Source organism: Orcinus orca, chromosome 14 (genome assembly GCF_937001465.1).
Source record: "Orcinus orca chromosome 14, mOrcOrc1.1, whole genome shotgun sequence".
NCBI classification, from domain to species: Eukaryota; Metazoa; Chordata; class Mammalia; order Artiodactyla; family Delphinidae; genus Orcinus; species Orcinus orca.
This window is the reverse complement of record NC_064572.1, coordinates 36,138,587-36,382,379: the sequence shown is the minus strand read 5'-3', so window position 1 is coordinate 36,382,379 and position 243,793 is coordinate 36,138,587. Positions and strand designations below refer to the sequence as shown.

Below are 243,793 nucleotides of genomic sequence, written 5' to 3'. Positions count from 1 at the left end.
CAGTGAGTGGTGGGTCCAGACCCGGAGCACAGGTTTTCCAGTCTCCAATCTCGCCCTGTTTCCACTGAGGGTCTTTGTTTATTCTGGTGGCTAACCCCCCCAAAACAAAACCCAAAAAACAAACGAACAACGATATTTGTGGAGTAGTCACTGCATGCCAGGAGCTGTGTCTTAAAGCATCATTCTGTCCATTCCTCACAGCAGCTTTGTCATGGTCCCATTTCCAGGTAAGGAAACTGCTCCATGTAACTGTTGCAGTGGTGACATCCGGATTCAAACCCAGGACACAAGCTGGGCAGAGTCCCTCACTGTACAGAGAGGACACTGAAACCCAGAGAGGAGGGGAAGGACAAAGTCCACAGAGGTAGTTGGCTGGGCATTTATCTCCTACCTTCCTAGCTACCTCTGGAAATGACTGGAATCTTCTGTGCACGCAGTGGAGCTGGGACAAGAGTCCAGCCCCTACACTGCCCTAGAGTTGGAGATAAGGTGCCTGTGAAGATGCCAAGCATGATCACACAGAGGCGTCTCATCCATCCAGGCCTTGGAACAGCCTCGGAAACTTGGGCATAAACACAATGAAAACTTCTATTACGTTATATTTCATACATATAAAAGGCTATGTGTAAGCCATGAAGCACATTAAATGAACCCTCATGACCCCTGCACTTAAGAGCATGACAGACACCAGTGAGGATCTGCCCCTCCCAGCCCCTCACTTCCCAGAGGGAACCACTACCTGACGTTCATCCATTGCTCCCTTCCTCGCTTTGACACACGGTTTTAGCACAGGTGTGGGATCCCTGGGCTAAGTGCACTTTTGAGACATTGAATTATACGTATGCTGCATTCCCGGGGGAAGCGACTTCTTTAAAGGGAAAGAGGAGGAGTTTTGGGGGCCACTGACACCCATGTGTCTCTCCTTCAGGAGCTGCCTTCTGCAGTGGCTCCTGGCTCTGGTCTATTTGCAGCGTGGTGCCCCATTTTGCCCTGTCCCTCCCGAGAGTGCTCTGAAAAGGACACTTCTTCCTGGTGCAGCCAGCCAGCAGAAGCAGGGCAGGTACCGGGGCAGCTGGGCATTCCCTGAACAAGGCATGCCACTATGTCTCTGCATAAGCTTTTCCCTCCACCTGGGATGTCCTGCCCACCTAGTCTGCTCAGGAAACCCAGCTCCTTCTAGGTCCCACTCCAAGGTTCCATTTGCTGGGAGGTCTTCCCTGTGATCCCCATCCCCTCAGCCCCCAGCAGAGTTGGATGTGCCCTCCTCTACCCTGTCAGAGTCCTTGGACATCCCTCTGTCAGCCGTTATCCCAGGGCAGATATTCTAGTAGCTCCCAAGAGCAGCCTTTATCCCCAGATCCCAGGCATAGCCGCTGTCAGACCTGGGCAGATGTTCCCAGAGTGACCAGGATAGAATCTGGGTGAAGGTGACAGCAGATGGATGTCCCCGTTGGACCCCATGGCCTGGACCTCCAAGGTCCTAGCGAGTTTGCTCCAAGGCCCGTCTTGCCAGGGGATTTGAAGGCAAGGCTGGGAGGAGACTGTCTGAGGCTTGGGGCCGCCGCTTACCCATCTGCTGTGTTGATGTGTGTGTGCAAGACATTGTGCGAGCCAGTGGGTATGTCAGCTGGTGGGTGTGGTCACAGGAGTACATACGTTCACACATGTGCTTACACAAGTGTGCATACACGTAGTCCCAAGTCCACAGGCCCCGAGGAAACAAGCAGGGGCACTTCCTTTTCCTGTTTTCAGCTCCCCCTCCTGCACAAGCCTGTCTTCTCCCTGAGCATCACACCGCACACGTTTATGGGGTGCCTGCAAGACCCGAGGAGCTGGGCAGAGCAGAGTAGGGGCAGCTGGCCCCTGAGAGGACAGGAATGACAGAGGGGTTGCGCACCAGCTACCCGTCCTGCTCTCCCCTATGCACTAGCCCTAGAAGCCAGATGCCACTGTCTCCTCTTCCCTTTAGAAGCCCCTGAAGTTCGGAGGCCAGACAGGGGCACCAGTGGAGACAGGTGGACGAGACCAGAAGCTCTGTGCTCAATTCCCAGTCCTGGGTGCTGGATGGTACAGGGCCTGCCAGAAACCCCTACTTCCCAGGGAAACCTGGTTTTGGGAGGGGCTGCCCAGAATCCTCCCAGTCACTCTGCTTTCCCCTTGTTGGAAACCACACTTTCTGAGTGACATTTCCCGGAGCGTCCTGTAGGAGGGCGCCATAACTGTTAGCAGCAGCAGGGACTAAGGGTAGCTCTGAGCTGAGTCAGACAGGACAGTGTGGAACAGGGCCAAAGGTCTGAACTGGGGACCGGGCACTGCCCCCCCCGCAACACTCACACACACATGCATGCATGTGCACACACAAATACACACATGCATACATGCACGCATGCACGCATGCACACGCAGAGAGGCGATGGCAGTAGCCTAAGGTCACGCACAACCAGTGCTGGCCCTCTGCCTCCCAGCCCTGTTTGCTCCTTTAACTCAGTCTGCCCTAAAGGGGACCTATGGCTGCCAGGCTTCCAGCTTGCCTCCATCTGAGAACCAGGACCCAGTGACTGAGGGAGATGACCTTGGGGGTGGTTAGGTGCTCCTTTAGCCTGTTGTTCAGGTGGGAGGGGGATGTGGGTTACCCAGTGTGCATATGGAGGCCAGAGGAAGGGAAAATCCCTGCCTTTCCTCCCCCTAACGCCCAAATACAACCCAGAAGGCCCTGCGTGAAGGCCTCTTTCCTGTGATGAGGATGCCCTGCGGCCTGGCAATCAGGAACTGCCTCTGATGGCCCTGCGCACACCCTGGATTCCTCGCTTCTAGCTTCAGGGTTGTGGGCAGGCCGCTTCACCTGGTTGGAGCGCAGTCCTGAACCTGTACCAAGAGGAGGAACACGCTCACTTCCAGGTGTTTGGGGATGGTGGCCCAGGCCAGTGCCCAGGAGATGGCCAACACGTGGTCAGCGCTTGTTCTTGTGAGTGGCCCTGCAAGGCCAGGCTGCACTGTGTCCAGACTGCCTGGTCCACAGGACTGGGGTCTGGCCTCCGGAGAACCAAGCTCTGTCTTGGTGCTGCCGCACCAGCTGGGTGAACTTGGGTGCCTCACCCTCCTCAGCCCCGAATGAGCACACCAGTTTGAGGGGCTAGAAAGACCGATCAGATGGGAAGGGCCTTGCACATGCCCACTTTGGGGATGCTGGGCTGGGGAACAGGCCCCTGGGTGGGACCTCTTCTTTCTGGCCCCCAGCTGGGCTGAGAGCTGCACGTCCCTCACAGAGGGGAGAGCGTGTTCATTTGGGGACCCTCTCTGAGCCCTGTGCCTGCCCTCCCCGCAGGCCCCTGAACTGCCTGGTTGGAGAGCTCTCCCTTGGGGAATCTGAGGCCCCTTTGAAGCTGGGAAGTTTGTACTGGAGGGGCAAAGGCAGCCTGGATTCAAAGCATCTCTCCTGGCCCTTAATTACCCTTCTTCACCCATAGGTGGAATTTCCACTCAAAGAGCTAAAGAAAGGCACCCGCTCTGCCGCAGGGGACTGGGTTTCCCTGTTGCCTTTGTGTGACAGCCGCCAGCGGGGTGGTGGCAAGCAGCTTGGGTTTCTGATTTTAATGATTTCCTGAATTCATTCTGTTTCCTACCTCAGGGAAAGGAGCAGAGGTGATCCTTTTGAAAATTCACATAATTGCTTTTATTTGATTTTTATTAAAATGCATTCAGGAATAATGTGATTGCCCCCTTTATTACGTTGTTCATCAATCTGGCATGGGGAATCAGCCTGGAAAAAGAGGTGGGTGCAGGAGCCTGGTGTGTGGTAGGGAGTGGGGACAGCCCCGCACTGGCCAAGTGGCACCGGGGGAACCCAGCCCCGGCTGCTCCCGACCTGGGAGGTGAGGTGATGACCCTGCTGCGCCTACTGCGTGGCGAGCTGGAAGATGGAAGGCAGTGCTGAGCGGGGAGTGCTGTGAGCACACTCTAGATGTCCTCCCCACCCCACCCTCTCCCCCTCTGTGCCTCCTCCTCCCAACCCTGAGTCCCCAGAGGCTGAGAGCCACAGCGGTCTGCCCTCCCAGCGTCCCTCGCACCCACACTTCCCTCGGCTCCCCCAGTTGCCTGCACCTTCACTGTAGCCTCCGTGCTGGTCTCGCTGGCTCCAGGCTCAGGGCCCTCAGTCCAACTTCCCACTGGTGCCCTGATCACGCCACTCCTCTGCTCGGGAACCTTGGTGGCTCCCGAGGGCCCCTTTCCTGCCAGGGCCTTTTGCTTTGGGACCTGCACCTGCAGTGGAAAGTACCTTGAGCTCTTGTCAGGCTCGGTTCCGAAGTTGCTCTGCTTTGTACTGGGCAAGTCCCTGCCTCTCGGAGCCTCAGCTGACTGATTAAGGAAACGTGAGCACCAAGGCCTTCGGGACAGGGTCACTGAGAGGGAACCACGGGGTATGTAACTCACACAGCGTGGTTTGGGGGGTTGGGGGGAGAATCATGTAACTTGACCGGGTGAGAGGTCAGAAGCGCTCAGCAAATGCTTGGGGTGAGAGGAAGGGCAGATTCAGCCCTGGCCCCCACTGAGGCCTCAGACCAGCTGAGGCGGCCACGGGAACAGCGATAGCATTTACTTCTAGCGCTTCTGCCCTCATGGCCCGCGGCCCTTCCCTCCTCCCAGCAGAGAGTTCTGGACAGGACCGGGCCCAAGCTTTCAGACTAGCAGGTAAGAGTGGGACTCACTGTTCTTCCTGCCTCTCGCTGCCCTTCTGGGGGATGGCGGTTGCGGTTTCCGAAGAGGGTCAGAGATGCCTTTGCTGGGCTTCCTGGAAGCCCTCTCCCTGCTGAGCTTGGCACATGCACCAGATGCCCTCCCTCCTCCACCCTCGGCATGTCTTATTGCCCTCCTCTAGCAGATGAGGTAACTGAAGCTCAGAGAGGGTAAGTGACTTGTTCAGGGCAGCTCAGCTAGGAAGTGCGGGGGCGGGGGCCTCTTGGGCACAAGAAACTAGGATGGGCTTGTGACTTCTCTGCTATCCCTAAAGCTTTTGGTGAGATGCTTTGAGGGGTTGGGTTTGGCAGCTGGGCCGGGCCAGGTAGAGCCACCCTGTGCTCTGGGGTGTGGGTGGACCCTTGGGTGTTCGAGGCAGGCCCTCTCCACTCAGCCTCCAGTCTCCCTAGGGGGGGGTCTGCCTCTGCTGGGTGGGCTGCACAGGGAGTCAGGTTAGCATGCGGGGCGTGGGCATACGCATCCAGAGCCCCGGTGGGTGCTTTTAATTTCTGTGAAAAGCCCCTCTTCACTGAAAAAAAAAAAAAAAAAGACAAACTTTTGTTGTCTGTTGCCGGTTTTCTTTTTTATGTGTTTGCTTTTATGCAAATCATTTGGCGGTGGATACAGCCAGGGGAATTCAGAGAGTGGAGGCCGTACATTTAGAAATTCAACTGTGTGGCCCCTGAGGGCCTGCTGGGGCCCTACCACCTAGGCCAGCACTCAGTACAGGGCGCTGCGCAATGCTTAGTCCACCGTGTGGCCGCTCAGCCTTGGGGAAGCTGTTACCCCCACTGGAAAGCCCTTCCCTGTTCTGCTCTGCTTGGATGGCTCCTCCGTGAAGCCCAAGCCATACCAAGCCTCCCTGGATGCGCTCGCCCTCGGGTTCTGATACCTGCTCACTCTGCCTGCCTGTCCCAGGAGCTGCCTGGGTTCCCTGGCACAGGTTCACATCCAGTCTCTGCAGTCAGTCTGTGAGTCTGTCTAAGAGGGCAGGCCCAGTCCTCAGTCATGGGGAGGGCCATGCAGGGAGCTGGGAAAGTCCTCTAGTCTCAGCAGAGGAAATCCCAGCCCAGAGGGGCAAAGGGTGACCAACATCTTCCCTAGGACCAAGGGGTTTCCTGGGATGCAGACTTTCATTGCTAAATTGGGACAGTCTCCATCAGCCTAGCTAGGGCTGCTTGCTCAGGGCCTAATAGCAAGCCCAGGCCCTGAGCCTCCTGATTCCCAGGCTGGCACCATGTCCTGATGCTGTCGCTATAGACAGACAGTACCTTCTTTTGGGGGAGGGGGACACTGAGACCCCTTGGGTGTCCAAGAGACTGGCCCAAGGCCATGGGCGAGTGGCTACAGAGCCAGACTAAGGGACCGCCAGCCCTTGAGCCTCTGGTTGGTTCCTGCATCCAGGGAAAGGGCTTTGCCCCAAGGGAGGGGAGAATGGCTGAGCTTTGCAGTCCTGTGGCCTGAGTGCCACCCCCAGGCCATCTCAGACCCCACCTCCCAGCTCCCTGCTTGCAGGGCTGAGGAGGGGCTGAGCCTCCCTCCCCCACTGCACCCCAGCCTCCCCTCCCCTCCAGCCCCCAGGCCCTGAAGAGCAGAGCTCCTTATCAGATCTTGGTTCTCTCCTCTGCTCTGCTGCCTCTGCCTGGCCTCCGCCCCCAACCCCCATAGCCCTTTCCTCTCAGAAGCTCCTTTTCCGTTACCGACACAGGCAGCCTGCAGAGATGTTGGTTTCTGTCGCTTTAAAAAAAGTTTCCTTTTGGTGAGGGCGGTGAGGGGTTGTTTACTGGGCCTGCAAAGCCTCACCGTGGGCTGCAGCTGGGGGGTGGATTTGGCCCGAAGGCTGCACGCACAGCCCTGAGCCTCTGGATCCTGTGCAAAGGCAACAAGTGTGGAATAAACACCTGCTGTGCCCCCAGCTCGGGGCTGGGCTCTGCAGCACCTACTGCGTATTCACACTCCCTCGGGAACCTGTGCATCTGGGCCGGGGGGTTATCGTCCGTTTCCCACAGGAGGCAGCTGAGGCACAGCAGAGGTGGCCGGGCCCCAGGCCTCTGGATTCATGGTCCGGACTCTGCCCACCACACCGTGCTGCCTTCAGAGCTCCCCATTCCAACCTCCTCCTTCCTTACCTGCCTTTCCCCACACACACAGTGCCCAGGCTGAGAGACAGAGCTTCCTGAAGCTTCCGTCCTAGCATCGTGGCCCCTCTGTAGGTAGGGCATGAGCTCTAGCCATGTCACCAGAGCTGGATTTGAATTTCAAGTCCTCCTGCTGTGTGACCTCTGGCAAGTTGTTTAGCCTCTCTGAGCATCAGTTGGCTTGGCCATCCAACGAGAGAAACTTGGAGAAATCCCTGAGAGAGACTGGTGGACTCTGAAGGCTGTCAGGCAGGGGGCTGGGGTCTCTGTCTGCTTAACAGGGGCCTCAGGAAGTTTCAATTGTCAGCCAGGTCTGGGGAATTGGCAGAGGTGGTGGGGAACTGCTGAAGGTGGGTGAGTGAGGGAGCACCACGATGAAGACCATGTTCCAGAAGGATCACGTAGGCATCAGTGTGGGTGAAGACTGCAGGGGAGAGGTAGAGGCTGCGGGGCTGTTGAAGGGGGCTTTGCCTTCCTTTTCAGAAAAATAAGGTGATGTTCTCCCTACCCCACACCCCTGCCCACACTCACCCCCTGCAACCAGGAGCAAGAATCATGGAGGCCAGACCATGATGGTGCGCCAGACTCCCGCCCAGGACAGATTCCCCCCACTGGCCTCCTCCCAGCTTCAGCTGTCATGTCCTGTGGGAGGAGGAACTGGAGGTTTAAGGGGTCCTGAACCCCAGCCCACACCAGCGGCCAGGTGTGACATAGGGTGTCCTCCTCCTCCCAGCAGCCCCAGTGTCCCTGAGAAGTGTTGGCAATCCAGGTCCACCTGAGAACCACAGTTTCCATTTCTCACTGACCTCTTCCCCTGGGTTTCCTAAACCTCTTGCTTCAAGCCTCCTGACACTACCTGAGTCCTTGAGAAAACTCCCTCCAACCCCTCACCTTACAAGTAAAGAAGTCCCCCCAGAACAGGGCAGCAGCTGGGCCATCTGTGTACACTTCCCCCGCCGCAACTCCGGCCTCCCCACCTCCAGGACATGGGAGGGAAGCTCCTGATGCAGGGAATCGAAGGCCATCTCTTTCCTTGAAGGAAGCACCTTTTCTGTACAGTGAAGAGTTCCCCTGACACGTGTCTCCCTGTGAGTGTCACAGGCATTCTTAAAGATGAATGATCTTCCGCCACCTGGACTAGGTTTCCCCAGGGATACGCCACAGCTTGGAGGAGCTGAGGAGGCCGGGAAACTGTACTTGAGGAAACTTTACTGTTCCCCCTTCTCCTGAAGTTTGTTGGGTGGAGAGTGTGGAGAGTGGGAGCACCTTTATGTGGGTCCATTCAGACTGCTACAGTAGAATACCATGGACTGGGTAGCTTATAAACAAGACATTTATTTTTCACAGTTCTGGAGGCTGGGAAGTCTAAGATCAAGGTGGTGGCAGATTCAGTGTCTGCTGAGAGCCTGCTTCCTGGTTCATAGACAGCTGTCTTCTCACTGTGTCCTCACATGGTAGAAGAGAGCTCTCTGGGGTCTCTTTTATAAGGGCACTAATTCCACTCATGAGGGCTCCACACTCAGGACTTAATCACCTCCCCAAAGTCCCACCTCCTAATACCATTACCTTGGGGGTTAGGATTTCAACCTATGAATTTGCAGAGGAAGCATTCGGACCATAGCAATCTTGTTCTGGCAAAGGTTCTTTAATGGCAGGAAAGAAGGGTGTTTGAGTTTCACAGCCCTCCTGTGGCCATTGTACCCACTTCCGAGACAGGTACACTAAGGCCCAGAGTGAGATCCTAGATGTCCTTGCTCATATTCAGAGCCTGACTCTCCGGAATTTTGGTCAAGAAGAAAAGTCTCTCTCTGCTTGCTTCCAAGGCATTGTTGCCCTGCCGCTTCCACTGTCCTCAGTTTCTGGCCAGCACACAGTCTCTTGCACAAGAGGAGGGATGCTCTTCCTTGCTAGCCCTGTGGCTGCTCTTGTGATGCTGGGCTCCTCTGCTGTCCACATGCTCAACCCTGTAATAAAAATACTTCTCCAGTTAGTTCTAATTTTAACTCGCATTAGGACTGGCATTGCCTATAAGGCTGGCAACCAGATACCCTGGGGGATATGCCTGCCTCGCCCTCTCTCCTGGTGATAGAGGCCTCCAGGCAGGGAACGAGTGCTCACCCTGCTTTGCTGTGTAACCTTCCCCAAGGCTCTTACCCTCTCTGGGCCTCTCCTACATCATCTGCAGTGCCTGCTTTGTGGGATTGCAAGGATCAAAGGATGTGAGTACAGGGGATTGGAAGCCCCTTCTGTGGGCCAGCACTGGGCAGCCACCTTCTGTGTGTTTAATTTGTCTTCACAGCAGCCTAAGATGTCTGACACAGACAGCTTCATGGACCACTTCCTATCTACCCACCATCTGAGGGGGTTCTGCACAGGAGGATTTTTATAGATATTATACTGGTAATTCCCCTGCTGACCAGGCCTTTGCGTCCTTTTACCCGGGGGTTTGGGGGCTATAGTAGAAATGGCTCCAGAGCCAAAGCTCTCTCTTGTCATCTCAGACAAGATGCTGTAAGGTGGCCTGGAGGGCCTTCGAGGGACAAGACCCCAAGGAGGATGGGACAGACTGAGAAGGAAGGTGGGTAAACCAGGCCCAGACTCGGGTGTGTGACCAGGCCTCAGCATTTCTGGGAGGCCAGTCCTGCACCTAGTCCAGCCTCATGCCCAGCGGAGTAGGAGGCCACAGGACGTCAGGGACACACAACTCAGAGCATGAGGGCCTCCGCAGTGGCCAGGACAGAGTGGAGATCCAAGGCCCTGCCCTACTTCCTGGGCACCATGGGGCCTCCCTCTTCTTGAGGCCGAGGGTAACAGCCTGATAATGATGGAGGTGAGATGGTCAGAATTTAGTTTCTTGAAAGACAAATCCAGAATGTGATACTTCTTGCAGCTGTACATTTTGGTAGAGCGTCGTGTCCTAGTAATAGTTCTATTATACCCACTGCAGAGGTGAGGAAAGTGCAGCTCAGAGAGTTTATAATTGTCCAAAGACATCTCGCTTGGAACTGGTGGGTCAGAGGCCAGAACCCTGGCTTGTTGATGTCAAAGCTTCTGCACCTTTTGCATTTTTTATGCCTACTTGACTGGCAAGGTCACCCCACTTGGGGGACAGATAGGACAATAAGGCCCACATGGGAAAGTGACACAGCTAGGAAGTGAGGGAGCTCTACCCAGTCTGTGCTTAGACACTAAGCTGCCCTCCTCTTGGTCCAAGCTGCCCACGGCCCATCCAGCATCCCTCTTCTTCAGCCTAAGGCCACCCACACCAGGCCTCCAGGCCCTGACAGTGTGGAGAAGTTCTGGCCTCCTCACCTGCTTCCCACAGCCCTTGCTGGCTGCAGAGCCTGCCCTGGACCCACTGAAGCCGTGGCTCAATCCCAGATGTTGCAGCAGGCACAGCCCCGGCCCTGCCCAGGCCTACCATGGGCTCCTCCTCCCCATGGGCTCTGGGCCTGGGAAGTGATGCCCACTGGCTCAACCTGAGATTCAGTGCGTGAGGTTATGTTTTGGGTCAGCAGATCCAGGATCAATGCTTTTGATTTCTAGCATTTCTTTTTCTTTTTTAGAATTTCCATCTCTCTACTTGTATTACCCATCTGTTCATCCATGTGGCCTACTTTTTCCATTAGAGGACTTAGCGTACTAATCATAGGTGTTTTAAATCCCTGGTCTGATAATTCCAATATTTCTGCCATATCCGAGTCTGGTTCTAATGCTTGCTCTCTCTTCAAATTATTTTCCCCCTTTTATCACGCTTCACATTTTTAAAAAATTAATTAATTAATTAATTAATGTTTGGCTGCTTTGGGTCTTTGTTGCTGCCCACGGGCTTTCTCTAGTTGCGGTGAGTTGGGGCTACTCTTCGTTGCAGTGCACGGGCTTCTCGTTGAGGTGGCTTCTCTTGTTGTGGAGCACGGGCTCTAGGTGCATGGGCTTCAGTAGTTGCAGCACACGGGCTCAGTAGTTGTAGCTCGCGGGCTCTAGAGCGCAGGCTCAGTAGTTGTGGCACACGGGCTTAGTTGTTCCGTGGCATGTGGGATCTTCCTGGACCAGGGCTCGAACCCGTGTCCCCTGCATTGGCAGGTGGATTCCTAACCACTGTGCCACCAGGGAATCCCAAGCAGGACTTTCTAATGATAGAAGTCTCAGGCTTACTCTGTTAACTCTTTCCTGCACAAATGTTTAAAAACTTTCATTTTATCTAATACAAGCATTTAAAGCTATACATTTCCCTCCAGCCAGTCTTTTAGCTGCATACTACAACAATTAATATATTGTGTTTTTATTTTTTCATTCAGTTCAAAATATTTTCTAATTTCCCTTGTGATTTCTGCTGCCCTGGCTTCAACTTGTCTGCAGCATCTTATCTGTTATTAATTCCTTCCTATGAAATTTTTATTTTATAAATTGTATGTTTTAGCTCTAGAAGTTCTGTTTGTTTCTTTTTATGGTTCTCATCCATCTCTTCACTATGTTTTCTCTTAAATCCTTGAATATTCTTATAATAATTATTTTAATGTTGTTGTCTGCTAATTCCATAATTTCTGTCATCCATGTCTGTTTCTACTGAATTATTTTTCTTCTAGTTGTGGGTTGTATTTTCGTGCTTTCTTGCATGTCTAGGAGTTTTTGTTTGGGTGTTGGGCATTTTGATGCTCCATTGCTGAGTGTTTGGATTTTGTTGTCTTCTTGAAAGATTACTGAAGATATAGCTTTGGCAGTTAGTTAGTTTACTGGTGGATCAAGCTTCTCCTTTTGAGGCTTATTTTTAAGCTTTATTAAGCTGATCAATGAGGCCTCTCTGCTCTGCTCCTGCTGGTTGGAACTCAAAGTCTTTCAGCTCTGTGTGAGCTCTGCAAGTAGTTAAACTCACAGTTCCCTGGTAATAATTTTTCTCTGATAGTTGGACTTTGCCTGGCCTCATCACATCTCACCCCCAGACAGGCACAGTTTATAATTCATTCTAAGGCTCAAGAGGACCTCTGTGAAGATTTCTGGAACTTTCTCTGCCTAGCTCCCTCTTCGCTGGTACTCTGCCCGTGACTTCCTGTACAGGCTGAGCCTCCCTGTTCTCCAGCCTGTCTCATCGGCTCAGTGAGATTGCTGTGCTTTACTTAGATTCTCTCTCTTCATTCAGTAGCCTGGAACGTGTGTCCAGTTAGACAGCTGAGACAATCATAGAGCTTACCTCATCTGTTTCCCTTCTCTTGGGAGTCACTGACCTGTGCCTCTATGTGAAAATAGGTGTTTCTATGTTTCTTCAGTTTTCTTTTTCTATTTCTTTTTCTTTTTTTATGGTGCTGGTGCTAGTGTTAATCTGATGACCAGTTACTCTGTCATGGCTAGGAGTGGACAGACTTGACTCCTGTCCAATGTTCATGTTGAGTAGAAGTTAACCAGGAAGAGGTGTGTAGGGGCATCTTAGGAGAAAGAGCTGCATAGGGGGAAGTTGTGAGTTTGGGGCATGTTCAGGGATGGTGTTTGTGGTATGTGTGTGGGGAAGGTTATGCGGGAGCAGACAGATAGGCAGGAATGTATTTGCAAAGGACCTGGAATGACATCTGGGAGTTTGCACGTTATCCCAGAGGTCTTGAGGAGGCTAGAGCAAGAAATAATTATAAATACAATAACAATAACATGTAACTGGTGTATTTTCATGTGCCAGGCAGGCACTGCTCTAAGCTCTTTCCATGGTCGTCTCATTTACTCCTCTGCCAGCTCATGAAAGACTACAGTGTTACTAGGAATTGCCATGTGCCCTGTGTTTTTCTAAGCACTTTACGCAATCACCTCATTTAGTCCTCACAAGAACATTACTTGGTAGAGAATATAACTATGCTTATTTTATAGATCAGGAAACCGAGGTACTGAGAGGGGAAATGACTGATGGTAACACAGAGAATAACTAGCAATAGAGGTGGTTTTCTTTTCTGCCAAAATACTCTTTTAACGTTATTATAATAATGTTCTTAAAGCGGCCTTTGGGTCATCCAGGTGTCCATGGTACCCCATTGCCTGCAGATACTGTGAATGCTGGGGCGTGTGGCCACCATGCCTGGTGGACACGGCATTGCCTTGTGGTCAGGTGGTACCTGTGATACTTTCAAATCACATCCGCAAATTCTTTGACACTTTCCATTGGAAGGTGGACTCTAATTCCCCTCCCCTTCTGGCTTTAGTGACTCGCTTCTGATGAACAGAACGTGGCAGAAGTGATGCCTAATGACTTCTAAGACTGGTTATAAAAAGACATCCCTGCTTCTGCCTCACTCGTTCTCTATGACACATGCCTTGGGAGTCCCAATCTGTTTTCCGTCCCTATAGTTTTGCCTTTTCTAGAATGTCATATGAATGGAATTATCCAGTGTGTCGTCTGGCTTCCTTTATTTAGTATATTGCTTTTGAGATGCATCCATGTTGCTGTGTATATCGGTAGTTTGGTCTTTTTTATTTCGGCAGTGTTTTGTTAATTCACGCATCTGATATTCATTTGTCCATCCCAGGGCTGGGCATACGTTGGGCGCTCAATAAATGGGTGTTGAGTAGCTGAGGGGGTGAATGGAAGCTGAAGGTGGGGACTTTGCAAATCTGTTAAAGCCAGGCTTTGATGGAGGTTGGAGGAAACAAGGTGATGACATTTTCCCAAGACTCAGTTATCATTCATTAATTCACAGCTACTTACTGAGTTGCTACTCTGTGCCAGCTGTTGTGCTAGGCTGTAACGAATGGTTCCTGCCTGCTCCAGAGCTGACTGTTGAGCTGAGAAGACAAATAACTCACCAAGCGGTTAACAGCGAGGGAGATCAGTGCTGGGAGAAAGGAAGACAGAGAAAGGGTGCGAGATGGGGAGGGCAGGGCAAGGGCATGATGGGGTGGACAAGGCTTCCCAGGGAAGTGAAGGCCTGAAGGAGGCTGTGTTTGCTGGACCATGGAGGAGGGAAGGGTGTGCCTGGCAGAAGGAACATATGTGAGCACACAGAGTACACAGCATGTTGGAGGAATGAGGCCAGTGTGAATGTGGGGACTGGTCAGATTTAGGGCTGGAGAGGTGGTCCTAGGGCCCATATTTTGCATCAGTGAGTTTGGCTTTTAGTCTAAAGACAAAAGGGATCCACTGAAAGACTTTAAGTTGCAAAGTATTAATCAGGGTCTCTGTACTTCAGAGTGGAGAAAGGATTTGGCGCATAAATACAGGGAGAAAGGCCAGTGGGGGGGTTGTAAGTATTCCAGGGAAGGGTGGTTGTGACCTGGCCAAGGGCAATGGGAAGCAGAGCTTTTAGATCAACTTAGGGGAAACCTGCCAGAATCTGGTGACTGATTTTATGTGGGGAGGAGGCAGAATGAATTAAGACTAGATCCCAGGTTTGGGACTTGGGCAACCGTGTCCCTGGAAGGGGAGCAAGTAAGGAGGGGGCAGGGGGTGTAGAGATGATGAGTAAACATGGGGACTGTTGAGGTCAAAGATGTCCAAGTGGAAAAGTCCAGGAGGCAGCTGGATATTGTGGGCTGGAGAGGGAATCGGCTGGACATGCAGAATTGAGAGGCCCTGGCTAGGAGCAGGGAGCAGGTGAGCGTGCCCACAAATGCGTGAAGAATGTGGAGGGCCAAGGGCTCAGGACAGGGCCCTGAGGAACACCAGGATTTCAAGAGAAGGACAAGAGGTGTCCAAGCGAGACTGAAGGAAACGGTGTGGGAAATAGAGATGCTGACAAAGGAGGGTTGGAGGAGCCTTGGGACGAGTGTTGAAAGGCATGGCAGCGGGCACCAGCAAGCATGCTGCCCAAGGGTAGTGAGATAAAGGGCAGGACTCAAGGACGGCCAGCCCCTGGTGACCTACGAGGTGACCCCCTTGGAAGAGTGGGAGGGGCAAAAGCCAGAGAGCTGGCTGGCGGTGAGGGGTGGATGGTGGGGACGGACAGGGAGATCGTTTGTAGCGTGGCGTCTCTGTCTCGTTTTGCAGTTTGTTGGGGACGGGTGAGCCAAGGCTGGAGCTGGTGAGGGAGGTGGGATCCAGGGAGGATTTTAGATGAGAGCAGCCTGGATTCGTTTAAGCGCTGATGCAAGGCAGCCAGTAGAGAGGGGTGTTCTGGTTGTCTACTGCTGTGTAATAAACCACCCAAATCGTAATAATTTAAAACAACAACCATTTATTATCTCTCGTAATTCTTGGAATAACTGGGCTCTGCTGGCTCACATGGGGCTTCGGTCACCTGTATGTTTGACTAGAATGTGAAGATGGCCCATCACATGGCTGGCGGCTGGAGCTGGCCGTTGGCGGGGAGTTTGGCCGATGGGAACATCGTGGTTCTTCTCCGTGTGGCCTTTCCATCTTGGTTGGGATTGTCACAACATAACAGCTGGCTTCCAAGAGTATGCCACGTGCTCCAAAGAAGCTGCAGATACCTTAAGACCCAGTTTTGGAAATTACCCCATGTCACTTCCACCACATTCTATAGGTCAAAGCAAGTCGCAGGCCAGCCTCGAGTCAAGTGGGAGGGGGCAATAGACTCCATCTCTTCTTGTTGGGAGGAGCGGAGAAGAATTTTGGCAATCTTTAACATAACACAGGAAAAGGAAAAGGTGAACCTGTACCGGAATAATTAATGGATCTATCGAGAAAATGGCAGGGCTGGAGGCCCAGGGCACATGCAGTGGGATTGGCTTTAGAAAGAAGAAGGGCTTGGAATGGGCTTCCAGGAGGGTAGGGTCATCTTATATTTTCTCAAGATCTGAGCAGGTCAACCAACCACAAAGTTCTGGGTTGTGTAAACCACTTTGAACTTCCCCTCCCTTTGTAGAAGAGCAGAGAGACTCCTAAGAGCAACACGTATTATTGAGTGCTACTTTGGCCTTAATCAGTTCTCCCAGTGGCCCTGTTTGGTTGTATGAGGTCAATGTGGTGATACCCGTTTTACAGGTGGAGCAACTGAGGCTCAGCACGTCTCTCTCTGTCTTTGAGTTTGTGTGAATGGGTTGATTGTCTGCACATAAAACACGTGTGCTCTCTCCTATCCGAGGAACATGTGGATGTTATAATAACTCCTTAGAAGAGGGACCCCATATGGATGTGAAGTGAAATTCTCACCCAGGAGAGGGGAACAGGGAGTGGTGGCACCGGCTCAGGCCCTGGCAACCTGAGGGGATCTTGGGCTGGAATGGAACCTGGAACTGTGAGGTTCAAACCCCTCAGGACAAGAAGACAGAGGAAGGAAGCGAAGGTTGGCTGCAGAAACCTGTACTGGTGACCAGCATTCCCGCCACCCTAATCACGCACTCGTGATATTAATAAAAATAATTTATGTCATGTGACTGCTTTTTAACTATCTGCTTTCAAGACTTAAGACCAGGATTATAAAAGGCATGCATTTATAAATTATCAGCCCAGAGCTCATAAGCACATATACATTGGGGAACACTTTGGTAGCACTTTAAATTAATTTATTGTCATTCATTCCAGCTGTCTGTGATGTAAACCTTCAGCTATAAATTTGTACCATCATCTGACACACCATTAACTAAGGTGCTGCCCGAGCCAGAGCACATTATAAAACATTCGAATACAATTTCTGTAGGGACTTACAGCTCCCCTCTCCTTCCTTTCCTCTCTTCTCTCTTTCCCCTCCCCTCTCTTCCCCTCTCCTCCCCTCTCTTATTAATGACAAGAAATATGGAGAGGAGGCAAACACTTGAGAGTTGTGTTGGCAAAGCAATCAGGGCAGGTAAGACTCACTCTGCCCTGTGGCCATCCACGGAGCTCATGGGGTTTCATCCCATTTTATAGATGGGACATCAGAGGTCCAGAGAGAGCATGGGTTTGTCTAACTCAGATCACACAGCCAGCAGAGACAATGACCTCCATCCTACCCCAGTGCCTCCTTGGCAGGCAGGCTGAGTCTCTGCTCCTGAGAACTTTGGCCTGGGCGTGAGTGACCCCCAGAATTCAGAAGAAATGTAGGAAGAGGGAATAAGATTTCTTTGAGAGGAGTTTCTGGTGGGGCAATCAGAGAAGCTTTCTGGGGATGCCGGGCAAAGAGAAGGCAAGGATGGAGGGGGATTAATCCCATGAATACTGTTTTTAAACATTATAAAGGCAGAGAGTGGCTTGTTTGGGGGGCCTAGAAGGACTGAGCTGGCAAATTGGAAAGCAGTCCCAGGGGAGAGCTTGGATCCCATGAGGAGGGATGTGGTAATGGCCAGAGCTGACTGACACTGGAGGGAGCTCCCTGTCACTGGAGGAATGCAGCTGGAGGGCTTTGGGAGACATGGAACCGTGTATTCGTTTCTTATTGCTGCTGTAACAAAAGACCACAAGAGTCATGGCTTCAAAGAACACAATCTATTAACTTATAGTTACGGAGGTCGGAACTCAAAAATGGGTCTCATTGGGCTAGAATCAAGGTGTCAGGAGGGCTGCGTTTCTTCTGGAGGTTCTAGGGGGGAGTCCAATTCTTTGCCTTTTCCAGCTTTTAGAGGCCGCCCGCTTTCCTTGACTCAAGGCCCCTTCCTCCATCTTCAAAGCCAGTGACACCAGGCTGTGTCCCTCTAGTGATGCCATCTTGCTGGCTCTCTCTTCCGCCTCCCTCTTCCATTCTGTGTACCCTTGTGACTACATCAGGCCCACCCAAATAGTCCTAGAACATCTCCTCATCTCAAGGTCAGCTGATCAGCAACCTCAATTCCATCTGCAACCTAATTCCCCTTTTCATGTAACCAACACATTCCCAGGTTCTGGAGACTAGGATGTGGACATTTTGGGGGGGTGTGATGACTCCACCTATCAGAGATGACGGGTAAGACCTCTGAGGTCTCCATCACCCAGAGAAATGTTCTAATCTGGAGCCAGAGGGCATTGCATTGCTTCTCTTAAGCAAGGTAAGGTATGAGGTAGAAGAGAGAAGGAGAGGAAAAGGAGGAAGAGAAAGCGGAGGCAGGGCTTGGGGGCAGGACAGGAGAGGAACATGGGGCAGGAGGAGGAGTAGCAAAAGAAAGAGGAGGAGGATGGAAACTTGACGTTCATCCCACGTCAGACGGCCTCAGCCACTCACTATGTGGTCAGGCTGAGCATCAGGACACTTGAAGTCCAATCCCAGTCCCACCATGCGACCAGGAGCCAGTCTGCTTCCCGCTCGCACTGGCTTCAGTTTCTCCCTTGGTCCTGGCCTTTGATAGTTCTCCCAATTACCCATCTGGAGTGAACCAAATTGAGGAGGCCACAGGAAGGCTATACTGGGGCCAGGCCAGGATGGTGGGGATGTCCCAGAAGGGCTGCCTGGCAGGATGGAGTTGGCATCTACCCCCAGCACCAACTGGCCATCACTGCTCCTTGAAGGGAGAACTGTGGACCTGAATGGTCCCTGGACTCCAAGCCCCAACTGCAAGGGCCTGTGTGTTTGCCCTCCTCCACCCGTCTATCCCCCTCACCTCCCCTGTCCCAACCAGGCCTTCTTGCCCTCATCCCAGGAAGCCCTGACCATCCTGAGGACCAGTCCCGGGAAAGTTCTGGGGCAGCCTGGGAGGAGCCTTGCTAGGAGCTGCCTGGGGCAGCTGGGCGTTCTTGCCTGACAATCGTTCATCCTCCTCTTACACACTGAAGTGCAGGGGCTGGGTCTTTCTAAAACCGTATCTGTCCACCTCCCTCATTCCTCTCAAATCCTACGGATAAGGTCCTTAGCTTGGATAAAACAGTATTTACCCCACAGGGCTTTGGACAAGTGGAGTGACCATCACTCTAAATGGCTCCGCGGCACAGGGTCTGGCCCATAACAGGAAGTCAGTGGTGGGTGGTGGCCTTCCCATCGGTGCTGCCCCCGGCCAGGCCAAGTCCATTCATTCCCAAACATGCCTTCCCTCCGGACCCTGGCCCGATAACTGCAGGTCTGAGCTCTGAGGCTTCTCCTAATGTGACCAGACCGTTGGGGTTAATGTTTCTGTCCCCTGCCTGTCTTGCTGGCCTGGGGCGGCCATGCAGACTGTGATGTCCCCGAGGCCCAGCCTGGATCTCCTTGGCCTCCCCGGCTCCAGGATCCAGCCCTAGCTGGGCACTTAGTAGGTGCTGGGTCAGGTGTTGGAAGGAATGAGTGGATGCTGAGCTGAGAGCTAATTCACTCAGCAAACATTGCTCAGCCCTGCTCAGTGCCAGGCCTGGTGGGCACCCCTGTCCCAGCCCCCACCCTCCAGGTGTTCACCGGGCCTCTTTGCCTGTCATGTGCTACTGTGGTGGGTGTGTGGATCACTGGCCAAAGAGGGAGGAGGACAAAGCCTCCGATGGTGGTCCTTGAACCCTCAGCACCCACTCTGCTGGTACTCACGTCTCCTCTTATCTCTGACTAGACCTCCAAGAGACAAGAACGAGTTCTATTTGTCAATTATCTGCTGTCTGTGCTGAGAGCAGGGCTGCCTGGACAGATAAAGCCCCAGGGGAGGGGCAGGGGGCCAGGAAACACACAGGGTGCAGGAGTGGAGCCCCTTCATCCGGTGGGCACAAACCGCGGTGGGCATGCGCCCTCACACTCTCACACACAACGATGGGGACATCTCTGGCACACCCATCACCCCTCTCACATGTACACGCAGCCCCACACCCTCAAAAGGCCCCTCCTGCGTGCACCTCTAGCGCACACGAACCCATAATCACGCCTGATCACTCCCGCAGCGTGTCCCCTACACACATTGCTTCCCACACCCACGGTCACAGGCACCCTATGTGGACACACCCTCCCCCAACATCAGCCTGCAGAGCCTGCTCCCATCTGCCCCGCCCACCTCTGCACACTCATCCTCCACCTTGGCAATCACACACACCTCTGGCATGCACGTGCGTCCATACGCGCGTTCTCCACGCACACGCCTCGCCAGCACCCATGCTGAGGGCTTCCTCCACGTTCCCCAAGGCGGAGAGTGGTGCCAGGATGGACTGGCCTTATGGGGTTTCCGAGGGCAGATGGATCATTACCTGGAGATGGTTGGTTTGGTCTGAATTTTTGGCTGTGGAATCAGGAGACCTGGGTTTGAGTCAGAGGTCTAAATTCACTAACCATGCGGGCGCCTGGATGAGTCCCTTTCCCAGTCCAGACCTTCGTTTCCTCATCTGTGAGATGGGAACAATACCAATCGCAGTGGGTGTTTCCAGGATCCAATCAAGGGCTGTCATGGAAGTGAAAATGTGAACATAGAGAGGGTCAGTGTGTATTATTATTGCTGTTTGCTGCCGTTGTTGATTAATCGGGTAATCAATCAAAAAACCTTTGTTTTTTAATTATTTTTTATATTTTTGTCCGTGCCACGCGGCATGCGGGATCTTAGTGCCCTCACCAGGGATCCAACCCCGGGCCCCCTGCCGTGGAAGTGCACAGTCTTAACCACTGGACTGCCAGGGAAGTCCCAGCAGTTCATTTCTTTTCATTGCTAAGTAGTATTCCATAGTCTGGATGTACTAGAGTTTGTTCAGCCATTCACCTCATGGAGGACATTGGGTTGTTTACAGTTTAGGGCTAACACATAAAACTGCTATGAACATTTGTGTACAAGTCTTTGTATGGACAGTTATTTCCTTTCCTTATGGGTGAGTAGGAATGGAATGGCTGGATCATATTGTAGATAGATTTTTAAAAATAATTTTATTTTATATTTTTTAATTTTTGGCTGCATTGGGCTTTATCTAGTTGAGACAAGAGGGGGCTACTCTTCATTGTGGTGCGCAGGCTTCTCATTGCGGTGGCTTCTCTTGTTGTGGAGCACGGGCTCTAGGCGCGCGGGCTTCAGTAGCTGTGGCACGTGGGCTCAGTAGTTGTGGCACATGGGCTTAGTTGCTCTGCGGCATGTGGGATCTTCCCGGACCAGGGCTCGAATCCGTGTCCCTGCGTTGGCAGGTGGATTCTCAAGCACTGCACCACCAGGGAAGTCCCAGTAGATAGACGTTTAACTTTTTTTTTTAAATATCTATTTTTAAAAATTTATTATTCATTTATTTACTTAATCTGTTTTTGGCTGCGTCAGGTCTTAGTTGCAGCACACGGGATCTTTGTCGAGGCATGTGGGATCTTTCGTTGCGGCGCACGGGCTTCTCTCTAGTTGTGATGTGCAGGCCCCAGGGTGCATGGGCTCTGTAGTTTGTGGCACACGGGCTCTCGCTGAGGTGCGGGCTCAGTAGTTGTGGCACGTGGGCTTAGTTGCCCCGGGGCATGTGGGATCTTAGCTCCCTGACCAGGGATTGAACCCGAGTCCCCTGCATTGTAAGGTGGATTCTTTAGCACGGGACCATCAGGGAAGTCCCAATCGGGGTCTTTTGGAGGACTGGGAGACCCTATCAAGGTGCTTGTGACCAGGAAAACCCGGCCTGATCCTGGTAACCTTGAGGGCTCGACACCCTCCACCCCAAATCACTGGGACCCTGCCTGGGTCTAGTGCCTCACCCAGGATGCTCTGCAGCAAGCCTGTCCCCCGCATGCCCTCAGCTGGCCCACAGCTGCCCCCCCGACCACCTCCTCCGTCCACGCCCAGGACGTTGGGGTAGGTTTCCTTGCAAAACTTTCCCACCCGATTCCCAGCGTTACAGCGGAGCGTGACAGCATCGCTCACAGCAGCTCTGCGGGCGGCCTGGGCGCGGGGCCGATGTGGGAGCACACGGCGGTGTGACTGTGGGGTGTCCGTGTGGGTCTGTGCGGTAGGAACGTAGCCCGCGGCTGTGCGGCTGTGTGGTGTGTGGACATGGCTGTGCCGTCTGGGAGCGTGGGAGCGTGTGTGTGTGTGTGTGTGTGTGTGTGTGTGTGTGCGTGTGGTGGGTGTGTGGGTGCTAGTGCTTCTGTGGTGCCGGGGAACGTGAGTGTGGAGATGTGTGTGTGTGTGTGTCTGTCTGTGGGTGTGTCTGTCCAGGAGGGTGGCTGCAGTGTGGGTGTGCGTGGGAGTGCATGTGTGTGCTGTGGTGTGTGTGTCTGTCTGGGTGTAACTGTCTGTCTGGCCGTGGGCGTGTCTCTCTGGGCGGGTGGCTGCTTTGCGGGGGGGCGTGGGCTTCTCTGTGCTTGTGCGGCGTGTGGGGTGAGCGTGCGGGGCGGTGTGGGGGCGCTGCGGTGTGCGCGGGAGTGGCGGGTGGGCGCGCGGGCCGGCGGCCAGGGCGCGTCCCCGCTTCCCCGCACACAGTGGCTGGGCTGACAGCCGGGCGGAGAAGAAAACTAGACGTCAGGGAAATCAGTCAGAGACAAATCGATTCCCTTCAGAGGTGAGAAAAAGCAGATGCTGCAGCTGCTGGTGGCCCGTTCGGCTCTGAGCCACATCCCTCCCCAGCCTGAGCCCCCTCCCCCAGTGCTCTTGGCTGCCGCTGTCGGCCCAACCCCCTCTGCCTTTGTTAGGGGCCCTGCGGCGGGCCTGCTGCCTGGGCTGCCTCCTCCCTTCCCCTGTAGGCGGGCAGGAGCCCGTGCGGGGCGCGAGTGTGTGTGAGAGATGGGGGTACAGACCTAGCTGTGGGCCTCGCCTGATGGCAGAGCCCCCTTAGGGTCTTCAGAGACGCTGGGCCAGCGACTTGGCCTAGGACATCCAGGGAGCTGGAGGTGGCACTGGCCCTGAATTCAGGCCTGCTGGGTGCCAACCAAGGGGGATTTTGCCCACCTCCTGCTCCCCCACTCAGGGGCTCTTGGAGCAAAACCCCCTTTTCCTCCCTCCATCCTGTGTTCAGGGAGAGCACAAGAGTTGCTGCCCCTGGGCAGCGCTGGAGCCGCGTCCTTCCTCCCGGTGCGCGAGTCGGTCCCCGGGGGTGGGTGGGGTCTGGGGCTGTGGGGTGGGGCCCTGACACCCTGCCTGGGTCTTGCTGGTACCCGGCTGCCCGGTGGTCACCCCCCAGGCCCTCCTCTCTGCCACCCTCTTTTCCATTGGGTTGTAATACCCAGAACAAATCACGAAACAAGGGCAAAGCCTCTTAGAAACAGACCCATCTGGAGTCAGGGCTCTGTTTTCGGTGTCCCGGGCTCTCATGGCCAGCCTCTGCAGCCACCTGCTCGGCAGACCTGCTGAGCTTTTGTTCTGGGCCAGGGCCTGGGTTTGGAAGTAAGCAAGACAAGCAGGGCCTGCCTTCAGGGAGCCTCACATCCAGCCGGGAAGACACGCCTTGACTCCAGCTGGGATGAGAAGTAGGGGTGGGGAGAGAGGGCGGGCAGGGTCCCAGCCATAGGCAGCCCTGGTGCCCGCGACCCCACCCTCCTTTCCAGGAGCCCATGGGCTCCTAGCTTCAGCTCAAGCTGGTTCCTCAGCCACATTGCCCCCTGCCCCCTGCAGCTGTCCACTTGCCCACCTCCTCGCCAGCGAGTGCTCTCCCAGGTCCCGCCTCTCTTCCACACTTGACCCCTGGCTAGGACGGACGGCTCTGCCAGACCCACGCTCTGTCTTCCTTCCTTTTTAGGACAGTCGGCTTCGTCCAGCATGCATGCCCCGCTGTTTTAGTGTGAAGCTACTCCATTGAGCAGAGGGCGGGAGAAGTGGCTGTTCCAGGGGCTTGGTTTCTGGGATGGCTGCACCAACAGACTCCCCCCACTGCAGACCCTGTCCTCTGCCCATGAGGACCCTGGTCTCTGCTCCCCACTCTCAGGCCCGTCCTGACCAATGTCCACCTGCTGGGGCCCTCCATGGCCATCCCTAGCCACACTCTGGAATCCAGAGCCTGTGCTGAGAAGCCTGTGTTCCCTGGCTCTCCCAGACCTGGCTGTGAGTCCTGGGCCAGGCACTAAACCTCTCCGGACCTTGTGTTCTACCTAGCTAAAAGGATGAGGAATCAGGCCTTTTGCAGCCCCAGAGGGCCCCAGAGTGGGATCTGCTCGGAGTAACAGCTGTGTTTTTGTTACTGCTGGTCGGGGGATGGCTCATGAAATCCTTTCCAAACCCCACCCCTGGCCTAGATTCCCAGTGGCCAGCCAGATGGGAGAGGCCATGGATTGATCTACAAACATTGATTGAACCAATTTGGGGCCAAGCCCACGGGCAGACGGCACCTGGCCTAGTGCCTGGCCCATGAGATGTGTCCAAAAAATTAACAGCAGAGAGAAGGAATGGATGGAGTCGTGAGTGTGGACATTGCTGCCATGTCCCCGGCCCCCAGGAGCTTTCAGTCTCCCTGGGATGCGCTGGGTTTCTGACTCCAGCTCTGCTTCTGACCGCTCCTGGCCTTCCTGTTTGTCCCTCAGTAACATCGGCAGCTCTGTGACCTTGAAGACCATTTCCTGCTGGGATATTAATACCACCACTAATAATAACAGTAGCCATCGAGGCAGGAGCAAGCATACTAATATTAGCTGCACCTGTTGAGGGCCCAGCACGTGCCAGGCCCCCGCATGTGTTCTGATGTCAGTCGTCCCCTGAGCCGTGAGCTGGATTTGCCATCTCCATGTTGACAGCAAGAGGACGGATGCTCTGCACTTGCCCAGGGTTTCAGAGCTAGGATAGAACTCAAGGCTGTTCTGGTTGGGCTCAGAGGATGGCAAAGCACAGAGGTACTCAGTTGACCTCAAGTAAGGGAGGGCTGAATGAAAAGAGGAACATCGTGGGGGCCTGGGGTGAGCCAGTTCCCTGGGCTGCGGACAAGGCTGGACTGCGGTGTGGAGCCTCAGGAGCTGGGGCCCCATGCAGCAGAGAACCCCCCGAGGCTGCAGTGCTGGCATCACCCTCAGTGGGCCTCCTCCTTCCCAGCTCTCTGCTCTGTCTGTCCCACGCCAACTCCCACGTTCCCTTCTTCCTCTCTGTGTGTCTGTGCTGGACCCCTGCTCCTCACGGATGTGGCTGCCTGGCAGCTCCACTCTCCACTGGGCCTCTGTCCACGCCTCCTTTCAGGCCCTCTCCCCCAGCTGCCTGCCCAATTCACTCCTTATTTCCCAGTTCAAGGTCGGCTTCCCACCCTGCCAGGTCACCTGCCCCAGCTGCCCGTTGTCAGGCCCCAGCTCTCGTTCAGTCAGCGGCGGTTGGATGGGCACTTTCCGTTCACCCAGAGGGTCTCAAACTTGGTCTCAGGACCTATTATGCTCTTAGAAATTACTGAGGACCCAAAAGAGTTTTTGTTTATGGGGTTGTGTCTATTGATATTTACCACATTCGAAATGAAACTGAGAAATCATAAAATATTTATTCTTGAAGAACAACGAGAATAAGTCATTACGTATCAACCATTAACGTATTTTTCAGGACAAATAACTATTTTCTAAAATGAAAAAATTTAAGAGTGGTACCACTGTATGTTTTCACAGTTCTCTTTAATGGTTTACTGGGACTTCCCTGGTAGCGCAGTGGATAAGACTCTGCTCTCCCAATGCAGGGGGCCTGCGTTTGATCCCTGGTCAGGGAACTAGATCCCATATGCATGCTGCAACTAAGGGTTTGCATGCCACAACTAAGAGTTCACATGCCGCAACTAAAAGTTCTCATGCTACAACTAAGGAGCCCGCCCACTGCAACTAAGACCTGGTGCAACCAAAATAAATAAATATTTTTTAAAAATGCTTCACTTAAGAGAAGACGGTTGGGTTCTCATGTCTGCTTCTGCGTTCAATCTGTTGAAGCCTCTGGAAAACTCCACTGTAGGTTTGCAAAAGGAAGAGGGTAAATAAGGCAAGTAACACTTTCCAATCTTGCAGAGTCTCTGAAAGAATAGGTGTCTTAGATCGTTCCTGATGTGACCCCTGCACGGGCTCCTCAACCTGACGAATGCCGCAGGAACCCAGCAATCAGCCACAGGCCGAACACCAGGCCCAAGAGCTCAGTCCTGAGAGCTGTGAGCTGGAGCAGTGGGAACTAGGAGAGCGAGTGGGCCGAGAGCAGCTTCCTGGAAGACATATAAGGTGAATGGAGCCACGGCAGATGGGCATCTTTGGAGAGGCAGAGGGGAGAGGGAGTTTTCTGGGCCCTGGGAAATGATTGGGCACATCTTCAAAGTGGAACAGAGAGGCATGTGGCCAAGGCTGGCTGAGACCTTAAGGGCCCTGAGCTCTGAGAAGATGCTTGTTCCCACCCTGCATAACTCAGGATAAAGTTTACTTTCCATAGCAACACTAAGCTTCCTTGTATGTTGAAATTAAATTAGCCCCTTTCTAGTTTCTGGATTGCAAAACTGGATAAGTGCACAGAGGCAGAACTTGTCTCATTTGGGGAGCCGTGTTGTGTTAGAGCCTGCGCCGTGGGCTCGCTCTACCTCGTGGATCACGTATGGGCACTCGGAGTAGGTGATGGGCAGGGTGGGTGGGGATGAGGGACTTAGAAAGGCCTGCCAGCGCTCCCAGAGCACCCAGTGATTCCAGGCACCCGCTGCTGAGGGAGGGTCTGAGCAGCCTAGCCTGCAATCGGTGGAAGGGGGGGCCGTGGTAGAAGCCCTGGAATCCCCACATCTGGGGCGGGGTGGGAACAGTCATCCCCATGGCTACTGACCTTTCTACTTCCTTGTGAGGCGGTGGACCCTGGAGAGTTGGGGGGAGGAGTACTCTGGAGGGAATGACCCCCACCCAGCAGAGACTGGGAGGAAGTGGGGCTTGGTTAGGGCAGAGGTCTCAGGGCCATGTGATGGTCTGTGGAACACCAGCTCTGAACCCGAGCTCTGCCACTTACTCCAGGCCTCAGTTTCCTCATCTGTAAAGCAGGGATGAGGACATCCAGCTCACGTGGTTGTCTGGAGGTGACACGAGAAGGTGAAGGTGAAATGAGATAGAAGGGCTAAAGCAGGCGGTGCAAAGAATTGGGCCGCCTCCATGAGGCACGAGCTTCCTTTCACTTCTGTTCGGTGCTACAATCAGATCCTGGTTCACAGGAATTGCTCTATAGATACCTGTTGAATGAAAGAATTAATAAATGAATGCGATGGTGGCTCAGTGAATGCCAGTTCCTTCCCTAGGCAAGGCCTAGGCCAGCCACCTCAGGCGGGGAAGCTAAGACCTAGAGAGGGGAAGGGACTTGTCTAAGGTGGTGTGGCAAGTTAGCGTGTGAGCTGAACCCTGGACGGAGGCTCTGCTGCCATCAGCCACGCGAGGAAGGGTGTCTGTGGGAGGGTCTGGGTCCTCCTCTGTGGCACGTGCTTGCGTGCCTGTGTGTGTGTGTGTGCCTGTGTGAGTGTGCATGTAAGCAAGTGTGTGTGTGTGTGTGTGTGTGTGTGTGTGTGTGTCTGGGAAGCCAGGAGACTCGATTCCCTCCTTTCCGGGGTTCTTCCCTCCTGCAGGGAGGCCTGTCGTGGGCGGCTGTTCTGCATGGCTTCTGCACACCCTACCTATTTAATGGGATTTTTGTGCAGGCTGAACTCCCTGCAGGGAGGTGTTCTCATTCTGGACGTAAGCCCTGTCTGCAACGATGCCATCACAGCTTTGAAGAGAGCCCAGGCCGGCTGCTTCAATATGGGATGGAGACGGGAGCAGAACGTTGGAAGAGGTGGGAGGTGGTGGTGGTATCACATCGCCCTCTGCGTCCCAGGGCTGGGAGGGGCAGCTTTCTCCTCCCTCCTGCAGAAATGCCCCAAGCCAGGGACGCCACCCTGGACACCGGCTTGGCATCCAAAGAGTGTTGAAGTCGGTGGCTCTGCTCTGCTCCAGCCCTTCTCAAAGCATGGCCCAACAGCATCAACTGGCAGCTGGTTAGAAATGCAGACTCTGGGCCCCACCTCAGACCCACAGCGTCCAAATCCCTGGAGGTGGGACCCAGGAATCTGCATTTTACAAGCATCCTCCTTGATGCTTATAAAAGTTTAAAAATCACTGCTTTACACACTTGCTCAACAAAAATATGACCTCCAGCAAGGCTGGGACTAAAAGAGGGTGGGTGTTTCCTGGTTAGACTTAGAAACTTATTGAAACTGTTCGGTTGTCTGTTCGGTTGTCTGTTTGTTGGTCTCTCCATCCATCCATCAGCCCATTTTTTATCTGGTAGACATTCAGTTGCACCTAGAAGTTGAAATGCGCAAGGTTGCCCCCACCCTGCCCCCTCCAGCTTGCAGTGAAGCTCTGCTGTGAGACTGAGGAAGTGGGCTTCTGTCGCCTTGATTCTCCAGGTGGTCCAGTGCTTCTGCGGGGCAGTTGCTTGTTTGAATCTGAGCCTACTGAAGCCACCCTAATGCAAAGTGTACAAGAGGGAAGGGGGCGGACACGACTTTTATTTGGCATCTATCCTGCGCTGGGCATTTCACCCTCCCAAACTCCCTTCCCCCTGGGTAGTATTATTCTCATTTTACAGAGGAGGAAACTGAGGCTCAGAGAGGTGAAGGGACTTAACTAAGGCTGCAGAACCTGAGATATGATAGAGTCAGAATGTGAACCCAGTTCCTCCTGCCACCAGAAGCTGGGCCCTTTCTTCAGTTCCATGTTGCCAGGATCTTGGAGGACCTGAGAATCAACAGCTAGAAGCTGAAGGGCAGTCTGATTTGGGATGTGCTTCTAACTGTCTGGAGGTCGGCCAGCTGCCTGTAAGGTAGTGAGCTCCTCGTCATTGGAGCTGTGCAAGCAGAGACCAGGAAATCTGGTGGCCATGGTGGTGGTCGTGTGTGCGTGTGTGTATGTGTGTGTATATAGGGCAGGATTGAGACCGGGAACTTTGAGGGCCTTCTGTCCTTCTAGGGAGGCCTGCTCAGGCCTGCGCTGGGGTCAATGTCCCCATGGATGGAGGCTCTGCCGCCAGCTGCTCATTATCCGTGACTCCTCTAAGGGGACCCTGCCAGATCCCAACAGGAAACCTGTCGAGAAAGCTGTAATTAGAGCCGGGAGCCACAGGCCCGAGAGGTGCCTGCTGTAGCTTCCAGTGCAGACACGCTACCCTGGTGAAATCCCTGGGCAAGAACCCCGTGAGTCAGGCACTCAGATCCTCTCCCTGCATGTGACAACCCCCCCACCCACCCACCCAATTCTCCCTGGAAGGAGACCAGTGTTCCCTGGGAGCCTACTTGGTGTCTGGGTTTCACATATGTTCTCTCTTCCATTCCTCCCCAGAAACCTGGAAGCGAGGCAGCGTTCACCATGATGCAGTGAGGAGCCCAAGGCCCTGAGAGGTCATATGACTCACTCAAGGTCATCCTGCCGTAGCAGAGATGCGATGAAGCCCTGCCTTTGTGAGTACCTGGTCTAACCTTGTCATCATTCTGGGGGAGGCTTCGAGTCAAAGGTGGGGTGCAAGAGCCCAGTAGCACAGGTAGAGGAGGCCTAGATTGTCCTGGCTGGGTCCTGGGTCCGTCCCGACTGAATGTGACTTCCTTCAGCTTCTGTGAATCTGCCACAGAGGCGTGGGTCCCTGCCATGCTCCCCTATCAGGCTGCTGGGCCACCTATGGCGACTGTGGTGGTTTAAAAACATGGCCACAAATTCTTCAACACTCCTCCTATTGAGAAATAACCTCTGTGTCCCCTCCCCTTTAGTCTGGGCAGATTTGTGACTGCTTCACTCCACAGAGAATGGCAGAAGTGATGCTAAGTCAGTAAAGACCATGCAGCTTTCCTTTTGTTCACTGGAGCTCATTTGCTCCTGGAGCCCTGAGCCACCATGTAAGAAATAAGAATCATTGACCTGAGGCTGCCATGTTGTGAGGAAGCCCGAGTCACATGGACAGTCCGTGTCTAGGTGCCCTGGTTGACAGTCCCAGCTGAGCCCAGCCATCTAGCCTCTCCAGCTGTTTGCGTTTTCCCAGCTGAGGCGTCAGACATCATGGAGCAGAGACCAATCATCCCTGCTATGCTCTGTCTGAACCCCTGGCCCATAGAATCTGGAAGCAGGGTAAATTGTTTTGTGCCATGTTTTCGGGTGATTTGTTACGCAGCGATAGATAACCAGTACAGCTATGCCAGCTGGGACGTACCATGCAGTCATCTCAGAGGTCCCAACCAGACCATCTTTTCCTCATGGCCCCTGAGCAGCTGGCTGGGCTCACACTCTGCATGCAAATCATTGCTCCAAGGGAAGGGTACAGGATTGGTGGTGGTGGTGGGGGGGGCTCTGTATCTCCTGGGGGTTGCATCTGCTCAGCTTCCTCCGCCCACTCCTTTCTCAGAAATAAGTTCCCAAATCCGGATCTGCCTCAGGCCCTCTTGTGTGTAATCAAGAGTCCTGATCCCCACTCTACCTCTTCTTAGCTCTGATGTCTTGGGCAAGCTACTTAACTCAGTTTCTTTAGCCTGTAAGATGAGGGTGACGATTACATCCGTCAGAGGGTTATCGTCAGCAGTGCCGTGCACACAGCAAGCACGCTGACTGGTGTGGCTCCTTATTACCCCTGAAGTCACCCTCTTCCTGGGCCCTTGTGCCATCTCCAGGTGCACAGGACTTTACAGTTTACAAGGTACCCTCTAGTTCCCCCGGCAACCCTGTGGGGCAGGTCAGTATTATTGCCATTGAACAGATGAGAAAACTGCAAATCTCAGATGTGGCTCGTGTCCATGGCCTCAGATATAGGCCCTTTGTCCTCCTCTTGTCGAGCTTCTTCTGGAATTTTCCTCTTTGTTCCCCCCTAGGGCTCCTGGCTGACTTGCCTGGTCTCCTCTTTACTTTTGCTCTCTCCTGCCTCTGGACTTATGGACTTCTCAGCCTGTGTGGCTTTGGATAACTTCCCCTTTCTGTGTCTCAGTTTCCCCCTCCATAAGATGAGGGAGTTGGGCTGGCTGATGTCGAAGGGCACTTGCAGCTCTAAAACAATCGAGTTTGTTTTCCTATCCAGGAGTGGCTTGTTCTCAGGACTGCCTGTGCTTCTCTCCAAGCTGAGTCTGTCTTGGCTGTGAACCAACCGAGAGGGCCTGATATCCATGGTTCCTGGGCAGCAGGGCCAAGCTCTGAGAATGGGGGAAGGGGCAGCACCCACGAGTTGGAAGGACCCAGAGAGGATGCTGGGGCATTTGTTCCCAGCTTGGCCACACTTGTAGTTCTGCCTGAGATTGATCCTGACAGTGGCTGGGTGAGGGACCCAACCCAACCAGGCCTGGCCTCTGGGGCCCTTCCTAAGGCTGTTCTCAGTGGCGTCTCTGGGCAATGATGGGTTCTTTGGCATGCTGATTTCTGGTGGTCTGGCCATTGCTTCTTCACCTGCCAGGTATTTCCCAGGCCCACCTCAGGCCTCACTTCCTCCAGGCAGTCTTCCCTGATGTGCAGCATTAGGCCTTTTCTCTGTCCTCCCATAGTGACCTGGGCTTCCCATCAGGACCCTTGTTGAATTGTGGTCTGTAACTGCCTGTTCACTTACAGATTCTCCTCCAAGACCTTGAGCCCTAATAGGCCAGGGTTCATGTCTGTCCTGCTCACCTCTGCTTCTCTAATGCCCTGTACAATGCTGGCACTACTTAGGTGCTCAGTAAGTATAGGTGGCGTGAAAGAATTTTAGATAAATAAATAAATAGCAACCAATGCTATTAGCAATAATAGCAATAATGCTCCCTGCTTAAAATATCCCAGCCTCATCTGCCAGTACCTTAATCTAGGCCAGGGGAGGATGGCTTCCATAGCATATTAGTTTGGTCCCTGTAGGACTACTTCTCTTGAATTGTCTCTTTGTATGATGTCACTCCCCAGAAAACATCTCCATGAGATTTGTTTCGTGTCTATTCATAGAATTTTATCATGAAGACTGCCAGGAAATATTCCTGCTCTATAATCAGAAGCAGTTATGATTTTCCTAACTATCAGGCTTTATTTATATTTTTATATTTTATTTCATGGAATCGTGTAACTGAGCAGGTTTCTCCTTTTGCAGTTGCTACCAGGAAGCTCAGATCGACAATCTGGATCCTTTGAAACAACGTTTAGAGCTTTGTAGTCCTCATTTCTGAACTAGTCATATTTCTGTCTCATTTAATGTCCTTTTCTCTGTTTTGCCTCTGTACTTTCTTATCAATTTCTAATTTATGTTTTATTGCAGTACTTTAGGTAGCCTTGTAAATCCCTTATGGGTTTGTGTATGTTTTAAATCATTTTTCTTGGAACAAGGCAAGATATAACCAAGTGCATACACATGGTACTTCTGAGCACATTGATCCCAGATTGACCCGGGACTCAGTTACAGGCTGAAGAGTGCTGGTGCTGGATCTGCTCTCGGCCACACAGGCCTGTCTCCCTCCAGGCTCTGGCCACGCGGACTCCTGGCAGCCTGGTCCATGTTCTGTGGGCTGTGGTCTGCCAGGCCTTGTATGGGGTGGATGTCCCCTGACAAGAACAGGGCTTCTTCCTGAGCAGGTGGCCTCCCTGCCCTGCTGCTGCTTCCTGACCAGCCTCATCTCTGTGGTTCCTCACCCCCTGCCCCATCCCCCTTCTGTGATGATGCTTAATACTGCTCCCGAGAAACTGCCTTGGCTGCCTTCACAGCTAAGACTCAACCTTGTCCCTTGGATGTAGCCTGATTCCAGTTGCCACGGGCAATCACACTCACCATCAGTCAGGCCAGGGCGACTGACCTCCAGACCATGAGAACACACCCTGGACAGCTTGAGTCAGCACCAGTGGGGGGGGAGCTAATAGTAAATAGGTATAGTTAAGTGTTATCATTTTATCTTTGGAGATGAACATTTACCCCCAGAGGCAGCAAAGGAGGGTAGTATGAACCTGTTTGACAAATGGAGAAACTGAGGTTCAAAAGGTTGTGATTTTCCCAAGGTCACACAGGAAGTCAAAGGACCAGAGGGCTTTGCCTTCCAGACTGGGGCTGGGTCCACTCTACCTCCTTTCATCGCCGAGGTAGGGGCCTGAGTGTCCAGTGGAGATTGGGCTGAGGGGGTCTCCAATCACTCACTCCCTGGCAAGGAGACCCCTCTGAGGGTCACAGTCCTCTGAGAACCCCATTCCCAGCCAGAGCCATCAATTGCCGACAGGGCGTAGGGCCTGAGAAGTTCCCTTCATTTCCTCCGCAGAGCTGCCTGGTTGTGGAGATTCAGCCCACGTGATCTGACGATCTGCCTGCTGGGTGCAGAAAGGAGGAAGGGGAGGTGGGAGGAAGTGTGTGGGGTGCTGAGGCCTCTGCCTCAGGAAGCTTCATTTTGGTCTCTGCTGGAATTCAGAGCCCGGCCGTCTGATCGAGTGAGGCTGCCACACGTTTTCCCTAGAGCCGTACCCTCTATCCTTTTGACGAGGCTGTAGTGTTCAGAGCTGGGCATTCTGGAAGTAGGGGAGCCAGGGAATTGTAAGTCTCCTATATGGACATCAAGACAGCTGGTGCGGGCCCTCCTTCTCTGAGTGACTGCAAACAGGTCCCTTGACTCTGGGGGTCTGAGTTTTGTCATATGTGAAATGGGATCTGGAGTCTTTGCCCACCTCTCTCTCAGTGGTGTTGTGATAACCAGAACCTATTTGTTCTAGAATGTTTCCCCACCTCACATCTGAGATGCTGTGCAGAAACAGTTCCCCAGGGGACTCTGTGTACCTCCTTGCCGCCCACTCGCGTTGCTGGAGGAAACAAAACCCCTGCAAAAAACAAAAGACATCAGCGCATCAGAATGCATGGAGTGGATGGTGGTGTTTGGATTCTCTTCCGTATAAGAGCTGTATTCATGCAACGAGAATTTGTTAAGGTTTTGTTCAGTTTACAAATATTTGTTGAGTTCCTGCTTCATGCTCAGCCCTCTGCTCTATGTTGGAGCTGAAGAGGTGATAAAGCACTCTGGGGGTGGGCATGTGGGGAGAGCCGGACCTGGCTCTGAGTCCTGGTTCTGGTCCCCACCTCCTCGGTGACCTTGGGCAAGTCACTTCACCTCTCTGAGCTTGTCCCCTCTGTGAGCTGGAGATAATGCTAACCACCTTCCTCCTAATGTTGCAAGGATCAAGTGAGGAAATGCGATGTTCTTGTTAGCAGTGACTGAAACACCAAGTGTGGTTATTGTTTTATCGGGAGTGTTGGGAAGACATGGGTCCTGCTCCCGTGGCAGCATGTTAGGGAAGTTATTAGTTATGGTAATGGGAGATTTGGGCTGGGGGGAGCGGACATAAGATGCTGTGGACGCACAGGGGAGCCGGGAGGATTTGTGGCCTTGGTGATGATTTCCTAGCAAGCAGCTGTGAGCCCTGCCCAGGACTGCAGATGGAAGACACACATGGGATTTAGAACAGACCCTTCTACATTCCTGGGGAGACAAATCTTGTGTATGCTAGCTCTCTTACTCAGATGCTGCCCTCAAATTATCCTGTTGGCATTTTCAGGAAAATTACAACCATGTGCATCTTGGAACAGGGTTCAGGGGAGGGGGAGGGTGGTAGTGGTGGTGGGTGTCTTAGTTGGGCTGGCTGCTATAACGAATACCACACACTGATGGCTTAAACAGCAAACATTTATTTCTCACAGTTCTAGAGGCTGGAAGGCCAAGATCAGGGTGCTGGCTGATTCCGTGTCTGGTGAGAGCCAGCTGCCTATTTTGCTCTGTCCACACATGGCAGAGACCATTTCTCTAGTGCTTCCTCTTATAAGGGCACTAATTTCATCAAGAGGGTTCCACCCTCATGACCTAATTCTCTTTCAAAGGCCTTACCTCCAACTACCATCACTTTGGGGGTTAAGGCTTCAACATATGATGTTTAGGGGGACACAAACATGCAGCCCATGGCAGAGGGTTAATTCTTTGAAGGTGTCATGGTACTGGTAGTGTTGGCTGTGTGGTGAGGAGAGAGTTCCAGGTGAGGGGAGGGCAAGGGTTGTGCAGGTGCCTGGTATGTGTAGGACAGAGTGAGGAGGCCTGTCCCTGCAGGCCCTCCTGCCACCCGTTTCTTTCCCTGCCAAGTCAGAGTATGCAGCGGGTCCACTGGTCAAGGACGGAGTGCCCAGGTAGTGGGGGTGCTCTGCTTCTCTGGCAGCGTGGGCAGGGCTGAGTCGGAATGGGGCATGGGGAACACAGGTTTGAGATGCAAAAGGCTACTGAGGCAGCTGGGGCAATTCTTCAGGTTAGTGGAACTAACTTTCGGTGTAAGAATGGGTTTTCAGATTCTGCCAGGTTGGATGGGTCCTGAAAGCCCTGCCCTATGTGAGGCATCTGTGCTGCTGGGTTTTCTCCATTTCCCCCTCACATTCGTTTTCCACCCTTCTCCTCCCTGTTCTGTGCTCTGGGAACGTGGTCCCTATGGACCAAAGCAAACAATTGACATAACTAACTACTCCAAACATTGTGGCCTAAAACACCCACCATTTGATTATGTTCATTGATTCCATTAGTTGGGAATTTGGAAAGTACACGGTAGGGACAGCTTGTCTCCAACCCCACAGTGTCTGGGACCTCGGGCTGGAAGCCTCTAAGGCTGGGGATAGAATTATCTGAAATCTGAAGACTCACTCACTCACCTGTGTGACAATTGATACTGACTGTGGCCTGGGACCTCCGATGTGGCAGTCCACAGAAAAATCTGTGTGTGGCCTCTCCACGCGGCTGCTTGGGCTTCCTCACAGCACGGTGGCTCACTTCAAAGCGTGAGCATCCCAAAGAGAACCAGGTGGAAGCTGCATCGCTTTTTATGACCTAACAGATATCCCATAGTGTCACTTCCGCTGTAATCACAGCTGTGCCCAGATTCACGGAGCGTTAAAGTCCTACTATAAGAAGAGTGTGTGCGAGGGGAGCTATTGAAGCAGCCATTTGGAAAATGGTATCTGCCTCGGGATACATCAGCAGGAGATCAGATTCGTTGATTCACTTACTCTCTGGTTCCATCCACAAACATTCCGGAGCTTCCTCCCGGCTGGACCGTGGGTCAGTAATGACTGTGTTCCTCCAGCAAACGCCACAGCTCCTCTTGGTCTGTCTTCTCCTTCATGGCAGCTCCCAACTTACAGGCGTTTCTGGAATCATTCTAGGGGTGGCAGCACCTCCCACTGTTGCTAACCCTGGGGTGCTTCACCAGTCCTTTACGCTTTCCTTTAACCCTGCTTACACTTTTAAGAAGCCCCTTCATTAAACTCTCTTCAGTCACCCTCTTGAGTGGTCATTTCTGCCAGAACTGTCACCGATGCACCGTATGTCATAGCAGGAAGCGGAGGCTTAGAACGCCTCCCACAGTGAGTGCCAGGAGGGCAGGACTTGAGCCCTGAACTCCTGTCCTTTTCCAGGCACCTCTCTTCCTTTTTCAGGCACCTCTAGTGATGTGTAGTAAGGAAGAGCTCATCTAAGCAGCAGGGCCAGACGAGCCCTGGAGCCCCGTTCTGCTGGGACCTTCGAGCACCCCATCTTTGCCTGCTGGGCTCAGCTCGAGGCCTGGTGTAGCCTTGTTTGTGGCATCCCCAGGCTGGGGGAGTCCCCAGGCCCCGCGAAGCCCCTGGTCCTCCCTGGGTCAGCTAGTAACAGAGGGCCCAGCAGTGTGAGAGACGTGTTCTCCCAGCCGCTCGCAGGCACTGGGGCGTCAGGGCCAGGAAGGAAATTGTGTCACAGCTGGACACCCAAGCCAGGGAAGAGAAGGGGCTTGCCCGTGGTTACAGGGTGAGAATTCCCAGCCTAGTGCCAACCTTGCGCACCCTCCAGTCTAGGTCCCTAGAGTTTTGAAAGAGCTTTCATTCCTCACTAGATGAGTGATATCAGCAGCGTTGTTGATGATGATGTTGACGATGGTGATGGTGACAGCAAGTTTGCTGAGTAATTCCCATGAGCCGGGCACTTGACCTACATCATCTCATTTAAACTTCCTCCTTTTTAAGAGGACACGACATTTCTGGGGCCCCTCCTCTCAGGACTGTGCAAGTTCAGTGGCTCCTGGGGTGAGCTCCTCTCTCACTGCTGTGCCCCTGCTCACAACATCTCTGTAAAGCAGGTCGTGCCTCAAACGATGGCATCACACTGCAGGGCAAAGTGACTTGCTCCGGGTCTCAAGATTAGTAGGAGGCAGAGCTGGGATTTGAACCAGGTTCTGTCTGACTCTAAGCCCATGTTTTCATTATGTCCTTCCCACCCAGGAATGAACAGACTTGAACGGATCAGGTGACTTGCCTCGGGCCACAGTGGTGTGGGGACAGGGATGCCCTTGAGCCCAGGTCTTCGTTCTCATCAATGCCTTCGTGTGAGCGAGAGTCTGAATTTTCTCTTGGCAGTCCTACTGGTGCCACTCGGGCTGGGGGGCAGTTAAAGGAAGGTGAGGGGTGCAGGGCAATACCGTGAAGGTGTCAGATCCTTGAGGACAGGACTCTTCTGTCTTAGTCACACCCCAACTCCCCAGCTCAGAGCCTGGGTACAGTCTAGGGTACTGACACTGGGGCAGCTTGTTGACTGAATCAGTTAAAGAATGAATGAGTGAATGAGTGAGCCCTGGAGAGGAGAGGTGACCCAGTTAGGAGGCCAGCGACTAAAGGTCCTGGGGGCAGATGACTGCCTTTCACCTGGATGGCTTCCTGTTTATTTATTCCGGGGAAAATAATAAAAATACCAATCTGACAATGAAGCAAGGCTGTGTGCTAATTCTACTCCCAGATCAAATCACAGTGCGGGGAATACGTTATCATCAGCGTGCTTACCTTGGGGGAACAGAGACCGAGAGTTTTATTAAATGAGACAATCTCCCTAAAAGGAAGCCTTACATTACACTTTGAGCCTTAAATAATATTAGTGTCAAGAGCTGACAGACATTTTGCATGTGATATTGGGGAGCAAACCGTCTTGGAGTGCGTGGCTTTAGTGGGGGTCACTGGACTGGAGTGACCAAGGAGTGGCAGGTGAAGCATCTCCCGGGCCCAGTGGCCACTAGACAAAGCAGTTCAGGCCCCACTTTTCTCTCAGGCCAGCAGGTGCCTCCTTCCTGGTGACGTGGCAGTGGGACCCTCTGCAGCCCCCCAGGGAGAGGGTTGTGCATTCCTGTCTGGGCACAATGACTCTGAAACTCAGCAGGCCCCAAATGGAGGCAAACGATTGTTTCCCAGCTGGGATTCCCACTCCGCTCCCTGAAAACGTGCCCAGGCTGCCCTGGGACGTTGCACCTGCTCTTTTTGCACCTGTTGCCCTGTCCCATCTCTCCCTCCCTGGGTCTCTGTCTTTCGTAGAGACCTAGAGCTGACACCATTCAGCAGTTTAGAGCATGGAGCCATGAAGATTGGGGAGGACTGCGTTCAAATCCTGCTTCACCAACCCTCTGACCTTGGGCATATGACCTCATTTCTTTGGATGTCAGTTTTCTTGTCTATAAAATGGGTTAACTAGTTGTGGCCTCATAGGCCTGTTCTGAGGACTAGATGCATTCATCTGTGGACAGCTCCTGGGATGGCGCCTGGTATACAGGAAGTGCCCCATTCATGTTCTCTTTATTCCTGTCCCTGACCTATCCCTCCTTCTCCTAATGCATCAACCACACACCCACCCCCCAGAAAAGGATGACAGGCTGCTGGAGAGCAAAATTCTCCAACCCATTGTGGGAAAAGAGTATCTCATGGAGACCTTCCTCTGTCCAGATGATAGACCCGTGTGTTCCCAGAGGTCACCCAGTCCAGCCCCTCCTGTTACAGATGGGGAAACGGAGGCTCCAAATGGGAGCCTCAAACGGGCAGCAAGCTGGCTACTGACGTGGGAGTTGACTCAGTCTGTAGACGACAGTCCTGGGATCTGCCTGGGGCACACAGATTTCCCGACCCGCAGGCCAGTACACCTGGAGTTCAGTGCCTACCTCTCCTTTTTCTCTCAACTGTGGGATAATTTATAGAGTTATAGTAAAAATAATAGCTCCCATTTTCCAAAGACCTAAGTGTGCTGGGCCCCATGGTGAATTTGACATGATGGACTGTGCTGTGTAACCAGTGAGGGCTTATTCCCAGTTGCAGAGGAGTAAACTGAGGCTCAGAGTGGCTAACTCAACCGGTCCAAACCGTAGAGCTGCTAAGAGGTGGAGCCAGTGCTAGAAACTCAGGTGGTCTGACTCTGGGGCTGGCTCTGGTACATTGAAGCCTGCGTGCTCTAGGGCCCGCGTGCTGCAACTACTGAAGCCCACACGCCTAGAGCCCGTGCTTCACAACAAGAGAAGCCGCCTCAACGAGAAGCCCACGCACTGCAACGAAGAGTAGCCCCCGTTCGCCGCAACTAGAGAGAAAGCCCGTGTGCAGCAACGAAGACCTAATGCAGCCAAAAAAAAAAAAAGGCAGATACATTCATTAAAAAAAAAACCAATTACCCTTTCTGAGCCTCAGTTATATCACCTATAAAGTGGAGGTGATAAGTCGTAGGGTCATACCTACAGTGGTCATTGTGAAGCCGAGAATCCTGAAATTTCAGGCTGCAGGGACCTTAGGGACCATCCCATCTGGACCCTATTTCATGCCCAGAGAAATTAAACTTGCCCAGAGTTGGGGAGCTGGAAGGGACCGGAGCTGGGACTTGATGCTTGGCTGCAGGATGTCATGGACGTGTGGCGGCTCCTGGTTTTCAGTTCTTCCCAGGAGGGCTTGTGCCTACCCCGCAGCACTGGGTCTGCCCTACTCCTCTGTGGTCCTGTCACTCTCTCTGTACCAGGTGTTTCCCCTGTGACACTGTACCCTCTTCACCACCCATGCCTGCAGCTCATCCCACCTCAGAGAGGGAACCGGGCAGAGCAGCAGTGTCTGGACTGGTGTTTGGGGAGCTGCGGGCTCTGGTCTATCTCCGAGGTTGATGCAGTGTCTGGATTCCGCAAACCCTTTCCTCTTCCTGGTTCCCGGAGTCAGAAAGGACCATGGTTTTATCTATTAGAAACTAGACAAGTTTATCTTTCTCCAGAGTATATTGCGTGCACATCCCCTCTTCCAGGGGGTGCTTCTAGGCGTTACACAAAGCAACAGTTCATCATCAGATAAGTTTGGGAACTGCTGGGTTAAACAAAGTTAAACAGATTTCCTTTCCTAACGTTACTTTATTTAAATAATTAATTTAATTCCAAAAGAAATGCATACTCACTGTGATCAGTGGGAAGTATAGAGTGCTATAATGCAGTTGCCAATAGCCACCACCCTCTGTAATTCTCACTTCCCAGGGCAGGCAATGCTAACGGCCTGGGCTGTGTCTTTACACGTCTCTCTCCGTGCCCATAAAACACATGCACACACACACGCACATACATAGGCTGTTTAAGAACCTAGTCTTGTTTCCTCCTGAAAGCCTTGTCTGTGCCTTTAACTTGCAATGAGCTCTTGATCTCCAAGACCAGCTATACTGCATAACTTTTCTAAGTACTGGGCCCTTTTCACCCCTGCAGAGCATCTTGGGGCAAGGCTCTGGGCCAGGCTGGACTAGATGACCTGATACTTGGGCCTCAGTGACTCACAGGCCAGTAGGGGAGGCTCTATGGGGTGGGTGGCTGGTTGGGTACTGGCCGCTGCCCTGGGAGTTGGCTCAGTCCACAGAAGCACTGGGCCTGAGTGGGTGAATGCCAGCACCAGGGGGCCTGGCCTTTGCAGCTACCCTGAGAATGCCATAGGCAGCTGCTGCCTGCAAGGAGCCGGGCCGGCTGGGTGAGAAGGGGCAGTGCATGTGTTTCTACCTGTGTCCAAGGAGGAATGAGAGGCCCACTCAGCCACAGAGCCCTCTCCCACCCAGATCCTTCTGGCTTTAGGGTAGATGGACGCTTTGTCCTGGCTACCCTACTCAGAGCTTGCCTGTGCTCCAGCAGGTTTATACTCTGCTCATCATCTTCACCCTGAGGCCCAGGTGATCAGGGACATGCCTGGGGTGACATAGTAATTTGGTGGTAGAGCCAGCCCACACCCTGGGGCACCAGGATCCTCCATCCTTCTCCAGGTGACTTCAGGTGGGCCACCACTCTTCCTGGGGAGCCAGGCCCGGGTGCCTGAAGACCTTGGCTTGAGCGCTGGCTCTGCCACCCAAAATGCTGTCAGATGCTGAGGAAGCTCCTAACTTCTGGTCCAGGTCTCCATTTCCCAAGTTGGTGTGCCTTGGGCCTTGGCCTTGTCTGGCCTACAAGTCCCTTTGAGAAGGAGCCTGGGCCTGCTCCCCAGAGCCAGGTGCCGATGTCCATACATGCAGAGCATCATCTAGTGGGTGAGGGGGGTTCTCTTGCAACTCTAACACTCTGCTGTCGTGGTTCATTTTTGAGGACCTGTTGGGTGCATGGTCCAGTGCTGGGTATGGGAGAGCGGCAGGGTGGAGGATGGGAGTGAATACGTACCCTCTGGGAACACTGGGTCTGGCTGAGTGATCAAGATGCAGCCACAGGACACACACATCCGGGTGAAGATCAGAGGAGGCGAGAGTCCTGATGGCCTGCAACGGAGCAGCTCTGTGCCCAGAGTGGTCAGGGAGGGCTCCCTGGAGGTGGCTGAGCCTTGAGGCATGGAAAGGACGGTATTCTTGGTGAGGGGCACGGTGCATACAAAGGCATGGGGGTAGGAGAGGTCAGGTGTTAGGAGCCAGCTCTGGACGGCTTTGTTGGGAAGATGGCTCAGTGCACCAACAGGGCCCCCCAGCGAGGGGCTGAAGGGCTTGGCCTTCACCTCCTCTGTTGGCACATCTCTGATGGCAAGAACCTGGCAGCGGCAGCCACCCACCTCCATGCTGCGGAGGGAAGCCCGCCTCTGTCCCCACAATAGACTCCCACAGGCCAGAGCCAGCTGAGGGATAAACATCTCTAATCGTTAATTACCATGCCTGGTGTGATTTTATGACTTTCCAGATAAATGTTCTCTGAGGGAGTGTCAGCCTTACAGACCTCCAGTTCAATGATCTGGGGTAATGATTGAAGGGGTGGGGCCCCAGAGGGCTGGAGGATGGGAGCAAAGCTGCGGGGAGCAGGGTGGGACCCCTCAGGAGTCAGGCCCAGCGTTTCTGGCCTGGCAGCGGCAGGGGCCGGCCCGAGCCTGAGCGTCAGGCTGGGGTAAGGCTGCCTGCTTCTTCCTGTCACTCTCCCAAGCTGCCCACCTGCTGGCTGCTTCCCGTGACCCACAGCCCTGGCCAGGCGTCGTGGGACTTTATGGAGTTGGAGATCTGACAGTCCTTCCCGACATCTGTCTGCTATCTTAGCCTCGACTGTCCGATAGCCGCTCACCTCCTAGCTCTCACTCAAGCCCAGTGGCTCACTGGAAGTGTGCTCTCCCTTTCTCCGACACAGCCCCACCTGCCTGCTAACCCACCTCTGCTAAGAAGCCCCCGCGCACTGGGGCCCTTGACCCCCGTTTTCCCTCCATCTTCCCTGAACCAGAGGCATTTCTTTCTTTCTTTCCTTCTTTTATTGGCCACGCTGCGCAGGCATGTGGGATCTTTGTTCCCCAACCAGGGATTGAACCCATGCCCTCTCCAGTGGAAGCTCGGAGTCTGCCAAGAGCATATCCAAACCCTCCCGAAGCCTGGCTTGCATTGGGCATGTGGGGAGCCTGCCCCAGCGTTCACTACATCTGTCTTCCTTTTAGGGAGAAGGGCTGCCCCAGGGTAGAAAAGCCCTTCGCTGAGCCTGCTCTGTGCCATGTGCTACACACTGGGTGAGGCCCTTTCATGCCTTTGCATAAGGTCAAGGTCAGGACCCTGGAGCCAGACTACCTGGGCTCAACTCTCATTGCTGTCGCCCATGAGCTTGGTGACTTGGGTGAGTAACTCACCTTCTGTTTCTTAGCTTCCTCATCTGTAAATGGAGGTTACATTGGTTCCCACTTCATAGGTTTAGTGTGAGGATTAAAGGGAGTTCATCCGTGGAAAGTTCTTCTTACTGTTTCAGCCCATAGACCGTGCTGCTAGTTTGCTGTTGTTGGTGTATTTCGTGACAAGAGGAAGAAAAGGGGCGCGGCCAAGGGTTTAGGTACAAGCTGGCTGCCTGCGTTTGATTCCTGGTGTGCAACTCAGAGTGGGACCTGTGAAAAGTCATTTCATTCTCTGGGCCTGAGTTTCCTCATCTGTAAATGCTAATAATAATAGTAGTAGCTACCTCCTAGGATTCTGGTTCTGATTATATGAGTTCACGCCCATGAGATTGGTAGCAAAGTGCCTGGCGCGTAGCTGGCTCCCCATAAATGGGATTGTCACTCCTGTTTGACAGATGGGTAAGCAGCCTTGGTGAGGGGAAGGGACTTGCCCAAGAAGGTTGTTTAAACTCAGCTCCATCTGAGTCCAAAGCCAAGCCGTCGTCTCCCTTAGTTCCCTCTTCCTCCCATGGACAAGGGTCACGGTCAGGCCCTTTTGGGTCCCTGAAGCCATCTCTTCTGGTGTTCATAGTTGGAAAACCTCCATCAGCCTCGTCCCGCCCAAGCACAACTTATTAGCTAATTGAACCTTGGTGAATTGAAGTCTCTGAGGGCACCCTTCCCCCAGGAAGCAGGGCCAGTCAAGGCCACACCTCGGCAGGCACAATGGGTCCCGGGCCAATCAATCCCCTTTATGACCAAGGTCACCGATTTTCTCCATCTTAGATCCCCCCCTGCGGAAGCCCGGTGTGTCCGCCAGCACCTGGTCAGGACGCCAGGTTCACCTCCTTCCCTTCTGATTTCATTCTGGTCCTGCCTGCCTGCCCGGCCACGTGGTGTTTGTCAAGCGCAGCGTCTGTCTCTTGCTGCCTCCCTGCCCTCCGCAGTGCTGACCAGGCAAGCAGGATCTGCGGCTCAGCGCTGCAGACATCACTCTCCCGTGATAAGGGCCAGCGAGCACCCTTGAACGGGGAGCGTGCCATTCTTCACTGGGCAGCAGGGTGGGCAACGCTGCCTCTCAGTGTGGGGGACTCAGCTAGCAGACAGTGGGGGGGGCGGGCGCACAGTAGGCCTGGAGGCGGCAGATTTGGTTCCCTCGAGGTCTGAGCCTGGGGGTGCTGGAATAACAGAGGTTCCTGCTGCTGCCCTGGGAGAGAGAAGGTGTGTGATTTCAGCCACATGGCCTAGGTGCACCACGAGGCAGTGCTTAAGAGCAAGGACTTTGGATGAGGCCAGCTTGTGCCCTCGACCAGCTGCCACCACGGCTAATGACAATTAGGTTGAGTCTCATCACATATAGGTGCCAAATGTGAGGCTTTACAATTTACTCATTACTTTTTTTTTGGCTGCTTTGGGAGTTCGTTGCTGCGCGTGGGTTTTCTCTAGTTGCGGTGAGTGGGGGCTACTCTTCATTGCAGTGTGCGGGCTTCTCACTGCAGTGGCTTCTTTTGTTGCAGAGCATGGGCTCTAGGTGTGCGGGCTTCAGTAGTTGTGGCTCAGGGGCTCAGTTGCTCTGCGGCATGTGGGATCTTCCCGGACCAGGGCTCAAACCCGTGTCCCCTGCATGGGCAGACGGATTCTTAACCACTGCGCCACCAGGGAAGTCCTGCCCATTACTTTTTGACACTCCTGCCTTCAAAAGTGCAGCCTCATTCCCCTCTCCTTGAGCATGGGCTGGACTGTTACTGGCGTTTCCCCTCACCCAGGCCAGGGAGGGACCCTGGGCACCATAGACATTTTTAACAGCAATCATCGTTGCAATTCCCTGAACGCCTGCTACAGGCTAGGGGCCAGGCTAAGCAGTTTCCTAGAGCCACTCATTTGATCCTCAGACCCAGCAGTGGGGGAGCTACTACTGTTGACATCCCCTCTCAAGAATGAGGGAACAGGCACAGAGAGGTTAAGCAAATCACTTACAGCATCTGTTGGTCAGTCACAAAGCTGGGTTTGAACGCCCTTCTTAGCCACCATGTTACCCCACCACAAGGATGCAGCTGCAAAGAGAGTCCTGGGCCAGCTGTCCAGACGCCTGGGTGTCCGTCCTGGCCCATGCCCCGAGCCAGGCTCTCTCCTCTCTGGGTTGGGGAGATGGATGTAGTGTTCCCCGCAGGAGGCTGACTGTGTAGCTGAGAGGACCCCTGAATGAGAAAGAACCTGGTGACCTCAGCAGCTCAGAACCCACTGGGGGCTGGTGAAAGGCAGGAGGAGGAGGTTCCTGAGAGATAGGGGGCGGGGGTCGGTCCTCCTTCCTGAAGGAGGACAAGAGAAGCTGGGACTCAGAGCCAGGCAGGAATCAGGACGTGGGCACACAGGGGCTCTGGAAGCTGACCGAGGAATCCCTGGCTCAACTTTGCACACAGCGGAAATCTTTAACAAAATGCCAAGAAGATACTTTTTGAGCAGGACTGCATGATTTATTTATTTAGGCCGCACCACTCCGCATGAGGGATCTTAGTTCCCTGACCAGAGATCGAACCCGTGCGCCCTGCAGTGGACGTGTGGAGTCTTAACCACTGGACTGCCAGGGAAGTCCCAGCACTGCTTAATTTACATACGGTTTTCAGAGCCATCTCAGGGAATTCTCACCTCACCCTGGGTGTGCTAGCTTGGTAGTGCCCCACCCCCATCCTAGTCCCCCAGACAAGATCCTGGAGGCCGCACTGGCCTCTTCCTGTCACCCAAGTACCTTCATGTTGTCAGCGACTGGGAGGTCCGTCCTCCTACCGCCCTTGCTTCTGCCTGCTTCCTTGCCACGCCACTGTCCCTGCCCTACTGCCAGCGCCACCTCTGGCCTGCTGGGTCACTGCCATCGTGTCCGGCTGCTTCTCTCTACCCAGGGACTTCTTCCCTCTAACTATTTCTCTACCTTTCAGACTGAGGGGTCTTCCTAAGGCACAACTGAGCTAATCTTCCTTCCGTGCTTATAATTACTCAGTGGCTTCCATGGGCCTCAAGAGCAAGTCCGAATCCCTGAGCTTTTAGTACTGGCCACTCTGGACACAAACGCTGAGCCGTGTCATTGAACTAGAAGACTCCTCTGACCAAGGGCCGAGGTGGTAATACAGGAGGCTTTCTGGAGGAAGTGACGACTAGGCTGGGGGCCAAAGGGTGATTGAGAGTCCATGCCATTGACTACACAGGAGAGGTGCTCCAGGACACCAGTGGCTGAGGACCTTCCTTGAGGCGCCCTCCCACCCCCTCAGTCCCCTGTGCCTTTGGATTTCCGAGAGGAAGCAGAACTGTGGGGCTATGCCACCGGTCGTGCAGTGTGGACATTCTGGGAAATACCGCTGGCCACTGGGTTGGCATCCACACAGGAAGGGGGATGCAGGGCTGGATTTGCTGAGCCCAGATAAGCAGCCCTGGAGCTCCCCAGAGCGGAAGCCCCCGTGCACGGGAACCTCATGTGTGAGGGTGATAGGCGTGTTTGGAATGGGCAGGTATTGACTGAAACTGCCACACACGAACAGAAGACGAAATGGATGGTGGAGGGCTGGCCTTGGAGAGCCAGAGAGCATCCCGTAGGGTGGAGAAGGGACCGCGATTCTCTCCACAAGGTGTCCAAAGAGATCCCAGGATGGGCTCACAGCTGGAGGGGGGGGTCACCATCTGCAAAGCAGAGCTGGGCAGGGGATATGCCATGCCTGGGAAGCTGGGGCACCTAAGCTTAGCATTTGTTCAGATAATGTACCATTAATAATTTGAGATGAATCGATCCCTCTACACGGCAATTTGTCTCAAACCCAGTCCTCGACTCAAGAGGTGCCAAGAGCCCCAGGAAAGAACCAGACTTGACATCGATGAAGACGCTGCTGTCCCAGCCCTCCAGCTGTCAGTTGCTACTGATAAGTGTTGCTGGGCAGCTGCTTCCCCTTTTGAGGACCTCCGTCTTCCCATGTGTGAAATGGGTATCAATAATAATCTTTCTGCCTTCTAAGACAGCTGGAGGATCTAATAGGATAATAGAGATAAGGTTACACAGGTATCTGGTGAGCTACGTACAACCATCATGGGTGTGGGAGATGAGAAGAAGGCTTGGTCTTGCCCTCACACATCTCATGGTCTGATAGGCAGGCAGATAAGTAGTCAGAGATAAGTAGTCGGACTAGAAAATCCCATGGGGAAGGTACTCCTATGGGGGCAGTTCAGGGGGCTCTGGGAGCATACAGCAGAAGCACCTCAACCAAGGAAGGCTTCCTGGAGGAGGTGATGTCTGAGCTGAGACCTGAAAGAAGGAAGGAGGAAGATGCAAGTGGGACGGGAAAGTGTTCAGGGTGGAGGTCAGGGGGAAGGGGGAAGGACGGCACCTGAATGGCTCTTGCTAGTTTAGCGTCTTTCAGTCATTGCTGTTTCTGGTAGGAGTCGGTGAGAGTCAGCACGTGACAAGTACCATGTGTCTATGCACAGTGGCGAGGAAAGGACTCTGGCCTGGAGGGCTTGGCTGTGCCCCAAATCTATTTTTTTTTTAATTGAAGTATAGTTAATTTACAATGTTGTGTCAGTTTCAAGCGTATAGCAAAGTGATTCAGTTATACATACAAACACACACACACACACACACACACACACACACACACATTCTTTTTCAGATTCTTTTCCATTATAGGTTATTACAAGATACTGAGTATAGTTCCCTGTCCTGTACAGTAGGTCCTTGTTGTTTACCTATTTTCTATATTGTAGTGTGTATATGTTAATCCCAAACTCCTAATGTATCTCCCCCCCGCCTGTGCCCCCTGCCTCCGCTATCCCCTTTGGTAACCATAAGTTTGTTTTCTACGTCTGTGAGTCTATATCTGTTTTGCAAATAAGTTCATTTGTATCATTTTTTAGATTTCACATATTAGTGAGATCATGTGATGTTTGTTTTTCTCGGTCTGACTTACTTCACTTAATATGATAATCTCTAGGTCCATCCATGTTGCTGCAAATGGCATTATTTCATTCTTTTTTATGGCCGAGTCATATTCCATTGTACATATGTACTATATCTTCTTTATCCATTCATCTGTCAATGGACGTTTAGGTTGTTTCTATGCTTTGGCTATTGTAAATAGTGCTGCTATGAACTTTGGAATGCGTGTATCTTTAAAAAAAATTTTTATAGGAGTATAGTTGATTCACAATGTTGTGTTAGTTTCAGGTGTACAGCGAAGTGAATCTGTTATACATATACATATATCCACCTTCTTTGGATTCTTTTCCCATATAGGCCATTACAGAGTATTGAGTAGCGTTCCCTGTGCTACACAGTAGGTCCTTATTAGTTATCTATTTTATATATAGTAGTGTGTATGTGTCAATCCCAATCTTCCAATTTCTCCCCCCCCCATCCCCTGGTAACCGTAAGTTTATTTTCTACATCTGTAATTCTACTTTTGTTTTGTAGATAAGTTCATTTGTAGCCTTTTTTTAGATTCCACATATGAGCACTATCACATGATAGTTGTCTTTCTCTGTGTGACTCACTTCACTCAGTATGACAATCTCCGGGTCCATCCATGCTGCTGCAAATGGCATTGTTTTGTTCTTTTTCATGGCTGAGTAATATTCCGTGGTATATATGTACCGTATCTTCTTTAGCCATTCCTCTGTTGATGGACATTTAGGTTGCTTCCATGTCCTGGATATTGTAAATAGTGCTGCAGTGAACATTGGGGTGCATGTATCTTTTTGAAATATGTTTTTCTCTGGATATATGCCCAGGAGTGGGATTGCAGGATCATATGGTAGTTCTACTTTTAGTTTTTTAACGAGCCTCCATACTGTTCTCCATAGTGGCTGTACCCATTTACATTCCCACCAACAGTGTAGGAGGGCTCCCTTTTCTCCACACCCTCTCCAGCATTTATTATGTGTAGACTTTTTGAGGATGACCATTCTGACTGGTGTGAGGTGATACTTTACTGTAGTTTTGATTTGCATTTCTCTAATAATTAGTGATATTGTGCCCCAAATCTTAAATCAGATGCAATAATCAATCTTGGGAGGAATCCCAGAAATTAATACCACTATCAGAGAATGCAACGATGGAGGCCCACATCACATCCCCATGCAATTTACCAATCTTATTCATGCAAACACCAAATGGAACTAGGATGATGGTGAATTACCACCTCTTCTGAGAAGTCTTCATGGACTTCCCCTGGGCTGAGTGAGTTACAGCCTCCTGGGGATATCCATGATACCCAACATGGGTTCCACAGTGGAGACATTTGTACGCCCTCGTGTGGGTTAGCTCAGGGACACTTGGGCCCTTCTGCCTGTCCTTCCATGCCTGGGGCAGAGTCACTGGTGGTCCTCAGTCAAAGCTGTTACCCTGAGCGACTGGTTGGCAGTTGTTTGTCTGTGGTAGCCTGGTGACAAGGTCTAGTGCCTTCCAATCTGCTCTGTGTCTAGAGCCTGGAAAGGTAAGCTCCCCAAAGTGGGGCGTTCAGAGACATTAGCCCACTCTGGGAAAATGAGAATTTCCACATGCAGATATTAGCTAATGGAGACCCTCATTACTTGTCATAGCTTTAATTTTAGGAGATGGTCGTGGTGCACATTAAGATGCTATTTTAGTGCCACACGAATTAGACACCTTTATTAGCCATCGGAGGTCAGAGAGGTAATGAAGTACTTGAGCTAGAAGGGAGAAATCACACTTCACCTTGAGTCTGGTCATTTCCCCCATGTTTCAGCTGCGTCAGCTCATCCGTCAGGCACTGCCCACGGCCTGATGGAGTCTCGAGCATCCTAGAACAGGGGTGGGCAGGCAGAGGGAGGGTCTGCATGGGTGGTCTGACCCGGGTGCACACTGGGGCCTGACTGGTGTGCACATTGTGCAGGAGTGTGGCATAGAAGAGTGTGTTAGCGTTTGCATTTAATCCTAAAATGTTCACCTTCTTTCATGTCTATTTATACTATATTCCTATTTACCAAGTTGGGAGGGGGCTTCTTTAAACAGTGCTTCATCGTTAATAAGTCAATGCCTGTTCTGTTTCTGGGATGTTCGTTTTGTGCATTAAAAAACTTCAAAATGGGGCTTCCCTGGTGGCGCAGTGGTTGAGAGTCCGCCTGCCGATGCGGGGGGCGCGGGTTCGTGACCTGGTCTGGGAGGATCCCACATGCCGCGGAGTGGCTGGGCCCGTGAGCCATGGCCGCTGGGCCTGCGCGTCCGGAGCCTGTACTCTGCAATGGGAGAGGCCGCGGCAGTGAGAGGCCTGCGTACTGCAAAAAAAAAAAAAACAACTTCAAAATGAAAAAAACCCAGCTCACCTGTGAGTGTACCTGTGTCTGTGTGTCTGGGCGTGAATGTGTGCATGTATGCGTGTGTGTGTGAAGAGTGAGTGGGTTTCCACGCATATGTATGTGTGTAGAGACCTTTTTAACTGAGCTGGAGGAAAGCGGACGGGCTGCCTGTGCAGGGGTGAGCTCCCCGTTGTGGGAAGTGCTTGTGAGGTGCCGCAGCCTTGGGGAACAGATGCCCCCAGAGCTAGCCTGGGCAGCTGGTCTCTCTGGAGGGGCTCTTATAAGGGAGGTGGTGGATGGACTCAGCCTTGGGATCCCAGGATTCTGGATCTCTCTGGGCCCTGACTCCCATTCCTGGGAGACTTTAGACAGGAGACCTCCAGCTGCTTCCCAGGAAATGTGGTAGTTCCGTTCAGGCCCTCTCTGTAGGGCTCGTGTAGGGCTAGCAGGCCCTCAGCTAGCTCTGGGGTCCCCCAGGCCCACTCTGGGGGCCTCTATTCCCCCAGGCTGGGGCAACCAGACCTGCTCTAGGGTCTCTGCTCTCCTCCCTTGGGGCTGTTGGCTTGGCCAGTGATGCTTCTGGAATGCCCATGTAGTGCCCTTTGAGGCACCCCCTGTCCCCCAGCCTGCCCCTCTCTGATTTCCTCTTGGATGCCAGCTTTCCTGATAAGCCAGCAGATGTGAGGAGTCACCTCCACCCTTATAAGGACTCAGAAAGGCCTGAAGTCTATGACTCGCCTGGGGTTGGGTGGGGGGCAAGTGCACTCCCAGGGTGCCCTTTGGTGACATGGATCAAGAGCTCTTTCTGGCCACCCTGGGCTGTTGACCCCCACAGTCGCCCTGGCCCTCGTGGGCACAGCACGTTACAGTCTACCAAGGACTTTCTCCTCCTTTGCGCATGAACCCTCAGAGTCCCAGCGGCAGCCGCTGCCCATTGGACAGATGAAGGGAGGGTGGCCAGCTGCTGAGCTGTACGCAGTGAGCGAGGGACTGAGCTGGATCTGGCCTAGAGCCCCTGTGCCCCCCAGGTGGACCTGAACACCCCATTCCTCTCTCTCTGCTTCTCCTTCAGCCTCTGGGTGCTTCTCTGGGCAGAGGCAGAAGGGCCTGTGAGCTAAGTGGGCAGTGTGGAGGGGCAGGGAGACTGCCTCTTGGGAGAGCTTTGGAGTCGCCCCTTCAGACCTGGCCTGGGTTGGCAGGTCACTTCGTCTTTCTGGGCCCTCCTCCCTTCACCGGTAAAATCTCGTCAGAAGGAAACAAGAAGGGCCCAGATACGTTTCTGGAGCTTAGGAGGCGTGTCTCATAAAGTGGTTCTTGGCCCTTTCCTTCCCCTTAAAACTGAGTGCGTTGGCATAGGCTCGAGTCTGCTTAGCCAGGGAAGTAGGTGGGAGCCAGTGTGCCTGTGAGGATTCTGCCGTGGTCCTCCCCCTTGCCCCTCACTCTGTCACCTGGGGCCCGACTGTTCCCTTCCCATCTGGGCCCCATGGCAAGACCAGGCGGCCCCTATTGATCAGGGAGAGATGGAGGCTGGAGGAGCAAACCCAGTGGGAGGCTGAGCCTGGTGACTCAGAGCTCCCCTGCTGCCCGCCGTCTGAATTTCTACAGAGCTTAGAGGTCCAGTGAGGGCACTCATCACTTTCGGCTCTGGGCCCCATGTCCTATCTCCCTGCCTGGACGAGGGGCCATTTGATTCATTACTTTCTCTCCCCAGCCCCTGATGGATGCCTGACACATGGTGGCTATTTGCAGAATAAACAAACAAAATCAATTCAGCAGCGAGTGAGGGTCTTGGGGACCTGCTGGAGTCAGTAAGTCCTGGCTGGGAACTTATCTAGCCCTCACGCCCTCAAGGAGATGAGGCAACTGAGTCCTGGGAGCAGAAGTCTCGGGGGCAGGGTGTGAACAGAGGACTCAGTGGGCCAGAATAAGGCTGCCGGGGAAGGGCTCAGAGCTGGGAGCTCAGGGCCCCATGGGTGCGTGGCCTGGGCTTGAGGGTGCGGGAGAAGATGGAGAGCAGCTGGGCCGAGGCGGGGGAGGAGGAGGGAGGGGATGGGGCAGGGCAGGTGTCTTCCAGGCTGAGAAGAAAGAACATATGGCAGCCCCGACGTGACAGTCTGTAGCCACTTTCAGGACACAGTGGAGAGTTCATTAGATCCTGGAGCTGCCTAGGCCGTGGCATGGGGTGTGGGCAGAGACAGGACTAGAACCCCATCTGGCCAGGCTCCTTGTCCAGTGCTCATTCCGTGTGCACCCGACCCAAGTCCAAAGGCCTGGACAGCCAGGAGAGGCTGTGGCCAGATGCCTTTCTCCTGGCCTGTCTGCCCACTGCACTCAGGAACAGATGCTAAGGCTCCTCTAGGCCTGGGACACACTGAGGACGAGACCTGGTCTCCTGGACACAGCAAGTGGGCTTGCAGATGACCTCCGCCCCCAGGCCTCGCAGAGACACCCTACATCCCGAGGCTTTGTTTTCTCGGGGCGGCAGGGCCGAGGGGAGGAGGGAGGCATAGGCGGCCTCCACACGTGGTGGCAAACTTGGGCCATCGATTTGCATTTATTTCCTGCTCAGATGATCCAGCCTGGCTGCTGCTGGGGGTGGGGGTGAGGGGGCTGCTCTTTAGCATTTTAAGTTTGCAGATAATTGGAGGAAAATAACTTCAATAATGAAATCACCGCTGGATCACATTCTGATACGTGACAAATCAATTCATTTATGATACCTTCTTTGTCACACTGAGCCATTCTGGCACTCAGTGGAAACCTCTTAAATTAATAAAACTGTTAAATCCATAAAATCCTCCGTTCTGAGTAGCACATCGCAGCACAAGTTTGAATCATTAAAGGAATAAAACTGATAAATGTTTTAAATGAGCTGGGGAGTGTCTGTGTCTGCAAAGAGGGGCTGGCTTTTAAGACAGATACAATATAATAGCATAAGCTCCAATGTTTCCTCCCTGTGTGTAATGGGGGAGGGGAGGGCGGGGGAGGCCATCTGCATATTCCAGTGGGTGGAGGCTGGTAGATACAGGCCTAGTCAGCATGGGGCAGGCTGCTTTAGTGGTGATTTGTGGGGCTTTAGCCTTTTAAAGGAAATATGATTTAATAGCAAAGAGAAAAATATAAAGCCTTTATTGGATCCCGTTGAACCTGACTTAGCTCAACAGGGATTTTTCAAAATAGCTGTACTTGTCTGAAAGGGGAGGGAGGGCAGGGCTCTCACATCACACACTGACCAGGGAGTGGAGGCCTGGCGGACGGCGGGGAGGGAAAGGGGGGTTACAGACCTGTGGGCCCAGATCAGGCTGAGTGGCCTCTCAGCTTGACTGCTTGGTGGCTGTGTGACCTTGGGCAGGCTGCTGCACTTCTCTGAGTAAACTGGGGATGGAGATGCTGATCTCATAGGGAGGAACGCATGAGCTGGTGCACGAGCCAGAGCTTTATAAACTGTAAAGTGCAAGGGGCTGGCCAATTAATGTTCATTTGAACACAACCCCAGCTGGTAAAGATTCCTGCACTTCTTACAGCACGGGGCTGGCTTCGAGGTGCTGCGTGTGGGTGGAAGGATGTGGTCGTGCTGGAGTGCACTGTCAGGTTGTGTGCACATGACCTACATCATGTACCTTACAGCTGCGGACTTCATTTGTGCATGTTCTTGAAATTCGAGAGTTCCCACGTCACTCATTCGGGCTGGATGGGCTCGGGACCAAGCAGCAGGGAGCCCGGTACACAGGAAACAGCCAATGAAGGCTACTCCTCCCTCCACATCAGTCCAGTTAGGAAAACACCTATAGGAGTGTTCAGGGGGTGATTCTGTGCCAGACACTGGGCAAGGGTGGGCAGTGGGAACCACAGCAAGTGAATGAGACCCTGCTTGGCGCTTTGGGACCCATGTGGTCTCTTCTCTTGTCCATTTGCCTTTCATGCCAATGAGACTGGAGGCTCCCTGAAGCCAAGCTCTGGGCCTCCTCCTTTCCTCCCCTCCTCCAGGCTCTTTTCCTATAAACTGAGGCTCCATATACTCTGGGTCAGATGGCGTGTTCAACCCCTATTCTAGAATGTAGGGGCCATCCAGTGTGACAGCTTTCAAACTTTATTTACCCAAAATAAGAAAAACTTTTTACATCGCACCCCAGACACACATCTGTGTTATACATACATAATTAGAACAAAATTTTAGGCAACAATACTTAGGCTTAATGAATGTTTGGGATTCTATTCTATTCTATTCATTTCATTCATTCTATTCCATTCCATTCCATATTCCATTCTAAGTTTTTAAAATGTTTTCTCAATCCATTAAATTACTTTTATGATCCACTAATGGTTGCGACCAGCAGTTTGAACACTTGTGATCTGGTCCATCTCCTCAGTTTTCTGACAAAGGACTTGTCAAAGGCCGCATGGAAATGACTAGCCCCACACCCACAGGCTGGGAGGTGCCCAAGGCCACAACCTGCCCGGCCACCTGACCTTCATGCCCACTCCTCCCTCTGGCTCAACCTGAGCTCTGCTAGAGCCCTCCCCACTGGTCACCCCGTGCAGGACTCAGAGACTCCAGATGGAAAAGGGTGGGAGAGCTGTCACCAGTGGCCTTGGCTCACCTTTCTGAAAAGAGAGTGGGAGAGACAAGCCAGCTTACCTGCTCTCTCCACCCCACTACGATCAAAGGGGTCTGAGGGTGGGGGACCCATGCCCCTGACATAATGAGCCACGTGGGCCCAGCAACCTGACAAGTCTTCACTCCCCCCAAGCGTCAGGAGTTCTTGACAGCCGGCAGCTCGAGCGCTAATTGCCAGCCAGGGTGAGGGTGGTAGCCCCGCAATCCATATCAATTATGGGCACTGGCCACGGCTGTGAGACAAAAAGCTTCCTCTGAGGCTGTCAGACCCCGGTGTCATTACTCGGGGCTGCTGGAGGCTGGATGGGAACAATGGCCCCCCGCCATCCCCTGCCGCCTTGGCGGCCTGGCCCTGGGCACCGCTGGCCTGCCAGACAGGCCCTGACAGGTGTAAGGGCAAACACGCAGGCTGCCTGCCCGCTTTGATGTTTTGTCACCGTGCTTGTCAGCCTGGGACTGATGGGCTGCCATCACCTCTCTTACAGAGGGAAAGCTTCAGGTCCGGTTTTGCTTTAAATCAAATGGTTTTTTTTTCCTTGCCGGGAAACTAAAATGGCCCCCCAAAGCATCATGACTGGTAGCTTTCAAACTAAGAGCTGCTGAGGGGAACTGAGAGGCTCACTGGGTGACACTCAGGATCCTCCCTGCTGTGCTCAGGTTAAATCCGTTTTTCAAGTCAGGCTTTCTAGGACAATATTGGTTCTCAAATTTTTGCATGTTTTAACCTGGAGGGCTGGTTAAAACAGAGCCTGTGGGTCCCAAGAGTCAGTTTCCATTCAGCGGGTCTGGGGTGGGGCCATTATTTGCATTTCTAACAAGTTCCCAGTGATGCTGATGCTGTGGGTCCGTGGACCACACTATGGGACCCATTGTCCTAGAAAGTGCTTCTCAGCTTGTGTGTGTGTGCATTGCATATATCTGGGGGACTTTTTTCAAAATACACATGCTAGAGCATCACCCCAAATGTAGAATCTGAATTTTCAGACCGTTGCTGGGGGCTGAGGAGTCAGATAAACCCCAGTGCTCTGGCCCCAAGTTGCTGGAGGAGGTCACAAGAGATGTGGTTCCTCCCTCTAGGGTAGGAAGTGCTTTTTGAACATTTGGAGTTGTTCAGAGAGGCAAGGGATGCCTAGACAAGGAGTGAGCCTCCAGCCCCCGGTGCTAGAGGAGTCCAAGCCCAATCTGGGCCACCAACCTCTAGGCGGTGCTAGAAGGGACCCTGAATGAGATAGAGGTTGGGTGGGCATCTCCGGGGTTTTCCTCCCTCACGGAGACATCTGTGCACAGGGGGTTTGGGAACATAGAGTTTGGGCAGGTCCTGGGCTTAGAAGTCTCTCTCGCATTTCCCAGGATGCCCTGGGGCTCAGTGGTTTAATATCCCACCACATTTACTCCGTGACCTGACAGTTCTTCAGGCACCATCGTACCCACTCCCCTAATATAGCCTACCTCCCCACCCCTTGCCCCTGAGAGAGGCAGGTGACGGTACCATATCGGCAGATGAGGAAACTGAGGTCTAGGGAGGTGAAATGACTTGTCCAGGGGCCCACCACACTTCCTTCAGGGCTCCGGGGGGTGGGATCCTGGCCACACAGCACTGGTGGTGAAGGTGGCAGGGTGGGGACGGGAGCAGCACATGAGGCCAGCACGACCCTGGCACAGCGGACTGAATGATGGTGCTGTCCACGAGTCTGGTAAGAGGCCTCTGAGCTGTCTACGGCCTGGGGCCCTGGGGGAATCTAGGGATCAGGGCATGATCAAAGGGCTTCCTGGGGCTCAAGTCAGTCTGTGTTCTAGGGGTCTGAGTCCAGGGCACTCTGCCTCTCCGTAGCCAGCCTTGCCCCTCAGAGTCTCCCACGGCCTTTTCCAGGCTTGCACCTTGCTGTGGCTTTTTAGGAAAACCAGCTTTACTGAGGTATAATTTACATACCATAAAAGTCCGTTGGAAGTGCACAGTTTGATGAGTTTTAATAAATTTACAGAGTGCGCAGCCATCAGGACAATCCAGTTTAGAACGTTTCCATCACCCCAAAAAGCTCCCTCGTGCCAGTTTTCCGTCACTCCCACCCTCAGCCCCAAGAAACTACCGATCCACTTTCCTTCTCTCTAGTTTTGCCTTTTCTAGAAATTTAGTGTAAATGGAATCATGCAACAAGGAATCTTTTGTTTCTGGCTTCTTTAACTCAGCATAATGTTTCTTAGGTACATTTTTGTTGTTTTGGGTGTCAGTACTTCATTCCTTTTTATTGCCAAGTGGTATTCTCGTGTGTGGCTATCCACCTTCTATTAATCTAGTCACCAGATCACGGACATTAGGATTGCTTCCAAGTTTGGGCAATTTCAAATAATGCTGCTATGAACAGTTGCAGATAAGTCTTTATGCAGATACATATTTTCATTTCTCTTGGGTAGATACCTAAGAGTCATATGCTAAGTATACGCTTAACTTAACTGTTTTCCAAAGTGGCTGCCCCATTTTGTATCCTCACCAGCAACATATAAAGGTTTCAGTTTCTCCTCTTCCTCTCCAATGATTGTTATTATCTATCTTTTTATTAGAGCCATTTACCTGGGTCTATAGCAGTGTTGCTCATTTGCATTTCCCTGATAATGAATGATGCTGAGTTTCTCCTTATGGGCTTGTTAGTCATTCGTGTACCTTTGATGAAGTGTTTATTCAAATCTTTTTCTTTTTTTGGTTTTTTTTTGTTTGTTTTTGCGGTACGCGGGCCTCTCACTGTTGTGGCCTCTCCCGTTGCGGAGCACAGGCTCCGGACGCGCAGGCTCAGTGGCCATGGCTCACGGGCCCAGCCGCTCCGCGGCATGTGGGATCTTCCTGGACCGGGGCACGAACCCGTGTCCCCTGCATCGGCAGACGGACTCTCAACCACTGCGCCGCCAGGGAAGCCCCAAATCTTTTTCTTTTAATTGGGTTGTTTGTTTTATTCTTGAGGTGTAAAAGTTCTTCATATATTCTCCATACTAGTCCTTTATCAGCTATCTAATTTGTCAGCATTTTCTCCCAGTCTGTTGCTTGTCTCCTCATTTTCTTAATAGTCTTTAGAAGTGCAAAGTTTTAACTTTTAGTAAAGTCCAATTTATCAATTTTCTCTACCATGGGTCACATTTTGGTGTCATAGCTAAGAAATAAATGTTTGCTTAAATTAAGTCATAAAGATGTTCTCCTATATTTTTCTAGAAATTGTATAATTTTAGCTTATATTTAGATCTATGATCTATTTTGAGCTAATTTTGTGTATGGTGTAATGTAAGAATCTAAGTTTTTTTCTTTCTCCTTTTTTTCCCCTTTTTTGCATACAAATATCCAATTGTTCCAGCATTATTTGTTGAAAAGACTATCCTTTCCTCATTGAATTGTCTTGGCACTTTGTTGCAAATCAACTGATCATACATACATGAGTTTATTTCTGGATTTTCTACTCTGTTGCATTGATCTATTCTTCTATCTTTTTAATACAATGCTGTCTTGATTACCATAGCTTTATAGTAAAATTTGAAATCTAGTAGTGTGAGTTTTCCAACTTTGTTCTTGTTTTTCAAAATTGTTTTGGCTATCCTAAGTAATTTTCATTCCCATATAAATTGTAGGATCAGCTTGTCAATTTCTCCAAAAAAAAAGCCTGCTGAGATTTTGATAGAGTTTGATAGGGATTTTAATGGCAATTTGGGGAAACTTGCCATCGTAACAATTTCAAGTCCTCCAATTCATGAGTGTTTACTTAGTTCTTTTATTTAGATCTTCTCTGATTTCTTTTAAATATTTTGTAGTTTTCTGTGCACGATTCTTTTATTTTTTTTGTGAAATTTATTCCTAAATACTTCTTTCTTTCTGAATTGTGAATTCTATTCACAATTGCTATTGTGAATGAATTGTCTTCCTAATTTTATTTTCAGGTTGTTCATCAGTAGTAGACAGAAATACAACTGATTTTTGTATATGCATCTTATAGGCTGCAGTGGTTTTAAAACCAAAATGCCTTGACACTCCTCCCATTGAGAGATGGGAATCTATGCCCCTACCCTCGAGTCTGGCTCTGGAAGTTCTTGACCAATAAGATATGGCAGAAGTAACAGGGGTCAGTTCCCAGGCCTTTAGAAGCTAGCCGCCTCTGCTTCCTGTCTCTTTGGATACTTGCTCTGAAAACCCACCCACCATGTTGTGAGGAAGTCCAAGCAGCCTGGAGGGGCCCATTGGATGTCTGTGTGGAGAGGAGCCGAGGTCTCCAGTCCTCAGCAGCAGTGACTTGCCAGCCCTGGGCGGGGAGCCATCTGGGAATTGGATCCTCCAGCTTCTGGGTGAACGCCTTTAGCTGGTGCAGCGTGGAACAGAGATGAACCTTCCCTGCTGGGCTTTGCCTTACGTGCAGATTTGTGAGCAAAATAAATGACCATTGCTGATTTGAGCCACTAAGTCTTGGGGATGGTTTGTTTCACAGAACTAGATAACTGGAACATTTGCCTTCTGAGTCTGATTAAGACTCAGGTGGGTAGGAAAGAAGTAAGGGGGAAAAGCAGAGGGAAGGGAAGGATGGAAGAAGGCAGGAGGGTGGGAAGAAGAAAGCAAGGAAGAGGCTAAAATGTGTGGTGATTTGAGTGCCTGCTCTGTGCTAGTCACGTGTCTTGATCATTAGAGTCAGACCAGCTCACAAACACCATAGCTCTGCCACAAACACACAGTGAGTGCCTGACATCAGGCAGGCCATTCCTCCCTTTGGGGCCTCATTCTCCCCATCTGTGCAATGGGGGCAGGTGTAGAGAAAGGCTGAGCTGGGTAAAGTGGGAGTTGTGTCTAGAGCTGCCCAGTGCTTGGGGTTGCTCTTAAGGGGCGTCTGTGGCCGTGGACCCTTAGTCACTTTAAGAATCTGACTGCATCTTTGGAAAACCCATATGCCTGAGGGAAGAGGAGGAGGAGAGGGAAGACAAGGAAGAAAACCAGGAAGAACCATAATAATTACAATAATACTTTTATATTGTTATGCTTCTTTCTTTTATAAATTATTTATAATTAAATCTTTTTTTTTGAGGTCATTGTAATTTACATGCAGTTTAAGAAAAATACAGATGTCCCGTGCGCCCATTACCCAATTTCCCGCATCAGTGACATCTTGTAAAACAGCAGCACACTATCACAACTGGGACTTTGACACTGATGGAGTCAAGAGAGAGAACATTTCCATCACCACAAAGTATGCTTCGTTTTTGAGAGTAGACTTTCACTCAAGTAAGAAGGTGGGCCCAGGGACACGGCGGGGTTAGGGGGGCATAGGACACAGCAGAGGAAGTGTGGCCCCCTGGGCTTCCGCCCTGCTAGGGACTGGCCAGGTAAGGGCAGAGCAAATGCAGAGCAGAGGCAAAGCCTGCATCCCAGGAGCTAGGGAGGCACCGACTGAGCCTGGTTGTTCTGTCTCAGAAGAGAGGGCTCTGGCAGGGAGTGGGGTTGGGCTGTCCTGGGCAGAGGGAAACAGGAGGAGGAGATGGGGCCTTTTTGGCCTGGAAGGCAGAACTGGAGGAGGCTGATTCCAGTCTCAGGATAAAACCACTTGAGAGCTCATCACTGGAGGTGCATGGGGGAAGCTGCACAGCCCCTGCTGGGACCCCAGGGTGGAACGCAGGCCCCCGTGAAGGCTGAACTGGATGGTTCTTAGAGCTGGCTCCCCGTCCTGATAGGCTGATGTGGCTCTGTGAGGACAGATCAGAATGTCCCAGGCTCTGCCCTGAGGGATGCACGTGGCCTGGGTGGGCTGCTTTGGCTGCCCCCTGCCCCAATCTCCCCTCTTGACACAGCCCTTCTCTGGCCTGGCCTGTCCCACAGAGCCCAGGGCTCCTGTGCTGCCCTGTCCTCCCAGGACCAACGAGTGATCACGAGGCCCAAGTTCATTTGGAGCTGTCTGGAGAGAAAGATTCGAGTGAGAGAGGCAAGGCTGGGTTGGGGGCACGTAGGACTGACAGGTGGCAGCAGGGCCTGGCTTGCTTGAGCTGAGCGACAGGCTGGTTCCTCTGCGGCAGCTGTGTTCTTGGTGTGCTGAGCTTTGTACGCTGTCCCCATGGCCTGGATCCCCTTGCCTTTTGCTCTTTTCATGCCTGATTCTTCTAGGCCCTTTAGTTCTAGCCTTACATGTGGATTTGGACACCTCCTCAGAGAAGCCCTCCCTGATTGCCACAAAAAGACATCCACCATCCACTCTCTCTTCCTTGAAAGCTCCTCCACCCCCTGCTTGTTTGGTCCCTGGCACTATCACAGTCTGCCATTGTCTGTTGGCTCACGAGTTCTGGGTCTGGTCTATCTGTCCTGCTGGACTGTCAGCTCTGTGCCGTGGGGTCACTGTGGCCTTGTTCTGGGCTGTGCTCCCAGTACCCAGCGCAGACAGTACCCGATGAATGAGTTACAGGAATGGCTAACACTTGATAGTGTTTATAGGCACTAGGCCCTGTTTTAAACTACCTATATTAACAGAATAACTCCTCCTAACAACCTATAATGTAGTGCTATTAGTATCCTCATTGTAAAACCAAAAGGTTGTGTCCTTCAGCTAGTAATTGGTGAGTCTGGGATTTGAACCCAGGGATTCTGGCACCAAAGTCAATGCTCTCAAGCCCCTGAGGAGTGATGGTCACCTGCCTCTGGCCCCTCCCCTGCTTCGTGGGGGTCCATTGCTCTCCCCAGGAGACATTATGCATAAAGTCTCCCTCCCCGCTGCCCTTCATTCTCCTCTCCTGGCTGAACACTCTGACTCCACTGGTCTTGGCGGGTCCTGGCAGGCCTCTCCCCTCCCAAAAGTCCCGTGTGGGAGGTCTCATCCTCTTAGGACAAAGGGGAAACTGAGGCCCTGCAGAGGAAGACAGTAACGCTGTCTTGCTTCCGGTCCAGGGCCCTTTTCTCTGCTCTTCAGCTGCTCGACCTCACAGGTGGGAGAGTGTTTCTAAAGGCTGGGTGGGTCCCAAGATGGGGCTCTTCTTAATTCCCTACAGCCCTAGGGGGAGGGCAGCAGGCATGGCTTTTATCCCCATTCTGCTGATGGAAAAACTAAGGTCCAGGGAGGTGAAGCCTGTTGCCTGTGGTCATCTGTGTGAAGATGCCCCAGACTTCCTGGCTTCCAGCCCTGGGCTCCATCCAGGGTACACATGACACTAGGTCATGAGGGGCCTGTGCAGGTTCACCTGCCCCAGAATCAGGGTGAGAAGTCAAGGAGGCTGCACACAATAGGTGAGTGACACAAGACCAAACTGCATGGCAGGTGATTTTGAGGCTCAGGCCTAGCCAGGCATGAAGGAATGTACGACTGAGTGAATGATCCCCTGTTGTATGACCCATGGTGGGGCCTTGCACCAGAGCAGGCCCCTGCAGGGGCTCTGTAAGTACCTGCTGCCCACTGAGTCCTCCAGAGACAGCCTGTGTGTCCTGATAGCTCAGACTGGGGAAAATGGTCCCTTCTCTAAGGGAGAGGCAAATCCAGGGATATGGAATGTCAGGGAAGCCTTCTTGGAGGAGATGGCCTTGGCACAGGGCATGGAAGTTGGAGGGGAGAAACACTTTCTGGGCCAAGGGGTAGGAGACCTAACAGAACCCTGGGTTCAGCTGAATTCCATCAGTAGTATGCAGGGGAGAGCAGGATGGAGGAAGGGCTCAGGCCCTGGGGATGGGGTGGGGGTCTGACCGTACCTTGTATGAGGCCTGGAGCAGCCAGGGTCAGGACAGGAGGGCCGTTCCTCTGGTCCCTCCATGCCTCAGAATCTGAGTCCCTAACATTTTCTTGGAGTCTCCCAACATGCTTTTCTCTCTGAAACCCATCACCTCCTTGGCAGTGAACTCCAAGTACTCACTGGTTTTAGCTTTAGACCAAAGCTAATGTGGGTCCTGCTTCAAAGACTTCCAGGCTGTGAAAATCCAAACTTCTAGGGGAAGGGAATTTCACTCCTTCCCAGGGACCTAGGCATTTACATACGCTCATTTCTTCCTCAGAAGAAACCATGAAGAAGTTAGTTCTTTTATTTTTTAACAGCTTTATTGTTCACACCTCACCTGTTTAAAGTGTACAGTTCATTGGTTTTTAGTATATTCGCAGAGCTGTGCAAGCGTCACCGTAATCTAATTTTAGGACATTTCATCATCCCCCAAAGAAACCTTGTGCCCAGTAGCAGTCATTCTCCATTCCCTCCCTCTCCCTCCTCCCCATGTACCGAAAAAGTAGAGATGGCATAACGAACTTTGATCCAACTACCCAACTTCATTGTTATCAAGTTCCATCCCGCTTCTACCTTTTCTGCTGATGCGGTTGCTGAAGGATCTCAAAGCTATGCTACACCATGGACCAGCAGCCCAAGTGTCCCCTGGGAATTAGTTTAAAATGCAGAACCTCAGGTCCCACCCCAGACCTACTGAATCAGAATCTGTCTTTTAACTAGAGCCCCAGGCGATCTGCGTGCACAGGAGCATCTGAGTAGCTGGAGATAAAGCAAAGCCCAGACTTCACGTGTGGCATGTTACTTTCATGCAGTTCAACACGCACCTCTGAAACAGGGATGCTATCTTCCGTAGCCACAGGGCCATTCTCACAGCTATTGAAAGAAGCAAAAATTCTCATCCTGAAATGTGGAAACAGACCCAGAGAGGTTATGCCCCTTGTCTCGTGTCCCAGCTAGGAAGGCAGAGCAGGATTTGAACACAGAACCATCGGGCTACACGCCTTTCTCCCCTCCAGCCTCACTATCCTGAGGGGCTTTTAGCTGTGGCCACCATTTCCCGCTTTTATTAAGGACTGCCTGGAGCCTTTGGCAGAGTGCTTTATAGATACCTAGACACACAGGCTGCTGCTTCTATATCTGAATGACTAGAGTGGCAATGGCAGCGCCTCAGATGGTGACCAGATGACTGGATGACCAGATGACCACAGCCAGCCTCTCAGTCAAAACACTAATGATGTGAGAACAGAGGGAACCGCTGGCTGCTGGGGCACGGGCCCGGCTGCATCCAGACCCCACCTACCTCTGACCTGCTGTGACCTGGGCCAGTCCGTCCCCCTCTTGGAGCCTCTGCCTCGTTCTGCGGGAAGCCAGGCAAGGTGACCTGGGCTGGCCCCAAGGCATCGGGGGTTTCATGTGTGTGCCATCACAATGCCCAGCGGCTGGGCCACTCTGGGCACTAGTACAGTGGTGTTCGCTGGGGAGCCCATCCCTCCTCCCTAGCTGAACTCCAGCAGGGCGCTGTCGTGGTGAGTGCATCTGCTTAGCAAGAACTTCCGATAAGAAATGGAGGGTGGGTTCTGTGAGTTTGCTCTGATGCTGCAGAATCAGGCCTAGTGTCCTTGAGGCTCTGCAGGGGCCTGGCCCTCTCCTAGGTCTCCTGGGGGAACCCAGGGGAAGGGCAAGTCAGGGCATGGTCCCCCTGGGGGCTGGCAGGCTGAAGCGGAGGGAGGACTTGGAGGAGGCCCCACCCTGGCATCAGCTCTTCATTCTATAGATGGGGAAACGGAGGCAGCACAGCAAGAGCTCAGGGCTTCTCTGGCTCTAATGATGGGGGTGCTGTGTCCTGTCCAGATGAAAGGCCATGAATGTGCTAATGGCACTGTTCCCCCATCCCCTGAGCTCAGCCTGTCAGACAGGGCTGTTGGGGTGTAGGCTCTGGGGTCAGGTGGCCTGAGCCGAAACCCCGGCTCTGTCCCTGACCAGGTGTGTGACCTTAGGTGAGGTGTAAAGTAGCCTTGAGTCTTGGCTGCCTCTCATGGAAACGGGGAGCGGTCACCACAGTACCCATCTCAAAGCACGGTCAGGAGGATTGACTATAGGTAAGCGAGCTGGCACATAGCACTTTGTCAATACGGGTTAGCTATTAATATTAATTAGTATCATTGTCTTCTGTGTCAGAGCCCCGATATCTTATTGGACGTGGAAGGCCCTTCACTACCTGGCCCCTGGTTTCCTCTCCTGCCTTAACCCTCTCCCACTCTCTGCCTTATGTTCCCGCCAAAATAAATCTTGAAGTTGTTTCTGGAACAGGTTTCTGACCTCCGGACTTGGGCCCGTGCTGTTCCTGCAGTCTGAACCACTCTTGCCAATTCCTGCTTTCTTTCAGGTCTCAATTGAGACCTCACTTCCCTGGCAACCTCCTCCCACCCAAGTGAGGATGAGGGGTCCCTCCTGGGGGTGCCCCTTACATTCACCATCAGCCTCTGCATTGCCATCTCTTGTTTACTTGTGTGTCTTCCCCATCAGACGGTAAATTCTGGGCAGCAGGGGACAGTCCCCAGCACCTAGCGCACGCCCTGCTCACTGGAGGTTCCCAGGGAATATTAGTCGAATGATCGAAGGGGTGCTGTCTGTCTGTATACAGTAAGTGTCAAATGAGTGCAGGCTGACTGCAATGAGAGGTCAGGACTGTATACCCAACAGCCCACATTTATGGGAAGTAGTGGTCAGGAAAGGTTTTCTGTGGGAGGTGAAGCTTGATCATGGCCTTGGAGGATGCTGAACAGGTGGAGAGAAGGGAAAGGCATTTTAACTGCTTTCTATAAACGTTTATTAACGTACTTGAGTTCGTGGTAGCCTGTCTCTAATTTCAGGAAGCCCTTCACCCATGTGGTGTGTTTGGGGAGCTAGGTCCACAGGGGAATTTACATTTGGGACAAATATATTTGATTGACGTGGAAAAAGCTATGGGAATTGGGGCAGGAAAGCTTGGGAAAGGCTTCAGATAGGAGCTGACACTCAAGCAGGGCTGTGAAGGTTACATAGGAGTTTACAAGGTAGGTAAGAGAGGAAAGACAGCCTGTGCTGTGTTCCCAAGGGAACAGCCAGTAAAAAGTCATAGAGGGGAGAAGGTGTGTTTGAGGAATGTAGAAAAGTCTTACAGGGCTGCGTGTGGGGTGCCAAGCTGGGTGGGGAGCATATAACAAAAACTTGTGAATATCAGGCTATGGAGTTTGGACACTATCCTGTAGCTCGTTCACTCAGGCATGTCTTTCACTAATATTGATATTTACTGAGCACTAACTACATGTCAGGCTCTGTGTTAGGTTCTGGGCATACCCTGGTGGAAAAAGAGAACATGGTCCCAACATTTGCAGAGCTTAGATTCTATAACGGACTCACTGAAGATGCTTAAGCAATTAGTGACATGGTAAGACTGGCATCTTGGAAAAATTAAGCATTATGGTAGCTGAAATGGAGGATGGAGGAGAAGGCAGAGGCAGGGGGACTGGTCAGAACCAGACCCATGTGGAGGGGACAGAGAGGCGGGTGACGTGTGATAGATTAAAGACATCTGTGTAGTTTTTGCTAATCCTGCCCTCACGAGGTGCCATCTATTTTTTTTATTTTTTTTGCGGTACGCGGGCCTCTCACTGCCGTGGCCCCTCCCATTGCGGAGCACAGGCTCCAGACGCACAGGCTCAGCGGCCATGGCTCACGGGGCCAGCTGCTCCGCGGCTTGTGGGACCCTCCCGGACCGGGGCACGAACCCGTGTCCCCTGCATCGGCAGGCGGACTCTCAACCACTGCGCCACCAGGGAAGCCCGCCATCTAATTTTTGACCCTTGCATCTGAGCTGCCTTTAGTGACTCCCTTGACCAATAGAATATGACAGAAGTGATGTTTGGGACCTCTGAGGTTGGTCGCAGCTTCCCTGAGCTCCTTAGGACAGACACTATGTGGGGCCCTTGAGCTGCCATGGAAGAAGTCTGACAACCTCAAAGCCCCCATGCTGCAGAGGCCACATGCCGCTGCTCTGGGGACAGTCCCAGCAGAGCTCTGCCTTCTGGGCATCCCCCCCAAGGTGGCAGACATACAAATGAAGCCAACACAGAACCTTGAGATGGGCCCATCCACCATGTGGGTGAGTGACCTTCACCCACATCATGTGGACCAGAAGAGTCACCCAGCTGAGCCCTGCCTGAATTCCTGACCTATAAAATCGTAAAGTATATTAAAATAGTTTGTGTTTTAAGCCACTAAGTTTCAGAGCAGTTTATTACATGGCAACAGAGAAAGTGGAACAGGATGGAAGACAGAGGCCCTCGGGAGGCAAAGCCAGCAGGGCTCACCCCCTAGATGTGAGGAAGAGCACCTGTCCCTACAAGTGGGATGGAGGGATTGAGGCAGCCAAGTGAGGGTGGCCAGATTCTGCAATTAAAAATACAGGATGCCCAGTTAAATTTCAGATAAATAGTAAATAAGTTTTCAATATAAGTGTGTCCCAAGTACAGCATGGGATATACCAAACATTCATTGGGGGTTTTTTTAGAAATTTTTTTTTTTATAAAGTGCATTTCTTTTTAAATTAATTAATTTTATTTATTTAGTTTTGGCTGCACTGGGTCTTCCTTTTTGCACTCAGGCTTTCTCTAGTTGTGGCGAGCGGGGGCTACTCTTCGTTGTGGTGCGCAGGCTTCTCATTGCTGTGGCTTCTCTCGTTGCGGAGCACAGGCTCCAGTGGTTGCAGTGTGCGGGCTCAGTAGTTGTGGCGCACGGGCTTAGCTGCTCCGCAGCATATGGGATCTTCCCGGACCAGGGCTCGAACACGTCTCCCCTGCATTGGCAGGCAGATTCTTAACCACTGAGCCACCAGGGAAGTCCCCAAACATTCACTGTTAATCTGAAACTCAAATGTAACTGGACATCCTGTACTTTACCTGGCTATCCTGATCCAGGTGGGGGAAGTGGTGAGTAAAAGTATCTGGAGGTGGCAATCCAGGAAGACATCAGCCTGAGAGGTAATGGGGGGCGGGGGTACCCTGGGGTCAAATGAGCAGGGCCTCCTGGGATCCTGGCCAGGGAGCCGGCTGCCATGCTGCATGTGGGGAGCCCGTGCTGGGTCCACGATGGAACTGGTGTACGTTCTTGTGGCAGCTGTCCTGGCAGCAGCTGGACATGAGCCCCCCTGCTGGAGCCCCGATCTCTGTGTGCTGCTGGTGACCGGGGAGGGGCAAGTGCAGGCTCTATTGCCCCTGATGAGCCCCTCCCTGCAACACGTGAGGAGTGAGCCTGCTGAGAGCTCCCTGCATGGCTGGGCGCCCAGGCTGCTGGCCCCGTGGGCCCCTCGGAGGTGCCTCCTTCCCTGCCTATTGGTTCCCCCCTGCAGACTGCTATCTTGGTAAATCCAGGCTTCGCCTCCATGTCTTCAGCAACGTTGACGCCCCGGCTCAGTCTGGGGAGCCATCTGCTTGCGTGCGGGGTGCTCCCCTGAGCAGGGCTGGCCCAAGGCAGCAGAAAGAGTTTGCCCTCCCTCCTGGGGTGCTGGCGGGATGGGGGACTTACAAGACCGGGGAACGCGAGGACCAGCTCCCCAGTCTTTCTCTCTCCAGAGAGAAAGGGAGCCAAGCCTTTTCCAGCCTTGGGCTGCAGGAAGCCCCTGGGAGGGACAGGTCACCACGCTGGGGTCTGCCACTGCTGCCAGTCTCTCCTCAGGAGAGTGGACCCCAGCCCACGTGCGGATTCTGGACCTCCACAACAAACATCTCTAAGGTCTCTCATCTCAGGGGGGAGCAGCCCCTCCTGAGTTGAGTCTGCACAGGGGCTCCAGCTGAGCTGGCGGCAGCGTAGGGATCTGGGATGGGTTGGGGAGCCCCACTTAGAGTGATGGCTCTTTCCTGGGGGCGCTGGCCAGGAGGGCTTCAAAGCAACCTCTCTTCACATCCTCCAGCGACCCCCACTGCCTGCGCATCCTCACCTAGGGCCTGGCTGGCCTTGCCAACCTACCCCAGTCTGCCTGCTGCCCTTTCTCCCACTGTCACAGACACACTGCTCCGTCCGGACAGTGCCGCAGGGACCCCTTCTCTCTGCTGCCCCGCACTGTTCAGAGCCCGCCGCTTTGTCATGAAACCATAGGACCTGCTGTGCGCTGAACACCGAGCTCCACGCTCCAGGGGCTACCGTGAGACCTGGACAAGGCCGCTGCCCTCAAGGAGCGAGGGGATGACCTAAGGAGACAGGGAGGGGTGGGAGAAAGATGGGCAAACAGAGTCAGAACTGGGAGTCTCCCTTCCAGAATCTAGATGCTAGAGCCGGCCTTGCACAGGGCGTGGCCAGCAAGTGACCACGTGGCTGTGCAAGGCCCCTGAGGTCTGAGGTTTCTGAACCCCAGGTGCCTGCTCATCGATTGTGGACAGTGTTACTCTGTCCCCTCTCACTCCACAGACTGTGAGAGTCAAGTGACAGAGCAATTGTGAAAGCAGGGTGGCAACACATTTCATAGCTCATAGGGATTGTTTCTGTCTCGGTCAGAGCACGGCTTTGTGTATTTGTTTGTTTGTTTTGAATATAAAGTGCTGCTCTGCAGAACTGGAGGATAAATTGCTGGATTCCAGCTAGGAGCTTGGGGAAGGCCCATGAGAAAGGGACATCAGAGGTGGCCCTGAGGCAAGAGGAAGGGATTTTAAATGAGGAGGAGAGAAAGGTGGGGCTGGGGAGGGGCGGGAACAGTGTCTCAGGCTCCAGGAATGGAATGTGCAAAGCCACCTTGCAGTGAGAGGGCAGTGGGCAGCAGGCCAGGAGGCTGACTCCCAGGACCTGTGAAGGAGGGTGGGCAGGGCGGGCAGCCCCAGGATGCCAGAGTGGAGGGGTCACCTCGGGGTCAACATGGGGAGGCCTCGCACGCCAGCCCGGGGAGTCTGGACTTCATCCACTTGACAGCGGGGAGCCAAGGAAGGCTTTTAGCAGGAGAGAGACGCCTTGGCTTTTCTTGACACTGTCTCCTCCTCACCCCGCCTTCAAATCCCACCTCCTCGATGGAGATGTTCCTAAATGTCCCAAGTACCCCCTACTCGGGACAGCAACGGTGGCAGAGCACAGGCGCGGCAGCCTCCCAGGCACGGCAGCTGTCCTCTTCCTCCCGGGTGCCCCCAGCTCCGTGTAGGCTGCGCACTGCGTGTCCTCCACCAGACCTGGCCCACGGTCTGAGCACGTGCACACTGTGCTCCGTGTCTCGCTCTGTGATGTTGGCGTGAAACCCTCAAATGCCACCACAACAAGGATTGACCTACATTTCTGGGGTCAGATCCGCTCGGATGGGCCAAGTCGTGTCTCTATTTGATTTTCCTGGATTAGACTCAAGCTTAGTGACTGCCATGAGAATAGGAGAGTTGTCTTAGCCGGATCTGGTGGCGCTGGTTAATTTTTATTTTTAACAAGTAGAGGTGTCTTGTGGCCGGAGGTGAAGCACAAGATGCATAAAGAGGACGGCAGAGAAGCGGTGGCCTTCAGGGTCCCTGTGGATGGGGATGCGGACTTTGCACGAGTCCCTTGGCAACCTCCAGGTCCCAAGGAGGTTATTCACAGCCTCCAGGAATTCTATGAACAGAGCTTAAAGGCCCGATGGGTCCTCTGTTCTATCCTTCACTCTGTGAGGGGAAAACTGAGGCCCCAAGTGGGCAAGCACCAGCTAAGATCACACCGGGGGTCAGTGGCAGAAGCAAGGGTAGAACTTCGCTTCCTGCTCTCCGTGGGGCATTTTTCCAGGCCCCGGCATGAGGACTAAACCAAGTTAGGGAGAACTTAGAGGGGAGTTGCTGGAGCTGAAGATAGAGCTGGAAGAAAAGGAGAGTCAGAGAGACACACCAAGGGAAAGCTGGGACTGAGTGTCAGGTGGAAGATCTGGCTTGGATTTGGCCCCCAATTATATATTACTTATATTTCAAAAGCAGAGATGGTGTCTCCTGACTTACCAACCCACCCCCTGGCCCCGCAGTGGAAAGGATGGCCAATCTAAGAAAGACAATATGACATTTTTAATATTTTCAAAGGCCGGAGGGAGGAGCTTCCCTTAGCCTCTGCCTGGGGCATCAGCTGGGTACCCACTGTGTGCCCGGCATCATCCTCATCTCCATTTACCCTCTGTGAGCACTTAATAGGCTCTGGGCGCTGAGGTATCAAGAAAGACTCATAACTTATGGAGAAGAGGGCCAGCTAAACAGGTACTTCTAACAGAATAATCCTACATCCAGAGCAGAGCCTCTAACCTTAAACAGAGGAGGGGTAGTGAGAGAAGGCTTCCTGGAAGAGGAGGCACCTGAGATGAGTCTTGAAAGACAAGAGAGAACTAAGTCGCCTGCAAATGGGGCAGGGTGCTTGCTGTCAGCAGATCCAGCGGCGTGAACAAAACCAGGGAGCCATGAAGCTGTGTAAAGTGATTACGGCTTTACTCTGTGATAACTAACACACAGCCCAGCTCAAGAGTGAAGGCAGAGGACAATGGAGGGATTGGGAAGGGGACAAGGTCTGGTGCCTGCCCCGTCCTCCTTAGCAGTTTGAGTTCATCCTACAGGTGTTTTAAGGTGGAGGGCGGCTTGTTTGGATTTGTGTTTTAAACGATGGCCCTGGCAGGAGTGTGGCAGCTGACTCAGAGGGAGCCAAGGCAGGAGGCTGGGGAGACTGTTGCAATCACCCAGGAAGAGAGGATGAGGGCTTGACCTTGGGCGGTGGTAGTGGGGACACGGGGAGAGGGATGAGTTGAGAAACATTTAGGAGGGCAGGTTGTCGGGACCTAGCGACTGATTGGCTGTGTGGGATGAGGGATGGGTTGGACTCAAGGCTGGCCTTATCAGGGGTTGAGCGGTGTTGCAACCCAAGCCACAAGGAATTCAGGGGGCGGGGCACACTTAGAGACTCAAGACTGATCTCAGGTTGAGACATGGTGACTTTTAGGTGCCCAGGAAGTGTTAGGGTGATGACAGAATCCCAGGAGGCAGCTGGAAACCCAGGGACTGGAGGTCAGGAGAGAGGCCTGAGCTAGACACGGAGATGTAGACTGATGAGCATACGGCAGTGGTGGGAACGGCAGGAGTGGTGAGGTGGCTCAGGCAGACACAGTAGAGGGAGGAGTGGGTCCCTCCCTGCGGACCCTGCACTTTAGGGGGTGGGTGGAGGAAGGGAGCGCCCCGGGAGATGAAGAGATGATAGAGAGGCAGGAGGCCAGCCGAAAAAGTGACATCACGCAGGCCAAGTGAGGCAGGGCTGCAAGAGTGAGCGTGGGTAACTGAGGTGACTGCAGCAGAGTCGCTGGTGAGAAAAGGACCAAAAAAGGCCCACCAGGGAGAATGAGAATCTGGGAGGGTTTCGTTGGGTGGAAGAGCCCTGAGCACATCTGGAGGCTTGGTAGAAGGAGGAAGTCTTAATAGAGGGAGGTCCTGGAGGCCCAGGAGAGATGGGGTCATTGATGGAGGGTCCAGAGTGGGTGGCCCAGCACACAATTGGAAGGGTGGCCTGTCAGACAGAAGGGGGACCGTCCTTTCCCTCTGATTCTGGACAGAGTTGTGATCAGGATGGGCGTGGGGATTGTGATTGGATGTGCAACAGGGGCAGCAGGTCACACCTGAAGGCCTTAATGGATTTGATGAGGCATCTCCAGGAACTGAGGTGGGCAGAAGGGACAGGGGTCATGAGAAGAGGGGTGAAGGTCAGTGAGGCAAAGAATTGGTGAGGGAAATGGAAATGGGACGCTGGCCAAGGCAGGCCAGAGGACTTTGGGGTGACATCGAGGGTTCAGGTGAGGCTGGAGACCTTGCAACTGACATGGATCCCAAATCTTCCTGCTTTGGGTTCTCACCAGCCTGAGCGTGAAGTTCACTGGGGTTGGCCCTGGGTGATGTTAAGTTGCACCGATGAAGGGAATGGTGGCGTACAAAGGAAGCAAGGGTGCTGGTGAGAGGGCCATCCGATTGACCGAACCACTGGAGCAGCTAGAGAATGTGGGCAGAAGGAAAGGGATGTTGAGGTTAAAATGGAAGAGCAGCAGTTCTGGGTGATGGCCAGGGGGTCATGGGATTGGGGGCTCGGCTTGAATAGGGGAGAAGGTCCCTGGGGAGGGGGAGCTGAAGCTCTGGAGAGCCCAGGTGTTGGATGTCACTTAAACAGATGTCGAAGACCATCATTGGGCTGATGGCAGGCCTTGGCAGGGAAAGGAGAGACAGTGATCTGGGGCAGGTGGGCAAGGAGGCACTCAAGGGTGACCGGGAAGGTGGAGGCTGAGAGGCAGGAAGAGAGGGGCAAGGTAGCAGAGTTGGATGGCATGAATCTCAAAGGAGAAAACCCCATCACGTGAGGTTGATGGAATCATGGAAATACCCCTGGGGACGTGAAGGGGATGTGGGGACCTTGGGGACTACTCAAGGAAGTGAGATGTGGAAACAGGAACCGCCTCCCCGGGGAGGACCGAGGGCATGGCAGTTGCAAGGTTTCCATCACAAGGCCAAGGACAGAGGGAAGTGTCCTTGTGAATACTTTTTGCGCTCACAAGAAGAAGTGGACCTACTTCTTAAAGGAAGTGAGTTCCAGAAGGGGCAGAGAGGAGGTGTGGTAAGGAAGGTGGGTCAGGCCTGGTGGGGCACAGAGCAGTGAGGGGAAAGGAGGTGCACTGTGGGCCCTGACCAAGGATGTGGGGCAAAGAAGCCCGCAGCAAGGACTGAGAGAGGCGGGGACCTGGAGGATGAGTAGGAGTTTCCCTGGGGAACAAAGGCAGGGGGGTGGGAAAGGGGGAAGAGAACTCCAAAAGAGGGAGTAGTCCGTGTGAAGGCCCATTCATTCATTCCACAAATACATACAGAGGGTTTCTATGAGATGGGGATGGTTGGGATACATCAGTGAACAAAAGGATGTCCCCTGCTCTTAGGGAGCTTACATTCTAGCTGGGGTGGTGGGGTGGTGGACAGAAAGAAAACATGACAAGAAGTACATTTTAGAGTATGTGATGAGGCTCTGGAAAAAAGAAGCAGCAGGGCACTGTGAGATGGAGCAGTAGTCCTGCAGGTGGAGTGGGGCAGGGGGCTGGGGGGAGTGTGTTGAGATGGAAAGTATGGTGGTCAGGGTAGGCCCAGGTTAGTCAAGGGCTCTGGGTCTGTGGAAAATTCCACATGGATGGGTGGTACGGGGTAAGGATAAGGGAAGAGGTGCCTGTATGGTTACCCTGATGGATGGTTCCGTGGGAAGAGTTTTAGAGTTTAGAGTTTTAGACAAGAAGAATCGACTAGGTTGGTTGAGAAGTGATGGGAAAAGGAAGGAGATGAACACAAATATTCATGGGCATCTGTTAAGGGCCAGGCACTGTGCTAGGACGGCTCCTTTAATCAGTCTCTTACTACCCTTCCTGACGAGCCTAGGAGTTAGGAAGGAACTGTCCTTATTTGTCCCTAGTTTACATGAAAATAATGGCAGTATGAAAAGGAGTTAGTACTCAGTGTGGTCCTGAACACTGCCTGCATTTTCTGAATGCATCCTCCCACCCCCTCATGAGGTCAGGGTCATTATCTCCATTTCCTGATGAGAAGTGTGAGGTTCAGAAGAGTCACACAGGGGCCGAGATCACAAACTTGAGAGCTAACCTGCTGGGTGGCCCCCGTCTTACTAGCCACTGGACATCAGGCAGTTCCTGAACCTTTCTGGACTCAGCTTCCCCATCTGGAAGTAGGGATAATAAAAGCACCTGCCTTATAGGGGTGTGGTGAGGATTAGATGAGATTATGTATGGAAAACACACAGAACAGAGCCCAACACACAGTAGGTGCTATTGAGCGTTCCCTGTTACTGTTATTTATGTTCAAGGTCCTTCAGGTAGAAAGGGGAGGAGCAGGGTTTTGGACAGCCCGTGGTGGGGCTGACCCTGCCTCCTCCCAGCTGACCTTGGCCCTGAGTGGGACCCGCCGTGCTGACCCAGACTGAGGAAGGAGGAGCTGTACATCCCCCACCAGGCCCAGTCCTCTGCAGCAGGCATGTGACATATTGTGGCGTGATGTGTTTTCCCCTCATGGTGCAAGATGTGACTCAGAGGGGCATGCTGGGGAAATGAGTTTCTTGGATTTGCCCACCTCATCGCCCCTGCGTTCTTTAGAATTTCTCTGAATCAGACTTTATATCTGGCGCTGCCGGCTCACCGCCTTCTTTATGCAGAAAACAGCCCCATGTTTCCAACTTGCTCAACAGACGTCAAGATTCATGTTGGGTCCGGGGAGGGTAGTAAAAGGCGGGGAGGGCCAAAAGGGAAAAGAAAGAAAGAAGAAGGAAGGAAGAAAGAAAGAAGGAAAGAAAGAGCCAGCAACAATCAAAACAAGCCTTTTCTCCCTGTGTAATCTGGGCAGCTTCCAGGAGGATAATGTCTTTCCACCGTGCATCGCCCCCTCCCTCCCAGGCTGTTTTCACAGGAAGCAAATCCTGGAGCATTTTCAATGTGCCCCTCGAGGCAGAACAATGAGGCCCTTGAAGCCTCGGCCCCGCGCTTCCTCCAGTTATCCGGAGCCCCGGCCGAGCCCCTCCGGGAGCGGGGCGGGGAGGCGGCGGGCGAGGAGGGGCGCGGGGAAAGGCTCTGGGAAATGGGGGAGGGGGGAGCCTGCGGGGTGTTGCGGAGCCGCACGAGGGAAGCCCATTAGCCAAATAATAGGTTTGGATCCAACTGTTTTGCCAAGGTACCCGGCATTTATCCGGCTCCCCGATTGGGGGCGGGGAGCTGAGAGGAGGCGGCGCGGATCCAATTACGGCTGCTCCTGCCCGGTCGCCTGGAGGTGGGGGCGAGCCGCGCCGGCATGGGATGGGATGGGATGGACCGGGCGGAGCAGGCGGAGCGGGGCTCCCGCGCGCAGAGCCCGGGCGGCGGGTCGGGGGGCGCCTTTTCCCCGGCCCCGGCCCGCGCCGCCTCCCTCGCCCGCCGGCTCAGCTGCCTCATTGTTTATTGTGGAGTCTGGTTCGCCCCCCTTCCCGTCCCCCTCCCTCGCTCCCGCCTCCCTCCTTCCCGCTCCTCTCTCCCCTCCTCCCGAAAAGAAAGAAGAGCCAGTCTGTGGAGTCGAATGAGTCATGAATAAACAAACAGCGTGGGGGAGCTGTCACTCCGGGCTGACTTCCTGGCCGCGCTCGGCTCCGCGACCTCCTGGCGGGCGCAGAAGCCGGGCTGGCTGGGGTGGGCAGGGGCGGGCGGTTCCACCAGCGGGCGTGGAATGGGGTGCCTGGGACCCCAGTTGCCAGGCTGGCCTTGAGGACCTCTCAAACATCGTGTCCGTTAGAGGAAGCGAGTGTGACCCGATGTCCCCAAGCCTATCTGTACACGTGTGCTGAGGGTTGTGAGTCTGATTCTCTTGGGTTTGACAAAAGCCATACGCCGCAGACAGGCATGTGAGCATCTGCTGTGGGGTTGATTTCCCTGTGTGGGCTCACCCTCTGGGAATGCCTGTGTGTGTGTCGGTGTGGTTTCTCCTTTATGTGTATGTCTGGTGTATGCTGCTGACGCCTGGACACTGTGAGGGTGTGTATATGTGGGATGTGTATGCGTGCAGTGTATGTCTGGAGTGCGGGATACGCGAGAGTGTGTGTCCATGTCAAGGCTGGTGGCCTGTGTGTGTGTGTGTTGTGTGATGGTTTTTCTGACACTGAATCTGCCTCTGCCGCTTTAAGGTTTGAGATTCTTGCTTTGTGCTTCGTTTCTCTACTTGGGCCTTTTTCCTTTCCCTTGTGTGATCCTGTGGGTCATTCGGGGCCATCTCTTCCCATTAGTGAGGCCCCAGGGCCCCAGCAGACCTCCAGGGCCTGGCCTGGCTGGCCTCAGAGTCCAGCCAGCTGTGGCCACACGCAGGCTCCTGGCGCTGACTCATGCCTGGCGAGAGCAGAGCGGAGCGGAGTCTGACCAGGGCCCGGGCTGGGTGAGCCCGCAGTGTGGGGAGGGCACTCTGGGCCCGGCCTGTGGCAGTTCTCATGAGCTTTGGAGCTCGGGGACAGAGGCCTGAGCTAGCCCAGACGTTCTGGGGGCTTCTGGTGCAGAGGAGGGCCCACTCCATGGGGTCAGAGTCAGGGGCAGGAGTGGGCCATTTCTTCTGGCTTCCCTGGCAATCGCACAGTTTCGCAGAGGTCCATCCCAGGGCCAGTGCTGACCGCTAGGCCTTCAGGAATAAGGTTGGTGAGACCAAGCTGCAGCCCAAGCCCTTGCTACCTGGCTGAGTCCAGAACCCTGCCAGCCCTGGCCCAGTTCCCTCTCCAAGGGCCAGCCCGGGCTCCTAAAGTTCTCCAGCTCCGGGGTGGAGATTTGCACTCAGGGCCAGATCCCCCTGAGACTGAAGCAGTGTGCAGGTTTGCTGCCCTTCCCTCACCATCACCCTCTCCTGCAGCTCTACTGGTAGCACTGGCTTGCTGGGTTTGGTTTTTCTTAGTGCTGGAATCACGACGGTGCTTGTGGCCCTTACTGGCCACACCGGGAGGCAGGCTCTGGGGGCAGCAGGCCAACCCTGGCCATTTCCCAGCCTGGCTCATTCACTTTGTAGCTGGGTGACCTAGGGCAAGTCACTTAATCTCCCAGAACCTCTCTTTGTTCTTCTTCTTCTTCTTTTTAAAAATATTTTCTTGGCTGTGCCGTGCGGCAGGTGGGATCTTTCTGTTCCCCGACCGGGGATCGAACCTGCACCCCTTGCATTGGAAGTGTGGAGTCTTAACCACTAGACCGCCAGGGAAGTCCCTCTTTCCTCTTCTTTAAAATGTGCAAACTGACCCCTGCCTCATGGGGGAGTTGCAAATATTAAGGAGAAAATGCCCATGAGCCTTTAGCATGGAATAGATGCTCTGAAGAGCTCACTGTCTGTCCCCGTCTCCAGCCTGCCTTGGACCTAGATCATCAGGGCCCATAATTTTACCCGCCCAATCTTGCTTATCCTCTGACCTAGAGAAGTGCTGGCCGCCAAGGACCTTGTCTAGAACTTGAGGACTCAGAAGCAGTCCCACACAGTAGCTGGGGCCTCCCAGGGTAGTGTGGGATCTGGGCCTGGACTTCAGAGCCAGGCCCATCTAGGCAGGACAGCGTGGCCCCACAGCGTCCTTCTGGGGCTTTCTCTGTGGGGAGAAGTCTCCACCCTTCAGAGCATACTCTGGCTGTGCCTGGGTTGACCTCGACTTGTGGACAAGTTGTTTGGTCTACGTGGGGTAAAAAAAACAGCCAATACTTAGGAATGAAGACATTTCCCATGAAAATGTGGACTTTCAACTTCCTCGGATAATTGGGAGATTTGGCCACCCTGGGCTCACATTCCTATGTGGCAACTGTGGGCTGAAGCTGAGAAGTGGGGGGCCCCTTTGGGCAGGACATGTGCTCTCTGTTTACCACAGTCTCCACCACTCCCTATTGTCCTGGTTCTCAAACTTGAGTGTGCAGGAGAATCACTTGTGTGTTAGAACTCAGATGGCTGGGCTCCACCCCAGTTTCTGTTTCAGTGGGTCTGGGGTAGGCCTGAGACTTTGCATTTGTAACACGTTCCCAGATGATGCTGACGCTGTTGGTCCAGGGAGCCACTCTGAGTACTCCCGGCCCATCTGATATTGAATCTGACTGTTGGTTACCATATACCGGCTCACTTGGCCTACTGTCTTCCCGTGAGGTAGGGCAATATTTCTCTCTACTCAAACTCTAGCAAAAGTAGGAAAATAAAAAAGGACAGAAAGCATATTTTTTCTAGGAAAATGGAATATGTATTTCTCTGGGGACAAGAAGGATATTCCCGTGTGTCTATGTGCAATTTGCACATATGTCAACTAGACGCTACTTAAAAGAGTGATGCCTGCCCTGAACATGACATGGGGGAGGGGCCAGGTGGGCACTCTCTGTGCTGGATTCTTACACCTGTCCACCTCATTCAGTTATGTTATTTGCTCGGGCCCGTGAATGTTTGAGTGTGTGACCATGCCCGTCGTGGTTTATTCATTGAACAATCCTAATCTGAACCAGTTCTGTTGCTGTGCTGGGTTAGCACATGGAGACAGGGCAAATAAGATACGTAGTCTCTACTCTTGTCGGACTCAGACCATTGGGACTGACAGACAAAACAAATTGAACAGATATATAAAAGGAGGAATTACGAATTGTGATAATAATCAGGGTGCTGAGATGGAGATAATGGGGTATGTGGGACCTTCTTTAGTCTGGGTGGTCAGGGAAGCCTCCCGGAGGTCCCTATCCTATGTGGGGGAAAAGGAGGTTGGGAAGCAAATGGGATCCTAGACCAAGTCAGCCTGAATCTCTGCCCTAAAAGATGGAGCGCAGATGGCAAGTCAGGAGACCAGGGCTCTAACCCTCACCCCAGGGTCTTCCCCTCCACCCCGCGCCCTCCACCCCTGTCATTTTAACCCCCTTCAAAGTCCAGCCCCCATTTCACCTGACCCAGGGAGCATTCCTGACCTTCGTGCCCAAGTTTTGCTCTCTCTCTCTCTCTCTCTCTTTCCATCCTCTGACCCTCAGCTCTGGTAGCTGCTTGACTCTTCAGGGTCCCACAGAGGCTCACAGCGCCTCTGGTAGTTACGTAGTGGCTTCAGGAAGCTGCCCCGGTGTGTTCAGGAGGCTGCACCACCCTATGGCAAATTGCTTTGTCTCTCTGACCTCAGAAACTTCAGGACAACTTTGAGTACTTCAGGAGCCCCAATCCAGTGCTTTCATTTCCCCCTTACTTTCCAGTCATTCTTCAACAACTTGGGTCAAAGGGCAGAACTTTTCCTCCCTCTTGGCTTTCCTCACAGAGTCCAGCCCAAGGATGAACATAGAGCAGGGATTCCACACCTGCCAGGACATGAGACTGGGGACTGGCACTTCCCATATTTACATCTCCTAAAATGGCTAAAGAATCTTGCCGGGTATGGAAAACCAGTGGCATATTCTTCCCATAGTGTGCTCACAGCAGACATCACTAATCAATCAAGATACTCTTTCCCACTGAGCCCACGCATAGCATCAGAATCCTTCTCAATACAGTCCTCCAGGAAGCTGATGCTGTTGAATTAGAGGTGCCTTGTAGGATGATTTTTGTTGGTCACTCCTGTTTTAGGAACAGGTCTCATATCATGTGGGTCTCATTGGCCTCTTGAATAAGCAGAAACCTGGGACACGGACTTAAGATGGGATTTTAGGCCCTGGAGCTGGGCACGAGGTTGGGGCTGGACTGGTCTGTTAGCTACTGAAAAGACCTATGGGAAGCTGACGGGCAGTGGCAGGGGTGCAGTCGGATGCAGATCAGCTTAGAGTCCCACCTGAGTGTCCATCCAAAGAAGGGAGCACAGGCTTTGAGGCATTGGGGTGGAAGTGAGAACTCAGGTAGAGCTGGGTTCCAGGAATGATGAGGGGACAGTGGGTCCTGCCTGGGATCCCGGAAGGCCAGCAAAAGCCTCCTTTGGCTCTCCTGAGAGCGAGGACAGGAGAGAGCAGTCGGGGCTGAACAGAGACTTTCCTCCTGCCCACCCAGGTTGAAGTGTCATCCTCTCAAAAGGGCTAGAATCCCCTCCCCTCCAAGTGCAAGCAGAGGCAGCCCAGGGCAGTTTGGAGGGTCCCTTTGTAAGCAAAAGAAGCTTTTATGGAAATTAAATGTGGATATCTCTGTTCCGGGACCATCAATATATCTGACAGAGCTGCGGTCATTAGGAGACTGCACGGGGAGGCTGATGTCTGCCAAAGCTCCTATCGGGGTTCTGAGGAATGATCTGGATGTCCTGTAGCCTTGGTCTGACCAGAGGCCTGGGCTGTGGGCTGTCTGGCTCCCAGGGCTCTGGCCCTCCAGCACTGGAAGTCAGCAAAGGATATGGCAAGGGTCTTCCATCTCACCTTGCTTGCCCTCCCTCTTCTCCTGGCCCTGTTCCTGTGCTCTGGGATGCCGCAGGCTGTGGGCGCAACGCTGCAGACTCTAAACTCTGTCATCTGCTAGTTCAGCCATCCTATGGCTGGTGCCCAGCCCTTGATGAAGGGAGGACTGACCAAGGGCACCTCTCCTTTTGTAAGCTTGCCGGGCTTTCATGCTTGCTTAACCCCTGCTGTCTTTGCTACACCATCACTTCACGAGGGCAGGGACCAAGGCTGGGAGGTCCACACCAGGTCCGGAGCCCAGCGCCATTCCCTGTACATAGTGAAGTTACACAGGCTGAAGGAAAGGCCACATCTTACTGTGCCCTCAGCCTCCGCTGAGTTCTGGGTCTGGGACATGAGGGGCTTTGGGTGGCTCTGGACCTGAGGCCCTGATGGTCTCTGAGAGCACTGGACACCCCAACCCCTGGGCACCTCTGACCATTCCCCTGATGCTGCAGCCGCTCCCACTGCTGGGCCTTTGCTTCCATGTGCCAGGCCTGGAGTTCCCTTCTCTGCTCCGTTTTGCCTGTTCAAAATCCTCTCAGCTCTTAAGGCTCAACTCCAGGGCCACCTCCTCCAGGAAGCCTTGCCTGGAGAAGGCCTCAGCTCTCCACATGCCCTGGGCTTTCCCCACTGCTGTCCTTGTAGGATCTCTGGGCCTCATCCTGGTGTCCATGAGAAGCTGAGGCCTCCATGCTTTAAGCAGGCTAGAAGGGAAGTGACCGACCCACCCACAGCTCAGGAATGAGGCCTCGCTGGACCTTGTGAGCAGCTCCAAAGCCATCTGCAGAGGCCACCTGGCCCTGTCACAGGGGCCCTCACATTGCTCTGGTAAGAGAGCACATATGGGTCTTTCTCCTGCAAGGAGAGCCCTTACTCATCTCCACGTGTGTGGGCTGCAGGCATGAATAGACATGGCCTCTCCCTCCACACCTTTGCTTCTTAGCCTCAGGGCTCAGGTGCAGGGCTTTGGGGATTGGAAAGGCACGGCATGTGGTGTAGGGTCTGGGTCATGCACCCCAGCTGGATGTGTGGGCTCTGTGATGACTCAGCCTTTCAGTGTTTCAGTTTCCTCAATTATAAAATGGGACACGCATTCCCATCTCATAAGGCTATTGTGGAAATTACAGGCCCCATTTTGCCTGCTCCTGCCTGTCTCAGGTTCTCTCTGTCTGAAGTGTTTCTCCCTTCTTTTTTGCCTGGCCAGCTCCTAGTCATCCTTCAGAAAGTCTGGGCTCAATGTCACCTCCTCCAGGAAGCCCTCCCTGGTCACTGGTTCTTGCGTGAGTCTCTATTTGGGGTTGGCCTCCCCCATTAGACCGTTAGTTCTGTGACGGCAAGGGCCGTGCCTCCCTGGTACACAGAGAGGGCCTGGCACTTCAAAGGCAGTGAATATTTGCTAAGTAAATAACAAATTTAAAGTGTCCGTGCAAGAGGATTTTTAGGGCAGTGAAACTTTTCTCTGCATACAATACTGGTAGATACATATCATTATATATTTGTCCAAACTCATAGAATGTACAACACCCAGATTGAACCCTAATGGAAACTATGGACTCTGGGTGATAATGGTGTGTCAGTGTAGGTTTATGGATCGCCATAAATGTACCACTCTGGTGTGGGATGATGATGGGGGGGGAGGGGGAGGTTGTATCTATGTGGGGCAAGGGGTATAAAGAAATATGGGAACTCTCTGTACTTTCTGTTCAATTTTGTTGTAAGCCTAAAACTGCTCTGACAAACTCTATTTAAAAGAAAGAAGACACTAAGAATTAAAAAAAAAATAAAAAGTGTTCGTGCATAGTGGGGACTCAGTCAATTGCAGATCTTCTTATCAAGTGCAGTCCCCAGAGGCCATGTAATTGCTCCTCATTTCAGGCTGCCGGTGGGCAGTTCCACTGGCAGAAGGCTCCCCATTCAGCCTGCACCAGTTTGCCTTTTCTGGGGAAGTATCCGCCCACTGGGGGATTTACCATCCTCTTGGCCCCTGACGCAGCGAGGTCAGAGAGGGACAGGTGAGGTGTACCTATGACCTGAGCCCCCAGTGTTGGTCTGCTTGAAAGAAAGCCCTGCGTGCCAGGGCCTCCCAGGATACATCCCTGGCACAGAGAGCGTCTGCACACAAGGTTGGTTTCCTCAGCCTGATAATGGGGCCTTGGCTGCCCCTAAGCCCACAGCTAAGAGAGAGTGCCGTGCCCACTGTGGTGGCTGTGTTCAGCCTGGGATTCCGGGGTCATTGTCCACACCCCCAAACTGTGTCTGGCTCTCGAGTCCACTTCTGACCACAAGCTTGGCATTCATGTCTCCTTATCAAGCCACCTGGGTCCTGGCTCTTCTATTTCATTCCTCTGGGCCTCAGTTTCTTCATCTGTCAAATGGGAATTAGAACCTTGTAAGGTGGGTGGTATTTTGAGGAGCCAATGGAATAACTAGCTCTCACAGCACTTTACAGTTTGTAATAGCCTATTGTGTGTTTTCCTGACCATGCAGAGACCCTTTTCTGGAATCTCTAGTGTCTTAATGGGCACTGGGGAGATGACATACCCACACGTGAAAGTTCAGGATGCCATGGTGTGGGTGCAACTCTGGGGGCACCATTCATGTGGATTCAACGTATGTGCCCCTGGCAATAGAGCGAGGTGGCTGTACTGTGTCCTGGGACAGACAGGCCGCTGACAGTGAGTTCTGCCTGATGCCTGGAGAAGAAGGTGTCTGAAGGAGCTGGTCTGCCCTGCAGAGCCACAGCTTACGGCTTACCTGAACTTCTCACATCAGTCACAAGTAGCCAAAGGGGCCCTGAGCACCGAGGATAACGGCTTCGGAAATCCTTTGCCCTGGGCCCTGCTCTGCCTGGGCCATGGCCTGGGTGGCCTGAAGGATGGACACATTCATGGTGGGGACACACCCGCCTGTCCAGTCACATGTTTCACATGTGTGCACATGCATGCACACACACAGGTGCAAGCACACACGCACACACAGAGGCACACAACACAGGCACACAGTGCTCTAGACTGATCCCCTCGCTTGCATGGACCCAAGCGAGTGCCTCGTGTCTTTTTCTACACACACATAGAAAGATGGTTCCCCAGAAACTTCCAGGGAGATTGTTCTGTCCATTTCCCTCTTGCCTCCCCTTAGAACCATTTTATAAACTGGGAAACTGAGGCCAGAGAGGGTAAGAGGTTTGCCCAGAGTCCCACAGCAGGGCAGTGGCAGAGCCAGTAGCAGCAGGTCTGGCTCCAGGATGCCTGCCCTTACCTGCGAGTGAGATGCCCTTACCTGCGAGTGAAGTGACTGCCAGCTCTCCTCAGCTCAGCATTCTCTTTGACAGACAGGAAAAGGGACTGGGCCATGACCTCCTTCGAAGGGCTCTCACATCCCAGACCATGCAGAGTAGAGACTCAGAGGCTCTGAGTTGGAGCCCTGGGCTGTGGGTTTTGCCCCACACTGCTGGGAAATTCCAGGTCTACAGCTGCTGCTAGAAGAGCAAAGCTCATTCAGATCTGTAACTTAAAAATTAAAAAGGGAACTTCATAAACAGGGTGCTGTGCAGAGGCCAGGGTAGGGGGCAGCCTCTCCAAGTGACCACCCACTTGGGAGCACCTTGTCCCACTGTGTGGTGGTGGCCAGCAGCCCTGGCTGGGCAGACCCCGCATGCCACCCCCCCCACCATCCTGTCCCCCTGACACTGGCTCCATCCTGTCCTCTCACCTCCCCAGCCCTTTCGGCCCTCCTGCTAGCAGGCTTCGGTAACAAGATGCCCTTTGTGTGTGCTGGACGGGGGAGGGGGCTCCTACAGGGCTTTTTGCTGCTGAGTCACAGCTCCCTGCCAGGCTCTGGGGACAGAGAGTCACAGGTGACTGGCCAGGCGGCACGGAGCCCAAGACCTTGGAGATGACCTCAGGCGACCCCTTCCTTGCACTGATGGGGAAACCGAGGCTCAGAGAGGGGCGGGCCGTCCTCATACTTTCCTAGGGTCAAGCATCAAGATGAGCGCCCCCAACCCGGTGGCCTTATGGGCGCCCAGAATTGTCGTGTGGTCATCATAGTGTCCTACTTCTCCTCAGAATGGCCTGGTGTGTCTGTGTCCACGTGGGTGTGCACACACAAGCTCATGTCTGTGAGTTCATGCTTGTGAGCATTGGAGGGTGTAATATTGTGTGTCAGTGTGTTTGCTTTTCTAGGGTCCCCGTGCCTTATCCCAGAGACACCCATGGCCTGGCCTCCATAGCACTGCCCTTTCGATCCACCTCGTAGGGCCCACCTGGACTTGTCCTGGCCCCGCTGCAGGAGGCCCCTGCCAGCCTGGAGAACTTCAGCCCCCGTGTGCGGATGGGGCTGAGTGCCTGTGATGGGCACCTCATTATCTGGCAAGTCACACCCCTGAACCTAAGGTAGGGGGTCCCTCGGCCCTTCTGCGCTGTGCTTTGTAGGAATCACCAGCTGGGTGCCCAGCCAGAACTGTGGGGTGCCTAAGAAACACGGGCTCTAGGGCCAGGCTGCCTGGGTTTGAGTCCTGACTCTGCCATTTCTTAGCTGTGTGACTAGGGCAAGTTACATCTCCTCTCTGAGCCTCCATTTTCTCACCTGTAAAATGGGATCATAATAGCCTTGCCTCATAGAGTTCTTACCAGAGTTGAATTTGTACTTGAAAAGCTTTTAGTGTGCAGTGCATAGTACACCCTCAAGAGATATTAGCAATTACTATTACTGTTAGAATTATTCATTGTGACCCTCAGAGATCCCATGGGAGATGCAAAGGCCTGATGTGGACTCTTCAGCTTCTGGGCAGCATGTGAGCCCCAGTTCTTTGATCATAGACAAGCAGGCAGCGAGGGGTGGTGGCTGAACCTGGGAGGAGTTGCCCTTTCTGGAATGTGCCCCCACTGAGTCATACCACCTTCAACAGTAGGGCCCAGGCAAGATCTGTACAGTGCAGGGGCCAACCCCTGCCTCTGTGCTTACCGTCTTCCTGGCCTCTGAGCAGCGCCAGGCCCCGGGAGGCAGGGCAGGGCAGCCATGTGGCTGGAGCTGGCACTCCTCCCTCGACGATGGGCCTCTGATGGCCTTGGCAGGCGGAGGGCTTCCTGTTGCTGCTGCTGCTGCGACATCCTGCCTAGTGCCCGGGGCTTGAGGGCTGGGCCAGGGGCCCGTCGGCCATCTGTCTGCTTAGAGCTGGCTGCTTCCGAAAGGCAGCGGGTCACCTGTGAGAGCTGGGCTGCTGGAGGAGGCTCGGAGTCCGTTCTCATGGCCCCAGACTGCCCTGGGAAGGCCTGGTCCCCATGCTTCCTGCCCTAATTCTCCCCGCACGTACCACACAGGGCCCAAGAGTCAGGAAACCCAGCGTGTAGTACCAGCAACTGCAAGGACTGGCCTGTGACCTCAGGGAAATCCCCGCCCTCCCTGGCTTAAGGTCCTCCATCTGTACAGTGGGCAGGCTGGCCTCCAATGCCCCAGACCTCTGTCCAGTCAGAACTGCCTCTAGGCCCAGGTCTGACTGGGGAACATGCTCTGGCTGGAGAGGCTGTTTCCCAGCTGTAAACGTTTTTTCCAGCTCAGTTCCTGAGGCCTGGCTTCCTGGCCAACTGTGGAATTACACAAAGTCCCAAATGATCAGGTGCAGATCGGGTCCAAGCTGGGGTACTTGCTCAGCCCCAGCCCAGCCCCGGTGCCTTGCATGGTTGGTGCAGGGTGATGAGACCCTGAGAGACATCTCTCCAGAGAGCTGGAGCTTGGCTAGGGCTGAAGAAGCAGCTTCTCACTCACTCACTCATTCATTCATTTATTCATTCACCATCCATCCATCCACTCATCCATCCGTCCACCTGTCCATCCGTCCACTCGTCCATCCACTCATCCATCCACCCAGTCATTCATCCGTCCATCCATTTATTCATTCACTCATTCATCCATCCATCCATTCATTCATTCTTCACCTTGCTCATTAATCCATTCATTCATTCAACAGTTTACTGAGCATCTGTGTCATGCTCAGCACTGTGTCAGGCTCTGAGGACATGATGGTGAACATAATAGTCAGAATAGAAGACACACCTGTGTCTTGTCAATTGCCACACAGTGTGACAAACATGAAAATGGGATGACCTAGCAGGGATCTCACTCCAGTCCAGGGAGCCAGGAAGAGCTTCTGAGACGTCACAACTGAAGGAGAAGTTGGCGTGAGCCAAGCGTGTTTAACCTCTGTAATAACCTGATGAGATAGGCAGTTACTATCCCCACTTCACTGGTGAAAAAAGTGATGCTCAACAAATAAATACACAGGCAGCTTTCCTACCATTGCGCCCCAAGTAAATGGGAGAGCCAGGATGGGAGCCCTCATCCGTCTGACTCTACACGCCACTGGGTCCTTAAGTTCTTCAGGTTCTGTGGCGCTCCTGCCAGCCACGTGCTGCTGACCTTCTGTGGTGAGCAGGTCCTGACCAGGAGAGGAGTGGACAGCAGAGGGCAGCTGTCCTGGCTGTCCATTCCTGTGACTCGCTGTGCACGGTCAGTGGGTGGCCTACGCTTCTGACTCTTGGAGGAGCTCAGGATACAGCCAGGCAGCCCCTGTACCTCTGTCTGGGAGCAGCAGTCATACCTTGGTTACCTGAGGTGGGGGAGCTGCTGACCTGAGGTGACACAGCCAGCTGGGAGCTGGGAGTTCCAGTCCTGGTTTGCTGTGGACAGCCCTCCCCGCTGGCTCAGCCATGGGACACTGCTGGCCTAGCCCCCTTGGTTTCTTTCTATGGGATAAATTCACCAGAAAGCGTTGGGCAAAGGCGCGGCTGCCCCTGCCCTGCAGGCGGTCCTGGTCAAACCTGGATGCTCTGAGCAGGCCCAGAACTAGGGGACTTCCTCTTCTAGACCTCTCCTTAAGAACTGTTGAATGAATGAACGGATTAATGAGCGAGGGGATGAATGAAGGGGTGGCTGGCTGGATAGAAGGATGAATGAATGGATGAGAGAATGAACTCCTTGAGGGGAGCTGGCATTAAGCCCCACATCTCCTGGACTCAGAGAGGGCATCTCCTAACCCCAGGTGGCTGGGCAGGCCCTCAGTGGGTACCCCATTCAAAAGTATCGTGGCTTACATCCGCCTCTTGATTTCTCCCCAGGCCGGTCTCCGGGGTGCCCCACGCTGCCCTGAGTCACTCTTGGTTCCTTTCCTTGCTGACAACCAATTCTATTGACTCTACCTAGATGCCAAATTTCTTCATGCCTCACCACCTCCACTGTCACCATTCTCGTCCACACCCTCATCTTCTGTCTGCCAGGTGACTAAACTGGCCTCCGGATTGGGCTTCGATTGTCTGCTTCTGCACCCCTATGCTTCCTTCTCCACACAGCTGTCAGGAGAGCATGGCACTCCCCTTTGGGGCCTGGACCCTGGCCTGAGAGGAGACGGCCTGTGTGACCTGGTCCTGCCCCCCGCCCCCATCCTCCTGGGCCACTGTGCCTTGGCACTGCTCTCTTCTCTCTCATCCCTGACTTCCTGGCTGGTCCCACCTCCTGGCCTTTGCGTGGTGTCCCTGCTGCCTGGAATTCCCTTCCCCTGGGTGTCTTTGTGGTCTGCCCTTTTCACCTAGGTCAAGCAACATGCTCAAAGAGACCCTCCCTGACCGCGAGGCCTGGCGTTGCTCCACCCCATTCGCTCTATCCCGTTACCCTACTTTGCTTTCTCCGGAGCTCTTACTTGTTTTGTTGTCCTCCCACTACCCCAACTAGAATGTAAGCTTCAAGACAAAGGGCACTTCCTACCTCGTCCATCCTGTATCCAGAGCCTGGGCTGGAGCCCAGAGGGTGTTCAAGGAACATCTGTCTAATGAGTGAATTTCAGGGTGCTATAGACACCCAGTGGGAAGGGATCTTGGTCAAATTCCTCTGCATCCCTCCTCAGCCCCAGGGCTACTGGGAGCTCATTGGCCCTAAGGCAGCACTTTTCATCTCTGGGCAGCTGGGACCACTAGCCATCGTGCTTATCCAGACCTGAAATCTGTTTTCAGTGATTCCACTAGGCCCAGCTCAGTCACTGAGCCTGACCCCTCCTCTGCAGGAACTTCTATCCACTATTTGAAGATCACGGCATGATAAAGACAGAACGGGGGACACAGCGTCCCAGGTCATAGGTTTGAGTTCCCTCTATTCCACTTCTTCATAGTCAGTTGGCAGTCGCGAAGATCTCTGACCCTTGGCCTCCCCTCCAGAAACCGTGCCCCTCAAGGCTGCACTTGGATCAGAGGAAATGCTTCCAGCGTGACCAGCCTGGGGCCTGGCACGGGGTGGTGCTTAGTAAGCATTGCTTGAGTTTGGAAAAGTCTCCATGATTCTTCACTGCTCCAGAGCATCTAGGCCCCCCTGCGCCCTCTGCCCTGGGGGACATCCTCCATATAAGAAAAAGCAGAGACCAACAGGCCAGCCCTGCTCAGGTGGGCCCTGGCTGCTGGAGGGAGGTGGGGCGTGCGTGGTGTGCCAGCCTCTCCCGTGGTGACTTCTACTGTTTTGCCTTTTGGAAACCATTGCAGTACAAGGTTGCCCAAGGTCAGTGCCTCTCTTCTGGGATTGCTTTATGAAACAGGAGAAGAGAAAGTGGGCAACGTTTCCAATTTTTTAAGGAGCTGGCTCAGAGCCAGTCACTAGGCATCAGAGGAAGGCAGCTGCCTACACTTGGCCACATCCGGAAAGTATCTGGAAGCGGAGGAAGGAAACAGATGTTTCTTAAGGAACTACTGTGTGCCAGGGCCCATGCTAGGAGTGCTATAATAGGGAACAATTAATGCGTGCTTGGGGTGGGCCAGACATTCTTGTAAGCATTTTATGTGGATTAACTCAGTTAATGGATTTAATCCTCACTCCATCTCTGGGAATAGGCATTATTGTTCCCATTTTAAAGACGGGTTCGTGAGGCAAGGGAAAGTAAAACAATGTTTTCTGGGTCTTGCAGCCAGCATGGATGTTCTTGAATCCCAGTCTCACAATTACCTGGAGGTGAGGATGCTTCTCACTGCTGTTTTATAACTGAGAGTTCCGAGGCTTGGAGAGTTAGGCAGTTTGTCTGAAATCACACAGCAAGGGGATGTGGCTGAGCTGGGGTCTGAACTCCAGCCTGGTGGCTGCAGGCATTGCATCCTTCCGTGCCGTGCCACTTGGCTGTTCTCCTCATCTTCTCCCCCTTCCTCTGTCCCCTGAAATGGACGGGCCAGGGAGAGGGTGGGCTGCACATGCGGTTGCTGGGAGTCTTCAAGGACTAGGAGATGGGGTGGGAGCTAGGCCAGCCCCAGAGCTGCCGTGGGCCCCTCTGGTTTCCCTGCCAGTGGTACCTTGGGCTTTATGTGAACATCCGTGTTTCCAACACAGACCTAGAGGAAGAAGCTGAAATCCCCAGTAAACCTTCCGTTCCCTCTTAAGCTACCTTCTTTGTTATCAGAGGGGTGTCAGGAAAGACTCAGATAAAGAGCCCATGTCTGAGCCCCGCCATCCCGGAGCAGACCCCCACACACCACAGGATGAAGCCAGATGGGAGAAGTTGCTGGTCTGGAGCCAGGGCCTACTTGGGGCCAAGGCATGAGTTGGCCCAGCGTGCCAGCCTGCATCCAGCCTGCAAAGCCCTCCCTGCCTGCCTCAGGGACAGTCGTGCTCTGCTCTCCCTGCCACCCTCAGAACCTACTCCCAGGAAAGGATGGGATTTCCCCCAGAATCTGGGAGCCCATGGAAGTCAAGGTCCTTGTCTTCGAGACCATCCCCAAGGGCCCACTGTAGCTGTGCCGATGTAGGCAGAGGCCAACTTTGAGGGTTTGGAGAATGGGCTCTTGTCCCAGCCTTAACAATGACTGTCTCAGAAGACAGGGCAATATCCTAGGCCTTACTTTTCTCTTCTGTACAATGGGTATAATAATGTGGTTCCTCAGCCAACAGATGACCATCAGATGGGGCGATGGATAAGAAAGCACTTTGAATATGGTCAAGTCTTGGCCAGCTGCCTACAATCACTATCCTGTCCTGTAGCCCGGTGGTTTCCGAAGTATGAGTCACGCTGGAACCAACTAGGATCCTAAACACGCTGAGGCCTGGCTCCTCCCCCAGGCCTTCTGATTTCATCGGCGTGGGGTGCGACTGAGTCCTGGGAGATGCTAGAGCTTTCAGAGGATTCTAACGCGCGGCCACGTGAGGGAACTGCTGCGTGGCCCTTCCGTTCTGTGGTTTCACTGGATTGTCCGGTGACAAGGGAGCTTGGAGTCCACCTCAGGCCCAGAGTTTTCTCTGTTCTTTCTCTATTCCTGTCCTAATGTGGCCTGCTGAGAGTTTTGAATCCTAAACACCTGCGTTTTATGGCATGTGCCTCTGGCGGATGTCTGGGGAGCAGCGGAGCCCCGTGATTTTTGCTGACCTCCTTCTATGGGGGGATTCTGCAGTAGGGAAGGAGGAGGAGGGGTAGCCTCAGGCAGGCAGGTCTGCCCCCTACACTCCCTGGGGGCTCTCATCTTAAAGGTCCGGTGCAGGAGAGGGGAAGGCAACAGAGCATCTCTGCGCACCTACCGGCTGCTCGGCGCTTTCCTGTGGATTAGCTTAATTAACAGGGAACGGCTTTGCCATCCAAACTCGCCCAAGAGGAAGCTGAGGCTCTGATAGGTTCCAAACTTGCCTGAGGTCTCTTGGATCACAAAAAGCAAAATGCAGTTGAACCCTGACCACCTCCTCAGCCCATGCTGCCGCAGGGAGGGGGCAGGTGCAGATGGAGGGGAGCTATCATTCACTAGAGGCAGGCAGGCTTGGGGGCGGGAGTCAGGGTTTCGGGGGCAGAGTACATCCAAGGTCCCCTCTGCTCTTCCTCTGACCTCCCCTTTCTCCCCTCCTTTCCTGTTCTCCAGAGCAGGGGACAGCTCTGGATGTCTGGGGCAAAGGAGAGTTATGAACAGGTGTTTCCTCTCCTAGGGTTCAGCGCTGGGGATCTCTGGGTCTATAGTTATCATCCTGCAGTGCTGACTTAACTTTCCTTGTTTTTGGAGTAATCGGGTGGGAGTCAGTGATCGGTCAGAGGGGGGACGACATCATCAGGATCTACCTCGGGCTCAGTGGCTGGGTCTTGAGAGCACCGGGAAGTCAGGGCTGTGTCAGGACCTGGGAGGGCCACGTGGTGAGGTGGCCACAGGGAAGGCTCCCATCGCTGTGGAGGTCTTCAACGCCAAGCAGCAGTGATCCCACTTGAGTGGGGAGTCAGGAACGGTATTCCAGGCCCTGCTTATCCAAGTTCCCTCACTGAGTTGAAGGTGGAGTCTCTAGCTCCCCCAGCCTCACTTTTCCCCATCTGTAACATAGGAGGTACCGTCAGTCACCACTCAGGCAAGTGCAGGGTATAGCCTTGTAATGAGAGCACCCAAAACATCCATCCATTCGTGCTTCCTTTCACGCATCCACCAAATCTTATGAGCTCCTTTGGGGAGGCAGCTCTGAGCAGATATTCACACACAGAGATGGATCAGAATTAAACCTGCTTCCCAGGGCTCTCAGCCGCAGTGGGAAGGCCAGTGCTGGGGGAGAAGGAGGCCATCATTAGTGCAGCCTGGGCCACTGGGGCAGGCTTCGTAGAAGGGGCACCCTTTGAACTGGTTTGAGAGAAAGTGAGAGTTTGCCAGGGCGGTGGGGTAGAAAGGGCATCTGTAAGTACAGAGAAAGGCCGAGGCCAGTGTGGGATGGGGTATCTAGGGCCTCTTGGCTTCCTCCTTGTAGTGGCTGAAATTTGACAGTAGCCACAGATGAAGCTACTGGAGGAGGTTTCTGAGCCAAGACCCAACATGCTAACAGACCGCACTTAGGCGGCAGAATCTGCTTGACTCCGGTGGGCAGAGAGGGGCTGCTGGCAAAGCAGGGCAGGCCGGGGTGAGGGCAGGCTGCTGGGGAGAGGAGGGTGTGCTGGGTCCGTCTGCTCCCTCCAGTAAAATGGGCCTCCTGCTGACCTTCTATCTGTTTTATTCTGTGGGTCAGGAGGCCTGTCCTGCCCAGATGTGGACAGACAGGAGCTGGGAAGCACCAGCCTGGCCCTCATCATTCCCTGTTCAGCCCCTGTGGAAGGAGTGACGCTGTCATTTCAAAACCTGTATCGCCCTGTATCTTCCCTTAATATGAGTCAATTACACCTCTGCCCCAAACCCCAGGTTGCCTGCCTGTCATTGGACTTTTATCCTGTTTGGGGTGGGGAGGAACTGCTCCCTTAAATGTCACGTTTAGCATATGCAAATGAAGATAATTGTCCTTAATGGAAGATGAACTCACCTGCTTGCTGAGAGCTACAGACAAAAGCAGGCATTGATGAAACGGCCCCCGGGGTGGGCCTGGGGTCTGCTCTTCCATTTCCTGCCTCAGCCAGGGGCTCAGCTGGCCTTGCCTACCTCTCTCCACCCATCTGGAAGAGGCCAGTCCCGGAGTCTTTGCCGGTTAGACGGTAACACATGTTGAACTTATTCTTCCATTTGACAAGTGTGGACACGGGGGCCTGGAGGTGGGAGGGACTTGCTCGAGGTCATAGGCTGAGTCAGACCTCTTGGGGGAGGAGTGGAAGCCTACAGCAGCCCAGGCTAGGGGAATCGAGGACTCGAGAGATCGGATGATTCTTTAACCAGGCAGATGGGAATGGAGAGGCAGCCAGGGGATCCAGCACTTGCCGGGAGCATATGTCCCCAGTAGGAATGATTTCAACCTGGGAGCTGTGCTGATCTGGAGGCTGAGGGAGAGGGCTGGAGAGGGGAGGGGCTTTGGAGACCATGTCACCCACTTACCCTCAGGGCCTAGTGCCGCCACCCATTCGTGATACATTTGCCTCAAACCAAGAGTGGTGGCGGGGATGCGCTCAGAGGGCGTGGTGTGCAAATACTGTGGGAGTGTCCTCTGAGTGTATATCCCCCAAAGAGTGGGGGTCCTCTCTGAGAATGAGCCTTGACTGGCCTCCCCTTGTCCCCTGAGCTGACCACAGGATGAGGAATTTAAGGAGCCCTGGGCCTGGGTGGAACTTGGAGATTTGGCCTGCCCTGCTCTAAGAATCAAAGCCCCAGCCTTGTCAGCAGTTGGGACTGTACCTCATGCCTGGGTCCCATCCTGGTTCCTGCCTGGCCTTAGGGTCCTGCTTCTGACCCCTAGGGTCCTGCTTCTGACCCCTAGGGAAGTGCTGTTTTTGTGGAGTTTGAAAATCTGGACTCTAGCCCCAGCATGTCCACTTAAGCTGCTTGACCTTGAATGTTTGTCTTATCCCTCCTGAGCCTCAGTGCCCTCCCCAGTGGAGTGGACGTGACCTACCTGACTCTTTGCGGCACAAGGGGGGTAACATCAGTGGGCTCAGAGTGATGGGTGGTACACGGGAGGGACTCAGTAGAGATTTGCTTGAAAAATCACTTGTTCTATCCCCTTCCCCTTGCCTGTGGAGAGGCCTGAGTCCTGCTGTACGCACCCCCCCGCACCCCGCCAAGTGCCCATGCTCTGCTCACCAGCCCTGCCTGGCTGCCCTGGGCTGTCTCCCTCCTGTTGCCTCTTGCTGTGTCTCCCAGATGGCCAGCTTAGCCCAGCCACCTCACTGCTGGCTGACCCAGGGATGCCAGTGACCTTGGGAAAAGACATGGGAAATCTCCAGGCTCTCTTTCGCCAGGTGTTCTGACAGGGCTCAGAGAGGAACAGGAGTTTGCCCAAGGTCATATGATGAGGTCAGGGGTGAGTCAGCACATCTCCAGCTTTGATGGTCTATGCGCTTCTGACTGTCACAGTATCCCTGTGGGACGTGGAGGGCTCAAGTGTTCCAAGAGGAAGCCACAGCCCTTGGCACCAAAGGCAGGGTGAGGATGGGGAGATGGGGCTTGGTCTGAACAGGGAGAGTGGAAACCCAGCTCCTGGCAGCTGTCTGTCTACATTCCTGTCCCTGCTCTGGGCTCCCTGCTCTCTGTCATGGCTTCTCCAAGGCCCTGCTCCCTGGAGCTGCGTAGATCAACTCCCACTGCCAAGCGTGTTCAGTGACTCAGATCAGGCCAAGGACAATGGCTGACTTTCTCCTCTGTGGGTTTAGGGATGGAGGGTGTGGGCATCAGTGGGGGCCTTCCCCACAGTGTGCTGACTAATTCTAGGATGCGCACACAGGTACAGCCAGAGCTCTTTCCTCAGTTTGTAGAATCTGAGTTCCAAGGTCACACGACCAGCCAGGCAAAGAACCAAGACTCCAGCCCTCTGGCCTTGGAGGCTTTCTCTGAAGCTTCAGTGGATAGAGGAAGGAAGGCATGATGGCAGAGGACATACCCACCCTTCTCTCCCGATGTCCAGGCCGCAAGCACGGCAGGCTGGCTCGCAAACATTCCCGGGGCTCCAGAAGGCAAGACGCTGGCTGATGGATTCAGTGGGAGCCCTGACCTCCCCAGGGAACTTGTGGGGAGCTCCCTCCCAGCTCCAGTCTCCTCGGTCTGTCTTCGAGGCTGCCCGGAAGCCGTCTCCCTGTGATTAATGGGCATTTCCCCTCCCGTGGGCCCCACGCTGGGGGATGGATGGGATATGGCTTTGGCCGTTGTGGGGAGTGCTGGGGTTTGGGGAGCCTTGGAACGTGGGCCACAGCTGTTTACTTGGCAGGGCCTTGCTCGCAGATGTGAGGCTGCAGGGGTGAGTGGGGACATGGGGGGTGGGGTGGAACCCGGAGAGAAGTCCGTGCCATTGCCCCTCCTCAGAAGGAGCCCGTTCTTGGGCCCCTGCGCTCCTGGAGAGGACTCACACCCATTGCTGGGAGTTCACAACCATTGCTCTCAGAACCCGCCCCTGATGGTGGCCCAGCCGCCTCCAGCTGTCTCCAGATGTTGGTCCAGTTTCTTCTGCCCCTGCACCTCCTAGATGCTGACCCCAAGGCCCCTCTTACTCCAGCCAGTGTGGTTTTGGTTTTGGGATTGAAGCAACATTGGCCACAGGCCCCGGCTCCAATTATCTTGGGCAGTGGAATTTGGAGCCGGGAGAGGCCAGGCTTGGAAGAGTTCTTAGCTAATGGAAAGACGAACCGTGGGCTACTCCCTGCTTAGCTCATCTCAGGGGACAGGGCAGGCCCTGTATCTTCCTAGAGCATAGCCATAGGTTTCCAGGATGTGAGCTCAACACCAAGGGTGGGGGTCCATTCCCACCCCATCTGGGACACTTTTCTGTTCCTTGCCTGCCAGGTCTTTTTCAACCTGGAACAAAAAGATGTAAGGGAGGCAAGTAGGGAGGCTTCTCGAGTTACTGTCTGAGTGTGGTTCAGGTGGAGGTTAGAGAGGGTACTCAATATACTCTGTTGCTGCTGAATAATTTTGTGCTTTTTTTTTTTCTTGACTGTGTTGGGTCTTCATTGCTGCGCGCGGGCTTTCTCTAGTTGCGGCAAGTGGGGGCTACTCCTCGTTGCAGTGCGCGGGCTTCTCATTGCGGTGGCTTCTCTTGCTGTGGAGCACGGGCTCTAGGCGTGAGGGCTTCAGTAGTTGCAGCACGTGGGCTCAGTAGTTGCGGCACACGGGCTCTAGACTGCAGGCTCAGTAGTTGTGACACGTGGGCTTAGTTGCTCTGCGGCATGTGGGATCTTCCTGGACCAGGGATCAAACCTGTGTCCCCTGCATTGGCAGGCAGATTCTTAACCAATGCGCCACCAGGGAAGTCCTTGTGCTTGTTGATATGAGTAATTCACCTGTTCCTTCTTCTTCCATCCTTCCAAGCTCCATCCATCTCTCCATTTAATTATCCATCTTCCAGTCATTCCTTCCATCCATCCATCCACTCATCCATTACTTTATTCCCACACATCTCTCCATCCAAGCATCCATCTATTCTTCCATTCATGCATGCATCCACACACACACTCCAGTTGAATGCTTGCGCTAGGTCAGGCCCTGTGCTAGTTGCTAGGATACAGAGATAAACAGTTAACCATCTCTGCCCTGAGAGCATTCCCAGTCTAGTGACCAGATATAAACACCAGTGTCTCCTCAGCAATGTCAAGTTGTAATGAATGTGAAAGTTGTTTTGTGAATCCAGAGGATTAACTGACTCCAACTCAAATGACACCTCCTCTACGACACTTTCTCTGATCCCCCCACCATGTGACATGGGATTTTGACAGGCAGAGAAGAGGATGAAGGGCATTGCTGGCAGATGGACCAGGCTTTGCTGAGGCTAGAGCTCTGCAAGTACATAGCATGTTCAAGGGAACGCAGCACTGTGGCTGCAGGGGGCTGAGGAGTGGGGAGATGGGCTAGAGTAGAAGGAGCAGTGCTCAGGGTCAGGTGGTGGACCGCCTTGGATGCCAGGTTAAGGCTCTTGAATTTCCCTGTGGTCCTCCAGGCACCGGGGAGTGGTGGGAAACAGAGGCGAGACCTGGTCAGACTTACATTTTAAGAAGGTCATCCCAGCTGCATTAGGTATTTTTGAGGTTTGCATACATGGGTTTGGATACTTCTACTTAAGACCTTAGGCAAACAAATTAATTGCTCTGTTTCCTCTTCTCCAAAATGGAGGTGATGCTCTCTACCTCATTGACTTGTGTGGTGTAAATGAGACGTTACCTAAGAAGTACCTGGCACAGTTCCTGCCACATAGTAGATGCCCACTAACCACCTGATTCTGGGCTCTGCCTGGACCCAGCTGGAATGAGAGCTTGGGTCTTCTGCTACTGATTTCAACTCATGGCACGTATTTGGGCCAGTCACTTTATCTCCAAGGACCTCAATTTTCTCATCCACGAAATGGGCACAAGAGTAGCCACGTGATAGGATTGCTGTGAGGAGTGGACCAGGTGATGAGTGTGCCTGGCAGGTTGCCTGGGCTGCAGGCACAGTGGGGGTATCAGACTCAGAGAACCAGTGATGCCCCAGCTTGGGACTGGGGGACTGGGCCAGTGACCCTAGGTGCTCTGGCACGGGGCCATCCGAAGCTCTTCCCGCCCATGAATAGCTCCCTCATCCCCACACTGCCTCGCCCTGCCCAGCTGCTCCGAGGAGATGGCTCCCTGGCCCATGACTACAGCTGCTCATCTCCGGGCACAGAGTGCTGAGACGAGACCCAACACGTCCATGGCTCTTGGCAGTCTGGTTTACCCAATGCTGTGGCTCTGTGCCATCCCCCCAGCTTCCGGGCTGGGGCTGCTGCCCACCACCCCTGCCAGGCTCTCCACACTGACCTCAGCTCCTGCCTGACTCTTGATCCTGCTGGGCCAGGAAGAAGTCCGAGAAAGACGTGTCCAAGAAAAGAGCCATGTCCGTAAAGGGCCCGCTCCACCTGCCCTTCTGCGGTGACCAGGAATGTGGAGCGGGAAGATCTCGTACCCACATCCTCTCCACTTGTCACTTGGCCTCTGGGAGAGCCTCAGTTACCTCATCTGAAAAATGGGGATGATACTACTTACCTCACAGGTTCTATCTGCGGGTCAAGAAAAGACAAGGAAGAGAAAGACCTTTGTGAAGTGTCACTCATGTGTGTTCTGTGCCTAACGGCAGAGTCACCTAGTTCCTGGCCTTGTTCTCAAGGACAATGTTGCCCTTCCGTGGGAGCAAACGGCAGGCCAGGCTGATGGCTGCAGCCGGAACAACTTCCAGAAAGAAATAAAGTGCCCTGGGGAACTAGGAACCAGGAAGGGCTCTCGAATTCCATCCCTTCTACCTAGCCCTTGCTACGCTGCACACGTACATGCTTGCACACACACAAAAGCACACTCGGGCACCCACACCTCATACATTCGCATATGACACAAATTCACAAATTTGGACGTGTCCACTTACACAATACATGGACACACAGCACCATACCCCGTGTTCACACATACCCACTCTTCTCCAGGATGTGTACACATGTTTACACACAAATGCGCAGACCTGTGCCTGCACACACCTACAACCCCTTCACAAATGATGACTTTTCAGGGGTAGAAATACCCGCAGTTAATTGTGTTGACTTTGATACCCTGGAGCAGAAGGTACCAGAATAAACATCATACTATAAAATTGCAGCACTATAGATCTGGAAAATAAGGGAGCGATGATACGAGCCCCCTCCCCCTCCCTCACCTGCTGCTGGCTCACTTGCTGGTGGGGAAATTGAAGCTCGGAGAGGCAGGGCCCAGGCCATAGGACAGCTCTGTGACCTTGGCCAAGACAGGAGTCTCACCATGGTTGTGGGCAGACCCTCTGACAGCCTGCGCCCCTCCTCCTCGTTTCTCTGCTCTGAACCAGGAGCTGGCAGCCCCCGCGGTCGCCCAGCCCCTCCCTGTGTTCTTGGCTCCTTGTTCGGGGCAGGATAGAGGTAAAACCCCTGACTTGGGGGACATGAGTAGCCCCTGCCAGAGATGACACAGATAGTGGGCCACTTGCCAGTTGGGTCTTCTGAGAGGACAGAAAAGCCTGGCTCTTCACCTCAGGAAGGGTGGTGTCCAGGGGCTGGTTTATCCATGGGCACCCCAAGCCCAGGGCCTATGGGTTACTGTTTTTCCAAAAATTTTTGCTACCTGAAAAAAAAAAATGATCAGCTTCAAAAAATGACTGCAAAATCAAAATTAATTGATGTTTAATTGAACATGTGCATGGTGTAACATCATGTCAACTTGTTAAGTTCAACTCATCTCAGCTCCTATGAAGTTCTATGGAAATGATATTTGAAGCGGGATGTAGACGCATTCTGATGTGTTTATTAGGATGTGGTATGACATTCTAGAGTGAGAGGGTTGCAGGGGGAGCTATGAAGATTTAGAAACAGCTCTATTGGGGTACTGTGGGGTGGGAGTGCTGCCCGTAAGAGCTGAGCTACTTTATGCCTTGCCTGTCAATGCCTGCTGGGGACTCCCTGGAAGAAGTGAGCCGTTTCAGTACCCTCCAATGGATAAGCTAAACTCTAGAGAGCCATTTGAGCTCTAATATTCTAGACTCTTCCTGGACCATCCAGCAGGTTCATGCAGCAGCTGAATAGGCTCCACTTGCCCCGGCCTGTCTCCGTGGGGCTGGGGATGCAGATAGGATAAGGCAACACAGCCTGGAGAAGTGGAGACTTAACCTTTCCCTCCATGACCGAGGCAGCCCATGGGCAGAGCTTTGGGGACCGGGGGCCACCAGATTGCGGGTGACCATAGAAAGAACGATAGAGCAGTTCTGCAAAAAAGAATTACAACGGGGGGCTCACTTCTGCACAGCGCGGGGCTGTTTGCACAGCAGTTTTAGGCTCTTCATCTTGTTTTCACGATCACATTAAGCAGTCAGGCTAAGTTTCCGTACCTAGGCGAGGAGGCCAGGGAGGCTCAGGAGGGTTGAAGAAGTCGCACAGGTTCTCACTGTTGAGAAAGCACCGCCCTGCCCTCCCGACCCTGGGCTGGGCAGAGCTCCCCTGCCCCCCATCCTGCCCTCCTGGATCACTGCATTTGCAACTGGCTTCCCCCTGCCTGCGCTCTCCTGGCTCCCATCAGCTAGCCGCCCTGAGCTCAGCACACTGTTGGAAAAGGTTCCTGCTCACAAAGAGCCAGGTGCTTCCCCATACCTCCCAGCCTCCCGTGCTGACACCGGCCCACGTCCTAGTTCCAGCTAATGGATTGTGAGCAATAGGGGCGCGTCCCTTCCAGGCCCGGCAGATGCTAATTTATGCCCAGGCTAATGGAATGTGGGCTCCAGGACTCTCACTTGCCCTGGCTCCTGTCTCTGGGGGCCATGGGTATGTTGTTTTGTAATTTGTGTACAGTGGTGTCGCAACAGCTGAAAAATATAGATGTAAAATACATGTGAAAAGGTAGATTTTACATGTATAATTTGATATAACTTTTCTGAGAGACAGCCCCTAAATGATGTAAGTTTCAGGCCCACAAAACCTGGATGTGGCCCTGTGGCTGAGGCAGGTAATTGATGTGTGCCTCTGCCATCCGCTGTGCCCTTCTCTGCAGTGGCCTGGGAGGCTGAAGCCACTAGACGAAGGAAGGCTGCTTGCCCGATGTAGGCCTTAATGTGAGTGAGAATAAAGCTATCCCGTGAAGGCTCTGAGGCTTGGGGATTTATTTGTTACACAGCTTAACCTACAATGCTGACCCATACACACACTTTCATCCCCATTGCTTGGAAGTGGAGGCTGAGGTGGGTAGTTTGTCTTTGGTGGGTAGTGCATTGTTCCCAAAGCTGCAGTGGAGGGGTGGGGACTTGGAGCTTGCCTCCCACAGAGACCAGGACCATACGAACCCTTGTCTGTGGACTCTCAATTCAGATCTCTGAGTGCGGGAGACTTGGGTTAAGACCAGGTGTTCCAGAAGCTTCATGGAGACCAGCCCTATCTCCCAAGGGACCTCAGAGTGAGGGGTAGTTGTTTTAGGGCCAAGCTCTCAGCCTGGAGTCACAGGGTGTGGGCAACTTTGGGAGTATCTGAAGGTGTCTGGTGCCTTCCGGGACGTCTGGGTCCCTGCAGCCCAGCACCCCAGATGCTGACCTCAGAGGAGGAGGTGAAGGCCATGGCCTCAGGGTAATCTGTTTCTCCCGGCATGGATGAAATAAGTAGCCCTGATTTCTGGCAAAGCTGTTCCCTGACACGACTCTAGAACCAGGCTCAATCCCCTCCTAGGAGAGGGGAGAAGCCACAGGTTCGGAGATCTGAAGGACCAGGGCAGGAGAGGCTGCGTACTGGAGCTGGCTCTGCCTGCTCTGGGCTGAGGGCAGCAGCTGCTGGAGTGCCGGGGACGGCAAGGGCCCATGAGCCAGAGCTGCCAGGGCATCGGGGAGTTCTTGCTGCCGTCTTAAGGGCAGCATCCTTAATAAACTGTCCCATGCATAGTACTGCATTTATTCTTCAACAGCTAATTGAAACGGTGACACATGGGGCTGCGTATGGTGTGTACATATATATTTTCCTGGCTACACCCAAGCACGTATGTGCTACACAAGTAGGCATGTCCACCATTTTATCTAAAGGGAGATTCTAATTCTCACCGAGAATGGTGGGAGGACTGAATAAAATATTGGGCTGTCCAAAAAGTTCGTGCGGGTTTTTCTATTAAGATGTTATGGGAAAACCCAAACAAACTTTTTGGCCAGCCCAATAATTGGACACAATGCGTTAGCAGTGGTTTGGCCCAGAGCTGCACTTGATTCAGTATATACATTATAATCACTATTCTAATTGCTCTTGCGTTTGTTATAAATATTTGCACAGTTTGGTAGCTCTGGTGCCCCCAAGGTAAGGGCTTTGTAGTATCGGGGCAGAGTCCTCCGACCCTTCCGGCCTGTTTCGGAGCCCGGCTTCTTTGCCTTGTGATGCTCTGGTCTGGGTGGTCTGCAGGCTCCTATCCTCTGTCTGTGCTGGTCCCCAGTTGACTCTGCTGAACTGGTCAGCAGGGCTTGAGCCCCACTGAGTCTTGCAGCCTTGGGTAGCCTCGGAGGCTTCCATAGGCTGGACTGTGGTCTGGCCCTGTCTGCCGCTGTGGCCGAGCACACAGGCCCTCCTGGGTGTGCACAGTGTCAGCTCTGACCCCGCCAAATGCCTGCTGTGGAGTGCCCTCTGCTCTCTCCTGCCGCCAGGTGAGCAGCTTGACAGCTCTCTCGGCTTTAGATAGGAAAGGCTGCTCCCCGAGCGCGGTCTTGTCTAGAAAGCTCTCACTGTCGTCTTAGGCCAGGTTCCCTAGAAGCAGAGGGTAAAAGCAAGATTCCTGTGCAAGTGCCTTGCTGAGGGATGTTCGCAGGAGAAACCAGTGAAGCAGGAGTGAAGCAGGGGAGGCTCCTGCCAAGCAGAGCGGTGACGGTCTCTTAGCCTGATCACATGGGGAGCTCTGGAGTATGAATTGCACCAAAGATTTGCCCCAACTTGAAGCAAAGGGGCTGGGATTTAAACTCTGGCATCTGTAAGTAATGGGTAGAGGGCTGCCCCTTGGAAGGATGGGCAAATTCCCCAGCATCTGCTGGCAAGACGGGTCCCATCAGCTAAGGGCGGTTCTGTGGAGAAGGGTACAGTTAGCAACCCCGTACCGCCGCAGCTGGGGGGTGGAGATACGGACCCGGCAACGGGTCCAGGGAGGGCAACAATCATACCCGCCGCCCCCTCCATGTCCGTTTCTTCTCTTCAAGGATGATCTTGTATTCTTCCCAGATTCAATTCTGCTTGGCCTAAGAAACATCAATTACCTGAACCTACTGTGTGCCTGGCCCCAGGGAGGGCCTGCGTGTGCTGGAGTGCACATCTGAACCTACTGTGTGCCTGGCCCCAGGGAGGGCCTGCGTGTGCTGGAGTGCACACAGATAACAGACCTGCCAGGCAGGATCTGTGGTTGCTTCTGCTGAGGGCTTCCGCTCACCCGCATCTGACCCCCTGGGTCTTGCCCTTTCGCTCTAAGACCTGTCCAAGGCCACGTTCACGAAGGCTGTGTGATGGCGTCTGCTCCAAAGCAGAGGGGGGTTGACCTGGAGAATGTGTTTTCTGTTACAAAAGGAGCTAGAAAGGACCCATTTTCTTTGGAATTGGTGCTGGGCTGTGGAGAAACGGTCTAACGCATGCATGTTTTTCCCTTTCTGCAAACTTTCCAGGCGAGCAGCGGAGGCTGCACAGAGACAGACTCTCTCCGGCCCTCCTCCCCTCCCTCTCCCTCCCGCTGGGCTGTCTCAACTGCGGCCTCGGCCTTGTAGCTACTGCTGGGGAAAACAGAAAACCACAGCTATGCGGCACCAAACAGGCCTGCATCATGTTTACACAATGACAGAGGCCTGGGCCAGTCTCCAAAGAGGCGGGGGCCCCTGAGGCAGCTCAGACAGCCCTTCCACGTCCAAGGCTGTGCTTCGGCGGCCACGAGGGCTGAAGGGCCCTTGGCGGTCACTGCCTCCAAGTCTCTCATTTCACCAGGAGGCCTAGAGACAGGGAGTGAGTTGGCCGGGGTTGTGCAGAGGACTGAGTTCTGGTTTGGGGAACGTGGGAGGGAGGCCGAGGCTGAGGTTCCGGGGGGAGGCGTGGGGGCATGGGGGGTACTTGTTCCCACTCACATGTGGCTGCTCTCAGCTCCTGTCCCCTCCTCCCCTCATGTCTAATCAGCTGCTGGCTTTCACCCCGAGGTCACTGTCACCGGATGAACAAAGAAGGGAAAGACAAGGAGACCAGGCCTCAGAGCTGGCCTGCAGAAGCTCCATTTCCTCAGCCTCACGTCTTGTACCAGAGGGATGGGACTGCATTCCCCACTGAGAAACCAGAGGCCTGAGAGGGCCTGCGTTCCGCAAGGAGTCACTCCAGGAACTTTTCTTCTCTCCCACCGCCCCGCAAGGACCTCTAGCCTCTCTGGGCCCCATTCACACCTCATGACCTTGTCTCCTGTTTCTGTGCAAAACTGAGACCAACTTCTCTTCCTTCCATCTTGGATCTGTTCGTCCTGGGTGCCCAGCCTCTCTTGCTGGCAAAGGAGGAGGGCCAGTATCCCTCTTTCCCTTCTCCTGGGCTCTCTCGTCCCTCAGAGACTGGCTCCGGGAATTCGCCTCTCTCCTCTACAGCACCAGCCCGTCTCCGGGCCCGGGGCCCCTGCCCTCTGCGTACAGCTCGGCTCCATTCCTGAGGCTGCCCCCTCAGCTCTCTCACTGTTTCCACTCCTCCAAGAAATGTGTGGCCGCAGTGCTTTAGAACTCTGGAAAGTTGGCCACTTGTTTCCACCCCGTTCCAATGTCTTTGAGGTCACCCATGAGTTGTCAAAACTTAATCCTCCTCTATTTAGTCTCTGTCCTGCATTTGACACCGTGAGACCCTCCCCGGCCCCACCTTGTCGTTTATCCCATTCCCCTCTCTTGAATCGACTGTCTGATCTCTCCTCAGTCTTCAGCAATGCTCTCTCCTCTGTTTGATGTCCAAAGCTGTTTCCTCCCCTGCTTTTTAGTCTCGACACTTTTTGCCTGGGAAATGAGAGTGAAATAAGAAAAGCTTCATTTATTCCTAGGGATACAGCTATGTCTACACTGTTGAAGACTTGGAAGTCACACTCTCAGATTACCCATCCTCTGCTCTGAATCTGCATGGATCATTACCTATCAGGACCCCCTTCCTGGATGTCTCCCAAGTTTCTAATTAGAATCAGCATCTCCTACATCAAGTTCATCATCTTCTCCACCAAACCCCTCCATGCTTGGTTGAAAGTGCCACTCGGTTGCCAGCGTCAAAACTCTGGGTTTCTTTCTTGTGGTAGGCTGAATAATGCCTCTCCCCTGCCCTGCGATATTGAGATCCTGATCCCTTTGCAGAAGAGATTAAGTTTAGGACTTTGACATGGGGAGATTATCCTGCAGTATCTGGGCGAGCCTGATATAATCACAACAGACCTTATAGGAGGGTCAGAGTGAGTAGTAGGAGATGTGACAGTGGCAGTAAGAGGTTGGAGTGATGTGGCCACAGGCCAAAGACTGCTGACAGTCCTTGGAAGTGGTGAGGGTGGTTTTTCCTCTGGGGCCTCCGGAAGGAACAGCCCTGCTGACACCTTGATTTTAGCCCTGTGAGTCTCATTTTGGACTTCTGGCCTTCTAAACCGTAAGAGAATAAAACTGTGTGTTTTGTTTTGTTTTGCGGTACGCGGGCCTCTCACTGTTGTGGCCTCTCCCGTTGCGGAGCACAGGCTCCGGACGCGCAGGCTCAGCGGCCATGGCTCACGGGACCAGCCGCTCCGCGGCATGTGGGATCTTCCCGGACCAGGGCACGAACCCGTGTCCCCTGCATCGGCAGGCGGCCTCTCAACCACTGTGCCACCAGGGAAGCCCAAAAGTGTGTGTTTTAAGTCAGTAAGTTTGTGGCAATCTGTTAGAGCAGCCATGGAAAACTGATAGAATCCTAATCTTCTCCATCACTGCCTATGCTCATTTGGTCCCAAATGCTATCAAATTTCTCTCCAAAATATCTTTCAGGCTTGCTCCTTCCTTTCTATCCTCAAGCCCATGCCATCATCGTTTCTCCCAAGAGCTTCAACCATCACCCTATGTTTCTAAACCGTCCCTTCTGTTGCTTCTAGAGTTAGGCTCTGACCTGTGTTTTATGGAGAAGACGGGCCCCTCTCCCACAGTTTTGACTTCCAGGCTAGGGAAGGAGCTTGATGTGTTTAGACTATGGGGAACCATGGGATGTGTGCCTGGCCTCTCTTTCTTGACCATATCCCTACCTCACACCCTACCATATAGTCACATGGGACAATAATGGTAGGCACTCAGCTGGTGCGTCATCCTTACCCTGAAATACTCCTCTGTGACTTCTACTAAATCTTGAAGAGTCTGAGCCTTGTTGGGCCTCAGCTTTCTCAACTGTCCCGTTAAGGGGCTTGTCCACACAAGCTCCAGAGCTGTATGGAACGCTTTACCCTCAATAACTGAACCAAGTAGATTTCATTGACCACCCAGTGCTCAAAAGGTCCCTCAATGGCCACCGACCCACCCTGTCTTGCTAATAGATGGTGTGTAATGGGCCGCGTTTCCCAATGATGCCCTCTCAGAGCCAGTGGGCTGTGCACACACGTGCGGCACATTGTGGGTTTGTGCTTGCGTGTTTTGGGGGGAACAACAGAATTCTAAACAGTTTATTAAAGAGCTGCTAAAGGCGCCTTGGCTATGAAATTTCTACAGGAAAAAAAAATCCCTACTTTGCCGATTTAAGTGTTAATGATTCAGAACCATATGGATCATATTTCCCTCCCATCCGCATGGTTTTTAAAAAGTATCAGTGAGACTGCTTAGGGCAAAATGCATTTATGATGCTATCGATCCGGCAGCTTCGCGAGGGCCATTCAACAGATCTGAGTGAGAGGAGAGCCTGGCAGGCCAGGATGTGGGCCCTTCCCTGGGCGTTTTCCTCATAGCCTCCAAGGAAAATCACTCTTGGTGTCTGGGGAGAGTTTTCAGCCTGCAGCTTGGTGGGAAAGGAACGTTCTATCCTGGTGGGGTTTTTTGCAAAACCTCCAGAACTAATTTTAAAAAGACTTAGGCTTTGGCAGACTGAAGAGGTGTTAACTCAAACCCGGGTATATTTCAAGGGAAATGTAATTAGAAAAATGCTCTCCTAGTTAGCTGGGAGACTGTGCCGAGCAATGAAGATTCCTGTTGGAGAATTGTTTGGTGAGATAAAAACATGCTGCATCAGGGTCAACGTGCAGGCACCTCCCTCCCCTGCTCAGGTACTGGGGCCACAAAACCCAGTGTGAAATGGACACTTGCAGAGACCATGCACGGGGGTCCTGCCATCTCCACCAGTCCTGCCCTTAAGGAGCCAGTTACTGGGGATCTCCTCCATGAACCAGAGTGGGATGGAGTGAGAGCACCTGGTTGATGTGAGGGCAGGTTTTGATCCGTAAAGATTCCTGGGCTTAACCTCTTTCCAGCCCAATCAGATGATTCTGACAACTGGTCTGATTTGGGCATCTCTGGCTTATTGAAGTCCCACCTCCCAGTGTGATAATCTAGACCCTTCACAGCAGGACTCAACTCCCCTTGCCAGCTTTATCTTTTTTCTCCCTTCTACCATGTTTCTTTTGCTAGTAGCCCTTCCAGAGTCGTTGTGGCCCCACTCCTCCTCACCTGGTTCAGGCATCCCTATGCCTGGGATAACAGGTTCCCTTTCTTCTCTAGAACAATCCATGCTGCAAGGACAACAGCAGAAATTCTGCTTTGCCTGTGGAGAAGCCCCTATGGGAGTTTGTCCCCCCCTTTCACTTTGGCCCTTCAGCAGAGTGGACACACATCCGTGACCACTGTCTGCAGCAATGTGTGTTGTCTCCCCATTGGGCCTTAATCTTGGCCCCAGCTTTGAGGGGGGCTGGGGAAGAGACTTGTCAGAGTCCCATATGCACCGCAGTCAGGGACTAGCATGGGGCTTGACATGTGGTCAAGTGGAATGAATGTGGAATGAATAGGGTAAACTTTGAGAATCTCCAGCAGTGTTTCACCCATCCATTCATCAGACCCGTCCACTCATCAATCCACCCATCCATTTACCTCTCCACCCACCCACTAGCCATCCATCTCTCCATCCTTCCATCCACCCACCTATCCGTCCTCCACCATCCTTCCATCCACCCATCACCCATTCATTCTCCCATCCACTTATCCACCTACCCATCAGGCACTCATGCAACAGATTGGATGCTTTTTCTTTAATCACACTGAATTTAATATAAAAATGATCTTGGAATATTTCAAACCCTTATACTCTACTAGCATATTATGACAAACAACCAAGGACTACCCACCCAACTCTATCTTATCTTAATATTACGCCGTATGTACTTCAGATTTTTCTTATTAGGAATTTAAACACTATAGAAATGGTTGAAAGCGCATATGTGAACCTCCAAAATTCTGTCTTTCTTCTCATCTCCCCAGAGATGGAGTTTCTCATTCTTATACAGTTTTCATTTTATTTTACTATGTATTTCTGTGTTCATAAACAATACATAGGTTGGTTTTTCAGGTTTTAAAGTTCCACGCAAATGATGTCCCACTGTATGTGTCATTTTATAACTTGATTTATTTTTGCTTATTCTTATGATCCTGTTGCACTTTTTATGTCTATCTCCATTAAAGCAACTAGTAGCTTGTCGTATGCGCATCTATGTCTCTCCATTTGCGTTGCAAGCACACTTCAGACGGCAGAGAGCTCATCTTTATATCACCATTTCCCCAGGGCCTGGCATCGTCTGGTTGCCTGCATGGATAAAGGGCAAACATCTACTGAGTGCCAGTGGTACTCAGTATCAAATGCCAGGCTCTGGGGTGGGCATCCAGATGTGGCTCAGCCTCAGCCCCAGCCCCAGGGGTCAAAGACAGTCCAGATTAAGAGCCAGGTTAGAGGTGGGAGGGAGTCTACAGAAAGGCAAAGGAGGAATGAGAGATTTGACAACTTGGGGGAGAGGGTCAGGAAAGGCTTGGCTTGTCATGGGGTGATAGGAGTCAAGCATTGAAAGATAAGGAGAAGTTTCACAGTCAGGTGAAGAGGGAGAAGGACATTCATAAGCAGAAGAAACTGCACAGCTGAGACTTGGCATCTAAAGCCATTGGTTCCTGTTTCCTTGCCTTGGAGATGCCTCCACTGGAATCATTTCTTCACTTAAGGCCTTGGGTCCCCTTTTCGGGTACACCTTTGCATCCAGTGTGGACCTTTTGAAGCTTTATCTCATTTACCCATTCATCCCTTCATTCATTCAGTCTGCAAATATTTACTGAGCACCTACTATGTGCCAGGCTCTGTGCTCGTGCTGGGACATACCAGGGAGCCGGAAGGATGTTTCTTGCCCTCAGTCTCATGGGAAATGAGAGAGACAACAGAGCAAACAGATAAGAAAAACGTCAGATGGTGAGCATTCTCCACAGAGTCCTTAAAGAATCTGATGGGCTTTTGAGTCCCGGATCAGGTCCTTACTGGCGTAGTGGGGACTCCTCTCAGAGGAGGGGACACTTTAACTTGAGATCTGAAAGATAAGACAGAGGCAGCCATGGGAAAACCAGGGGGAGAGCACACAGGAAGGAGAGAACTGGCTTGTTCAAGGCAGGGAGAATGGCCTGTGTGTCTGGGATGGGGCCAGAGAGAGAGAGTGATGGGACGGGAGGCAGTTGTCAGGTTGCCCGTGGGGCAGGTAAGGGGCTTGTGCTTTATTCCAACCAGATGAGGAGACTTCAGAGGGTTTTAAACAGACAAGTGATGAGATCAGTCACTCTTAAAATGAATGAAAGTAGGGGCCTGAGCCCTGGAGTTGGAAAAGAATCCAGGAGGCTTTGTACAGTCCAGGTCGAGGTGACAGCTGCTTGCCGTGGTGGCCGGCAGCGGCGATGGAGACAGGTGGTTTTGGGGTGTGTTTTCAAGGCAGAGTTCATAGGTTTTGCTGAAAGGGTGGATGTAGGAAGAGAGCGAAAGGGCAAGTTTGTGATCTTGAACCTCGGGTGGACGGTGGGAGTCATTTTCACTGGGAGAGGAGCAGATCTGGGGGCTGGGGCAGGAATAAAGAGTTTTGCTTTGGCCTCTGATTTTGAAATGCCTCTGAGACAGCCAAGTGGAGCTGCCAATCAGGTGACATAGGTTGGGGTCCCGGGGAGAGGCCACAGCTGGAGATGCAGCTCTGGGCGTCTGTCCTTAGTGTGGGAATGGTATCTGCTAACCAGCAGGTGCCTTGTCCTGCCCACCTGCCAGGAGGTGCAGCTCACAGCCTCTCCTCCACATTCACTGTGTCCCTTCTGAGGGTTGGTCAGGGCAGGGATTAATGTGACCATTTTATCACTGGGGAAACAGAGTTCAAACAAGGTCATAGAGTGGTCTGAGCACCCAGGCAGAGGCAAGACCCCACTCCCTGCCCCAGGCCTGGATTCTCCCCACCATGCTGTGCGGGCCTCCTCCGCGTGCCTGGGTGAGTGAAGGCAGCTTCAGCCTTCCCTGGGTCTCTGGATCTTCCTCTGTAAACTCGCCTTTTTTTGGTTGTTTTCATGATGCATCCAAGGTCAAAGGTGGCAGAGCCAGGGCTCACATCCAGGCTTTCCCTGCATGTACCTGTGTATTCTGGCTGTCCTGGTGACCAGTGCTGGCCAGGGGCTGATGGTCCCCCAGTGGTGAGCGCCATGATGGGCTACAACCCTCCACATTGTAAGGGAAGGGCAACCAGATTTAAGCTCATGGCGGGCAGGGAAAGGACCTATACAGATCATAGCTTGCATCCCTAAATGCTCACAGTGCTATAGGCATGGTTCTAAATATTGATACATGCAAGGTATTACACCCTTGGAAAATTAAGTACCAGGATCACAGCCGTTTTACAGAGGGGAAGCAAGGCACGCCTCGGAGGAATCACCTGCTCAGGGTCCCACGGTGAGGACCAGAGCTGAGGTTCAGACCCAGGTGGTCAGATTGCGAAGCTCAACCCTCAGCCACTTCACTTGACATGGTGTTAAATCAGAAAGTGGTTGTGGTCAGTTATGTTAGAGGTGGGGAAACTGAGGCTCCGTGTGTAAGCCGTTTCCAGCCGGAACACACAGAAGACAAAGGTCCCCAGGGCCAAGGCCTTGTGTTGGTAGGAGGTTCTGGGGACAAGTTTCCCTAGGACACGGGTCTCTGCCTGCCTGTTTGCGATAAGCTCTTGACAACGTCAACAGCCGTGTCCTGGGGAAACAGGAAGGGCAGACAGAGGCCCTGGCACACAGGCCGTGGCCAGATTAGCTAATGGCTGGAAGGAGAGGCTCACGCATCTGGGCTGTGCTTCCCGCCCACGGGGAGCTGCTGACAGGGAAGGGGAAGGCCCAGGAGCTCTTCTAGGCACAGGGAGGCCTGGCCTTCACCTCCTCCACCGACTAAGCAACTGTGTGACCCCGGGGCAGGGCCTGGTCCTCTGCTGGGCTGCACCAGCTTTGTCTCTAAAACCAGGGCTGGGCTAGAGTCAGATCTTCCATTCAACAAGTAAATATAGTTAGCCCTCCATATCCACGGGTTCCACACCAACAGATTCTATACCCACCAATGGATGATATTTGGGGAAAAAAATTCCAGAAAGTTCCCAAAAGCTAAGCTTGATTTGCTATGCTCCAGCAACAATTTATATAGCATCTACATTTATTTATAATTATTTACGTAGCACTTACATTGTATTAGGTCTTATAAGTAATGTAGCGACGATTTACAGTGTATGAGAGGATGTGAACAGGTTATGTGCAAATACGACACCATTTTATTTAAGGGACTTGAGCGTCCATGGATTTTGGTATCTGCGGGGGATCACGGAACCCAACCCTTGTGGATACTGAGGGACGACTATACTGAGTGCCTAGTATGTGCCCGGTGAGGGGCAGCTGAGGCTGGGAACCACTGTCTGCCCCATCCTTTACTGAGGTACCAGCAGGTGGACACCAAACAGTCTTGACAGTGTCCCCTCCTGGGGGTGGGGGGAGGACATGGCATTAGGGGGCACCTCCTTGAGAGGCCAGCAGAGGATCCCTGGAGGAAATGATTTCTAAGATAAACCCTGAAACGTGAGTAGGAGCTTACCAAGCAGAGGGAACCGCCTGGGCAAAGGTTCAGAGGCTGGTAGGCATGTCACATTTAAGACGGAAAGGAGCTGGATTTTCTCTTATTTTTGTATTGAGGTAAAATTCACATAACATAAAAATTAGATAATTCATGGGTATTTCATATATCCAATCACCTCTGCCTAGTTCCATCAGCCGTCTTTCACCCTGACCTTGCTGGTTTCCTGCTCTAAACACTACGATTCCATGATTAGAACGGCAGAGGCAGGCTTGGCAGCATCGTGACAAAACCCACTTTGGTCACATAGGATGATGTCATATTTACAAAAACCATTTGGTGACAGATATGACATCGCCATTTTACATGTGGGGACACTGAGGAAAACCGAAGAGCTCTGCCCAAGGTCACACAGTCTCGGGCAGAGCCAGGAATCGCGTGCAGGCATCTGAGCTCATGTCTCAGGCCTCGGTGGTTCCCAAGTGTTGGTCTTCAGACCAGCTGGGCACCTGGATAAGAATTCAGATTTGGGGCTGGGGCCCGGGCATCTGTGTTTCTCATTCCTCCGTCTCCCCCAGGATGGGGAAATACCTCATGCCAGCGCCTCAGGGAAGAGACAGCATTGCGGGGGGCGGGGGGGGCGCTGCTCTGGCTCAGGCCCGGGGCACTGGGAGCTGCGGCCACGGAAGCCTCAAGGTGGGCCCTTTTCCGGGGTGGCAGCTGGTGGGCTGGCAGCTTGAGAGTGGTGGGCGTCTGGGGGCAGCAGGGAGGGCAGATGGTGTGGGGAATGGGGACCAGGCAGCTCCAGGACAAAGCCCTCTTTGCCAGCATCCCCGGGCGTTGGCCCTGCTGACAAATGGGCCACGGTTTCTCTCATTAATTTGCGGTGTGGCGTGTAATAATAAAACGCTCCTTAAAGCTGGAGTGGCGTGAGCGACAGCTTTCTCAGGTCCTAATGAGGATCATTAACTGCATATGAAAAGGTTTTATAAACATTTGTTAAACTCCCCGAGCTTACCGTGCCCATGGCCCGGGGCTCCCTGCGGTGTCTCTGCCAGCCAGAGACAGCTGGAGAGGGAAAGACCCAGGGCCCAGGCTCCTGCTGGCACCTTCGGAGGCTCTGCCCCTCCCAGGCTTCTCCCGCTGGCTGTGAAGTGACTTGGGGCTGTGCGGCTGGGAGCCCTTGCTTCCGAGCAGGGCAATCAATATCTGTTGAACGAATGGGCGGGTAAGTGGGTGAAAAGAGAGCCGGCTCCACCATTTCCTAAATATGGGCCTTTGGGAGATTCCTTTCACCTCTCAGAGCCTCACGCTCTTCACCTGGAGAGACGGTATTTACTTCCCAGGTTTCTGGGAAAAGACTGGGTGAAGTGGAACGCACAGGTAATGGCTTCCTGATTACCCTCCTCCCCTCTCTCCCTCCCATCCTCCTACCTCTTTGCTTCTCTGTAGTAGGAACGCTCCCCCTGGAAGCTCAAGAGGAAGGAGAGATTGGGGCCGCAGGGATTCAGAGAAAAGGGAGGGTGGACAGACCCTCTTCTGGGTGGGGAAGAAGGGCCCAGGGGTCAGTCTCCTGCTACCTGTCAAATCATCCAGTTTGTTTCCCATTGCGCTCTGTGCTATACTCACGTCCCGTAACCTCCCAATATGCGGGAGAGTTCTGTCATGCATAATCATCTGCTGTTTATAGCCTTTTGGGGTCATGGAAGAGGGTGGGCCTAACCAGGCCGAGCAGGGCCGGGGGAGGGCAGGATTCGGCCAGCATGGACTGGCCCTGGGCAGCTAGGCCTCCTCCCCGCAGTGGGGTGGGGGCCACGCCAGCAGGAGGGGCCTCGCAGGGCTTGCTGCTGGGCCTCCAGGGAAGGAGGGGAAGGGGAGGAGGCCAAGGGGCTGGCAGGGTCCCACCTCTCTCCTACCTGCACGATGGCCCGGCAGCCCTTGGAAGGACTCTTCCTTGGTTGAGGAATCCTGTACCTCTCCCTGTGTCCCACATATGGTTTTATGGAGGCCTAGGGCACACCCCCGAGCTGGCTGGTCCCCAAGATCCTTCTCCAGCCCAGTAGTCCCCTCCCCTCCCTTCCCTTTTGCACCCCTGTCTCGCCCCTCAGCTCCTACTTCTCTGTTCCCGAGGAAACTTGATTATAAAACCACAAACAACACTGGCCTGCTTATTTAAGCCCATGTGCACGTGTGACCCAGTCCCCCAAGCCGAGCAAGAATTTCCAACAGGACGGCCAGGGAGGAAGGGTGTGGTGTGCGCTGCGGTGGGGGAGCAGCGCAGAGACAGGTCCGTGAGCTGGGGATGTTGGCGGACGAAAAGCTTTAGCAAGAGTGACCCTGGTGAAGCTGGAGCTGGGGGTGATGGGGGTGTGTGTGTGTACGTGTGTATGTGCGTGTACACACCATGCACACTGGGTGAATCGTGGAGACGGAAGCTGGGAGTTGGTGAACACATCTAGATTCACTGGCCGTATTCCCAGGATAATTGTATACCAGCATCTGTGCCAGGCTCGTTTATATCCATTTGACCACAGATTTTTACCCCAATCACTCTAAGAGGGGCATGCTCTTTTCATTCCCATTTTGTACACTAGGAGACCGAGGCTTTGGAGGTTGGTGTCTTGCCCAGCATCATACTGCTGGACACCGCAACTGGAAATCCTTCCTCTGTGCTCCCACCTTGACCTGCCTCCGTGCTGGTTCTCGTCTGCATTCGAGGCGCCCGGCTGTGTGCCCAGAACCGCCTCTTGTTTCTCACATTTGGAGGTGCATCTTCTTCATCCTCGTTGCACTAGTATGTGGCTCAGGTCCTGAGATGTGGGAAGGAGTCAGTACAATCCGATGGATGCATAAGTGATGGTGCTCGGTCACCCCCAGAGCAGGGGAGGGTGCTCTGCGGGGAGAGGACTTGGATGGATCGGCTGTAGCACAGCCCGATTCCAGTACGCTTCATGGTTCCAAACTGGGCCTCGCATCAGAATCACCTGCACAGTCCCACTTGCTCAGTCTGCCCCGGGGTCCTGGAATGCATAGGTCCATGAGCCCCCCAGGGGATTATGACACCAGCCTGGCTTGGCGCCTTGCTCTGTTTTTCTCAAGAAGTGCTGAGTGTAGGGGTGAGAGAAGGTCCTATATGACTTGGCCTCGCAAGAGAGGGAGAAAAATCAATCAACATCACTATCTGCTGAGAACCTCACCATCAGGACTTACGGACAGATGGGGGAACCCAGGCTCAGAGGAGGGACAAGCTCACACAGTGGGTGGGGGCAGAGTTGGGACTAAGCCTAAATCACCTGAACTCTCAGCCCAGTCTTGCAGCTAGAATCAAAGTCTGAAGAGTGAGTGTACGGATGGAGGGGAGGAAGGGAAGGGACCGGGCCGAGGTGGGCGTGAGACTACATAACGCGCTCAGCTTTTGCTATGAAACCCACTAGCTGCCTCACTTAGTTCAATTTGTTTCATGTTTTCCTCTTTCACTCAGCCAAGCACGTTCAACCTCAGGCATCTCTCCTGAAGCTAGAAAGAAGGGCAGGAAAGAGTTATAAGATTCCCTTTCAGAAGGAAAAGAAAAAAAAAAGAAATTCCTCCCATCTCTTCAGCTCCCTCTCCTTCCCTTAAGGCAGAAATATGGATCGGAGATGTTTTTAGTTGCAGCACTTCCTTGCAGCTCCTATGAATGTTTGTCTAGCTCTTCGTGGGCACTGTGAATTTACAGCTTGGCATCTCTGGAAGTAGCTTCAGGGAGAAAGATGGTAGAATTTTATTCCTGCTAATTTAAAACAATAATAATTGTTCACACGTTAGGAAGCATTCCTATTAAATCAATCCAGTCTTTTGGAACAACTCGAACAGAATGAAGCTAAATTTCCTGATCGGGCTTCCGTTGGCTTGGTGACATTCATTGATTCATCCTGCCTTTTGTTTCAACAAACAGTGGTTGAGAGCTGACCACGGGCCAGCCCTGGGCTAGGCACCGTGCATGGGGAAAGGGGAAGCAGCAAAGAATTAAGTGGTGATCCCAGACATGGGTGTGATTTTTCTCATGGGGAATAGGAGGACAGGGGTGTCAATCACCTTAACATGGCTATAGTTCTGGGGACCGACAGGGCTCCCCTTGGTGGCTGAACACCTGGTGGTGGATTTTACTAACATCGGGAATCCAGGAGGAGGATGAGTTCTGGGGAGAGGTTGTGGGTTCCCTTGGCCAGGTTTGTGTTCGGTGAGCAGTGAACATGGGGGTGAACATGATGGAAATGAGCCCAGGATGGATGTGGGCACTGACTCAAGGTGAACCAAGACCTGAGTCGGACAGGGGCTTGGCTTCTCAGAGAATTCAGGGCAGGGAAACTGAGACCTAAACTCAGAACCAGGCTGAAAGGGGAGAAGCAAGGGAGGAATGGGCATCCATTTCCAACTGGAGAACAAACACCACGGGTCTGGCAGGAATGAGGAGAGCGGCCAGAATTGCTGGACTGTCTGTTTCAAGGGGTGAGGCTGAGCTCAAGGCTGTGTCTGTGCTGAGAATTAGTCTTTATTTTGATTCTTGTATATGCTGTGGGGTAGACCAGATCCCCACATGCAACCAGAACCTGCACAAGGCTGCGTTTTTGGGCTTTTGAGTCATCCAGGAGGAAGTGTTCGGGGTTGGGGGGGTGGTAATTGGGTGGAAAAATCTGCATCCTAGAAAGAAGGTCTGAGCTAGCGCGGAGGAAATCTGTGGTGTCCTCAGAGATGCCACTGTATAAGGGGTGCCGTGGGGCTCTCTGAGGTGGGCATGTTAGAGCAGAAGAGGCTGGTTGGGGGGACCTGGAACTGGACGCCTCCGTGGCAGCAGGACCGTATGCCCCGGTTTGCCGGGGGTGGACCTGATTTGTGCCTGTGTTTCTGTGTAGACATGAGTAGTGCCTCTTCACAGCCCCGAAGACCCGGTTCGGATGATGACCGATAACTGTTTATATTATCATGCCATCTAAAACAAACCCAGCACTTTGCGGGCCTGCCCATCGGACTGTCAACAAGCCTCTGCCCTGAAGAAGCTCTCTGCCTCTTGTCTCAGTGCCAACCTTTATTAGCTTGGTAACTCCTCGCTTTCTGATCTTCAGTTTTGTAAAATGATCATCACCTAAATAACACAAGTGTCCGTTTCCCAGAATTGCTGTGACACTGACATGGATGAGAAAGATCTTTGGAAGCTCTCAAGGGCTCTATAGGAGACTGTGCCATCTCTCTGTCTCTCTCCAGCTCTCTGTCTCTGTCTCTCTTCCCCTCCAGAAATCAGGCCACCCCATCTTTGAGGCAAGGAAATCGTGCTGACTACTCCGGGACCAAGAGGATAGTGACTTCCCTTTCTCTCTGTTGTCCCCTTTCTTCTTTGTCCTGAAGATTCCTGAGGCTCTGTAGAGCCAAAGAGTGAAGACCCCAGGGACTCAGCTTAAGGGGCCTGGGCGGGGAGGACAGGTGACTGGGCTTCAGGGGAGGGAACGGCAGTGATTACACGTGTGCCCTGTGAGAGCATTTCCTGCTTCAGGTCTAGAACTGTGTTCTGTCAAAAAGCTGCACGGGCTCCATGCACAGAGAGGGAGGCTGTCTGGAAGGAAGGAGGTGGGAGTTCTGCTTGCTCTGGGTGTTCAGGCCACAGGGAGATGTTGCATTTACTCGGATGATAGTGAGACTCAAATCCATGTCAAACTCAGTGTGTTGAAGAAACAGGGATATTTGGCCCAGAGAAGACTTACAGGCCAAGGATTTACTGATCTTCCAAGAGAGGAGGCATTCCCATTTCTAGAGTTGATGTTCAATGAACCAGCTGCCCCCAAAAAGGTAGTGAGCTCCCCATCCCTGGAGGAATGGGAGCAGAAATTGCCTAACTACTTGGCAGTGTTGTGGAGAAGCAACAAAGCATGTGCTCAAGGTGGTTGGACAGTTGACTTTCAAAGTCCCTTCTAGGCCTGGGCTTCTGGGGCTCTCCTAACACCAGCCTCTGCTTTCGGCAGCCAGCTGCCTTCTGCATGAGTTGAAAGCCTGCCCAGCTCTGGCCTCCTTGCTGGGTGGGGCTCCAAGGGAGCTGCCCAGGCCTCCCACTCCTGCGACACAGGGCCACCGAGTTCACAGTCTCTGGGGTGCCTCTTGCAGCCACCAACCTCCTGGAGTCAAGAACTGAATGCATAGGTTAAACAAGGAAAAGGCAAAAACTACACACACACACACACACACATACACACACACACACAGGGGGAGACTAGTCTGAAATGAGAAATACTGTCATGCTTTGGCCTTTTATCATAAGCCTATGGAGATGAATATTCTGACCTAATAATCAAAACAGGCTGTAATTGCAAACAGACTCTCAAGGCTGCACGGCCAAGGGGAGAGCAGATGAGATACCCACTGAGCGTAGCAGGCCTGGCCCCGCCAGCCCTCCTCCCACCCTCGGTGATCGATGCGGCCAGCCAGACGTGCACCGTTCTGCTGGACTGGCTTGATGGAGCCCTGCTCACATTCTGCCTTCCTCCAGGGACCCAGGGCTCCCTTTGTGGGGGAACCTCCTCAGAGGAAGCCAGCTCCCGTTCCCATCCTGAGAAAAACATGATTAAATACACTGCAGCATCCTGAAACACAGCAGGGAGGAGGGAGGGAGGTCTCGCTCCCATCCCTCTCGACCTCCACCTCCTTTTGGCTCTGGAAGATGTTCTCCTGGGTGCGCCACCAAAGTTGGAAGGTCTTCGTGTCCCCTCCCTGCTCCCACCTCCTTTTTGTGTTTTGTTACAGACACACCCTCAGCTCAAATTTGCTTTGAAGGTCAGTAATTTCCACTCCTTTTCAAAACAACTGCCCAGTTCTTCTGGGACCCTAATGTTGATTCTCTGCACTGAGGAATGAGTCTCCATCAACAACAAGTACATTCCAGAAATATCCATCCAGCATCTTCAGTGGGCAAGGCATCCAGAGGGACCAAAGACGAACCAGGCCCGGGCCTTGTTCCCAGGACACTCCCTATGGCTCCCAGAGACTCAACCACCCATAGAGCACAAGGAGCCTGTCTGCAGCCCTCTTAGGAGCCGTGAGAACCCTGAGGAAGGTGTGCTTCCACTGGGTGGGTCAGGGTGGTAAAGGGTTTTGAGCTAAGTATTGAGGAAGAGGAGGGTTGATAGAATGGGTTGATTAGGGAGGGGTCTACCAGGTGGCTGGAACTGCCTGGGCTAAGAAAGTGCAGGACAAGTTGGTGGTGCATTTGAGGACTATTGGTGGGCTGGTGGGCTATTGTGACTGGTGTCTGGGGTCTGGGGTTTGGTGATGGTGGAGCCTGTGTGGGGAGATGAAGCTGAGAAGGTATGTGGATTGAGATGACATTGTGATGGGCTTTGAAGAGCTTGCTAAGAAGCTTAACTTCAGCCCCAAAGGATTAGGGGCCCCTGGAGGGTGAGAAGCAGGGCTGAGGTTTAGAGACAACATTCTGGTGGTGAGATAGGGGATGGAAAGTAGAGGGAGAGAGTGGAGACAGGGGGCCAGAGGATGGGGTCAGGAGTCTAGGCAAAAGGAAACGCAAGTCTGGCTCAGAGCAGCGGTGGTGGGAAGGAGGAGGAGAAGAGCCTGGGCACAGTTTCTTCTCGAAGAAGGTCCTGGCTGGGATGGGGTCTTTGCTTGGTTGCTTAGTGCCACTGTCAAAGGATCATCGGGTTGGTGGGATCAGGTGCTGAAGACAAGTGTCATGACTCCATGTTTTTGTATATTTTCATTTTGGAATAATTTTAGATTTACAGAAAATTGCAAAGATAGTACAGAGTGGTCCCTTCACCTGCCTTCCCCTGGTGGTTACATCTTGCAGAATTATAGTATGATCTCAAAAGAGACCAGTGCTGTTTGACCTTCACACCCAACCAGCCCCTGCCTAGAGAGCTTTTGGGTATGAGCTGTGGCTTCTCTGAAGTGCTGACCTGCTCTAGAAGAGGGAGGGTCTAGACAAATTGGACAGGACTGGAGGCCTCAGGAGAGTCAGCCCCAGCAGCAGGCAGCCCTGAAACTAGTTGGGTAGTTTTGTCTCAGAATCTGCAGGGCTGGGGTGAGCTGTATTGACTCAAGCTTCACCATAGAAATCCTGCCTCAGTTTCCCTTCTTATTACTCTGGTCCTGGCTGAGCCTGGCACCTAGCTCTGAACCCCGACTTGTCTGGGTGAGCTGCGCCGTCTCTCTCTAGCTTATACCCATCATAACTTGGAGGGAGGTACTTGCTCTCTGCCCCTGCCCCAAATCCCAGACTAGCTCCAGAGATGACCCAGAGGGCAGCATCATTGCCCAGAGGGTCCTAGAGTCCCCAGGAGCCTCCTCACCATCTTAGAACCATGGTCGAGATGGATGCATCCTTCTGAGCCCTGCATGAAGTTCCCCAGGGTCCCGCCTGCTCACGGCTCTCCCAGCCTTGCCATCCTCCAGCTCCCTCGCCCCACAGAGGACCAGCCCACTGAGAAGACACCCCCCCAGCACCAGGTCACTCTGCTGTCTTTGAGCTCTTTACCAAGGCAGCTGTGGTAAGGGCTGGACGGGTCCTGCGCTCGGAGGCAGGGCAACTGGCCCCTGATTTGGTCCATCATTGACTTTCCATGTGACCCCAGGCAAGCGACTAAACCCTCTCCTGGGGGCGATCTCAACACTAACCCCAGGTCATCAGGACCCACCAGAAGTTATCGACATGAACAAGTTTTGGAAAGTGAAGAGCTATAAAAATTATAGATGTTCAATCAGGCCTTAATTCCCTTTCACAGTTTGAGTTCTACTGATCACTTTCTTTACCTATGAAGGATCATTAATAATGGAACCACTTAGGGAGCTTCTACCATGTTCAAAGTGCATTACAAACACCCCAGATGAGGGATCTTGCAGGAGAAGGGACCAAGGATCAGAGACAAAGAGCAGACTCTCCCTTCAACCAACACTGTAAGTCCCCCACCACAGGCAATGCGTTACACCTGACACCGGGGCTTCGGACCAACCCCATCCTACAGAGTCACAACGAGGCTCCCGCGACGCTCCAACCCCACACTGTCCGCATCCAGAGCAAATGCCGCTGCTACCGCCACCCCTGCGTTGCTCACTTGCTGTTCGTGGACAAGTTTTTCCTGAGACAAGGCAAGGGCCTAGAATGACTGTCTCCGGATCCTTCTCCAAACACGGGATGGAGTCCCTGTCTGTGGACGGCCCTGCTGGAGTTCTAGACGTTCAGCTGGAGAGGGTCTGGCGCTCCCGCCTCAAGTGCACCTTCCACCCTGGATGGCCTCAGGGCCTCCAGCCGCTCTTCTGCTCTGGTCTTTCCCCTGCATTCTGGCTGACCTTGGGTTAGCTCTTGCTCTGTTCCAGAGGCTTCCATGGTTCCCTAGTGCCTGTTAACTTCAGTCAGACTCCTCAGCCAGTGTCTCAGCTCTTCTCAACTTACCTCCACCGCCTTTCCCACCCCCCACTCCTCCCTCCTTGTACCATGGACCCCCTGCAGATGATGTGGCCACCGTGGGTCTCTCTCCTCCGAGGGGCTGGGGGCTGGGCTGGGCTTGATTCCTCCCTCATCTCTGCCTGGGATCCATTCTTTCCTTGACAGCTGTGCACTCTGCCTGGTAGGACGTTTCCAAGCTACTTGGATGGGGAGGAGGAATGAGATTCCCCGGCACTAGAGTCCAACCAAGCAGGGCCTTAGGTCGTGGCTATATTTTACTGATTTCTGTCTCTCTAAAAATAAAATTTTCCTATTGGGAGAAGCATTTCATAACTAAGGCACCCACCACAGCCAGAAGCTTGCTAGTGGGGTCCCAGTAAGGCAGATGTAGTGTGACCTGGGGCTGGGGGTGGGGTGGGGGGAGAGGTCATGTTCTTCAAACACCTGCAGAGCTGAAGGCCCCACTGAGGGCATTCAACCCTCCTTCACCAAGTGCTCTCCCGGGGTGCCAGGCTGGGATGCCACTCCTGAGGGTCTGCGAAGCATCCTGAGAGGCCTGAGAAAATGACTCCTGCTTTGTTTCTTCGGGGGGTTCCATTTCCCGTGTCTCACTACGTGCAGAAAGAAGCCCTGGGAGGCTTCTCTTTCTAAGGGAAACTGAGGGAGGCCCCCAAAGAAAAGGGCTGATATTTTCACGCGTGGGGAGGTCTTGCATGGCTGTCCCTGCTTCACGTGTTTATTTGCTCTTGGACTCACGAACTCACTCAGTGGTTAGGCAGGTCTGTACCAAGTGATCAGCGAATGCCAGGGGCGTCCGGAGCTGCGGGCAGGCAGCGTGTAGCAGGGCGGAGGCTCTGCTCTTGGGGAGCTCCAAGTCCCCCATCCACTGGCTGCTTCCTCAGGATCCTGTGGACTGGCCTCCCGGCTGCCCCACAGGCAACTCTGCCAGAGTCCCTCCTGTCTCCCCAGGGTGAGCCCCAGCCCGCCTCCTTCAGATCCCCATGAGCCCTGGCTCTCTTTGCGTCCACATCCTTGGCCAGCCCCTGACCCGGCTCAGCTTCAGGGCAGGGCCCATCCTCTACTAGGCCTTGGCAGTGCCAGCAGCCAGACCAGTTGCCCAGGATGGGGTGACATTCCTAGTGGTACCACATGGGATCAGCCTGCAGCTGCTTTTACTAGCTCCCGGGAGGGCCTCCCAGCTTCCCTGTGTCCAGGTGAATTACTCATCCGTCCCTGGAGCCTCCCTTCCTTCCACCAACATTTAGGGACGCCTGCCACGCGCTGGGTGCTGCAGTCAGGGCCAGCTACTATGGGGACTTCTGCTTTGCTGCCTCGGTAACAGCTTCTGGTTTCCAAATGACCTCTTGGTGTGTCTCTGTGTGTCGCCCTCACTATTGATTTCTGTATCATTAACACCTGGGCCTGGGGACCCACAATAAATATTTGTTAACCAAGTGAATGAGGACATTTGGGAAAGGCTTCCTGAAGAATAAACATTTGAGCCGGGTCTTAAAGAGGAGTAGGAGTTTTCTAGGTGAATAAAGGGTCGGGAAAGGCCATGTTGGGGAAGAACACGGTATGCACAAAGGCTTGGGGGTGTCAGAGAAAGAGCTTGGGTCTCGGGGGTCTGGAGAGAGGATCCATGTGGTTACAGGTGAGAAGAGAACATCCTGGCAAGAAAGCTGCTGTTGAGACTGACGGTAGAGGGAGGGCGAGTTGGAGAATTTGAGGAGCCTTGAGGGACACTGCGGGGTTTGGACTTCAACCTGACAGAGGTCAGCAGTGATTTTTTTTTTTTTTTGGGCCGCGCCACCACCCGGCATTTGGGATCTTAGTTCCCTGACCGGGGATTGAACCTGCGCACCCTTGGTGGAAGCTCGGAGTCTTAACCGCTGGACTGCCAGGGAAGTCCCCAGCGATAATTTTTGAGAAAGGGAATGACAGCATTTTATGTATTTATTCTTAGGTCACTTACTGTGGGTGTGGATAGAACGTAGACTCAAAGGGTGCATGATCGAGAAACAGAATATTTAGAATATTTGGAAGACTTTTATCATAGCCTCTTTAAAATATATGTATTTAATGAAGCTCCAAAGAGTGAAAAGGGACAAGTTAATCTAAAAATACCTAAAAATCCCATGATGGGGAGAACAGTAAGCTTTCTAATTATTCTGTTATCTAACTAGAATCAAACAGGCCACATTCCTGGAAGGGCTCACCTGTAATTCTAGTGGTAATACTCGTGAGTCTTTAACTCGACTTTTCTTTTTGCTGTATAAAAATAATCTGATTCTCTCATGGTCTGTCCATGCAGCCATCAGAATATAATTATTTGGAAAAACGGTTAGTCTCAGCCTTGTTCATCAGATAGCGCATCAGCTTTCCTTTTTTTAAAAAATTTATTTATTTAATTTATTTATTTTTGGCTGTGTTGGGTCTTCATTGCTGTGTGTGGGGTTTCACTAGTTGCGGCGAGCAATGGCTACTCTTTGTTGCGGTGCATGGGCTTCTCATTGCGGCGCCTTCTTTAGTTGCGGAGCACGGGCTCCAGGTGCTCGGACTTCAGTAGTTGTGGCTCACAGGCTCAGTAGTTGTGGCGCACGGGCTTAGTTGCTCCGCGGCATGTGGGATCTTCTCAGACCAAGGCTCGAACCCGTGTCCCCTGCCTTGGCAGGCGGATTCATAACCACTGCGCCACCATGGAAGCCCGAGACACTAGATTTTTTGTTAAGCAGAGCTGGATACAGTTTTTTTCACACTCTTATATGGACACGTTTAGCATACCTGCCAGGGGAAAGAAACCCCTTAGGGACTCAAAAGCTTGACAGGCGTATTTATGCATGTCAGAAGTGTTATGTTTTCCCAGAACCCTTATCTGTTTTCAAGACAGTGGCAGCTAGAAGTGAAGTCTCTATGGTCTGTGTTTATTGTTGGCATCTGATGTGAGGCATTAACAATCATGTTAAAGGACATTGGAAACATGCATACGTGTACCCTGAGCATGTGTGCACACACACACATGCACGCGTGCAAACACACCACACACATGCACATGCACACACCACAGTCTGGAACTAAACATCAGGCTGATGATTTGACCTCTAGGATATTATTGCTGGAAAGGATTTTGAAATCATCTAAGCCAGCCCCGCATGTTATATATAAGGTAACTCACTGCAGCCCAGAGAGGGGAACTCAGCAAAGGGAAGGCCACCAAGGGAATTGATGGCTAAATCCAATTCTAGCAGGCACACAACCAAGACAATTTCCTATAGCAAGAATTTCCTTCCAGGCTGTGTCCTCAAAAGGGCTGTGCTGTTTTCTGCAGGGTCACAATCTCACCTGAGGATACCCCCTTGAGACAATGATGGCTGTACCACAATCCTTATTTAATAAAAGGAGCTGGGCACATCCTCAGAACTGGTCTTTATATAGGCTGGATTCCATTCCATCCATCTAGCTCCTTGGGGTTGGCAAAACATGTGGATTAAAACCCAGAGAATGGTGTCCTTGTGCCCTGAGCCTCTTCTGGTTTAACACCCTTGCCAGGTGGGAGACTAGAATTTTGTCCTTGGGGGTCTGTTTCCATTTTACTCCTATAAACATCCATCCCTGCCTCTTTTTCCTTCTCCCTTCTCAGATAGATGTGGGGAGGAATTATCGTTCTCTGTGGTGTTTAACCAATAAGACTTCACCGAACACCTGCCATGCACAAGCTCACCTGGGTGGATGACGGCAGGGATGCCAAGGAGGACAGTGTGGGCTCAGCACGTTGCAGGCACTCGCCGACAAATGTCCTAATTTCCTGGAAATCAGGACACGCCTCTTACCATTCGTTCATCCACTTATTGATTATTTCATCAAAGGACGACCGTGTAGTACGTGATATTTCTTGCACTGAAATGCAGTGTTTCATTTGATGATGTGATAAGGTCATTCTCTCCCATCTTTCCTATTGCTTAATTATTTTAAGATTTTCATATAAACATCTATTGAACTCTTGCCATATGGGAGACAAATGATCCCATAGGTGCTTTTTCCTATTTAATATCATTTTGTTCCTACCACAGGTCTAGGCGATGGTTATTATCGTTACTGTCGTTTTTCAGATGTGATGCCTACATATATTTGCTTCCGGGGACACAGGCAGGAAATGGCAGGGATGCAGCTCACTGCCAAAGACACTACGTTATGTGGTCAGAGAAGGTATCCTGGAGGTGGGTGGCCTTTGAGTTGGATCTGGAAGGAATGGAAAAGTAGAGAAAAGAGGATGGAGCCTTCTAGAAGATAGAGAAGGGAGACTTGGAAAAATAGGCAAGGGGAAGAGGGTATCTGTCGTGACTCTTTGTTGCAAACAACGGGATGAGACTCTAGCTAATTCAAGTTACAAAAAGACCTGAGAACCAGGTGCAGAATCTGTGCTGACCCGCACATGGAGAAGCCCATCCTGAACGTGCTACCTGTGATCTGCCACCTCATGGTCGATTGGGAGGCACCCTGGACCCAGAAAGGCTGGCTTCTGTGGAGCAGCGGCCGAGGGCCTAGGCTCTGCAAGAGCGGGGGGTGCCGTCCGTGGGCCCAGCTTGTGTGCTCGGCAGATCAGAGCCACTTTTGTCAGCGGGGCCCAGGCCTTGGGCTCCATCAGCGGGAGACCTGGGCTTCTGGAGACGGGACCCTGGCCAGGCCTGAAGGCTTCTCTGATGGGGAAGCTTGAGCTAAGGTGAGTCTGAAAGGATGAAGAATATTCCAGGGAAAGGGCCTGGATGGGAAGGGCATTCAGGCAGACGGAGGTCCTTGCACGTGGAGGATGGAGAAACAGTGCTGCACAGTGGCTGAGCGAGCTAATTGTGCCCCTTGCTTCCTGTCACAGCCTCTCTGTGCCTCAGTTTCCCTATTGGTAAAGTGAGAATAGTAGGGGTATTTGCCGATGGGGTGGTTCTGAGGTGTAAATAAAGGATTACCTACAATGGTGAGAAGGTGCCCAGTGAGCCAAAAGTCTTAACAAATGTCAGCTGTTAAGAGTGTTATTATCACCATCACGGCTGGAAGATAGGCTACATGGTGTGTGTGTGCACGTGTGTGTGTGCATGTGCACGCATGTATGTGTGTGTGTGTGTGTGCACTCATGTGTGTATGTGTGTGTGCAAGTGGGTGTGTGCTCAGGGTGCAGGGCTGCCCCTGTGGACCCCCAGGGTTTGGATTTAACTCTGAGACATTGAGAAGCCATGGACCCTTCACCCAAAGGCACAGTTCTGTGGGTGGTTGGGGAGCTGGGGGTGGTGAGAGGGCTGGTGGGGTGTCCTGGTGGGGGAACTATGCCTCCTGTTATGGGACTTACTCGTTTGAGCGGCCATCCAGGGAGCAATGCCCAGAGGCAGATGGCCCCATGGCATGAATAGGGAGCTTAGCAGACAGGCCCGGTGCCGGAGAGGGAGCTGGGCCATCGTCAGGTGTTTCAGACCCCAGAGAGCTTGTGTGCAGTCAGCCTCAACCAGGGGACACTTGGCAATGTCTAGAGACATTTTTGGTTGTCATGACTGGTGGGTGCTCCTGGCATCTGGTGAGTAGGAGCCAGGGATGCTGGTAAACATCCTACCATACCCAGGACAGCCCCACAGCAAATAACCAGCCCAAATGTCAGCAGTGCTCAGGTGGAGAACCCTAATGCTGAGTGAAAAGAGAAGAGCCCCAAAGGCGGAGGTCAGAGAAACACCCACATTTTGGGGGTGCATGGGTCTTGAATGTCCACATCTCAGGGAGCTTCTCTGACACCCCGGAGGGGTTAATTGCCCCCCAGGCTGTGATAATTCCAATTCCACAGGCAGGTGTTACAGCCCTCATTGTTTGCCTCTAACAAAGCAGCCACAGACGCTTTCTCTTTAACCTGAGTGAAAGATTCTCCAAATCAGGAAATATGTGTATATGTATGTATGTATGTATGTATGTATGTATGTATTCATTCATTCATTCACTCGGCACTGACTCAGCACCCAGACACCGGGCTGTCCATCTCCACCACCAGCCCCGTTTCAAGCCCAAGGCTCTCCTCTCTCCTCTCCTCACCTCTCTATCTCCTCCAGGCCGCATAGGCATGTCCTGATTCCTGCGACCTTTGGTGCCTTTTCTCCATCCATGCCCCAATTTATTGCCAAACTCATAAAAAGCAAAACTTGGGAGAGAGCGATTGAGTTTGCTTCTTGCAGCAGAATTTGATTTAGAGCCAAGAAGGTGGCAATCGCTGCGAAGTGGAGATGGGCTATTTCGAGAGTGCAGTGAATGATTTTTTTCCATCTGCAAACGACCTTACATATATTCCGTCTCCCGCTCCCCGCACTCCTGTGTAGGGATTGATAGGGGGGGTGTGACTGGGCTCCCCTGGGCCCTGATGCTGCTCCAGATAAATCTGTCTGACGGGCAGAAGGAGCGTCAGCACCCGGGGGGCTGGCTGGCTGGGCCGGCGGTTTAACACATGGGGTTTGGGGGAACACAGCAGCCTCTGTGGTCGCCAGTGCATTCTGGCTTGATCACATGGGGACTGTCCACTGGCACTAAAGGCTCTGTCTGCTGGGGGATGTGATTGGCACATTTGTCAGTGGTCCCTGCGTCCATCTGGGGTCTTCCTCCTCATGATCCCTGGCTCTCTGCATTGCTCGTCCCCACCGATGTCAACTCCTCAACTCTTCCCATGGGTCATGGTTATCTCTGCCCCAGGACACCAGAAGGTGCTCCTGTCCTGGGTCAGGAGTCCAAAGACTTGGGTTTGGAGCTCCTCCACTGCTGGCAAAGAGGGCCCCCTTCAGCAGATTTCTTCTACTCTCTGTGCCTCAACTTTATAATCTGTAAAATGGGGTTAACACTAGTATAACAGTATAACCCACCTTCTGGGAGTATCAGGAGGATCAAAAGAATTTGGGATGTGGAATCAGGGGACTCAGCTTTTGTTCCCAGCTCTCCTCTGGTTAGTTCATGGAGGTTGGGGATGTTTTCTAGTCTCAGTTTCTCCATCTTTGATGAAGACTAAGTGAAATAAGGAGTGTGTGGGATTTTGTGATTCATAAATACTTCGAGAAGTCTCCCAAGAGGTTCTGCTTAGCAGTGTTGGGGCTGGCTCGTCCTGTCCACCCCGATCAGGTACGGCCACTGCCCGTTGTCTCCCCGCCTGGGCTGCTGGGCTACAGCTCTGCAGCCTGAAATTTAGGGGCAAGTCTGGAAGGCACAGAGGAGGGTGTTCTGATAAGGGGGCATTTTGATTTGGCCGTATCAAAGGCCCCATGTCAAAGTGAAAATCGCCGCCCTCTATTTCCAAGAATATGCCCAACAGACATCCTTGCCCCCTTCCTCAACTCTTGACCATCCTGACCCCTCCCTCCTCTTCTTATCTCATCCTGGCTTCGCATCCCTTCACTGGTCCTCACCCAAGAGTGGGGCCAGGTGACGGCTGCAGAAAGTTGAGGATGGAGGGAGTTGGCAACCGTCGTTTCTGCCTCTTACTTGATGACTATAAAATAATAGCTGAATATCAAATCATTGGTTCTTAGGCAGAATCAACATGTCTCTGCATCAACATGGCTGCGTCAAAACATGGACCCAAAAGCAGTTATAATGCTGGGGACCTACAGGGCACACGGTGGTGGAGGTACCACCATGGTGGAGATCTGGGTGCGTCAGCCCTCAGGAGGCCGGTTCTGTGGGAGCCTGGCAGGGCTTAGGCTCCTGGGGTCCCGCTCCTGCTGTCCCCACAAGAGCACGGTGGGTAAGATACTCACCTGAGGGAGGCGGGGTGGGGGGCAGGAGGCTGGCCGGGGCAGAGGCGACCATCCTGACTCTGTCGTCAGCTGCATCCCCCTCTGAGTGGGCACAGTGCCCTCCACTCCCAAGGTCAGGTAGAAGCCTGGATTCTAGGGAGCACGGGGAACATTTCAGGGGACCTTTCCCTAAAACAAATGGGCTGGGGAACTTGAGGGGGGCTGGTCCACCTCCCTCTTATGACTGAGTAGGAGTCAAGAGGCTGAGTGACCTTCTCAGAGCCACAGAGCCAGTGAGGGGGACCCGAGTCCCCTTGCTTGTCCTCCACTGCTTCTCACCATGGCACAGCCCCGACCCTACTCCCTGCAGGGGGGTGGGTTCTCTCTTGAAGACTATAAAATAATAGCTGAAAAGAAACTCAAAACATATCCATTTTTATATTAAAAAAATCTCGATTCTGTAGGTCTTTATGTGTGAACAGGGTAAAAGGGGGCCGGTGTATTAAGAAGAGAGGGAGGAGGAAACAGTATTTATGGAGTGCCTGCTGCACGCCTGGGGCTATGTGCTATGTTTCCCATGATTTCTTTTTTTCTTTTTTCTTTTTTCTTTTTGGCAGCTGAGTCCTAACCACTGGACCATCAGGGAATTCCCTCCCATAATTTCTGATATGATCTTACTAACACACACTTGAGGCATCTGCCCCTGCTCCCATTTACTGATGAAGAAACCAAAGCTTAAAAAAGAAGTCAGTTCCGGGCTTCCCTGGTGGCGCAGCGGTTGAGAGTCTGCCTGCCGATGCAGGGGACGCGGGTTCGTGTCCCGGTCCGGGAGGATCCCACATGCCGCGGAGCGGCTGGGCCCGTGAGCCATGGCCGCTGAGCCTGCGCGTCCGGAGCCTGTGCTCCGCAAACGGGAGAGGCCACAATAGTGAGAGGCCCAAGTACCCCCCCCCCCAAAAAAAAGAAGTCAGTTCCTTCTCAGGGTCCCTCAGAAAGTAAGAAGATCCATCACTACCTACAGCTGAGTGAAAGAGCTCTGTCTTTCGGGGTTCCGTGTTGAGGAAGGGAGACTAAACAGGAATTCCAGCCCCCCACTCTCTACCTGTTCATTTGTTCATTCATTCATTCATTCATTTATGCATTCATTCTGCAAATACTTGCTGTTCATCATTACCAGGCACTGTTCTAGGCACTGGGAATGTAGCGATGAACAAAAGAATGATTAAAATCCTTTTCTTCATGGAAGAAGGGTGGGGAGAAATTGGAGGGATGAACAATAAATAACATAGTATGTTGAACTATTTAAGCTTGCTAATATCCCACAATTTTGACTTACAAAACTGGCCATTTCATACAGTTTAACTGAAGGAGTGAAATATACAGATGGTGTGAAGTGCTATGGAGAAAAATAAAGTCAGAAGGGGGTGGGCTCGGGACCCCAGAGTTAGAAGGCATGGCTTCTCCTTTCCTGCAGGAAAGAGGTCTTTCTCGCGTCTTCATCTCACCACGCACGCCCCTCGTCTCCACCAAAAACTCCCAGTCTTGCTGAAGGAGCCCCCGCTCCTCCCTGGATACTCAAGGCTCTTTATGCTCTGCATCCCTCCACCTCTGTCCCTCCGTCAGACCCACAGCTCCCGGAATACAGCCCCTTCTGTCTGCCGGGGTAGCCGGCCCTCGGTGGAACTGTCCTCCATGCCATTCTCTGCCGGCCCTTCAGACCCAGCTGGAGTGTCAGGTCCTCAGAAGCACCTTCCCGAGCCTTGCCCTCCTTCCCCCAGACAGTTTTAATTGCTCCCTCCTCTGCACTCACACACCACTTTATTATAGCACTTAGAGCTGCTCTTCTCTTTAGAAGACAGCGTGATTTATTCACGTGCCTTATTAATGGTCCTATTCCCAGTGGCTGGCGCAGGCCTGGTAGACAACAAGGCTCACGACAGGCATGATGAGCGAAGGAAGGAAGGAAGAAGTGCCGAGTGGGAGCTGCAAGGAACGGAGAATCAGGAAAGGTGGGCTTTATGGAGAGGGTCAGCAGAGGCAGATCTTGAGGGTTAGGGCGTTGCCTAAGGGAGAGAAGAGGGGACGCCCATGCCCGGTCAGCCCACACCTGCCCACTCTTGTCCACTCCTGCCCAGCCCTGCCCACACTGACCTGCCCACACCCAGCCTGCCCATATCCTGCTCACATCCTGCATCCTCCCACACGACCATCTGGCCCCACTTCATGCCCTCCATCCACCCTGAACTTGCTTTTCCTACTGCCTTGGGGGCTCTTGTCCTCACTTCTCTCCCTGCCTCTTCTCAGAGGTACTCTTCAGCATCCTCCAGACCAGGGAGCTTGCCCTGACGGGCACCCATAGCGCCCCGCTCTGCCCCGCCTGAGGCTCCTCGCAGCTGTTAATGCCTGCTGGGCAGCAGGGCGCAGTGGCTGAGCTGACGGCTTTTGGATCAAACTGCCTGTGTTTGAATCCTAGCTGTGACCTTGGGCAAGCTGGTTGTCTTTTCTGTCATTCTTCAGCCATTTCTTCTGTGAAGTGCGGGTGGTAACGGTACTGAGCCCCTGGAGTACCCGGAGACTCCTGGAACTAACCCACGTGGAGCGCCGGCCCAGAGCTGGGCTCGATACTCTGAGCATCCGTCGTTGACGGCAGCTGTGTCTTTCCTTCAAGCGGGACTCTGTGAGGCCAGGGGCCCTCCTGGCCTTGTTCTCTGCCCAGCACACGTGGAGGAGCCTGGCTGTGACAGTTGGTTGAGCGCCTCCAGGAGGGAGCAATGTGGGCAGCCCTGGAGCTGGGCTGAGCAGAGAGTGGACAGTACGACGGGGCCAGGGGGAGGACCAGAGCCTGGCGACCTGGGTGCAGGGCAGATGCCGAGCCCTGGTTTTCCATGCGAAGAAGACTAGTCTCTCCCACGCGCACATTGATGAGCAACTCTTTGTGCATCCAGGAACAAGGTTGCCCAGAAACCAGAGATGCCCGGAACCTATGTTTGGCCTCTTGCCGAAACGCTTCTCTCCGTGAGATTACACATTCTAGGCCACATCCCTCCCATCGACACTTCCTCCCTCACTTGACTCCTTTTCTTACTCCTCCATCATAAAAATCTCCAGAAACAGGTTTTGTTCAAAGTGAATGAGGCAATAAATTCTCTGTTTCTGACAGACCAACAAGAGAGATAAATTCTGTAATGGGAGAGGCAGCCCTGCTCCCTTGCCCTGTGGAGCTCTGGCTGATGTTCAGGTCTGTCCAGGGAAGCGGGGACTGTGTCGGGGGGGAAGGCAGAGGAAGCTCCAGGAGGTCCCTGGGCCCACCTTGGGTTCAGGTTGGGCAGCTGCTCAGGTGAGGTGGGATCGTAGTCATTTATCAACTTGCTGAAGGCCAGGGGCAGGTCTTCCTGGCAGACAACAAGCTGGGTGGAAGGAGACTCATTCATTCACTCATTCATTTATTCATTCAATCTCCTATCCATCAATTCATTCGGCAGTCACCTAGCGTGGATGAGAGGTACCCAATTCCCCTCAAGTATGACCTTTTAGAAGAAGCCTTCCCACAAAGGATCCCAAATATTTGCAATTCAAGTCATAGCAAAAGATTGATTTCCCTGGTAAATAAAGAGCTCCTACAAATCATTAAGGAAAATAAACAACCCAACAGGAATCCGAGCAAAGGATATGAACAAACAGCTCACAAAAAGGGAGTACAAAGGGCTCTAAGACCAATGACGTGTGAAAAAGGCTGACTCTCACTCATCACGAGAGATGTGTACATGAAATGTCACTGCAATGCCAGCCCCACCCCCAGATTGCTCGAGACTGTTGATGAGGGTGTGTGGCGGGCGCTCACTGCTGCGTGGTGGGGACAGAGTGCCGCGGTACAGGCACCGTGGAGATCACTTTGACCCCGTGCCTCTGGAGGGTGACCTGGCAATATTTCAGCACTGCTTCTACCCAGCAAGTCTACCTCCAGAAAGTTAACCCGCCTCTACATGGACAGACTATTCTACACGTATGAGATTGTCCCCTGAAGCATTTTCTGTATCACCGAGGATTAGAAACAGCCCAAATGTCCTTCACTAGGGGATTGGCTAAATAATTTACGGTGGATTTGTACAACTGAACGCTATGCAGTCATGAAAAAGAGAAAAAAAAAAGGGTAATAGGAAGTAGCTTTAGGCGCTAATATGCATTGGGCTCCAAGATACATTTGTAAGTGAAAAGGGCAAGGCATGCAATGGAATGGAATACAAATGATGCTGTTAGTTGTATAAAGGAGAGGAAAATGAAAATATATGTACACATAGGTATACAATATACATATGTGTATACACTGTACATATATATTCATTTTCTTCATTTTAATATGAACAGTATCATAATTTGTGTTATGCACAACACAATATAAGTAGCACGTGCATTATATATTCATATGCACATATATGCATAAACGGTTCTGTACATTTACCTCTGGGAGGTCCAAGACCTGTGAACAATGGCTGCTTCTGGGGAGCAGAGCCAAGAGCTGGGAGGCTGGGGGACATGGTCGGAGGGTGACTTTTCACTGTCTAACCTTTGTGCCTTTCAGGTTTTGAATCTTGTGAAGGTATTCCCTACTCAAAAAAGTAGCTACCGTTAACCTTTTTTCAAAGAGAGATGAAAAGGAGACATCTTCCTAAGTCTCTTAGCTGGGCCAGAGGTCTGGGAGTGGGTCAGGTGGAGAACAGAGGCAGGGCCTGCAAGGGCAGGTGCCTGGAGACATTGTGGCACAATCTGGGGACCAAGGTGTGGTCGGAGCACAGTTTTGGGGAGTCTTGGTAAGAACGTGGCAGGCGAGAAATGCAAGAGATTATTTATTGCAGTGAGGGGGTCTTGAGGGATTTAACAGGGGCCGGACATGGGTTATGTTGAATATTTTGGGAAGAGCTTCCTGGAGGCAGGGTGGGGAGCGGTCTGGGGAGAGAGAAGGCGCCTGATTCTCTGCCTGCCTTTCCCAGCCTTTGCTCATCTTCAGTGACTCTGACAAGTGAGTGGAGTGAATGCTATCGCACGTGGGGACTGAGGCTCAGGATAACTGACTCCTAAGTTCTCACAGGTTAGAGTCAGGATGCAAATTCAGGTTCCTGTGTCTCTGGAGCCTGAGCTCTGATTTTAGCTCCGTGTGCTGGGTGTGCTCACAGGGCTGTGAGAATTGTGAATCGGTGGCCAAGCGTCAGGGCCAAGTATGTGGCTGATTAAGTCAGGGGATGCAAGGGCAAGATCTTATCATCAAGCTCCCACCAACTCACTGATCCTTCCCTCTCCCACCCCCGAGCTGCTGTCCAGGTGACATAAGTCCCCCGTCTCATCCATGGGAAGAGAAGCAGCGCATTTCTTAACGATCTGTTTTCTTCTTCTGCGGACATAGTGAAGGTTAAGGCAGGCTTCTTACAGCTGTAACAGGAAGGGCTGGAAGGAGGTTCCCTCCAGATAGGGTCTGGGGGAGATGCATTTGGCTCCAATTAAGCTGAGCTTTCTAAATTTCCTGGTCATTTGGTTTGCATTTTCCTGTCATTGCTTGCATTTGTCTACGACTCCCGTTTTATAAATGTGAAAACTGAGACTCAAAGAGGCAAACATTCACCTAAGGTCACCTGGTTTGTCAACGGTGGAATCAGGTCTTAAACCCTTGCCTTGGGACACCAGATCTTTCTACCACAGCATGCGTTTTTTTGTTTTTTGTTTTTGTTTTTACTATTAATAGGGGTTTATTTGATGTCTCATGAAACGAACTCAGAAATGGTTTGTGATTACTTTCGCAGACTTTCAGTAAAGAGAAATCCGGGTTCCCCTTGTTGTGAGGCTGGTATTTTCACTGTTTGTGGCCAGGTGTCGGGCCTATCAGATGCCGGGCCCTGGGGCAAAATGGGTGCCCGCGGGAGGCTGGATCCGCAGCCGGGGGAGACAATGGGCGGCTCAGGAACGAGGCGCTGCTTGGCTAGGCCTCCGCTGTGACGACTACCACTGGCTAGTTTAATTAAGAGCTGGGGGAAGAAGGGTGCATTGTGTCCAGGGAGCTGATGAGGTCAGCCGAGGGGGGGTTGGGAGGGGCCTGGCAACCAGAGGACGCTCTGTCTGCTCCGTCTACCTCTGGGGACAGCCCAGACTCCCAGCATGAGCAGGTCTGTGCAGGACGCGCTGCAGTGAGTCTGACTAGGTCGGCTGCCTTCTCAGATGCTGAGACCCTCCCTGGCTATGAATAGAAGGTCTCCGGTTCCCTCTGGGCTGCCTGGGGTTCCCTCCTGACTCTTCCCAAAGCCTAAGCCCAGGGGTTGAACCTCTGTTCTGTCACTCATTCACTCACTCACTCTGTGACCTTGGTTAAGTCCTATCCACTGTCTGAGCCTTAATTTTTTCATATGCAAAATGGGAGTAAATAGTACTTGCTTTTCCTACCTCCACAGCATTTTGGGGAAGACCAGCTGGATAAATGGATGAGATGCAGTTTGGAAATTGTAAAGCATCGTACAGTACATGCAATGACACTGATAAAAAACATAACCATCCCCGCCATTAGAACGTCTTCAACACCCCAGCTCTACCCCGACCACCCCGTACCTTCCTTTCTTGTGTAATAGTAGGGTCATCTTGATTTTGTTTAACTTTTCAACTGAAAATACCTTATTATTTTTCGAATTCCCGAAGTAGTACAGATTCACGGTAAAACATTTTTTTAAGGGAAAAAAAATCAAGATCTCCAGCTTTAACATGGACACCATGTGACTTGGGGGAAGCCACTTCTCTTTTCTGGGTTTGATTTCCCCATGTAGCCACTAGATCAGAGATGGTAAATGTATAACACATACACTGCCCCTCCTCTGTCCAGTGCTTGTGGCAGACCTCACTAGTGGATCGCAGCGTTCTCTCCTGCTGTCCCTGGAGGCTGCTTCAGAAGCGTGCTCAACACAGCCTCCCATCTATCAGAATGGCTGGGAGAAGGAATCTATTGTCTTTTGATGACCGGATGAGCTCTCACGTTCTCTGACATCTTGGAGGAACGAGTCCCAGGGTTCAGGCCCTGGAGAGAAGCTTGGAGAGTCCCTCAGCTTGTCCGTCTAATAGGGAGTTTCCTTTTATCTGGTTCAAGAATCTCAAGTATTGTGTAGCACATAATGGCTTCCAATGGGGAGTTCCCTGAAAATTTTTAAGAAAAAAAAAAGGAATAACTCTTGGAAAGTCAATGGAATGCGAGCAACTGACTTAATTCACACCCACACAAATGCTTGTGCTCTTTCAGCTCCACATGAAACTGGGTGGGGTAGAATATTTCTGAAGCACTAGCTTCCAAAAAGCATACAGCGTGGGGAAGCGAGCTGACACTAGTAGGACCTGCTCTGTGGAGGCATTATCCTGATGTGTCACGTTCCTAGAATGTGAACGATTGTAACAAATGAGGGAACGGACCTAGAGAACAGAAGTGAGCTGTCCAAGGTCATCTGGCTTGTAAGCAACAAAGCAGGGACCTGAACCCAGCTGCTAGCCCTCCACTTTTTCAGGGGAAACCACACAGCCTGCTAAGTGAAAGTCCCCACAGTTTGGAATATTTCTATGAAGGAAATGTTTCCTCACCGTTGATGTGGGAAAAAGCATCATCTTGGTATTATCGTCCAGTCCACTGCCGCCATCCGTGTGTCTCCCCACCCCAAGTCGGACGTGAGCCTTTCCCTCTTTGACACGCTTGCGTCTGCAGAGAGAGAAACCAGACAGCGCAGGGAGCCAGGAAAGCTGGGTTCTGGTCCAGCCAGCAGGCAGTTCTGGTCCCTCTCTGGACGGCAGTGCCTTTGTTAAACAGTGAGGGGCTCCTACTTGCAGCCCTACCTAGCACAGCGGGTAAGGAGATGGCTTCTAGAGCCAGCCTGCCTGGGCCCTTTCCGTGGTTTTAACCAGTATTACTTGTGCCATCTTGCACCTCTCTGTGCCTCAGTTTCCTCATCTATTAAATGAGAATAATAACATCCCCTCTCTCATAGGGTTGCTGTGAGGGTGGAATGAGTTAATTCACGTGCAGTTACAACAGTGCCAGTCAATGTTAGCTGTGAAAGAAAGGACCTGGAATCTCAGGGCCTGGGCCCATGCAGGGAGAAGTGAGCGGTGGCTTGGCGTGGGGGCCCTGGCAGGTTTCACGACGGCACTCCAGCTGGGCTAGCAGCCTTATTTTGGGCTTCTCTTCTAAGAAGCTGCGGAGCTTCGTTCAAATATTTGGCCAAAGTTCAATGACATCAACTCCTCCTCCGGGAAGACCTCCTGGATGGGTGGGCTGACCTGCTCCCTCTCCCTGCCGCGGGCTCCCAGCCCCCGGTGCCGGTGCCACCCTTTGGCCTCAGACAAAGCGGGCACCAGCAGAGGCAGCAGCCGGGTCTGCTCGGTGGCTTTCACGAAGCTGGAGCTCCCGGGAGCCCGAGCTGGGCCGGTCTGCTTTGAATCCTATTTGCATTGCAATAGGCGAGCCTAGCCTTCAATACAGGCCTCTTCTCTTTTGACAGAACAGCCTCACAATTGCCTATTGACCGGGCACCTGTTCCTGCCCCAGACATTATGCAAATGCCGGCCAGGAGCGAAGCCGCCAGCCCCCGGGCCATTGTGCATTGAACCCTGATGGCGCCCTGCCAGCTCCCAGCCGGCCTTTGTTCCCCGGCTGCACAGTGCCACCCCTGCCCCCCTCCCACCCCCCCACCCCCCGCCCACCCGAGGTGCCCTGCCGAGAAGCCACCCGCTGACAGCTACTTGGGTCCTTGTACCTGAAGAAAGACCCTGCGAGCTGGAGGCTGGCCCACGCTGAGCCGGGGCTGGGGGCCCCGGAGGCAGCCAGGGACCGGCCGGGCCCTTCAGTCCCTGGGGACCACGGAAAGGGGCCTGGCAGGCAGAGGAGGGGGCAGCCCGGATCGTGCCATCTGGGGGAGGGGGATTATAATTATCACTCTCACATCTGCTGAGGGCCTTCCAGTTTGCAACCCCGTCTCATGGCCATCTCCCCGAGAGGCACACCTGCCCCTTGAGGAGGTGGGCGGGCAGGGGGCTGTGTGCCTTTCACACAGGAAGGGACTTAGGCCCCCTGGGGGGGAGCTGGCTGAGGCAGCACAGAGTCGGGGGCAGAGGGGGACTCACACTTAGCACTGTTGGGGTCTCTGGCTCCCCGGCATCTTGCCTGGCTCCTCTGGGCCCCCTGTCTTTGCCCAGGCTGTGACTCCCCCAAGCCACCGTGGAAGGCCCTGCACGGCATGGCTCCAGCCCACCTCCTGTTTTTTGGTTTCTTCATCCTCTTCTATACCCTCGGCTTCACCTTCGCTCAACCCAGAAGGACTTTTCAAAGCGTGGTCCTGGGACCAGTAGCTTCAGCATCACTGGAACCTGTTAGAAATACCAGTTCCTGGGCCCCAGCCCTGGCCTGCTGCTCCCGGGCTAGGCCCGGCTCTCTGTTTTAACCAGTTTCCAGGTATTCTAATGCACAGGCAAGTCTGAGGACCACAAGCCCAGACGGCCACATGCACTCCCTTCTCCGTCCAAGCCTTGCTGACCCTATTTCCGCCCCTACAGCTGGGCCCCTTTCCTCGGGACCACCATTCCCAGCCTCCCTTCCCGGCTCCTGCTGGTGGACTTGAGGGAACATTATTGAGCACCTGCCGGGTCCTGGGCTCAGGGCACCCAAATGAATGAGGCATACCCTGAAGAAACTCAGTCTGGTGAGGGCACAGCCAGTGTGCCCTTCTGCATTTCCAAGCAGAGCGCTGGTGCTTTGGGAGATGTCAGTAGAGGTAGTGGGCACGTGCAGGGAGGGTGCAGCCCAGGACCTCCAGGAAGGCCCTGCCATATGTGTGTACCACGGGCAGGGTCTGGCTGGGTGGCATTGAGCAAAGGCGGGGGAGAAGTGGTACTGAGGTCGCTCGAGGGGCCCAGTCACACTCTCCACGCCCGCTCGTGCCACGCGGTTAATGACTGCTTTGCATCTAGAAGGAGGCCTATGCTCCAGGAGGCAGGATGGGTGGGGACTGCCGAGACCTCCTGGAGATGGGAGTCGAGCACAGGAGGGCAGCCCTGGCTGGGACACCGTGCGAAGGTATCGAGAAAGGAGCAACCCAATTCCTGTGGGACCACCGACCTGCAGCTGTAGCAGCAGATGCCCTTGGTAGGGTGGAAGCCCAGGTCTCTGTCCCACCCTTTGTGCCCAGTTGGGCCACCTCTGGCCCATTTCCTTGCTTCAGAAGAGCCATCAGGATGGGAAGTAAGAATAGGAGGCGGGCAAAGCACCGGAGTGACCCCGGGTGCCATCCAAGCTGCCCCCCGGCAGCCTTCGGGCCCCGAGCATCTTTCACCCGACGCCAAAGTGCTTTAAAGAGTTTGGCCCAAAGCAGGGAAATCTGATCTCATGAGAGGCCAGGGCAAGGTTCTCAGAGCCAAGTGTTGCTCTGGGCTCACAATTTGCCTCCTTCAAGTACTGTCAGAGTACTCCTTGCCTAAAAGACAAATCTAAAAGAAAAGTAAATAAAGGCAGCCCTCCACAAACCACGTTCCTTAGTGTGGCATTCAATGCCTTTTAAGATCTGGCCGTATGTCTTCTCCTGCCTCAGCGCCTCGGCATTCCATCACCCTTCCGAGGCTCTGCTAGGAGGGGCCGTCGGCCTGGGGGACAGGAGTGGAGGGGGTCATTTAAACACTTCTTCCTTTCAGGCCCATCAGATTAACTTCTACTCATGCATACAGACTTTCCTCGATGTCTCCCCCATTGGGAAGGCTTCCTAATCTATTTTTTCTATTCAGAATCATTTATTAAGGACCCACTGGGTACCAACGTTCTGGGCTCTGGAGGTAACATGTTGAGTGAGAAGTTGCCCATCTCTCAAGGAATTGCCGGTCTAGTGGAGGAAACAGACCACCACTGCATGACCTGGATGAGGGTTTAAGTGGGTGTGGGGAAAGAGGGCTGAAGGGAATTTGGATGAACCCAAGTTGGGGAATAGTTCAGTTAGGAGAAGTATAAGGGAGGAGAGGAGCTCGGAGTGACGGCCGGGTTTCCGGATGTGTGGACGGTAGGATTATCCCTAAGAGGGAGACCGTAGAGAGAGAGGAAGATTGAGGAACAGATGCGAGGATGAGGAGGTGGGTTTGGCTGAGCTGAGTTTGAATTGCCCACAGCACAGGCAGAAAGAGACCCCCACTCGTAGCTGGATGAGGGCTCTGCCCTTCAAGGAGAGTCTGGGCTGAGATGGACACTGGGCACCAGAGTATGGAAGTGACAGTGGAGTCTTGGGCTGAGTCTCCTGTCCTCCCAGATAGGAGTCATGGCAGTGCCTACTCCGTCTTTTGGGTTCCCATCGTACATTCCCTCCCTCCTCACAGCACTGAGCGTGCCATGTCCTGGTCTGCTGCTGCCCCCCTCACCGCCCCCCGCCACCAGCCCGCCCCGGTATTAGGAGCACCTGAGAAATGGGGGAGCAAAGCACCGTTTCCAGGTTACTGGGGTCTAACGGCTTGAGGAGGCCTTGACTTTTGCAGCCTCCCCTGTGTGACTCACCTCTCTCTGCTTGCGTCTTTGAGGAAATGTCTAAGGACATCACGTGGAAGGAGAGGGGCTCCTAACAAGACTTGTGCTGCCAGTGCCATAACTCCCCCCCTCCCCGCAATGAATCAACAGCAAGTTAGGGCCGGAACTGAGAGGGAGGCGATGCTGTCCCATCTCATAGAGGAGGACATTGCGGCTCAGGAAGGAGCAGTGATGGTTCCTGATTGCATGTACTGCGATGTGAGCAGCAACGGTACTTTGAGAGGGTGAAAGACGAAGATAAGGTTTTGCAGATGGGGGAACAGAATCCCACAGAGGGGAAGCCACTGACCCAGGCTCCCTCAGTGGAAACCGTGTCCTGACTCCTGGTTCAGCGCCCATTCCACTGTATACCGTCCCGTCCTCCAGGATGGGTGACATCCTTGGCAGGCTGGGGCTTCTGACCCTCAGGAGACAGTGCCCCGTCAGGCCTCGGCAGACGCCAGGCCCAGATGTCCAGCTGGCCCAAACATTCCATAGGATACTCTGGTCCTCCCCCCAGCTGTTTGGGACTTCATGAACATCGGCTGAGAACCTTCCGGGTACCAGGCACGGGATGCGCTTTGGTACAAGTTATCTGAGTGAATCTTCCCAGCAGCTTTCGAAAGCAAAAAAGCCTCCTTCCTTTTGCCAGGTGTGGAAGTAGAGGGCAGAGGGATTCCGCTCTGGCTCCCCCCTGTCAGTGGTAGGGGAGGAAGCAGGCTTTGAGCTGGGTACCTTGACACCCCCTTCATCTCTCCATCACCGAGCACAGTCTCCATCTTGCTGGTCCCCATGGCTCCTAGCTTTGAGAAGGGGACCCTGGGCACTGTCTCAACTCATAGACTTGCTCCTTGAGCTCCACTGAGGGGTCCTACCCTCTGGACTTTCCTCCACCCGACCCAGGCGACAGGTTCTAGACCCAGTTCTGCCACCAGGGCACCCAGGGAGCCTGGCTAGGCTCTTCTTTCTATTGTGGTCCCCGTTCCCAGTGTGCCCCATGTTGAGGGCTGCGCTGCTTTATATGTACAGCTGTCACTTCCAGCTCTGGCCCCTCCTCCTCCTTCAGGCCTGCATCCAGGGCTGGGGAGAATGACTTTTCTCCACGGGCTTTGGAAAGTGTTCCTTGGGAATTGCGATTCAGGCTTTCCCTCTCCCTGGTCACCAGCCCCTGATCTACAATCCAGATAAAGTGTATTTTCTTTGTGAATCCAAAGTGGGTGGAAGGTAACAGAACAGGGGTCCCTTTCGTTGCTGTCCCGGGATGAAACCACCCAGCTGAATGGGCTCTCGTCGGACTCTTGGAAGGTGGCTTAAAGCCAAGAGGGGACTTGTGGGCCTTTGTCCCTTGAAGGGTGTCCCCTCTCTCCCTTCCACAGCTTTCTGCACATTTTCCACGGGCCCCATGCTGCTCTCCATCCCTGTGGGCGCCCGTCAGTTCTAGTATGTCCCAAAGCCACCAGCCCTACTTGGGGTGAAGGACTCAGGCTGCATTCACTTTGCTTTCAGATCCAGATTTAAGCATATCAATCAAGGTCCCACCATGTGCCAGGTCCCAGGCCAAGTGAGGATGGAGTCATCAGCCCACGTAACAAGGGAAGACCCTGAGGCTCAGTGGGGTGAAATGAGCCACTGGGGCTGTGAAGTGGTGGGAGACGGAGCCGAGGCTGGGACCAGATCTGCCGCTTTCTTTCCTTGTCATTCCTGTAATTTCCTCAAAATCCTTTGGTTCCGTTTTACCGTGCTAAAAAACGAGGGCGCCAGCATGGCTTCCACTTGTCTCTGTTGGCCTGTCAACTCCTTTCAACCTCTCGTGTCTGAAATATCTTTCTTTCAGTTCTTAGCACCTAGGAAGGTGATGATACCAAAGATGAGCTGCAGAGAAAACCGTCCAGGACTAGGGCCCCAAAGTACTCACTGCCCGAGTTGGAAGGACTCAACGTCGGGCGAGGCCTTTAATTCCAGCTCTAGTTTTCACAGAATATTCTGGAAGCTGTCGAGTCTGAATCTAGCCTGCTTGCCTTTCTGGGTTGAAATCCTGGCCCTGTACATATAACTGTGGGACTCTAGGCAAGTAAACTGCTCTGTGCCTTGGTTTCTTCATCTGCCAACAAGGTTGATTGTAGCACCTACTCCATAGGGTTGTTGTGAGGATTAAATACATTTATATGCGTAACATGCATAGAGCTTATTGGCGATTAGTGGTAGTAAGCACTGATTAGTGGTAGCAGTGGTAGAAATGGGTATGTTGGGTCTGAGGAGGGGACTGGGCCATTATTCTGGCTTTTTTTTTGCTCCTGCTATGATGTCCAGGGCTGGGGCCCAGATGGGGAGCTGTGGCCTGGGGGTCCTGCCTGTCCTGTTCTTTCCTGTCTGGCTGCCCTGGTGGGTACATGGAGAGCAAGGGGCGGGAAGTGGGGCATGCATTTCTGTGTCCTTGGTTCCTGGGAAAGAACTGGGGTATACATGTGAGACCCTGAAAATTCCAAGATAATGTTAGCCAGATTCAGAGCTCAACGCGGCCCTGGCTGAATGAGCCCTGTGATGAGTTCCAAATGGTGCCGAGGCTTCAGTGCCCAGGAGCAGCTGGGGCAGCTGTGGCCCTGCCCAGGCCTGGGGACTGTTACTCGAACTAATACGAAACATGGCCTGAGACCCCCAGGAACTCTCCTGGCTCCTTCCTGCCAGTTCTCTACCGGGTGGTCCCGTGGCACTCACTGGGCAGCCAGCGGCCCAAGTGGCAGTGCAGAAATTTATCCTGCGGGCCCCAATCCAGCGACAAGCCCTCCTTCCCTGTGTTCGTAACTAAGCTCTAGAGAAGCAGGTAGGGCCAGGGCATCAAGGGCAGTGTCCAGCCCTCTTGCCTGGCCTCCTGCTTTGTGCCCACCTTGCTCTCTTCCCCTGCCTTTAACCAGCCACTCCTGAACCGATTTAGCACGGCAGGCACGGGCGGGGCCACTGTGGCAAAGCTGGCATGGCCCCTGGCCTTGAGTTCTTCTTTTTGCGGGGAAAGGTACAAGCCATGGATGATGCGGTGTGGTAGGGGTTGCAAGCGGGGGCAAACAGCTTCTCCAGGAGCCTAGCCCAGGCTGGGTGTGTGTATGGGGTACCTAGGAGGGCTTTCTGGGGAGAGGTAGAAGCTCAAACATGGTGGACACAGGAGTCAGCCAGGCTGACTCCTTCCAGGGGAAGGAGTGTGTAATAGACAGTGTTGCAGGCAAAGATAGTGGTGTCTGCAAAGCTGGAGAATTGCGGGGTGGGTTATGGGGAGAGAAGAGGAAGAAGAAGAGCAGGCAGCAGGTAGTTCCTCCTGGCTGGGCATCACATGTGGGGATGTGGGTGGAGACAGTGCACTGGAGAGGTGGTCAGGACCAGTTAAGGAGCCCTTGGTAGCTATGCTATGGAGTTTCAGCTCTACACAGAGGGCAGTGGAGGCCTGGGGGTGGGGTTGTGGTAGGTGAACCAAAGGAACTTATTCCTGCTTTAGGAATATCACCTCCGGAAATGATGAAGGGGAGAAGGCAAGCTTGGATGCCAGGGGAGCATCCCAGAGCTGCTGTTTCATCTAGGAATGAGGAAATGGTGACATGGGCCGGGGTGGTGGCTGTGGGGATAGACTGGAACAGACAGCTTGAAGAGTCATTTAGTGCTTTGTGATTGAGTGAATGTGTTAGTAATTAAAAGGAAGAGAGAAGGCTCAAGAATGACAGCTCTCTGCAACATTCCTGCCAAGGTTTGCTCAGCCTCTTCTTGCATACCTCCAGTTACAGGCAGCTCACTACCTAATTGTTTAGCAAGGTAGTAGTTACGTACTTTAGTTTAAATCTGTCCACATGTGTGCTTAAGGCTGCAAAAACAAACATAAACCTTATTCTATAATAGCCTACTAGGCGTTTGAAGGCAATACAGTCCACACATTCTCACCTTTTTCATTGTTTTTGTTGTCGTTTTTATGTGAATGTTCTCAGATTTGTCCATCTAACTTGGACATTTTGTCCTGTCCTATTCTATTTTATTTTGGGCAAACAAGAATACCAAATAATAAATTTACAAAAGGAGCTACACCTGTCATGTTGAGTAGAGTAGCCTCATCCCTTTGTTCAGCATACTCTCTTCTGGCAGATTATTCTAGCAGGAAGTCAAGTTATAATTAGTAGGTCACTTGGTAAGCATGAAAACAGAGTCAAGGGAGTTAGCTCACTGATGTCAAGATGCTCAGAAAGTAAGTAATTGGCCCAAAGTCACACTAGTAGAATGGAGGGAGGGAAGGATGAGAGGCAGAAGCCCAGGCAGGAGGCAAGTGTAGAAATCCAGAACAGAGCCACATGGCAGGAGTGGGGAGACAGAGAGGCCTAGAGGAAGCCAGTTTGAAGGTGGCTTTCACGGGGCGTGGCTCGGGGGTGAGAGATTCTGCGGAGCGGTCGATGACCTCAGGGGGTGGGTGGTGGTGTTCTTTGTTCCTTGAAGGCACATCCAGGAGGAGTGGGTCAGCAGTGGTGTCCAGCCGGGATGTTGAGCTCGGATGTGACGTGGTGTGTTGGAGGTGCCTGGGAGACCCCCAGGAGAGGTCCAGCCGGCAGCAGCTCCCTGCGGAGAAGCATCGCGGTCACGCCTGCCTCCCTTGTGACACTGAGTGCAGATCCCTCCTGGGCTGTTCCACAGCTGGCCATGCTCTAGGCCCAGGACAAAGGACCGCCCCCTCCATTCCAGCACAGGGCTGCTCTCTGCGGGGGCCCCTCTCCAGCACAGCTGAGGGGCCACTCGTCCCCACCTGGGACCCACTGCCTCACACCACTCTGCAGGGCCAGGCCGTGGTCCCCGGAGACTTGGTTCCGGGAATCATGGCACTTCCGGTTACTGGCATGTCCAGGGACCTCTGGGGTCAACTAGGGACGGCGGAGCTGTCCCTCTGGAGTCAGGCTAGCTGATCTGGAAGAATAAGGGGTCAGAACAAGCCCAGAGAAGTTCAGGGCTCAGGCAGCTCATTGCAGCCACGTAAGGAGGTGGTTGGGCATCGCTGGGCACGTGGTGAGGCCAGAACACACCCTGCACAGACGCTCTTAGCGATATGGGCTGATGGTCCTGTCAGGAGGCGGCCCTGACAGCTGTGTGAATTTAGACAGCCTCTTGAGCTCTCTGAGCCTCTGCCTTTTCCCCCTGCTTCTTCACAGTCGTTGTCAAGAGCAAATGAGGTAATAAACGGACAAGCCCGTTCTCAACTATACTGCAACGCTGTGTGAGAGGTAAACAGACCCAATATGCACATGAACACGTACACACACCCGCACACACGAGAGAGACAGAGAGAGAGAGAGAGAGGCACAGAGACAGAGCCACAGAGACCTTGAGACACAGACACACAGAGAAAAAAAAGATAGAGGAATAAGGAGTGAGAGGGAAACAGAGAAAGTTAGAAAGACTAAGAGAGAAGAGATATGGGGTGAGGAAGAGAGCAGGAATTGGGGAAATCACGAGGAGTTGAAAACAAGGGCAGAAGAGTGAGTGAGCAGAAGTGGGTGAGCGAGGCCAGGGCCTGGGGACAGAGGGACAGGGTGGAGGATACAGGGAGGGGGCAGGAAAGGGGTCTGGACTGAGGGTCTGGCTGGCCCTCACTCCCTCGCTGGGCGCTGCAGCCTTTGGCCCGGGCCCCTCCTGGTTAGTGTGCTCAGAGCACGGAGCCAGGTGTCCCCAGGCTACCTGCAGGCCAGGAAGTCTTGTGGTGCCCCCGAGCCTACCATGGCCAGTGGGCACACCCAGATCCTGCCCTGAAGAGGCCCCGCGAGGAGCGCTGAGCTGTGAAGTGAGGCACCGGGCTGCCCAGCACCGGTGGCCCTACTCAGAGGTGGGTCGGGCAGCGGGAGTCTGGGCGCTGGCTGGCCCGACAGCATGCCCTCCGAGCGCCCTATGCAGAGCACCCCTTTCCCGGCCTCAGTTTCCCCTCTGCAAGATGGTGCTCCCTCAGGGCCCTGTGAGTTCGGAGACCCAGGCAGCCTGGCGTCACACCCCCTCCCCTTGAACGAGGGCAGCCACAGACTTTTTCCTCTTTGCGATGATTATTTGAAAGTCGAGTTTACCTGTCTCTCCAGTTCCTGTTCTCCGAGCACGTAGCCTTTGTCCACCAGCCCCTCCAGCCCCTTGACTGAGTGTCTCCTCCCCATCTTTGTCCCAGGAAAGGCTGGGCCTCTGATGACCCCCAAGGGGCAGTATCACATTGTAAGGAGCTGGACCAGGCCCAAGACAGCTAAATGGCTGTCGTCTGGGCCCGGAGGTTTCGGAGAGAGGAGCTTGGAGCGCTAGGAGGCCTGCACAAAGCATTTCCTTTGAAAGAGGAGGTCCCTGCTTAGTGAAGAATCCGCCTCAAGAATCCACAACGGGCTGGCGCTCTGGGCAAAGGTCAGGAGAGGGGTGTCAGGGTGGAGTAGAGTAGGATGAAGTCACCGTGCCCCCTCTCCCCTCAGCTGGAGCCCCCTCTCTGCCCAGAGCTGTGGCCAGAGTCCCATAAGCAGGGCTGGAGGGATGGGTCAGTCTGTCTCACCCACCCCTGCCCGGGATCTAGGACCCCCAGATGTGGCAGCCAGCACCACCTCTGGCTGGAGCCACCTGGAGCCCCTTGGAGGTAAGAGTCAAGTTACACTTCTGGCTTTTGAGGCAGGAGGACATCCTCTTTAACAGAGGGTACAGAGGTCACATCTCTTGCCCAAGGGTATGCTGCTAGGCAGTCTTTTCTAGAACCAGGGCAGAAATGCTGGTCTTTTGACTTGAGAATATTGGGGACAGTGGCCTGTTCCCAGGGTCTGCTTCAATGAGATGGGCCGCCTTTCCTGAGGAATGATATATGGAGGAAGTGGCTGCCCCAAGTCCTTGCAGCAATGTTGGAGGGGGTGATGGTGGTGATGGTGGTGGACATGGTGACGGGTCTTCAGCCTCAAATCCAACTCAGAAAGAGCAAGATGAACCCGAGTCGACCTCTGCTGAATTCCCCTCCCTCGTACCGGGCCGGACAATTAGCAGGTGCACGATAAATGTCTGTGAATGAGTGAATGAATTCACCCACCGCGCTGAGAGTCTGATGCGTCAGAAAGGCAGAAGCATGGGCGGTTGGAACCAGCCCCGTGGTGTAGGCTTGTGGATGCTGTGAACCGTCTGCTGCTTCCTGCAGCCCCTCCTCAGGCCTGACTTGAGAGGGTGGTAGGATGTTTCTGTTTGAGGAGGGACCCGGAGAGATAAGAGATCTCTTTTCTCCATGGAGTGGCCTCCCATCCTCCGGAGTTTGGTACCGGGGAAGAGGCCGATTCAGACCTGGGCTGGGCTCTGGGTCTGTAATTGACACGGCTAGAATTCCTTCCTCATATCTCCTGCCTGCATACCAGCCAACTTTCTTACCCATCCCCTATTTATCAAATTTTCTTTAGGCTCTTGCCCTGTGCCAGGCCAGTGCTGGGATGGAACGGTGACAAGGCTGATACCAAAGAGAGAGATGCAGTTTAGGGGTCACAGGAGCTCACCGTCTGGCAGGGGAGTGACCACAATCATAAAATTGTCAGGTGCTGTCAATATGACTGGATACTCAGGTGAGAGTTGGGGCAAGGACTCAGAGCCAGGTGGGGAGACTGATCCTTTCTTCCTAGAGGCAGGAATTTGATCCGGACCTTGAGGGATACGTAGGATTCAGGAGTCAGAGAAGGGGAGAGGGAGGTGCGTGTACTGAGACACAGGTAGCAAGGTGGGGTGTGCTCACAAAAGTGTTTGGTGGGGCTGAGCCTCGAGTTGTTGGGATACAGGGTGGGCTTGGTGGGAGACGCGGTTGGAACACTAGGTTGGAGTCAAGAGTGAGAATGGACAAATGCAAAGGCCTTTGGAACTTTTCTGGGGGCAGTGAGCAGTTACAAACCATGATGGTCATGACTATAGCTGTTATCCAGGAAGAACGTCCATGCCAGGTAGAGGGTCGTTTGGCAAAGGCCTATAGAGAGGATGAAAGACCTGGGAGGTGGGGAGGGTAATGGTGATACTGACGGTGAGAGCGATAAGGGTGCTGAAAAGGGTGGGTGATGGTTGCTATGATGATGGTGATGGTGATAATCATGCTGGTGGTGGCGAGATGGTGATGGTTTGATGATGGCGGCAGTGGTGATGATTCAGGCCCCTGACGGCAGCCTGGGCTCTGTTGTTTGACAGAGCCTTGGGGAGATGGGGGTGGGGGCTGAGAGAACTTGCCACGGGCGCTCCTTTCTCTCTTCTCCCTCAGCAAGACCTGCACAGCCCCTAAAGCTGTTCAGAGCAGCGGGGGTCCTCTCTGCTTGGTGGGCTCCAAGGAGTGAGTATGGAGTGGGGCTTGGGGAAGCCCCTCCAACACCCAACATTGCCGGAACCTGGGCGGCCGGTCCAGTCCAGACGCAGCGCCCACTCAGCACATGGCCTTGCCCACCATGGGACCCAGGTGGGACCCAGCTGCAAATGGCAGCCTGGCCTGTGCTGCCCTTTCCCACTACAGGCCCTCGCACCAAGCAGGAATGTCCTCAGGAAACGGGTTACCTCTCTCCTGGGGGTACTTCTGGATTCCCACTTGCAGCTCCAGCCAGGATGTTTTGCAATGAGCTTAGAGAAAGCATTCATTCCGGGAAGACTCAGGGAGTGGAATGCTCCCTGCCAGCAGGGGTGTGGGTAAGAGGGCGCAGGGCTGCCTGCTGGGCTGGGGCGGGCTGAGGCGGGGGTGAGGTAGGCAGGGGGCAGTGCGGGCTGCCTGGTGGGCCCGTTCCTCAGCCCTCGGTGACTTTGGCCTCTGGGCTGTTTATCTGTCTGCTTGTCCATCTGGCTTAGAGGAGCTGGCTGGTTCAAGCTAGTCCCCCAAGCTGTCTGCTTATTATATGGTACCTTGAGCTTTGTTTTATTTTATTTTTGAATATTTTTGAATACGACTCAGAAGTGATTACTAAATGAAAAGGTATACTCAGCCCCAACCCTGCTGCTTCTGGCCATGCCCCCATGACCCCTATAAATAACAACCCCCCCAGCCCCTGTTTTTTGTTTATTCACCCAGTGTTTCTGTTTGCAGAATAAGCAGCCACATAGCTGCATTTGGATCGCCCACATTTCCTACCCCAGCAGAAGCATTCTGTGTGCCTTGCTTTGCACCTTGTTTTTTCCCACTGAACAGTCTTACCTGGAGATCCCTCCACACTGGTAACGTGGAGACCTGCGTAGTCCTCTGTTGGAAGGGCTGAGTATAATCATTTCAGGCTTTTGAGTTTTAAAACCCAGGTGCCTACAAATACTGGGCTGATTCCCCAGCTGGGCATTTTATAATTTTTCCAGGACCCCAACCCAAAGTGCCCGAGTCTTCCCTCCCTGTACAGCCCTGCTAATGCCATGGTCTCCTGCGATTCTTCCCTCCTTCCCATGTGGACACATTACTGTTCATGCTTTGCAGGGAGGAATCTGAGGAATTGCAAAATCAAGTAACACACCTAAAGGGCTAACTAGTGAGTGATGAACTCTGGGATTTGGATCCCAAGCAGTCTGGGTCTAGACTCCTTCCTCTTCATGATGTCACACTGCTGGGGAATATAGAGCTACCTAGTCCTCCCTCTTCAGGAGTCACACGGAGCCCCTGAGCCCAGAGAGGGGCGGGAACTTGGTCAAGGTCACAGAGCTGCACACTAGCAGCTCCCAGAGGGGAAGCATCACTTGGTCTCCAATGGGTACCTGATGCTCTCCCGTATGTGAGTGAGGGCTCCCCAGGAGGACTCCTCTCCTCTGAACTCCTAGCCTTCAAGCTCACAGTGGCTTCTCTGCCCACTTACCAGGCTTAATGTCAGACTCACAGAAGCTCGCCGCTAAACGATTTAACGGTTTCATTGCACGGATGGACATACCGAGGCAGGAGGGAGAAGGGGAAAGGTCACACAATCCAACTGCAGCAGAACTGGGGTAGATTCCAGGTCCCATGACTGGTAGTCTGGGCATCCATCCAGGCCCCAGCTTGCCTAAAGCCAGCACCCTCCTTACCTGGCAGTGTCGGTGTGCCTCCCTTCCAAGCTTCCTCTTGGCTTCTTTCAAGATGACCACTTCCTCTCAGTCCTTGCCCATGGGTCAGGAAACTCCATTTCCATTCGTGTTCATTGGCTAAGGCGGTCTCTGCCTGCAGAGGGGTTTGTGCATGAAATCCTGGCAAAGTCAGCAGCTGAAATAACATCCTCGTCAGTGTAAAACTCAAGGGCTGACTGTGTGTGTGCATGCATGTGTGTAGGAATGTATTGTGTATATGTGCATATGTGTATTATTTGTGTATATGTGTACTGTGTGTACATATGTGTCCTGGTGTATTGCGTATGTGTATGCATGTGTGCATGTGTATTGAACTTGCGTGCATTTATGCATGTGCATGCGTATATTGTGTATGGTGCACATATGTGTGGACATGTGTATTATATATGTATGTGTGAATATGTGTGTGTTGTGTATATATGTTTGCGTGTGTATTGCGTATCTTGTAGATGTGTGTGCATGTGTCTTATGTGTGTGTGTGCACATGTGTATGTATGTGTGTGCGCATGTGTACGTTGGGTACATGTGTGTATGCATGTGTGTATGTGCATGTGTGTGTGGCAGTCAAGGCTTAAACACATAGACCCACAGCCTTCCCTCCACGATCTCTTGGTGTTGAACCTTTTTCATTCTCCAAAGAGATGCAGTTTGAAAGATCTATAGGTACTGGGTGGCCTTGAGATTCCTTTGGCACTTGGAGGTGGGGAACAGCCTGAGGCGGGCGGCCACCTCTGCTGGTGGTCTGAGGGCAGGCTCAGGCCCCAGGGAAACTTAAGATCTTCTGGTGAACGTGTGATTTTAGACAAATCACTTCCTCCTTCTCGTCTCAGCTTTCCCTCCCATAAAGTGGAGGTATAACGTCTGTTTTGTTTTACCCCCAGGGGCATCCTGAGGACGAGGTGAACTACTTGTTTTGGAAACTGTACCAAACTCTTCCCAATTCTGTGATTTCCAAGTTTTGCAGGCAAAAGAAATCGCACTACAATGTTGTCCTGTATCTGTATACTCACGTATGAATGCAAAGCTGAATTTAATTTTGCATAGGAGTGTTTGGGAACTAGGGTCCTATACTTGAGGGCGTGGGTGCCTGTGTGTGTTAATTAGGATTTCCTTAAAATTGCGTACCGTCTGCATGGAGCAGAGCAGGGCCTAGTGGGTCAGTTTGGGTTTGAATCCCACTGCCGCCCCTCGCTTGACTGGCTCGGCTTGAATAAGCCGTAGAACCTGGGTGGGCTTCATCTGCTTCATCTGCGAATGGGCCAATGAGAGTGGCCACTTCCAGAGTCTCGTGGAGATTTGACGGACTAAGCGCTGAAAGCTCTTGACACAGTGGGAGGCTCGCAGATCACATTAGTAGTTCTTAGTTCACCAAGAACTGGAGGAGAAATAGCACCAGTGCCATCACCTCTAAGGCGAATTATTATAAAAAAGAGGATCGTATCCTCCACCCCCACCCTCTGATCTTTTGCCTTGTCCAAAAGCCTGGATTTGATGGTCTTAAGTATTTGATACTTGGGGTGGGTTTTTCTGCTTGAGGGTGAGAGTGCTAGAGGCGGTTGATGGGAGAGGGAAGCTTCTGGATAGACCCGCGGAGCCCTTTGCTTTCCTTTCCTGGATGTACCTTCGTTGCAGAGGAGAATCCCCATGGCTGGGATCAGAGAACCACACGTGTCTTACAGAATGTCCCGCTGTCCCTGGTAGCTCTTGGGAACTTCAATGCTTCACACTCACCAAGAGGGGTTCTGGCTTCAACTGAGTTTGGGAAACATCGCAAACAGACACCCTCATAGGCGTTAACATGCTTATTAGTATTATTAACATGCTGTAAAAAGACGCGGTAAACAAATAATTTTAATTTGGTTTAACCCAGCATTTCCCAAATGCACTTTTCTCTTTGCATAATCCCGGCTATAAATCTCTGCAGAATACACTCTGACAAGCGCAGACCAACGGAATCGATAGTATGGAAATCAACAAAGCCACGTGGCCCTGGGTCACTCTCCCAGTCAGGCAAATGATACGTTCTAAAGCAGTGCTTCCCAAATGTCAGTGCGCACACATGTCACCCGGGGGATTGTGAAAAGGCAGATTCCAAGTGGCAGGTCTGGGTGGGGTCCAAGGTTCTGCATTTGTAACAAGCTCCCAGGTGATGCCCCTGCCGCTGGGCCCAGGACCACACTTTGGTAAGATTATAAAGAGACCTCGGCTACCATGGAATTTCACCTGTGTCCGTCCTTTCAACAGTATTTGGAGACTGGTGGCCACCAAAGCAGTCCCCGAATCAGGCCATTAGACCCATCACCAGGGAGGTGACCTTTCTTTCTGCGCTGGACAAGCAGTCCCGTTAGGGGAAGCCCAGGCTGGGTTAGTGGTTGAAGGGAACACAAGGCCCAAGGTTTGGGGGATTGCAAAGTCCTTCAGAGCTATGAAATCTTGGTTGAGTCTGCCTGAAAAGATGACAATCGGGTTACACTCCTGCCATCTCTCCTGTCTGGGCAAATAAGGTTGGGATTGTTAGTGTTTAATTTATTTATTTATTACTTCTTAAAGAGACATTTCCCCTTTCTCTTTCTTGGGTCTGGAGTCATTAAACAGGGATTAGCTGGATAAATAGAGGAAGTGATTTTTAAACTGTTTGCAAACTTAATGTGAAGAGCCCAGCCTTGCAAATTATCACGTCTAATCAGAGGCCCTCGCTTCACTGCTCCAGTAATTGTACTGGTATTAGTCAAATTCTTGTTGTCTCCTCATTAGCCGTGAAAAGGAGACTCAAGATGTACTTCATTAGAGTGTCCTGGAAATATATTGCTAACGTGGAGATGGAGGCAGAGCGAGGGAGGGAGGGAGGAGGGGGAGGGGTGTGGAGGGCGGGGCAGGAGGTGACCTGACGCATCACCTCTCTCCAGTCCCTCTCTCGCCTGCCTCTGGGTTCAGTTCCTCTGTGTGCCGCAAGGAGGGTAGGCCAGCTGAGACCCGAGGGCCCTTTCTGTCCGACACTGTTGAGTCTCTGGTTCTAAGTTTTGAGGCTTTGATCAGCACTGGATGTTCTTTCAGATCCTGGAACTTATGCTTTTCCAGGAGCCATGCTTACCAAGGACAAAGAGAGCTTTGGGTGTGCTGAGCTGGTCTGTGCTTCTCCATGATTCCAAGGCAAAATGTCGAAGCGCTCAAACGTCAGCCAGACACCAGCCTGCGGCTTTCCTCGATATTGTCTGATAGGAGTTGTAGTCAACATTTTCTCCTCCTTCCCAGCCTGCATCCTTCCTCCCATTCCTCCCTCTTTCCTTCCTTCCTTCCCTCCTACCCTCCCTATGTGTTCGGAGTGCATTTTCTTCATCCTCATTGTCTGTCTTCTTCTCCTTCTCTTCTACCCAACATATATTTATGGAGTGTCTAGTCCTGGAGCCATTTAAATTTAAATTAGTTGAAATAGAGTAAAATGAAAAAGTCAGCTCCTCATTTGCACTAGCCACATATCAGATGCCCACATGCCACACGTGGCTAGTGGCTGCCACATTGGAGGGTGCAGAGAATTCTACTGGACAGCCGTGGTCTAGTCTCTTTCTGTTACATCCTGAGCTCATCAGCCCAAGGGTGAGGAGTCTGTGAAGCCAAGGAAGAGAGAATCCTCCCCCTAAGATGCTCACGGTCAGGTGGGGGAATTATCACACCCTATACAGTTGGTTAAAGATGGGTCCAAGGACTAGACTAGAGGTACACACCTATAGCTACCTGCACGGTAGAGGTCAGCCTGTTGAGCTGGAGACCCAGCCAGGCTTCCCAGAGAGCAGGGACTTTTCCACTAGAGGTCTGTCTGCGTTTGTGCTTGTCTTAAGGATGAGCCTGGCCCATCAGTGCCCCTGAGCTTAGGGTAACATTACTGCCAGTGCGTTAACAGTGAGCACTAATGGACATGCAGCACGTCCGTCCTCCACTCTCAGCAGCCACAGCGGCATTTGTAAGGCCTGTTGTTTGTATCCCTCTGCAGGGACCATGTGTTCCTGGGCTCGGGGTCTGGTGGGCCTTAGCTGGGTGTCTGGGAGGTACCTGCCAGGGCCATTCACCATGGCGCCATTCTCTCCTTATGCAGCCTTCTTGGCAGCCAACCCCGAGTCACTGCGTAGGGCAATGAAACGTGCGTGGTGGCTTCTGAGATTCAACACATCTGATTCTGAATTTATGCTGTATCTCTTGCCGAATCCACTGAGCTATGTAAGTCACTCCACAGTCTAAGCCTCAGTTATGACAACTGTAAAATGGGGGTAATATCTACCTTGAACCCTGTTGTTAGTGTTAATGACGTGGCATGCACAGTACCTGCTGTGGAACCCTGGGCATCAATCAATTCTTCCCCCTCCCTCCCCCCCGTTTCCCTTCCTCCCTTCCTCCATCCCTCACTCCTTCCCTGCCTCCCTCCCTGCCTCCTTTTCCTCTGTCCCACCTTTGGTCTCGACGGGAACGTTGGGCTGCCGTTCTCTTTGGCAGAAGCTCTTGGTCTCTCCCGCCTTCTGGATGCCGTCCTGCCATCCTCTGTGGCTTGGAATCCAATTTCTCTACCTCTGAGAGGATAAAGGGCTGAGTCAGCTCCGCAGATATTCACTCTCGAGGTTCCAAGGAGTCTGGGGGCGTTAGTGCCAGCACTCGGGCTGCTAATGGACTCAGAATGGATTCAGGGCTGATGACACAGCCCTGAAATGTGGAGTTCGCTGGAGGAACCATGGTGACCTTTTTTTTTTTTTAAAATGATTTCCACACAATAGGTTTCCTTTCAATCAGGAACTTGTTGTCTGCATTTCTGGCTTCCAGTAACTTCCTCCCTGGCCCTACAAAGGCTACAGGAGGATCAGTTAGATGCTCCTGATGCTGAGGGATGGAAAGGGCCAAAGCGGCAGCCCTGGCTCTCCTCCCCACTGTCCTGGTGGTGTGGAAGGCATGAAGCCCCCGAGGAAAACCCACTTCACTGGCCTCTTAGACAGATTCAGACCTGCAGGTGCATGAAAGTCAGAGGTGAGAAGGGGGTGAGAGCTTTGGGAAAGATGACCTGGGAGGCTCAGAGAGGTTAATTGACCTGCCAAGGATCACGGAGCTGGTCAGGTGCCCTGGGCTAGACTCTTCTTCCCAGTGTCCTTTCCACACTTGACCCTTAATCAATCTACCGTCGGTGCCCACCCACCACTTGGGAGGCACTGTGGGTCTCCCAGAGTGTGTATTTCACTGTCAGCCACTGTTCCTGGAAGAAATGCTGTTTTTTCTTCCTGTGGCAATTGTCTTTCCAGCCTGACTGCCAGTGCAGGGTCACGGGAGACGATCTGGACTCCATGACCTTGACTGTGCTGCTTCCCCTCCAAAAGCCAGCTTCCTCTTCTGGAAGGTAAGGGTGCTGGTAATGGCACCGTCTTTGGATCCCTGCTGGAAGGCAGAAAGGAGCTGCCATGTCAGTGTTCAACAAACTACTGGCTCAAAATAACCCCCTTTTAAGGAAAAAGTTACCAACTGCGGCAAGTTCTATAGGACTAATGGACCCAACCTGAGGTTCTCGAAGTATGGTCCCTGGACCAGCAGCAGCGGCATCATCTGGGAACTTGTTAAAATGCAAATTCTCAAGCGCCATCAGAAATCCTGAGGGCGGGGCCCAACAATCTGTATGTTAACAAGCCCTCCAGGCAATTCTCATGCCCCCTAAGTTTGAAACCCTCTGGGCTAGACTTTTCCTTTCCATGGACCCAGAGGAGGGAAAGATCGTCGTGGATGGGGGTGTGGGCTTAAGGACCACCTCCAAAGAAGGCAATAGAAGTGGACATTGGAGGGCAAGTAGTTGCTGGGTGCTGGGGAGGCATTCAGGTGCCAGCACAGTGGTCTGGAGCAGGGATGCTGAAGGCAGATCTGCCAAATGCCCACAAGGCTGGAAGAGTGACCACTGACCATGGTCAGGATTCAGATTTGACCTTGACGGAATGATCACAAATGCTATGTCTGTATTTGGTAAGAGAATTCAGGATGCCCATTCATCCATCCATCCATCCATCCATCCATCCATCATCCATCCTTTCTTCCAACTAAAGTTTATTTGTTTGAAAGTTATTTGAACCGTATTCTGTGACAGGCATTCAGCTATGCCCTTGGCTTGCAGAAATGCGACAACCAGAGATAACAGCTTGTGTCCTCTGATTAATTTAAAAAGTTAAGTTCTTGAAAATCCACTTTAATGAAAACAAGTTCCCACCAAACGTCACTATCTGAGGTATTAGATTAAATATTTCTGTGTGGCATGAAACAGGAGCAATATTTAACTTGAATGTCTGTTCCCATCTTTGAGGACCTCAGAAGGCTGGGTGTAGGAATTAGACGTGTGACAGGTGGAACGTCACCCAGCTTAACGTCACGAATAAGCTCACTAATTGTTTAGCTCTCAGAGTTTCCCACCTCTCCTTCTTATTCATTTTCTGATTTAATCCTGAAAACAATACTGTGAACTCTGAGGAAATCCAGACTCAGAATTTAAGTGACTTGCCCCAAGTTACAAAGGAAATGAGCCACAGAACCATGACGAAAATGGAATCTTCAGATTCTCCCAAACCCTGAGCTCACCATGCTGACTTCCATTCATAATAGTAGAAGATCAGGCGCTGTGTTACCTGAGTCCTGTTTTGGGCAAGGTGGGACCCTTCTGGGATGCCCAGGCTGCCCACGCCATCCATGCGTCGGGGCAACCGTGGAGCTGCGTCTAACCCAGAAAGCTACTCGGGAAACCCAAGATCCATTTCCAAAGAAAGGTCATCCATTTTCCAGCATGTGCCGTTCCCTGGAGACACTGGTCTCACCACCGAGCACGGCTACTCTGAAATCGGAATAAGAAACCCTCAGCCTCCTAACACCTGGTGAGCCCCAAGAATTTAACACCTCGCCCACGCCGACAGGTCACTGTGGGAAAAAAAAAAATCAAAACACACAGTGGTAGTAAAATCCTGGCTCTTCGAACAATATTAAAACACTTCAGCAATGTTTCATATAGAATTAATTAACATAAACCCCAGCATCCTCACTGCTGCAGAGCCCTAAAGTGGTTGCCAGCATTTAATTAGACTTCACCTTTTTTCCTACCCCAGCACCACTTTATAATAACTGCAAATCATTATTAATTCCTTTGGTGTTCACTGTAATAACATTAATCATGATGAACTTCTTTCTTTAGTAATGTGTATGTAATATGTAATTCCATAGCAATTTAGTATTAGTTAAGGCTAAATTGAAATTAATTTCACAAAAAAGATACTATTTGTTATTGGATCCTGTATATTCATAAAATAATATTTTAGAGCAATTTATACTGAGGTGACCAGATGAGGAGGCATTTGGCAAACTGCAAAAAGTTCAGAGACAGAACAATTTGCTGCTAATTACTGGAGCGTACGTGATTGCTGGTGTCTCGTATCCCAAGGTACTTGAAACAACAAATCAGAAAATGGGTAAGCTATGATGGGATGGCCCTTTGAGATACCGTACCTTATCAATCTGAAGCCATAGCATTGGACAAGAATGTATCTTGGAGTCATTTCCAGAACCAAGCCTGTGATTTATTATACCAGATTTCAAGAGTCAAGCCACATTTTTGGCCTCTCCCAGCCTCAGTCTTCCCTCCTGTAAAATGGTTACATTATCCCCTCATGATGGTCTTCAGGGATTCCAAGGATGTGATAGATTTGAGTGATTTGGAAAATTGCAATAGCTGAGAACGTGTGCGATGCTAGGGAGAGAAGTTATGGTCTATGTGTGCTTTATTTTGTTGTTTAATTTCATTTATTTTTGTGATAGAATGCTTGGAAGTGGAGATGCTGAGAAGGGAAAGGAAGGTTTTTTTTAAGATATCAGCTGTACATGTCACTAATGTGAAGGTGTCACCTTGTCCCGGCCTTTGCCCTCTGCTGGGCGTATTCGGACACTCTGATGTTGACAAACCTCTGGGGACTTTCCTCTGTTCATTCATCCATTCATCTCACCAGGCAGGAGTGGAAGACAGAAGGATGAATAAGACATAGCTCTGCCTTTGGGAAGCTGGTGGTCTAGGGGACATGACTATAAATGGATATTTAAAATATATTCTGATAAGGGCAGTAGATACATGCTCAGGTAAGCGGTGATACTAAAAATAAGTAACAGCATATAAGGCCTAAGCCCTGACTAATCAGCGTGGTGGCTGGCAGGTGGGCTTCAGGAGGGCATCCAGATGTGCAGTAGATGGACACGGGCTGGGCTCAGGGCATGATGGGATCCCAGAAGAGAGCTTTCTAGGCTGGTGGACAGGAAGGGGGAATTCAGGGAAATCCCCCTAGAGAAGGAGAAAGTCTTAAGTGACAGTGGGCTCTGGCGAAGAGCAGGGAACAGCAGAGGAGCAGCTCAGCGACAGGAGGCCCCTCGATGTGTGTGAGACAGTAGCTAGGAGCAATTTGCGCTTATGGAGGACACAGTCTCCTAAGAGAGAAGGGGCAGCCCCACTTGACCAGTGCACAGGACCCTCATGGAGGGCTTTGTAAGCTGCACTGGGGGAACTTGGACTTCAAAGCCTGAGGGTGTGGGTTGGGAGTGATGCAATGGGCAGAAGCATTGCTTTTGCTTTTGTTCTGTTTTGGGCATTTTTTAAAAATGTTATGGTATAAGTGATATATGTGACATAAAAATTAAGCATATGTCTGGAAATAGATACCATAAACAAAATCAAAAGACATATGATAAATGTTGGAAGAAAAGATTTGTAGGATGTCTTACAAAAAATTAATAGCCTTTATCTAGAAGGAGCTTTTACAAGTGGATAAGAAAAAGACAAATAACCTGATAGATAAATGAACAAGAAAAAGCCACAAATAACCAATAACACAGAAAAAAAAAAGGCTTGCACTAACAAAGAATCAAAGAAATGAAAATGAAAATAACAACGAAAGACCAGTTTTTAAACCAAATTGACACAATTTGAAAGTGTTGGTAGTATCCATTACGGGAGAGGGAAAATGGGCACTCTCATAATTGGTGGGAGTGTAATTAGGGTACAATCTTTTCACTGTTAAGGTTTAAAATGTGCATATTATTTTGATCAGAACCCCCAGTTTTGGAAGTTGAAGCTACAGAAAAATTATGGTGTAAGAAGGTGAGGTGAGGTATAAAAAAACCCTGAATGTTCATGGATAAGGAAATGTTTGAATAAATTAATGTACATCCATGCTATAGGATATTAATCAGTGACTTGGAGGCATGCCCTTGGTAATTATTAAGTGAATACAACAGAAAGTACACTATCAATTCATTGATGTTAAAAACGTAATACGTGCTCATTATAAAGAATTCAAGAAATTAAGAAAACTATTAAGTAAAAAAATAATCTCCCAAATGTAACCCTCAGAAATCAATATATATATATATATATTTTTTTTTTTTTTACGGTACGCGGGCCTTTCACTGTTGTGGCCTCTCCCGCTGCGGAGCACAGGCTCCGGACGTGCAGGCTCAGCGGCCATGGCTCACGGGCCCAGCCGCTCCGTGGCATGTGGGATCTTCCCGGACCGGGGCACGAACCCGTGTCCCCTGCATCGGCAGGCGGACTCTCAACCACTGCGCCACCAGGGAAGCCCCACAAAGCTACTTTTTAATAAAAAAAGTATTAAATTTAATTTTAGTTTAGTTTAAAAGAAGAAAAAGAATCTAAAGTAAAATGGAAGGAATTGCTCCATTTAGACAAATATTTCTTCAGCACAAGAGATACTCTTTTCTAACAGATTCCCTCTGAGGGATTATAGAAAGCATTAGGAGGTGGGAGTCAGTTTAAAACCACATCTTTTAAATTTACACAGTATTGATTGACTTCCTGCTGAGAGAGATGAGGGGTTGAGCACTCTTATACTTCCCTCTCCTCCCTCTTCTCGTACCTGATATTGTTAGTTTTATTACTTAAAAAAAATATTTTAAACTTTACAACATTTCTATTCTATTCTATAGGCATAATTACACCAGTTTTTAAGTCTTAGAAGTACATTTAATGAACTCTGTGTGTAGAACAATAGCTTCTCCATACCTAATTTCTTTATGCAGATATAACTGTTAGTCGACTGGTATATGAGTCAGAATTTGGATCCACCACATATAACATCCACAGAACAACAACAAAAATGGTGGTTGAAGCAAAATGAAAGTTTACTTCTTTTTCATATAAAGTAAACCTGAAGCAGCAGACCAGAGGAGGTTTGGCGGATCCACAAATTTATTAGGCAGCCAAGCTCCTTCTAGCTGATTTCTTTATCATCACTAGGTTTAGCTTTTGTCCTCATGGTTTAAGATGGCTGCCAGGACTCCACCCATCACATCTATATTTTAGACAGCAGGGTGGATGACGGTTGAAGATGATGCCCTCCTTCCCTTTAACTAGACTTCCTGAAAGTTGCACACATCACATCTGATTATATACTATTGGTTAAACTTCATGACTTGACCATAACTAGGTGCAAAGAAGGCTAGAGAATGTAGTCTTGTAGGTGGGTGACAATGTCCCCAGGGAAATATCAGGGTTCTTATGACCAAAGAAGGCAGAAAAGTAGACATGAGAAAGTAATAATAAGTCTCCACCACTGGGTTTCTACCACTACTAGCTGGATTTCAAAATCAAATAGCTTTTCAACAAGGAATCAAGCATGCTATAATTCCTTCAATTCTTTCCTAGCTGGAAATGTCTTCCTGTGGCCTTTATTCTTGAATGACATCTTGGCTGGATATAATAATCCTGGCTTACATTTTCTTTCCATCAGAATTTTGAATATATTCCTCCATTGTCTCCTGGAATTATATATTGTTGCCAAAGATTCTAAGGTCCATCTGTTTCAATACAGCTTATCAATGACTTACTTTTCTACCTGGACTGGTGAAGCATTCTTTCTTTGTCCTTAAAGTTCAGCAAATTGCCAGGTTATGTCTGGATGTTGATGTTTCGGTGTCATCTCCCTGCCTCCTGCCCCAAGACCCTTGGGAACGGTGTGCTTTCTAATCAGCAAGTTCCATAATTTCTCTTTTCAGGGATTTTTTATTTCTATTATTACATTTCTATTTCATTTATGGTGCTTTCTCCTATGAAAGCATCAGTTATTCTAACATAAGATCAACTTTGTCCTCCAAATCCACTAAAATCTCACTATATTCTTTGATCTTCTTGTGTTTTTCCTGTGCATTCACCGTGATCATCTCAAGCGGAGGGGTGGCATAGGGCCACAAGGGCTATGAACTGCAGGGCTCCGGGGGTCCCCTGCAGTACATTCACATCATGGACTAAGATATGAAAACTCCCTGGAGTTGCACCACTTGACAGCACATTCACAACTTTTTATTTGATATCAGGAATTAATTTTTCCTCTGCATTTATTCTGTTCTTCATTCTTAGGATTTATTTATTAGTTCTATAATTGCATTATGATGGTTCTCCTTCTGTTTCATTGCCTCTGCAGCTCCCTTTTCCTATTGTTCTAGAGCTTTTTTAAACAGCTTCACAGAGATATAATTGACATACAGAAAGCTGTACACATTTAAAGCGAAAGTGTGGCAAGTTTTGGCATATGAATACACCATGAAAGCAATTAACACCAATCAACCTAATGAACACATACACCACCCCCAAAGTGTCCTTGCACCCCTTGGTAATCTTTTTATCTCCTTGTTAGCTTATTAACACTATACCTCTTTATTTAGTTATTTTGTCATTCTAGTCTTGGTTTTAGGGTATGTAGTATATGTCTTCAGCTTAATGCAGTCCACCTTTATTTGATATTTTATCACTTCATGTATCGTACAAGAACCTTACAACCATATACTTCCTTTCTCCTCACCAGGCCTTGGAGCTATTGTTGCTATACATTTTACTTCTACATGTGTTATAAGCCCTTTGATGCACTGTGATTAAATTTGTTTTAAATGGTCAATGATCTTTTAAATAGATTTAAATAATAAAAAAACATCTTTTATGTTTATTGACATAGTGATAATTTCCAGTGATATTTATTTCTTTGTGTAGATTTCAGTTTCTTTATGGTATCATTTCTTTTCTGCTTGAATGCTTTTCTCTTCCATATTTTGTATGATGGGCTTGTTGTGATGAATCCCTTCAGCTTTTGCTTGTCTGAAAAAGTCTTTCCTTTGCCTTCTTTTTGGAAGACTAGTTTTGCTGGGTATAGAATTACAGGTTGGCAAGTCTTTTCTTCCAGTACTTTAAAGATATTGCTCCTTGTCTTCTGGCTCACATTGGTTCTGACAAGAAACCTGTTGTTATCTGTATTTCTTTATACATGATGCATCTTGTCCTAACTCTGGCTGCTTTTAGAATTTCTCTTTATCACCGCTTTAAAGCAATCTTTTTATTGTATGGCTTGGTGTACTGTTCTTCATGTTTTTTGTGCTTGGGCTTTGTTGAACTTCTTTGATCTTTGTGTTTACAGCTTTTATCAAATTTGGAAATTTTTCAACCATTATTTTTTTTAGATATTGTCCTGCTATTTCCTTATGACTCCAATTACACATCCATTAGGTTACTTGAGTTTGTCCAACAATTAGGCAAGCTTTCTTCATTTATCTTCAAATTTATTTCATGTTTAATTTTAGATAGTTTCTACAGCTGTATCCAAAGCTTATAAATCCTCTTTTTCTGTGATGATTTATTGGCTGTTAATCTCATCTAGTTTACTTTTCATCTTAGACGTTGTAGTATTCATCTCTAGGATTTTGATTTTGGTCTTTATATCATCAGTCTCCATATCTCTTTCCCTCGGTTTCTTGAGCATAAGAAATGCAATAATAATTACTGTTTCAATGTCTTTGTGTACTGATTATATTATCTGTGTCATTTCTAGGTCAGTTTTGATTGATCATATTTTCTCCTTATTATGGATTATCTTTTCCTGCTTCTCTGATAATTTGTTGTCATATATCAGAAATGTTGAATTTTATCTTATTGGGTGCTAGTTTTATATTCCTATATATATATATATATATATATATATATACTTTTTTTTTAAAGTCTTGTTCTGGAATGTACTTAAGTTTCTTAAAAACTTAATCCTTTCATGTTTGCTTTTAAGCTTTGTTAGGTCTGACCACAGCAACGTTTAGTCTTGGGCCAATTTTGCTTCACTGCCTGAAGAAAATGTTTAAGTACTCTGTTTAATGTCTGTGGATTCTGCCTGGTGGGAACAGGAAGTCTTCCCACCCTGCATGAGCACCTGCATGTGTTGATGCCTAGAAGCTCCAGGCCACGCAGTGGGGCAATTGTAAGGCTCGTCTCTTTTGTTTCCCATCTTTAAGGGATCCCCATCCTTTGTTGCCTGTCCCCCATCTCGAAAACTGTTGTTTCATATATTTTGTCCATTTTCTTGCTTGTTTCAGGTGATAGGGTAAATCTAGTGCTTGTCTCTTCATTTTGGCTGCAAATGAAAGTTTTTCTATTGTTTTATCATCTGTTCTTTACCTTCTTATTTTGATACATTTATTTATTTATTTAAGCTTTATTATAATGAGGAGATGTTCTTCTGTTATTTGGAATTTATTTTCCAGACTGGGTTCTTTTTTTTTTTTCTTGAACAATGTTTGTATGGTCCCCATACTGATTATTTAATCTGTTTATAACTAACGTAGAGATTGCTGTTCAGTTCTTGACTATGAAATTGTGAGTGGATTTGCTTAATGTTGCCACTTTAACTGAAACATATTTCTCTTTCTCTCTGAACTATACTTTAAGGTTTAGGTGTTTTTATTGTATCAACCATTCTGTAGTTGAGAATGCAAGGGGAAGAGGAAGATTTAAGAAAGAAAAGACTTTCAATTTCACCCCCACACAGGGTCATCTGATTTTTAGCAAATATTCAGGGAACTAGGTTATAAACACCATGAAGGCAGGAATTTTGGCAGAGAGGGGTCCGTTTTGTTCACTGTTGTATCCCTAGTCCTGAAGATGGTGCTTGGCAATAGTAGATTCTCAGTAACTAAGATTCGAAAGAGTAATTGATTCCATTTATTGATTCCTTGTTTTATTCCAACTACCCCCCTCCAGGAGGGTCCAGCTCTCTTGGGCAATAGGGTAGGTAGAGCATCCAAGCATCAGACTGATACAAGTGCTCTGCAACCAAACTGACTGACAAGCGTCCCTTGGGCCAAAGTTATTTCAGGCAGCCACGCCCATCAATAGAATGGTTAGGACCTTGTGGACATGTGGTCACGTGACATAATTTAGGCTGATTTCACCCCAAGTCAGTGGGAGAAACCATGACCTCTCAAGAGCACACACCCAGTTAAGCTGACATAGCCCTCAAACGCTCCCCCTTTGTGCCTAGCACAGCCCTCTCCCAAGCTCTTACGGTAGTACTAATTGGATGATGTGTCGGTCCATGTCCAAGTACCAATAACTGCACTTACATGTTGCTTTTCTCTTTCTGTGACTCTCTTCTAAGACAGGGAGGAGCTCATGCACAGACAAGCCTCTGTTGGAACCCCTGCTTCATTTGGTCAAACTCCAGCAGGCTCTCAGCTCACCTCACTCTTGAGATGGCAAGGACGTAAACAGTCTGCAGCAATGCCACGCCTTGCTTTGTCTGTACTTCCTCAAGGTCCCAGTGACTTGTATATTTTCCATCAAGTTCACTGACTTCAGATAGTCTGTGTTTATTAACCATTGTGATATATTACCCCTTCAGTAGAATTCATTTCCTTTTGATCACTGTTGCCCACTCATCAGCATTTCTATGCACCGTAAATATCACAGAGCCTCTCGACAGCACCGCGATGTTTGCTGAGCCCCTCAACCTCTCTCTGGGCTGAGGGGCTCTGGATGGCCGTTAACATTGGTGTCCAGTCTCAGCCATGATTTCTGGGTCTCCTGGAGATGTGCTGCCTCATGGGAATGGGGAAGAAGGAAGGACAAGCGTGGTGAGGTCCTGGGAGACTCCCAGTTAATAATGGAGATTCGACACTCACTGCCTTTTTTGGAGTGTCTGCCAAAAGTCATGATGGAGTCAAGATAATCGGCCAGGGAAGCCTCGCAGTGCAAAGGTGCACAGCCATTGGCAGGTCTCTAATGAGACGTATCCGGGAAGAGGATTGTGAGTCCCAAGTTTGCCAATATCTGAAACAGGGAGAGGAATGACAGGATGCTCACAGAAGAGCAATAAAAACGATCGAGCCTCCAGAGAGACTGATTTATGAGCAAGGGTCTAGGAGCTACATACATTTCACTGTGTCCCAGCAGAGCAAGGGAAGGAAGGGGATGGTGGTGGGATTCTTTGCAAAACCAAGCCTGGGAGAGTGGTAGGAATGGAGGTGGACTTTAAAGGGAGGGAAAGGTACTGAGAAACAAGGAGAAGGAATCTGGAGAAAGGGAGTAAAAAATGTAGAGAAGGAAAGAAAGAATTTGGGGGTAAACTATAAGGACTCTTGTGTAGCTATAAGGGTCCTAGGACTAGAGGGGCAGCTGGGGAAGGATTGAGGTTACCAGGGTCAGCGGTGTCATTCAAACGTACATCACCTCTCCGTCAAGGTCAGAGCTGGGGCTCTTCCCAAAACACCTCCCCAATCCCCTGTCCTGGGGACCTCTGCGTCTCCCTTCACTGCGTGGAAGCAGTTACAGAGATGACCGGCCTCCCCCAGACTGTGGGCTGCCTGGGATTCCAGCATCCAGCACAGGGCTTGGCATAGAGCTAGGGGTTCCAGGAAGACTGTGAAATCAAATCCCCAAATTTGGGCTAGAATGGACTGTTCTGGTATAGGGTGGTCTAGAGATGGTTAAATGTGCCTCATTGCCTCCCTTTATTCCCGTCCGAGGAGGCCTCTGGCTGCGGAAACCTCTTTATGTTGCATTTAATAGAAGCAATAGGCTGGTGGGAAATGATGCTCTGAGACCCAGGACTGAGACTTAGAGGAGAAGTATGAGGTTGAACTGTTAGAGAGGTGTCTCCAATTCCACTTCCAAAATTACAGTGTAAAGCTCTTCAAAGAAGAGATGAAATAAGGATAATCATAATAGTCATGGTGAGGTCCTACATTTCTGTACTACTTTCAGGTCACAGAAAGCTTTCACATCCATTAACCATTTGCCCTCGTAACATCCTCGCCTATCTCAGTGGGTTGTCAGGAAAATCAAAGGTTTCCCCCATGAGCTGAGATTACAGGCATGCCCCACTTTAAGCAAATCCTGCTGTGAGCATTTAGGTGAAGAAAGCCTGCTTTGTGGAGGAATTTAACGGCATTATTTTAAATGGTGGGTTCCCCAGCATGTGAAGAAATAAGAGGCAATTTACTAGAATGCGTGATTGATTGACACATACCTTGTTCGGAATGCGCCGCACGCCTTTAGCATCTAATGTGTGCTGAGAGTGGCTATTTGTGTTGGGAAATATGGGAATGAATGTGATGTGGTCAATCCCAAGACAGGAGAAATCTCTGTATCTTGGGGTTCATTTTCCAACCCCTCCTCTGCACACACAGGAGCAACTATTAGGAACTATCTTACCTACCAGAGATGGCCAGGATTGTGTTAAAATGGCGCTCCCTCCCCAAATGGGCCAGAACCCTTCTCTGACACCTTTGATCTAGATCTGGCAAAGAGAGGCAGTTCCCCCACAGTATGGAGGGCTGTTGTGGCCATGCTTGCTGCCCAGTGAAGAGAGGGGGAAAGACCCAGACATAAGAACAGACAGACAAGGGAGGTGGAGAGAGATCAGGTGCCATCTGGTTCTGAGTGTTCTGACCCCGCCTTTCCTGCAGTTCGGTCGTTCAATTCTGCCATCTATGATCCAATCACTTCCACTTCTTTCAATTTAAACTAGTTCAAGTTAGGCTTCTTTCACTTATAATCGAAAGGATCACTAATAGAATCCTTTGCTGAAAGACATAAGATGTACATGCCCAGGGCCTTAGATATTTGCAAAGGCAGTTAAATGTGGTGGTTGAGAGTTTGGGGCTCAAATAACTGAAATAATAAAGACTGGAGATACTCAAAAGCCAACCAAAAAGGGATCAGTTAAATAAATTTTGGTGTATATCTGTACAAGGAAGTACGATGCAGCTGCAGAAAAAAAAAAAAAAGAGTAGCTCTGTATTCTGATATAGAAAGAGCACCAAGTTCTCCTAAGTTAAAAAAGTAAGGTGTACTATGAGGTACTGCCACACACCTGTTAGAATGGCTAAAATAAAAATTCTGACAATATTAAGTGCTGGTGAGGATGCAAAGCAACAGAACTGTCATGAGGAAGGCAAAATGCAACAGCCGATCTGGAACACAGTTTGGCAGTTTCTTACAAACAAAGTCAAACATGCACAAGCCCCATGACCCGGCCATTCTACTCCTGGGTATTCACCCAGGAAAAATGAAAACTTATGCCCATATAGAAACCTATACACAAATGTGAAAACAGCTTTAATTGTAATAGTTACAAATAAAAACAAGCCAAAGATCTTCCACCAGGTCAATGGATAAACTGTGCTGCTATCACCCAATGAAATACTACTCAGCAAGGACAAAGAGTGAACTATTGATACATGCAGCATGTCGGATGCATTTCAAGGGCTTTATCCTGAGTTAAAAAAGCCAAACTCACGGGTCACAGACTATGGATTCCATTTATTATTTATTATTCTTTTTAAACAATTTTTATTGAGGTATAGTTGATTTACAATATGATGTAAGTTTCAGGTATACAGCAGAGTGATTCACAATTTTTAAAGGTTATACTCCATTTATAGTTATTATAAAATGTTGGCTATATTCCCTGTGTATTATTTATTATTATTGAAGTGACAAAACATGGTGGTCGAGAACAACTCAGTGGTTGCCAGCGGTTAGGGTTGGGAGACGTGTGTAAATATAAAGCGGTATTTTGTGGAACTTGTTTGCGGTAATCGAACAGTTCTGAACCCTGATTGAGGTGGTGGTCACACGAATCTACACATGTGATAAAACTTCATAGAGCTATTCACCACGACATAAAAATGTATGGCACCTAAACCTGGTAAGATCCAAATAAGTTTAATTGTATTGTTCCACTGCCAAGTTCTTGGTTTGATAGTTGTGCTATGGTTATTTAAGATATTATCATTGGGGGAAGCTGGGTGAAGGGTACACTGGAATTCTCTGTACTATTTTGGAACTTCTATGTGAGTCTTAAATCATTTAAAAATAAAAATAACAAGGTGCAGAGCAACATGTAAAAGGGAGGGGTAAAATTTGTGTTCGTGTTTGCTTGTATATGCCTAAAGAAACTCTGGAAGTTAAAATAAGAGATGTAGAAGAATAGTTTTGGAGAGGAGGATGGTTGAAGATGCAGGATAATGATGAGAAGGAGGCTTTGCCCTATCTTTTTGATGCTTTCTGTATTTCGAATCATGTTTGTTTTCTTAAGTTTCTTAAAAGTTAAGAAAAGGTGAACACGGGTTTTAGAGTTATGTGTAGCTATGTTTGAATCACAGTTCCAGTGTTTACTGGCTGTGTCACGTTGCAGAACCCAATTTGCCTCTCTGTGATTCAGTTTCCATATCTGTAAAACGGAGACTATTATTATTACAGTCTGTAGTCTATTACTGTACTTATCTCATACAGTTGTTAGGAGGATTAAATGATCTAAAGTATGGAAGATATTTCTACCTGGAACTTTAGTGGTTTGTATTCTTTTCACATATCCCCATTTTGTAGAGAAGGAAGCCAAAGCAGAGAGAGATAAAAGAGCTGATATAAGGTCCCACATTAGTAAACACTGGAGCCTGAACTCAATGCATTCTTGACCTCTATCCTTGACTGCCTCCATTTCCCACTGGGTTTCCACGTGGGAGAAGGAAGGAAGAAGGGAAACCAGTCAGCTCCCAGCACAAATGAGCTCTTCCTTTGAATCTCTTTCTTGTATCCAGATAACAGCTTGAATGTCCCCATCTCAGCAAGCAGCTGCCCTGAGATGGGGTGGGTTGGCCCAGGGCTGCCAGGGTCAGTGTCCCCTGAGTGGCCCAACAGCAGAGATACAGCAGCCATGGAACGTGGCTCCAGAAGACATTTTAATAAAATGCATTGATTTCATATTCTAAATAGTAATTTCTGTTTTGTATTACATGAATGGCTTTCCAGGTACATCTCAAGCTGAGTGCATGTTGGGGTGATGGCTCTCAGGCCTTCTGCTGGGGAAGTGGGATTTGGGGAGCTTGTGCTGCTCCAGCCCTGTCCTCAGGATGGGGGCAGGAGGGAGGGTTGGTCCCCAGAGCACGGGCAGTGCTCTGGGAGAGGAAGAGAGGAAAGGAGGGCCCAGGGCAGGGGTATCAGCAACGTCCATTGCCCCCCTCCAGACAGGAGGTTCAGCTCGGATCATGGTTTGGACTCGTGCAATCCTTTCTTCCTGTCAGACATTGGTTCCTGCCTCTGAATCATGGCCACCATGGACTCTATGTCCCTTCTACTTCTCATCCTCTTTGGCCCTGATCTCAGTTTGGGAAGCTGGAGATGTGGTGAAGGGAACAGAGGGGACAGAGGCTTGGACCGGATGCATGTGTCAGGTTTTAAATTAGGCACTGTGGAGGTAGAAGGAAGAGAATGGGCAAATGCAGAGAGGTTTGGAAGTGCATGATGCTTATTCATTCACTCAGCAGACGTTGTCTGAGCCCTCACTTGGGCCTTTTCTTAGCTGCTCTGGATAGAGAGGTGTATAATCCATGCTTCTCAAGGGGCTCAAATTTTAATAGGGAGACAGATGAGAAGATAAGGACGGCACCTGTGGCAAGGGTGGCAGAGAGAAACGCTGTGGGAGGGAAGGAACCAGGAGGCAGAAGGGTGGGAAACTCTCCTCTCTCAGGGAAGAGACAGGTCCAAACCTCCCACTCACTGGGGGGAAGTAACTGCTTGCTATATAGAGGTTTCAAGATGTTGGCCCATGGACCAAATTCCAGTATGGATATATTTTATCTGGCCCCGTAAAATATGTTAAAATAATAATAAGCTTCCAATTATAAAAACACAGAGATTTTGTACAGAAACCTGGAATTCTGCTCTTGAAGACCCAGCAGTATGGGCTGCTTTCCCAGGTAACAAGGGTCAGCTGGAGCCGAGCCGAGGTTGCCCCTGAGGGAGCGGGCTCCCTGGCCCCCAGTGTCTGCCTTGCGCTGCTGTGTCCCCTGCCTGCAAGCGCTATTAGTTTCCTTCACCTTCCTGACTGGGCTGCCGTCTGAGTTGTGACTGCTGTTCCTGTGAGCCCTGGGCGCTGGCTCCATTCTGGGCCAGGGGGACGGAGGTCTGCCACAGGTCCCCACGCCCTGGGAGCCACTTTGTGCCTCTGACCATCATAAACACTATCCGTGGCCAGGTTGGAAAGATGGGAAGCATCCTTCCAGGCCCAAAGACTCCCCCTTGGTAGGTGCAGAAGCCAATTCAGATTGTTTTCCTTTTCTTATTTGCTCTTCTGAAAAGTCCTCCCAGATCCCCCTTTCTTATTAACAACCTGTACGTCACGCTGTGCTTAAAGTTCAGGGCGCCCTAGGATACGGAGCTGCAATTAATCTCCATCCCCGAGTTCTAGAACACTTAGAGCAATTATAATTTACTGTCGGAAAACCAATTTAGGGAAGCGGTGGTGTTCTCACCCCTGATCAGGGCTCCACCAAATGCCACTTCCTGTCCACGTGCTGCCTGCCGGGAGAGCAAGGCCTTGAGTCCCTGCACTTCTGGGAGGTGACGCCGAGTGGAGGAGGGTGGGGAGAGAAGAGGGAGTGGGTGAGCGCCCACGGGGGGCTCTGCCTTGCAGGACTACCGCCAGCACTGCCTCTGAGCTGGTATTTTCTCCTGGCATTGTCCGCGGTCTTCCATGTCCTAAAGCTGCTTGGTTGGGCAGACGCCATGGCCCATTTCCTCTTTTCTGCCCCCATCCCCTTCCTCAGCCGCTGTCCCTGTTCCCTGGGCTGCACTCAAGCTTTCAGCTCCTCAGACAGAAGTTCCCTTCTTTCTCCTCATTGCTTTTTCGCTCAAGGCCAGATTGTCATATCATCAAAATCACTCTCAGATGACTGGGTCCGATGGACTCACCAGCCAGTTTCCAATTATCATTCAGGGAATGAGAGTCAAATGGCCCGGCTCACGTGGAAATGCACTTCCACACAGGTCAGGCGCACCCCTGGCTGGATGCGGCCGTGTGTTTATGGGCCTGTCTGCCCTGTCACCCATGCCATCTGTAGCCAGGAGCCATGTCCCATTTGTCCACTGGCCCCAGGACACGGCAAGAGGCCTCACACAGGGAGGGCATGTCGTGTCCACAGAGATGGTTAGTTTAACAGAAACGTGCGTAAAGAGTAATGCGTGTGCAAATACAAATAGCCACAGGGGAACAAGCTGATAATGGTCTGTCTTCCTTCCTTCCTTCCTCCCTCCCTCCCTCCCTTCCTCCCTCCCTCCCTTCCTTCCTTCCTTCCTTCCTTCCTTCCTTCCTTCCTTCCTTCAACCTATTTGACCAGCACAAGCACCTGTGCTCAATCTTGGGGATATTGAAGTGAATATATCTTTGTTTCTCATTCCAACTTAAAAGTATCCATAAAACAATGTGTGATAAGTGCCCTCCTAGAGGTTCATTTAAGGTGTTACAGGGGCACACGGGAGGGGCCCCTGACTGTCTGGTGTTAGGAAAGCATCCTAGAGGAGGTGACTCTTGAGTAAGGCCTAGATTATACTGTGTCTGTTTCCTGCACTACACCTGAAAGTGCTTCTAAGTTTATACGTTTATGTGTTTGTGTCCCCAGCAAGGCTGGGGACCCCTTTAAAAAAGGAACCTTGTTTTAGCTACCCTTGAATTCTCACCATCTAGAACAGTGCCTGGCCCACGGGATAATGTGCTCGGTAGATGTTCATTGGATGAATGAGTGAACGAGCATTTTCCAGGTAAGGAAGGTGGGGAAGGGCACGCCAGATGGAAGGAGCATGGATTGGTAGAAGGATGTAGGGCTGGCAGGTTAGTATTGGGGCTGACAGCCTGGAGAGCAGGGTTGGAAGGAAGGGTAGGGAACACCAGGGGAGTAGAGGGGCAGAGACATAGAGAGCAGCTTCCAGGGGTCACACTTGGGTTGGAATTTTCACCAGCACCTCAGCACAGCTCATAGCCAGACACAAAGACCCAGTCCCCCATCGAGGTCTGGACTCGGGCCCCTTCCCCTTATGTGTGCCGCCTGGTTCTCACTGGGGCCTTGCGGGGAGGCCAGTGCAGCCCAGGCCTGCCTGGGCCTCGGTCAAGAAGAGCTAAGGATCCTGGGAGGTGGCTGTGCCCTGAGGGCCTGTAACCATGGTTCCCAGGCCTTTTATATGCCCAGATCCTAGGGTTATGGCAAGGGTCAGCTTGCTGGAGACTCTCAGCCCCTCAGGTAGGGCGGAGGCCACCACTGCACTGCAGCCCTGCAGAGGTGCCCAGCACAGAGCAGGTGCTCCACAGCTATTGGACAAATGAGCTGATGGTTTAGAGCCCCAGGAACTGCCAGTGCCCAGTCCCCAGAGGCCCAGGAGCAGTTAGATAAATACTTCCTGAGCACCTACCAAGAGGCAGCGGTAGTCTGGTAGCCAAGGCCACCCTGGTGACTGGTGGATCTGGTCCTGGCCCCGGGGAGTGCACAGAGGGGGAGGCAGACAGAGAAGGGGAGCACAGGTCTACACACCCCCATGGCTGGAGAACCTATAGCTGCCCCGGTAGCTGGGCAGTGATCCTCTGCCTGGGGCTCCCCGGGGTGCTTTCGGAGGCCCTCACTCGGCTTCTCCTTGCCCTTGTCTTGTCTTCCTGCAGCTCCCATTCCCTCTCCAAGGCCTGGCTCAAACAGCACCTCTTCTAGGAAGTCCTCCTTCACCCCCTTTCCACCTAGGCTTTCCCTTAAACCAGTTCTCACTGGTCTCATATTCTCACTGTTCTCATTGGCTGTACTTGGGGGCTCTGTGCTTATGGAGCATCTGCTGGGTCCAAGGCTGTGTGCTTGGTGGATGTTTGTTGAGTGAATGTCTGACCTGTCAGCACTGGAGAGAACATTCTTCTCTCCTTCATGGAAAGTGCAGACCGGAAATTGAAGGGCTTGGCCCTGTTCGGTGGGCCCCGGCACATAGCAGAGGCACTGCTTTGCTAACGTTAGAGCACTTCTGAATGTGCACGGATACTGCTCAGCCCTGGGTTTGCATGATCTCATTTTATTCTTCCCACAGCCCTGTGATGTGAGGTACTGTTATCATTGTTGTTAGACAAACATGTAAAAGTGGAGGCTCAGTGGCTCAGAAAGGCCAAGACGTGGGCCAGAGGTCACACAGGACCAGCACGGTCCTAAGACGGATGGCTTCGCCTGTGTGTTTGGTTAAGAAGGAGCCTGTGTCCGGCCAAAGGGGACAGAAGAAACCCCGTATCACATTCCAAATACTAAAAGCATCCCCACCTGGGGGACTGTGGACGCACCCAGGCCCTGCTGTAGCTCCCACAGGGTGCTCCCTGGGTGGTGCCTTCTCTTGCGGCTTCTCTGGCTCTGGGGGACTGAGTCACAGGCAGGGCCTCCAATTTGTGCTGCTCTCCCCGCATGCCCTATGTGTGGGTCAGTCTTGGTCACCTGGCTGCCACACTCGCTGAGGTCAGGGAGTGGGCCTGGGCAGCCAGCAGGTGCTTACTAAAGACAGGTGGCTCGGTCTTGTCCTTTATGAAGATTGTCAACCCCCATACACAGCCACCTGCATTTTCCCCTTAGGGCTGATTGTTTATCCATTGTCCACTAGGGAAGGCAGGAAGCCGAGGGCTCATGTCTCAGCACTGCCACTCACTGGCCATGGGACTTTGCCTCTGGGGTCCTCAGATGCCCCAGCTATGAGTGGAAGTAATCAGATGTGTCCTTCAGGGTATGGTGAGGGCTGGAGGAAATGCAGGTGTAACTCTGTGTCTCAGTTTTGGCTGAGCTGCCGGAGGCTGAGGACCAAGCAAGTGATGCTAAGTACCCTCCCATTCCAAAGGGGGCGCTAGACCAGCCGGCTGGGCTTCAAGGGAGCCAGGTGACAGCAACTCACATATAGAAGGGTTAAGGAAGGGGCCAAAAGAAGAGTTCCCTTGGAGGGAAGTGTGGGAGTGCGGGGGTGTTTGTCCTGCCCCTCTCCCCTCTGGCCTGGTGAGAGACTTTCAAGGAGGGTGTGTTAGTCGGGGTCCTCCAGAGAAACAAAACCAATAGGATATCTATATCCGTGTCTATCTGTATCTTTCTCTCTCTCTCTAGATATATCTATATATCTATCTATATACATATATATGTAGAGAGAGCTCTATCTATCTAGAGAGATATAAAAAAAGATTTAATATGGGAATTGGCTCACGTGATTATGGAGTCTGAGCTATTCCACGATATGCTGTCTTCAAACTGGAGACCCAGGAAAGCTGGTGGTATAATTTAGTTAGAATCTGAAGACCTGAGAATTGGGGGGAGGGGTGCTGATGTAAGTCCTGGAGCCCAAAAGGCCCAACAACTTGGAGCTCTGATGTCCAAGGGCAGAAGAAGAGGGATGCCCCAGCTCAAGAAGAGAAAGGGAATTCGCCCCTCCTCTGCCTTTTTGTTCTATTTCAGTCCTCAAGGGATCGGGTGATGCCCACCCACGCCGGTGAGGAGGGATCTTCTTTACTCAATCTACTGATTCAAATGCTAATCTCTTCTGGAAACACCATCACAGACACACCCAGAAATATTGTTTTACCAGCCATCGGGGCATTCCTTAACCCAGTCTAGTTGACACATAAAATTAATTATCACAGAGGGCTTGGCAAGGGTGCCCCAAAGTTTGGGAAGTGTAACGATAGGCATATCTGCAAGGGAGCAGCTGGGTGTGAAGCAACGGAAGGGCCAGTGAGGCATGTACGGAGGGAAGCTGCCTTCTCTCACCGGCAAGGCAACAGGTGAGCACCTGTGTTCTAGGCCGGCTGTGGAACTCTTCCAAAGAAGCAGGCCCAGAGGGCAGCATGGCCTCAGAGGGCCCTCAGATGCCCAAGGCTAAGGAAGGATCTGGAGGTGATGATGCAGAGCTCCTGCCAGGGGACTCATCTGAGAACTTGTGACAGCCCCAGTGAGAAGGAGCTGGATTTTCCCCACCCACCCAGAGAGGACAGCACCGGGTCCAAGGTACCCTGCTCCAGGAGGCTGGGCAGCCTGTTTTTGATCCCCTTTTCCTCTGCGCCTCACCCCAAGAGGTCAGAATCCGAGGTCGTGCATTGGAGGAGGAGGGCAGAGGTCACAGGAGAGGGGACCTCCTCCCTCAAGGCCAGCGGCATCCAGCCCCACTGGAGGAGGGGGGGACAGGCCGGAAAGGGGGTTTGAGTGTGGTCTTAACTGGACCGGAGATTCTAATTAGTGAAATAAGATTCTTTTTGGTTACTCAAGGGACCAGATGACTTTTTATTATCCAAGGGTAACAGGAAGAAGTATGGGACCAACCTGTTGAGATTTCGTTCAACTCAGGGAAAGAAGCACGCCGACCACGTAGGTTTAAATTTTGATGTTTTGTACCTCACGACTTTCTTTGCATTACTTTTGATTTTTAAAAATATTGCATTAAAATGTGATTTATTTTGATCACTGGGATCTTTGGTGCCTTCCTATGTTTTGTTCCCAAGGCCACAAGTGCCTCCCTTGCCTCCCCCTGCTCCCAGCCCTGGAGGGGAGGAAAATTAAGGGTATTCCCAGCTTGTACCCTATGGAGTTTAGCAGGTTCGTTCTAACGCTTAACAAGGATAATACTCTAGCCTGGTGTGCAGCAAAGTAGTGGTAGTACTAGTGATGATGATGATGATGAAGATGACGACAGCAAATGCTTACATAGTGCTTTCTGACTAACCTGTATGGAAGATACCATTTTATCTTCATTTTACAGAAAAGAAAAGTGAGGCTGAGAGAGGTTAGTCAAACTACCGAAGGTCACATAGCAGATACGCAGATCTGGGATCTAAACCTAAACAGTCCAGCTCCAGAGCCCATATGCTGTCTCTTATACGCAAGTGCCTCCCTGAGACATAGTGCCCTTGTTTGGTGTCCTCAGATGCTGCCTGGACTTAAAATCAGAGGCTGGTGGTTCCACTGCAGTTGCTTTCCCAGTTTGCTCTCGTTGGAAATTGATGGTGGAAACCCAACTTGCACCTGGAGTCTGGTTTATCCCCCCAGCCTCTGCCTGTGGATGGTTCAGCTCTGTGGTATGGAGCGCCAGCCCTCGTCTGCCTCCTGGCTCCCAGAGCGCCCCTCCCTGGGTGGCAGAGGCTGAGCCGAGGGCAGGCTCTGGAGCTGGAGACCAAGGCAGCAGCCGGACAAGAGTGATGTCCAAGCTGTGTTGATTTGCAGATGGAAATTTACATACATAATGTAATTTGGGCCAATTGAATTCTCGATTAAGATGGAATCACTTGACAAGCAACGCATAGTCTGGCGGGTGACCGAGGAGACAAGAGGCCCTTGAGATGCCTGTAGCGAAAACATGCTTTTGTTTTTGAAGGAGATGGCCATTTCCAAATTCCTCATTTTAACGACCTCCTCTCCTAAGCCCCCCACTTCCCTCCAGGTCACAGCTGGGATCTGTTGAGATGAAAAACTTTATGGGCAATTAGTGTTTGAATCTGAGGCCAGTAAGCATGTCCGTGGGTGCAGCTGGTGAGATGAGGGGCCAGGACACCTCCTCCACCTGGGGATGCTGTGGGCCTGGGTCTTGGGTCTGAGCTATATAACCTCACACCTATACTAAGTGAGGAAGTGGTGCTGGGTGCATACTGGGGCCATGGGGAGGGGAGAAAAGAGGCTCCCTTGGGGTCACAGGGTTCTGGATTTGAATCCTCATAACCACTTCCTGCTCCGTGACCTTAGGCACATGTTCATTTCTCTGAGCCTCAATTTCATCATCTGTGAAGTGAGGAGAATGTTCCACCATAACCTGTGATGACTGTAATGGGAAAGAAATGTGATAACATTAGAACCTCTAAATTCTTTCAACAATGTTAATTGCAATAATGAAGGGTGACTAAAGCATTGCCATTATGCACAAAACTCTCTGTTCTAGTCCTTATTTTCAGATCTATTAACATAGTAAATCCCTTGCTGCCTCAGGGCCTTTGCACTGGTCATTCTGCCTGTAATTCTGTTCCTCCCTGCTGCATCCCTTTTGCCTGGCAGACCTCTTCTCCTCTTTCCTCAAGCTTTGGCCTAAATTGGCCTTCCCAGGGACTTTTGTCTCCACCCGCAGCCCAGCCTAAGTATTCCCACTCTATGTTTTGAATGTCTTGACCTTTTCTTCTTACACAGTTGTAATTCAGTGTTGTAATTATTCATGTCGCATCAGTGCCCACACCATGCTCTAAGCTCCATCAAGGCAAGGACTGTGTTTGCCTTATTCACTGCTGGAATAGACAGCAGTGTCTGGTCCAAAGTAGACATTCAAAAAATAGGTGCTGTTTATTGGAAAAACACACTCTTTCCCCTTTTTCACCCGGCTAATTCCTGCTAACCCTTTAGGTCTCATCGTACATGTTCCTTCCTCCAGGAAGCCTTCTCAGATGCCCCTGATGTGAGTTAGGTGCCCTTGGCATGTGGTGCTACTGCAGGCCCCAGGATTTGCCTTCCTACAGGATGGCCCCTGGATTGTCACTGTTCATTTACTGATCTCTGTCCTGTACTATACAATAAGTTTCCAAGGTTAGGGCTGGTGTCTTGTTCACCGGGGCCTCCCCAGCACCTAGCTCAGGGTTTGGCATACGGCTTATCATGGAATAAACAAATTGCAGGGCACCCAGTCTGGGCAGAGAGAGCCCACACCGCCTCACACTGTGGCTGTGGACAGCTAAGATCCAACGCAGAGGTTTAAAGAAAGGGAGTGATGAATCCTGTTGAGAAATGGGGCAGGGCTCTCTAAGCTTCTATGGGAAATCTGAGCATGGTCGCCAGGCACAGGAAAGACCCATGCCAGGTGAATCAGGGCTGCCCAAGTCTAAGGAGAGCAGAGTATTGGGTTTCTTCAGGCTTCCTGGAGGAAGCAGACTGAGCTGAAGGCTGGGGGTGGGTGGTGGTACTTGGGACTGATTGATAAGCTGGAGAGAGGGGCCTGGGTTAAAGAAGAGCATCTGGGTGGGGTAGCTGAGAGCCCCTCACTGTGCCCAGGACTGGCCTCCAGGAGATACCTCCTGGGTGCCTTTATCCCACAGGGTCACCAGGCCTGCAGAGGGAGGGGCAGCAGCTGGTGGTGGTGGTAGCTCCTTGCCACCCCTCCCTCTCACACCCCAGGTTAGCAGCCACAAAGATTCTGGTTTCAGGGTTGTCTCTTAGCAACTGGCACCCGGAGTGGCTGCACTGTCACGCTGGGGTAGCAGGGTGCTCACAGGACAGGGAGGCTGGTGCCAGCTTATTGCTAACACTCAGCTGCTCCCAGCCTTGCCGCCCTTCTCCTGTGCGAGGCCCCCACCCAAGGGGTCTGGGTGGCAGTGTGGAGCCCTTGGGGTCCTGCTGGGCTGCTCTGTCCCCATAATCACTTGGACTGCTGCTGCATCACCCAGGGGCTCTTCTTGCCTCAGTTGCCCCACTGCATTCTTTCCTCAGTCTCCTCAGGGCAAAGAGTCTTCACGAGCCCAGGGGACAGAAGCATTTTGCACAAAGTAGGCACTTAATAAATGCTTGTTGAAACCCTCTTTGGAATCCTGAAGCTGCTGTCCTTCACACTTGCTTTCCCGCCCATCTGATTGGGTCAGCCTACAGTCCATGTAGGAACCTAGTAAAAACTCTCAGTAGCTGAGTACAGAGAACAGAGCCCTGTGGCCCTCAGCTAGACACTTTCTTCTACTTGTCGCTGTGAACCCATGTTCAGCAGAGTTCTGGAGTTTCACAGGTTATTGGATAATAACTTGTGCCCAACCCTGTGGCAATAGAGCTCACATCTTTCTGCCTTTTCTAGAATAAAGGGTGGTCTAAGTAGGACACCACCACTCAGGAAACCTTTGGGTCCTGTTGATTTGCTTTTCTCTCCCAGAGCCTCCTGCTACCTTCCGTGGGTCATGGTGTGGGGCTCCTCCTAGAGCTGATCCCATGTGCCACCAACCTCTGTGAAAGACTGGTTACATGCTGGCCTTGGGATGGGTACCTTGGTCCATTTCCAAGGGATACATCTGGGAGAGGAGACAAAGGGAGGGCACAGAGGAGGAGGGCTGCTGGGCCGTTCCGGTCTGTCTGTTGTTCACGCTACTCCTCCGGCCCGCCCGAAACTAGCCTCCTCTTCTTCCCATCCATGCCCCCTCCTCTCCTGAGGCCGTGAGCTCCCGCTGGTCAAGCAGGGCAATCTGTGGCTTAGGTTTCCACTGACCTGTGTTACAGTGAGAGCTGCCACCCGGCTCCCCCGTGGAGCCGGCATGTCCCTTCCCCTCTCCGGGCCTCTGCCCCACTTTATAAAATGAAATGCTCTGAGGTTGATGATATCTAAATGGGTGTTCGGGTGTAAGACGCCCTGCACACAAATGAATGTGCGTTCTCAGCCCGGCTCAGCCACAAACAGTGGGCGTCAGGAAAGTCCCCTCTTCTCTGGCCTTTAGCATCCTCGACTCTAAGGTTCTGGGGTGGGTGGATGGGTGGGTGGGGAGGTGTGTGCAATAAGCTTTAAGGACACTTCTCACTGTTCCTTTTTTGGATTCTACGTATCCTAATATGAGTGACTTAGAAAAAAACTATTTAAAGAAGAATCCCTGAAAATCACTATGCTGTAAGATTTGATTTCTCAGAAATGATCAGGGAGAATGTGGGACGCCTCAAGGTGGGGTGTGTGTGTGTGTGTGTGTGTGTGTGTGTGTGTCTGGGTGTGTGTGTGTGTCTGGGTGTGTCTGTATGTGGGGTTTTTTTTTTTCTTGTTTTACACTCCAGTGAATCCATCTTTGCAGAGAGTATGAAATGAAAACCTGGCACCTTGCAGTAAAATCAGAACTGGCATCATTGTCCTTAAAAAAAATTTTAAAACACAAAAAGGAAGCCTCAGAAAAATTATGACCAGCTGCCTGCTGGATTCACCCTGCCGAGGAAGCACCTTGTGACACAGTTTACGACCCTGAGGATTATGGCGGTCTCGATGCTATCATCTTAATTGCAGGAGCAGGGCTGCAGCCAGCAGGCTCCCCCGAGCCCCCGTGCTCCGGCCCACATGACATGCCCGGCTCTCCATCTGACAATTTTTTTTCTCCACTCTACCTCTCCAAATTACTTTCTGGAGACTACAAGTTTACTGGCTACTGCTGATTGTTTTCTGTTTGATTTTTTTTCTTTCTTTCTTTCTTTCCTAAAATGGCATTGTGGAAACCCAAAGAGTGGTGGCGGAGAGGAGGGCAATTCATTCTTCTGCCTAGAGTCTACTCCCCAGGTTGCAAGAGAGAGTTGGAGAGGGGAACCCTGTCTTTCCAGGCCACGAGCTGGTGAAAATTATGATGGTGTCTGAATGTTTTGGGATCATTGGCCACACCAGGATTTGAACCTCAGCCTTGAGACCAAGGGAGCCCCCAGCACCTCGGGAGCCCAGCATCTTTGGGCGGGAAGGGATGGAGGAGTGTTTCTGGCCTAAGACATCACTGGGCACATGTGCTGGGTGTGGTGTATGCTTCCAGAGATATTGCTTGGAGAGGAACTAAGCAGAGGAGGATGCCCGAAGCTCTGGTCTTGAAACCCAACTTCTAGGTCTGAGCCCCATCTGCACACCTTACTTGCTGTACGACCTTGAGAGATTTACCTTCTCTCTCTGGGTCTCAGTTCCCCATTTGTAAATTTGGACTTGGGATTTGAGCTGGGGTTGCAAACTAGTGGCACGGAGATTTAGCCTGCAGCAGTTGTTTTGTTTGGCCTGAATTGTTCTTTTAAACCAGGAAATATCGTATTTTAAAAAAATCCAAATTAAAATACAAAGACTTATTAAAAAAAGGTTCATGTTCCCCCGTGGCAAAAAATGGCTAGACCTAGAAATCGACAAGCTGATCTTAAATTCATCTGGGTCAAGAGACCCAAAAGAGCCAAAGCAATCTTGAAGGAGAACAAAGTCACAGGACACACACTTCCTGATTTCAAAAGTTACTACAAAACTATAGTAATTAAAACAATGTGGTAGTGGCACAAGGATAGACATATAGATCAATGGGATAGAACTGAGAGTCCAGAAATAAGCCCTCATGTTCATAGTCAAGGGTGCCATTTTCAACTAGGGTGCCAAGATAATAAGATGGGGAAAGGGTAGTCTTTTCAACAAATGGTGGTGGGACGACTGGATATCCACAAGCAAAAGAATGAATTTGGACCCCTACCTCATACGACATATAAAACTTAAGTCAAAATAGATCAATGACCAAATCTAAGAGCTAAAACTACAGAAGTCTTAGAAGAAAATGTAGGTATGGACCTTCCTGACCTTGGACTTGGCAATGGTTTCTTAGATACGACACCAAAGGCATAAGTGACCATGCCCCCCACAATTAGATAAATTGTATTTCATGAAAATTAAAACTGTTGTGCTGCAATGACACCATCAAGAATGTGAAAAGACAACTCACAAAATGGGAAAGATACTTGAGGATCATGTATCTGATGAGGGGCTTGTAATCAGAGTATGTAAACAAGTCTTACAACCCAATAATAAGATAACTCAATTTCAAATGGGCAAAAAAATCTTAATGGACATTTCTTTAAAGAAGATATATAAGCAGCCAATAAACACATGAAGATGTTCAACGTTTTTAGTCATTAGGGAAATGCAAATCAAAATCCTAATGAGATACTACTTCATATCAACTAGGATGGCGATAATCAAAAAGATAAAATAACAAGTGTTGAGGATGTGGAGAAATAGGAACTCTTCTTCATTGCTGGTGGAATGTAAAACAGGCAGCCACCTTGGAATGTAATATGTCTCCACACCCATGTTTATGCTCTTCCCCTCCCCTTCCCTGGAGTGTTTTACTTCCCCATACTCCCTAGTGAGACACTTGTGTCCACAGACTCAGCAGTTGGGCTTATGGGTTCCACTGCACCCTTATGGGTTTAGAGTCAGTGTGTGTGTGTGTGTGTGTGTGTGTGTGTGTGTGTGTGTGAGAGAGAGAGAGAGAGAGAGAGAGATCTGGAAGAAATGAGAGGGGAGGCATTGCGCCGGAGGAATGATCTCTGATTTAGGAGCTAAGAAAGTCTCCCAAACTTCCTCTAGACCACAAACCCAAATGCCTAAACAGGCCAGGCAGGTTTTGGTCATTAGCGAAGCAGGGGGGTTTGATGGGCAACAGCGAGTAGTGGAGTCTATGGCAAACTAGGGAGCATAGGCTCTGTCTAAACGGGAAGCTGCTATTATTTCCTCCCTGTTGATGCTTTGTGAGAAAGTGCCAGAAAGGTTTGATCTTTTAATTTTTCAGGAGGAACTGGAAATCCATATTTGTCTATAAAATGTACTGATCTTAAAAAGCATTGCACAGGACAAATAGAGTTGTGTGATGCTTTTAAAATTTTCAGGTACTGGTCTAGACTACTGGAGGCCTCTTCTCTAGGTGAGGCCACCGGGCATTGGAGGGTCTGAGAACCGGCCTGAACCCAAAGATACCAGCCTGCCACTCCGGGCATCACCTGAGCTTCCCTCCTGGACCCTCCTTGCTGAGGAATAGCAATGACCGGAAGGATGGTAGGCAAGAGGGAAGCCAAGAGAAGGTTCCAGATGATGTGAGTTTTTGAGAAAGAGAGAGAGAGAGAAAGAGAAGGGGGGGAGGATATTGAAACGGAATGGAATGATGTGAAATTGATCTATGTGTGGTGGAAAGAGCACCGACTGGGTTAGGGGTCAAGGGCCCTGTGCCCTCCAATTGGTTAAACTCCAGGTGTTGGGACACAGAGGTAGGTAAGCCATACTTCCTGTCCTATGGTAGGCCTAGTCTCTTATGGTAGAATCGGATGGAAACCAATGCTTATCTTATGTGCCTGTGTAGTACCCTGTTTGTTGCACCATATTCAAGGGCTGCCTCCCAAGGAGGGAGCCACCTATGCTGCCTAGGGCCTGCACGGAGATGGCTCACCATGGAGAAAGGAGGGGACGTTTGAGCTGGGTATAGAAGAATCAGTAGGATCCTGTCATCTAGATAAAGACAAGTAGGAGAAGTATTTTAGGAGTTTAGGAGTTAGTTTAGTTAGTTTAGTATTTTAGGAGTATTTAAGCTATCAAGGCATGTGAAGGCAGGGTCTTCTGGAGTAGTAGTGGGCTTTGTCCAGAGCCGTTGTATTGTGTGGGGTGGAGATATGTATGAAGAGAATCATGGTGGGAGATGAGACCAGAAAGGAACTTGGATCAGATCATAAATGACCTCAGTACTGGGTAAAGGGCTTACCAGTGAAATCATAGGGGTGGGGAGGAGCCATGGCAGGTTTTGAAGTCAGAAAGAGCCATGATATATTCATTCATTCATTCATCAAATATATTTTGAGCACTGAGGACTCAGAGGTGAGCAAAGCATACCAACTCCTGCCTTCATGGAGTTTTTCGTCTGGGGCAGGGGGAGACGAAAATTAATACAAGAATCACCCAAACTCGTTCATCACTTAAGACTATAATAAGAGCAGTGAAGAAAGAGGCGAGGATGCTGTGTCTAAGAGCTGGGAGTGAGGAAGGAGGGGGAGCAGAGGAGGCTGGAAACCCAGGCTGGGTAGACTCAGCCTTGCATACGGGTTTAGATTTTCTTCCAGGTGCCCAATGCCTTTGTACTGCTTTACTCAGGGCAGGACTCAGCTACGACCTTGCTGGGAATGCTGGGCATGCCTCCCACCCCCCAGCCCCCAACCTCCCCCTCCCGGCCTCTGAGTCTTGGATTTCACAACTGTACAATGAACAGGCCACCTCCAAGGCCCCATACAATCTCTCCAATTTTCTCCCTCCCCACTGCTGGCCCCCAGCTCGTTGTCTTAGAAGACGCAGCAGAGTCAATGTCGGTTTCACACGCTGGCTTCTCCCCCTTGTCTCCCTGCCTTCTACTTTGGAAGCTCCCTCTGGCCTCCCGGCTGCTCCTACCCTTTATCGGCTCAGCCTGGAGGGTGGGAGGGTGACACGGAGGTGTCCTCCTGACTGCTGAGGCACAGATCCTGCTGAGGAATGCTCCCCCCACCCCGAGGGCTGAGGAGAGCTTATGTGTTCAGGGGGCCCGGGGAGGCTGGGGCCTGGCTGTGGGCCTGGACACTTGTCTAGAATTGAACCTGACAGGATGTGGGCCACCTGGCGGGGTGGCCAGAAAATTGGCCTGGAGCCAGGGTCCTGGGTTCTAGCTTTGGTCTCTCCCTTGATTCACTGTGTGCCCTGGGTAGTCATGGCCCCCTCAGCCTCAGTTTCCTCAACTGGTAAGATGAAATCGTTGTTCCAGAGAAGTAGTTTTTATTAATAATCTGGATCTCCCTTTTCTTCGAGGAGAATCTTATGTCCTCTCCTGATGTATTGATATAAACCAGATGGAAGCAAAGTCACTCAGCTTTTTGTGATGGCTGAGGGTCTGGGGCCCTGCCCACACAACTGCTCTGACCCCAGGGAGCCCTGGGGTAGACGACCCGGACCGTGTGGTCTCCAGACATGTTGTAATGATGGAGCTGAAGGAGACTCCTGCAACCTTTTCAGGGCTGAAAGTGCTGGGGCTCCGTACCCCGACTGGATGGGTGAGGCCGGGGAGGTCCAGGAGGAGAATAACCCACTGCTGCCCCTGGCCCTCTGCACTTGGTCTGGGGCACACAGTCTGGAGGGGCGTCTGGGAGTCAAGAGAAGGCTCTCTCCACCCACGTGTCTCCCTGGCTCTGCAGGGAATGTTCCGGTTTGTTTGGGCCCGGTCCTGCTTACTTGCTCCCTGGGGCCTCCTTTTGCAGAGGCACCAAGCTTCCTTCTCCCCACCCCCACCCGGCTGGATGGAATGCAGAGGGGAGAACAGCCCAGGCTGAGGCAATGTCTTGAATTATTTTGCAAACACGTTGGGTTCAGCAAAGCCCCACATACATCTTGTCCCCAGCACCCTCTCCCTGGATGTGTGAGCCCATATGTTCCTGGGCAAATGTGCTCCGTCTGCTCAGGCTGCATTTGCAATTAGCTCATCAGGATGCTGTTCTCTAATAGCTCTTTGATGTCCAACGAGCCTCCTAAGCCTGTGTGTTTCCTTTCCTTTGAAGCAGGACATCGTGTTTTGCCAGAAGTCAATGAAACGCCATAGTAGAACAGAACGGTTTAATTCCCTCCTCAGATACAGGGCTGAGGGAGTTCAAACGGACTTCCGCCCACGCCTGCTCCCCGCATCGGCCTGTCAGATGCCCACCTCAGAGGCCTGGTGGAGGCCGCGACCCCTGGAGGCTGGACCTTCCGAGGAGGCTCTGACCACCTTCACCAGGTAATAGCCCAAACCACCTGGCAGCTTGGCCCACCCTTGAGCCTTGGGGCTCCTTCCCTGACTGCACGTCGATTTGCCCATGACCCTGACTCCTTGGTTGGCTCTCACCTTGATTGGCTATTTCCTCTGATATGGACCAGGCATGGGGCTCTGGCCTGGCCCGTGTTCCCCTCTCAGGCTCTGGTGCCCTCTGCACTCCGGTTGGGCTACTTTTGGCTTCAGAACTCCTGTCTCAGCCCTGACAGCTTTTGGTGACCTCACGTATTAAGTGTCTCAGGGAACATGCCCCCAGGGCCAGCTGGGGCCTCAGAGTCAGGCCTGACCCCAAGCGGCCTGGTCTTCCCGTGCTGGTTCTCGTACGGGTGTGAGCACCTGTGTCTCACATGCTGAGTCCATCTGCTGCTGCGGGAACTTCAGAGTCCTGCAAACTTCCCTTCCTTGGTGTTTTGGGAGTTGCTAAGGGTGCGGTTCCTTCCTGCATTTTTTGACGCAACCATCACTGCTGCTCACTAGGCCTGCTAACCGAGCCTTCACTGGGGACCTCCAGCCATACCAGTGCCTGCTGGACTGGGCCGGACCAGTTCTCCTGGCAGAGTGCTGCTTCCTCGTAGCTGGACATGCCCGAACCCGATGCTGGGAGCTGTCCTGGGACCCCCAGAAGACATCCCGGTCCCCCTTATTATCTGCTGCCTGGTTCAGAGCTGGGAGGTTTGGACACAGACCCCTGCACGTTCCTTGTGAAATTAGAAGAAGCATATTCCCTGCCTGGGCGTCATATGGGCTGAGGGGTAGAGAGTTCCATGCAGGGGATTTGAATCCCAGTGAGTTATTCATTCATTGATTAATTCACTCACCAAAACTTGGTTGAGCCCCTATTAGGTGCCTCACCCCGTCTGCCCTCATGGAGCTTATACTCTAGTGGTGGGTACACCCCATTGCACAAATAAACAGGAGGTGTTTATTACTGGACAGGAGAGAGCAAAGCTAGGATGAAAGTATGACCGGGAGCGACCAGAGGCCAGTGTAGGTAGCGTGGTCAAGAACTTCTTTGAGGAAGTGACATTTAAGCTGAGACTCGGATGACGAATAAGAGCCAGCCATGCAAAGCTCCAGAGGGAGAGCGTTTCCAGAGGAGGAAGGAGCGGTGCAGAGGCCGGGGCCGAGGATAAGTCTGGTAGGTTCAGGATCAGAATAGGGCTGGTGTGGCTGAAGCATGGTGAGTGAGAGGGGCAAACAAGATGGGAGATGGTGTGGAGAACTTGGGGGCTGCCAATCACAGACTAGGATGAGAGGTCAGATTTGATTCCAGTGGGAAGGAAAATCCTAGGAGGGCTTGATGACCAGAGAGACTGGGTCAGATACAACCAGGGCATTATCATTTCACTTCTTGAAGTCTCAGTTTTCTCATCTGTAAAATGGGCATAATAATATCTCCTCCATAGGGTGGAATAATGAATGGGGAGAGAGTAGAAGAATAAACTAGATCATGAATTATGTGCTGAGATGAATTGTAACAACGGAAGGTAACTCTTCTTTTTCAGTTTCCAGGAAACCAGGATGAAAACAGAACAGGTTACCTAGTGGTAGGAATCACCCAGCTCAACAGGGGAGACCATTTCTAGCCCTAAGTTTAGAAAGGCATTTACCCCTGAAGGCTTAGATGCCCTATCCCTTATTTTCTACATCATTCCTACGCTCCTGAGACATCCTGATCATCTTTGGCCACTGGTTGGTTTAGGACGGACCTGGGGAGATGGAAATAGGACCCAGGCTACTCCTGGCTTAGCTGTAAACTGCAGACTTACATAGATTTGGAATAGCTGCCAGTGAGCTACTGCCCTCAGCTTTATCTCCCATGGTCTGTGCCCTGGTCAGGGGCTGGTAAGAGGGCCTGGTAACTATCCAGAGAGTCTGGACTGAACCTGGCTCCAGGCACTGGTGTTTACTTCCTCCGGGTTTTCTCATTTGAAACCCACGACTTGTAACTAATCTATGGGTTGTTGGTAAAGATGGAGCAACTTACGATGGTGCAGAGTCGCCGTTGGATGGTAGTCTGACTCCTGCCATGGTTTCCCCTTTATGAGCTGTATGATTGGGGAAGATCACGTTGACCTCCTGGGCTACAGTGTCCCAGTCTGTCACACAGGATCGGGATCTCTTTCAGGAGGGCTGTCGTGAAATCACAGCTAATGCCCCATCAGACCTGGCATGACAGAGCTCTACACCCCATTCTTTTTATTCACGAATGTAGCTGCAGTTGCAGAACCACAGCCAAATTGTGAATTAGTGATACACAGCCTTGTTGGTTCCAAGGATAATCAACTGTTGAATAAGTCTAGATCTTGGCCGGCCAGGTGATGTTTGAGGTAACTGGCAAACGGCTTGAAAAAATGAATGGCTTTAAGGCAACTCCAGACAGCCTTCCCAGGTCCTCCCAGCAGAAGCAGAGGCGGTGGAAGCCCATCCCTATATCCGTGGCTGGGAACCGGGCAGGGAGCCCAGGGGGCAGACATGTGGTTGACTCCTCTCCAGGCCACTTACAGCTGAGGGCACGGGGCCCAGCACAAGTAGATGCTCAACATTCAAACACGAGTCTGTTTACTGCTAGATTCCAATGGTTTTAAGCAAGGCGTGGCTGGGCCTTTAAAAATAAACAAATCAAACGTGCCAATATGCTTTGACAATCTCCTCATTCATGCCTTTTGCTTGGTCCTCTTCTACTGGACCCACTGCTTAGATACTGTCCTTTACTTGCACCCCCTAACACATTCATAGACACTCATACACGTTCTCGCACCCTCACTCACACGCACCCACACACACCCCGCAAGTGTACTCAGAGAACAGCGCTGCAGAGGGACTAAGGGCTCCGTTCGAGCACCTGGAGTTTGATCCTGGTTCTAGCAAGCCATTGCTATGGGACCCTGGGCAAGTAGCTTAACCCCTTTGAGCCCCGTCTGCAAAATGAAGAGAAAAATAACATGTGTAACTCCTGTTGCCAAGAAAGGCATGTAAAGCGGTCGGCGTGGCACCTGGCAGGTAGGAAGCCCTCAGTAAACGCTAGCTGTTCATCCTGCAGTGTCCCCACGTGCACTTACACACCAGCACTCGAGAAAAAGCACATCGAAACACACAGCGAAGAATCGGGGCTTTTCGCCTCTGTGAGCCACTGGGCCAGGAGACAACCAGGGTCTGGGCCCGGTTGTGGGCGGAGGGTGCTGGTCCTTGCTCTTGATCTCGGGTCGGGGTATGGCCTGCTGGGGCCGTGCTGGGCAGGGAGTAGCAAAGGTTTCTATCTGGGAAGAAACGGATGGGAGCCAACAATGGCCTCTCATCCTCTTGTCAGAAGGCTGTGGAATTAAAGCCAGCTGGCTTTTGTCTCTATCAAGTGGTCTTTTATATGGAGAGATAACAAAGGACAATTAATATAGCAACTGGAGCAACCTTTGATGCCCTGGTAATTTCTCTGCCTTACAATTATCGAACAATCAGGGTTTTCCAGGCTCCCAATTAAATCACAGTCGGAAACAGAGACAGGCAGAAAGTGGACATTGCGGCTAGAGGCCACACTGACCCAAGGAAGGACAGCGATCTGGGACTCTAAGGGAATGCCCGGGGTGGGCGTGGTGGCAGAAAGAAGGGTCTGGGTTGAAAAATGAGCCTCCCACCTGGGTGGCAGCTGGACCAGCCTGGGAGAAGAGCAGATGCCATTGCTGATGGAAGGCCTGGGAGGGAGCATCTGGCCCCCGACGCTGGCACACACCTCGGAAAAGCAGGCTCTTGGCACGCCTGCTTGCCCAGGCTGGCACACCCTGGGATCAGGAGCCGGCCCTGTGCTCCATCTGGGGGAATTGGCATTAGCGGAGGCTGGTCCTCTAACTCACAGAGGGGTCGCCTCTGTGCTCACGCAGGCACCAGCCTATTGCACCTCTGAGCTTCCTCCAAGGGCAAAGCACTCGATGATTCAGGTTTAAGTAGCATCAGAGAGAAAGGTCGGTTCTCCCCGAGAAGGCCAGTTCCCTGCCTGGAGCACCCATCGTGATGGGCCCTCCCCAGCTGCTCTGCATCAGGACAGCTGTTCAGGCTGCTCGCAGCTAGGTGCACCTGCCCTGGCTTCAGTCCCCCATTTTGGAAACTGGTCCTCAAAGTTCTCCTCTTCCTCATTCATTGTTAATGTAACCTCTACTGATTCAGCCCCTCTGGGGCGCCGGGCTAGGAACACCACTCACGTTCCCTTATGTGAGCCCTACAACCACCCTTATGAAGTACTTGCTATTGTGTCTGCCTTACGGAAGAGAGAATAGTTTTCCCTGAGGGTACATTACTTACCTACAGCTCTGTTGCTCATAAACGGCACAAACAGAATTCAGACCTATATCTACCTGACTTCAAAGATATAGCCTTAACCACTGGACCACACGGCCTCCCCTCGATTGTTGCAAAATAGACGGGAGCCAAGCTGGCGGCCCAAAGCACAGTCAGCTCACACAGCAGGAAGGGTGTTTGCAATGCTGCCCCTGGCCTGGCCACTGCTGTCACCATACCATCCCTTGAGAAACTTTTAACTATGCCTGTGTCTTTGTGTCACCTGCTTTATGCTCAGAGTCCTGAGTGGGACCATCCTGTTGGCCAATTCTAAACCCCATTCTCCTGTCCTGGAAGCTGAGAAAAGAAATGTCCACTTCCTGGACAATATGAGGGATTTTGAACCCCTGCACCCCACATACTTTGGGCCTCTCTCAAATAGAAATCGGGTTTGGAGGCTGGGAACCAAAAAGAAAAAGTACATTTGTCTAGTTCAGATTCCTAAGAAACGTCATCCCCATCCCCACCCCTTAACACATGGGAAACATGCTGGGATTGATTTGGGATATCTGTGGTCTTGTAGGGGGAGGTGGAAGCACATGCCACATAGCCTCCATCTGAGATCCCATCTTCCTACTTTCCTTTATGGATGGAGATGTTGGGGCCCAGAGAGGTTAATATACCTGCAGGAGGTCACACAGCTGCTTAGTGACATTATAATTATAAATAAAAATTCCACCCATGTATACCAGCTTGGGGTGGCTGGTCTGAATCAGTGAATGTTGTATGAAAGGACTTTTCCTCCTTTCCTCCATCCCTTTCTCTCTGTTTATGTTAACTAGCAAGCCCTGTGATAAATGCTCTGGGGATACAGGTAAGTACGAAACCTGATCTCTGAGCTCAGGGAGCTATCCAAGGACTCCCAGGATTCAGGAAGGGTGAGCAGAGGGTGCCAAGAGCAAGCTCTGCTGGTTTAGACAATGACTTGGGTCTCTTCATCCTCTTGCTTGAGGCCAGGGGACGTCTGAGCTATAAGAAGGCCTCATAAAGTTGTAAGGAAGAATGACAGCAATTTCTCAAGGCTGATTAGGGACAGAGTTGCTGGCAGAAGGTCCATGGGGTGGCACATGGCGCACCTTTGGGCCATGCTGGGGATACGCCAGTCCTTGTCCCACAGAGAAGATCTCTGTTTCCTTGTCTGTGAAGTGAAGACCATGGTCAGACTTCTTTTACAGTGTTTTTTCATGAGGATTAAGTGGTGTATGGTGATTAGAGAGCTTTGTAAATGGTGAAGTGCGTGCACACTTGTTACTAACATTTTGTGAAGCTGGAGGTCCAAGGATGCCAGCTCCTCTGAGACTGATGGAAGTTTGGAGGCCCTGGGGCTCTGAGAAGGCCTGGATTTTAACTCCAAATCTGCCTGGTTTTGCTGCTCTAAGGCAAGAACCTAGAGGAAAGCAAGTGGCATTACGGAGCCATGGAAGAGCCTCAGATGGGAGCCTGTGATCTGGGCCTCATCCCGGGCTGCCTGGCTATGGAACCTTGGACCAATCTCTGCTGATTCTTGGGTCTCAGTTTCCTCAACTGTAAAATGAGGCAAAGGTGGAGGGACCACAGGGATGGGTGAAACAATAGAGTAGTCAAGAGCTCAGGATCTGAGCTGAGGCCTGAGCTCCAATCCCAGCGTCACCACATGTGAGACATGCAAGTTGCTTGACCTCCTCCTTCTCCCTCTTGGACCTCAGTTTCCTTATCTTTATAATGGTGTAATAATAGCACGTCTCCCACGAGGTTACTGTAAGCGTCCAAAGGGCCAGTATGTGGCAAATGCTGAGGATGGTTCCAGTGGTGAGTGCCGAACCCCCAAGCAGTTTTGCCGCTGCCACAGAATTCTTCTTCTTCAGACATGCTCTTGTTCTATGGATAGGGATGGAATGTTCTACGGGGGAGCAAAGTGCCCTAGAATAGATGAGCCAGGACGCGGCGCCCAGGGGAGGGTGACAGTGGGGGGTAAACTGCAGCAGCTTGTTTACTTGGCATTAGCCCACTGACAGCCCGCCTCCCTCGAAAGCCAGACAGAGCCTCTAAACTTATCCACCTTCGGAGGACGTTGGGAGGCTCACGCTTATATTTCTGAATGCCTTCCTCCTGGGGAAGCCCCCAGCAGCCTCCATGCCAAAGCTGCTCCTGGGGATTAGGGGTGAGTGACGGCCCAGCACTGTGGGGGTTAATGGCTCCTGGTCGATGTGGGGTGGGGTGCACGCTCGCTGATGCAGAGACAGAGGTGAAGGGTACTTTATTACGATGTATGACTGGTTCCTCGGCTGCTTCATCATCTGCCCGTGCGCACGCAGAAGCCAGTAAGCGATTTGCTCTGTTTTGCCCCTGAGTGTGCCTCCCGAGGAGGGAAATTATTGATTTTTAACACCAGACACATAAACTCGAAGCTATTCCCTGTATTCTTTGGTCCCCGGCGGTACCCTGGTGGACAAAGTTGGCCGTTTCAGGCATCAGACACACGCAGCAGAACCAGGTGGTCATCACCTTGCCAGCATGAGGTGGAGGAACCTTGGTGCTCTCTGAGCTGGTCCTGCTGAGTGACGTGCCAGCCCTCCGGACCCGCCCTCATCCCAGTCCACCGCCGTTCCCGAGCTTGTGGGGAATGGACTGCTGAGCGATTGAAGGAAGTGAGGTCCAGGTCCGGGAGAGATGGTGTCGGTTCTGGGGAGTAGAAGTGAGCACTGGACGTGATTCTGACCTCTGAGATGGGACAGCTCTAGGGCTGTGGTCATCACCTTATCTCCTCCAAGCCCACAGTTTACATCTGTAAAGTGAGAGTTAAATGGCCACTGTGTGTGAACCCATAGAAGATGGATGGACAAGCTTCCTGGGTATTAACCATGGCTCTCACCATGACCCAGGGCATCTGTAGTGTGTGTGTTAACACGCTACAGCATCGAGCATCCCTGGGCTATCAGGCTGGGTGGAGACTTCCCTAGCTGCAGGCATATCTGCTCATTTTCCAGGTGGGAAAACTGAGGCCCAGGGAAGGTGAGTTACAATGAATCTTCTTGTTTCCTGTCTCAATCTCCATCCACCCTCAGGTCAAACACCCAAAATGTTTTCTTCTATTTTCTTATCTGCTTTGTAAAGTGTCTAAATATATTTCACTTTTATAATTAGAAAGAAAAAAACTGTTACAATAATGCAAATCCATTGCCATTTTTTTCTTTTCAAGAAAAGGCAGAAAAGTAAATGTCTCAAGGACATTTGAAGAAGGCACAAAGTTTGGCAAATATCAATTACATCAAGCTTATGATCTATATGATTTTAAAGAAATTTTAGTGATCTTTTCCCATGGTCTGCAGAAGAAACCAAAACTCCTCAAAACCCAACGTCCAAAGCCTCTTCCTGTCTGTTCTTAACCACCCATTTCCCAATCCCATCTGTACTCACACATTCTCTGCTCAAAGCAGCCCCCTGCCTGCTTCCTCTCCCTCCAACCCCACATGCCATTCTTCCAGCTCCCAGCTACTACCTCTGAACTTCCTTCCTTTAATTAAAAAAGAAAACATTTTTTTTTTTTCAGCAATAAAGTCATTCCCTCATCTCACTCACAAAGTCTAGAGGTGGGCAGGGGTTTAATGATGGAGTCAAGGGCCAGGCTCTCTTTCTGCTCCAACATCCTCAGCATGCTGCATGTATGCCCTTATATTTATTGCTTCATGGTCGCAAAATTGCTGCCACAGCCCCAAGCATCAGCTCTGTGCTCAAGGCAAAAAAGGGAGAAGGGCAGCACTAGCAAATCTCTCTGTCATCAAAAAATGAAAGCTTGGGCTTCCCTGGTGGCGCAGTGGTTGAGAGTCCGCTTGCCAATGCAGGGGACATGGGTTCGTGTCCCGGTCCGGGAAGATCCCACATGCCGTGGAGCGGCTGGGCCCGTGAGCCATGGCCACTGAGCCTGCACGTCCAGAGCCTGTGCTCCGCAACGGGAGAGGCCACAATAGTGAGAGGCCCACGTACCACAAAAAAAAAAAAAAAAAAAAAAATCAAGCTTTCCCAGAAGCCCCAAGCTGACTTTCTGAGATGTCCCGTTGGCTGGAACTCATCATGGGACCACTTCTAGTTGCAAGGTAGTCTGGGAAAGTAAACATCAGCCAGAAGGGAATGTCAATACTTGATTGGTCCGGACAAACCATGATTCATCTCTAGGGGTAGGGCACACTGTCATTCTGAACAAGATCGAAGTTTTGATAGCAAAGAAGTGGAAAATGGCTTTTGGGGAGGCGTTTTCTGGTGACTTCCCGGGCACCGTGTTTTGTGACTGAAAGCCTTGATGTTCTTCATCTTACCCGCATCCACATGGGTAATTCTATCTAATGACCCACCAAGCCATTGATTCTCAATTTATCATGAGAGCCTGATACTTCCCGGGTCAATCTCCTGAGTTCCAAAGCCCTCATCCAGCCTCGGCCATAGGCACCCACTCCTCCTTGCCCACTGCAGGGCAGGCTCCACATCCGGATCCCTCATCCCTAGTCTTATTCTCTGACTTCAACCTCCCATCTCTCCAGATCTTTTCACCCTCTACTCCTGTTTTTATTTTATATTAGTTAGTTAGCTTGACTCTCTCCAGCCCTCCTATCCTCTAGCCCAGAGTTGCAAATTCTTTCTTAAAGGGTCAGATAGTATTTTAGGCTTTGTGGGCTATACAGTCTCTGTTGTAACTACTCAACTCTGCCCTTGTAACACAAAAGCAGCCAGAGATGCTGCATAAAGAATGGACATGGTTGCGTCTAATAAAACTATTTACCAAGCAGGCAGTGGGTTGGGTTTGGTCTCAGGACATGGTTTTCTGATCCTTGCCTTCACTGGACTGTCTCACCTAGACTCCTTGGAATATTGCTTCCACCCTTCTCTTCAGGCCCCTTGGTATCTTTAACCCCATACTATTCATTGTGATATAGCCGATCTTTAGTGAGAGTTCTGGGTGTCAAGTTCTAGGCTAATTGCTTTATCTATGAGGTGGAAAACATTAATCCCATTTGCCTGATGGGGCTCAGAGCTGCACTGTAGAGAGTGCGCCCCAGACCCCCACCATAGAACAACACTCTCCCCTGCTCCTTCCCCCATGGGTGGCCTCCTCCTGTCAGATGTGACAGGGTCTGCAGAAGTCCTTAGGCTGCTGTGAACTGATGGAGCGCTCTAGACGTTCACCTGAGCCTCTGGACCCCTCCATGTTCATGGCCCAGTCTCAGCTGAACCCTCTGCAAAGCCAGCCATCTTTACTCGACTCAACCCCTCCGTACCCTACTTACGACCACGCTTTGCCCTCTCCTATCTCCATCATCACACCTCCAATGTCACTGAGGATGTGGAAGCCACCATGCAAAAATATTTGCTCGGCTTCTGGCCTCCCACTCCTCCTTCTCGTTTCTGTGTCGGACCCCCTTCCTGCCCTTCTCAGAGGAGGTCTCCTGATCAGGTCTTAACCTCCCGTGCATCACAGAGCCCACCTTTCCCTGCCTCCTCAGGGACCTTGCTTTGTTAATTATGCCTGGTTTCTTGAGAAGTCCTTCGCCACTATCTGTAATCCTACCCCGTCTCCCTTCTCTTAAAGCAACAAACAAACATAAAAAAAAACAGCCCTCTCGTCAGCCTGCCCTCTAGACACTGCTCCTTTTGTCTCCTTCCTTTCACAGCCTAGTGTCCAGACATAACAAGAGCCTCCCCTCATGATCTCCACTCTCTCATCTCCCATTAACCCTTCAACCTGCTGAAATCATGTGTTCCCTCTCTGTACTCCCCTGAAATTGCTCCCACTGAGGTCACCACATGACCTCCTAATTGCCAAGTGCCATGGGCTTTTCAGTGCCCCATCTTGCCTGACCCCTCTATGGCATCTGACCTTGCACAGCATTTCCTGTTTCTTGAGACCGCCTCCTCCCTGGCCCTTCTCCCCAGTTCTCCCTCCTGCCTCTCTCCCTCCGTGCTCATCCTCAGTGTCTTTTGCTGGTTCCCCTTCCCGAGCCTTTTGCATTAGCTTAACGCTCGCATGGGCTCTGCCCCTGGCACACCTCCTCTCTGGGTGAGTCTGACAGTTCTCTTGGCCTCAATGATCACTCACATCTGGTTATCTGCCCGATGGCTCTCTCTAGCGCAGTTCTCCCTGCTGAGCTTCAGACCTAAATATCTGAAGGCTTCTAGAAATTTCCAGCTGGATCAACATGCCAACACTGAAGGTATGATCTCTTCCTCCCAATCCTGCTCCTCCTGGAAACCTTATTTCCCCAATGGCCACAATATCAATTCAGTCATACAAGCCAAGAGTCAAGAGCTAGCCTAAGCTTGTGTCTGTCTCTCAGTGCCCACATCAGATTGGCTGCCAGATTCTGTTGATTCTGCCTTTTTTGTCTCTGCAAATCCAATCTATCCCTTCCTCTTCAACTCTTCTGTTTCCATGTCTCTTGGGAATAATTTAATTGTTTGACTCAAGTGTCTACATGTGGGCTGCTGGCAACAATCATTCCTCTCATGGCTTCCATTCCTCATGGATGCTGGCTTCCAAGGCAGCAAGATGCTCCCCACGGCTCAGGATTCCTTCATTTGGGGTTAGTCGGCCCCTTTTCTCAACCTCTGACCCAAACAACTGACTCACTCCAGGACCTGGATTGCCCACGAACCCTCCCTGCACTCTCCCACACCACTCTGACTGCTGTTGCATGGAAAAAACCCAAGCTCACTCAAGAACTTCCTAACTTTTCATTTTGGACTTTGATGAATTAGTTCAATATGAAATGGGTCACTGCACACATGGTAAACCATTCAGATATTACAGATACAAATAGACAAAGAACTCTTCTTCTCAGAAATATCTGACACCCCTGTTCTCCTTGGCAGGGGCAATGACTGTTACCACTTCTATAGTTTTTCAGAAATGCTACTTTTGTTCACATGCACAGATGTGTTTCCAGCCTGCATTATCGAGCACCAGAGCCACATGTGACTATTTAAATTTAGATCGATATAAGTTAAAATTAAAATTAGATATTCAGTTCCACAATCACACTGGCTGCACGTCCAACATCACTAGCTGAATGTGGCTCGTGGCTACCCTACTGGACAGTGCAGATGTAGAACATTTCCAACAGCACAGAAATTTCTAGTGGATGGCATCTAGTTGATACAGTGCTATGCACCTTGATTTTGTAAAAAAAAGAATTTTATCTTAAAGATAATGCCTCCACCTCATTCCTTATCATTATTGCATATCATTAGTTGTTTAACCAAGTTCCCTAGTGATGGACATTTAGGTTGTTTTCAGGCTTTTGCTGTTACAAACAACTTTACCACAGACTTTAGTTATATATGTATTTATGTCCATGCACAAGTGTGTCTACAGGATACAGTTCTACAAGTAGATTTACAGGTTCAAAATGTAGGTAATTTTAAAAATATTTATTGGAAAATTTTCCTCACATGACAATTACTCCATAACAGTGGGACACACACCTATTTCCACATGACTTCTTCAACGACACACATTATTGAGTTTTTCCATTTTCTATTTAATAGGTGAAACATTATACCACATTATTATTTTACTTTCCATGTTTAAAAGTATGAGGGATTATAAATCATTTATATATGAATTTTTTTCTCTGAAATGCCCTTGCCCTTTCTTTACATTGGATTGTTGTTGTTTTTCTTATTGATTTACAAGATCTCTTTACATATATTAGCCCATTGTCAGATGGCCTGCTATTCTTGTAATCTGGGTTTGTCTCCACTTCTCTTCCTTACCAGGAAGAATTGTTTCATGCTAATGTGACTAATGTTATCAGTATTTTAATGGCTTCTGAATTTTGTGTCTTAGAAAGGCCTTCTTTAATGTTATGAAAGGTACTCTTATATTTTCCTTTACTTATTTTATCGCTTAATTTTTTTTCTTTCCTATTTGATCAATGTGGAGTTAATTTTAGTGTAAGGAGTGAGATAGAGATCCACATTAGTTTTCCAGCTGGTTAGCCTCAAATTATTTATTGAGTGATGCTTCTTCTAATGAACTAAAATGTCAACTTTACTATAGTATATGAGTTGCAGGAACTTCTCTGTATCTTGGTTACCAGATTTGTAAATGAAAATAATAATTTAGGGTTGTTGAAAGGGCTAATGAGATAATTATGAGTATGTAGAACAGCGCCTGGCACAGAGTAGGTTCTCAATAAATGCTATCATTACTGATATTCCCTCCAGATATATATGTCTATTTCTGGACCTTCTATTCTATTCATTTAGTCTGTGTACCGTTCAGGATTTGAAATTGCAAACAAAGAAACCTACTCTGCCAACTGGAGCAGAAAAGGGATTTATTAAAATCTCTTGGGGGACTCTCCAGGGAGGCCAGAGAATCAGACCTGGTGGCTGTGCGGCCAGGAAGCTGGCCTCCCTGGAGGACTGTTCTGGGGAACACACCATTGCTGCTGCCACCTCTGGGCACAAATCTGAAGCCCTCCCTGATGGCACTTGGGGGTGAGGGTGGTCATCAGGAGCCCCCACCCCCTGCTTCTCCCACCCACAAGCCTGGTGTCTCCACCACCTCCCCCATCAACTCAGATCACGTGTGGCACCTGCTTTCCTATTACCCTCTCCTAATCCAGGTCTCATGTGGGATCACCTGGCAGAGTCTAGGTCATATGCCTGGGTGCTAGCTGTTGGGACTTTTGGATCACACTAATAGATCAATTTAGGGGGACGTGGAATCTTTACAGCAGGTCTCTTCTAATCCGAGAACAAGGTGCGTTTTCATTTATTGAAATCTAATTTTATGTCTTTCAGTAGAGTTTGATAATTTTTTTTTCCTATAGATTAGGCTCATTTTGTATACAGCATATTTTTAGGTTTTTCAAATCTTTTTATTACTGTAAATGGGCTCTTTTCTTCATTTAATTTTCTAATTGGTTATTTTATATAGGAAAGCTATTTATTTTTAAATATACTGATTCTTACTAAAATCTTCTAGTGTTTTTTGCACTTTTTTAAAAATCTGGGATTTTCTCCTTGTTTTAAAAGTGTCTAATCAGATGACCAATAACTGATGATCATTTTGTATGGTCCTTTCAATGCTCTACCTCCTAATTCTTTCTCTTCTTTATTTGCATTGGCTAGTAGGTCAAAACAATGTTTAATATTAGTCATGACAATAGGTGTATCAGCTTATAATAACTCTGCATAGCAAACCACTCAAAGTTCAGTTGAAAATAATAATTTATCCTCGTTCGTATATCTGCAGGTCAATTGAGGGGGGCTGATCCAAGCTGGGCTTGACTGGGTTTGGCTCCAGACTGCAAGTGGGTCCAGGTCCACTCTGTGTATCTTTCATCTTCCTTGACCAGCTAGCAAACTATGGCATCCTTTTCTATGATGATGATGGAATGCAAAAGTGGTGAATAGAAATACATGATGCTGCTTACATCAGTCCTCAGAATTGGCACTCTGTCGTTTCTGCCCACTTCCCACCAAACAAAACACGTCACATGACCAAACCAAACCTCAGTGGGGTGGGAAAGATACCCTGTCTTTAGGAGGAGAAACTGCAAAATCACATGGCTAATGACATGGACACAGGGAGGGATGAAGACTTGCACGATGAGCAAATTACAGTGGCATTCTTTGCTTCTTCCTGACCCTAATGGAACGGATTCTAGTGGTTTGCCATCAGAAATGACTGTGAATTTTGGCTTGAGTTGTGAGATATATATATATATATATATATATATATACACACACACACACACACACATACGACATGTATATATAACTACAGGTATAGGTAAATACAGGTACAGATATATATATATATATATATACATACACAAATATATATAAGTATATATGTGTAAAAATTCATATTAAGGAAGTTCCATATTTTTCTATTTAATGAAGAGTTTTTAATCAGGAATCAAAGTTGAATTTTTTATCACCTACTTTCCCAGAATATATGGAGAATGACATGGTTTTCTTATTGATATTTGATATTGTGAATTATATTAATTGATTCCTTCATAGAAAGCCATCCTTGCATCAGGGAATAGACTCAATGTAGTGGTCGCATATTACCCTTTAAAAATATATTTGTGTTCTCCTTGATCATATTTTATTTAGCGTTTTGCATTTACGTTGTGTTAAAGATAGGACTATAGTTTTTTGGTGGTGGCGTTCTTTGTTTCTGGATTTTGTTTTCACCATTATACTGGATTCTTAGATTCACTTGAAAGTCCTTTTCCCCCTTCCCACAATGCTCAGGGGCACTTTAAAAAGCATTGCCGTGATCTACTTCTTGAACTTGTAATGGATTTTACCTGTGAAGCTGTCTGGGTCTAGTACTTTAATGAGTAGTGACTTTTGACAACATTCTCAGTTTCTTCTCTGGTAATTGGATTATTCAGATTTCCTATCTTTTCTGAGGTTAGTTTTCATCATTTATATTTCTAGAAAATCACCCATTTGTCCATGTGTTCAAATCTATTTTCAAAACTGAGTAATGCTGTAATTCTTTTAATTTCCTCTATATATGGTCATTTCCCCATTTTCATTTCTAAATATATGTATTTGCACTTTTTTCTTGATTCATTTAGCTAGTGATTTATCTATTTTATTTCTTCACTATATCAAAGCAGACACAGGTTCAAGATCCAGTTCTGGCTTTGACTCCCTCTAAGACCTGTGTGTACACTGCCCTCTTAAAACCTCAGGGCAGTGTCCAGACTCCTGATCTCAGCATACAGACCTTTCATCTGGCCCTTGGCTTTGGCCTTGATGAACTCCCTGACGATTTCTCCACACTCCAGGGCTTTCTACGGCCTCCAGACCTACGGACGTGCTGCTCCTGGTGCCTGAAACGCCTTTCTGTCCTTTGTCTCAACTCCACTCAGCAAACTCCTACTCATCCGTGTGGACTTAGCCCTGAGGCCCCTTCTCCTAGAAACTTGGGTTTCCATTGCCCAGTCTTGGTAGGGTCCTCCACCTGTGGGTTCTCATCCCAGTCTGGCCAGCCTCTCCTGATCCCAGAGCACGTCTGCTTGCTCGGCTGACTTACCCACTAGAATGTGAGAGCTCTGGAAGCAGAGGCCTGCAGTCTCCATCACTGTATCCCCAGTTCCCAGCACAGGGCTTGGCAAAGAGTCGGCAGGCAGGCAGCGTTTGTGGAAGAAAGACAGGAAGGCTGTAGATACACACAAACTATATAACAAACACATCCGGGGATTCTCACAGGGATTTTCCCTGTTGGCATACTCTCTGCTCCCAGCCCTCCTGGGAACAGCTGAAATCCAGGGCTGTAATTCTCACACCAGTTATATTGAAATATTCAATGTCTAGAGAACAGCGTTTGTTCAGCACTTAGCTTAGGGGCTGTCAGCACCCCTGCTTACATGCTTCCATGTTTCCGATGCTGCATTTGTCAGCTCCAGCTCACATGCCTGGCTGATATGTGGGGAGCCTTGCTTGCTGCTATAGCAGACTTTCCTGATGGACCCCTGGGGTTGCTGCACTGCCTGGCCTTTCATTAAATCCAATACATATTTTTCAAACACGTATTTTGCGCCCAGCTCTCTGCTGTTATGTGGTGTCTTCTCTGCTGAAGGGACGACAGAAACATCGAAGTGAGAGAGGAGTGGGCTGGAGGACAGAGAGTAAGGATGGGGAAAGAGGTGGATGTGGCTGCAGAGAGCAGTCAGGACGGGACCTGGCCCCAGGCCTTCTGCTTCGCTCATCTGGAGCTAATCCTCAATCCCTGGTCTTCATGGTTGTTTCCCCGCATCTCTTCTTCTTTTTCTTTTTTTTTGGCCGTGCCGCATGACTTGCAGGATCTCAGTTCCCAGACCAGGTATTGAACCCAGGCCACGGCAGTGAAAGCCCAGAATCCTAATCACTAGGCCACCAGGGAACTCCCTCTCTGCATCTCTTCTGATGGGCGATGGCCAGGCCTTACTGATCGCTCAATATTATGCATACTGCTCCTTCCCCTCAAGCCACAGAGGGCAAGTTGGCCTTTAGCTTAAGAGAAATGGAGAAGCATCAAAAGGTTCTTGGCAGGGAGTAAGATGATCAGATTCGGGTTTAGAAAGATCACGCTGGCTGCCAATGGAGCATGGGTCGGAGGAAGCATGAAGGAGGCAGGAAGACCACGGGAGGATATTCCAGTCTTCTCGAGGAAAGATATTGGCGGCCCGCAGCATGGTGGGGCTGCAGAAACGGAGAAGGGGGTGGATTCAAAGGGTGTCTGGGATGGACTTCCCACTTCTCACGGGTAGTGAGTGTAGAGGGAGAGGAAGAGAGATGCATCAAGGCAGGTGCTGGAAGGGGTTTGGGTAGGGGACTGACCCCCACAGAGAAAAGGAACACTTGAGTGAAGAGGTTTCAGAAGAACACTGGGCACCTCCAAGGATGCTTGCCTGCCTTGCTTTTTGTTAAAGCCACAGCTACCAAATGCATAGTGATTTAGTGATTTTCCTAGATACTGGGGAAGATAAAGGGGATAGCTTTCCCATATCCGAGTTATGAATGTTCTATCTTCTATGCTGTGGCTCCATTGAGGCCAGGGCCATTTGCGAGCAAAGAACCTCAATTTCCTTTGCACTGTGACTCAACAGGCATCTACTGAGGCCCTCCTGGTGACTGGGTTAGGCAGCCTCCTTACTCTCGATCACCCCATTAGTAAACTTCCCTGGGGGTATCACACTCTGTGATACGTAGAGAGATGTACACAGAGAGAGTGCCCTGAGATCACAGAGGACAGTGTATCCAGACCTGGGGGAGAGGAGGAAGGCTTTATAGAGCTCTTGATGTATGAGTAGGAGTTTGCCAAGGAGATCGGAGATGAAGAGCATACCAGGAGGGTGAAAAGCAGGTAGAGGCGTGGAGTGGGGACTAGAGAACACGGAGAAGTTGGAAAGGGAAAGGCTGGAGATGAAATTGAAACCACAGGCTGTGGAAAGGTCTTAAAGGGCCTAGAATGCCACGCTTCAGAGGTGGAACTTACCCTTGAAGCATAAATAGGCTTCCTTTTGTACGTCATCATCATCTGATTGATAGTGGTTGCCTGGAGCATGTGTTAAGAAAGATTCTGAGGTGGAGTCAGGGGGAAAGAAGGACATGATTACTAGTGATGCCTGCTTGGCTGCAGGAGTGGAGCTGGCAGTCTGAGTGTAGGGATTTGCCATCTCTGCCATAAGAGATGAAGAGCCACTGAAGGAAAGTAAAGGGTGGGGCTGAGGAGTGAGGGCTAAGAATGTGCACTGGAGAAAATCAGCTGGAAGCTCTGGGGAGCACAAGTTGCTAGGAGGCCAGACTAAGGCCACGGTGCCAATGAGCCAGCAGTGAGTTTAAAAATATCTGAGGAACGAATGAACTACCAGGTGTCTGCAAGGCAAAGGATAGACCTTATTGTAGCTGCTTCTGTAATGAGGGCGTGCAGGAGGAATAAAGAATTTCAGCACAAACACTGTCGGTCTCCCCCTCCCTTTCAGCAAAAATACCCGGGGTAACAAAAGCCACATACACGCGCACACACACACACACACAAAGCAATGACCCCACGGAGGGGCACTTGCTACCTCCCCTTCTCTGCTCCCTATGAAGTCAGTGCATAATTACCGGAAAGCATTTTTGACTGAATTTTAGATGAGCATTTTGACAAAATATAATATTGGAAACAATCTTTATCAAACATTCATGTGTCGTGTGAGAGATGAAGCCCGGAATCCATAATTCATACGGCGTGTGTATTACCAAGTGTGCATGAGAGGCTGAATGTCAATGAGGCAGCCTGAACAATATTTTCTGCCAGACGCGGGCTTTCATCATTTACATTATTCACTAGGTTTTCCAGAACAGTAAATCTTAAATATATATTTGTGTTGGGAAGACCTCGTGTGCATGTCTGTGTACACACAGAGGGACGTATACCCGTTTGGGCACAGAACCGGCGGATGCGCGTTCCAGCTGGAGGGGCACGCAACGACAGCAGGGAGGCTCGGCGCGCAGCGTTCCTTCTGGAGGACAGCCCACGTCACCATGGACTCCACGGCTCGCTGCGCAGCCATTAAATCTGCCCACCCTGTTGTCTCCCTCTTCAGACCCATCCAGCGTCTCCTTTGGAACCCTAAAAGAAAACAGGACCCAGAGTAGGGGCATTGCCCTAAGTACCTAAGCGCAGAGCTACATCTGCTGGACTAGTCAGGCGGAAATTGTCCACATCTCCAAAGCTCAAGATGAGAATGAATGATGCTTAAGTCATCATTAAAGCTTCAACAACAGCTTCAAAGTTGGGGGGATAGTCTCTGCTTCTATACCTTAGAGACAGGGAGCGCCATCTTTCTGGAGTTTGCCCCAATCTGTCTCCTAAGAGTCCGAAGCTCAAAGGTCCTCCCTTGATTGAGGTGAAATTTGTATTATAATTATTGCCCACTGTAGCTGGGCTGACCCACGCGATCCTACAGAGCAAGGATGCTTCTCGGAGCACACGCAGCCCTTCAGAGCTCTGAGTATGGCATCAGGTCCCTGGAGCCTCCTCTTTCCTGGCCTTTGCTCCTTTGGCTTCTCCTCTCCCGGCTTGCGTGGTGGGTGCAGAGGAGCACCACCCAGATTCCCCACAGGACCCAATTGCTGGTTCTCCTGCTGCCAGGAGTGTTGCCTGTCAATGGCTCACACTGCCTTCCGGAGATGTTGGGTCTCCCTCATTCAGCCAAGGCCCTGTGGGTCCCCCATCAGAGGAGCTACAAGCAGTAATTTCCCAGATGACCTCCGGTCCAAGAGGCAATCCTGCTGATGGTCCCAGAATCCTAAATAGTGCCTGGATTAGTCCAGGTAAAGTGCTCCTCCCTTTGACCTAAAAAGAAAAGCGCCGTGAGTTTTCCATCTGTCTCCTTTCTCAGGACTAAAGGGACCATTCCTCTGGCTTCACAGGATGTGAAGTCAAATACTTAACCTAGTGAAGGCTAAGGTTCATTATTGGAAAAGAAAGGAAAAAAATCCTTCTCAGGAATTGTCCTGGGCCGAAGGGATTGGCTGGCCTAAGATTTTGCCCCTCCCCGGGGGCAGTCACAGCCAATGACTGGTCGAAGCACCTCTGAAAAGTCATTCCCAACTCTAGAGCTGCCGTGGGGTGGCTGAGGCCCTGTTGCAGACGCATTACAGCTCAACCCCCACCTCTGCCCAGTCGTGATTTCCTCAGTCCCCACAGGAGCTGATCCGAGGACGCGCCCCAGTAAACTTCCCGCATGCCAAGCTTCATGGCAGACTCTCTGGGATCCTGACCAAAGACAAATGAAACAGGGAGTGGGCTGAGGAAGTGGACTCCAGATGGGATCGTGGAACTGGATCCCCCACCGGCCAACGGGCAATGAAGACCCCATTGTTAATGGTGGGTGCAGGACTGAGAGCTCCTGCCTGTGCAATTGTTAGACTTTTCCTGCTGGAGAAACTGGGATGGGATGCTGGTGGAAGGGAATGCAGGGCAGGGTGCCTATTTCAGGAGGTTGAGAGGATCGGGGAAATTAGTAATTATAAGGACAGTGGAATTGTATGGCTCTTGCTGAGTTCAACCGATGGATTGGAAACAAACAAACAAACCATGAAAGTCTATAGTTGATTGATGACCAGTTGAAGGCAAGGAGTGAAAGCCAGTGGGCTTCCTTGGCTACATATAAAGAGAGAGATTCACTTCTCCAGCAGCTGGAGAGAAGGGAAAGCTGAGGCTCAGGACCCAGACTTAATCCTAAGGGTGGAGCTCAGAGAAGACTACATTCTGAATCCTCACCCAGCGTAAGTTGGTGATGCCAAGATCAGGGCCCTGATTTGGAAGGAGCAGAACTGTGAGGCTTGGGGTCAATGAACTTGAGAACTTTGAAACCCCAGACCCACTGAGCCCACGTCCCACCATTAAAGTCTAGTGCCACCCCTCCCTTGCTTGAAGATGATGTAGAGGTTTCCACCTCACATGACAACATCTGTCCACTCAGGAGGTATCCTATTCCCCTCCTGGACGTTGGACCAACCAGCAAGTCACTACACAAACTCCCAGGGAAGTGGGGGACCTTCTAGGGGAGGAAAGGAAGTTGGGACCCAAGGACGTGTGGGACCCACCATGCGTACTGGCAAGGGGTGTACACATGGCAAACTGAGGCTGCTACGGATGGAGCATAAAGCTGGATGAGTGAGTTTATCAATACGGAAGACTCTCCCCTGATACAAGATTTCATACCCTGACAAGGACCCTGGGAAATGATGCTAACATGCTGCTTGGGAAGCTCTTGGAAGCTTGGAAGAAGACATGGCCCACACTATGTGCAGTAGAAATGCCAGAATTACCGTGGCAGATGGCAGGAGAGGGAATCAAAAAATTCTGAGGAGTGTGTGGAGAGGATGTTATGCTTAAGGCTGGAAACCCCACCAACTGACTGTTCCACAGAATGGCCTGGATTATACGCCATTCATCAAAGCAGTGGGAGATGTGCTGGTGAGGAGGTCCAGCATCAGGGAGGAGTTCAGTGAGGGTGTGGTCTGCAGACCAGGCATGGCCATAGGAGATATTGTTACAGACCTGCTCTCCCTGCCAACAACTGGGATCCCAGGAAAGAACAGAGGCCAGGAGGTGGGGCTTCTCTGTTGGAAGCAGGGTGGACACGATGATTGCTGTGACCAGTAAGGTCAGAATGGCAGACGGGTGTGCCCAACCTGCAGATTTATGGGTGTGGCTGGAGAACAAGGTGTCCCTAAGGCAGGGTGACCAACTGTGCTGGTGTATTCAGGACTGAGGGGGTTCTTGGGAACAGGTCTTTCAGTGCTAAAACCATGAAAATCCCACTCAAACCAAGATGAGTACGTCACCCTCCCCTCGGGGTAGAAGAAGCTAACAGAGGCATCGCTCAAATCTACAAAATCAAAAGAATTCAAAGATGAAAGATCAGTAGGCTAAAAGCTGTCCCCGTTAAAGACAAAAACAAAAACCCTATGATCCCTTGCCCAGTTTCTGGATCTGAGACGATTTTCAGGCTGGGAACCCACTGACTGAAGGAGGGGCTAGGTGTCCATAAGGAAGGACTCTGCATCACCATGGAGACTGGGTTCAGTGGTGACTATCCTAGTCCTTGGGGATTTATATACTGAGGAATGACAAATACTCAAAGTTGACATTGATAAACAGTGACTCAAAGTCATCGTGGTCACCACTGGAGTGGGTGCTCGTGGGGTCAGGTTATAAATACACTCCTGGAACAGATCTGACTCATGCGGATATACAGCGTTCGCTGAGCCACTCTGGGGACATTTCCCCGGTCCTTAAATGCATAGTGATAATGGATATACCTGGCAGCTGGCAGATCCCTTGCATTGGTTCCTTGGATTATGGGGTACAAGGCATCCTAGTGGGAAAGGCTGAGTGGAAGCCTCTGAAACTTCTCCACCCCACCCTCAGTTAAGATGGAAAGGGAAATGGCAGGGATTAGTGCCACCTTTAAGGTCCTGAAGAATGCAGGGGTGGTGGTCCCCATCATTTTATCATTTAATTCACCAGCAGGAGCCTACATAAATGAGACGGATCTTGGAGGATGAGTGTGAACCACATGTCTGACCAAGTAGTAGCCCTGATTGCAGCTGCCGTGATTCTGCTAGAGCAGATAAAGACAGCTCCGGGTACACGGTGTGTGCTCACTGATGACACCAGGAAGGAGGGCCAGGCAATTCACATTCTCACGGAGGCGGAAAAGCAGACACATGTATGGTCTTTCACCAGGGGTAGTTAACTCTTTTATCCTCTATCAGCATAGAGTCCCAAAGGTCTAGAACTGTCTAGACAATCTGTGGAACATCTCATTGGTCTGTGGAATTGATGACATCGAGTCAATAAACCTGGCTAAACAAGAAGTTGCAAGGATGTTGAAGACCTTGGTGAGACATGTGCTCCAGAGAATGGGAGATCAGCCTACAAAGATTTAGGGAGCCACCTCTTCAGTAATGTTTTTAGGGGTTGGTGTTCTGGGGCGTGCTAGGACATCCCTTCCAAAGTAAAGGACAAATTATTACATCTTAAATCTTCCACCAATAAGAAGGAAGTATAACACCTAGTGGGCCCATTTGGGTTCTGGAGGCAGAATATGCCGCACTTGGGAAAACTGTTCCAAACCATGTATCAAGTGACATGGAAGACCCCTAACTTTGTGGGAAAGATTCCTGCAGCAGGTCCAGGTTGCTGTGCAAGCAGCCCTGCTGTGTGAGCCACAAGGCTGGGTCGACTCCATGGTATTACAGGTATCTGTGATGGGAAAAGAAGCTGTGTGGAGCTTATAGTAAGCTCCAAAAGGAAAATTACTGCACAGGCCCCTAGGGTTCTGGAACAAGGCCATGCCACCTGCAGTGGAGAATTGTAGCTCTTAACATGCTACTGGGCATTGGTACAGATGGAGCCTTGACCATGAGACATCAAGTGACCATGAAGCCAAACGTGTTCAGCATAAACGGGGTTCATGCAGAGCCACCAAGTCGTAAGACTGGTGTAATGTGGAGGTGGTACATCTGGGATCAGGCATGAAGCAGCCAGATGACACCAGGAAGCTGCCCATGTAAGAGACCCAAACCCCCAGGTCGTGTCTATCACTGTTTTTCAGCTCCCACCTGAGCCTTCATGGGTGGAGTACCTTAAGACTAGCTGCTGGAGTAGAAAAAAAGTCAAGTTCTGTTCATGGATATGTTGACTTGACATACAGGTAAAAGCTGGAAATGAACTGCTGCTATGCTACAGTCCTACTCAGCGGTGGCCCTGAAAACCAGCAGAAAGGGGAGATCCTCCCAGTGGGCAGAGCCCCTACCAGTATACCTAATCATCAGTTTTGTATATAAAGAGAAATCCCTGAGGTGGAACACATATGGACTCATGGGACGCAATGCATAACTGAGCTCTTGGTCACAGTCTTGGAAGGAGAAAGATGAGAAGTGATAAGAAGGTCCAGGCAAGAGGCACATGGATGAAACTATGGGAGTGGTCACGTGGTGTGAAGATCTTTGTATTACACGTTACCATCCACGAGAGAGCATCCACCCTGGAAGAGGCAGAATGACAGAATGACTCTGATGCCATGATGCCAACCAGCCTCTGCCATTTGGCCACCCTCGTGCTAGCACAAATGGATGTCATGGGGCCAGAAGAGAGGCTACACGTGATCCCAACAGCAAGGGCTCCTGACTCATCAAAGCTGGCCTAGATACTGCCATTGTCCAATGTCTATGCTGCCAGCAACACAGACTAATGCTGATACCCCAATGTGGCACCGTCCTTCAAGGAGATCAACTGGCCACTTGCTGATAACTTGATTACTTGGACCCCCTTTCACTCTGGAAGGGGAATTGATTCATTTTGATTTGAACTGACATAAATTCTGGGTATAGGTTTACCTTTCCTGCCTTGCAGGGCCTCGGCCTGCACCAAGTCTGATGGCTTATGCAGTATTTGACCCACCAACTCTGGATCCCATATAACATCAAACCAAATGATTCAAGAGAATCATTCTAAGACACACGAGGTATGGCAGCGGGCGTAAGAGCACAGGATCTTTCAGGTCCACCACAAACTGTACCCCCAGACACTACCACCTGATAGAGTGATGGGACAGCCTCTGAGTGTTCTGCTGGGGCACCAGTTTGGAGGTGATGCCTATGCGTATGGGACACCATTCTCCAGGATGCATAATAGACCCTAAATCAATGACCACTTTATGGTGCTACATTTCCAGGAGACAGAATGAATGGGTGTGGGTAATGAGAGGTAGAAACAGGAGGGTGTCTGTTTACCATCACTGCCGGAGACCCACTTGGGGAATCTGTGCTTCCTGTCTCCACAACACTGGAAGTCCTGGTTTTCAGAGGAGGAATGTTTTCACTAGGAGACACAGGAAGAGTCTCGTTAAACTTTAGGGTATGGTGTCACCCAGTCTCTTTGGGCTGCTTATTTATATTGAAAGACCAGTAGGCAAGGGAAAAAGTCACTAACGTAGTAGGGTTAAGGGACCTTGATTGTCAGGCGGAAGTAAGGTTATTGCTACACAAACAAAAAAAAGGGCAGAGAAGAATATGCTTGGTACCAAGGCACGAGGGAGTCTCTTGTTCTTTCCTGCCCAAACTTGATGGTAAACTGAGAAACACAGTAACCTGTGAAGTAAGTCCCGTTTACACAGAGAGGTCTGAGAAGAGTATGGCAACCGGGGATTCAGACCCGTCAGGAATCAGGATCTGGGTCAGGACACCAGATGAGCCACAGAGACCAGCATAGGTGCCAGGTGCCTAGTGAAGGGACTCTAGAACAGGTAGCGGAGGAGGGAGATTATGAGCATCTCCTGCAGTAGTGGTGTCTACAGATTGTCCCGTTAACTCCCCTTTTATACGCTTCCCCAGGAAAAGAGACACCCAGAATACCGGAGACAGAGGAAAAGCTGCTCCAAGAACTTATATAAAATAGTGGAGCCGGGCACTGCCAGGGGTGGACTGTGGTGGACACTGTGATGTGGTGCCCAGGAGGCACGCATCTGCCAGGATCGCACTCCCGCAGCTGCCGGGAGTGCTGTTTACTGAGGGTCCCCGGCCGAGTCCCTCCCTCTTAGAATCTGTTTCCTGGTGAACCTATCCTGTGACAGCTCGGTTTTGAGCTCCCTGGTGTCTGTTCCCTTGTCACGTTCTAGGATACCAGTATCCCTCTTGACAAACGGCTCCCAAAATAGAAATGGAGCTCTGATTGTTCAGGGCAGAAGAGGAGACCCTCACCTCCCCTACTATAGACTCTACACATTTATTAACGCGACCCAAGTTAGCAAAGACTTGCGGCCACACCACACTGTGGACTTTTCTAAACTCACTCTCGGTTAAAGCGCCACACGTTTTCGAAGCCTCGCTGCTGTTAAATGTTGTGTCCCTTATCAAGCATGTGCAGTCGCACGGGGGGATCAAGCACAGGACTTAGATTCTTCTGTTCAGTTCCATCTGGTTGACTACCCCTTACCAGGCCTACCTGCTGAAAGATTTTTGGATCAGACTTTCATTCGATTCATTTATCTTTCCTTTCAAATTCATGTCAGACTCAAATTTGATAAGCTGGCTTTCCATGTCCTTATTCCAGTCATTAGTGGAAATGTTCACAGGCTCTCCCAGGCCTTAGCAGGTGCTGGCTATGTCCTTGCTGCGGTGGAACAGAGAGCTCAGTCATGCCGGGAGACCACACATCTGTTCTTCTCTGCTGTGGGTCTTTGTAGGAGTTTATTATTACCATTGTTGACATGTGTTGGCCCTTTTCTCCGTGACACCATCCTAAGCACCTTCCGGCATCCTCCCACCTAATCCTCACAGCAGCCCTGTGACGTAGCCACTGTTATTAACCTTCTAGAGAGGCTAAGTAACTGGCCCAAGGTCACACAGCTATGAGGTGGCAGAGCCTGGGTCTGCACCTGGCTACGTTGACCCTGGAGCAAGTTGTCCCCCACTGTGCCATCATGCCTCTTCCAGGAAGCGAGTCCCACGGCTGGAAGTTTCCTGCTGTGGGGAGTGTGACGAAGTGTGCAGAGGGACAGGTGACTTGGGTCAGGTGAGGGGAAGTGAGAGAGAAGCTGAGGCCTGGAGAGGGACCCGTAGCATCTCTTCTCTCTGGAGAGAAGTAAACCTCTCGAGGGTAAGACAGCGGAGGGAGGAATGAAATTCACTTGGTTCTGTGTTCTTTGGATGATAATAACCTTTGCTGAGTGTCCCCGGTGTGCTGGGTACCTGCAAAGCCATCGACCTGTACTAACGCAATTGTTTCTCCAACACTCCTATGAAGCATCTGTGACACTGAGAGGTTAAGGAACTTGCCCTCAGTCACAAAGCTAGTTGAAGGACGCAGCCTAGATGGGAAACTGCCAGTGTCTTCGCAAGAGAATACCAGCCTCTGCCTCAGTTTACAGATGAGCCAATGAAGCCCAGAAGAGGGACAATGACATTTCAAGTCACACTGTAATCTGTGGCAGAATCCTCGCAGCGATTCTGTAAATGCTGCAGGTGGCGTTGGTACTTTCCACCCTCACCCTGTTAGAATACAAACTCCATGAAGGCAGGACATATTGGCTATTTTATTTACTGATTTACTATTGTGTCCTAACTCCTAGAACAGTGCCCGGCACAGAACGGGTACTCAACCTGCTACTGAGTCACCAAAAATGACTTTATGATCTCTAGAGTCCTGGTCGTGAACCCAACAGCCCTGTATCAATGTGTGACTTTGATCAGTGTGTGACCCACGTGTAGAGGATCAGCCATAGCAAATGCTTTGTCCAAGATCTCACCCCAGTGCGGTTAACGCTTGTGAATTGGCTGGTCCGTTGCAGGATGTTTGCCTCGCCCGGTACCGTCAGCTTTCAGCTGTTTGCTGAAATCACAACCTGAGCGTTGCTCAGGTAGGAACGTACGGGGAAAGCCTGCACTGTTCTCTAGCAGGTCTTGGTTGCTGCCCTGTCTCTTCTGCTACCCACACAGCACCCGGGCCGGGGCTGGGCCCCAGACAGCTGACTCTGGGCACCTTGCAGCTTCATGACAAGAACAGCTGGCCATTTTGCTGGGCAGGTTGTGCTGTCATCGGGGTGTGTTTCTTTCTCTTTTTCTTTTCTTTTTTTTTTTTTTGACAGAGAAATAGGAACACGCTGTGCTCCTGACACAACACGAAGAATCCGTCTCCACAAGCCCTTTTTCAAGTTAGCAATAAAACATTACAAGAAATCCACCGAGGTTTTAATTATGCAGGGCCATCCAGCCTGTAAGGAGCGAGAGTGAGGACCTGGCTCCTTTGGGGACCTCCCTGGAGAGCAGTGCAGAGAAGGGGGGCCACTCCTAGGCCTTTGAAGGGTCTGGAATCTAAGCCACTCTTTGATTTCAGGACGGACTCTGAACAAATATTTACGAAAACAAAATATTTATTTTGAACTATTAGTCAATACCTAAATTCATCGGGCAAGAAGCTGTTTTCAGTGGCCAAATTGCAGTTTCCTTTGCTCTGACTCTGGGTTCAGAGGTGCTGGCCACGCCCATTACCGTGTGGTCAGCTAAGAGACCATCAGTCCTTGGCGTCATGACACAATGGCAGCTGTGCTCCTGCCCAGCGTCCCAGAGGCCCCCGCACCAGGGGCTGTGCTCACCCACTCTGAGCTTTCTACTCAATTAAGGGTCCAGTAACCTGAGCAGATCGCAAACATTCTCCCTATGATAAAAATCAGCCATGTCAGCAGGAACATCTTCTGGCTCTGTCCCGCATGTCCCTTTATTTTGCACCTTCTGCCATGTGGCTATTTCTCCTCGGGATCCTGTTAGGATGGTCCTAGTATCTCGCCAAAGGCGCCCCTTGCTATATTTTAAAGGTGTATACGTTTGACTTGTGGAGTATTTGAGCTGCAAGGCCTCCTGGAGACCACCTAGTCTTTCGTCTCTTTTTATAGAGGAGGAGATGGAGGTACAGAGAGGTTCAGAGTCTTGTCCAAGATCACACAGCTTGTGGTGGCAGAGGTGGGATTCAAAGCCAAACAGGTGGGCTCCCAGCTCCTGCCCTCCACTACTTGTACTGCCTCTCTAATAACTTGTTCAAGTCATTCAGCCGGGAGAAAGCCAAATTAGAACCTCTGTTCATTTTCTAGGGCTGCCGTAACAAAACACCATAAACTGGATGGCTTAAATAACAGAAATGTATTCTCTCACAGTTCTGGAGGTTAGAAGTTCAAGATCAAGGTGTGGGCAGGGTTGGTTCCATTTAAGGCCTGTGAAGGAGAATCAGTTCCATGCCTCTCTGCTAACTTCTGGTGGTTGGCTGGCAACTTTTGGTCTTCCTTGGAAGTCCAAAGATACATCACCCCAATTTCTGTCTTCATCTTCATGTGGAGTTCTCCGTGTATCCGGGTCAGTATCTAAATTTCCCCTTTTAAAAAGGGCACCTACTATATATAAAATAGATAACTAATAAAGACCTACTGTATAGCACAGGGAAGTCTACTCAGTAGTCTGTAATGGCCTATATGGGAAAAGAATGTAAAAAAGAGTGGATATAGATATGTATAAATGATTCACTTTGCTACACACCTGAAACTAACACAACATTGTAAATCAACGATACTCCGATAAAAATTAAAAAAAAAAAAAAAGACACCAGTCATATTGGCTTAGGGGCCCACCCTACTCCAGTATGACCTCAACTTAACTAATTATATCTGAAATGACCTTATTTCAAATAAGGTTCTGGGGGCTTAAGACTTCAACATGTAAATTTGGGAGGACATAATTCAATCCATAATGAACCCCCATCTTTTAACACTTAAGTTATCCTCTTGTTATCCAGACCAACTTTTAATTTAACAAATCATAATCGAATTGAATAAAATATGAGCTCTTAGCAGCCTGGAAGGAACAATTTCAGCTTTAAATAATTGAATAATGCGACACCATGAGTCTGAGCTACTGCCACGTAAATTGGTTGTGCCTCGGGTCCACGCTCCCTGGAGCGACCATCTATCTGCAGTCATTTGAAGGGGATGGTTAGTCAAAGAATCCAGAAAGAGAGGAGAGGAAGGGTTTAGACCCAAGGTCCCATGTCTGACATATTATTTACTCGGAGGTTTATTTGCATTGTCCATCTCCATGAGGGCAGAACTGGAAATATTTGGTGGACATCTGTCGTGACAGCATAGTGAGGCTCAGAGAGGCCAGGTCCCCTGCCCAGAGCTGGAGCTGGGACTGAACCACACGGTCTTAACCACACAGCAAATATTGATGCCTGGTTTATGCATTTCAGACTTGTTTTCTCAACTGAACTGTAAGCTTATTGAGGGCAGAGACCCCCCTGTCCCATTGCTGTCTCAGAATGCAACCTGATCGGAAGCTGCTGGGCTCTGGGGTAGGTCTCATTGTGACCCATAGCTTCAGCCTCTTTCCCCACCGCTGAAATCTCAGAGAAGCCCTCACGCAGGCAGCGTCCATGCTGCACAATTGCTTCGGAAGCACAATGCATCACAGTGGCCCCTCACCCTCAATCTTCTGCTCCGCCCGCCTCACACCCCCCACCCATTCCCCCTTGTGTAATTAAAGGAAAAATGTTCTGCATTCATTTACTTTATACCTTATCAAATAACGGAGAGATGAATTAAGAGGTCCGTGGTTCTATTTCAAGGTTCACGTGCTTTCACAAACTGTGCAAAGTCGCACTCCTAAAACCAGCCGCGTCAGCAGGAAGTCTCCGCTCAGAACATGGCCATCTCTCCCTTCCTCTTTTCATTCCCCAGTCTGATGTCTAAATAGATGTGATGGTTGGGAATTCTGCAGAGACAATTGTGAGAGAATCCTCAGAACCTCCGGGATTCTGCAGTCTTTCTCTCTCCCTCTTCCTCACATATTGCACAAGAAGTCTCCTGGGGGAGGGATGCCAGGCTGTAGGCTCAACTAATCTCACTGCCACAAGCATTTGCTCAGTACCTACTGTGTACAGAGGACTGTAGTAGGCACTGCTGGGGAAGTGGAAATGTTCATATCTTAAATTTCTATAGTTCTTTCTAGTTAACAAAGAACTTCTATATTCACAGTTACATTGAATGCTTGCAAAAACTCTCTGACATAGATATTATTATTATTCGCTTTGCCACTGCTGTGAGGAAACTAAAGCTGAGAGAGATTAAATAACAGAGGCTCTTTATTTCCAGTGGGTCAAGGACCCCCTTGGTTAGACTGGTGAAGTCTGTGGACCGCAATTCAGAATAACTTTCTTAAATGCAAAAAACAAAATACATAGGCTCACAAGGGCAACCAATGATACTGAAATACAGTTTTCAAAATAACAAGAAAGCCTGATATAGTAAATTACATGCTTCTTTGTTAAGGCACTAAATAACAAGATTCTAATAACCATTTTAATTTTAAAGTAATGACTTGGATATATCAGAAATCAGCAAACTACGACCTGGATCACCATTTTAAAAAAATATTTATTTATTTATTTGGTTGTGCTGGGTGTTGGTTGTGGCAGGCAGGCTCCTTAGTTGTGGTATGTGAACTCTTAGTTGCAGCATGCGTGTGGGATCTGTTCCCTGACCAGGGATCGAAACCGGGCCCCCGGCACTGGGACCGTGGAGTCCTATCCACTGCACCACCAGGGAAGCCCCTTGTAAATAAAGCTTTATTGGAACAGAGCCACGCCCGCTTATTTTCCTATTGTCTATGGCTGCTTTACAGCTACCACAGCAGAGCTGAGTAGTTGCAACAGAGAATGCGTGGCCCACCATGCCTAACATATTTACAATCTGGACTTCACAAAAAAGTGTGCTGACCCCTGTTGTGTTCAATGTTTTGAAATAACTGCAACAACTTGAATCCCGTAGAAATCGTGATTTCTACGGTGACAAAAATCTCAGCTATCACAAATACGACTGTGGTTTGTTGCCTCCATTTGTAATTGAAACATGTCATTTTTCCCATCCAGCTTCATGGGTCCCCAGAATTCTATCCATGATGCTGGTGAGGGTTAGAATTTAAACCCAAGTTGGTGTGGTTCAGAAACCAGCGTTTGCCCTACAACCCCCTGATGTCTGGTACTTAAGAATCTCTCTCACACACACACACACGCACACACACACACCCCTGTAGGCAGGCAGTCCCTGCCTGGTGCTATCATGAGGAGTGAGAGTGACATGGAACTCTGAGGGAGGCAGCAGTGCTCAATCTTCTAGCCTTCTGAAACCCTTGCTGAATCCAGGGCCGCCACCTGTGGTTGTGTGGGTTGGCCACTGGCCAAGAGGGTGAAGCAAACTCTGGCTCAGTTACCGAGCCTGCTTGGGGTGGGATGCCTTTCTAAATGTCTCACAAAGTTCTCTGGGTACATCTTCTCTTGAACAACGTGGATGTTCTGATGTTTGGGCTTAGACTCAGGGGATTCTTATAAATGTGTGGTCAGTAATAAATGCAGTTTTATTGATGGATTGACTCTTGGATAGATGGTAATAGAGAGGGAAGGTCATCGTTATATTAAGGGATTTTAAAGACTACACTCTGCAAAATTTTCATTCACTCATCCCTTCATGTGTTCCTTCCTTCCTCCTTCCTAACAAACACTCATTAAATATCTACTATGTGCCAGTCTCTTAGCTAGGGGCTTCTCTGGTATATACGAGCTGGGGAAAGTTGAGTCCTGGCTCTGTAACTTCCTAGCTATGTTACCTTGAGTGGCTTCTACTCTTTGATCTCTGTTAGCTTGTCTATAAAATGGGAATCCTAAGTACACCTGCTACCTACCTCACAGATCTGAGTTCGAGGAGATTATAGGTGAAAAGAGTGATGTGGAAAAGTTGTTTCAGAAACTGAAAGGAGGGAGAGAGCTCTATATAGTTCAGGTTGGCTGGGCTGACTCATAGAAGTGGCCCTGAGTAAGACCTTGAAAGATGGACAGGATTTGAAGAGGCCAAAATTTAGCAGAACCCAGTAGTAGAAGCCAAAATGGTGCGATGAGTGAGGGCTGGGAGGCTGAGAAGGAGCTGTGTAATCTGGCTGTTTCCCTGAGGAGCTGTGACACTCAGCACACTCCCCGCTGAGGTTTTAGAGCCAGCCGGGAGGCACTGTTATGAGAATGTGTTCATTATTATCATCCTCATCAACATTATTATCATTATTAATAATATGATATTTGGAGCATCTATGCACATTAATTTTACACAAGCTTATGCAGTGGCTAGATCTGACGCTGCTACCAATAAACAGCTATAACGTGGATCTTTAATTTACATAAAATAACTTATGCTAATTTAATTAGTCCTTTGTTTACAACAGAGGCTGGGCTGTGAGATATGGTTTCCTGCAGCACACGGCAGAGCTGGAAGCTAGGCACATGCATCCCCTGTGCAGGGACGCTCCTCCTACAGAGACGAAAGAGAGACACTTGCTTTTCTGTGGGAGGACACATTCAGATTCAATAAGTTCTTATTTACAACTTTCTTCCTCATAGGAAAGAAAGTTGATGGGTGCCGTGATGGATGCGGTCCTGTCTTTAACTGATTCCATCCCGACAATCACCTGAAGAGGATCAGAGAGGTTTTATATCCAACCCCATATCACACAGCTACCGAGTGGTGAGACAGATGTGAAACCCATATGTATCCATTTCTAGTTCTCAGCCTCTTTCTACATCCTTATGAAAACTCTTAAATACGAAGTGCTAACATGGCTTGGTATGTGGTATGTACTCAAAAAATGCCGGTTGAATGAATGAACAGCACTGTTTCAGTTAAAAGTGTTTTCAGGTGCATTCTCTCCCTGACACTCTGCAGCAGCCCTGAGAGGCAGGTCTGGCCAGTTGCATTTTGTAGAGGAAGCTGAGCAGGTGGGGTAGAGAGGGCATTTCACTGTGAACTCAGAGGTCTGCATCCTCCTGCTGACTGTGTCACTGATTTATGCCCTGACCTTGGCCTGACCTTCACTCTGGTCAAAGTGCTCCCCTCACCCCAGTTCCTCCATTTCCCCATATGCGAGACAGAAAGAAGAATCCCTTGTCCTTCTAATCGGACAGGCAGAAATAAAAAAATGAGAGTGTAAGAGGCACTGTGCAGGGTGCCTGAGAATCATAAGGTGGTATTTGTCAGACTTGCCTTGGGAAACCTTGAAAAATTGAATGGAAACCACTGGGCTCATTCATCTCCTTTTAACAGCCCCATGTCATCCAGCCTGGTCTTTTCCATTCCTGCTCTGTCCAATCCTGACAACATAATTTAGTTCCAGGGAACTTGAATAGAACACAGTGGACTGATATTTCTACGCGCTCTGGCCTTGATTAATACCGTCAGGGCAGCTGCCGGTGAGGATGAGGGGCCAGACAGGATGCTGGTCAGCAGCCTCCTGTGCTCGCTGCCTGGGGGCGCCCCCTGCCCCTCCCCAGTCCCTACAGGCCCTGCGTCCCCCTCCCTCCTCCTGCCCAAGCTCTGCTGAGAGTCCCTTACCTGGTCTATTTGTCCTTCCCACTGTCCAGCCACCCATTCTGCAAACATACTGGGTATTTACTACAGCCTGGCAATGGGGATTCAGAATTAAGGACCAGCCCTGTCCTTCAAGCATTCAATCCAGGAAAAATGAAGACCAATGGACATGTGAGCAAAAATTGTTCAAGGAAGGAAGCAAGAGCTAGAATAGGGATGGAGGGATACAGGGGTAGATGGAGGGATGGGGGGATAGACGGAAGGAGGAGGCTGCTCTGCCTGGGAGGGGTAGAGAGGGCTTTACCAAGGAGACAGTGTCAAACAGGGAGTTTCGGGATTAGCAAAATATCCCCAGGAGGAGGTGTACAGGGTGGGGCAAAAGGAGAAGAGATTTCTGGCAGCGGCCACAGCACAAGCAAACTCACGAGGGTCCAAGATACCCAACTGGACAGGGCTGGCAAGCGGTCTGAGTGGCCCTACTGTGAAGTGGAGGGATGAGGTGGGGTCGGGGCCCAGAGTGGGGCCTGGATAGGGAGGAGAATGGAGCGAGTCACCTCTTTAAGGCAGATAATGAAGGGTTTGCATCACCTGTGGTTTCAGTGTCATGCCTTTCTTTGGGAATGCACCCAAATCTGCATGGGGAGATGAAGACACTGAAGGATTGGTGGGTAGAGAGTTGGAAAGCAGATAAAGGGAAATTCCATCACATCTCAACTTAGCGAGAGTGGAGGTAAATCTCAGATACTGGCAGGTGGGGGGAGCAGGCAGCAGGGATAGTGTGCAAGGCAGGTATTTTTCTTCCGTCTGTGTGAACAGGGACAGAAATGGCAGTCCTCTGAAAACAGTGCACGCTTCTCTTTTTTGCTTTCTTCAAAACATGCACCCACCCGGAGCTACCTAAAAACTGCTAAACACACACAGGCTTCCTTCCTAATATTCCAACCAAACAAGAGTGCCCTTCACCCACCACAGAGGAGGGAGGAGTCCCTCGCCGCGAAGGCATCCCTCTCCCCCCCAACAGCACCTGCATTAACGCTTCTTTTCATGGATATCAAGATTTATTGCTCCTTAAAATCAAATATTGACCTTGGCTTTTTGTCCATCAATATATGACCTTTCAAGTCAATAAACCTGGATATGCTAGTCAGTGGTTACTTATTATTTCCCCTGTCCTGAAATGGAAATCTCAGACCCCAGTGCATGGATTGAACCACAGTGATGATCTGTTTATAACCCCCTGCACTTGGAATTTGTGATTGAAGAGTTGGTTGGCAAGCTGTACGATTTCCAGGGAGCACCCCCTTCCCCCATTCCCCCCACCACCGTGCCATCAGAAGCCACTCACGGCAGATTTGCAGTTCCATGGCACCTGCCTCCCTTCCTCGTGAGAAACACTTTAGTCTGTCGACTTCTCTTCCACATGGCTAGGGATGGTCCCAAGCCACAGGGGAGCATGGCATCCCTCTCTGAATTTATCTAATGCCAAGAGGACATGGATGCCTTCATTGGGCTAACTGAAGGACGGCACTCTTACAACGGATTGCCCATTTCTGAAGTACCAATGACCACTGAGAGTCTGGGAGGAAGTAGAATGAGGGTTAAGCCCCCAGACCTTCTGGGTTTAATTTATTAGTCTTCCACTACTAGCTGTGTGGCTTTGGTTAAGTTCTTTCTGTTCATTCTCTCTGTGTCTCCGTTTCCTTATATGCAAAGGGAAATAACCTATGTAAGGTGCTTAATCAATGCCCTTGAAGTTGAGTGGACCAAGTGCCGCGTTCAGGACAATGAAATCTGAGCAGCAGTAACAGATGTCACTTCTGAACTGGGATCATGAAAAGCCAGTCTCTCCTGCTGTAGCCGTGACCGAGAAGGTCACATGGGGCAGCTTTGGATGGTGAAGGACCTGTCAGCCGTGTGGCTGAGTCACTGCATGGAGATCACCCATCCTGGAGAGCTGCCAGGATCTACAATGAACATTGTGTGAGCAGCAAACACACCTTTGTTGTGGTAAAGGCTCTGAGGTTTTGTAGTCACTTATTGCTGCAGCATCCACAGACTCTTCCTGACTGATACAGTGCTCAACAAGTATTAGCGATTATTATTGGTAGGGCTGTTACTGTAATAGGCGAGTAGATGCCCTGGTAATCCTGCCTCCCCAGCAGCAGACACTTGACCATGACCGTCAGGAGCTCTTGTTCAAACCCAGCTTGGCTACGGATTCTGCCCTGATCCTCTGCCTCTGTCTGATGGTTCGGTTCTTGCCTTCCCCCCTTGCCTCTGTCACTGCAGCTCCACTCTCCCCCGAGACTCTACCTAGATCTTCTTATTCCATTAAATGGTCATTTCACTGATGCCCAGATCAATTTACCTGATGCAGGTGGGGTGGGGGGAAAGCACGGCACTTGGTGCCAAGAATCCTGGGTTTAAATACCAACTTGGCCTCTGCCTTTTTCTGAGCTTCTGCCCAAGCAGGGAAGGACCCTCCCTGTGGCTCATGGCACCTGGTTACCTGGGCACTGGATCTGGGTACCTCCTCCCCTGGCCTAGGTGCTCTTCAAGGGCAGGGACCTGTCTGGATCCTCCACACCCAGCTCACACTGTGATGTGTGCTTCACGAATGCAGACTGACTTAAGAGTGATGTTAAAGAAATAAAGCTTGTAATGATCATCTGTGCTGTCACAGCCTCAGAGGCTGTCTTCCAAAACTGCCTGCTGGGAAGCCGTGGTGTTTATCTGGGGGGACTGATGGGAGCGATAGCCCAGCACCCAGCCAGGGCAGCCCTGAGGCACCTCTGAGGGAGCCCAGAGCTCTAAGGAACACATTTGGAGAACCACAGCCTTGCTCCAAGCTCCTCATCTTGTAAATGGGGTCGCTGGGTCCTGGAAGCTGTCAAGATGCGATCTCAGGTCCACTATTCTCCAACCCTTTTGCTGGCTGCACATTTTGTGCAGTTTCATATCATTCAAATCAACTCTCTCTTAGGTGACTTTCAGCTGCGTTTGATCCCTCTCTACACGGAAAAGTGACCTCCCCCCCGAGTGGGTTCTGAAGACAGTGTCACAGGTGAGGCATGGGGTCCTTAGCCTAGGGGCAGGAGAGGTCACATTGCCCAGGCTTGGATCCTGGCTCTACTGTTTATTAGCTCTGTGACCCTACTTAGGTGAGAAGTTACTTATCCTCTTTGAGCCTCAACTTCCTCATCTGTTAAATGGGGATAACCATAAAACCCACATGAAGACCTACTGTGGGTATCTGATGAGATGGCACGTGGGACACACTTGGTCCGTGGCTGGCACACCTTCAGACCTTGGCGATGCCATGCGTCTGCCTGCGTGCCCTCTGCAAACCCACTGAGCTCATCTGGATTCTGTGCAGGGCAGCTGTCAACTCGATCATCTTTACTTCCAAAAAGAGCTGTCTCTGGGAGAGGAAGGGGCCCCCGAAATGCAGAAACCAGACCAGAAAGTACACATGGTCTCTCTCTTCACCTGGCAAGTCCTGCTCTACCTCCAGGTCCTAGTGGGATACCTCACCTCCTCAGAGAAACCCTTACTCACTCACCCTCAGTTGGTTACATGAGCATGTCCCCTGCTCTCCATGCCATGCTGCTCTGCCCCACGTAGGACCAATCACTACTGCCACTAAATAAATGTTTATGAAATGTCTTTCATCTGTTCATATCAGTCTTCCCCTATGAAGGCAAAGGACTGAGCCTGTTTTGTCTCACCACCGCTGAGCACAGTGCCCTGCACATAGTAGGGTTTCAATAAATACTTGTTGACTGATCGAATGATACCAGACATTATTGCTTAGATTCCTGCCATATGTTGGGTTTGGAACTGGGCGTGGTCTCAGCCTTATACATGCAAGATTTGCAGACTCCTTTGCTCCTAAAAGGGCTCTTAAAGCCACCATGGACCGAAAATATTTATGAGCGCAAAGTGAGACTCAGAGAGGTTTAGTACTTTGCTCTTAGTCACCCAACTGGCTAGCTGCAAATCACTGCTTGAGCCCAGTTCTTAGTAACTCTAAAAACCACTCTCTTTCCCTTTCACCACCACACTTCCAGTAGATTCTGAACTTCAGCAAGCATTAGGATTCCCTGGGGCATTTGTAAAAATACAGATTCCTGAGTTTCCTCCTCAATGCTATAATACTATTTTAGTGGGTCTGGAGGCAGGGCTGCCCGTAGGGCATACAGGGCCCCAGGCCACTACCTTTTTTTTTTTTTTTTTCTTTTTTGCAGGCGAGGCAAAACACTCTGAGTCGCTCAAAATCATGTGAGCACCGTTCTGCTGGCCCAATCTCATGTGATCCTGTGAAAGAAATACTTTGCTGGCTGGTGGGAGCAATTCATTTGCCAGCTTTCTGCCTGGTACGGGGCCCGACCGTGGGGCCCTGGGATGACCCCATATATGTGAGCGCTAGGCACTCTATAGGGCATCTGGTCAACCCATGGGGGCAGTGGGGTGGTGGTAGTGGGGGTACACAGTCTCTGAGGAAGAGAAACAAGTGGGGATTGGGATTCATACGGGACCAGGTCCAGGCATGGGAACACCATATGGATAACACTATGAACCCGGCCAGTCCTGGGCACCAGGAAGGCCCTCCAAAGCAGGGAGCCCCCTGAGGTGTAAGCCACATGGCAGGGGAGTACTGCCTGGAGGAGACCTGGTAGCCTGAATTTACAGCAGCACCCTAGGGGATTCTGATGTGGAGCTACTGTGGGTCATACTTCGGGAAACATTGCTCTAGCAGACTAGCGTCTGTTCCAGGTAGGAAGAGCTTCTGAGAGCTGAAGCTAGTCAGGGATGGAGGGCTTCCTGGGTCACCAGTGAGCTCTGGGGCAGGCTCACAGGCCTGGGAGCCCCCTGCCTAGCCTGGTGGCTATCACTCTTCAGGTCCCTCTAACAGGAGGAGGGGGGTGGAGGCTGGATGGTGACTCTGCCTCCCAGGGGGCCTTCCGATCAGACGGGCCCTTGGCAGCCTCCTAATTTGCTTCCTCCTCACAGCGCCAGTATCAGCTTTCTGATGCAGAGGGACCCCAGTAATGAGTTTCTATTAAAAGAGCTGAATCTCAGCTCTCGGAACTCAATGTTCAGAATAAACAATGGGGCAGAATCCTATTAAAAAAGGCTTCCAACACGGACAAATTAAGCCCTTGGGAATGCCTTACAAAGAATACATTTTTCCAGTGTGGAACCAAGATCAATAGAGAAAAACAAATAATTTCAAGTGGGAGTCGTCATAATGATACCCAGGTAGGGGCAGGGGTTGGGTGGGTACGTTATTTTGGCCTGAGGACACCCCAGCAGAGATAATGAGGGAGCAGAGGAAGGAAGCTCGTAATGGGCGTGAGGGGTGCCTGGGTCTCCCAGGCGGCAGAGCCAGGAGGATGTCACGTCTCATTTGTCTCTGTCGAGAGGAGACTCCCTCTTTCTCTGGGGGATGGTTAAGCCCACACTGCTGCTCTCGTTGCGCAAGCTTGGGGAAGGGGGGCGGGAGACCTTGGCTTTGTTTGCCAGGGGGACAGATCTGATCTCTGCTCAGGCGGGGCAGGGAAGTTGGGTATGCCTCACTCCGGAGCAGAGTGAAGGTCCCCAGGCATCTGCACAGATGCCTGAATCGTCACCACTAAAGCTCTACCCCCTGCTCTGCTCTCTCCACTTGTGACTGCTCTGTGAACATCACTCTTGCAATATCCAATTTTGCTCCCTGGGGCCGAGTAAAATCTTTCCCGTCATTCCAGGCTGATCTCGAGTTGCTCCCTCTTCGTGAAACCTTTCCTAAATTCTTCCCCACTCTTCTAGATTCCTAGCGATCTGAGTGACACCCCTGAGTGTTTCAGGAGTGCAAGGAGGCTCCCTGCCTGGCACATCTCTGCCCCTACCGCCTGCTTGGAGCCTGTCCCATTGCTGTTGTCTGTCCTGTTGATGCACTGTCAGTGCCTCTTTCTCCTTCTGGGGACCCCTGTATTCAGCCCAGCTCACCCCACTTCACTGAGCAGTGCTCCATTGTAGTTTCCATGCCAGGCTCTGGGAGACCCAGGTTGACCAAGACATAGGCTGGGATCCTCTGAAGGTAGGGACTCACCTAGCCTTCCACTGTGGTCCAGGTGCCTCCACTAACAAATGAAGAAGCAGAGATCCTGAGGAAGAGGGTGACGTGGTCAGGGACAAACAGACAGTGGGCAGTGGAGGGATCTGGAACTCAGTTCTACTGCTTCCCTCTAGCAGAGGTTCATTGAGGCCCTACTTCGTGCAAAGCACTTTTCGGTCTGTTCTCTCTATACTAATGCACAATAGTATCCCAGATGGCTACTGAATTTCCCCCCATTTTACAGGTGAGGAAACTGAGGCGTAGTGAGGTTAAGTAACTGGCCCAAGGCCTTTAGCTTCAGGTGACCAGATCTTCTGCCCCTAGCTAGCCCTCTTTCCTCTGAGTTACCCAGGGAGGACTGTGGAGGGTGGGGCATGGTACAGGCAGACCTAGAAAGTTGATAGGGGCCCCAGGGAGGACCAGGGTGCAAGGGCCACAGTGGGGAGCAAGAGGAGAGGAAGGTCCAAAGCTGCTGACGCTCCTGGCTGACTCAGGGTGCACTTCTATTGGCTGGTCATGGAGCCAATTGGGGCTGCCCCTCTTTGGGTGTCCTGAGTTCACCGGAGATTGCAATTGCATTTTGCTTCACTCAGTAAAGACCCTGAGAAGTCCTGCAGCAACTTCAATTTTCCCAGTGTCTACCAAGGTGCCCTTTCTTGTCACCTGAGAATGCCTTTTAACATCTCTTGCCACTCCCCTTGGGAAGTTCATTTCTAGGCAAGGTGGATGCCAGGCCAGGAGGGAGGAGTTGGCGACCAGGAATTGAAATGTATAGTGGCAGGGCTGTGGGTTTTCCCATTCAAGGGAGGGAGAGGATGTCCAGGACAAGGAGTCGGTCAGCGGCGCAAATGCCTCAGATGCCGAGGAAGGTGAGGTGTGAGATGGCCTGCAGATTTGGTAAGGAGGAGTCTGGGGTAGAAATCGTATGCAGGCACTGGTAGGAGTACACACATATGTCCAGTCTACCATCTACTGCTCCACCAGCGGAGCGATGAAAGGTGCACCAAGAGGGGTGGGGCGGGGGGAGGGTGGCTTATCTCTGAACACTCAGAATGCACGTGTGTCCTGATGCACCGATTCTACTTCTGTCCGTCTACCCGAGAGAAACACTCACGTGCGTGCTCGCGGAGCCCTGCTGGATGTTTATTGCAGGCCTGTTAGGCAGAGTCAGAAATGGCAACAGCCTTAACGCCTATCAGTGCGAGAATGTCTAGAGGCCTTATGGCGGGTCTATATTTCAGCAGTTAGAAAGAATGGCGGAGACACTTAGGTACAAGACAGAAGGGTCTCCAGGATAGTACTGAATGAACAAAACGCAGCGCAGAATGCACATACAACATGATCCTCCTGAAGTGAAAAAATACATGTGCGTGCGCACACGCAAACACACACTCAGGCCCACATACACACACAGGCACACGATGCATATAGGCACACACAGACACAATGCACACAAGCACACACAGAGACACACAACGTACACACACATATGCATATATAGTCATGCACAGACACGATGCGCACATGCACACACAGGCGCACACACAGGCACTCACAAACAGAACACTGAACATTGGTGGTGAGGAGAGCAATCTCTAAATCCAGAATTTCTCTGAATCATCATTCTGCCACTTCCTAAATTTGTAACCTTAGGCAATAGTCTAACTTTCTTGTACCTCAGTTTGCTCATCTGTAAAATATGGATAATTATATTTCCACCTCAAGAAATTATTGAATGGAGTTGGGACTTCCCTGGTGGCACAGTGGTTAAGAATCCGCCCGCCAATGCAGGGGACATGGGTCTGAGCCCTGGTCCAGGAAGATCCCACATGCCGCAGAGCAACTAAGCCCGTGCGCCACAACTACTGAGCCTGCGCTCTAGAGCCCACATGCCACAGCTACTGAAGCCCGCGTGCCTAAAGCCCGTGCTCTGCAACAAAAGAAGCCACCGCAATGAGAAGTCCGTGCACTGCAACAAAGAGTAGCCCCTGCTCACCACAACTAGAGAAAGCTTGCACGCAGCAACGAAGACTCAAAGTAGCCAAAAAAAAAAAGGAAAGAAATTATTTAATGGAGTAAGTGATTACCTGAGTTAAAGTGAGCAAAGTACTTATGAGAATGCCTGGCCCACGGTAAGGGCTAAATAAGTTAGTTGTTGCTATGACCGTATTTCATCTATTCTAACATACACATCTTTTTTCCACATCTTAAACCAGCAATTGAGATGTGGTTTATAATTGATACATCTTAACATTGAGTCATGGTTTCACTGGCAACTTTTTCTTCCTTCTTGGTAGCACATAAAACAATGGCATGTCTTACAATTGGAGATGTCTTAGGCACAATGAGATAGAACATTATTTCCAGGAAATATTTACTAGGGCTTCACACATTTGTATAGAAGCATGACCAGTAAGCTCTGGGACACACACATCCAGCTCATACCAGTGGTTCCCTTGGGGAAGAATGCTGGCCAGGGGGGTGTCAGGAAGCCTACGGCCTTATCAAGGCTGCCTTAGTGTTTTACAAGCAGTTTGGACTCGTGTTTACATGTGGTTTCACTTAGCGTTGCTTGGCTGCAGCCAGCAGACACTAACACTGGTTAACTTAAGCAAAAAGGAATTTATTGGCAGGATGTCGGGAGCTCACAGAAGTGACAGGAGCCCAGAGAAGCAGACTTGGAGAGGGGTGGGGGCCCAGGACTCTCCCGAGGGCCTAGATTAAGAACCACAGCCACCACCTGGTAGCAGGAAACATCTGGTCTACATGCCGCCACGGCTGAGACGAATGACCTCCAATCTTCTCCTCTGTCTCTGGGTTCGGTGGCTTTTGCCATTCTTTTTGGTTGTCCATCATCTGATGACCCCTCCTTCCCAGGCTTGAGAAATTCTCTATCTTAAAGGTCTTTAGGGGAAGAGGCAGAGTCAGCCTCCCAGTGTGGACCGGGAGTGATGGATTGGCGTGGTCCCAGCATCCCTTGCAGCTAGGGAACGGGGGCTCCTGCCCAGACTGGTCAACCGCCAAGCCCCCCACCCATACAGCGAGCCAGGAGCAAGAAGGCCACGGAACAGGGGCAAGGCACATCTCTGCTGGTGACAAGAGGTTGGAGACAGCAACTGCAGCAGCAAAATTCACTTCCGGGAGCACCACTGGTCAGTGCCCGGGCAAGTGGTGTGGTAGCATGGTCCTCACTGCACTGGCTTCTTGAGGATGGTTTGCCTGTGGCCAGCTGTGGTCTGGCCTCTTTGTTTCTGTGCCTGGTTCCCATCTTTCCCAGTGAGTCTGTGGGCCACCTCACCTCCTTTTGAATAAATCCCCCTTCCTGCTTCAATCTCACCAGGTTGGATTCTGTTGCCAGCAACCAATAAGCCTGGCTGACACCCTGTGTCACTCATTCCAGATGCAAAGTCCCAGGAGAGATGTCAGGACATGTGCCTGCTCCCTAGGGTAGACCAGGAGATGTAAAAAGCTGGCTTTTGTAATGGGAGGCAGAAGACTAGAATTCCCCTCCACCAAGACCACACACAATGCAGAAGAGGCAAGTTCCGGAAGGAAATCAGGCCACTGTTAGTGAGAGAGTGTCAGGTGGAGGGTGGGGGTGGGGAGGGCAGCCAACAAAACATGACAAATGTGCATTACTGTTGGTTTTTCTTTTGTTTTGTTTTTTGTTCTTTTTTAAAAAAATTTTTATTGAAGTATAGTTGAATTACAATGTTGTGTTAGTTTCTGGTGTACAGCAAAGTGATTCAGTTACACGTATATACATATATTCTTTCTCATTATAGTTTATTAGAGGAAATTGTATATAGTTCCCTGTGCTGTACAGTAGGACCTTGTTGTTTATCCATTCTAAATGTAATAGTTTTCATCTGTGAACCCCAAACTCGTAATCCTTCCCTCCCCCACCCCCTTCCCCCTTGGCAACCACAAATTGTTCTCTATGTCTGTGAGTCTGTTTCTGTTTTGTAAATAAGTTCATTTGTGTCATATTTTAGAGTCCACATATAAGTTATATCATACAGTATTTGTCTTTCTCTTTCTGGCTTACTTCACCTAGTACAATAATCTCTAGGTCAACCCATGTTGCTGTAAATGGCGTTATTTCATTCTTTTTGATGGCCGAGTAGTATTCCATTATATATATATAAGTGTATATATATATATATACCACATCTTCTTTATCCATTCATCTGTCAATGGACATTTAGGTTGCTTCCATGTTTTGGCTATTATAACTAGTGCTGCTGTGAACATAGGGGTGCAGGTATCTTTTTGAATTATAGTTTTGTCTGGGTATATGCCCAGGAGTGGGATTGCTGGATCATATGGCAACTCTATTTTTAGCTTTTTGGGGAACTTCCGTACTGTTTTCCGTAGTGGCTGCACCAGTTTACATTCCCACCAACAGTTGTGTAATTAAAATAATACATACCCCGTTTGGAGGAAACTCATTCATTCATTCATTCATTGAATGATTGATTGATTGATTCATTCATTCAACAACTGACTACAAGCAACTGTGTGTCGGCCCTGGGGACCTAATGATGACAGCCCTGTCAGAGCCTGGGTCTGGTACCAGTTAAGTAAACAGACAGGGAAAGGCAGTGGGCCCAGGGCTGCAACACCAGATGACCCAGGCATTGTGGCCTAGGGAGGAGGCAGTCAGGGAAGTCTTCACAGAGGAGATGGCAAAAGAGCTAGGCCTTGAAAAAGAGGCAAGATGGGCAGGGGTTGCCAGGCTGACAAGGGCAGAGAGGAAAGGGGCGGGGAGACAGCACGTGCATAGGCTCAGGATCACGAAGGGGCACCCACCCAGTGCTCAGGGAAAGGAGAGGGCCTCAGGGGACTGGATGTGGCATGAGAGTGAAGCGTGGAGAGGCAAAGGGTCCTCAGGAGGGCAGAAGTGGTGAAAGATGAGCCTGAGGGTGAGGATGGAGCCAGAGGCTAGGGCCTTGACTGTCAAGTGAAGTAACATGGAGTGAAACACGGAGTTAGCAAAAGTGTTTTAAATGGGAGAACACATCATTAGATTCATCTTTGAGAAAGATTACTCAGGTGGATGAATGACGAAGAGTTGGTGGTGCAGCGGAGGAGGGGACAGAGCAAGAAGAAAGGAGAGGGTAGACACAGGTTCAACCTCAGGGCCTTGGTTTCGGGGAGGCAAGATCCTAGGGCAATAGTCACCGCAGCTGCCACTTCTGCCTCTGCCTCCAGCTTGCTGGGTGACTGGACATGTCACTTCCCTTCCAGGCTACAACGATTTCTAGTAACGCTTGGTGGAATCTCCAGGACTTTCCCAGAGCAGTCCCGTCTGGCTGTTTTATATACTGGGGCTGCACCTAAGATTTCGTCCGACGAATGGTTCTGCTAGTAAGAGTCCATGTGTAAAACTACCGGACAAGCTCCCCAAGTTCCTGTGAGGCTCTGACATCTTAAGGTGACAAACTCATTCTGCTTTGCCCTGGATGTGCCCCATAGTAACTCAGAAAGTCCCATGTTGAAACACCTCAGTAGCAAACAAACTAGATGGCTGCCATCTTATAGCCAAGATCCATGAATCTAACGTCCTGGTTCTGCCTGAAGAGACAGGACCTTGGCATGGAAGAGGTACTAGGGGTGAGACGGAACATCACGGCCGAAGGTCTCAGATGGGATAGGAATGGGATGGCCTGAGGCCTCAGTGGTTGCAGAGGTATGATATCTTGTGGGAGATGGCATGGCAGCTGGAGAGGAAGTCGAGCTCCAGGAGGAAAGAGTAGCAAATCCCGGGAGCCTGTACAGTACTGGAGCTGCCAGTTCTGGTGTGGGATTTGCTTTGGATTGTGTGTCATGGAGAATCCAAAGAACACCTGCTTAATTGAAGAGTGGTTGAGTTTTCTCATTAAACATTTTGTCCAGAGGGCCAGAGTCCAAGGCAAGGGGGCTCCATGAAGCCATTGAAGTCTGGGCTTCTCCATCTTGTCCACCATGTTTGGTGTGTAGGGTCATGTCCATGTTCCTGGAGATCAAGGAAGTGGCCAGGAGGAAGGGACAGTGCCTATAGGAGAAAAGCAAGCTTTCCAGGCACCCCTTTCAGACGCTTGCGGCTTTCACTGGCCAGATGAGTCACAGGGTCTCTCTGGTTGAAAGTGAGCCTGGGGACTGTAGTGCTTCAGCTGATTTGAACAAATTCAGGGGTTCCATTCGCAAGAAAGAAAGGAGAGATGGATACTGTTTAGGCAGCTAGCTGAGCCCACCTCACCAGGTTTTATAGGATTCTACGTAACACCGAGGCACCCTAACTCCCCACCACACAACCCCAGTACCTGCCCCAGGGCCTCTCACGGCCATCGCTGCCAGTGGGACATGATGGGCACTCCCGGGCTGCAGCTGCTGGGGCCTCTCCTCATTTCTCTTCCCAGCAAAGGCAGACAGCAGGCGGCATGGCCCCGTCTCCTGGCAAGGTCCAGGGGACCTTGAATGCCCCCGGGGAAGGCTGTAACCCCTCCCAGTGGGCTTCCTGTGGCCCGGGGCCTGACCTCATTCCAAATGGGATTTGCCTTTCCTCCTCCAGTGCACAGCCCGGAGTGTGTGTGCCCATCTGGTTCTATTTCACTCCGTGTTACTCATCAGGATGTGTTTGCCAGAAGCTATTTGATGTTCAGAAAGAATTCCAAAGCTTTGGAAAAGAAGTAAATAAAATCTTTTATCCCCCAAAGAGTTGTGAAATTGCATTTTGCTGAGGAGATGGCGGGCGCCCGCGGGCAGTCCAGCAACCCCGCCTGACACAGGTGGCTGGTGCTCCAGGTTTGCCCTCGTGCCAATTGCTTCTCTCCACAACCCTGGGCTCAGCTGGATCCCCTGGTACTCACTTGAGCCTCTCTAGTTTTTCTTGTGATGCCCGAATTTGGCCACAGAAGAAGAGGGGGACACCTCAGCCTGTCTCTTGCTCTCCAGCCAAAAAAGCTTTTAAGGAGAGCTCCTCCCCACGCATGGCCTTGTCCATGGCCTCCCTGTTGAGAAAGTGTGAGCTCCAGAGGAAACAGGCCTGGACCTGGAACTCACGCCTATGTTCTCTGCTGCAGTGGTAGTCTGCAACGGTGGACAGTACATTTCTCATGGTCCTGGGAAGACTGGGGCCTGGATCTGCTGGGGTCTGCTGGTCACAAGGCAAGGGGATATGGTCTCTCTCTCCTCTCTTCTGAGCTATGCGAGTAAATGACAGAACTCACTTGATATTAGGATATCCAGAAGGGAAAGGAAAACCAGTGTACATTGCCTGGCCTTACCTGCAGGGTAAGAGGCCACCTCCATCCCAGCATCACTGTCTCTGGAATCCGCACTACCCCTTGCCTCAGTACAGAGGTGACCCTTACCCCTTCCCTTGGTGCCTTGTGGCAAGGCTGGAATTTTCCAGAGAAGTTTTGGTGAAAAGTCAAATAGATGTTTCCCGTCAAGTGCTACATCTGTAGGTTCTTTTGGCCACGTGGACCTCCATCTGCACCTAGTTACCCTGAAAGCAACTGCTGGATGAACGATCAGTGCAGGAAGGGGTACTCCAGGGGCAGAGGGAGGCTGTATCCTCACCCTTTCTTCCCTAATCATGCCCACGCTCTGGTCAAGCCCCCAACACACGTCCATGAATGGTGGGGTGTGGGCCCTGCACCAGAGCTTCCACTCGGGGACTCTGGAGGGCTGATGCTCCCCCAGACATTGCATTGCAAACCCTGTAATTCACGCAGAATCCCTCCTGGAGCATCACTCATGACAGCTTACAACTCTGATTATTAAACACTGATCACTCAAAATTTAACATCCCATCTTCCCTTTGATATCCTCAACTGCTCTCTGCATAAGACAGCAAGTGCTTTCTGCAGCTCAGCATGAGGGAGGACTTCAAAGCTGCCTTCCCCGCTCACCCACTCCCAGCAGCTCTGGTGCTCAGTGAGAAAAGCCGCCACATGCAAGGGATGGGGATCCCCGGTCGGCCCCATCTATGGGACTGAGACTAGTGGGGAAACCACCCCGATTAAGATTCTGGGGTGATTCTGGGGCACAGCCTGGCCTCAGGGGCACCCTGGTTCTCTCTAGAAGCAACTGTGGGTCATGGGAAGTGATTTGGTTGGAGAATGAAGCAAACTGGGTTTGCACCCCTGCCATGCCCCTTACCAGCCCTGGAGCCCCAGGGAAAGCACTGTGTCCTCTCACCAGCAAAACAGAGATGATAACACTTCCATCTCAGCCCTCGAGAGGCTTAACGAGAGGCTGGAAGGGAGAGTGCCTGGTCCAGAGCAGGTGATTAGGAGACGTGTACTGCTTCCCCCTCTGGAGAGAAGTTTGGTTTAGCCCAAGAGTGCCATCACGTTTGTAGGAAGGATGTCTCAATGGCTCCGTGAAATAGGTGATTTGGAACTCTTCAGAAGGTAGCCACTTGCATAGACACTGCTGACAGGCTGATTACAAATTATTACCATCCTTCCACTCAATCAGGCTCCCAGGGGACTGCATTTTATTAAAACTATATTAATTAGCATAGCGACCATTTGTTAAACCGGACATGAACCAGGCCCTGGGCAAACTGATTTCCCTGCGTCACCTCGTGTAATCACCACATCAACCTGTGTAGGAGGTTCTTTCACTGGGCCCCATGGACAGATGAGAGTCTTGAGGGTGACAGAGGACACACTTGCAAGATATGGCAAAACTGGGACTTAAAATTAGGTGAGTCAGATGCCAAAATCCACGTCCTTCCTCTGTCTTCTAATTATTCTGGGCTTGTCTAAAGGCACTCTGTACTTCACGTACCTGAAGTCAACTGACATGAATAAACTACGCTCAGGTTCTATCAGGGAGCCTGTGAGCATATCTCTCCAGATAGATGACGGTCACATGCACGCATGCGGGTTTTACATCCTCCTGCGTGGCTGGAGACCATGTAACTTGACGCCCTGCAGGCTCCCACTTTGCTCCCAGCCCACCTGTAGGAGAGGGGTCTCAGGGCCCCGGCAGTTTGCGTCAGAAGACGTACTGTCATGGTTGGATGCAACTCAGCACATCCAAGGCAAAGCCATTCCATTTCATGCACCATTTTTGAGAATTCTCCAGTGCATAGAGCAGTGCCAGGCCAGAGATAGCAAGTGCCGAGCACAGGTCCCCTCACATCCCCAGCCCTTGTGAATGGATCACAGCACTCCTTTCCTCCAAACCCTGATGTGGCCTCCATCTTCCCTGACACCTCCCTCCAAGCTGCTGGGTTTAATAGGAAAGTTACCACCATCCCTGTGCCAGCGAATCTTCACAGGTGGAAAGGAAGCGCAGTGCAATGGGGCAGTCTCGGTGCTACTCAGGGAGACCTGAAATCTCTCATTCCAGCACATCCTCCACCGCATCCCTGATACTTGGCCCATCAATGTTGGTGTTGCCTCCCAGCATCACATAGAGTCTGTTTGCCCCTTTGTCAGAGACTTGAGAGTGGCATTATACCCCACAAGTCTTCTCTTTTGCAGGCCAAATAGCTCCAGGGTCATTCTTCAAAAATTTCTCACTTCGCATGGCTCTGCATCCTCTAACTTTGCAGGGGAAGGTGGGAGAAAAGGAGGCTGGGAGAGAAGCTAGGTGTACAGCTGCTACCTTCCAGGAGAGCTGCCAAAGGGTCCTGAACTGGACACAGCACTGAGTTGGACAGGGGGAGGCTGGGGTGACCACAGTGAACAGTGACTGGGCCCCCACTCCCAACCCCCCAGTGCTGCGTGCACAGGGAACCCTCCTGTGCCCCTCAGAAGGAGAGCAGAGCAACAGAGCAGGGCCCAACCCTTTCAGCCTCCATGGCCTATTGCAACCCAGGATGGGTGGCCAGGTCCTCACCCAGCAGCTCACCCAGTTCCATGGGGAAACTACTGATTTCCCCCGAAATTACTGGGTTGGGCTCTAGGGCTTGATAATACCATTTTCTAGGGCATCACTTGCACTTGTCAAGGGCAACGGATATTTTCTTTTCTGGAGAGGAGCTCTCATGCTGTGATGGTTCAGGTCTGCTGAGCAGCTTCCAAACCCCTCCACATGGCGAGTCTGGGCAGCATCCCTGGGGAGGTCTGTTCAGCGGCACCGCCCTTCCCATCACCATCAGACAGTGTCCGAGATCCCATCCATCACAGCCCGCCCCCCTCTCTTCCCGAAGCTCTTGTTGAACATTTAGTTTGTCACCCTTGCAGGTTTTCTTTACTTTCTGCGCCATCGGGAGCAGCAAGGTAATGAGGTAGAAGATGAACTGGATTTTGGGCCTGGATAACATACATCATCGTCCCCTTGATTTGGAGTAATTTATTTATTATCTCCAAAACTCAATGCTTTGTTTGGGAAATGGGGTTGACGCCGTATGTATAACTCACAGTGTTCCTGGAAGGGCTGAATGTAATGGCATTTGGGAAAGTGCTGTGCATGGGTATATAGTAGGTGCTTGATAAATGTTATTGGAAAAGAGAGCCACTTCCAGATGTGGGGAAGACAGGACATCTGGGTATCAGACTGATAACAGCTTGTAAAGGATCTGTTGGTAAGAGGTTCCAGCTGGGGCTAGGGGTGGAGAGCTGTAGAAGCAAAGAGTAAGTTCTCTGGGCCTGAGAGCCTCTCACACCCACTCTGAATTCTCCAGCCCTGAGCTCGCTGTCCGGCTGTGAGTGCCAACATCTCTAGGACAGCTGCACCGAGGGCCATTGCAAAAAAGAAAGGATCACGGTCAGCCTCGTCCCAACAGCCCCGAGAGGTGGATCACCATAAACTACCCCGTCCCGCCACACCAGCCTTTTGACGGGACCTTAGCAAAACCATGAGACCCGCTCAGTGACACAGAAGTTCTAAATTTGACCCCAGGAAAGGTAACAAATTAACCCATTACCCCCTATTAACACCCCTACACGGCTTCATTTGTCATAACGAGCTGCTACTTTGAAAAAGTGGGAGCTGGAATCCGGGCCCTGGTGGGTGTGGCAGGCATCCTGGTTCTGAGACCGCTGGGATGCCATGGGATTCCCCCGGGAAGAGTGACTGGGGAAAGCGCTGACCGCCCTGGCACCGCCATAGGTGCTTTATGTCCAGCCTGAGAGCATTATTTCCATTTAGCAATGAAGGGGCTTCAAAGAAGAAATAACTGACCTGGGTGACCAGATTAGGACTAAAACCTGTGTCTGGCTGCAGAGCCGGCCTTTGCTCCCCCACGTCTGGTATTAAGTGAAGCGATCTGCACATGTTACTTCATGTAACTCTCACTATCATCTCATGAATAGATGTTACTATCATCCCCATTTTTTTCAGCTAAGTAAATCGTTATCTCTATGTCTATTTATTTCTCTATAGCTTTGAAAAATATTTCTTTTTTAAAATATTTTAATATTATTGGAGTATAGTTGATTTACAATGTTGTATTAGTTTCGGGTGTACAGCAAAGTGATTCGGTTATACATATACATGTATTCATTCTTTTTTAGATTCTTTTCTCATATAGGTTATCACAGAATATTGAGTAGAGTTCCCTGTCTTACACAGTAGGTCTTTCTTTGTTGTCTATCTTATATATAGTAGCATGTGTGTGTTCATCTCAAGCTCCTGGTTTATCTCTCCCCACCACGTTTCCCCCTGGGTAACCATAAGTTTGATATCTGTAAGTCTGTTTCTGTTTTGTAAATAAGTTCATTTGTATCATTTTTTTGTAAATTAGATTCCACACATGAATGATAGCATATGATATTTGTCTTTCTCTGTCTGACTTACTTCACTTAGTGTGATAATCTCTAGTTGCATCCATGTTGCTGCAAATGGCATTATTTCATTCTTTTTTATGCCTGAGTAATATATCAGTGTGTGTGTGTGTGTGTGTGTGTTTGTGCGTGTGTGTGTGTGTGTGTGTGTGTGTACCACATCTTCTTTATCCATTCCTCTGTTGATGGGCACTTAGGTTGCTTCCATGTCTTGGCTATTGTAAACAGCGTTGCTATGAACATTGGGCATCCCAATTTTTGAGATGAGGAAACTGCATCTCAGATTGCTGAAGGGGCATGTTCGAGGTCACATGTGCAGGTCGTTGTGGAGCTAGGTTTTGAGCCCAGGTTTGTCCATTTTCAGGGCCCCCAATGTTAAACATTCCATTAGCCTTCTTGCTTAAAATTAATCCATCTATCCCGCAAACTTTACCAGGAAGATGTTATGGGCAAGGCTCCATTTTAGACACTCAGGGAGGGTTACAGAGGTTGACTATGCCAGGGTCCCGCCCTTAGGGGTCTCACCCTCGGCTGGACCTTCTCCATCCTCCGTCAGGAGGCACCCTGGGCCACCCTGGCTTTCTTCTTTTCTCTCCTCTGAGTTCATGTGGTGGCCAGACGCCTCCTGGGGCACCTGAAGAGACAGGGCGACCCTGCAGGAGCCATGCCCATGGAGGAAACTGGAGTTCAGGACTCCTGTATCCGTGCCTCCTCCCCACTGGCCACTCCAAGGGCATTTCCTGTCCTTCAGCGGAATTGATACCAGACAGACCAGGCTGGGTCATACTGGGCCAAGAAAGACCTCAAAATTCAGTAGCTGACTACAAGGCGCTTCCTCTCATTATATACACATGCAAAGGTGGTCAGCAAGGGAGCTCTGCCCCTCACTGTCACCCAGAGATGCAGGCTGACGCCAACCCCATGGTCTGCTCCCACCACCGCCGAGGCAAGGAAGGCCATGTTGTAAACCACGCACTGTCTCTTCAAGACCTGCCTGAGAGGGACACCTGTCACCTCTGGTCCCATCTCATTGGCCAAAGCAAGTCAACTGGCCTGGCTACCTTCAACATGTGCTGGGGCTGCCATCACACCAAGCGTCACGAGGGAGAGGAGAGCTAGACTATGACCAGCTATGTTGTGTGCAGCCCCGTGGCCACTATGACAGGTGACCATCGTCAATACAAAGAAACCAAAGCAAGGTGCTATTAAATTCTTGCCACGGAAGATTCAGAGCCTGAGAACTCCTGTCTCTTGTTTCAAAAAAGGAAGATTAGCAAGCGTTAGAGGTCGTTAGAGACATATTAGCCCCCAAACGAAACTTCCTGTTTCATTCAATCACAGTTAACAAACGTTTATTCAGAGCCTTCTATGTGCCAAGCGCTCCTAAGACTCAGGACACGCCAGTGAATTAAACGAGCAGAAATCACTGCCCTCAAGGAGCTTGTCTTTAGAGGGACAGGCACAGAGCAGCAGGAATCAAATGTAAGTCAGGGACACACAGACAGCATGGAGTTACAGAAGAGCTGATGGAGACTGAAACACAGTGCCTTTCTCCACGCGGGACTCAGTGTCACTGGAGGCACCAGCCATGCCCTTGAGCTCCCTACATGTATGTCTCCGCAGATGGGAGCCTCTCTCCAAGCCCTTGTTGCTTTGGTCCCCACCCTTATTTTAAATGAGAACATTCAGCAAGAGACACAGGACATGAGTTTTCTCACTTCCCCGTCAACTCCTTCTCTCCATCTTCACGAGCTTGTTTCTTTCTCACGTGGCCATTTCAGGGCCCTGGGCTCTCTTCCTGCTTGGGGATCTCCACCTCAACATCTCACGATATTCAATGCACCTGCACCCCGCAGTTCACATATATATCATTTATAAATAACAACGAGGTGAATTGTGGGTGCCTTCTTGACATAGGGCATTAGTAAGTGACATGCTTGGGGACCTCTTATGTATCAGGCATGTTCCTAGGTACTTATATGTATATGTGTTATCTTTTAATCCTTAGAAGGAGTCCACGTGGTAGGAATTGCCTGTGTTTCCATCTTACAGAGGAAGCAGTTCAGGTTCACACAGCCTAAGCAGCTTCCCCAGGTCACACAGTGTGGGGCAGAGGACAGCAAGGCAGCTGGTGCCTGTCACAGCCTTTACTCTTTATCTCCCTGCAGGACTGCCTCTCTGTTTGGGGGCCATCGAATTAAATATTTATTCATTTTGAGTTTGCAGTATTCTTTCCTTAATTTGGAGTGTGTGTGTGTGTGTGTGTGTGTGTGTGTGTGTATGTGTGTGTATGTTTCCACATCTCTAAGATTTTCATAGACTTTATGGTGCCAGATATATAAAACAGTCCTGCTTACTCCTTAAACAGACATCTGTCACATAGGAAGCTGGCGCCCTCGTTCCAGGCTCCCAGGAGGAGTTAGGGAGGACACACAATTGTCCTCCACATCATGGAGGACAGTTTGGACGAGTGGGACTCTAAATGAAAACACGTGTGCTTTGGAGCACAACGGACCACTTCCAGAACAGGTAGACTTTCACGTGTGCTCAAAGACGAGAGTACTGGAATGTTCACTGCAGTGTTGTTTATATTATTAGTAGCAGTAAGGGACTGGAAACCACTACGTACTCAGTAGTAGGGGACTGCTTGAATAAATGATGGTGCTTGTGTGCAGTGGAATGCTACACAAGCATTCTGATAAGGGACTGCGTGTGGCCTGGAGTGGAAACAGTCGTTTCAGGGAACTCGTGGTGTGTACACTCATTTGTGTAAAAACATATATGTACATATATTACAAATAAATGTTTGTAAGAGTCTAGGATATTTCTTGAATTATTATTATATGTCTAGTACTCCACCCAGCTCTCTTTAACGTATTTAATCCATACAGCTGTGGTACAGATTGTAGTCCTGTTCTCACCTTACAGATGATAAGATGAGGCACAGAGAAGTTAAGTAACTCACCCAAGGTCATTTAGCTGGCAAATAGTGAGGGAGCATTTTCATCTGGGAAGTCTGGTTATAGAGTCCGAGCTCTTAATCTCCATGCATGTATGCTGCTGAAATGGTCCTAGCCCTTCTCTCATCTTCCAATCTCAGAGGGGACCTTGCTCTCTTCCAGCCAGAGCCCTTCGCCAGGCCTCATCTGCCCTCTTCTGTCTTCATACCTCCCTCTCCGCCAGTTCCTTTTCCTCTGTTTATAAATGAGTCAAATCCTCCTACAGTCTAGAAAACATTTGTGTGGCAGAGGCAATGCTGTGTTTTTAGGGAGCCACTTCTTCTTCCAGGACACCTGCCATTTCCCCAGATCCCATGCATCTAGGAGAGGTCATAGCCCTAATTCCTGCAGATGGAAGGTGAGCAGAAGTGAGGAGCCACCTGTGGTCAAAGGCAGTTAAGAGCAGGCGAGCCTTCTCCAACCACGTTCTTTTCTTTTCTTTTCTGTTTAATAGCTGGAAGTTAAGGTCTCCAAGATTCAGGGGTTGTAAAGTAGAAGTAGCCTGGGTCCCTGAGTCACCAACTGTAGGAGGACCATGCAGGACACCTGCCAGAGCTGTCATCATTCTATGAAGGGAGCAAGATGAACCTCTGTTGGGTTGAGCCACTGAGATTTGGGGGTTCCTCTACTGCAATAGCTAGCACTGGTTACCCTCTCCATGGAGCCCTGTCTGTTTTCTTTAACATTAAGTACTTATAGAATATACAGACCCCAGAGACATAGACTTGCTCATCTCATTGTCCTGTGGACTGCCACGCTTCTGCTGGGCCTGCTCATCCACAGTGACCTCCCATGGGCAGAGCCAACAGTCACTTCTCTGTTTGAGGCCCTTCTGACTCTTCTTGACCTTTAGGACTTGTGTCCACAGCCTTTTGGATCCTGCCCTCTCCTTATCCTCTCCTCCCTCCTCAGGAGCACATTCTCAGTAGAGAATCCCCATCGAGAGGCATGGGCCAAGAGCCAACTTGATCTGTCTCCTGAACAGGTCACATGGTCCCTTAACTAAGCCTCAGTCTGTCTCTCTTCCTTGGGGCACCAACAGCTAGGTCTCAGGGCTGTTTCGAGGACAAATGAGATAATCCAAACAAGGAGTTTGGCACAGGGCTTGTCAAACCTGCCTCCTCTTCTTTTCTCTTTTTATTTTATATTTTATGTTTTCTTATTATCTTTCTGCTTATACATCAATGCAGCAAATACAAACGGTATTGGTTTCTTTTCTCTCTTTCTCTTGTCCTCTAAGAAATCTTAGCTACTCCCACAATTTCATTCACTTCTGTGCGAGGAACTCCAAATGAAGACCTTTAGTCTAATAGCCTCCCCCAGCCCCAGAGCTTTATCTCAAACTTCCCAGTATATGTACAAGGAATTAATCAACTTGCTCTACACTGATTTATTGAGAACCTGCTATGAACAAGGCCCTGTGCTTGGTGCTGGAGATAAAGAGTGAACAAATGCAGACACACTCTCTACCTGGTGGGCCTTATAGTCTAGTTAAGCAAATAATCTTGCAAATGTACACCTGGGATTTTGACAAGTGTTTGAAAGGAGAGATACATGATTCTTTGAATTCCAATAATGGATTCTTTGACTTAGTAAGGATGTTTCCTATGGAGGTAAAGGGTACACTGAGTTCTGAAGGGAGTGACTGACCAGGAGTGAATTAGGAGAAGTGGGAGGGGAGAGACGTAACAACGTGGACAGGCATCTCATGTTACCAGGGAGCATGGCAGGAAGAAGGTGGTGAGCAGAGGAGAAACTGAAGGGAGCATGGCTGTAATCAGGGTGGAGAGAAAGTATGGAAAAGACTGAACTTTGTCCCCCAAGATATAGTTTCCTCTTTACTTCTGCCTAGAGAGCCTTTTATTTTAAATGAGTCTAAGACAGCCTAGAACAAAGACTGCATTTCTCAGCCTCCCTTGCAGCTAGACATGGACATGTGACTAAGTTCTGGCCAATGGAATGTGCTATGTGTGCCTTCTGGGAAATGTTCTTAAAGGGAAGGGCACATGCTTCTTTGTCCATTACTCTTTCTGAGTGGGTGAAATCCAAGTATATCTGTAGCCGAGCTGTCACTGTGGATCATGCTGTAGAATTATGTGTTAGGGATGGCAGAATGACAAAAGGGAAGAAGTCTGGGTCGCTGATGACCAAGGAACTGCATTCCCTGCCCTCCACCAGTTGTCTCTTTGTGTTCAGGAGGGAGGAATACCCTCCTCTCGTATCTAAGCTACAGCTATTCGGGAGTTTCTATCATTCACAGCTGAGCACAAGCCTAACTCATACAGAAAGGCAGAAGCCAGACTGTGCAGGGTTTGGTAGGCCCCATTAAGAACTTTGTTCTCAGCCTAAGAGCATGGGAAACAGTAACTGAAGGGGGTGGGAAGCCTTCCCTAGCACAGGCTCCAAAGCAAATTGTTTCTTTATGTATTCATCTGCTCACTTCTTCCAGCTGCCTTCACTGAGTATCTCTGACATGTCAGGCACTGCCTTGGGTCCTTGAGGATTCAAAAATAAATATGACACTCTGTTTTGTGTCAGAGGTAGTCTAATGAGAATTATAGACATGTAAACAATGGTTAGCCTTCAATCAACAACGTTAATCAAGCACTAAGGTGGTATTCAGTGGTGGCATCGGCACAGGCAACTGGGAAAAGAGTTAGGACCTCCCCCCGCCCACCACGGGCATCAAAAAAGTGTGGCCACCCGACTCTATGTCATGTCAGCTGTCAGAAGCAATGTCGGACTGTGGGAACTGCCGTGGCCAAGGAGATAATGGCTGGTGTCAGGGAGCTTACAACCTCTCCTCTCCAGGAAAGAAAAGGGCCATGGAAATGCTAGAAATGAAGACCTGTGGGTCCTGTGACATGTATAGGATAGTGAGATGAGGGATGGAGTGGTCAGTTTTACCTGAAGGCTCAAGAAAGGCCGCGCAGAGGAGGTTGCCCTTGAGCTACATTAGGAAGGATAGTAGTAGTTACAATGGCGTAAGGTGTGGGTGTTAGGAGCACTGAGGATGAACGAGCTCATTTGGTCTGGCTGTGTGTGTGTGTGGGGGGGGGTGTGAAGTGCATATTTTTAAGGAGGTGAAGGGGGTTACGGGAAGGCTTCACAGAGGAGGTGACTATTGAGCAGAGTTTTGAAGGAAAAGTAAGAGTTCCCCGGTTGGACAAGATGAAGTAGAGATTTAAGGCAACAGGGACTGTATCTAAAAGGCACATAGGGGTACGGAGGGACTTCCAAGAAGTCTGAGGTGGTGGGTCAGAGGGCCAAGCTGAGAAATGGCTTGAGATGACATTCAGAGGGAAGGGTGGCTATGTGTGAAGACTCCACTAGTCAGAACCAGGGCTTTTAGTGAGTAGTGAGGAGCCAGGGAGAATTTTAAACAGAAGAGAAACACGGTCAGCTCTGTGCTTAAGAAGAAAAATTAATTGGAACAAATTCCCAAAATGTTCCTCTACAGAAGTCGGGTAAAAAGTGATGGTACATCATTCAGTGGAACCTCAAATAGCCATTAAAACAACAAGGTGGATCTATATGTGCTCATATGGTACCATTTCCAAGATAAATTGGTGAGGTTAAAATAATCAAGGTGCTGTATGGTGTCTATAGGACGGTTTTATTTGTTTGAAAGATGTGTGTAAAGGTGCATGCGTGAAGGCATCTATCTATCTATGCTTGTATACAACTAAAACAACTCTATAAAAATACACAAAAAACGATTAACAGTGCTGCTTCTATGGAGGAGAATTGGGAGTAGGAGTTGTGAGGGAGACTTGCTTTAAACTTCAAACATTTTGTACTGATGGAATATTTTTTACCATGTGCATGCATTATTTTTCCAATATATTAAATAAATATGTATTAAAATTTTTATTCTGCCTGAAATGTGAGTGATGGATTGAAGAGAGGCGAGATTCAGGATAGAGCAATCCCTCCCCCCACCTCCATTTTCTTGATTAATGGTATCACCATCCATCCAGTTATTCAGTCTCAAACTTTGAAGTCATCCTTGACTCCCCCTATGTCTAATCAGTTATCAAGTCCTGCCTGTTCTACCCCAGAAATCTCTCACCCCTCAGCCCCAGAATAGACAGAGAGATCGATGGGACAGAACCACAAGCCCAGGGACAGAAGGGAGTATGTATAAATATTTAGTATGTGATAATGGAGACATTTCAAATCCTTGTGGGAAGGATAGATTATTCAATAAATGATGTTGGAAAAAATTAACTCCAATGCTTAGCTCAGTCATAAAGTAAAATAAACCCCTAGTGAATTAAAGATATGTATATAAAAATAAAGTCACAAAGTACTAGGAAAAAATGTAGGTCACTCTATAAAATATGGGGCTGGGGAGGGTCTTTCTAAGGAAGATTTTGAAAGACGATATTATAGAGACAAATCCAATAGGTTAGACTATATGAAATGATTGCTGCTCTACGCTAAAGACATCTTAAAAATCAGAAGCAAGTGTAAAACTTGGAAAAATACATCCAAAAAAATGGCACATTGAAAGTGTTAATAAGCTTAACTTATAAAGAAAGCTTACAAAACAATAAGATAAACACTCCAATAAGCTAATAGGGATAAGTAATTAACAGAAGAGGAAAAAAATGGTCAGTAAATATATGGAAGAATATTTAATGTGGCTGGTTTGTTTTTTTTAAAGCACATTAAAGCAACAATAAGATGCCACGTTTCACCAAATATTTTTAATTAAAAGATAACCTCACCCCCAAACTAGTCAGCCTTCTGGGAAACTGTCTTGAACAACATGGGAG

At 51.0% G+C, this 243,793-nt stretch overlaps 2 long non-coding RNA genes across 5 annotated transcripts; one reads left to right on the top strand and one right to left on the bottom strand.

Annotated features, from left to right (window-relative positions):
• Window positions 1-4,086: 4,086 nt before the first annotated feature.
• LOC117202547 (uncharacterized) lies at window positions 4,087-217,431 on the top strand. Of its 4 annotated transcripts, none has more exons than XR_004484970.2 (4): window positions 4,087-4,418; window positions 28,799-28,917; window positions 184,739-184,876; window positions 217,218-217,431. It is a non-coding gene; the product is annotated as an uncharacterized LOC117202547 (long non-coding RNA). The 4 variants fall into 4 exon arrangements; XR_004484972.1 differs by lacking the exon at window positions 4,087-4,418 and adding an exon at window positions 21,977-22,086; XR_007471251.1 differs by lacking the exon at window positions 4,087-4,418 and adding an exon at window positions 25,011-25,681.
• Window positions 71,806-85,031, bottom strand: LOC117202549 (uncharacterized). The gene is made up of 3 exons (XR_004484976.2): window positions 84,770-85,031; window positions 83,084-83,307; window positions 71,806-71,918 (listed from the first exon to the last, which is right to left on the bottom strand). It is a non-coding gene; the product is annotated as an uncharacterized LOC117202549 (long non-coding RNA).
• Window positions 217,432-243,793: the final 26,362 nt, after the last annotated feature.